This window comes from Vanessa cardui, chromosome 1, assembly GCF_905220365.1.
Source record: "Vanessa cardui chromosome 1, ilVanCard2.1, whole genome shotgun sequence".
Taxonomy (NCBI): domain Eukaryota; kingdom Metazoa; phylum Arthropoda; class Insecta; order Lepidoptera; family Nymphalidae; genus Vanessa; species Vanessa cardui.
This window is the reverse complement of record NC_061123.1, coordinates 2477902-2766259: the sequence shown is the minus strand read 5'-3', so window position 1 is coordinate 2766259 and position 288358 is coordinate 2477902. Positions and strand designations below refer to the sequence as shown.

The window sequence follows — 288358 nt, the reverse complement described above, 5'->3', positions numbered from 1 at the left end:
AACTACATGATATAATCGTTAATCGACTTTTAAGTAGTCTAATATTTTTCATTTCATTTAACTTAGGAAGACTCTAAAAAATATGTTGAATACGCAATTATTTTTATTACTTTTTCGTGCATATTCATTTGTTTTAAAATAGTGTTTTGTTTGAAGTCGGTTTTTCTTTTTGTTAAAATTTTATTTATTTTTTGATTTTAAGTGAAGCTGATGTTGACTAACTATTTTTTTTTAATATGGATAGATTAAACGTTCCTTTTATATGAGTCAGAAACTACTTCGAGGACAATTTCAAAGGAAACTTGCGAATAAAGCAAAAATAGACTTTCGAAAATGCGGATTTAATACGTCACGCGGCGTAAACTACAAGGATCCCTCGAAAGAGCTGTAATCGAACTCAGCAAAAAAACTTTGAAAAAGACCAACTATATTTCGTACATCATATGACATCACATCACATACACAAAATTTGATTAAAGATAGTAAGAAATTCTGCCCCATATCGCACCCTAACTGCGAGCCGTATAGGAGTTCCATCACTACATAGTATAAAACAAAGTCGCTTTCTCTGTCCCTATATCTTTAAATCTACGCAACGGATTTTGATGCGGTTTTTTTTAAAAGATAGTGTGATTCAAGGGGAAGGTTTGTGTATATAAAACATGAACAATATAGTAAAGAAACACTGATAATTTTAGAAGTTTGCGATGTGATGTCGTATATAAACAAATTCTGTAGTATATTTAGTATCAGTATTGCACCCGTGCGAAGCCGGGGTGGGTAGCTAGTTGATTATAATATTCGACTATGATAATTACATAAACATAACCACATTACGGAAGGTGACTCAAATATCCAAATAACCTATAAATAAAAGATTCGACCGAGTATCGCTAACGTGCTCCTCAGAATTGTTCCGTTCCCTTCCGTTCCGTTACTTTGTCATGGATCCTGTGCTCAGAACCTTACCAAACTTTCACCAAATTACCCTTGAAGTATATATTTTATAATAAAAAAAGAATTATCAAAATTGGTTAACGTGATTTTCAGTTATTCACCTATTTGTCGCGCATATACATAATGCAAATTTAAGACTTATGTCGTTTTCACATGGATACCATCATCGGAAAAAAAAATAAAAAAAATGGGACCCCACGGGAAGCACTAACTTTCAAACAAAAAAAAAATTATCAAAATCGGTCCACCCAGTGAAAAGTTATGAGGTAACAAACATAAAAAAAAAAAAAAAAAAAAAAAAAAAAAATACAGACGAATTGATAACCTCCTCCTTTTGGAAGTCGGTTGAAAACTGTAAATGTATCACTGCTTAGCTAAGGACGAATAAACTTCGGAAAGCTGATAACCGAATTCCTACGCGACACTTCGAGCTTCAGAACTTTGTTTTTGTTGTCACAAGACAGTATCTTTCGCGTATTCAAATACTTTTGGAGATAACATTTTTTGTAAATCATATTCTCGCACGACCGAAGTGTCTCCCTAAGGTCTGCTGTATCCACAACGCTACTCCATTGCGAATTGGTCACAAGTGTGATAGGAGTTTTTGATCTTGTTGATACTATTTATAAGCCCAAATTAAGCACATGAACGCTTCAAGCATCGCTGATGCTTGCCCGGAATTGACTACGTGTTCCTTTAAAATCTTCGGTTTCGAATTTGTTATTTATATAAAAATTATAAATGTGAAAGTAACTCTGTCTGTCTGTCTGTCGATCTTTCGACTAAACCGCTGAAACGAATTACATGAAATTTGTTATGAAGCAAACTTGAGTTCCAAGAAAGGGCATAGCGTAGGCTACTTTTTTTGCTCATACATATCAACCAACTAACACCCTAAAAAGCGAGTGAAGCCGCAGGAGAATACTAGTGATAAATAATTTAAAAATATTAAGCGTTTAACACAAAGCTGTTCTTTCTCTTTTGTTGTAGGTACTATCGTTAACTTGAAAAGTGTTGGATGTTGGAAGGTAAGTGTGAACTGTGGCATGACAAAGGAAGCTGTTAATTATTCCGTCTGTGCCTTCACAGCAGTTGAATGTTTATCTGGAAGTCCAGAGTGCTCATTAGCGAGTGAACGCGAAAATTTAATCATACAAAACAATGAAAGAACAATAAACACATAGCAAAAGAAAATACATACACGTATTTACTCGTTTGTTTAAAAGCCGATTAGGGATTCCAGGGATTCGGTCTAAGAGCATATATTGGATATCAGGGATTTGATTATGTAGCCGGTGTGGGATAGAACACGTCATTTGATCACGATCCAATTTTTTTAGTTGCGTAGTCTAGTATTGTGTACATCGGTTTTCATGGGTACGCCACTGAGGTCCTGGGTTCGATTACCGTCCTAGTCGTTGTAGAAAAACTTAAAAACATTAGTTTTCTTTGTTGTCTTGGGTCTGGATGTTTGGGGGATGCGGTCGTTACTTTTCATTTTCCATAACACAAGTGCTTTAGCTACTTACATTGGGATTAGACTGATGTATCTAATGTTGTCTAATATTTATTTACTTATTTTAATGTGTTAGTTAATGAAGGGAATTAGCATGTGATGAACATGTGTCGTATATGTCTGTGTGTCAGACCTTTATTGGAGCAGCGAGATGGAATAAATTTCAAACTGTCTCTGAAGCCTTTGGGTATTCTGTCCTTTTAACATAACTTCGAGAAACCCAGCCCAATATATGTTGAATACTAAAACTTTTAATGGGCACTTCCCTATCAGTGGTTAAGCTCGTTATTTACTATTAACTGTATTAGATCTCTCTGTGAATCGCGATATAAACAATCTCGGCTCAACGGACAGTTCTGATTACTTATCATTCAATATAAAACAATTAAATATAATAGAGGAAATCTCACAATTAACCTAAGTAAATCTTTTAAAAAAGTAAAACGTACTTCGCATTTAAAAATGTTTTCATATATATTCTAAATATGTTATATGTACTTCTATTGCATTATATAATATCAAAACTATCCCATTACGTTACAACAAATAATAAAAACACAATGAACACTAGTTTATCATATCTAGCAACAACTACTTGGTGGTAGGGCTTTGTGTAAGCCCGCCTGGGTAGGTACCACCCACTCATCAGAAATTCTACCGCTAAATCAACAGTACGCAGTATTGTTCTGTTCCGATTTGAAGGCTGAGTGAGCCAGTGTACAGCTATAGGCACAAGGGACATAGCATCTTGGTTCCTAAGGTTGGTGGCGCATTGACGAAGTAAGGAATAGTAAATATTTCTTACAGCGTCATTGTCTATGGGTGGTGGTGATCACTTACCATCAGGTGGCCCATATGCTCGTCCGCCAAGCTATTCCATAAAAAATTAGTCTATAAACATTCAACATAAATCAATCCGTGCAACTTTGGGGCATTTACTTTGTACTATGCATTTAATTAAATACCTACTCATATATTAAACAAGCATATTTAATGCGGGTAAAACCGCGGACCGCATCTAGTCTACAAGAAACCACAGCAAAGATAAACTTGCAACACCAAGTTTCCGACTTCACAAAGTCAATAAATTCGTTTCTATATTCAAATTCCACAGATAATTTAACAATTAGTTAATTAAAAAAAAAAAAAAACAATTATATTTAATCATCGAAATATTTTTTTATTAAATATCATCTTCGAATTACGCACTTGAATCGATGATTCATCCCACATACATTTTTTAATTAAAATCCTCATGTTCTGCCGTAATAATCATCGAACAATAACATCGAAACTTTAATACACGTAAATTTATTATATACAGTTAAAAATACGTAAAATATTGTAAAAAATTTCTAAAAATAGAACATAAATGACTTATACAAAAACGAACACTACAATATGTTTTCGTTTGTATTTTATGTTTTGACATAAAAATATTTTATATTTCCGCACGAATTCATTCGATCCAATCAGGATTTAAATAAAAACAAAATGGATTTAATTCGGATTTTGAATCCCACGTACATGACATCGTTATGATTTTGCATGTTAAATGAAAACCGACTAAATTTAAAATACATTATTTATTGGAAAGTTGACACGCATCTCAAACCCACGTGTACAATATTTTTTAATTAAAAAAACGAACTGCACGTTACCCAAGGAGGTTTATATTATTTAATTTAAAAAACTAATCACACTTTATCCAAGGAGGTTTATATATAAAAGTTAATAATAGAACGTAAGTATTCGCTAAGAAAGCACGTGGGAAATTCCAATTCAAATGGGTGGAATTGGGGTGGGGGATTTTTGTATAAATTAAAAGTATAAGTTTAACGTAAAACTACAACAGAAATAAGGTATATCCGGGAGAACTGACGAGTTATGATGAGCGGTAGAGCAATTTAGCGAGAACATACAAAATACTCTTCTTGAAAAAGGTCTCACACCGTGTTCAGGTTGCGAAAGGTACCCTTATCACAAGATTATTCTATTGTCGGTCATTCTATCTGTCTGTCAAAATCCTTTTTCTCAGGAACACGTAAAGTAAAAAAGTAAAGTAACAGCCTGTAAATTTCCCACTGCTGGGCTAATGGCCTCCTATCCCATTAAGGAGAGGGCTTGGAACATATTCCACCACGCTGTTCCAATGCGGGTTGGTGGAATACACATGTGGCAGAATTTCTATGAAATTTGTCACATGCAGGTTTCCTCACGATGTTTTCCTTCACCGCTGAGCACGAGATGAATTATAATAACCAATTAAGCACATAAATCAGCGGTGCTTGCCTGGGTTTGAACCCGCAATCATCGGTTAAGATGCACGCGTTCTAACCACTGGGCCATCTCGACTCTCTAACAGGAACACGTATAAAGTTCAAATTGATATCCAATACTGAGTTCAGAGGTTCTTTAAGCTGTCCAAATATCAAACCTCTAAGTGTACGCAATCTAAAGATATGGTCTTACGTCGTTTTTTCCATGCATTCACAAAGAGTATCAAATCCTATAGGGTACTTCGCGTTGACCTAGAATCATGATATTTGGGTAGAAGCAATGATCTTGTACGATTATAAGAACAACTCCGACAACCGATTTTTTTTCAGGTAAGTGATTGTTTGTGCATGTTTTATCGAATCCTACTCGCAATTGCCCTATTTTATAAAGTCCACCAAAATAATGTAGATAATCATAACATTTTTTTTTTAATTTAATACCAAATACAAGGCATTAATTATTCATACTGTTGTTTCAAATTGTTTCATTATCTGTACCTGAGGAGGGCACGAGTACGTATATAAAAGCCATTGTCATGACTTCTGCGCTCATGTTCTATAGGAAGCATTCTAGTTTCATCCCAGTCAAAAGAGTGTTGATACGTCGTATTGGATTTATTTAAACTTCAAAAAGCTTCAAAATTTAAATTTAGAAAGAAAAAATATTTTTTAGCGAAACGTTTGAAACAGACTGGCCAGTCGTTAATGTATGAATAATAATATATTGATTAAATAAGCGATACCGTAATTAATAATGGTATGAATATGAAAATTCGAGAGTAATTTTATTTTATGCTTTAGCGACTGTAGTTGTGAAATAATGTCATAAGAAATTATAAAATTTATATTTACGGTTTCGCGTTAACACAGATTAACAGATAATATATTAAGTATAGATTTTATGTAATGGTTTCAGTCTTTATAAGTAATATTTGATTACCATTATTTTATTACGTAATATATTTATGGATTATATATGCCTCACAGCTTAAATACTCTGGCTAAACGACGATTTATTTCTTCACATAACCGTAATTAGCGATAATTCTCAAATAAACAAGATACAAACTAGAGCAATCTTGTAGCTAAACTATGATAATGATAGTTTTACGTTGATTGGATTAGTAGTTTCGGTGTAATATGGAACATACGAAACAACCAAAACTTTCATCCAATCACGCACGTGACTCAAGTAAAGTATTTTTAGACGAAAGTACGTGATATTCGATTGTAATTCAAAAAATGTATTTATAGTATAGCGTCGATTCGTCAAATAAAACGTTAGCGTGTTCAAGTCCCATAAATAACAATAAAAGAAATTGAAATTGATATTTCATCTGCAGACATCGTGAAAATCGTATGAGGTGAAGAATATACAGATAGCATATAAAATTTACAAGTAACTTGCTTACTGTTTTGCGCATAAAATTACAAGAACATTAAGACACTGCTAATTTTCAAGAATTCGAAGCTGGAAAAGTTATATACCGCAAAAAAAAAAACAACGCTGTCAAGCCGCCATGTTTTTTTCCAGAGTTAGAGTTAGCTCTATGAAAAGTTTAATTTTAATTAATCTAGATTTACGTTTCTACTTAAGAAAAGTTACGTTCAGAAATCTAATTTGTACAGAACATCTTAAAATACGACGACACTGTAAACGTGTAAATTGTTGAAAAGTTATACGTGTCTTAGTCGGCATGCGAGTGAGTATTCTAATGTATTTGTTGTTAATTTGGCGCGACCTTCCCTCGGTAATTAAGGTAGATACGACTCGAATTCGACGGAAAATTCCTCGCAACATACATTAAAGCCGACGTCTGAACGCCTAAAGACGTTCAACGGCCATTTACCAGCGCTAGTCGCTCGTGAATTCGAGCTTCGCTGGCGTTCATTTCGGGATAAAATGTGGAAAATTTTAGTAATAACGGAAATACAGCTTGTATACCGTGATTACTAAAAAATATAGGTATAAAAGTAAATTTTTCATATTGAGCGGAGATTTTGAAATAATTGCAGACACGGTTTCACTGATGTTGATAAACAAAACGAACGATTTGTAGAACTCAAACAGATATAAAACAATTTAAACATTAATATAATAATCTGTTTAGTATTATAAAATTCATTAAAAATACTATGGACGTTGATAGTGTAGAATTCATTTATATTATAAATATAGTAATTATATTCGTTCGACAATAAAATTTACTAGTTACTAGTTAATACTTACCTATATCAAATTGTATAACACAAACGCTTTCATACGCTCACTCAAATAGTATCCTTTTTGGGTTATCACCAGAGTTTTACACAAGTGTGTTAAGGTTCCATACTGATAACTGCAGTGAAAAGTGAGTTGTCTTGTGTTTAGTCAGTAATAACTCACAGAGAGCTTATATCAATTCGTTACAAAACTGTCACAGATTAATTAATTCCAGTTGTTGATGTTAATTTTAGATTTTTTGCATATCAAATTTAAGACGCAATCTGTAAAATGACATAAAATTTATAACTAAAAATATATGATGCTGTAACGTGTTACATAATCGTAGATCCGTTTTTAATCTACGATTATGACAACTTATCATTTGAACTGATTGCATATAATTGTCCTTTTAACCTACTCTTAAATAATCACAACAAGCAAACGAATTACTTTCTTCGTATGTAAAATTTTAAATAATGCAATATTTTTAAACAACATGCAATATAGAACCTTATTTCCATGATTTAAGTTGCACAATAGCGTACACTGATCCGTGACGCCATTAATTTTTTTGGGTGCGCGTGATTCGCTCCGATCCACATGAGGTGGAGCATTAACATATCCATAGGGCTGTCACCGGGATGGGTGTGTCCTGAGCATCGAGCCCATAAAACCCAATTGTATTTTCATACTGAAAATTAGATTACAGTATAATCTACACAGTATAATCTACGAGTATAATGTTATTAAGGCTAATGGAAGTATTTTTTATCTATGATAAATTTAGACGACGAAGAACAGATATAGAGTCAACAAATATTTTTTTGAAACTATGTTACTAATTCAAAATTATGGAAGTGAAATTTTCAGGATACTTGATTTTTGGCAACCCTGTGTTTCACGTGGAACCGTTCCGTATCGTTTGTACTTAACTTAAACCTTACTGTTTTCTAAAATGTATCGTTAAGAGGGAAAGCGTGTTTTTGTATCGTTTTTATTCCATATCACTTTCACTGATCGATACTTTTATTTAACATTCATAAAAAAAATATATATTTCTTACTCATATGAAAAAAGATTTCAAATAATATTCAATACTTGACTAACTTTGTTGCAAGACGTTATATTGTCATCGTCAGTCAAAAAGTGAACGAATGTAGGTTAAATACGGATTCAGTATAATGGTCTCTATTCTCAACGGAGTCAATTGCGCAATAGATATAAAAGTTTAGAAATATACGCGCACATTGATGCACTCTTTTGTATCTCACTGATCATAATCCGATAGAAAGGAATTCCAACACGATAGTGGATAGGCGAAAGAGCAAGGTCTTTCCATCATGCTTGGAATCCAGATGCGCTGAACAGAAGTGGAGATTCTGAGAATACGTTATGTTCCAGAAGAAGGCATCTAAGCATTATGAGCGTGGGAGGTGCGGTGAGCCTGCACCTTATGAAGTGAATCACAACTAGAATTACAAGAAATAATTCTTGAGTACTATGAGTGATAGCGAACTAAAAATAAGACGTCAGTAATAAGTCTGCATTCTCGTATATGGACCAGTTAAGTTCTTCAATTCAATTGTGATACATTCAAGTGTCTAATCGTCCTATTCTTTCAGACCACTCCACAGTTTCAAGGTATCAATGACAAAAGTATAACGACGGTTTCAGAAAATAGACGTACATATTTCGTCTTCGTAAAGGGCATTCAGACAATAGGCCATTGTTCCTGAAGTCTATCCTTGACAAGCTATCAACGAAGCGTATGTATCGTGACTATGCAAATATTCGTAGGAAAATGCTTATAATATAATGCTTATAATACATCTAAAGGTGATTTTTTTTTTGTAAATATTTCACTAATTATAATTAAGAGGAATGAGTGTTATTCTAAGCATAGATGGTGTACCAAATTTGACAAATTCGTACACATTCTTTTGTTTACGTCTAAATATTGTCATCTAATATTTCGGTGACTTTATTTCCGAACAGTAGCGAAGATTTGCCGCTGACAGCTTACGTCATTGGTGATTAAAATCTCGTAATAGCGAGTGAGTTGAGACCATTAGTAGACTTGCTATTCTTAATTCAAAAATCTACCAACGATTTGGAAACAAACACCTCAGCCTTAAGAAGATTCGACAAAAGAAACTCAGTGTGTTTATTTTTTCTCATCGATCATTTAATTTACCTTAGCAAAATATTACTCGAAAAGGCCTAAAGGCGACCATTTACACCCCAAGGTGTGTTATTATGTAAAAAATTGATAGTGAAGTTTCGCAGATAAGATCGAATTTAGATAAGACTAAATAATTTGGTAATTATGTTATCATGGAAATTGACAAATTGCTTATTATTTTAAATAAATTGAAATAAACATTTAATTGACTATATTTATAGTTATATCAGCAAACGGTTACAGCTGTAGACATATGGCGTTTTGTTTAATATTAATCACCTATACTAATATTATAAATGTGAAAGTAATTATAAGTATAATAAAAGTTTGTCCGTCTGTTACTCTTTAACTTTAACTTAACCGAATTCAATGAAAATTAGTACGAATCAGGCTTGAACTCAAAGGGGGTACTTTTAGGGCGTAGGCTACTTTTTATTTTTTTTTATGCCCAAATTATGAATATAAATTAATCCCAAAACCTGGCGAGAGCAAAATCGGTGTATTTTCAAATTATATGTCACTAGAAAATGAGAGGACCGAGAGTTAATACTAAATTAAACGAGACTGCGAACGCCGAATACCACGGATCAATTTTAGTTAAATTATAAACCTACCAACATACTCTAATCTAAATGGTTATAAATTATCTAAATTGTATGCGGTTTGTTGAACATTTTATGCAACGGCCATTTTTCGTGAATTAACGATTTCAATAGATTTATTTTAAGCTAACACTAAAATCAAATTTTCCTCGTAATTTTCCAGTATAACATTTAAGCCATGAATAGAATACGAGGAATTCTTCATATATCAATTTCCATCTGACTACAGGCATAAATTACACCAACTTTTTTTATATTCAGTTTTCGAAAAACTAATCAATATTAAATGAACTTATTTGGGCCTACTCAATGTTCATTGGTCAGTTGCAGCCGATGACGTAATTAACTACCAATGAGCGAACAGTGAGCCGAGGTAGCTCAGTGGTTAGAACGCGTGCACCTTAACCGATGATTGCGGGTTCAAACCCAGGCACTGAATATTCACACACTTAAGCGTTTATAAATCATATCGTGCTCGGCGGTGAAGGAAAACATCGTGAGAATACCTGCATGTGTCTAATTTCAGAAATTCTGCCACATGTGTATTCCACCAACCCGCATTGGAACAGCGTAGTGAAATATGTTCTAAACCTTCTCCTCAAAGGAAGAGGAAGCCTTAGCCCAGCAGTGGGAAATTGACAGGCCGTTGTTGTTGTTGTTGTGGAGCGAGTAGACTAAAGCCAAATAAATACTCCGAGATTAATCAGCGCTACATTTTTCATGTGTCTATTTTTGCTCTTAAAGTTACTAAAATAACATTTTAAAATTTATAAAAGCAAAGATCACGATTTATTTTTGAAATGACAGTACTTATGTTACAACGACCACTTCCAAGAGGGCTTTATCAATCGAGGAGACCGATTAGAAACCTCAAAGGCCCTTAAGGCTTTCAAAGGACGGATATATCTGTATATTCTTGCACATTTATGTCTGTGGACAGTCGGCTTTCAAGATTTACAATGAATGGCTGAGCGAGCGTCTAATGGTATTTTTAAAGACTGTAACTCAGTTATTTATTTTATCAGATTTTTCAGAATACATTATTTAAAAATCAAAATCAAAATCAAAGTATACTTTATTCAAGTGGGCTTTTACAAGCACTTTTGAATCGTCATTTAACAATTAAGTGAAGCTACCACCGGTTCGGAAAGGAGATTCTACCGAGAAGAACCGGCAAGAAAATCAGTAGTTACTCTTTTTAAACATTTAAAAAAATACAGTCATGTTAGTTAATTTTTAAGTTAATACAATTATTAAATTAATATATCCTGCCTGGAAGTCAACAGGTATTAATTCCACGCTTTTTTATCATCTACAAAATCTTGTATCGAATAATACGCTTTTTTCACCAATGTATTTTTTATAAACGATTTGAATTTACGAGACGGCAAAGTTAAAAATTTATGTATCATTACATAGTACAAAACAAAGCCCCTTACTGTCGTAACGTTGGCACACAAATCATCGTCCCGTATGTAACCCTTTCGAGAGTTGAATGAAGAAAAGTAACATGACATAACTGTTTCAAACTACCTCCGTAATAAATTTTATCTAAATCGGTTCTGCAATTTAGACTTGCAGTGTAGACTTGCAGTTTATATAAGTATAGATTTCTATATTATTGGTGGTAAGGCTTTATGCAAATCTGTCTCTGAATTTAATTTGGCAACGTCGCTTCAAATTGCAGCGTTAAAACAGGCGCATTAAGAACATGGAAAGCCATTAACCCTTAAATTGAATTAACTGAAACAAAAGGCATCTTTTCTTTATAAATAAATAAAAAATAATAACAGCTCTCAATGACCAAATATGACCACACCGCTTGTATTTTAAGCTCAGGTTTAAAAGGATATCGAAACTCTAGAGGGCGGCAATTAATATATTAAATTGTAATTAATGGGGGCAACACAATCTCTCAAATTGTAAACGTCCCTGTTTGTCCTTGTGCTACTTAAAAGAGTTTTCGTAATTCAAATAAAATGCTGACTTAAAAAAAAAACGACTTTAGTCGATTCCAATGACAGGGGGAGTAAAATAATAAATAACTTTGACCTTCAATCGTTGATCAATATCTAAAATAAAATTAATATATCGTTCAATTCATTAACACATTTATAAAGTAAAAGTTTTTTTGAAATACGTACCGATTACGACGGCCGGTGATTCACCTTCGAATCATAAGTCAATCGGATGTTGCCACACCTGTAACAAAATATAAAAAATAAATATAAATGAAATTTATAATTAATGAATCATTTGTATTGAACATTTAATGATTCAAATAAAAAATTCAGAATACTAAGTACTATCGGATTAATTAATTACAATTAATTATATCTTATTAAATTCGTTTCATTTAAATATAAATCGTTGCATAATATATTAATGGTTTCGAAATTTTACCTGACTTACGATGGTGGAGTGGTGGTGAAGGGAAATATTTTAATTTATCTTAAGGTAATGAAAGTTAAACCTTAGGTAAAAAAAGAACTATGTAAGAGGTTCCACTGGAGCTAGGCAAAGAGATTTAAAAAACCTTAGATTTACATATTTCATGCGTTTTGTTATTAATTCAGCTATATTGTGCTCTACTATGCTTTTTTTTGATAATATATATTTATGTATAATATTATAAGGAGAATTAGTGTGACTTTCCGAACGCCACGCGTCAAGCTGACAGATGTCTTTTAAAATTCGTGACGCGAAATACGGTCAGGCGTATCATTGTTTTACTGTTTTGTAATATTATTAGAAAACCAGAAATTGAATGAAGTATTTTGTTGTTAATGATTATTATTTTATGTCCTTCCAATAAATTTGTTATAAAAGTAATTTTGTTTTGTTAATAATATAATATTGTTGCACTTAATCACTTATTTCAACTTTAATTTTACTTCTGTAATTCCAATAACAGTTTCGTCAACGTTCAAAACGCCATCTTTTCGCAAATATCATAGATTAATTAAACCACCAATTGAAAGAAGGAAATAAATCCAAAAAATAGGAACGAAGGTAATAAAACAAAACTTATAAACTTATAGGACATCAATGATTATTAATAAAATATCAATCCTGATTTATTAACCGACAGACCTGCCTTAAATATATAATATTTAGCCCTACGTCAAAAGAATGTAAGAGTGTATAAAAGTGAATATCTCGAAAAGTGGCGTTTATTCCCTTCTTCAAATTGGTGGTTCAATTAAGCTCAACCAATGATATCGCATAAATTTGCTGAAAATGTTGTTTATTTGGCTTTGTCCTGTTATGTTTGGGAATAGAGTATAGATAATATAAATGTTGTTTAGGGTAGGTAGAAGAAGTGAGTCGATATGGCCTAGTGGTTAGAACGCGTGCATTTTAACCGATGATTGCGGGTTCAAACCCAGGCAAGCACCGCTGATTCATGTGCTTAATTTCTCTTTATAATTCATCTCGTGCTCAGCGTTGAATGAAAACACCGTGAGGAAACCTGCATGTGACAAATTTCATAGAAATTCTGCCACATGTGTATTCCACCAACCCGCATTGGAACAGCGTGGTGGGATATGTTCCAAACCTTCTCCTCAAAAGGAGAGGAGGCCTTTAGCCCAGCAGTGGGAATTTACAGGCTGTTGCTGTTGTTGCTGTTGCAGGGTAGGATCAATGTTGTGTTCTATACAGAACGATTTCTTCTGTTGTCTGCTTTTAAATCATACGCTAAACTACCTATTAAATACGGATAAATTCCGGATTACAAAAACTTAAACTATTTTTTTCTTTTATAAATCATATACGCGTTTTTAATATAACTTTTAATTTGTAGTTGTGACATTGAATACAAACGATTTCCTCGTCGGTGAGTTAAAGATCCTGTTTGAATTTACACTTGAGAATGGTTATTGGTCAGTGATAATGAACGTTTACAAACATACATTTGTTTGGTAATGTGCATGTTTACAAGTTTAGAAATACAGATCACATCTATTATTTTCATATTACATTATCATTTAAGCATTGTACACATCGATTATGAGAAATAAATAACGATACAATAACGATTGCGTAGAGTATTAAGACGGCGAAATGTTTATTATGGGTATGTGAGGTTCAGTCATGAAAGAGGGAGAATTACAAAAAACATTATTACTTGACTTAGATCTTTGTTTTAAGACGCGGACCGAAGTCAATGACCCCAAACAACGTCCAGAGTCTGATCTCTAAGCTTACGTTTTGTAAGCCACAAAAGGAATTTATACAACTATCTTCTTATAGGTTTAACAGGGCTTCGGACGCCTGTGATTGGCTAATAAATCTAATATACCGCTACGCGTATTAAATTTGCGATCAGGAGATTAGACGTTACGAGTGCTTATCACATCGTGTGAACAATGTTAACTTGAGAGCTAAAGTGAAAACGTAAGTGAATACCTAAAATACATTTATATTCGTTCAAGCGTTTTTTTTTTATATGGTATAGGTTGGTGGACGAGCAGATGGGCAATCTGATGGTAAGTGGTCACCATCACCCATAGACAATGACGCTGTAAGAAATATTAACTATTCCTTACATCGTCAATGTGCCACCAACCTTGGGAACTAAGTTGTTATGTCCCTTGTGCCTGTAGTTACACTGACTCACTCACCCTTCAAACCGGAACACAACAATACTGAGTAGTGTTATTTGGCGGTAGAATAACTGATGAGTTGGTGGTACCTACCCAGACGGGCTTGCATAGAGCAATAGATTAGACGTTACGAGTGCTTATCGCACATCGTGTGAATAATGTTTATTTGAGAGCTAAAGTGAAAATGTAGGTATATATCTACATCATACCTAAAATACATTTATATTCGTTCAAGCGTTATTGAATATATACTTATATATTTATTGTAGCTGGCGAAAAATGGCAGAAGTCAACGTGATCGATTGAACGGTATAGTTAGAGAAGTGCTGCACGATATTTTATTACAACAAAATTAACTGTATTCTTATCCAATAAAAAAAAAAGAAATATAATTGTGTCAGTGATTGCAATATTTACCGGTTTAAGTATTACACTATATAAATCGATAATCCTCATGTAAAATAATACAAAAATAAATATGGCGTATTATTATACTACTAGATGTAAAAGTAAAGTAAAGTAACAGCCTGTACATTTCCCACTGCTGAGATACGGCCTCCTCTTCCATTAAGGAGAGGGTTTGGAACGTATTCCACCACGCTGTTCCAATGCGGGTTGGTGGAATACACATGTGGCAGAATTTCGATGAAATTAGACACATGCAGGTTTTCCGATGTTTTCCTTCACCGCCAGAACGAGATGAATTATAAACACAAATTAAGCACATATATATAGTGGTACTTGCCTGGCTTTGAACTCGCAGTCATTGGTTATGATGCACGCATTTTAACCACTGGGCCATCTCAGCTCTACTACTACGAGATGTACAAATGAGAAATTAGTATTTCTTACTTTTTTTATGAAGAGTACTAAGCTAGCGATGCACCAAATTAATTAAGAAATTACTAATATTCCTATTCAGCCCTGCTTTTGAGCTTATCACTTGTTTTAGGAGTGGGTACGACAAAAGCCCAAGGAGTCAGGATCGATCCTGCGATTTTTACATCGCTAGGCGACCCTTAAACCGTTGCGCTATTTATGCGTCAAAAGGGCGAGTATAACTACAGGTTTAAGAGATATAACATCTCAGTTCCCAAGGTCGGTGGCGCATTGGCGTTGTATGTATGTGACCAGTAAACAATAAGGGCCCCACATTCCCTAAAAAAGCCATTTACGTATTAAATGAGCAAATCTATTCTATTTATAATAATCATAACTAATTCAATTAAAAATATATATATCATTGTTCCATCAGTGTGTTGTCATCCATAGTAATATTATAAATGTGACACTGACGACGACCTCCGTGGTCGAGTAGTGTGTACACTGGTTTTCATGGGTACGCCACTCCGAGGTCCCGGGTTCGATTCCGGTCGAGTCGATGGAGAAAAACTTTATAAGTTTTTATGTTGCCTTGGGTCTGGGTGTTTGTGGTACCGTCGTTACTTCTGATTACTTACCCATAACACAAGTGCTTCAGCTACTTACATTGGGATCAGAGTAATGTATGTGATGTTGTCTCATGTTGTCTCATATTGTCTCAACTGATGCCTATAAATTTTTCAGATATAATAATTTGCGTAGCGTTTCCGTATAATCGGGGTCTTATTTCCACTAATGAAGATCACTCAACTTTATTTATTAATTATTATTCACTTACTTTATCTGTTACGCGTTCATCGTTACACAAGTAAACAGAGCCGAATTATTAGATAAGAATAACATCTGACGATCAATCCTTAAATCACGAGCAAATCACAGTCGACAGCTAGTATATCATATTCTTAATACATATTTAAATCCTATGGCTTAAAACTACAAATGTTTCGTCACGAATAATGAAATCGATTTCTTATGACTTATAGTTTTTGTCATTATGCCCTTCATTAGCTGTCCAGCACGACCTTGGGTTTAGAAAGGCTTTGGACGCAAGAGCTAGTAATCTAAGCCTGTCCAATTTTTATAGACATTGAGACAAGTCGAACGCTATTATTAACGATAATTTTGTAGAATACGACTCGTTACATTCGCAAAGTAATTGCAGATTTAAATAACGAACGAGATCAACGCGAATGGTCTGCGATCATTTACTCGTCAGTTGTATTATTTAAATGTTAAACGTTTTGTTATACTGCAACATTTGCTATCCCATTCTAACCACATCGATAAAAAAGAGACAACAACACTGTAACGCTTGTAAAAATATTTTTTCAAATTTAATTTACTAATAAAACAAAAAGCATATTATAAATAAGCGTCGTATACCATCGATAGCGATTAATGTTAAATATTAATATCTAAAAAGGCTTAATGTGTACAGAAGTGTTACTAATGTTACAAGAAGCCTTTTAGCTGGCGACGGCTTACCGTATTTTCCCTCTAAAGTATTAATTGATACAGATGGGTAACGAAAGCTACGTAAACAAGCGCCATAATCTCGCGACTTTGCATGTGTATCGATGCAACAAAAATAACAACAACAGCCTGTAAATTTCCCACAGCTGGGCTAAAGGCCTCCTCTCCCTTGAGGAGAAGATTTTTGGAACATATTCCACCACGCTGTTCCAATGCGGGTCGGTTGGTAGTTGGTACACATGTGGCAGAATTTCTATGAAATTTGACACATGCAGGTTTCCTCACGATGTTTTCCTTCACCGCCGAGAACGAGATGAATTATAAACACAAATTAAGAATTCAGTGGTCCTTGCCTGGGTTTGAACCCGTAGTCATCGGTTAAGATGCATGCGTTCTAACCACTGGGCAATCTCGTATCTTTATCGATGCAAATATAAGGTACATTAATTGTTCAATTAACTTGTTTTTACTTGGTGATAGAACTCTGTGCAATTAACTCGTTTAAAACATTCGGCAAACATAAAAGTGCCGGAGTTTAATTTCGAGATTATGGAAATCCGACCGGTGGTGTTAATGGCTTTCAATTCGTGGAAATTTTGATAATCACTTTTGCGTAGTCTTGTGTGGAAATAACTTTGCTTTGCTTTGTTCCGAGATTTTGGGTAGATGCCATCCACTCATCGGATATTTTAACGCTAAACAGTAGATTCAGTAGTGTTGTGATTTGTTTTGTAGGGTAAACGAGCCAGTGTAAGTACAGGCAGAAAGAACATAACATCTTAGATCCTAAGATTAGTGTCGCATTGGTCTATGAGCGGTGGTAACCGGCTTACCATCAGATGATTGGCTCGTCCACCTATCCAAATCATTAAAAAAATATACACCAAGTATATATCACAGTAAGCAATAAAAATCTTGATACAAAACAAATGAAGATGTAACTAGCATGCTAATAACAAGCACGTAGCTAGCATCTGTTTTACGAATTTTCACGTCATATTATATTAATGTATGACGACGAATAAACATAGTGGGACCCATAGGATTTTGATTTAATATAACCACTAGATGATATACTATCGAAAGGAGTCTTGTGTGAAGGTGAAAGTATTCACACACTTCAATACGTCAAAGTTAGTGCATTATTTTATGTATTATCTGTTTAAGTTAATTTAAAAAAAGAACCTCGCCCTTGATTAAATTTTGTTCGCCTATCAAAAAAATATGACATATTTGTCTAACATTTAAGATTACATAGATTATAATATTAAAGCCTATATATACTTTCACCTGAAATAGGTAAACCATTTATTCGTGTATACAACATGTGTACGAATACAAATGTACACGTATTCGTTTTGATAACGATGCGGAAGGCGAGATGTTGAACAAACAAGCTCGCTGTAAGACCGGAGCATTTGCATTGAAACTGTTATCGGGTAGTTGCTCATAAATCACAAAAACCTTTTTCTATTTATTCCCTTCATAATTTTCCTCGCGCTCGCTTAATATCCGGTACTACAGATTAAAAGCCTGTCTTGCATCCGGCCGATAACAGATTTCCCATCAGCGACTAAAAGCGAAACTGTTACTTAAAATAATACTCGGTAAGACTTCATACGTATTACAACATTAATTTTGATACATTATAAAACCAGAAGCATGAGAACCGGTAAAACTCATAAAACCGTTCCAATTCAACTAACAATTTACGAACAAAATAAAACGAATCTCCATTTTTCGGCGAAAAATTATTCGGAGTTTGAATATTGGAGATTTATGCAGGCATTCTTGCGCTTGCAAATTTCACGAAATGGATCACAATCAAGGAGGTAACCTCGTTCAGTTCGAAGAGAGTAGATAAAATGATAAAAAAACGTATCGTAAACGTATCGAGCCGAGATGGTCCAGTGGTTAGAACACGTGCATCTTAATAGATAGTTGCGGGTCCAAACCCAGGCAAGCACCACTAAATATTCACGTGTTTAATTTGTATTTGCAATTCATGTTGTGCTCGGCGGTGAAGGAAAACATTGTGGGGAAACCTGTAGTGTCTAATTTCATAGAAATTCTGCTACATGTATATTCCACCAACCCGCATTGGAACGGCGAGGTGTAATATATTACAAACCTTTTCCCTTCTCAATGGAGAGGAGCCCTTAGCCCAGTTGTGGGAAATTTGCAGGCTGCTGCTGCTGTTGTTGTTGTTGCATCGTGTGCGATGGTAATTCGCCTAGTTTTTGGACAAATTCCTACTAATATTTTTTCGGTATCAATTTATGGTTCCTTATGTATTATTGCAGTTTCATATTGAATACAGAAAATAGGAGCCTTCGAACTTATTTACTTCTTCAATTATTCCCCACTAAAAATCATATAAGGTAAAGTTAAAGGCTACGTTTGCTGGACGGACGATCATTAATCTTTAAATAAGTTTGTGAAAACTACGCAGACGCACTGTTTCCGTATTTGTTGACTCATCAGATATGAGTATGTATGGAGGTCAAGCGTGTATAAGTTGAGGTAATACACGATCGTTTGTAATCGTAGAGCAATGATTCACAGGAATTTCCTTTTTGGAAATAATTACAATTCTGCAGTGTCATTTCTCTGAACATCGTGTGGTTTAACAGGACAAGTGTCATAAATAGAATACTTTTTGCGAATGATTAAAGAAATATATATTATTGCATTATTTATGTAGATGTTTCTTTTTAGGCTTTTCTTTTATTTTTATTTGTATATTATTCGAAAAAGGTTCATAGCAAACCACCGACCCGCATTGAAATAGCTCCAAATATTCGCCGAGAGAGCTCTTTTGCCCAAGAGCTACAATACAGCAGCAGCATTTACAGACCATTATTCTACATTTGTACATATTCCGAGTGTTCCATTTCGAGCTACGTATGATTAAATTGCATGAACTTCGTAGGCTAGGAGAATGTATTCATTTCACGATATAAAAAAGAACAATAAGTTTTTATCATGTTTCAGTGTTACCGTAATCTAATACACAGCCATTGAGGTCTTGTGAGGTCGTTTAATCGGAGTGTAACCGATATCCAGTACAATGTACACTGTTTGACTGACTATTGCAACACACTATCGCATGACGGCACAACAATACCAAACATACGCAACTTTAATTATACGCAAAGTTAAATCGGGTACATTCAAAAATGGACTGTATGCGCACAATTTAAGATCGGGTGACGAAAATTTAGGATGTACATTTTTTTTTTTGCAGAGGCCTCTGTCATTAGGGAGCGGTGTGCATGACAGATTAAGGCCGAGTATTGTGTGTCGTATACGGGCGAAGTTGGACGGTTTCAGTCCTTTTGTAATCAGTATCTGAGTTATCAAATGGCTGTTTTTACCATTTAAGTAACGTTTACGATTTAGGTAAAGATTTTAAGCTTAGTAGAAAGAATGTTAATGAAACATTAGGAGGAAATTGATATAATTCCGAAATTAATATATTAGCTGATTCCCATGACTTCAGCTGCGTGGCTATTTTTTTTAGACTTTTTATAGTTTAATATATCTTCGCTCATATCTCGGGTCTAAGCAACCAAGTCAAATTTCATAACAAGTGCTTTTGACGTTTTGTCTCAGATGAAGAAACTATAGATTACCTCACTAATTTTCGCATCTATAAGAACTATGGGTATAGTATTGGTTATCTTTTAATCTGCAGTGAAATAATGTATTAGTTTGTTTAAGAACTTTGAATCATCTCTAATAAGAAGGAACATCTTGTTTGGACATGATTAATTTTGTTAACAAATCACAGGACACATCATGGTACAAGACTGCCAAAAGGAAAAATTAAACCGATAATGATCAAAGATTAAACAAGAACAAAGGAAACAAACAATCTTATCCTCGTTGAATCATCGTCCTTGTGTCAGTTGAAAACATACACACAGAATTAATTCTGAGGTAGTTCATTATGTTATCTTATTATAATAGAAACATCAACAGATTCCACTTTCGATATGTGTTTTATGTTAGCCTTAGATTACTATGTACAGTCGGGGTAAGAAAAGGTTCGTCACCTTAAGATCTATTTTTGTGTGCTCAGTAACAGCGATAATCTGCTTTACCGACCGAAAATGACATATTGCGTCGCAATGATTTGATGTTCAAATTGAAAAGGTACTAAGAGTTTAAACCTCAATAAAGGAATATCTAAATTTGAAAATTGACGAGGGTTTTCTTACTCTGACTGTACATATAATTCCAGTTAGAACCACAGCATATTACGTTGAGCTGTCGATGTAAAAAACTCTAGAGCGATGACATTTACTTAAATATCCAACTAACGAGTGTCTAATGCGCTTCTTAACGAGTTCATCTGCATTGCAAATCCAAGGAGCCTCATTAGAATGAGTGCTGTCTGCTGAGACGTGAAGTGCACGATTACATCGTTACAATATCATGTTCGTAACTATTCACAATCAAGGACAGTGTTCAAAGCGGCTAAAGATTGTTTTTGAATGTTTGGGAATAAGTATATGAGCTGCATAGTACCTGGTCTGTTGTCATGCAGGATTAATAATACTGATGGTCTCGGCTCCTCCTCACAGCCAGATTTTTTTATCAAAAAATTAGTGTTCGATATTTGAAAGTCGGCTTAGTTAATAAAGGAACGGACATAATCTAAATTATCTATGACCTTAATTTATAAGGAGAAAAATGGTGCACAAAGCTGTTCTTAGAGCAATCAATTTAGTACACATACGTTGGTGAAAGATTTTTGTAATCAAACGCGTACATGTAATTGAAGTAAAACTAAACAAGAAAATATTACTTTAAAACTTATACATATCTGTACATTCCCACAATATACGCAAATCAATATATACATATATAACTTACTTCTCCTCTGTGAAGTATGTTTCGTAACTGAAACACAATTCACAGATAAAAACAAAGGACAGCTTTGGAATTTCCTATATTCCAAATTTATTGAACTTCAGTCGTGAATATATCTAATTCAACAATTTCAACCAAAAGATTTCAATCTGACGACTAACTTATAAAACGCGACCGAAACCGCGAGATAATATTTTTAAAATAATATTCAATACGAAGAGGTTTTATGTATTGTAAACATTAACTAAGTAAATAAAAAATGCTGGTTGGTTAGAATAATTTCCGAGGACTAAAAAGCGATTTGAGCGTAATGAACCCAATTCCATTACATCAAGGTTACTTCGACTTTTACGAGATCACAATAGTTGACATTGAGCTGAAGGAAATGACAGTCGTACGAAAATTAATCACCGTCTATCCTCGAACTTAGGTTTACCGAAAGAAGGTTTTATATTTTAATGCTATAAATCAACGTGGTCTTAGATTTCGTTTGTTTCGGCTAATTTATAATATCAGGTAAGAAATGTTTCATGAACGAGTTTAGCCTGCTCAAATTTTTTAAAGGATACATAAAATGTACACATAATTAAATGATGCAAACTCTAGGTTAGCACAGTAAAATAAATACATTTTTTTATAAACCTATATTATAGCTATATTAATTAATTATAGGTATATTTATAAATTAAATAATTTATAATTCACTATTTTGACAGTTAAACCTTTGTTTTTATATAGCCATTTATTATTAGAAATTTAATCTGTCTGTTGCTCATTCATGGCTAAATGATCGAAGCGAATTTGTTGAAATTTGTTATGAAGGCAGTTTGAACCAAAATAAGGCATGGACTACTTTTTTAAGCCTAACACATGACAATCGACCCCGAAGCGAAGCATTAAGTGACATCTAGTAGTTATTTGGATATAGTTCCATTTTGCGCGAATTACATAAAATGTAGAACTTCAAAACGGCCGCAACTAACAAGAGTCAACTGGTCTTGACGGGCGAATCTAAGCCGATATTATCCCTGACAGAAGAGGCTTGGCCCATTAACGTTACTGTATTGGTTTCGCTCACGAATGCTAATTACGACGCGTCATTCAAACGCGTCCGAATAACAGGAAAGACTTTAACGGCTCGTATATTGTAACGCAAAACAATCCGTCACAGGTGCACAATAACGCTTCGTTAACTATAGCAAACGGCTATAAGTCATTTGAATATTTGGTTCTCTAAAAATGTACATGTGAAAATTCACCGAACTGACTATTTACTGTTACAATAAGTCTTCAAAATAGGTCATTGAACTATAATACATATAAGCAGAACTTAAAATGTATATTTTTGAGAATTCTATATTCTTCGTGATTAATAATATTAAAAAATATATATTAATTGAAGTAAACATCCTCAATATCTTTTAAGAATCTTTTGTTATTTATTAATTGAAATTGACCAAGGTTATTAACATTCGTCCAAAAATCAAATATAGAACCTCTTTTGTTTTTAAAGCTGGTATAACACTGTCAATATAAAATAAAAAAATCTATGTCCAAGGTGTGCTATCCGCGCAACGGTACCGAGACCAGACCGGTATAAATATTTGTTTTACCAATACAAATGTCGGCTGTGGCAAACGAACTCGTGACCTTATGTGAATACATTGTAGGAGATTGCATCCGTCCCTCTAAGGAAGGCAGAGTAATGCCTCAACAAAATACGAGTAAAGATAGTGTGCTTGAGAATATAGGGCACTTATCATTACATAGTATGAAACAAAGTCGCTTACTGCAGTCTGTGCCCTACGTATGGTTAGATCTTTTAAATTATGCAACGGATTTTGGTGCGGTTTTTTTTTTAATAGATATAGTGACTCCAGAGAAAGGTTTCTGTATAAAACTTGTGGATTATATTTCAATGAAACACTGACAATTGTCTGAGAGACTCTGATAATCTAATGCAATGTCGTAAATAGACAAACTTTGTAGTATATCTAGTATCAGTATTGCACATGTATGTATCTACTTACGAATATTGACAGTATACTGTTCATGTACGATATTGATTTGAAACACGTCAACTATAAAAAACAAAAAAAAGTTATCAGCATTTATATTTAGTTTTTTTCTTCTATTCATCTCAATCTGAAGTCACTTTTCAGTACACCTCCTTACACTTGTCATCTCATACATAATTCTTCATTTTTATTTTTATTTTGTATCTCCCGCATCATAAGGCTATCCCTAATCCCAAATAACACAAATACGCGCATACATATTTATTAATAATTTCGTGTTACATAATTGTAAGGTTAATTAGCCAATATATTATTTATTTAATACTATGTAATATATACACTAATAACTTTTTAAATTCATGAGTTATAACTGGCCATAGTCACATAATGACTTTAATTATGTAACTATGGCAACGGAAAAATAAAGAAGAGGAGACTGGACATTCTTTGGTGGAATATATTTTTTTAATGTTGAAATGTGAATAATAAAATTTTAATAACAAAAATAATCGAATTTACTTGGAGATAATCTTAGATCCTTTTATAATAGAATAGTCATACAGACTTTAGTACCTTTAACATTTTTGTATGTAAAAACTTACTGCATTCACATTAAATACGAACGCATAATCTAGCTAATACCTCACTTATCGGCGATCCCTATACCAAGCTTATTGATGTTTAATATATAACGCGTATTTTCAAAACAATAGAATCTAAACAATACAATATCAGCTCTCTTTATTTAGTCACTGTCTTAGCGCATCGGTTACTAATTCAGCAGTGAAGACGTAATAAAAATAAAACAAATAACCAGTGCATAAATAACTGGGCAATAAGCGTAACGCTTTTGTTTAAGTGCAATTAAATGAAAACGATCGAAATTTGAATTAAGAACCTATAAACTACAATAAAAAAAACATACACACTAACTAAATAAATTTCTCACGAATATGTACATGTATGTAATTTTTTACCTTGTAAAATACTTTCATAAATCTGCATTACATAATATACATATCGCTGTAATCTGTTTCCTACCAGATTTTCTGTCAAGGGAGATACTTTTAAACTTCCTCTTACGTACTTAGTTCGTAATCTATCCATTTACGTCACTCAGCTATCTATCACCATTCTCATCTCGGCGGAAAGCATTCGACTTTCATCCGTTAAAAAAATACCAATATATAAAAATATTGTACAAATTATTTCATATTTGCGACACTGCGACTCACGCTGATAAAAAAAAGAAACAATTTGTCATGCATAGTTGAAATAAAAAAAAAAACCTTAAATTAGCTTTGATAGTGATAAGGCTGTATGAGTGCGATATATGATTAATAAAATATAATATAAAAAAAAGAAAATTCATTCCAATTTTAAAATAATGACATTATGGCTATGAAATAAATTCGATCGATATTTCATACGCTGAATATATTTGGTGTTTTGTGTACATTTTTGCATAATCCAATGAAAGCGGACTATTTATGTAAATATATTAATTGACATGACAGTAATCGAATAAGCATAGCGGATATCAGCACTCATGCTGTCACTAAGCCTGTCTTATTTTTTATTGTTTTATAATCAGAACCGATGTTTGTCGTATATACTTTTTAAATCAAATTAATTAATAGGAAAGTTTGTGGGTGCGTTTCGTACACAATCACGATCATGCGCGTCGGCGAATTCAAATTAAATTTAGAAAACAATCAATTTTCGAATTTCATAAAAAAAACTCAGGCGTATATTTAGGTTAATTAATAACTTAGGACTTTCTTTTATGTATATCATAGATTAACTTAAGCCTAGCGGGTGAATAATGCACCATTAAATCTATATATTAATATTATAAATGTGAAAGTAACTGTCTGTTTGTCGCTCTTTCACGATCAAAGCGCTGGACCGAATTTGATGATATTTGGTATTGTTATAAATGTAGTAAGCGTTTACGTGTGTGCGTGAGGCTGCGTCCCCACCGATGCAACGGTTCTATTAAAGCAGTGTGTAACTAGCCTCGTCGTTTAATTGACGTATTCCTACTCCTTAACATGTATAACAGGTATGAAGGAAACATAAACTCTAAGAAAGGACATAGGCTCCTTTTTTGCCTGACACATGACAACAAACACCCTAAACTTAATTACTTTACTTGGTGTTAGGGCTTTGTGCTAGCCCGTCTGGATAGGTACCACCCACTCATCAGTTATTCTTCCGCCAAATAACAGTATTCAGTATTGTTGTGTTTCGAATTGAAGGGTGAGTGAGCCAGTGTAACTACAGGCACAAGGGACATACCATCTTAGTTCCCAAGGTTGGTGGCACATTGACGATGTAAGGAATAGTTAATATTTCTTACTGCGTCATTGTCTATGAGTGATGGTGACCACTTACCATCAGGTGGCCCATATGCTCGTCCGCCAATCTATAACATAAAAGAAAAACTACGAACGAAGCTACGGGCGACTAAAAATAACAATTAGGTACATTACGTAATCTTAAATTAATTATATCACGTGAAATCCGAGACATATCGTAATATGTGTCGTTTCACATAAAAACGTTCATAATTTATTCAAACTGATGAATGTTTAACGTCTTTTAAACATGTCTGGTGTTACGTGCGTGCCAAATCAAATAGGCATATTCGCGTTAAAATAAAACATTCTATCGCTCGGCCTATGTTTGGCTTCGGTTCAAAGCACGCATTCGCAATGTCAATGACACTCGAAGAACTCTTTGCAATTAAACCTAGAATACTCAATTCGGTTAAATTAAACGATTACGGTTAATTATACAATTGTCCGCACAACGTCTGGTGTTTTGTGCTAATGTACGAGTAAATACAATTTTGATAGTCCTTTTCCTTATCCCCATCGTTACATACCTAGTATAAAACAAAGTCGCTTACCACTGTCCGTCCATATGTATGCTTAGATCTTTAAAATTTTGATGCGTTTTTTAAGATACATTGATTCAGGAAGAAGATTTTTGTATATAATGCAAAGACAATATACTAAAGAAACACTGTTTATTTCAGAAGTTTCTAATGTGTTGTCGTAAATAAACAAATTCTAGTAAATTTAGTATCAGTATTGCATCCTTGTGAAGCCGAGGCGGGTGGCTATTAAAATGTAAATATAAACTTTTGCTGACTGTATGTGAAAGATGTATTGTTTATATGACCGATATACATGTAAAAATATTGGACGGATTTAGTCCAGTGGCCTAATTACTGACGTGTCGTTGTTGGAATGCAATATGTGGTTAGTCGACGTCGACTCATACAGGATACATAAATATTTTTCTTTAAAATAGTCCAGCTAACAAATAAAGAAAGAGGTCAGATGATTCTTCTCACAACTATGATTACGACCTCCGTGGTCGATAGTTGGCACCGGTTTTCATGGGTGGGTACGCCATGCCGAGGTCCCAGGTTCGATTCCCGGCCGAGTCGATGTAGATTATTATTAGTTTTCTATGTTGTCTCTGGTCTGGGTGTTCGTAGCGAAGGTACTACCTTCGTTACTTCTGATTTCCATAACACAGGTGCTTTAACTACTTACATTGGGATCAGAGTAATGTATGTGATGTTGTCTCATACTATAAATATTAACCATGCCTAATAAAGCCAATGTATTACCAACGTTGGACAATAAAAAAATGAACCCAGTGACGTGGTAAAGGAAGTGACGTCACTTTTTAGACATAGTAAAAGAAAAGGGGCATCCATCTTGGGTTGTGACGGTGGTACAAAAATCGAACTGTAGGTTGCGTTCTCGATCAATTTCATAGTATTTTTTGTATATTAAGAAAACCTAATGAATTAGGGTCCGACAGTATTTATTTTAAACGTTTTAGTAAATGGTCGTATATAATGTATTTTTGTTGTTCAATAGTTGTAGATGAGCTTAAGTGTTATAGTCAAACTCAAACTACTTTATTCAATATAGAAGCATTACACTTTCTTATTGATGGTCAATTGAAACACTACCACCGGTTCGGAATAGAAAATACCCTGACCTGAGAAAAACCAGCGAAAGAAACTCAGCGGGTTTTTTTTACTGTCTCATATATTATATAAACAATTTAATATGAAATAAAATAGCCAGGAGGCGATCGTTTCATTCCCAAGGTGTGGTATCGATCATAAACTCATTAATTGTATAATAAGCTTTTGCACACAAGCGTTTTTTAATATTTTTTTTTTATTTGACCATTTGTCCAATTGAGCCAACACTAGTTGATATTTATCGATACAAAATAATAAAAATCTTTTAATAGAACTATTGACGTATAAATTATCAATTTGATTGATTCCCAGATACCGTTTCGACTGTTGGTTGGAATGAACAAAGAAAATGTTCTAACCTGAATCGAAACAATGGCCGTCTCAGAGATTGTACCGGACAATAGAAAACCCTTTTCAATTAGACTACAACTTTATGCACTACATCTCCGACTTAATGTCGATTGATTTGAATAGATATCAATTTTGGAACTAGTAGCATAAGAAAGTATTAATATAATATAAAGTCATCATTACTACATAGTATAAAACAAAGTCGCTTTCTCTCTCCTTATATTCCTATATATGCTTAAATCTTTAAAACCACGCAACGAATTTTTTTTTTTAATACATAGTGTGATTCACGAGGAAGGTTTCTGTATATAATACATGCATATTATATTAAAGAAACACTGATAGTTTTAGAAGTTTCTAATGTTATGTAGATAAACATATTCTATAGTATATTTTGGTATGAGTTATCGTAAGTCGGGGTGGGTCGATAGTAATAAATAAATGCAAGTAACATACTGTATCATTCAGGAATAATATATCTTTCTACTGAGGTAAGTAAATAATTTAAAAACTAACTTAATAGTGCTTCATTAACACGGCCTATCACAATTATACATATGAGAATGACATTACCTTATTTTAATGAAATATTGCAGATACCTTAACTAGAGCGAAAATAATATAAAGTAAAACGTCGTTATTGCAAAAATTTAATTAATATATCAGTTTCTAGAGACTCGACCCAACTTTGTACAGTGTGATTTTATAATATAAAAGACATTCCTTTCTGTTTTGATCGTATTTTTGGTTGCACATAATTTGGAATCAGTTATCTTCAGATAGGTGTTTAGTTTTAAGAGATATTTCTTACAGACTTTGTAATCATCGTGACAGGTTGGCTTATAAGCGTGATGCAGATATAAGTCATACCTTATAGCATTCAGGAACAATGAAGCTTTTCTCTAGTGTTTTTTTTTTTAATTTGTACCTTTGTTCCTTCAATTACCTGCATCATAAAAACAAACATGCCGAGATGGCATAGTGGTTAGAATGAGTGCACAACAAAATTTTCATGTGCTTAATTTGTAACATATATTCACTAATCCGCATTGGAGCAGCTTGGTGGTAAGCTGCTAACCTTCTCCTCGAAGGGAGAAAAGACTTAAGCCCAGCAGTGGGACATTTACAGGATATTACTTTACTTTATTTTTCATTTGTCTCTTTCTAATATTATCAACTTTGTCACTTTCTAATATTACTTCATTACTTACCCATAAATAGAGTTGCCATGTTTAACTAAAATAAAGGCTTATAAGATTCCAAATAACAAATTACCGAATGCAAGATCTTAACAAAGAAAATGTCAGTTTATAATACATTTTCCAACTGTTGTTTAAGTTATTTAAGAAATAATTTATGTAAATATTGCAGCATAATTATTCGCCAGCTCACACCGTCTGGTTAGGTTCAAAATCCATTTTGAAGTATACTAGTTATGTTCTTCTGAGATCCAAAAAATAATTATTATATTTCTTATTGCCCCATCTACTGAGTGATATTTATGTATGCATATTACAATAGCATAAGATTGAAATCCATTACGACTTTTGTATAGATGGATTTATTAGTATATAACATACCACAATGTAAATGTTTTTCAAGAAACATTTAAATATCTTATCTGTGTATATTTAATAAACAAAAATAATGTTATGTATCCTTGTTCTCTATACGTTACTAAACCATTCTGAGGAAATTTTAGTAAGTTGTTTTGCATAAACCAGAGAAGGTGCCTGGTGAGAAAAACATCGCGATATTTTCGTGTCTATATTGAAGGAAATCAATACAATTGTTTTATGTAGACATACTGTACCCACGTTAAGCCGGGGCGGGTGGCTAGTTTATGCAATAAAAATTGACAAATAGAGGATGTGGATGCAAAACGGCGTATTCCTTCCGGAGGGATCGAGTCGTGGGGGGAAGCGTCAATAAAACGAACATTACGTGATTCTTAATATCGATTCACATTTTATAAACATGTACTCAGACGTCTCACTCGGCGAAAGCCTTAAGACTGGTTGGAAGATGATTCCATTCGGTACCATTTTTTCATTACCAGCATTGTTGATATATTTTTTTAATTTTTTTTTTAGGTTGGCGGACGAGCATGTGGACCACCTAATGGTAAGTGGTCACCATCACCCATAGACAATGACGCTGTAAGAAATATTAACTATTCCTTACATCATTACTAACCTTGGGAACTAAGATGTTATGTTTCTTGTGCCTGTAGTTATACTGGCTCACTCACCCTTTAAACCGAAACACAACAATACTGAGTACTGCTATTTGGCGGTAGAATAACTGGTGAGTGGGTGGTACCTACCCAGACGGGCTTGCACAAAGCCCTACCACCAAGTGTAAACATATTTTCCGTCACAATTGAACATTGGATAAGACATTTGATAGATTATTATTATTCATTTATCAAAAATTATTTTTGAGCCATTAAAACATATGGATCATGACTTTTATTTTCATCTGAGCCACTTCGACTTTACAATCAGTTCCGGACAATATCGACGACCAAACATACCTAACATTAACACAGTTTTGTATATATTATATATATATATATATATATATATATTGCTATCTAGACACGCGGTAGCGTGTCAGCCAAGAATTGGCGAGTAGCACCATGTGTAATTTAACACGAACCATTTTTAGCCACTTTTGACCCCTTCATAACTCAAAAACTGTTTGATTATATTGTATACATGAGATTACTGAATAGCGTTTGAAGTTTGTAACAAATGAGATTATTTATGAATGATAAACACGCACACTAAGAAACACATGTAACGCTACGCGAATATACACATATATAATTAAAAACTTCACTAGTATATGAATTATAAAAACAAGGATATTTTAAAACAATTGAAACGGTAAAGATGCTCAGATACCGACCGTGCACAACTTGGAATGTCAGCCGTAGAAAAACTAGACAGGTTTCGACTAAAATAAAACTTAACATTTAAAGTTTCCATATAACTTCGTTTTCTTTTTTTTTTAAACAGATAGACCCATTAAATTTGAGTACGATTATAATATACCTACCAAGTGCAAAAATATTTTTTATCTCCATCAAAAATTATCGTAATTAAAGATTTAATTTTAATTTATCTTATCTGTATAAAATGATTACCAATTAATATTATGTTGTTTTACATTTATTAGGTACTATTAAAACAATAATTTCAATAGAACTTTGGTCCGCATTTTTTTGTATCTTAGTGGTAAATCTGTGATCGGTTTTATATTAAATACGGATATAGGATTATAAACAAGGCGTTAAAATTGGGTAACTCTTATTTGAGATATAATTTTCCATTATTTATTATGACATTTATATTATATATCGCAACAATGCACATATTTATATCATATATATTGTAAACGGCGTGCATACGATGCAGATATTTCTGCACATTCAATATTGAACAAAATTGCTTAACTTCACAGCGACGCAACCCCATATAATATTACTACCAAAATCTTTAATAGCAGAAATACCTACTAATAATAATAATAATTGCATACAATACAAAGATACCTATTATCTTTTATGGATTACTTACATAACCTGTGTTAAGGATAATTAGCCCAAGTCCTAATGGAAAAGTAACATTAAATACATGCATAGCAGAGTCTTTTGAGTCTTCTTTTGTCTTGAAAGTAATCTCAAATACAAAATTTTGAACTTCGTATATTGATATTTCATTGAGATTATTTCTTCAGATTCGACTTCAGAGGGGCAGGAGGGAGAGTCGACAGTATTGGAGTATCGACAGTATTGAGAGTCTGAACTGTCTGTTGTAACAACGGTGTATCCGTTTGAACATTATTGTAGTACAATCGCGAGTTATTTATCGAGAAGGGATTAAATGCCAATACCTGCAAAGGGCAATAACAGACCAATGGCCTTCGGCTTCCGCAATCCTGACATTTATATATACCAACAACTACAGCAGACATGCTTTGCTTAATATAAATCTATCATCGTTACAGTTTTTTTACGTTCATGGATAATTATGCATAAAAGGTCCAAGGCTTTAAAAGTTTTTACTACAATTATTAAAAAATAATCAATTTTCGAAATGCTGGCATTTCTTTCGTTTTGCAAAGTCAAACTATCTATATCTATATCTAGAATCTAGATACAAACGACAAGGCTTGTTAGACAAACGTCATTCTGACTCAATCAGTGACGAATCATTTAAAGAATAGGTTAAAATATAGATCCGCATCTAGGAGTTATTATAATATTCACAACTAGTAATCGCCTGGGGCTTCGCTCGCGTTTTAGGGGTTTGTTTGCCACGTGTCCGGCAAAAAAAGTATACTACGTCCTTTCTTGGAATTCAAGTTTGTTTCATAATCAATTTCATCAAATTCGGTTTAGCGATTTGCTCGTGAAAGAGCGAGTTACATTTATAATTTTTATATATTTATTTTATTATTAATTTGTATAATCTATATTAATATATAGATTATACAATAATCACAGTTCACCATCTACCCCTTTACAACTTAATCTGATCGTCTAAAATATGACTGGTTCACTGCCCTAGACAAAATGGTTTTGGTAAGAGAAAAATATTTCGTCAATCCCTATTATATCTTTTTAGAATTTCCTCACACGAAGCCGCGACTCTATGTTACATATTAACATTAAATACAATGTACAATGTAATTCGTGATTATAATGATTCACTCTCATTAAAATCATATTAAATAATCACACACAATTCAAAGTTCCCAAACGTGGTTTATGTAAGATGTTATAATCTTGTTAAGAACAGTGTATACATTTTTATGAATCATGAAATATTAGATATTAAAAGACCATAAATTTACTCGATTTTTATTGCTTATCCTTTTTAAGAGCCTCTGGCACTTAATAAAACTGTGATTAAATGGTTCGTTAATATCTTAAGAATCATTAAAACACCAATTGAGACTGGTAATATATTCTTATTTTATTTTAATACCACGGGATTTCGTATTAGATTTAAGGTGCAATTTATTAGTGGTGACTTTGATCCAGTATGATAGCTTAGTCTTTTATGAGATGATTCATTTTACTTGAGATAATAATGATTTATTACGTTATTCCAATAAGCTTAATAGATGAGGATCCTGAAAATTGACAAGTTTGCAATTAAATTACTTTCGGAAAAAATCCGAATGTATATATTTCTCTCTCTTTCTCTCACCGATATATATTTGTCATATCACATGAGAAACTCAAAGCCGAACGTTTGCATCAACCTGTTGTAAGCATTGAAACAAAAATAAATAAAATCCGGACAGCAATTGCGATTAATAAAATTCAATTAACTCTTGAAAACATTTTATTTCACAATTCCAAGCAGTTATTCATTACAAACCTATATTGTGCATTCGTCAGTCATTTTAAGCTGGTAGCAAATTAGTAACATTGCAAAAAAAAACGAGTAATGAACGCGCTTATAAATAACTTTCAAGGTCAAATTATATTATTGAAGGTATAGAACTGTATTTTACATCTTATACAGCTCTTGTAATCGAAGGTTCGTGTATTCTATCCGTTAGTGGTTTCCGTAAACCTGATACGACTCGTCTGTCTATAAAAACCTATATTATACACCAGCCTCCGTACTTATGTTTTTACTCAGTCATATTATCGTATACATCCCTATCAGCAACTATAGTTTATTGGTGCAAGTTTAATAGTTCATTTATTTACCCACCATGATCATTGCTATCTCAATTAACAAGCATCTGATGCTATTCCAAGCTATCGTGCGATGAATCATATTAGATTCTAGCATGCTGGTAGCCATTTGCTACTTATCTACGATTTGACGTGTCACCGTTATTTATCACCGAACATTTCTATTAAAGATAAAACGCAAATATATTCCACTGATATCGAAAGGTTACTCAATGATTTATCCACGGAGAAAGATCAGTAATAATAAAAAAACATATTTAAAAAATATTGGTAATATTCAAATATGCCAATATACTTTGTATGTTGTGTGATCGACTGGCAGGTCTTTTGTATAAAACTGGGGGTTTCTTTTTATACAATCGTTTTGTGATCGCTGTCAAGGACCTTAAGGCCATTACATTTTTTTCTCGACGTAAGGGACCGTTGAATCACTACCTGGATGTGAAGGGTTAACTATTGTCTTTAGCACTATCGTAGAGATAAGACAGTAAGACGGATGCCGGCGCTCTGGTGCATACTTAATAATTTTGTAGTTTAAGTTGGTGATGTGAGAAATTTTAATGTGAAAAAGTTAGAAACTTATAAGAAGATCTAGTTCAACATTTTTCCAACAAGGTAATTTGGCATGATTGATGCCTCGAAATGTTTTACAAATTAAGATTATTTTTGTACAACAATATAGTAAGTGAAACTTATTCCCAAGCTCCGACTGTTACCTACGTTGTTTCGTAAAAAAAATATTATCCTTATATCATTCTATCAACATCAGAATATCCACCCACGTAATATATAAAAACGAGCACAGCCTAAAATTACTCGGTGTTTACGGAAAAAACTGATGGTTTCGTTCTAAATAAAGTTTTTAGACGTTGAAACATATATCTTAAGACTAAAAAGTAAGAGGAAATAGAATAACAATACAATTGCGATGCGTTTTAGTTTTCTGACCGAAAATAATGCCTAAAAGCATACCTTTATTGGAAAATAAACGGTATCCGAATTGCAGTTCCACAGGCCAAGTCACAATTAAGTTCAACAAGTAACAATCACTCACAAATACTGTTTATTCACGTAAATTGAACTCAAATCATAACAATCCAATCCAAGTATAAGAAATCACGATATGCAATAACGACACGTCCGTCCTGTTAGCGCGCCAAGTGGCGACTGGCCTGCCGCGTCAGGCACTCCGCAGGTTCGCTTTCATCAATGAACTATACCTGTGTTACATTGTCATACAATACGACCATTTTCATTGCTCTGTATCCACAGTGATGCTTCACGTTTTTCATTAAAAACCAGCATTGGAACGACGACATTCTGATAAATCGATTAAAAGGCATAAAACTATAAGAAATTTTCAATTAATATGAACTAATTTCAGAATCATTTGATCTGAGGTCTGGTGAAAAAAGAAAATAAACATGAGGTAGGTATTTTCATGGTTTAATTAAATTTATGACAACAAGCTAGACACTACGAAATATTTTACATACAACTGTATTTTTTAATTCCTTTTGTGTACTAATGTATTTGTAAGTAACAATTTTGTGAGCCTTCCAGTTTTGAGGCTTCCAGAGTTCAAATGTGAGTATTTTGTAAGGATGTTTAAGGGTGTGTAATTACATATTGTACATGTGTACATACGCTCTTGATCTTGAGAGCATGACGATATCGACGACAGCCCAATTCATACCTACAGCGTAATGAACACCTACGTGATAATTTTTTCGCGTTAAGCTAATACAAAAAAATATGAGGAAATTCTATTTTCGCGTTAGATCGGCATTTTCATTACGAGAAGATAATAATTCCTATTTAACTAGAACGAAAACAAATTCAAATAAGGATGTTCATAATTATGGAAGTACGTTCCGAGGAGGAAGTAGCCAAATTTGGATGAAGCCCTACAAACTGCTTAGGGCACACGGGTCATTGTACTGTGAACTCAGAAAAAGTAACATTCACTCCAATAGAAGATTTGTTTCTTTAAATTAAGTTACAAATATTTATTGACAACACCATTATTACAATTATGATCGGTCACATTGCACATTATATATTAATCTATATGTGTTACATCAGTTACTACAATATAATTGTAGGTGCAGTAGTAAATATATAATATAATAGCATGATACGGCACATCGTGCAGAAAATTATGATAAATGACATAATCAGTTCAATATATGTACAATAAATAAATAGTCGGTAAAAGAATTCTTACTTAATATTATAATTGCGAAAGTGTTCGTTGTTTTGTCTTTATTTCACGCAACACAGAGCAACAGATCGCTGTGATTTTTTTGCTTAGATATAATTTATGCACAGACTAGTGACATAGGTATAGGTTTTCTCGAAACAATTGCGGGTAAAAATAGTTATACTAGAAAATAATTTCATTTGTGTATCTATTTATACACAAATGAAATTATTTTCTAAGTAAGACTAGTGACAGGTACAGCTTTTCTCGAAACAGTTGCGGGTAAAAATAGTTATACTAGAAAATAAGTCTTTTGAGATTAAAAAAGGAAGTAACGGCTTGTAAATATTACTGAGTGTAGTATGTAATGTTTTAGGGAGTAAACTTGGTTAGGTTGTCTATTCCACTACGCTGCGCCCATATATGTAGTATTGGTCAATAATGGGTTGCTGATTATAAAGTCTTTAATATTTTAAGGAGTTTTGGTTAGGTTATTTATTCCACAACGATGCGCAAATACCTACTGTATTGGTCAATATAGGATATTGGCAGAATTGTATCCGTTTTACTCACAATATTCCTTCATCGATAAGAATGGATTTTAATTAAAATAATGATTCTTATAATCGTTTTGTCTTATTTCGTGGCACGTACGAATTTTACGACCGTCATATCCAAGTATCTTTTGTTAGCTTATAATTTATTTTGCGGATGTACCTACTGGTGTTGAATACTTTTGGCGTATTTCAGTGTCCCTGACCGCGTGACCTTGGGGGTCTGTTAACTAAGTAATGCGGTTTCACTATTTACAAACATTATCAGTGTGATTAACACTTCACAACTTGACGAAATCGTTTAAAATAATCGCTTCGTTTTACATCAGGTGCGACATTATTTCGGCCATTTTGGCTAGCGTTACTTTGTTGTCAAAGCGTGCTAGAAATAAATGAGTTATATATATTTTATAGATATACACATGTCTTAAAATTAAGAAATATAATATATTAAGGAAATAAAATCAACGACTTCAAATAATACATGTTTACATTAGGACATATTTTGTTGTAGATTTAAATACTTGGAAACAGATTAGAAGAACAATCCGAAAAAAAAACTTACTTCTATAAAATAATTGGCCAGTATAATTCACAAAAGTGTATGTACTTATTTTTATAAACTAAAGTAAAAACCTTAACTTCCATACAAATATGTAGTTCCTCCAATAGATAGGTGTTTTTGGTAGTCCTTAATAACTTTATAAACTTGTATAATTAGAATGCAACAATTTACAAATCACAATTTAAAAAAGTCTTATTTAGATTTTAATTAACAACAGTTATATAAAAAATAAAACATAACAATTAAAATCGATCTAATTTTTTTTGTATCTGCTACTGCAACAACAACCAAAGAGCTTACAATTAGCCCATAACGAATGACCAAAAAGCATTAAGAAAAAGAAGTAAAACAACTTGAATATAAAATAATACACAATTTAGATACAGATAAGCAATTTCCCTATATCGCAACAAGTAGCATGATAATTGTAACAGCAATGAATTTTGCAAATAGGAAATTACGAAACTGCTCCATATAGCGTAACATAAGCTGCACACACGACTACTGGTACAATCAATTAGCCAAACATATGAGTTATTGAACTGATTCTGTTGATAACTAGTCACGACTAGTTAAAAATTATTAAACCAGCTGTAACGATCCGTCTTGAATTAGTTTGAATTTAATTCTCCTCGAAAATTATATATAGCTTCAAACAGATCGCAGCGCCACCCGCCCGATCAAAATCATTCAGAGACCCAATCTAAAAGACTTTTTATTTGAATTAAAATTGGTTCCGCCGTCTAGGAGTTCATTGTAATACACACTTACCTAACTCAAAGAATGGTACAGTAGTAGATATCCATACATAAAAAAATGTGATAGCGAAAACATAAGAATTCAAAAATGTAATTGTGATAATTTCGAAACTTGAATTAATTAAAAATATTTATATCATTTATCATTTTGTTTTTGCGAAAACGTATTGTATTGTAATCTCTAAATTAATACAATACGAAGGTATTGAGGAAATGATAACGATATCTACACTACTATTATAAGATGAAAATTTAGTATTTTTTGTGTATTTGTATGTTTGTGCTGATTTCAAAATTTCTTTCACCATTGAGGATTTTAAGGTGTATAATGATGTAAAGGGGTAAAAAAGTGCCTTAAAAAGTTTTTAGTCGCATGCGATGCGAAAACTATTGACGATAGAAAAAAAATATTTTCTACAATATTAAAGAAAATATCAGTATCTACTATCTACAAAATACTTCGCGGTATGTTCAACTATTATCGTTATGTCACAACTACTTTTTAAATTTTAAAAGTTAATAAAAATGCCAAGCAAAATTAGACAATAGAATTCCGATTCATAGGTACTTGTCTTTAAATCCTTATCCAAATAAATAATATTGTTTTCAAGACTGTTTCATTTCATATAGATTAGACATTCGTTTTGAATTGTTTAAATCAGCTGTTCCATTAAATAAATAATACAAATTTAATAAGTCATAGAAATAGAAAAAAATTATCTCACTCCCTTAAGATTAAAAAATGAGAAGAGATTAAACGTATGTGCAATACTTAAATAACAAAAAACGATGATTAAGTTCGGATTGTATGTATAAAAAGATAATTTGGTACAGCGTTTAAATATAATAAAAACATAACAAGAAAGCATATAAAAAAATACTAATGTCCGGGCGAAGTCGGGACGCGCAGCTAGTATTAGAATATAATAAGTTTTCGTGTCCAACGTCTATAGTAGGTCAATTCTCTATAATGCATAGTATATTAAATAATACGGCAACTGTGTCACATACTACTTTAGCATATAAAGTCTGTAGTCTAAAATAAAGTGGTTTTTCCTGCTTGACAATAGTAAAACGATATGTCTGTCTGTGCTGCGCAACTAGAAGTTGCAAAGCAAAGCATTTCATTGAAAAGTGTTTTCAGTGGTTTGCCATCTAAAAGACCATCATCATATGGGACAAGCCAATTGACCTGATGGTATGTCACAACACCTCATACGCAAGAGCGTTGTAAAAAATTTTGAACAGTCCTTACATCGCCCATACGACACCAATCTTGGGAACTAAGATGTTATGTCCCTTGTGCCTGTAGTTACACTGGCACACTCATACTTAGAACTGGAACACAACAACACTGAGTAGTACTACTTGGTGGTAGATTATCTGATAGGTGGGTGGTACATATCCAGACACGCCTGCACAAAGCCCTACAAACAAGTAAAGTAAGATTGTGGGTTCATTCCCGACTTACATACTTTGTCAATTTTGCGTTTAAACGATAACTCATCTTGTGCTAAGCCTTGAATAAAAATATTGGGATGAACAGTACACATACAGTATAGGATGACAATCTGCCACATTATTGTTTGTTTATTTTGTTTATTCGGCAAATAGGAGCAGCGTGGTAAAATAAGCACTGTTTTTTTCTGCAAATAAATTTATGGACGGATAGGATGGATTTACGTACCATAAAGTGAAATACGACAGATAACAATAACATTGTTATCTGCGATTCCGATCGATATTGTCACATTTTCAGTGTTACCAGACGAAATTATCTTACGCCACAATATAGCACAATGACTTTATCGAGATTTAATTAGCAGCCTTTATATAAATTTAAATTATTAACTGTTGATAGCGACAATTTCAATCCATTTAAGCACAATACATTCATATATATAAATAAATGAATGTTGATTTATCTGCTGATTAATTGGTTTCAACACCGGTTGAACGATTCCTATGAAAACGGGTCCGGTGTGTATTTTTCTTGAAGAATATTTTAATAGTATCAGTTTTGTTGAAACAAATTAATATGTATCGCTAGACTTTACACAGCATTTAAGATATTTCCATGGCTATTTGATATGTATAGCCTAACCAAACGAAAAGAGATATTAATCGAGAAGAGTTAGTAGTGTACAATGTAGCCGGGCTAGATCTAAGATTTGATTATATTTATTCCTTCTCTGATTGGAATAGGCTACAGACAGGAAACTGTCTAATTGCTAATTGCATATGAAGCATCTTAATGTTTATTCTGTTACGTATGAACTGAATTATTAATCAATAATCCTATCCTAATTACTAATAAAAATCAATCTTATTTAATCCTTAAAACGAGAAGATTAATGTAAACATTGTGTATAATACGTATGATTTATGAAAATATTTTGACGTTTCTTTTTTTTTTCATTACAGCAATTTGCGTAAACAGTTCACTGATATACAGCCTAAAAATTCAATCGTATCGATTGACCGAACAATAAACTTTCTCTGTTGAATAGGAAATTAATTCACAAAAGTGAAAGACCTTGTGCGGTACATAAAACATCCAGAGCACATTCGAAGCAACAACTCAACTTCCTAAGCACATAACAATGTAATTTGCATAAATGAATAGTTATTTACCTAATTTACCTTATGTTAATCTAATTACACACATTTTTGCATGTGTTTTTTTAAGTATGTACATGAGTATGAGAATTATTTCCGAGTTAATAACGCTTTATTTTGTTTTACAATTAAATGATATGCAACCTTTTTTTATCTATTTTACAGTGGATAAACACAAAAAAAAAACATAAGAAATTACTATATTTACAGAAAACTATGTGATGAATAAATTTGTTTGTCAAACGAGGTTAAAGAAGACTTGTCAATTGTCACACTTATGCTTGTAGGCGTACATATGCACTAATGCGATAAAATGCTGCACGTTGAAAATGTTTATTTAATTTAGCTGTAAACTCCGTAGTTATGTAATCTAATAATAACACAAAAAATAATATTCTTCGTAGGTTTAAAAATAATATGATTCGACTTTTTTCGAATATCGAACGATTTTTGAAAAAAAATGTAATATCGATTCTCATTTCAACACCTCAAGATATTAGTTTAGAAATATCCTCGCTTACTACGTACTTACATTATATAAGGAATACAAGTGCAAAAATTAATCCTGTTAGGCCAACCAGTGGGTTACGGCTGTGTAGTATGCCAGTCATTCATTTTAAAATTCTATAAACTTCATTAGTGATTTCACGAATGAAAGCACACCAAGAATGAAACGATCGCCTACTGTCTATAACAAAGATTTTATTTTGAAAATTTTACAAAGAACACCTGCAGAGTTTCCTCCCGCGGACAAAAGGCTGACCTGAAAAGCCTTCGGTATTATCTTCTCTGAACTGGTGGTAGTTACTATTTAACAGACTTCAAAAAAAAGGAGGAGGTTTTCAATTCGACTGTATTTTTATTTCACGTTTGTTACCTAATAACTTTCAACTGGATGAAACGATTTGAATGATTTTTATTTGAAAGCTAGTGTTTTCGTGTAGGCCTATTTCAAGTTCGTCCAGTTCTGATAATGATATCTATAGGAAAACCATATAAGTCATGCAAGGGCGCAGATGTTGTCACAGTATATTGTCGTATAGAAGTTAATTTGTAAAAAAAAATCGTAAAGTATTCTCGATTTTTTTTTTTGCTACAAATGTACAAAGTAGTGTTTTTTTGGGTGACACCGTCTCTAATAATAACAATAATTGTAACTACCTTATATAATCGTATATCGACTTTTAAGCAGTCTAATATTTTTCATTGAAAATTTTACTTAAAAGATACTCTACAAAATATTTTGATCATTGTTATTCATCGTTATTTGTTGAGTTACATTTAAAGTGGGATGCCTATTAATATTCCTGCATGGTAAATGCATAAATCGAACCTACATATATGTACATATTAATGAGTAGAAAGAGAAAATCGATTATTAAGTTGTAGAAGAATACGCAACTATTGTTTTTTTTTACCAATTTGTTCTGAAATTATTTATTATTTAAAGTCCGACTTTTTGTGTAAAAATTTTTGTTTATTTAACCTTAAATTGTACATCGAATAAATGAACTGTAATTTAAGCATATATAAAATAAGCAGCCAGCTTAGGGATTTTTCGATAAGTCCGTATTGTTGACTGCTTAGTAACTTTTTAACGATCCCATCCGGGGTAACAGTCTGTGGTGGATTTATAAGTTAGCCACTAAACTAACGAGCATTTCAATCTACTTAGTGCTGCATGTGCGAAAGCGAGGCGAGCCACTGGTTCTGAATAATTTTGTTTATTTTCCTCTGTACTGAGGAAACTTTAACAACATATGTGTTGAAGGAAAATACAAGCGTAATTTCCTGTCACGACTTTTAAATGAATAACATAAATATTGAATTCAATTTACAGTTTCACGAACAAGGAGGTCACATGTACGATGTGTTTGTTTATTTTTAAAACCAATTACTCACATACGGCTTTATTGATTTATACATTTCAAACTGGACTCCATTAGGTTAGGTTACGAAAGATTTGGAATGGCGAGCAACTTTGGCGAATTCGAATGTAAAATTATTATTTATAATTATGTCCTTCAAGGGCTTGGCTCCGACAACGATTTTGTTCTATTAACATATATAAACCTTCAATACATATAAAACAATTATACTTTTAAGCGATACATAAAAAGCAAAAATCCTTTTTTTTTCTCGCTAGAAAATATGGAATTCAGCTTTACTCTACATGATAGATAAAAACTTCCTTTTGAATGATATAGTCTATTGAAGAAAACGGCTTTAAAATCCGTGTACGATATTAAGTGACTTTGTTTAGTTTAGTTGTGTATACTCTGTGGAGATGCGATGGTACGAATGAGTATGATCGATTGTATTATGGAAAGGTTTAAGTGATATCATACAATTATTACATCATAACAAAAGCTAGATACCTAATGGTAAGTATGAGGAACTATATATTTTTTAAAATGGACCCTATTACTTAGACTGTGTAGATTCTGTAGTACCTACTCTCTATCTTTCTGCCTTGTTCAGGTAACATCAGGTCATTGACCGTGATGGTTAAACTTAAGAAGATAATAGATTAGATGGAAAGAGTTATAGTTAGTTTTTGTAGATAATATACGGAACCGTTTATGCGCGAGTACGACTCACTCTTGTTTTTTTTAAATCTCTATAGACTTTGCAGTTTATTGGTTTTGTTACTAATCTGTGGACATAGATAATATAAAACGTAGATTGCAAATAAAAGATAATGCTTAATTACCGGCCTACTAATAACGGCTGTTTATTTTTATCTGTGTCAGTCGGCAACACACGGCTCCATTTCCGATTTGCATAATATTATCGTTTCGAAACTGTTTGATTACAATTATGCGTTAACCGTTTCAAATTAATATTTTACAAATGAAACGTGCACGATCGCAGATAACTTACGCTAAACGTGATAAGTTTAATATTAAGATACAATATATATATATTTTTAAACTACCCCCCGCCTTGCCCTTCTGTGCCCCCGACCTTGTACGCGTTTGAATTTAACAAAAAAAATATTTGTAGTCTAATATTAAGCGTACATATATTGTAGCCTAAGTTACCCCTTATTATATCAGTTATCTGCCAGTTAAAGTCCCGTCAAAATCGGTCCATCAGTTGCAGAGTTTAGTCGGAACAAACAGACAGACAGACAGACAAAAATTGCAAAAAAGAATTATTTTGGTATATGTACAAATATATGCGTTGAGTAAAATAGGGCTGTGTTTATAGTACAAACAGACACTCCAATTTTATTATATGTATAAATATAGGTACTCCATATTGACATTATCCATTCTTAGATTTTCTCTACATACCTTAGAAAAATTACATTACAAACTAGCGTTTGCCCACGGCTTTGCTCGCAGGGAAATTGATTTTATATTACAGAATTATTTAAATTAATTTAAGATGAAAGTCATTTTTTTTAATCTAACTTAAAATGTTACCGATTATTTCATCATACTCCCCTTACGAGTAGAATTTCTTAAATTATTTTGAAAAAAGCTAAAAAACATGATAACTCAAAAATGGGTCACTTTTGGATTATGCGTATGGGGGTTAAAATTATTGCAAATACTCCTATCACCTCCTAACGGATATACGTCGAGTTACCAATAACCCTGCATATACCTATAGTAAAAAAAAAGCAATGCATGCACGATTCCTCACAATTTTTTCTTCACCGCCGAGCACAACATGAATTATAAATACAAATTAAACACATGAATATATAGTGGTGCTTGCCTAGGTTTGAACCCGAAATCATCGGTTAAGATGCACGCGTTCTAACCACTGGGCCATCTCAGCTCTCAACAGCTATACCTATCCCTTGATAAATAATTACAAGAAATATTAACATTATACTAACATATTACTTAATTCACTTCATTATTTGTAATAAAGAATTGGTATTTTTTATTATCTTAACATATTTTCCAGTCATTTTATATTTGAAATTTATGACAATCATAATATGAAGATGATATACGGATATCACAAAAAAGGAAAATCATTTACATAATTTTTTTTTCTAAATAAAAATGATTAAATATGGCCGTTATCTGTAGACACATGACAGAATAATTTTTATTGAAATAAGGATTGTGTTTACCTCATGTTTGATTAACGTTATTTAATGTTGCCATTCTTAAATGTTTATTCCCCAATCTACTTCAAACTAGAAAGTGTGCTGTGGGAACTATTGTGTGTTGGTATTACGTTAAATTTAGTTAAGGTTTCGCCATATGAAACCCACAGTTTCAATGGACATTGCTGGCATAATTTGACCTAAATGTGGTAGGGCTTGTTACCCAAGAAAATGTAAATCATATTCAATTTTATTCATAACTTCAAGAAAACGGCATTTACTTAAATTATTATTTTAATGCGCACGTGCGTTTATGTTCGAAGCGTTTACATGATTGCGCTATTAGTATCTAAAAGTACGTAAAAAGCTGGGTAATATGACGACCTCTGTTGTCGAGTAGTGTGTACACCGGTTTTCATAGGTACGCCACTTCGAGGTCCCAGGTCCGATTCCTGGCCGTGTCAAAGTAGAGAGTTTATTAGTCTATGTTGTCCTGGGTATTTGTGTATGTGGGACCGTCGTTACCTCTGATTTTCCATAACACAAGTGCTTTAGCTACTAACAGTGTTGTTTTCAAATATATATTTAAAAATGACTACACGGTTATCAGTAATGGGGGACGGCGCGTACGCAGCCCCCACTATCAAAAATTACGCGTCCGAGTTATCCACATTAGGGATAATCGCAAAGGTCAACCCCACCGCAGTGCAATGGTCGAATCTAGCCTTGGGGGAACCGTCTTCGTGATCACGGTGTCCCCAGGTAAGTATGATGTAAACCTTATGGGACAGGAGTCATGTTTCGTGTAAAAATGTTGCCAGCACGATGTAGACTTTTTTAATAATCATACAACGCCATCTAGCGAGTGGCGTGACAATTAATTTTGATATATACTTGTGAAAGAGCGAGTATACGGAATTAATAAATAATATTACTCAAAACATTTCTGCTGTAAAATATCCTCTCATCTGTAATCGGAATACTGTCACGTTCTGTGTTAACCTCATTTTAATATTTGCATGGTTGAACTCCATATAAATTCGGTTGACAGAAACATACCCATAAAGTTATAATATTAAAAGTTTTTATTAAAATAACAGTCGAGAAATTGTGTTGAAAATGACGAATTAAAATATCTGAACGCACCGAAAGAATTCTTAACATAATTGAATGTGTCCAAGCTGTTGGAACATTTACGAATAGGAAAACTGAAAAAATACTCCCTTGTACGTGACGAATCCGATCTTTTTTCAGTGACTGTTCGGAATTTAAAACGGTAAAATTCTGTAAAGCGATTGCCAGCAACGAATGCTATTAAAATTAGAATGCAATTACTTTTCTATTCTGGAATAATGAAGTGAAAAATAAATTATAATATAAGATTATTAAAAAAATGATTGTGTTACGTAAGTTTATATTATAACACAAGAAATCAGAAAAATAATTAAAATCCTGTTTCCTTTTTACTTTTTTGGTGGTAATTGGTTTTTTTTCGAGAAGTATTATAACCCTTTAACAAATTACTAAATGAATGCTATATCAAAGATCAGAGATAAATTAATGCATTATCATTTTAAATATTTCATCACGATACTACTCTCTCAGCACTGATGATATAAAAGTAACAGCCTGTAAATTTGCCACTGCTGGGATAAGGCCTCCACTTCCATTAAGGAGAGGGCTTGGAACATATTCTACCACGCTGTTCCAATGCGGTTTGGTGGAATGCATATGTGGCAGAATTTGATGAAATTAGACAGATACAGGTTTCCTCACGATGTTTTCGTTCACCGCCGAGCACAAGATGAATTATAAACACAAATTGAGCACATATATATAGTGGTGCTTGCCTGGGTTTGAACCCGCAATCATCGGTTAAGATGCACGCGTTCTAACCACTGGGCCATCTCAGCACTGATGATATACCGATATTAAATATAAAGAAAATCATAAAATATTACGGGTATTATGTTTATTTAACAGCATTTTGTTGAATGCATGGTACTTATAAATGTGAGATAAGTTACAGCGTACTTATGTCCACGATCTAGACTAAGCCCTCTCTTATATAAATACATATATACTAGAATACTTTTGGAGATTCGTCAAACTCGTCCTTCTTAGCTTATCGACTATGCACGACTTCTTAAAATACTAAACTTTTGAACAATAAAATTGCACGTTTTTTATCATATACTATTATATATAAAATCACTTTAAAAACTGAATGTAATGGCGCTATTAAAAACGAATTTTAAATCACTGGAGCGTAAAAATGTACTAGGCAGGTTTTTCTACTTACTGAATGTTTTTTTTTTTAATGAATTCAAAATGGGTTCAAGCTAAGAGCATATTTCAATTTATTTTTTCATACATACATTTAAATAATGTCTTAGTCGAGTCGGCTAACTTATAAGGTTGGAGATTCCGAGGTTCTGAATTCAAACCGGTCGGGCCGAAGTGTTTCAATTAAGAAGTTCTCATTAGCAGTCAGAAGTTTGAAAGGTAAGTTTTGACACCCCCGTGCTTTGGGAATCACGTAAAGTCTTAGGATATGCCGTTTCACCGAATTATATGAGTCAGGGAATGATAAGTGCATCTGTTTATGTATATACCCGATACATACACTCATATATTTGTATACATACATATACTTAATATTACATCCTGCATCCTGCGTTTTAGATTGTAAGTTGTCACGTGTTAGGCAAAAAAATAGCCAAATTTCATCAAATTCAGTACAATGGTTTGGCCGTGAACGAGCGACAGAAAGACAGACGGACAGAGTTACTTTCACATTTATAATATTAATTTAGAAAAAATATAGATTACACCCAATACGAAACTATTTTCAACTTATAAAAAAATATTCAATTAAATAAGAATTCATAATTTGCGATTACAAGCTACAAACACCAAAATATTCACGGAACACGTGAGAAATTGATGACAGTTCTTACTTTAACTTTATTCTGATTAAAGGTTAAAATTACAGACTTGGTTCGAACACCTTGAAAACGTTAAATAATCGGACGTACGTAAAAAGGGACCAAAATTGTTCCAAACTTCAAGAAACATATTACACACTAAACATTAAATTCTAAGGACAATCGCATTCTCGTAGAAGTCGTTTAATAAATCTGTAATATGGTTTATACTAAGGTGCTTAAACACTAAGTCAGAAGTTCAGAACGGGGATTTCTAGTATAAATCACTTGAACTCAGTTCTCCCGAGCTCGTAACTGAGAAGAGCTCTCGGCGACTTGCAGTCTCCGGCCTTGATAGCTTGCATTGCATAAATCGTTTAAATGCAATTAAAATACTTCGACCAGAATAAAAAAATATATAACAATAAACATCTTCTATCTTTTTTAAGAAAGGTTTTTATTACATATTTGAAAATCGAAATTAGAAAAAAGTGATACCAAAAAAGAGAATTTTCATAGAAATATAGACCATACTCGTATAACAAATTGTTTAGTATGTGATTGTTTAATAAATGACCTAGTACATTATAGATATTAGTTTCAAAAAACAATAATTGTGGTAGTTTCTGTAACAGTTCTATTTTAATTAAGTTTTTTTGAAAATTGTTAAAGTTTGATAAAGTATTTTCATTCCAATTATGAAACAATATTTAAACCAATAGGAATTACTCGAGATTTTTTCGACTGAAGCTAAAAAAATTGAATTTTTAATTTAGAGTTAAATAAGCTACATTGAGCATGAGTAAGCTTATCTTAACATTTTGCTCGAGACAGCGTTATTTCCGAATCTAACAATAACAAGAAATAAATACCTAGTTATTCCACGATAAAAACCTTAAAAAAGGTATCTTTCATCGAAGTAGGTTTAAAAGATATGAATATTAATAAATAATATTATTTAATTTATAATAATAACAAACTTAGTTTACAGAGTTTGCCTTATTTTTTTATGTCATCTAAACGATAGAACGAAACCGTCAATAAAAGACGAAATACGATCTATAGGACCTATTTGTAGAACCTCTTTACAAATCATTACTTCATTAGTAAAATGTCTGAGATTTCAAATTGGCTGTTCGACAATATTTTCCAGTACATTATCAGTCAAGGCTATCTTTTTACTTGACGCAGTGTGGTAAGCCTTAGCAAATGGCACTTAATTACCTGCAATACAAGCCTTCCGTCACCTTCCGTCCACGGTTGATCTAGCAAGGGTCACGGGCGTGCGACTGGAGAATTACATTTATTTTTTCATATCCATTTATGTACCTATCGAGTATTACTTATTGTTGGATACATTTTGGATCATTTCGTTCAGATTTGGTAAATATTAGCAAATATTACTATTAGTGTATAGCTAACTAAAAAAAATCTCCTAAAACAATAAGTATAAAATTTATATCAGAAGAGTTAGACCTTTGGCGTGATTAGCATGAATTTTTTTATTTTTGAAAATAATAATAATTCTAGGGTTTTCGATTCAATTTTATGATATAATTTAAATTTGACGACCTCCGTGGTCGAGGTCCTGGGTTCGATTAACGGCCGAGTCGATGGAGAAAAGTTAGTTTTCTATGTTAGGTTTGGGTCTTTGTGGTACCGTCGTTACTTCTGATTTTCCTAACACAAGTGCTTTAGCTACTTACATTGGAATCAAAGTAATGTATGTAATGTTGTCCAATATTTATGTATATATAAATATTGGACAACATATTTTAGAAAAGACTTAAAATCCTAATAACTAAAAATGGCCACGCATCATATACACGTAGGCGGTGCCTTCACCACCCACGCAAATGATAAAAATAATAAAGATACCTATGAACCTACAATTTAGAGAAAATATGGGGGATTATTTTTACAACGAGATTCATTTCTCAGAACCTGTTATATTATTATTAATGAGGAGGGTTTTATTATTATTATATTACAGATTTATCGTACAGAAGCTTTTACTAACAGTCATCTTCATCATCACCTGATGTACAAAACACAAGATGTTTACATTTACGAAACATATTTACGTATCATTTGTATTTCGCCTCTGAGTGTGCACAGCAGCTACTGAATGCATTTTAATAAAATAATAATAATAATAATAATAATAATAACTTTATTAATCAACCAAAATTTACAAAAGAAACAATGTGGCTCTGGCTCCCGAACTAGTGAAACTGTGTTTCAGGAGTCAGTTCCTTCCCAAAATAATATACATTCAGTTGTCTACAATGGTAGGTGTTTTACAAATTGTATCTTACATGACAGCAGTATATATATATATATAATAATAAAATAAACAATACAGTATGAAAAAGAAGAAAAAGAAATTAAATTAAACACACTTTGCTGACAAAATTAAACTTACTTTACATCTTAATGTATATAAAGTAATGTAGCGTGTGTGTTGTGTTTGTTTGTGTGTGTGTGTGTGTGTGTGTGTGTGTGTGTGTGTGTGTGTGTTTTGTATTAATGTATAATTGCCCAATTTACAATCTATTTCTTTATATATAATAGATTTTCTGTATCTTCGTAGGATAAGTTACTAAGCCAATTGAATAATGTTTGTTTTAATTTAAAGTGTGATAGAATGCTCGCATTATGTAAAACATTAAATTTGTTGTATAATCTGGGTGCAATTGATTCGTATTGCCTTTGTGCAAAAACGCTTTTTGTTTTAGGGAGTGGTACATAGTTCAATCTTTTAACAACTTTAGGTATGGTTGCAATTGTTTTATGATATCTTTGGATACATTTTAATATAAATAATTGTCTAACTGATAAGACATTGGCTTTCTGCAGTACTTCACGAGTAGGGTGTCGATAAGGAAGTGACATGGAGACTTTTAGGAGTGCTCGTTGAGCACATTCTAGTTTATTTATATTACTTTGAACGGCACCACCCCACGCACTTATGCAATAAGTTAGAATAGACTCAGCAAGTGCCTTATATATTTGTATAATAAGTTTGGCATTTGATATCATTTTAAGATTTTTAAATATGTAGGTCATCTTTCTTATTCGTTTAGCCAATAGCAATATATGTTCTGCCCAATTAAGATTTTCATCGATAGTGACTCCCAAATATTTGATATTACTGACTCGTTCGAGTTCTTCGCAATAACAATGCCTGTATGGTAGATCTTGATGTCGGTTACATGGATAGGTATGGATACGGATTGGAAGAATATGGGGAATATTTACTTTCGTCTTACTAAAGCTTATAAATTTTGTTTTGGTTGTGTTAAGTGAAAGTAGACTGTCTTCTAACCATGCTGAAACGATACTCATAGCCTTCTCAGCTCGAAATCTAGCATCATCCCATGTTTTTCCGTGGACCAAAATAACGGTATCGTCAGCAAACATCTGTATATTAGCTCCTTGCAGCTCCACCCCACATAACTCGTTTATGTATATCAAAAACAATGTAGGACCAAGCGTGCTGCCCTGCGGTACACCATATAATGCCGAACTTTGGTTGCTGACATATTCTCCGACACGGACACACTGCTTTCTATTGATCAAATAATCCCGAAACCACGAAAGACAATTCCCTCTAATACCAATGTTTTCTAGTCTTGTGAGTAAAATAGGTACAGACACAGTATCGAACGCTTTTTGAAGGTCCAGGAATATACCAATACACTTATCACCTTTGTCAATATAACTTGTTATTGTGGTTGTTAACCGCAAAACAGCGTCTTCTGTTGATCTATTGGATCTAAAGCCGTATTGGTTTTCATGTACAATTTTATTTTTATTTAAATAATTCATAAGCCTTTTATTTGTAACTTTTTCTAGAACCTTTGAGAGGGTACTCAATAAAGAAATAGGCCTATAATTTGTAGCTAATTCTCTGTTTCCTCCTTTATAAATTGGGCAGATAACTGCTTGTTTAAATATGTTAGGAAAGACCCCATATTCGAAACTTAGGTTACAAACATAAGCCAGCGGTTGTGAGAGGATATCTTCAAAAGATTTTAGCACTGCAGTTGGAATCTTGTCGATACCAGAAGCGCTGTTGGAACGTAGGCTACGAATTATAGACCTGACTTCACTGGCATCTGTCAAGTATAATGACATAGATTTTGCCGGTGCATTACTACTTTTAGCTTTTATGGCTAAACCCGATTCAGTAGTATGTAGTTTTTCAAGTATATTTTTGGCCAAATTGTATCCAATCGATGTGAAAAATGAATTAACTTCATCAAGAGATTCTATCTTAGTATTTTTAAGACTCAGTAACTCAATTGGTGATACTATTTTCTTACTAATATTACACATTTCCTTAATTATATTCCACGTTTCTTTCATGTTTCCTTTATTGTCTTCTAGTCTAGTATTATAGTACTCTTTCTTTAATGATTTTATAATTTTATTACAAATATTCCTATAATTTAAGTATTCTAATTTTAATTGATCATTATTTTTATCTTTTTTTAGTTTCCTATGAATTTTATCCCTCTTTCTAATAGATTTAACAACGCCTACTGTTATCCATGGTTTTAATGGCAGTTTTCTTTTCGGTACAGTGGATATCACAGTATTCGTATTAATAATACTTTGTAATTTTGAGGTGAAGCATTCTGCTGCTTGGTTAACATCAGTAATGCAATATAAGTCATTCCAAGTCTCCTTTTTAAGCAATTCACTTATGCCGCGGAAATCAGTTTTAGTTTTTCTATACAATATTGGGTTAGATTTTATATTATTTTTTTCTAAATGTAGCAAAATAGGGGAATGGTCTGTCAATTTACTAAATACAATAGTTTGGAATTTATTTGTTGCCTTTACCATAAAATGATCAATGCATGTTGTATCTCTTGTAGGTAGATTAATCGCTTGTTTAAGTCCATGCATTGCCATAAAATTCAAGTAGTTTGTTGCAATGTTACTAACCCCAGTCAACAAATCAATATTCATATCGCCAGTGACAATTATATTTTTAGTTGTACAATTACTAAGTATTTTATCCATAGAATCAATGAAAAGGTTTGGATTTTTAAAGCTTGGCGGTCTGTATGTACATAAAATGGTAGTAGTGTTATGTATATTTAAAACTAAGCAGTTGCCTTCAATCATGTGTGGTTCATAGGACGTGGCACTAATTTCTTCCCTTACATAAGCCACTACACCATCATTTTGGTTAAGACTATTCTTCGTGTAATGCATAATATAGTTATTTATATTTGGTGGAATAAAACTTTCATTAGTCCAACATTCCGTTAGTACCAAGACATCAATCGAAATATTAATTTTAGAAATAAATACAAGAAACAAATCAAGATTGCAGTTAATACTACGTATGTTTACTGTTAATATTAAAAGGCCTTTGTCAAGTTCCGAATCCAGGCCTAGTGCATTTAAGCATTGACTGGGGTCATCTAATTCTTTACAAGTGATTTCATTGGATATATCTATGTCCTCTGTAATAATTACATGGTTAATCGTATTGAATTCTGAAATATATAGATTTTGGCAAATAACGATTGTCCTCATTTTTATGGGGTAAATACCATAAAAATGACATCATAGATAATTTCATACATATTTGCGGCCTGTACATATTAATAGTAAATGTAGATTTTTTAAAGATTTGAGTGCAAAAAGAGACAAGATTATTCCTTGTATTACTATTGTTTACTATAAATATTAGATATTGTAGTTGTAATGAAACTGAGCAATTTTCCATGTTTGTATATTCCATATGTGTAATGTTATTAATAATGTAATAGTGTATCTGTGTTGAGTATAATTTAGAGTATTTGTGTATTTTAATAATATAATACAAAATAAATATAATTAACAAAAAAATTAAGGTATCTATAGAAAACATATTATATAGTCATATTGAACAAGTTAACTTTTCTAAATCGGATTCACTATTTATCTTTATCTGTGGGCTATTTTCTGCTTTGCGTAGGTAGACATTGCCACGGGAGGTCCAACAATAAGTAAAATTGTTATTTTTTGCGTAAAGGCGACTGGCATAGAAAAGTTTATGCGTTTTTTTTGTTAGCATTTCCGAAACAAAAATAGGTTTTTTTCCTTCTTTAAATCCTAAGTGGGTCGTATTAAGTTTATCTTCGAATTTCTTTCCGTGGTTGAACTTTTTGATAGCAAGCATCACTTTATCTTTTGTTATCGCTGAAGTAAATTCAACAGATATCGTTTTAGACGAGTTTTTGGTAGATTTAAAACTCTGAACATCTTTTATATTCTCCTCTTGAACTTCTATGTTTACCGTCTTTCCTAGATTAACAATAACGTCGCACAGTTCTTCTTTTGTATCTTTCTTTTTGCTTTCTTGGAGAACAGGTATATTACGTATTTCAATACCCGATGATCTGGACTTTCGCTCGAGTGATTCAATTCTGTCTTCCAACAGAAGAATGCGATGTAAGTCCTCCTTTTTTTCTTTTTCTAAAAGCTGAATCTTCTTTAACGCTTCATCATATTTGGCTGACAAAAAATCCAGAGAATTAAAAATATCAGTATTCTGTTTTTCAATGTTCGACACGGCGGACTTGAGCTCATGAAAACGTTTCTCTTGATCTCGTGAAAAAGTTTCAAATAAGCGGTTCATCGCCTCCATAATGTTTTCCGTTCCAGTTACCTCATCTTCTGCGCGTCGTTTTTTATTCCTAGTGGTAATCTTTGTAATTTTTATGTCTCGTTGCGATTTCGATAAACAAAGATCCGGTTCTGAAGCATAGTGTTGTAAATTTGCAGGGGCCGAAGTTGTATCGTCTGTCATTTTTCATGCAGGATGCTCACTCTATTAATATGACAATACTAGGATCCCATAAGTGATGAGAGATCACGTAAATAAATATTAAAAATATAAAATATGCTTCAACTTGATAAGTAATTCGACGCTAAGTACCAGGATGCCATAAGCACTAAGCGTCCATCGGAGGTCTTGTAAAGTGGTCAGTGATCGAGCGCTTCATACAATATCGCTGTCCGTCCAATATACTTAGACCCCTCGCTTTGTGTTATTGATAAATTATTACACTGTTAAACTGAATAAACGTTATTACACTGAACACTCACTAGTATGATGACAGTCCGGCGCTGAAAGTGTTGCGCTCCTGATACTTCGCTTGTTTTATGTACTCCTATTATTTTAACAAAATTTAAATGTGAAATTACGGAATTTTAATTAGAAAAAAAAAAATTGTAAGAGGTAACTTAAACACGTCTGAACACCTCAGAGGTCCGGAGGGAACTGGTTGCACTTATCCTTGAGCAAAATGTACAAGTCATTAAACTTACCGCACATAGTGAAAGGTTTCCCAGAAGATAGCCCTACAACTATCCTCTAAGACAATAAAGGCTTAAGTTATATAATTTAGAAACGTTTTTATGTCATAATAATACCCTAAGGTTGAGGGTAATTGATACAGGATTACGTTGAACATAATCGCGTCAACGTAATTGGATCGTGTCTCAAGAATATACCGCCCATAACGGTGTCTTCTGGAGGCGAGCTTCTCGTTTTACAACGTGTTTATCTTTGCCCCGGCGCATAACTTAACACGAGTCTTTTGCTTCGTTAGTAACTTTTTAGATCTGATTGGTCACAAAAGCGCTAGACAATCTGCAAACATTCAACAACAACAGCCTGTAAATTCCCACTGCTGGGCTAAAGGCCTCCTCTCCCTTAGAGGAGAAGGTTTGGAACATATTCCACCACGCTGTTCCAATGCGGGTTGGTGGAATACACATGTGGCAGAATTTCTATGAAATTTGTCACATGCAGGTTTCCTCACGATGTTTTCCTTCACCGCCGAGTACAAGATGAATTTTAAAGATAAATTAAGCACATGAATCAGCGGTGCTTGCCTGGGTTTGAACCCGCAATCATCGGTTAAGATGCACGCGTTCTAACCACTGAGCCATCTCGACTCATTCGATAAATCAATTTTGTTTGAGTACCATTCTTGGAAGCCCTTTATCTGCATACGTAAATACAACCTTTGCAAATTCAAAACATTGATTGGTTTAGTTGTAACTGGATTATATTATAATGTTATTTAGAATTCAAGGATGTTTCCTTCTAGTCATGTTGTATTATCATACTATATTATATTTTATTTTTATAGAGAATCTAGTCATGATTATTGTCACAAATTTTGTAATAAAATAAAAATAATAAATTGTCAAATTTAAAGTGTGTATCACGTTAATCATAGATGATGGTTATCAGAGGCAGATTTAAGTTGGAACAAGTAAAGAATATTACTTTTTATTTGAATTCAGCGTACGAGAAAAAAGCAAGCGAAGACTATTACGCACCATACCATTTATACCATACCATACCACCATACCGGTATATGAATTGTTCAATTTTTATATAGATCGATACAAATCTATTTAGAAGTTTAAATTATCTTAGAAGATTGGGCAAAGTCGTTGAATTTTTTGCATTAAAAAGCTTCAAATTTGTAAAACCATCAACTATAGTAAATCTAAATCACGGATCTGATTTACCATTACTAGAATATATGCGAAAGGATCTCTGTCTAATTGTCTGTTGCTTTTTCCAACCACTAAACTGATTTTAATGGATTTAGTATGAAGCAACCTTGACCTCCAAAGGACATACTATTTTTTGTGCACTTGACAACCAACTCGAGCAAATTGTTATCTATAACGTACTCATTCCTTTATCCTTTATGTATTTTTCTATATTTCTTGTAAGGCCGATTTGACGATCTTTATTTAATAAAAATGGTACGAACTACGAAACATAGAAATCGTTTTATTATTGCTAGTGTAATTTTCAAACGGCTGCATTTTAATTCCACGGTATTACGGGCGTCCACGGTTTGAAAACGCGGATTCGTGTTATTAAAATTGTTACTCTTATTGTTGCTTCTATTACAATTTATTCTCATTTGTAATGAAACATAACAAGTATTTTTCGAGTTATGTAATTTCAATTCAGGAGTAACATGGGCAGAATTTAATTAACATTTTAGGCGTATTCAAGAACTTTTTGGTAACAGATGATGATGGAATAACAAAACAAAAAGAAATATCTCTTGGAAATCCTATTGGATTTCTATTGGAATTTTTCGGCAGTGGAATCTTGTTCTTGATACTTGAAGCTCCGGAACCATAAAATTATCATTTTTGGAGCGAAGTTATTTTAGGCGGGTTACAGTAAACTGGCAGAAATCCTTACATAAACGTTATGCCTCTTTCGGCGACCTTTCATTTTCTCTTTATATACATTTTTATATAGAATGATATAACCTTATGTTTAGATATTCTTATAGTCGTTTAATTATTCTCAAACATTCTTCTATTAGTGAAGTAGATTATTGAAGATTATACATCAGAATGACAGTTATTTATGAAGATATTGTGTAAATAAATTTTGACAATTCCTGATAAAAAATAGTATTATAATTAAACTAAAATCTCCGAATCTCCGCAGTCCTGCTATCAAGTATATGTTTATTGATTTAATAATGCTTTCAATCAGGCTTTACATAAAAAAAAATGTTCTCTCGATCTCCATTTATCTACATTGATATAGATAGATGGATATATCTTTTAATTCAGTCAATATTAACACTAGTCACATGATTGCGCAGCGGTCATTTGTGGGCGTTATTTTTTGCGACAGTTCTACAAATGTCGCAATAACTTCGAGGTTTTTGCAATAATCTAGACGCTAATGTAATTATTTGTTATTCTACTTACGTAACCAAGTTGCGGGTACAATCAATCTTGTATTATATATTACAAGGAGGTAATTAGCACGAGCTACTTTACATATAAGTGTGGGAAATGACATTAGTGATTGTTCAATGAATTGTGTTATATATTCTCTTGGCGGTAGGGCTTTGTGCAAGTCCGTCTGGGTAGGTACCACCCACTCACTAGTTATTCTACCGCCAAATAACACTACTCAGTATTGTTGTGTTCCGGTTTGAAGGGTGAGTGAGCCAGTGTTACTACAAGCACAAGGGACATAACATCTTTGTTACCAAGGTTGATAGCACATTGACGATGTACTGAGTAGTTAATATTTCTTAAAGCGTCATTGTCTATGGGTGATGGTGACCACTTACCATCAGGTGGCCCATATGCTCGTCCGCCAACATATACCATAAAATATATATATCTATGTACAGAAATGATTACTTAAGTTTTTATTTATATGACAAATCGTCGATATATTTGTTTTGTCCATTAGAGATTTCTCGTATCGATATCATTTTGTATGACTAAATATTTGGTGTAGCTGTGGATATTATTACACGTGAGTGAAACTGCATTTAAATCAACACGCTAAAGACAAACGCAAGATCGGAATTTCATTTCGTCATATTTATAATTTGTGGAGTTTGACTAACATAGAATGTCAAACACAAAATATTCAAAAATATGCGCTGGATGCAGAAATACTCTGCCTAAAAAAGAATTTGTTAGTTGCTCGATATGCAATTTGAAGTACGATTGCGATTGTGCACACATACCATTCAAGCAATTTGAACGAATGGACCAGCAAAAATTAAATAATTGGAAATGCCCCGAGTGTTGCAGCAAACTGCCGAAAGTTGGCAACACACAAACACCCGTAAGGTCAGTTGGTATTGTTCAAACTTGCAGCATAACTTCTGACGAAGAATCCTCTGTGGCCCACGTTACTATACGGAAAAAAAGTTCCAAGTCACCTACACATGCATCATCGACTAGCAATGATAGAATGAGCTTGTTTGGCGAGAGTAACTTGCGTGACATTATTAAACAAGAGCTTTCCTCAGCGATACAAAAGCATGTTACGGAACAACTGAATAAAATTAATGAACAAATGGCGGGATTTCTAGAGTCCATGACATTTATTAATTCGCAATTTGAAGAAATCAAAGCTGTAGTAGAAGAAAAGTCTGCTATTATCAACGACTTAAGAAAAGAAAACACTCATCTCCAAGAATCTGTTAAAGACCTTACAACTAGGCTTAATATAGTCGAATCGCACATGAGAGAATGTAATGTCGAAATTAGCGGTATTCCTGAACATAAAGCGGAAAACTTGGTCAAAACTATGGTAAAACTAGGTCAAGCAGTAAAAAGCCCACTGACAGAGGATGATGTTCATTATGTCACTCGAGTTGCTAAACTTAACAAGAACGCTGTAAAACCGCGGTCTGTCATTGTAAAGTTACGTACAATAAAGCATAGAGACACCCTTCTAGCAGCAGTAGCTCAATTTAACAAACAAAATCCTGAAGACAAATTGAGCTCTCAACATCTGGGAATTGGGGGATCTCGAGTACCAATATACGTTTCTGAGCATCTGACTCCTACCAACAAATCCCTACATGCAGCTACGCGAATCAAGGCTAAGGAAATGAAATACCGCTTCACATGGATCAGAAATGGCAAAATCTATGTTCGAAAAGACGAATTTAGTCAAGCCATAGTCATTAAAAACGAAGGTAGTCTTAAGCTGATAATTTAATTTTGTTACAACTTGATGGTAAATGTTGTAGTTCCTCAATCTTCACTGTGTTAGAAGTATATTACCAGAACGTACGTGGATTGAGAACTAAGACCAATGATGTGCTTAAGAATATCTTGACTTCGAACTACAAAGTTGTTGTATTCACTGAGACATGGCTTAATCCGAATATATTCGATAACGAGCTTTTTGATTCACGATATACAGTTTACAGGAAAGATCGAATGCACTCTCCATCCAAACAAGATGGTGGGGGTATTCTCATTGCCGTCTCAAGAGAGATTTCATCCTCTCGTATTGTGAATTGGGAAACTGATAAAGAAAATATGTGGGTAGTTTTGGAATGTATACATAATTGCACTAAAATCAGTATTGGACTATGTGCAGTCTATTTGCCTCCACCAGTCAAACCTGAATCTCTTAATAAGTTTCTGGAAAATGTAGACGATGTAATTAACAAAGTTAATGATGTGGTTGTGATTGGAGATTTCAATTTGGGTTTTATCGAATGGAGAGCCGGTGATCACAGTTCCTACATGACACCATCTAATTACAACAATACTCTCGGATATTCGTTGGTTGATTTTATGTCTATTAATAATTTATACCAATATAATAATATAAGTAACTGTGACGATAGACTTTTGGACTTGGTAATAAGTAATTTAAGTAGTGTAACAGTTACAAAGCCCCCCGATCTGCTGAGCAAACTTGACTCATACCATCCATGTTTGTTAATAAATATAGACTCTTCTAAAATTTTGTACCTTCACTCCAAAGGTCGTATTGACTACAATTACTTTAAAGCTGATTTTAATCTTATAAGTAAAAGAATAAAAAATGTAAATTGGTTAGATAAATTTTCAAATTGCGAAAATGTCAATGCTATAGTTAAGATATTTTACACCAGTCTATTCGATATTATCGAACAATCTGTGCCTAAACATAAGCCTACTTCTGTTAAATACCCAGCTTGGTTCAAACAAAACTTAATTAAAATACTTTCGGAAAAAGAAAAACTACGTAAGAAACTTGGCATATACAAAAATCCTAGGGATCAACTAGAGTTTCAAATTATTCACAGTCGCTGTCATAAACTTTTTGATTCGTGTCTAAACGAGTTTAAGCACAATACTGAATATATTTCCAAAAACCCGCAAGCTTTTTGGAAATATTTTAAACAGAAAAAGAAAAACGAATCTTCTCTACCAGCATCTATGAGACTGGGCAGTGACATAGCAAGCACTGGGACTGAAATTGCCAATCTTTTTGCTAATAATTTTTCATCCATCTATACTGTAACGAAAAACTTTACGCCTGTGAACCTGCAACAAAATTACAACATTTTACAGTTAAATAAATTTAAATTTCTCGAATCGGATATTATTAAGCAAATCAAAACATTGGATGCCCAAAAGGGAGCTGGACCAGATGGCCTTCCTCCCATTTTTGTTAAGCGCTGTGGCTTAGGATTGGCACTTCCATTGATGTTTATATTCAATCGTTCCATTGATGAAGGTGTTTTCCCGGAAGAATGGAAAAAAGCGCGTATCGTGCCAGTTTTCAAGAAAGGTGACCGCATGGATATTATAAATTACCGTCCTATATCCATTTTATCTTGCTTTTCCAAATTATTCGAAAGTCTTGTGTATCCCTTGTTAGCCAAACACCTTGATAATTTTCTTACTAGCTCTCAACATGGATTCAGAAATGGCTTTTCTGTACAAACGAATCTATGCAATTTCACATCTGATCTGCTATCGGAGGTTGACAAGGGACAACAAGTTGACACTATCTATACTGACTTTAGTAGTGCTTTCGACAAAGTTGATCATCGTCAACTTGTTAACAAACTCTCGCAGTATGGTATAGGATCCACTCTAACTAATTGGATTAAATCTTATCTTGAGCGGAGATCTCAGACGGTTGTTGTAAATGGCTTCGAATCTAGGTTGTATTTGGCCCAATCCGGCGTTCCCCAAGGATCCCATTTAGGACCACTGTTGTTTTTAGCTTTTATTAATGACATCACTAATGTTATAAAAAATTGTTCATGCTCGTTATATGCAGATGACTTAAAAATTTACAAAACAGTAAAATCAGTTGATGACATTCAGTTAATACAGGATGACCTTAATAATATTATGAACTGGTGTGAAGTCAATAGTATGGCTCTTAATACTAACAAGTGCTTTCATATAAAATACACGAGGAAGAAAAAACCGCTTGTCTCCAGTTATTTTATTAATAATGTAACCTTAAAAGAGTTATCTGAGATAAGAGACTTAGGAGTTACTATTGACAAAAAGTTAAATTTTAAATCACACATAAACAATACTGTTGACAAAGCTGCAAAGTTCTTGGGATTCATTAAACGCAATACTAAGGGATTTTCTTCCAGGACTAAAATTATTTTATATAACGCTTTCGTAAGAAGTCATCTTGAATTCGCCAGCGTCATTTGGAATCCTTTTTACAGCTCAAACTCTCAACGCGTTGAAGGAATACAACGTGCATTTACTCGACATTTGGCCTTCCAAGCCAGCGGTTTCTCACACAGGCAGCCATACAATCAGCGACTAGCTGAATATAAATTAATGTCTCTTCGAAATAGGCGGGATATTCTCGATCAATGTTTTTTGCATAAAATTATACACAACAAGGTTAAGTGCTGCGACCATTTACATCGAATATCTCTTACTGTTCCTCGCAAACATCCCCGAAGTTACATAACAAAAATATTCCATACTCCTATCACGAAAACTCGTCTTGGAAAACTGGCTCCGATAGTGCGCATATGTGCTCGACATAATGAATTGACAAAAGTTATACATGGCATTGACATCTTTCATGATAGCTTCATTGCTTTTAAAAAAAAGCTCATGGATTACTTTTTGTTAGCTAAATAGTGCGTTACATTCCTGTTTTTTTTTCTTTTTTTTTCTGTTATATTATTTAGTTATAGTTATTACGTTTATAAACGACGATAGCATAGGTCATTTTTTTTTTAATTGTATAATATGTTTTATTTTCAACTTTAAACAAATATGTTGACACGATACACTATGAATGTTATGTACACTTGTAATCGATGTACATATCAGAAGTTGTTTTTCTTTTTTTGGATGTTGTGTAAGCCATCAATTAATATGTATATTGTTAGTGTACTTATTAAATAAATAAATAAATCGGAACGCAAATTTATTTATTTTCAAGTCAATATTATGAAGGGCGCGTACTCAATAATATTGTATACTAAAACCTTCTTGGAATGTTTTATTTTTTTAGTATTTATTAGGTTATGTTTTACGAATAAACCTCTCTTTATTTTGATAGTATAGATTTATATAACATCGGGAAAACATTTTACATTAGGTACAAGTAAAAGATAATAATCTATCTGTACTGGTAGAAAAACATGATATAATAAAAAATAAACAATTATTCGCTGTGGCTTCATATGGGTAAAATAAATATATCCATAGATTATTCATAAAAAAATTAATAATCTTGTTTAAACAAATAAGTAAATTGTTTCGGACGTACGCTGATCAACTAAACCAAGTTTAATCACGATCGATTTGAATGGTTTGGTAGAACATGTTGTTATTATATCCAACATACAAACATCCATTTTTATTTAAGTATATAGAGAACTCAAATCACCTCTTATTCTAACAATAATTTGAAATACTTTGTGAGCTGTGAAAGACAGACTGCCACAGTCGCCTCGAAGCAAATTGTGCAAGCGCAGTGCATGAGTCAATGGCGTTTGCTCGGCAAGTTCAGTTTTGCATTAAAGTAGCGCTAAGTGCGAAACAAGCAGTGCAATTTAGAAATACAGATATATACCCTAGTTCAATAGTATTAGAGTTCACATTTGTAGTAAAATAAAGTGCTCTTCAATTTGAATCTTATATACCCAATCACGCCAAAAAAACCACCGTAGTTAAATTTACCTTTATAAAAACCAGCAAACGAACTTCATTGCATTTCGGTCACTCTTTACAGCCCTATTGTCGACGCAAATATTTACTCCATTGAAATGTAACTAAAAACCGATAATTGGACAAAACAGGTTATGCTATTAATATAATTTGTCATATTGCAAATATAATCAACCCTCTACACGTTGCTGTGTTTGGACTATTAACGCAAAAAACGCGAGCACGCTACGACAAGTGAAGTGCCGTCATTAGAGTTACAACGGAAAAAAAATGCTCTGTCCACGTAACAAATGAATTGGTCTATAATGTACAGTCAGAAAAAGAAACACTTCGTCAGTTTTCAAATTCATTCCTTTATCAAGCCTTAAACTCTTAGTACCTTTTGAATCTAAACATCAAATGATTGCGACCCAATATGTCATTATCAATCGGTGAAGCAGATTATTGCTCATGTTGGGCACACGATAATAGATCTTAGGGTGACGAACCTTTTCTTACCCCGACTGTACAAAGTACAGAGATTGTTCAGGTGTTAGAACACGTGAATCGTTAGCATTCAAGGGCAAGTACCACCAACTGATTCTTGGTACGTATACAGTTTATAGGATTACATATTCATACTAGTAGTCGCCCGCGCCTTCTCTCACGTTTAAGGGTATCATGTGTTAGGCAAAAAAAGTACTCTATGTCCTTTCTTGCAGTTCATGTTTGCTTTAACTAAATTTCATCAAATTCGTTTCAGTAGTTTGGTTGTAAAAGAGCGACAGCCATACAGACGGGCAGAGTTACTTTCACATTGATAATATTAATATAGATTTTAATCAGAATATTTGTGCGAGGTGAAATTCTGCACATATTTTTCAGTGAGAACAGGTAAATATAACCTAAACTTGCAAGTCCAAGGCCAGAAAAGCTGCCCGCTGAACGCATCTTGTACCGAACAGTAAAAGAAAACATCGTAAGGAAACCTGCACACTGACGGAATAAAAATCGGCCACACATGCACCTTCAGTTCGAATTTGAGAACTTATTATAGTGAAAAAGAGAGGTTGATTTAGCTCAGTCGTGGAATATTTAAAGACTATACATTTTTTTAACTTATATTCAGTTATTTGTACTGGAGCGGAGTAGTAGTCACTATGTTTTTGAGAGGACCGTTGTTTAATCTTCACTGAAATATATTTATTCTATTAGAAAAATTAAAATAAAACTTTAAGAGTTAAGCAAACCATACCTCTGATAACACGCTTAAAGTTGTCAAATAACATAAGTCATTTTTGCCAACCTTTACATTGTATCAAGCCGTTCTGATGCTTGATGTTTATTAACATACTTTATGTAACAGGAATAAAAATAGTATTCATCCTAGAGCCCTAATAATAACGACCCCATGAGTTAACAATACAACAAAGGATAAAAGATGCATCTCCGTAATGAAAAAAGCCGCTTTGTAATCGTAGTTTTCAATTTGAAAGCTGTTAGTTCTGATTGAGCCAGCACTCGCTTCAAAATGCTCCTGTATTTTTGCTCCTAATAATTTCAATCAAAACAAATTGAACTATCAAACAGTTGTAAAACTCTATCCTATATTAGATCCAGTTAGCTATCAGCAAAACTTAATCATTTTGTTCAGTCTTTTACAAGTGTGCTCCATTTTAAGTCTGACATTGTTTCTCTGCTCTTAGAATGTTTGTTTTTATGGTTTCTGTGTTTATATATATTATATTTCATCGGGCGATAAATTCATATTAAATTTTGAAGTTATTCTGTAGAACCAAATTGAAACAGAAATCAGATCACGATGGTGTAATGTCAAGTAAATATCGGCATTGACTATCATTATAGTGCGTCGTACCGCGTGGATGCACCAGCATAAATTATGCGCTTCCTTACGCAGACCAGACAGGTTCAAACATTTCGAAGATTTTATGTCACTCAGTACACACAGTTAAAGGATACGTAAATTAAAAAAAAAAGGTCGTATTCCACGATTGAGATATAAAGTCATTACGGAATAATAGCAGTGTACATGTGACATTAGAGCTATCCTGTATTAAGAAACTCGATACTCATTACTACTATTACGAATACTACGATACCACTCACGAAGAACAGAGTGTGAAGTGTCAGAATGTGACATGCAATTATGACTATAATAATTATATAATTTATAGATTTAAAATGGTCTATCACTGTAAGTCGGTGCTCATGAATGAGATACGAAGTGAATTTGTTTTCGAATAGAAAAAATACCCAAACGTTACATATTTATTGTACGCTCAAATATGACCTTGACTTTTAACTTTTATCGCACCTAAAAAAAGTTTTACTGCATAAAGGAATGTCAGAAGGGGCCTCATAACGATCTTGGCTGTCGTTATCCATGGTGGGCGTTGTAACGGTAGGTATTTTGAAAATAAGAAATAATGCACACTCGTATCGTCCAAAGTCTTATTATTTTATTGTTCTTTAATTCAACACACAAGATACACACAATTAACACTGGATTATAACTTTACGAGCCAATAGGTTAGCACGTGTACACCTCTTGCGGCAGCTGTCCACTGAATGACGGCCGCTATTCATCGAGGCGACACCCACTACTCTATTCGGAATTACCCGCTCATAAAAAAAAAAACAACAAACAATAACACAATCGACTAAAACTAAAACAATATTGAAAAATCTAATTTTGATTAACATTAAATCATAATATAATTTCGTAAAGTTTATCATTTAAACTAATCGAAAATCAGCGCGCCGTCACGGCCGTCCTGCATTATCACACGTCCTCGTGTGTATGAGTCTCACCTGTAAGCCAAAAACATAGTTTGTTTTTATAGCACACTTCGTTCGGTCACCCTGACTGAACTATTTGCATCCAGATACAACGAATGTTTCGTAAATTAAATAAGAACCACACATAGCGTAGGGTCCTACGACACATGTCTCATTCGTTATTTAATGCCACACAGGCTAGTCGTTGCCACACAGGCTAGTCGTTGCCACACAGGCTAGTCGTTGCCACACAGGCTAGTCGTTGCCACACAGGCTAGTCGTTGCCACACAGGCTAGTCGTTGCCACACAGGCCATTTGATGCCACACAGGCTAGTTGTTGCCACACAGGCCATTTGATGCCACACAGGCTAAATAGTAGATTAAAAATACAATTGAAAAAAAAAACTAATGTAATTACTTACTATGGCCGTCACCGGCACATTCTGTCTCAGTTTGGTTGGTTGGGATTTCTAGTCCGCCACTCAATTCTAATGGAACATAACATTCAGGCATTGCACGCACACGATCGTGCGCATACTTATAGGTCCTATTTGAGTTAAGGGCCCGCAGTAAATACCGGTCACCATCCAACAGCTCAACAACCTTATAGGGGCCTTTAAATTTTGGGTCAAGCTTGGTTTGGTTACGCTCGTGATTTTCAAGAAGAACATAATCACCTACTTGAAATTTTTTTAACATAGCTTTACTTTTATCAAACCTTACTTTCTCCGAGGAAGCGTTAATTTCTATTGCGTGTGTCGATTGCTCTCTAATATGATTTAAATCTATTTCTATGTCATCGGTTTCTAATGACATTAAGTTTAAGGGCCTAGCAACCTTTCCTATTAACAATTCCAAAGGACTTGCCTTTGTAACCCTACTCATAGTACAGTTAATGGCAAGCTGAATATCAGGCAGTGCATCTTGCCATGACTTATTATTGTCTACCTCAACAGCGGTTAACATATTCTTTAATGTGGACATGACTCGCTCTACCTGCCCGTTCGCGCGGCTTGTGCCGGTGGCTATAAGGTGTAGATTAATGTTGTGTGTATTGCAAAAGTCCCTTAACTCTTTTCCAGCAAAGCATCTACCCTGATCAGCTATGACGCGTGAAGGAGCACCAAACAAGGAGACATTGTATTTTAATGCCGAAATGGCACTATTTGCATCTATGTTGCGTGTATGATGTAATATCACGTACTTGGTAAAAGCGTCTACTGATACAAAAACATACTCTTTTGCGTCTTTCTTACCGCTTAATTTACCTGTTGCATCCATGTGAATGGTATGCCATGGGATTGGAGTTTTAGGAATTGGATGTAGTTCAGCTTGAATTTTTCTTTGAGTTAGACTTTGCAATTCTACAAGTTATACAGTTTTCTACAAATTTTCGTACATACTTATTCATGTTTGGGAACCAATAGTGGCAATAGGCTTTTTCCAATGTTTTCTCCCACCCTAGGTGCATGATATTTTCGTGTACATGATTAATTATAGCCCACTGAAATTCCCTAGGCACTATTGGCAACCAATAGCTCTTGTTATATCTGTCAATTTTACGATAAAGAAGACCGCGCCTAATTTCGTACGTTTTTGCGATATCACTACTAAGCTCATTTGCCTGAAGTTTTGTCATTATAGAATTAATTTCGTTATCTTTTTGTTGTTCAGCCTGTAACCAATGGTCAGAAATCGCAGTCAAATGGATACGTTTTTGTTCGGCTTTGATGGCAGAACGTACTGTATTTGGCAACGGGTTACGGGAAAAGAAATCTACGTGACTCATTTGTTTCCCTAGTCTATATTCGACATCAAAGTCAAACGCTTGCAGGAAACACCACCACCTATGAACACGAGGCGTAAGGTCAACCTTCGACTTAGAAGCCTTGACAGCATTGCAATCAGTAACGACTTTAAACTTTCTACCCTGCAAATAGTGACGGAAATGCTTGACAGCGTTCACCACTGCAAGCGTTTCCAGCTCGTATGAGTGGTATTTTGATTCAGCGCTGGAGGTTCGGCGACTGAAGTATTCGACTACATGCAACTTGCCATCAACTCGCTGCATGAGTATTGCGCCATAGCCTTCAGCGCTGGCATCTGTATGTAGCTCCGTTGGGAGATTAGGATCAAAGATCATCAACACGGGTTTATCAGTCAAAATGTCTATTATACCCTGACGAACCTTCTCTAGTTAGGGATTCCAATTGATTTTACCTTTTCCCGACGTAAGCCCATAAAGAGGAGCTGCTTTTTGAGAAAACCCAGGTACAAATTGCCTAAAGTAGGAAGCTAAACCAATGAATTGTCGAAGTTGAGAGACATTTTGAGGTGGTGGAAGCTCAGTAAGAGCTCGAATTTTGCGAGGATTTGGTCTTATTTCACCGGCCGACACTTCATAACCCAAAAATTCAACCCTGGTTTTGAGGAAACTACATTTTTTTATATTTAGCGAAAATCCTGAATCAGTTAACGCTTTAAGAACTAGCTGTAATCGCTCGATGCCCTCGCCTACTGTTCGTGATGGAATGATGACGTCATCAATGTATACTACTGCGAATGACTCGGTTAATGCCCCAAGGGCTTTATTAATGGCACGTTGATACACTGAAGGTGCATTGCGAAGCCCAAAAGGCATTGACAAATACTCATACTGGCCATCCGGAGTTACAAACGCGGTACATTCTATGGAATTTTCTTGGACAGGAATTTGATGGTAGCCGCTAGCCATATCTAAAGAAGTAAAATAGTTTGCACCCACTAAACGCTGTATTTGATCCAAAATAAGTGGTAGAGGATATCTATCGGGCACCGTATTACTGTTCAGTTCCCTATAATCTACGCAGAGCCTATCGCTTCCGTCCTTCTTCTTAACTAGAATAATTGGACTTGCAAAGGGGGAAGAACTCTCGCGTATGATGCCAGCTGATAAAAGTTCTTTAATTTGACGGCGTACTTCCTGTCTTTCGTCTGGACTCAACCTATAGGGTCTTCGTTGAACCGTGAGATTAGGGTCAATTAACTTAATGACCAGCTGCCCCGTACTAACCCTACCAGTGGGGGTACCCTCAACGAAATAACTAGAATGATTTTTCAGTAAGGCTATTAATTGCTCTTTCTCGCGATCAGATACGTCGCACTCTATACTCTCGAATTTGTCTACCTTTTTACCTATGTCACAAATAGAAACTACCCTGTTCTTTTTAAGAATGAGATTGTTTTCAGAAATCTCTATTGAGAACCCTAATGTAAGCAGATCCCTTCCAATCATTATATCGTTGGAAATACACGAATCGGGCACCACATGAAACAGTATCTGCACTGAATAACCCTGAATTGAAACTGTAGCTAGAATTTGGATATTGCATTTGAGGCAAGCGTTACCTATACCTAATAATGTTACTGCATTATATTGTCGTTTACCCGGAAACTTATTTGACAGAACTTGTTTTATTAAAAAGCATTCGGCACCCGAGTCAAAATAAAATGAAAACATCTCACCGGTCTCGTCTATGAGCTTATCCATAGCTGGTTGGATGGAACAGATATTCACTCGCCGTTCAGTCTGCGCATCGCTGCCCTTGACATCCGCACTGGGACAGCGCGGCGCGATGTGGCCTCGTTCGCCACATTTGAAGCAGGTCGGAGTGATGGTCTTCTTCTGCACGCCAGCTTCCTTCCTTCCTTCCTTCGACTGTTGAGAGGACGTTGTATCTGATATCTCAAATCGCGTATTAGTATTGCTGTCACGACTACGGTTGCCTCTACAATCACTGGATACATGACCCATCTTGCCACAGTTGTAGCATCGCCGCGTATTCTCCATACGTGGCTTCTTCGCTTCTACAGGCGTAGTAGTCTTCTCACTAGGCGGTGGCCCTCTTTTTCTAAAGCCAAAAGCCATGAGCTCTTGTTGTAGTTTATTACGAGTATCAATCTCACTAGTAAATGTTATTCTTTGCAATCGCGGCTCAATTTTTGAAGCATGTGCTAGAGTAAGCGCGATCGCAATCTGTTCTTTCGACAAAAACTTCCACTGCGCTAATAAAGTGCTCATAAATCGTCCAGCATATGCAGACAAACACTCGTCTTCCTTTGGATTACTATTCAGTAATCGCCATAAACTCGCAGCTGGAGTCTCAACAGTGTCAAATCTAGCCAAGAACAGTTTTTTTAATAGCTGGCATGTAATTCCCGAAAAACTAGATTGGGCTAGCCATGGTGACGCCGATCCCTTGAGTGCTTTGCTCATAGTGATGATCAAGTCACTGCCAGAAATAGGTTTTTCTTGTAAACATATGTCCACCGTCTCACACCAAGCGCGAGCATCGTGCTCTGGAGTATCTGGATTAAACTCAGGCAACGTAATCATGCTGGACACACGTGGTTCTCGTATAGCCCGAATTAACTCCATCATATTTTGTTGCTGCATTTCAAAAAGACTTTTCCAACGTTCACATTCATTTACTTGTGAAATATTATTGGACTGGCCTGTATTCTGTTCCTGATTCGTCACAGGTAATCCCACTTCTGATAAAGGAATGTCAGAAGGGGCCTCATAACGATCTTGGCTGTCGTTATCCATGGTGGGCGTTGTAACGGTAGGTATTTTGAAAATAAGAAATAATGCACACTCGTATCGTCCAAAGTCTTATTATTTTATTGTTCTTTAATTCAACACACAAGATACACACAATTAACACTGGATTATAACTTTACGAGCCAATAGGTTAGCACGTGTACACCTCTTGCGGCAGCTGTCCACTGAATGACGGCCGCTATTCATCGAGGCGACACCCACTACTCTATTCGGAATTACCCGCTCATAAAAAAAAAAACAACAAACAATAACACAATCGACTAAAACTAAAACAATATTGAAAAATCTAATTTTGATTAACATTAAATCATAATATAATTTCGTAAAGTTTATCATTTAAACTAATCGAAAATCAGCGCGCCGTCATGCATAATGACCCCTTAGCGAATCGATTACTCCAAATATGTGACTATTATCACAATATTTTTGTTAGATATATATTTTTATTTCATTGCATATCATATCCAGACCCTCTTAACGATTATATAAGAGATTAGAAGATAAATCTTGAGAATTGAACCCTTTGTCTTTTTACAATGGTTCTTATTAACAAAGAAAAAAAAACAATAGAACAGATAAAATTATATTCCTGACATCAGTGACATTGAGCACTTCTTAGATCGCAATTTAAAATTAAATTTTTTTTTTATTACAGGCAGCTTGAAAAGCATTTAAAAAATAATTCGAGTCAGAAATTACGGTAGTTTTTTTATGGTATAGGTTGGCACGAGCATATGGGCCACATGATGGTAAGTGGTCACCATCACCCATAGACAATGACGCTATAAGAAGTATTAACTATTCCTTACAACGTCAATGTGCCACCAACCTTGGGAACTACGATGTTCCAGATTTTCCACCAAGTAAAGTAAGTAGGTTGTAATGTAATAATAAAAATTGTTCCTTATTTATGGCTCAAGAGAGTGTAATAATACAAGCAACTTTTGGCTTCAAAAGATTACACGAGCTGAAACACTGAATGTGTTTAACGCTGATAAATTCACACTCGAAGGTTGAATCGAGGTCGAGCGCTCACAAAAAAAAACATTTTGATTAAATTCGTACATTATTATAATATAGTTTACGTTAAGTTAAAGAAAACAGCTTAGATGACGTTGAAATATAAAATTAAGCTGCCTTTCATGCCAAGGAATAAATTATGGCAGGTCGATGAACGCTGAAAACAGGTATTGAATTTTAAATTGAGATGAAAATCCTTCGTTCCGGTGCTCGTAGATCTTGCATTATGCGATAAGTAAGAATATTATTTTATCTGTATAAAATAGCTTAAGGATTTTTTTTTATTATAACACGAGTGAACGACGTATGGAACTTCTGATTTGAAGACTTTTACAATACATCACGTACTCCTTTTTAAGTATTGAGCAAGAAAGTGAGCTGTGCCGCAATTTAAGTTTATTTAGAGAAGATAAGTAGAAAGATTGTAACAGTATGTTTTTGGGTAAAATGTTTATTGACATTTATGTTTTTTGACATTATCGGAGTGTAGACTATCACATGTCCTATGGTACAAAGGTGAAGGACATATCAAGTCATGAACCTGAAAACTTACCCAAGAATAACCCGAAGACGATCAATAAGGAGCTACTTTGAGTCGATATGTTCAAGACGCTATTCTTTGTATTTTTATAACGAGAGTAGATGGAAAATGGGCTACTTGATAGTAAGTGGTCATTGCCCATAAATATTGCGCTAACAACCTTGAGAACTGAGATGTTATATCGCTTATGCCTGTACACTGGATCAATATCAAATACTAGTTGTCGCCCGTTCGTTGTTTGTTAATCGTTGTTTAGTAGTGAAAGAGCGACAGACAAACAGATACAGAGAGTTACTTCCACATTTATAATATTAGTATAGATATAGATTGCTGCTTGCCCCTGGAATATATGATGATCGATTCAGCATTCAGTGACCGGTAGCAGGTTTGTAACGATGTGTGCCAGGGTAAAACGTATGAGAGAGATGAGTACCAGAACTCAGAATACAAAAGGGGAACCAACGAGGGTGCTCCAAGAAGGTGATGAATGTTTAATATATCACCTGTGAGAACACAAATCGGTTTCGCAGCGGTTTCGAGTTAGTATAATAACGGGCGTCAGGGATTTAATAACATCTTACGTCTTAAATTATCAAATACCCGCTTCTTGACAGCGTAAGCGATGTTTTATATTTCTCACAGTGCATGTTTCTCACGTGAAGTGACCACGTACCATTAGAAGGCATAATTTCCTGCTCCAAATTCCTTGCACTTTTAAAACAATATTTTCGTATCAAAACTCCTAATTAATGCAAAAGCAAGTATTCAAAAACAGGTCACACACATACAATAACTCGAGGCTTTTCAAACTTAAATTCCTCAAACGTATTTCTTTAACCTAAATTTACTGCCTGGGGAGTATTTAACACCTTTGAAATTATGTGACCGCAGTTAATTCTACTGAAAGCCGTCTTTTAGATCTGAGTGCAAACTTTCCTGCTAAGAAATTTGAATTCATTTAATGGACAACATTTACGTTAATTATATTTTTATGAAGTTTCTTTTCAAAGGTATTTTTTGTTATTTGATGAGATTACACGCTGTATAGCTTTTGCTGTTACTTTTAACGGCCTGTTAGTTGACTAGTGCTAGTCAAATGTCTCTTCATCACTAAGGAAAAGCTTCGGAGCTTGCGGACTGACAAATGGATCACTTGATGGTAAACTGTCTTCACTTAAGGAGAAGCTTTGGAACTTGCGGACTGGCAGATGGAGCACCTGATGGCAAATGATCACCACTGGTAGACATTAGTAGTGAAAAAATATTAATTACTTTTCATCGCCAATGCGGTTCTTACCTTGGCAATTGTTATGCCCATAACGTCGGCTATTATATACATACTCCACATGACAACTAAATACCTGTTATTGTTTGGCGGTAGAATGTAATGTGTAGATCATACCTACTAAGACGGGCTTACACAAAGCCACAAAACCACTCGAACGTAGACAATGCTGATGTAATTTATTAAGAAAACTGGACTGTTGACATTATTGGCATTAGAAATTATACTTGGATTTGGTTGGTTTGTTTTGGAATCTGCTGTAGCTTTGCAGGTGATGTATCTTCTAAAATTACGATTCCAAAGTACCTATGTCAAATACTAAGATGTTCAATTGCATAAGGTATTGTATAATCCGGATATTTCGGGCATTCTACTCGCTTCTTTATTGTTTTATATTTGAATCCAAAACTTGAGTTGTCTGTGAGATATGGCTAATTAGCCATAAGTACAACATATCAGATATTATTATATATTTTTGTTTTCATTTTAAGCATTTTTTTTAGTCTTAATATTTCTGTATTTTATGTTTGTGGTGTACAATAAAGTATACTAAAATAACAAAGCTTCAATTAATTTTATAGCTCCAGCGATTTCAACTTAAGTTTAAAGGTCGTAATATGATTTTGCATATAATTAAAACATATTTAATCGTGGCTTAATATTGTGAGAAATCATAAAACTCTCATGATCATTAGTCAAACGATATTATTCATAAAAAAACCGTATCAAGAATATTAAGTTTCGGTTGCGATAATAGTTAAGAAATTTTACAAACTCCAGTTATTATGAAATTTCGTACATTTATGTCGCGGAGTATGCGATATGTTCAACGTTAATACGCAACAAAACATGATCAATTTTTAGACCGACAATACCATTTTATTTCATCAGGTTTTTTTATTTGATTCAATTACACATTAATCTATACAAATATAAAAGCGACATAGTATTCACTGATTAGTTACGAAATCTCAGAAACCATAACTCTAACAAACTTGAAATTCAGCAGTCAGGCTCCTAATAGGGTGTAGATATCCGCTAAAAACAGATTTACCGAAACTCTATCCCTAAGGGGGTAAAACGGCGGTTGAAAGTTTCGAGCGGGTAAATCCGCAGGTTTATTTAGATGATATAGATTTTTTTTTCGATTAAAATATTTTAGAACATCCCTTAAAAACATCCCGTTTTACTTGAACAGTTGATGTCAAATTGAATTTAAGTTATAGGCTGAAAATGCTAACCGAGCTGGTATAGCTATATACGCAGGTGCAATGGACTCCATTCGAGATAATTGCGTGACTATGAGATCTACTCGCCTGCTATCTCGTTACCTTATACAAAATGATAAGGATCATTGGACGATAGTGCAATAGTTAGGAAATAAATAGGCGCATTTAAGTAAAGACAGTGAGATAATCGGGTACATGGCGCAACGAATAAAACACTTTGCCGCATTAACAAAGATCGAACGTTTAAATGCCGATGATAAAATTTTACTTAAAAAAGAGATTTAAATAATTACCAAATTATTTATCGACGCTGATGCTTCTCTAATTACTAATTGAAACGCTGTTAATTTGATTGGTATTAATTTTCGCACAAAGCGAAGTTTAAAGGCATCATTCAATGCCATATTCCAATATTAAAACTTGTTAATATATTCATAATGACATTTCAAATTACATTTTGAATTGACTCGTGATTTCGATTTTAGTCCGTATTCTGTTTAAAATTATATTTATTTTTCCGTAATCGACATTTTACTAATGATCTTTAGTGTTCCGTTAGTACAATCGATAGATACTGATCGTTATTTTGTGTAAGTGATGACAGTAATGACAATCATAAGTTTTATGAATAATTTCGAACTTAATTTGGATTGAGATGTGATAATCCATAATTCATCTAAATTCAGCAAAATTCATCACGCTTTGGAGAAGAAAGCATTGATTATTAAAGCTTTAATTCTATTTACTCAGGAAGAGATGACGCCTATATCGTGTAATGAGACAGATAATATATAGCCTACATATAAAATAACAGTCCGAACATTTACATACAAAGTTTGACCATTTGACAGTTAACTCAGGCAGGTCAATCCAATTTCCCAAAGTGTTACTTAAAAGAACACTCTAAAAACAGTTACATTGTCTTCGTAAAAGGCATCACGCAATATCTCTCAACCGATTTCATTACGTCATTACCTACAACAGCCTTCGGATGAAAATTATTCAAATGAGCTGAAAGTTGAGACCAGTGGCCAATTTGTTGCAATCATTTTACAACTAGTAATGATTGTATCCTTTCTGTACTAGATATTAATGTTTGTTGTAAAAAGGAAATATCTATAGACTGCGTTTACAATCTAGCACAGACTCCGTCCCTGACCGATTTAACGTGAAACGTTAACTGGGCTGTGAGCGGCACCAAAGAACTATTTCTATTCACACTACAATTTAAAATGTATCATCCTTGCATATTTGAAACGTATATATAACGAAATAACACAAACGTACTTTATAAAGATAATACGCTAATTTAATTGCTGCTTCAACATTTTAAGAAACAAAATCCGACTTCCCAAACAAAAATATGTTTTTTCAAGTAGGTCCATAAATGACGGAGTTCTTTGAAAAAATATTAAATATATGAAAAAAAACAAGCGAATCGATCGGCTGCTTCTTATGAAAATGTTTCTTTGATAGTTTTCGGAGAATCAAACGTCGCTTAGTTTGTAATTCAATAGAGACTCTAACTGCTGATGGCACTACGGTTGTTTAACAAAGAACAGATGCACCATTTAATAATAATTCAACTTTGATTTCGTTGTAAATATTTCTTTTACTTATCTCATTAAGACGTTACTTGGATGTCTTCAGCAAAAAATAATGTTTAAATATTAATAAAAAAAAGAAATTATGGTTTTAGTTATGCAGTAAAAGGCATGTTGCTGTTTTCTTGAGACATCTTGTACAAAATTTTATGAAACTACATCTCAAACCGTCAATTATAATAATTACTTGAGACAAAAAAATACATAAGTATTATAGAAGTCTGCCAGCAAAGGTTGATAAAAAACAATGGGAGCGGAGGGGCTCATTAAGAATGACAGTAGCTGACACAGACTAACCCACTAAGAAAGAGCCTTGCAAGTCAATTTCTAAGCCTTCTTCATTTTAATAGGGGTCTTTGTATTTGAAGAAGAGATAAAATAATATTAAGTGGACGTGGGTGTTACAAAAATGGCAAAAGCATTGATATTTGTGTTTTCGATAGTAGTTGCTATATATAAGCATTTTTTAATAAATATCGTGCATAAAATAATGCCAAGAAATTATAAAGGCCAGGTGCACGTTAAAGCTTAGAGCACGTTTACACTTCGTAAATTTTCTCATTGATTAATAAAGAATCAACCAGGTTTTGTTTCCTTAAATTGTCTTCTTGGTGAAGCTTCAGGTTTCAAATTATAGCCTTATCCCATAGAATGCGTCGTATCTACATCAGAGCTAGAAGCGGCTATATGGTATACTGCGTTCAGAACGAGAATATGTTAAAGTAACCAATAAGATAAAATTGTGACGAGGTATCTTATATTTAATTAGTCGTTATGTTGTTGGAAAATTAACGTTTTCTAAGACGTAAACATTAGCTAAAGACTAGCTGAGTAATGTCAATATTGTATTTATTTTACAGTTAAGGATGATGGAGCTGTAATGAAAGTATTAAATAAATTGCTTTTTATAATAAATAGACGAGTTGGTCTGGCTAATTCTAATGACTGATTTGAAGTGGATTTCATAATAAATTTTGAGATATCTGAGACAAAATAATGTTTAAGTACACAAAGATATTACTCAAAAAAAACCTGATAATCTTTAGACGTAAAAATATATGAAAAATTGCTGTACAAATATTGAACCAAGAAGATGGAAGAAAAAGAAGAATCCATCACAATAGTCTGGCTTTGATATAAAACAGTGCTGATTACTATGTTTTAGTCAGTTCATGGTTCATATCAGAATCTATATTTTGTACAAGAGTGACAATATGCTTCTTTCTTGAAACTGTTAGGGGCAGTAGTTTCGTCTGTCCACGAAGTTGTCGTACCTCTTTTCGTTTGTTTAGTTGTCTTTTTATTATTTACTAAATCTCTAGCATTTCGACGATTTCGACTGACACTTTTTTACAGTGTTACCAGTTTATTGATTTAACAGCGTTACTATACTACGGCTAAGACGCATAAAAATATCGGAACCCTGTCGGGTGTTTCTTAATTTCATTTTGAGGGACGGGATCCTTCGAAATGCCGTATGTCTGAATTATCTCCAGTTGTGTTAAATTACCGTCCCATCGGATCAAGCGTAAGGAAATATAGAGTTTATTTGTTTGTTATTATATGGCCTACGCAGATGACTATTCTCCTGTTCATAAAAGAGTAAATTTAATTTTATAACATTAATGTTATTTGAAGTTGCAATAAGAAAACTTGAAGATATTAATCTAAAATCATAATTTATTTATGACTCAATAAATTAACATTTGTTTTACAAGTCAAAATTAAAATGACACTTTTACCCAGAACAAATATGGAAATACTTTTTTTTCTACAAATAATGGCATAAAATTCGTTTTTATTGCAAATATTCGTCCTTTTTAAATTTAAAACAAGAAAATAAAACAAATATAATTATTATTTTAAAATTATGTTTTTATAAGCATTCATAAATATTTTTTAAGGTTTATACATGATATATTTCGCAAAATATTTGTCGTGCTTTGTAGAGCACGAATTCCTAATAAGTCTACTAAAAGGCGGGGAATCTATCGTAATCTGTAGCGCGGTCCGGGATCAAGGACCGTCGGTGGCCCTTACCTGCTCAGCCGGTGCGGGATCCGAGCTTAGGGATTATTTGTGCCTATATCCAGTCACGACTTTGTAATCACGCTGAACTTGCACGTTATTTGTACTTTTGCTGAGTGGTCTTGTTGCCGTTCAATTCTCTTGTATTGGAATTTTTTGTTAAAAAATAAATCGATAAAATAAAAATAACTTCAGTCATGAATACTTTGTATGAATAAATAAATTATTTATATATTTCGGCATATTATGCATGATCATGTAATATGTAAACGAGGCATATGCAATATGTACCTATAATAAGATTTTTTTTTGTTACCTTAGTTACCCAAAAAAATTGTGAAATTTCAATTTATTTTTCATTATTTAAAAATATGTATAGGCATAATAATTATGCCTATACATATTTTTAAATATATATTTAAATATATATAAAATATTATATGTATAGGCTTAAAAATATGTAGGATATTTGTAGCATTATAAGTGTAATATTTGGTGCAACTACCATTGAGCATTGTATATTGTTTTATATAATTAATTATAATTCAGCATCACATTTCTTGGTGCTCATGCAAAGCATTGTGAGATGCAAGAATGATCTGCATGTAATGAGAGACATATCTGACTACTGTTTATTCACATAAGGACATATGTGACAAATGTAGGAGATTAGACAGATTCATATTTGTAACTGGTGCAATCTTGAATAAATTGTACAACTTTACTTTGCATATTTCAATTATTTATTACAAGCTTAATTTTTTTTTAAATAAAAGAGGATTTTCTTTTATTGTTAAGTACTGTTAGATATTAATGTAAATAATTGCCTGATCACAGAAGATCAAATGGAGTAGAAGGTAAAGTTAGTAGTACTTGATTGGTGTGTTTGCCTCGCTAATTATTTAAATCTATACTAAAAAATGATTAGCCCTGCAAAATGAAAATTTTTACTTTATTGATATAATGTAAGAACATATGAAATTAAATTATGTTATTTTAAGATACTATATAATTAAACTTGCTCATAGACATATCCTCGCTTCAATTCATCATTCAATTTTTACATATTCTAATAAGACTTTATTTAGTTTATTAATAGTTCTCCAGCTATAATAAATCTACTAAATAATTATTCATAATATTAATCAATGTAAGATTTACAAGGTCTATGTTACATTAATTATGGGGAACCATAATATGGACTACTGAACACAAAATATTTAAATACAGTTACAATAAAAAGTAAAAAATACAGTAAATAACAGTGAGAAGTCAAATATAAATTAGAAACATACAGAATACAAGTTTGAATTGTAGAAGTTAATCAAATTCTCTACTGCTATGTATTTTCTATTTTGTTAAAATAGTTGTGTACATTTAGTAATTAATTAATTAAGAGCATACCTATTTCTATTTTAGTGCAAAAACAATATTTATAAGGAATCTTCTAAAGCATAATAAAAGAAATGAGACAATTGTTTTTTTTTTTTAATAATCCGCTTATGTAAATAAATAAAGAAGCAATTAAAATATTATTTCCTGATCATAAAGAAAATAAATTGATAACTTTTATTTTATATAATGAACTTACATTAAAAAAAATCCATTTATTTTCTAACGTTACCAAAGTAAATACATATTTTTTAATTTTATTTTACATTCAACAGTTCTAACATTCAAAATCGTTTAAAAAAAAAAAAGAAAACACATACCAACCGACGATCTTCGACAAGTGTAACCGTCACCTTTATGGCACTACACTTACACTTAAATTTAAAAATACATCACACAATAGAATTACCGAATATTTTTTTAGACTCTTATTACATATGTATTTAATACTAACTTTTTAATACACTAGATACACAATTCCATTGTTTGTCTTTTTTGGACATTGACAGCTTTATCGTTTGGCGTTTGACATTTGACTTATCCGAATGTTGCATTCCTTTCATTCTTTGCTTTTTAAATTGTCTTATAAATAATCGTTTTAACATATACTTTTAAATTAAATCAGACCGGGGTTTCGTACATATTAAAATTTCTTAAAAACCTCTATTTGTATCATAAAAAAAAAAAATACAATTATTGAGGAGTAACTTACACGTTTATCAATAGATGGCAGGCGTGTGTACTACTAACTTCCATACTGTAACCGTGTAATAGAAAACAAGATGTCGCTGCTAAACACAAAAATATTAAATTTTGAAATTTTTCATCGATTATACCGCATTTCGACGGTTACTATAAATAGCGTTACTATACTTTTAATATAGAATTAAATTAGGAGTTAGGTATATAAGCTACAGTTATTTTATTTATAAATTGTTGAAAGATAACTCTTGATATTAATTAATAAGGTTCTTCTTTATTCAATATAAGCAAAGAATATATAAGAGATACAGTAATGAAAATTAAAGTTATCACAATGTTCCCGGTTCCAGCGTATTCTGCCGAGCGCCAGTTTTCAAATTCCCGCCAATGTTTTTTTTTTTATAATGTTGCCCACTTCAAAATCTGTAGCGACAACAGGTATTAAAAAATTGAATGTAGGTATTTGAAGTATAGAATTATAAATTAGTATTATAATTCAAGAGCATCCTGCCACATCGAAGGACTAATGGTCGGTTAGGGCAAGTTCAAGGCAGGGCTGATGACCTAAAATGATCACGGATCTCAATTGGATGAGGATGGTATAGACCCGGTTAGGTTTATGTCTACCATTAGACTTCGTTTTGCTGTGGAGTAGCATTTTATTAATGTAATTACTGTTAATATCGTAAGGCTGGGAAAGTGCATTTCTCTTCTTTTTTCATCATACTACTTCTATGGTGTATTTTGGATTAACGTATATAGCAGATTTTTTTAGAAGTATTCTGTAAGAAGAAACTCGAATTTCACCGCAGAACTAGAGCGTATAGTCCTATCGATAGCGCATATCACATGCGTGACTAATTATAAAATTTATAGGGTACATGTATCAAAATGGCGTAGATATACTTATTTTAAGGTGCTTTTTATCTTTTCACGACTGAGATACTAAAGTAAATTCTTATGGAATCGCACTAATCATCTGTTTTTTGACATAACACTTTTAAATTAAAATGTATATTAAATTAGATTTTTTTTGTACAGCGCATTGAACATCCTCTAACGAGACCTGAAATGTTTTCTAAGTTAAATTTCTTTATTATTTTATGCTATATGTTCAAGTACATAACGTACCTACAGGTTGTGTAATGTTAGTGTTAAAAAGAAAAACAGCAACATTTGTTAATTTATACTATATATAATAGTATAAATTTACAAATGTTGCTGTTTAATAGTTTATATAACTTCTGAGGGTCCCTTATCTACGGGTGGTGGTGACCACTTAACACCAGTTAGGCCACATGTAGAACCTTCTACTTATTACATTAAAAAGTTGATTTTTAATTACAATTTAATACTCGACATATATAATATACAATTATGTACCTAGTAAGCATATAGTTCATGTATTAAATTTACAATACTTAATTTTATTTGCTCGTAAAACCTACCGACCTTCTTCTTTGTAAAAGCTCTATAGTACATTTAACGGTACTTTTGGGAAAAAAAAGAAAATCAAAAATTAATTATAATTTACGATATTCTATAATCTATAATATTATCTTTTATATTATACTAATTATATATCTACAGCAATTTAGTAATTAGTACTTGTAACTAAATTCTAACGATATTTTTTACTTTAGCCCATATGCTGTTAAGGGTTACTCCAGACGAATACTTCGAAATATCAATACGCCCAAAATCCGTAACCAGGCAACAATCAACTTACATGTTCCCTGCTACTCGTTACGCGTTATATCGTTATCTTTAGTTGTATGTATATCGTGTGGTGTAAATGGGGCAGATATAACTATAATAACGTAAGTACCAGACTATATTATTCATAGAAAAACATAGCTGTAACGGAGGGTTACTTGAATCATTTCGTTTGTAAGCATAACTAGTCATATAGCTATGCATAGTACTTTATTTTAGAAGAAATTTGTCAAATGATTTGATGTTAAAAGGTCATTTATATTTTATTGATGTTTTTCGAGAAATATTTATTTTTCGTAGATTAGTAGATTTTGGATTATTGTAATGTAAGGCAGTAAAAGAGTCACCAAGTAAATTGAGAAATAGCGAACCTGTAGTATTTTGGTTCATAGTGTCTAAATGCTTGTGTAATGTAAAATTATGACCCACATTGAAATTGTCACGGAGAATGGTGAAGTAAAAGAAGTATATATAGCTTTTATAAAAATTACATAATTAATTTTATTTGTAGATACATAAAACACAGAATAAGAATTCTACTCCGTTTCTCTTTACGCAGTCTTATTTGGTGTAACTACAAGTCCTTGATATATGTATATGCGGAATAAATGAAAGCCGATGGTGCTAGCTCAGACTCGTTACCACCACCCACTACTCTTTGTCTCAACTAACAACATAGCATAGTGGCAGATTATGAAATATCTGGTAAGTGGGTGGTGCCTGAACAATTGTAAGGGGGGTGACCCCTGACTGGTTGCTTATTGAAGCCGTGCCCACCACAAATGCATAGATTTTATCGTCATGACATATTTTGGCGTATTTTATCAGTAATCTGATAATAATTTAAAGATATATTGGAAAAAAAATACTTATGTCATGTCATGCTTCGCGAACGTAAATGTGTTCCAAGCATGACATGTGAAACATTATTTCATTATAGATATGTATGTTTACTGATGAAAGCGTACCTCCCCCCAATGCCAATGTATATTTGAAGAAATTTATAAAATGTTGATTTGATTTAAGAACTGCTAATTTCATCATGGTAGCTTTAAAGAACTTGAAGAGATGAATTGTCCACATAGTGAGGAATGAAATGAATACAAGTATTTTGATCAATAATATTTGGATAGATGTAATGTGGAATGAGAGCTTAAGAAAAAACATTGAAAATCCGAATTAAAAGAGATTATTATAGGTAGGCTATGATATCCACTGATTAGAATTCAATGAAATTTTGGTACGAAACAAGTTTGTACTCCATATTGACATGTGCTATCTTTCTTACATCTAATACCCGACTACCAACCTATAAATCGTAATTACACATTTGATTACATTGCGGATACATTAGTATTACTAGAATAGTGTTCCATTAAATAAGATTCATGTAATAAGCATCCGTCGAATGATATTCTCAAGCATTCTTCTTAATAATTAGATAAAAATTTACATATTGTACTCATGTATGTATCATAATTTGTATCTACATATATTTAAAAAAGAAAGAATGATTTTTCACAGTAATTATGACAAATATGTTGTCATTAGATTCGCAGAAGAAAATCCAGTGTCATAATTACGTTTTACTGTGACTTCATCGGCTTGATATAAAATGTGATTAGTCACAAATTAATACAAAAATGCCCATTACAATTCAGTATTTTATAAATACAAGAATGCCCATTACAAGTAATTTTTTTTTATTCAAAAATACAATTAAATTAAACTGACTCAAACGCCGTGATGCCAAAAATAATTAATATACGCGATTCAAATCCGTTATAACTAGTTTTATTTCAATGTGTAATCGCGAAAATTTAAGACAACATTATGTAAACTGACTCAACTCATCTCGTAACATTTCTCTTAAGTTCAATAATAATTCAACTATTGATAACGTTTAATTATGTTGTAAAGGCTCTATTATATATACTAATATTATAAATGTCAAAGTAACTCTATTTGTGTGTCGCTCTTTCACTACCAAACCACTGAACCGAATTTGATGAAATTTGTATTAGAGTTGTCTAATATAAACAACGTCATAAGACATTGGGTCTTACAAAATGTCAATAAAATAATAATTAGGTCTTTAATAATGTTTACTGGCTATATAGATTTTTGTTATTTTTCGTTTGACACAGTGTACTTCTATTCTAGAATGGTCTCGAATAAGTAATAAAATCTTTTGACATCGATACATTTTGTTTGCTTTTCAATATTAACCTATCAACTTGGTATGAAGCAAATTTGAACTCCAACGGAGGACATAGGCTACTTTTCTTGCCTAACACGTGTCAATAAAACCCTATAAATTCGAGCGAGGTCGCGGGTTATAACGAGTAATATGTAATTTGGTGTACGGTTTTAATGGGAACAAATTTGTATTGCCCGAAGTATAATGCGTACTAGTTTTATGTAATCGAATTTACAATGGATGTCAATGAGGAAACTACTTAACGTATACCGTCGTCGAATCGCGTGGGTTCCTTTACATTTGGTACTCGTAAATTCAGAAATGTCACCAAGTAGATCGAGATAATAATCTGGGTTATATATCGTATCTTGTTATTTATTAAGACATTGTTTATCATACTTGAATTTATAAATTAAATGAGAACTGATTATATGTCAGAAAAGATTTGGTTAACTTTGATGAAATCACTATCATCATCCTGCCCTTATACCAATTTAATTTAGAGTCGGCGCAGCTTGTGTTCTTCTTCTATACTTCTCTGTCTAACATCTCAGAAGTAACATTTTTCCAGTCATATCGTCTTTCACACAATCCATCTATAATTTCTTTAACTTTGAAGAAAATGAATCCAATTTTTGACTTGGGTGAAGTGGGATAATTTCATTCTATTTTGTGTTCCGTTCGTATTCCAAGACGAAAGAACGCTCTCGTGACTCTTCGTGGATCTTCGTGGATGCTCACTCCGACTTCATTTATTTATTAAGTATATGTTGACCGCAATTCGAGATTAGATATATGGATTCATGTTAAGTACAACTGCACAATCGCAGGTCTGACGAACACGATAAAAGTCTTCTTGTTTAAAATTTTATAGTTCTTTCATACTTTTAGAAATAGAAAGCATCATCGAATAATTAGAATAGGTATATTATCTATGCATATAATAAAATTTACACTTCGAAATAAGGAGTAACTTAGGCTACAACAAAATGTTTAAGTTAAATTCAGACGAGCATAAAGTAACGGGCACAGCTAGTATTTAATAAAACTTAAACATTAGACATCTAAAAACGATAAGACATATAATTAAACTCGTACAAAAGAAAAAGAATTTAATCCTTTAGTCTAATGTTCTAAGAACTAAATATTATGTGGTAAATGCAACTATTAGAACAACGTTCTAGTTCGCTGTTCGTACCTCGCACTGGCTAACCCTGGTGATCAAGCCGCAGCTAATTGCCACTTTAACTTCAAACTGAGATTAGATTAGGTTTTGATGATTCCAGCGCTATGTAACATGACTGAATGCGGTCAGACGTAACTGAATACTACATTTACAAACATTTCTCGTTATTGGATTTCGCTATTTGGTCAAAATTTAACAGAATAAAAACTATGATTTTTAATATTTTGGAACATTAATTACACTAGGTACAGCTCGTTTATAACTACAAATCGGTTAACAGGATGAGGAAGCGGTACTTGGGTTTTGCCTATCAATATAGACTAGTAGCCCAGGGTTTTGCTGTCATTTTAGGGGTTGATCGTCAGTTATATAGATATGTCCTTCCTAAAAGTTCAATGTTTCTTCAAACCAAATGTTATCGAATGCTTGTCAGTGTCTTAAGTGCTTGATCGTGAAAGAGCAAATGACAGAAAGACAAACACTCAAAATTATTTATATCTCGAATTTATAATATTAGTATAGATTAATGAATAGAGATTCTTAATAAATACATTTAAATAAAGCACTTATGTATACTTTTCTTATTTAAGTTGATACATTTCAATTTCTAAATTTCTTTCAAGGTATACTTACTTGTTTTGTAGTAGCTTAATTATAATGTGTTTAAACAATTTTATATTATAAAGTATTAAAAAATGTAGAGAAACTGTAAAATGTGAAGGCATCCTGTTAAAAACGGTGAGAGATCAGTTACTACATCAATGGCATTTCGTCCTTGCAATTCCTTTTATTATGCCAACTTGAGGTTTAAATTCAGGACCTCATCATGTCAAGTCAGTTTGAATTGAAGTTGTACACATAATATGTATACCGATGATTGATAATTCGACGATCGACGACCTCCGTGGTCGAGTGGTGTGTACACCGGTTTTCGTGGGTACGCCACTCCGAGGTCCCGAGTTCGATTCCCGGCCGATTCAATGTAGATTATCATTTCTTTTCTATGTTGCCTTGGGTCTGGGTGTTTGTGGTACCGTAGTTTCTTCTGATTTTCCATAACACAAGTGCTTTAGCTGCTTACTTTGCGAACAGGGTAATTGAATGTGAATGTGATGTTGTCTCATGACTATAAAGTTATTTAATACAGTCAAATTCAATTCTCCCATAATTGTTTTTTTAGTGTTTATTAATTGCTTTAGATAATGGCCGACAACAAGAACCATCAGATCAGCATGGCCGCGAGTGCCATTGCTATGCGGGGCATCCGCATATTCTTAAGTGCGGGAAAGGCTGCTGCGGAGCGCCGTGCTTCTCCACCCCGAGCTCGTCGACCGAAGACCGTTGTACCTGGAAACAAACTTCAATTTAATGTAGCTGAGATGTTGCTCAAGGAAACTAAATTCGATAAGTAATTTGAACAACTTTTTTTAAACACTTGTTTTTTATTGTTGATTGTTTTTTTTTATTTGTGCAAATATAGCTTTATTGCTCATTTAAATCCTCAGTTTTTTATAGGTGTTTAATTTTTAAGTCTAACCGTTTTGTCTTTCAGCCTTATTGAATGATCTTAACCAATCTTTAAGATGCTTCATTATTTGCGGTATAAAATGAAAAAAAAATAAAAATAAGTCATACTTATTTGAAATAAAATGCCTTTAAAAAAATATTCATAAATAGTGATTTCCGGTTCTAGAATTTATTCATATCATCATTAACTGTAAGATCTACAGATAACGAATATTTGGGTTTGCAGGAGCTTTTAAGTTAAAAACGAAAATTCTTTGTAATTTTATAAATTTTGCTAGCTAATATTTATGTCCAGCGAAGTCTTATCTTATCCAATACCAATAACTGCTACGGAGTTCATGTTAATTTTGAACTTCTTAGAACTTACCATTTTGATACTTATAACCTCCTATAATTAATTTTACAAAGTAATAAAATTGGACTGTCTGTTTGTAATATTAAAATAACCGCATTTTATTCAATGCAAATGATTAGACAAAATGTACTTGTACAGAAATAACATTTTTTTTACATTTTTTGTCTGTCTGTCTGACTTTCTGTTTGTTTCGGCTAATCTCTGGAACGGAAACATCTATTGTAACGGTATTTTCATCGATCATTGATGATATAATGAGGAGTCATTCAGGTTACTTTACGTAATTATATATAAAATAAGAACAACGTCGCGCTGCAATGTAACCCTCGCACATGCTACCAAATAAAATACTAAAATCTGAAAGTTTTTTTTGGTAAGCGCGCACGAAGTCACGGGCTCAACTAGCTTTACAATAAAATGATTATATCAATGTCACTTATCACATTCGGACTTTTCACTCTTGAGTTCTGCGGTGAATTTCGATTCCTCACAGAATAACTCTGTTGCATGTTTAAATCTTACAATAAATAATTATTAAGTTAAATCTTAATTATAAGTCAAGTCAACCTAGTATCAATATAAACACGTTATTATATTATTATAGCACCCAACATCGCGAGTTAACACGCGATAAATTAATTATGATATTGCAGTTGTTTGAAAATTATAACATAATTTAGCTCCGTATTTTATTCAGCATACTAATACAAAAGGAGCAATTTATTGCATTCAGCGAAATTAATAAAAAAAATAATAAAATTTTAAGCCCTTTAAATTATTCAAGTTTGCTTTAGTGATTCGACTTTCTATTGTAAGTATATTAGCACAATTAAATTTTAAACAAACGTGAAAAAAGTAATATCGAGAAACAGATTTGAACTCCAAGACACTTATATAATCGAATACTTTTGTTAAAATTATATTATTTTATAACATTACCATAAAGAAAATGAGAAAACCATGTAAATTACACATAACGAATTCCACCGAAACGTTTACGGTAATTGTCTTCCAAATTTTGTTTATACCACCCTGTTTATGCCCTTGTCAGTTGGACTCGTGAGTTCCATGAAACCAGCCGTATTACACGCACGCACCCCTTATCATGCCGTATCGACAGCTCAAAGAAAAAACACTAGAAATGCTTTATAGAAATACGCATTTCAGCAAGTGAGTCGAACATAAAATAATATAAGAAACAAGAAACGTTTCGAACGTCGCGTGAGCAACACAAATATGATTTAAAGTGAATATTTTCCATAAAGCTATACATACGAGTATTTACGTTATTGTGTATTGAAAAACATGACTACACTATTCACCTACACACACATTGACATTGCCTCATGTGTGGATGTTTTATAATATTCAACGAATAATATTACGTCAAATTTGATTATATATATTTTTTATTTTAGAAATGAATTGGATGCTCTCTTCACGATGTATAGAAAATTGGTGACTTCAGCACAGAACGCGGCTCCCACTTCTGTTATTGGTCAGCCAGCTGCTAAAATTGACGTAAGTATTATAATCTATTTAATTATGTATGGTATATGCATTCAAAATTAAGTTAAGAGAAACAATATGTTTGATGTACTGTCTTATATGACTGATGTTTTCTGTAGAAGAGTTGCAAAAATTGCACATTAAATGCCAAATCTAATATAATACAAATTTGTTTATTAATTAACTAATTTGTGGGATCGGACAAAAGTGTCGCTCTGTAAGCACTAATATTTATATTCGTTAAAAATAAGGGTTTAAACGAAGTCGCGAATAAATAGTATTGTTATAATTTTATATAGATTCGTTTGATAAAACTACACCTATCTAAAATATTCTCAAAAAAATGTAAATAATTTATAAACTATAAATATTATAATTTTTTATCAGAATAATTCATTATACTTTATTATATAACTATCTACATACATACACCTACATCTAATAAAAAATATATATTTTACTTCTTTGTTTATGGTTTATATATATATATATATATATATATATATATATATTGTATTAATAATAAATAATACCGGTAAGGAATAGTAAGAATAGAAAACAAAGTTTGGAACATAAACATTCATATAATACCTATTCATTTTAAGATCCTAAACTGTCTGTAGGCGATAGTGACTACTTAACATCAGGAGTTTTTTTTTCTGCCACCTCTTTTGTAAAAAAAGCGACATATCACGTTTTACACTTCTATAGCTATGAGGATAATAAAAGCAACCACATGAAATATCTACGACATAAATAAAAGGAAAACCTGAACCGTAAACTAGGAAAGCATGTATCTAATATGATATGGACGCACGCAATTCGAAACATCTTTTGACAGACTGCTCTCTTTTATATTCGTGACCAATTATGACGTGATACAGCTAACGTTTATGGCAGTATCGAAATAAAAAAACACATTCGATGTTCGTATTTCGATATCTTTTATGACTGTGTTCGATGTGTTTCTAGCATGCTTAAGATCTGATATAGCAGCAATTCGCTTTATTATTTTGTGCTAAAACCAACGGATTTTACAGTTTAATGCTATACCGCCAACTTCTAGAATGACACAGGATTGTAGATTCAGCTACGAAAATAGACTTAAAAAAAAGCTGTGATTCCGATTGTTTTAAAAAATATTTTTATACAAAACACAGATAATTGTTAATTGTTTTCTTGATTCAATATTACTTGATTTTAAGTTATATTTTTCAACCGTGTCCGAAGAGAAGCTATGGAACTAGGGATACGTCATAAATTGTTGTTTTCCATATGTAGGTGGACTGGCAAATGGTAGCCTATTGTAAGTGGTTGCCACTTTCTATAGACATTGGCGATACACGAAACATTAACCATTGCTAACATCTTCAATGCATCACCAACACTTCCATAGTCACCTGTGTAACTATCACTCACCCTTTAAACTGGAACAGAATGATACGATGTATTGTTGTTTGACAGTAGAAGTTTTGATGAATGTATTATTAATCTATTTTGAATGAATGGATTATATTTAAGGGCCGATGTACGTTAAGGGGAAAATATTTATTTATTTAACACTTTTTTGTACACCACAATTACAATCACATACGATTACAAAATATACAAACTAATGAACTAATGGTGAAACAAAAGGCGGCCTTATGGCTTATTAGCCATTTCTTCCAGACTGCCTTGACAGAATTGAAGACAGTATAGTATAAATATTCACCACTAAGGGTAAATAAAGTTACATAAATTCTAGTTCGAATTGGTATGTCTATAATCGTCGATAAATTTTATAAAGGCCCGTTTTCCCTCTTTCCTAATTAAGTACTTCTCAATTTTGTATACCATATTATATTTTGTATACTTGTGTATTAGACTCGTTCATATGTAATTAAAATGCTGTAACTATCATTTAGATGATTTTATTTTGAACTATATTTTAGTTTTTGACATTCGCATGAGAAAAGCTTGAATGAAAAAGGAATGAGTTTTTTTACATTTACTTTTTACAGTAGGAGTTGTGTGTGTTTGGAAGTTAAACCCAAATTAGCTGACAAAATTTACAAATTTTATTTCTTAGGATGGTCACGAGTTTAAACAACGATATTCATCCAGATTAATTTATTAACACGATTTTCACATTTATATTACCCACTAATCTGTGTTTCACAAAACATGCCGTATTTATATCTAAATTTGGACTAAAATTCTAATTATTTTGAAATAATTAAAATAATTAGAATTATATCACAACACTGCCGTGCCGCTGCGTGCGATTTTTTGACATTATTTTTCTTACCGGCCAGTATCAGACATTCGGCCAGTATTAATCGTAAAAATATAAAATATTCTAAAAATAGTCAATCGACATATTATTAATTAAATTATTCTAATAAATTATAGATATACAATGTTTATAAAATAACTCTAACAATATATTTTATCAGGGTATCGACCAGAATACATTCCGTGATGTTATGCATAATACATTCGACTTGGTGACAGAAGACATAGTGCTGGACCGTGTATGGCTTACTTGGGAAAGGGGAATAAATGGCGGTGAAGGGGCTTTAAAGTTTGAAGCATGGGCTCGAGGGCTAAGCGTACTTTTGCGGGGCACCGACGAAGAGAAGAAGTCGCACTGCTTCGCTGTTTACGATTTGAATAACGACGGGTACATCACTAGAGATGAAATGTTTACGCTTCTCAAGTAAGTTAATGCGTTTGCTATAGTTCTAATTATATACCTGTTTTGAGCTGAGATGGCCCAGTGGTTAGAACGCGTGCATCTTAACCGATGATTTCGGGTTCAAACCAAGGCAAGCACCACTATATATATATATATATATATATGTGCTTAATTTGTGTTTATAATTAATCTCGTGCTCGGCGGTGAAGGAAAACATCGAGAGGAAACCTGCATGTGTATAATTTCATCGAAATTCTGCCAAATGTGCATTCTACCAACCCGCATTGGAACAGCGTGGTGGAATATGTTCCAAACCCTCTTCTCAATGGGAGAGGAGGCCTTACCCAGGAGACCCAGCAGTGGGAATTTTACAGGCTGTTACTTTACTTTTACTTTTTTCTACCTGTTTTGAATGTTGTAACTTTTCCAGATTATTTCTCCAAACAATTTCGATTTTTGAACGTCAAATTAAGATATACTTATATTTGATGTTTCGAAGCCCTCATTTTGTATTCAGGGTATTAGTATGTTTACTTTTATAGCTCCTGTTACTAGTACTATTACTACAATTATTGTAAAAAAATTAATAAATACTCTAAATACATAAATCCAACCGGTAAGTTAAACAAATGACCAGCCATTAAATAACACAACAAGGTACCTATTTCCTATGAAACTTTTTGAACACACGTACGCAACGGTTGTAAATCGGTTGTATCGCGTTATAAATTACTGACTACGGAGTTTTATTTATAAATCGCTCGTACACACGATACAAATATTCGGATTTTAAAAGAATAATTTGAACATTTGACAACAGCATATACATTACTCAGGTCCCAATGTAAGTAGCTAGTAGTGGAAAATCAGGAATAACTGCGGTACCACAAACACCCAGACCAAAGACAAATTAGAAAACTAATGAATTTTTTCTACATTGACTCGGCCGAAAATCGAACCTGGGTTCGGAGTAGCGTACCCATGAAAACCCGTGTACACACTACTCGACCAAAGAGGTCGTCTTCGGGTGTTAAGGGTATGGTTCAAAATCTTACGCTATATTATGCGTTTTGTGGACGACAAAACAAATGAGCATCACGTTGTATACTCACACACGTATACCTAGTTAGTATACCTACACAATAAAATACTTACATGCAAACATACAAACATATCAACTTGGTGTTATAGTAGACGGTGTATTCAAAAGGTTAAAACAACGCGGGTTGAAACATCGGTAAAGCGTTATTGTCCATTAAAACATAAATTCACAGTCATAATTTTATGAAATTAAAATTTAAACTTTTACAACTTAAATAAAATAAAAACAGATACTAAAAACTTTCGTCAAATGTTTCTTTAATGGTTGTACGCTGACATTTTAATTTCTACTGCATAAACCACAATGTCGCAAGAAAAGATAAGCAAGTTATTTTATAATTATTGATGTTTTAGTACGACATGCAACAACGATGCAATTTATTTTAAATTGCTTTTTGTCGACAACTGTCAAACCATCTCGGCGAAGTAAATTAAATGCTAATATTATTTTCCAAAAAAGTTAGTATTGCACGAATTAAAGCAAACCGATTTTTTAATAAATAGGGATGTTTTGTATTATATTACTTAAGTGGTAAGTAAATTATTGGTGGTAGGGCTTAGTGTAACTCCGTCTAGGTAGGTACCACCAATTCGTCAGTTAATCTGACAATACTAGGTATTGTTGAGCTCCGGCTTGAAGGGCGATTGAGCCAGTGTAAGAGGTGCTTAATATTTTTAAAAGAGTCATTGTCTATGGGGCGGATATCTTTGTAGAATTTCCTGACTGATTATGAAAATCAAATTGTGTAGTACTTGAAGTAACAATTAAAGACATTTACAGGAATTCGCTGCTGAAGCAGCCAGGAGATGAAGACCCGGATGAAGGAGTCAGGGATCTCGTAGAGCTAGTCCTAAGAAAAATGGACATTGACAAGGATGGGAAACTCTCCATAGATGATTACAAGTAAGTACTTTTTTAAAACGCCTTTTTTTGGTTCGCCTCTATTTATTTATATATCTATGTAAAGAATTAAAAAAAAGTACAAAAGATAAATAGGACCTTATTATGCATATATTAGGTACGCCAAATTAAATATTGGGTTTGCCAGTAATATTATTTCTTTATTTTTAAATCAGGCAGGCAGTGAAACAAGAACCATTATTGCTCGAAGCGTTTGGACAGTGTCTACCATCAAAACGACATGCAGCTGCCTTTATCAAAACTTTAGTTAATAAATAGGAAAATATTATTAAATTACTCCATTTAATATAAGTAATATTATTATATTAATGTAGTTATATTAAAACATAACAATGTATTAATGTATCGATAGAGATGGCCCATTGGTTAGAACGCGTGCAACTTAACCGATGATTGCGGGTTCAAACCCAGGCAAGCACCACTATTTATATGTGCTTTAATTGTGTTCATAATTCATCTCGTGCTCGGCGGTGAACAGCGTGGTGGAATATGTTCCAAACCCACACCTTAATGGGAGTGGAGGCCTTAGCCCAGCAGTGGGAAATTTACCAGACTGTTACTTTACTTTTTACTTTAATGTATTGATACAAGTAAATTGTTGTCACAACTATAAAAAAAAATACAGTGTGAATGCTGCCTCGCAATTAAAACTTGCCTATTATGAATGTTATGTACATACAATATATGTTAGTGTTATAATTTTTAGACGAATTAATTATTTTGGTAAATGTTATTTAATGATTTGGTAAGCTCAATTATTATGTTATAATTATATTGTATATGTTAAGTTGTATTTCATATGTTACTGTTATTACAATTAGGTATTAGTGCAAGATTTTTCGAAAGTATCGCATCGTCCCAGGTAACGCTACTATTGATAAACTTAATTACTAAAAAAAGTGTAGCGTCTCTTTAATATAACTTTTGATGCGCAGTGAAATTCAGAAGTCTGCGTATGTGACTTCAGAACTTTCTGATACAAAATTTTTACAAGTCTAATCTTTTTTTTCTAATTAATTTAAATGAATGAATGAATCTTGTATATTATTGGATTTTTAAGAAGAGTGTTGTGTACGTGTTTTAATTATATTATAATCTTTATTTAGTGATGCTTGGGTCACATTTTTATCAACGATTTGCATGAACACATGTGAGAAAAACGCCAGGACAGTGAAAAAAAGTCACAAAATAAAAAATACAAAAATAGAACAATTTATTTAAATTAATTATAATTAGTGATTTATTAAATATAAAAAATATGTTTAGTCGTGTGCGTCGACACCGGTGTTGAAGAACGCGTTCCAAGTGCGAGCGGCGGGGTAAGGCAGCAAGCGATAGATATACTGAAAAAATAATTAATCTATATATATAATAAAATTGGAGTGTCTGTTTGTAATATTAAAATAGACTTTTTTTACTCAATGCAATTGTTTGTATACACTTTAAGTCAACAATAATATATATATTTTTTGTTAAATTCAAACGCGTACAATTTTGCGGGCACAGCTAGTATGTATGTATGTATATATGTACTAGCTGTGTTTGTTATTAATTCTGTATTAGGCAGCTTTTGTGATATTAAGTCGTTGGTGGGTGGCACTCGACATGACTGCAGAGTGCCATGCGCGAGAGCTGCGCGCGGTACTGAAATATATATGGATAAGTGTATTTGCAATTTGCATACACACTTCTGCATATTAATAAAATGTCCTGCGTTGTTTTGATCTCCCTTAGAATTGACCGGCGTCGTCGCTTGATCTCTCTTTAAATAGATAAATAGATAAACTCTGAAAAGAGAAGTCTGTTAAAATTACCCGATTTAAATAGTGTAGTTCATGGGGAATAGAAATCTCCACGATCTCTCTGCGAACCGCATCGACGATCATATCGGCAGCTTCACCAGCGGTTACAACCTTCATTAGGTTTTGGAACCGGATGCGAGGCTTCTTGCAAAGACCAGTATCCACGATGTATGGGCAGATTGTCGTTAATTTGATCTGTGTGAAAGTTATACAATTATATATCTTATATAATTATAAAAGAGTCGAGATGGCCCAGTGGTTAGAACGCCTGCATCTTAACTGATGATTGCGGGTTCAAACCCAGGCAAGCACCGCTGTTTCATGTGCTTAATTTGTCTTTATAATTCATCTCAGAAACCTGCATGTGACAAATTTCATAGAAATTCTGCCACATGAGCATTCCACCAACCCGCATTGGAATAGCGTGGTGGAATATGTTCCAAACCTTCTCCTCAAAGGGAGAGGAGGCTTTTAGCCCAGCAGTGGGCATTTACAGGCTGTTTTTGTTGTTGTTTGTTGTTGAAAGTTATACTTTTAAAATTAGCTTTTACGAAACACCAATTCAATTACGTGCAATTTACCTTATATTTTTGTTCTAATTTCTTTTAAGGCATCGGCTGTTGTGACTATATACCATGCAACGCGGTCATGATTTATTAACTATTTTTAATATTTATCTAGATTAGTTAGTAAGCCTTAATATAAATAATTTCTTAGATATTAATTCACAGTAGTATATCAAGAGAATTAATTTTAATGTTATCTAAAGGTGTTCGTACATTGACCAAATTAAATAAATAATAAAGATTTCAAATATTTTAATACGCATATTCAATGATTTACAACTGAGTGAGGTTAATATCTGATAAGCCGTTCATTCTTTCAGCTGTTAATCTAACTTATGAAAATAAATAATACCCATATTTAAAAGCAATATTTATAATCTTAACGACTATTTTTATTCTTTAACATATAGAATATTTTTATTTTAGATTGTATTATAACGTTAGTAAGTTTGTATTTTTGGAGGTGTTCGTTATCTCAGAAACTATGATTTATTTTTCATTTAAGTTTGCTGTACATAAAATCGTGTTATAAAGATTCATAGTAGATATTAAAACGTTATTATTATATTTTAAAGGATGATTCAGTATCTTATCGAATAGGCATCATTAAATTAGTTTTATTTGTTTCAGATATCGATTCTACTATCGTATGCTTTAAATATCACATAACTATCTAAAATAATTGATAATTATGTAAATTGGACCTTTGTTGAACTTTTGGAACGTTGAATTTGGGGAAATTATTTTCTTACTAATAGTTCGGTGATGTGATACTTCGTATCTCACGCGAAAAATGTATTGGATTCCAAATTGCGGTGATAAATTATTTTGATGCGTGTGTCCTTTATAATGTTATTTTTAATAGATAAAGTCACCGTCGTATATCACGTTTTGTTATTAAACGACCGTATTCTGCGATGTGTTTTCATTTACATACAGTAGAAATATATTTTAGTATGCTAAACAAATCTGTCAGATATCATAGAATAAAATTACGATAAATTCCATAAATCACTCCTTCTTGTCCCCTCAATCAAAATTGATTAGCTGAGTAGACGGTTATTAAAAATTAGCCATTCGATTATTTTTTCCAGGGTGCCTTTTTGACGACATTGTTTTAATAAAGGTAAACATATGCTACACTATAGCAGCCCGGAGCAATAAGCGTATCATATTATACAACATTTTTATAACCTATTTTGAACCTTTAGGTTATTTAAGCCTATTTGTAAACAATATTAGGAGTGCTCTTTCTAAGGCATTGCATATTTCATTTCATTCATGAATATAGTTACTGTACAAATCATGACCTCGTGAGATGAATCCTAGTATTATTTTCTCATTGAATACTAAGTTATAAAAATAAGATATGTTTGTAAATAAGAAGGAAACTTACTCCAGTCAATTGTCTCGGATCATCTGAGAGTTCCACTGCGAGAGCCTCCATGATGCCCCTGACGGCGTACTTCGAGCCGCAGTACGGGACCAAATTGGTGAGCCCCATTAGACCTGCCATCGACGACATCGCCACAATGTGCCCGTGGTTACGGGCCATCATCGATGGGAGGAACGCTTGGATCGTCTGTTGGAATTACCAATTTAAAATATCATAAACCTCGATAATGGTCATAAATGAAATTATTATTATAATCGATGTTTGATTGATTGATTATTTAATATAAGTCTTATATTGGCATGTTGTTGCCGAGGTCAAAAGAACTTTTATATAGTAGACCTGAGCAAACTGAATGTGAAAGAAATAGAAAGGTACTTGAGATTATTATCAATTTCCTCTCTTATAACGACAGGAAAGAAATGAGGTGCAGGATTAACAAAAGCAAGTTAACAACTGAAAATATATCGACAACATAACTTAATAACTTTCATCGATCAAGCCTGGGGCTTGAACCCAGAACACCAAATTACCAGCCACAAATTTGACCGTCATAAATAAATAAAAATATCGAAATGTTTCTTCTACTCGTTAAGATAAAAAATTATAATTAAAAAATACTTAAAATTTTATTCGTATGTGTATTAGGTCATAGAAGAAATATTTAAAAAAAAGAATAACAACCACTTTAACATAGTATTAACAGCTAAGATAGCAACATTTAAATGTATCGGATTATTTTTATCTCTCATGTTTTATGACCTTTTGTCAACAAACAAGTATTAGTCATATCGAGTCAAACCTTGTATTTATGTATATTCTGTTAATGTGATATGCGTTGCCCATATGCTGGAGATAGCGCAGTTGTTGGGACACTTCAATTTTGACCAAAAAACCTGTTAGTCTTGGTACTTATTCGTGGTAAGCGGTGAAGAAAAATGTCGTAGGAAATTTTGCATGTGTCGGGTGAAGTACATACAAACCGAATGCTCCTAAACATAATTAAGTCAATCCCTTAGGGCGTATTCAAGCTTAGAAAAACTACGGCGCGTTATTACGCGTCAGTGCAAAAACGCATCACAATATATATATATATATAGTTATAACTTCATTTATTTTTAATGCATAGAAACAAGTCTTATTTTTTATGTATGTTGATGCGTTGCTCTTAGCCACACCGCATCTTACGGTGCACCGATTTGGCCTGTGATAGTTACGCCCATGAATACTGTGGATACTTAGCATAAGTACTCACTGTCATTAATATTGGACGATGATGATTTTTTAATGCATTTGCTTAACAAATATAAATGTATAATATATTTTGATAAAATATATTTTAATATTCTTTTACAATAAGGTCATCAACTTGAACAGTACAAGCTACAAACAACGTTATCTTTAATTGAAATGTTTTTTGTATTGAAATAATCACAGAAACTTTTTATTTGAAAAATAGTTTAATAGTGGAACTTGAAATTATCAAGATTGTAAGTAGTTGTCATGTTCACGTACGTTTGGTACTTTTTATCTCTCAAGAGTTTTGACCTCATGCGATAGAACTGAATATTTACGAAATCTCAACTTAAAAATAATTAAAATATATTAACGAAGTCACGAATACAGAAGCTGATTACGAGATAAAATATTTGATTACTATTATTATGTATATAAGACGAGGAAATTCTGAAAATGAGTTCGAAAATTTTATGTATACATATTAATAACTACTCTATTTATCACTATTTATATTATAAATGCTAAAGTAACTCTGTCTTTCACGGTCATAACAAATACTAAACAAAATATGATGATATTTGCTATAATGCTTGAAACCTAATATAGAGGTTTTCTAAACCTAACATCCAACGTAAAAGGAATGAAGCCGCGCGTTATAACTCGTGTTAAATACTGGAAAATACACATGTTTGTTTGTACCAGAACCCCTTTTGGGCTTACATGGAATCCTCCCCTTAGTTTCAACATAACATATGAATTGTTTAGGATCGCATAAGGGATAAAAATATAGCAAGTGTTAAGTGGACGGTTAACTCACCCATAGATTAGCGTTAATGTTGATATCGTTCATCAGCTTAATCTCTTGCTCGGTTTGTTTGAGGACAGGCTTGCAAGGCATGATGCCAGCATTGTTGATCAGAATAGACACGTCACCGACTTCACGACTGACTCTCTCTGCCAGCTGCATTACGGCTGCGCGATCAGTGACGTCACACCTTTAAAAATATTTACAGTAGTAAAATTTTAAAACTGAAGGCTCATAAGCTTGAAGCCCGTTGATGGCTACTAAAAAGTTGTTCCCCATTAGGTATACTTCATAGTAACTGGAAGTTGGGAAGCATACAAACATACTAGAATCCATTCCGTGTTAGAATACTATCCCATTGGAATATCAGATTAAGGCAACAGAGAACTTACGTGTTTTCGCACTTCTGTAATAAAATATGAACAAAAATTAAATGTACTTAATGATTTCTTTTTCTTTATTATAATTTTATTGTTTAGATTAAGTCATATAAGCTTTGTATATACTTATTTATTGAATTGTAAACGTTTACATAATAATAAACGTTTCCAAATCTTTTAATTTTGTTTTCGAATACTTCCAAATCTTTAGTTATTAAATATTACATTTTCCAATAAGTCCTATGACGTAACTTACTGATAGGAATGTGCCTTTCCTTTCTCCTGTTTGATGAGTTTGACAGTTTCTTCGTTACTACTCGCATTGATGTCAACACACACAATGGTTCCGCCGAGTTTTGCGAAGCGCAAAGCCACCTCGCGACCGATGCCATGGCCGGTACCAGTTATCTAATGTATTTCACAATCAAAATAGTTATTTAAGATCAAGTTCCCTCAATACTTCTGCATAATATCAATAAAGAGGTACTTTAAAAATAGGCTGTGTACAAATAAGATGAAAGTGATAATAATAAATTGAAGTAACAATATATATGTTCAGTTACCTATACTTTTGCTTTCAGTGTACTTACTCTTTCTAATATTGGAGTTATACAGTTTATATTATATTAACACTAGATTTTTTGTAGGCAGACGGTCAAATGGGCTGACAGATGATCAGTGGTCGACGCTGCCAAAAGACAAAGTGCCACCATGGGAACTGAGATGTTATGTCTTTTGTCCAAATAGGAACCCAATAATACGAAGAATTGCTGCTTGCTTATATATATAGTAGCCGAAACCTATCCAGATTGACATGCACAACTTCAAATTACATGAAATTAATTTTCACCAAGTGTAAAATAGTTAAAATATACTTACAAATATAATATCATTCTTAACGTCCTTTGGTTCGGGAGGAACGATCACCCTCCACATTCCTCGAATAGTTTCATAGTTCACCTTGATCAGGGTCCAAAGGAACTCAAACACAAGGCTTATTGCTCCCTGTATATCGATCCTGAGAACAGATACCATTATTGCTTAATTTTCAGATAATCCCGAGTATTCCCCGTGTTACGACCTCAAGGAGCGGACTTTCATCATAATTATTTAAAGTAACTTTATAAATGTGAGTTTATTTTTTGTACAGAAAAATTCGTAAGGTAAAGACACATAAACACGCCGACGAAGTTGTGACCGGAAGTCATAATAATATAAACAGGTATGTAACAAAGAGCTTAAGAGAAAAGAGCTGTGCCAGTCAAACTTAAGTTCAGTCAAGTTAAGTAAATAACTTTTTTTTATGGTATTGGTTGGCGGACGAGCATATGGGCCACCTGATGGTAAGTGGTCACCATCAGCCATATATAATGACGCTGTAAGAAATATTAACTATTCCTTACATCGTCAATGTGCCACCAACCTTGGGAACTAAGATGTTATGTATCTTATGCCTGTAGTAACATTGTAAGTTTGTAAACAAAGAGGCAACTATATAATACAGTGAAACCTGGTTAAGTGAAACTTCAAGGGACCTGCAATATTTCAGTTATAGAGGTATTCCACTAACCCAGTGTCGCAGATACCCAGGTATAAATAAACATCTATCATAAGATACAGAGGGGCGCTTTGACATTTTGCAAAAAAACACCTTTATAAGTTAAAGCTTGATATTGATGTAGAAAAAGAAAAAGTTAGTAAAAATACAAAACAATGATATCTCAGTAACAGAAGTTTAGGCATAAAATCACTTGCTGTCTCATTTTTAGAGGTTATTGTAATGACAAACAAAATAATAAATCCCAGTTATAGAGGTTTGCTTCGTCCCACTACAAAGGTAATTCAATGCCAAAGTGATGGAACGCAGCGTGAGTTCCAGTTATGGAGGTATTTCACTTATCCAGGTCCCACTTAACCAAGTTTCTTTGTATATATTATTAATAAAAATGTATTTACGTCAATGTATATACTAAAAACAAACGCATAAATAATGCATGTATTTTTTCAATGAACTCGATAGACAATGTTCTGAAATTTAATGAATTAATTTTATTGTCATTAAGATATGACGATTAAAATGGAAACAGGGCACGGAGATATGACGTTAATATTTAGACGAATAAAATAAAAATGCTTTCGTTAAATAATTGTTCATTGTTTTCCCTTTATCTAATAATACTTTAGGAAATCGATATACGATTGCAAAAGCTTATAAATATTGTCAGATTTTCAGACTTCCAGCACTTTCAAAGTTATTGTTAGTCCTTCAGAATAAGTCTATGCTTGGCTTCGTAGATTCCAAATATCGCTGCATTCCTTTTGTGGAAATGAGTCATTATGTGTTTAGAGAAAACAAAAAATAAATAAAAAACCGAATGATTACTCTTTCTAAATAGACGAAATAACTATAAGACAATTTTTAGGAAATGACATATCTCAACCTGGGTCTAGATATAGCATTTCCTAATAGTTTCCTATTAATAGAAATTTAACGAATTCAATATGTTACACTTCGCCATAATGAAAGGAGAGCTGGTTAATTCTTTTATAGTAACATTCTTGCCCCAAACGTGGTCATAATTTATACAATAACTATTTTTAATTCTTATTTGTAAATAGATAAGGCCTCAATGTTATAAATATATCTTAATCGTATATGTTTGTACTTTGAAAATCATTGACCGTTGAAAGTATTCCGTACAAAACAATCAGTATAATGAACTTTTGACTTTGACTTATTTCTGTAAGATTAAAATATTTATATAATCATCTTATCGTCACAAATTAATAACTGTTTATCAAAAATTAGTAATCACAATACAATTCCATCTGTGTGTTATCTTTGATATTATGAAATGACTTGTACTGTATCAAGGTAGCTGACCTTAAAAACATTCGAATTAATCTTGTCTCGTATCCATCACGCTTACTGATTGCAGTTTGAAGTACATTATGTCAAAAAATATGAGGAATCTTTATTATCTGTATTTTAATACTGCAACGACGAACTTTTGCCATAATATTTCCTTTAAAAAAAAAAAAGAAAACTGTGGCGGATTTAAAAATCTGTCGCTAGTAGGCTATTCAATTTTTGCCGCCCCTACTTTTTTTTTGCGACATTTATGATTTGTGTTCTAACGTCCTCAGTACATCGCTTTTTTCCCGTTATTAGTATGATTGTAAACTAGGTGATATTTCTGTCAGTTACTAGATTATTTTTCCAACCTGCTATATAGTAACGAGTATAAGTATTACGGACGTAATGTGTATACATATGATTATAAGTTTTTTTTTTAATTTTTGTAAGGCAAATTGGGCTAAATTAGCCACCCCTCTAAATTAGCCACCCCTCTAAATCTGCCACCCCAGGCCAACACTCTCTTTATTACGCTGTAGAGCAACTTAAATAATCATGAAGTAAAATTGCTCTCAGAGACATTTTCAGGAGAGTTTATTAACTCTTCGGGTATTAAACAGCTGCGGGAAATCTTACTTACTTACTTTCATACTTAAGTGAAAGAATCCAGCAAGTTTTCATTAATGGAATAAAGTCTACTGGATCTACGTTAAAAATGGGTGTTCCACAAGGTTCAGTTTTGGGTCCCTTTCTATTTCTAGTATATATAAATGACCTTCCTTTTTTTGTTAAAGGTATTTGTGATATAGTATTGTTTGCTGACGATACTTCACTGATTTTAAGGTTGACAGGAAAAAAACTGACTATGACGATGTGAACGGTGCATTATCACAGATACAAGATTGGTTTAAAGTAAATAATTTGGTTTTGAATACTCAAAAAACAAAATGTGTAGTTTTTACCCTACCCAATGTTAGAAACCAAAATTATAATATATCTTTAATAGGTGGCCCGCTTGATGTAACCGATACTACGGTGTTCTTAGGAATAGAATTGAATTCCAGACTTCCGTGGAGTCCCCATTTCTCGTCCCTAACAGGAAGACTCAGCACCGCAGCATACGCGGTTAGAAAAGTTAGACAACTAACTGATATTGCTACCACTCGTTTAGTTTATTTTGGTTATTTTCACAGTATTATGTCATATGGCATATTACTTTGGGGTAACGCTTCAGATATTTAATCTCTCTTTATTTTACAAAAGAGAGCAATCCGGTTTATTTATAATCTTGGAGCTAGAGACTCTCTTCGGGATGTTTTTAACAGAGTAGAAATACTCACTGTTGCGTCGCAATATATTTACAAGAATATCATGTATATTTACAGTAACATTGATGACTTTGATAAAATCAGTGATAATCGTTGTATATGCACTAGAAGTAAGGATAAGCTTATAACGCCAAGTTTCCGACTCGGCAAAGTCAATAAATCTTTCTTTGGGCAAGGTATCCATTTCTATAATAAAATTCCGCAGATCGTTTATAAAAAATACATTGGAAAAAAAAGCGTATTATCTGATACAAGATTTTGTAGATGATAAAAAAGCGTGGAATTAATACCTGTTGACTTCCAGGCAGGATATATTATTTTAAATAATTGTATTAACAAACATGACTGTATTTTTTTTAAATGTTGAAAAAGAGTAACTACTGAGTTTCTTGCCGGTTCTTCTCGGTAGAATCTACTTTCCTAAGCGGTGGTAGCTTCACTTAATTGTTAAATGACGATTCAAAAGTGCTTGTAGAAGCCCACTTAAATAAAGTATATTTTGATTTTGAAATCTTACAGTACCATCTTAACTGTAAAAAGCATGGAGTTCGACCCTTTTAACTATCAAGTATTAAAATTTTCATTCATATTCATGTAATAGGCAATTCACTTAAAATAAAGTTTAATTTTTAAATTATGCAGTTCAATTATCTGTGTTACTTGTTTTGTAAGTGTATAATATTATTAATAATTATTACTATTTTATTTGGGCGAAGATATTACATATTTACTTTATACACGGAATTTCTATTTGACGCTATTGATTATGGTTTTATAATTTAATCTTCTATCCAGAGATTTTTGGTGCAAAGACGGACCCAAATATTATAAAACAAATATGAGACAGAGACTCACAAATATCATTATGAACACACATTTTACAACGATTATATACGATTAATCTTATCAAGCATTTTTCATGAACTCTATTTTTATACAAAAATGTTGTGTGTATGTTATAATAAGATAACGGAATGTAATTGTAAAGAAACACCGCCGATTCTATTTTCAACTTCGCTCATAAAAACCGGCAAAGGTATAAATCATTTCTTATACTGTCAGTCCTATACGCTGCTGACTATGGTACGCGTATATAAAATGATATGATTTGTGTTTGTAATTACACTGGCTAACTCGCCCTTCAAACCATAGAGTCCATTGTCCAACCGTACAGCTAATTGGTAATTGGCGGTAAAGTATTTGATGACTTGATGTTATCAAGTGTGACAAAGTCCAAATATCGGATAATGTAATTCAGATTTGGACTTTGATTTTCATATTTATCAACCTTTCATATTATACCGCCAAGGAGTAATACTTTGTATTGTTGTGTTCTCGAATTAAAGAATTAGATGAAGGGCACGACATAAGCTTTTATAACATATTGGTTTCCAAAGATGGCTTTGCTGTGGAGTTGTTTTAATCGTTAATATTTCGTATAGCGTCAATGTCTCTGACCAGTGGTCAGCCTTGTTTTAAGTTCCACAAAAGCCTCAAAGTGGGCGAGCAGCGATCTGGTGATCTTGCTCTTACCAAAAAAGAGTTTTCTTGCTCTTACCAAAAAAGAGTTTCAGAAGGTACCTTACCTTCTGAGGAATTTAGTGATTATCTCAGACTTCTCAATTGTTTGTATGGCGCCATACAATGGGTGGTGACCGTGTCTACCAGTGTGACTTGAGAAATTAACGTTTATGGGGTTGGCAGTACGACCATCGATCCGTTGTAATGTAATTAAATGATGTTGATTCTTAATATATGATGTAAAATAAGTCACACTGAGAAATAATTTGTTTAAACGGTTAAGCTGGTGTTACTTGGAGTTGGCGATACACAATACAAGAACAGTTAGATAATAAACAAGCGTGAAATTGCATTCTTTAATATCCATTCATGACATGACATTAAATTCGAGTATAAATCTATAAAAGTCTAGAAGAATCTAATTTGGGTTGGTAGTATAAATAGACCTAGGGACGCCAATACGGCATGAAAACTCTAGGCAGACCCAATAGTGGAAATGGGACTTTCATTATTAATGAAAGTTTTTGAAGCCTAATATATATACTATTGTTTAAACAGACGAATGGTATATTAGTAAGCGTTATGGTAGAAAAAAAATAATTTGGTCATCTAGAGATAGAAAAGAGGTCTAAGAAAGGCGTTGCTTTTTATATTTTTAATCCGTCCCTATAATACCACAAACCCTACAAAAATGTTTATAAAAACTGTCTTGAATCAAAAATACTTTGATATAGGTATTCGATTTTAATTTTCAATCCCGCAAAATTCACATAGGTATAAAATTTTTGTATGTGATTTTTGTCGTTATTCATTTATGATATTTCAAGTAATAGGTATCTTTAGGCACATTAAAGTAATTTGTTGGACTTCTTTACTAAAACACCACACCAAGTTTTTTTACACAGCAGGTTTGCACAAATTTCTTGTAACTCAGTTATTACATACCGACTTTATGGACAATCTTTCAAAATTGGACTTTTCTTTTAAAAGTATTACACGCACAGAACACGTTCGCATTAGAACATCACGGGGGAATGAGTCAATACTTCCAAGCTCTCCTCCTCACGAGGAGAAGAAGTGGAGGGCTTTAACCAAAAGTGAAATATTTTCAACTTGTCACTTTACTTTAATGCATTATATTAATGTAATAACACACGAAACTTATAAATCAATGGTAGCTTCATCATATTGATAACTAATTGTTTGGATTATTTAACACTTTACTCTTCTTCATTTGTCAATTATGTTTACGATTTCATGATTCGGACAAATCGCATTGGCTTTTTAGGCCTTACCTTACTAGCAGAGTTGTATTGTGCTCCTTAAATGAGGTCTTTAAAGATAAGGTAGAGGAGTATTCTATTAAAAGATTCCATGTAGTTTACTTTTAGCACGTATTAATTTTTTTAAGCCCACTAATCTTCCACTGCCGGGTTAGTTCTTCTCTTTCGATTTAAGAAGAAGGTTCGTAGCTTATGGAATAGGTTTTTCAAAGAATTTCATCGGTGTTTACATGTGTAACAGATTTTCTTCCGACACATGGAGATTTCATTTAGCGAGGAGAATGAGATGCATTATAATACTCAAATAAACACATGAAAAATCAGCAAAGATACACGTGTACTAACCCATTGTGTACAATTAGTATCCCGGCTATCTCGGGTCACAATAAACATGAAAATATATATTACATAGTAAATGACAAATATTATAAATGTAATATAATTGTTTTAATTAATGAACCGATTTCAATGTTTACACTCTAAAAATATATGAAAATTTCATGAATTTTACTATTGTTAAGTGTACAGAATATAAAATATAATAAACCAAAATAACTTACATTTTTAAATACGTGCTTGCTTGCCGGCACTCTTAAGGAAATTCACATAATAATGAAGTTGATAACTGATAACTGAACGATGTTTGTAATACAAGCTATGAACTTTGGATTCGTTTTGATAATAATTTAACGTATAATACTTTTATTGATCTTAAAAGTTTAGAAACATTGTTCAATTCGTAACAAACTTCACGCCACGAACCAATGGTTTATTTATAGAAAGTTTAGTAATCGATAGCGTCTATTTTAAAAAAAACGCGGTGTATATAAAATATCTGTATGGAGGTTATATTGTTTTTTTTTTTTTTAATATTATTCTTATGATTGTGATGTTAATTATAATTTTATGCATGTATCGTAAATAGTGCAAATCTGACATTGAGGTGTGAGCCGTGCGTCACAAGTACGTTCATTTCCAAACATTCATAATTTAAAAAGAAGGTATTCTACAAAATATCTTAATATTGATAATATTGTAAAACAATTATAATGTTGTGTGTATATAAAAATGGTGTTATATGAGTGCGTTGTGCGTGTGTCTATTTATTTCTCGGTAAATAATGTATCGTTCCATTTATCATCATTGGTAAAAGATCGATTTTCTTATTAGCGTAATAAGAAACATTGGTTATTTTTATTTTAACTTCTGATATTGTGTTGTATCTTTTTTAGTATTGCAATTATTTTTATGCAGTAAGTATATTTTCATATTTTGTATTTCAGTAGTTTTTACCTCTTCTGAAAATATATTTAAGCAAACTTACTAAAACTAAAAGGTATTTATTATCTGTGATTGAAAAACAAATAATCTTAATTTAGACGACGTTTTAATTAATTTGTTTTGGATCAATTAGATTATATGTCAGTTTAAAATCGCTTTTGTTTCATAAGCTCGACTTGAATTGTGTGAACGTTACTTAATAATAAAATAAGGTCGCGGCGTATCATCATACATTTAGTTCATTTAATTTTCAAATTGTCAAACAAGTAAAGGTGCACTTAAATAGTACTTAAGTTTTAAATTAAACGTGCAAAAGATGGTTCGCGTTAAAATACACAGACATACTGTCCCTACCATCAAAATATTTATATAGCGGTTGATAACGTTGTCTGATAACGCATTATTCAAGATAATACAACGAAAGAGATACTTGCTCCGAGCGAATGTCTAATTTTAAAGCAATGCTTGTAAATGTATTAATAAAAATATTTTACGTGTCGCTTAAATAAACAAGAGATAAAAAAAACAAATTATGCAATGGGACGTCCAAGAAACAGTGTATATTCAAAGTAATGTTGCTTATTTTGACAGGATCAGTGATAATCACAGTGACTTGAGAACTAGAGGTAAGCGTAAACATAAGCGTTATAAACACCATATGTAGTTATAGGCAGATCCTGGTCCGGCAACTCTGACACCACTTCCTACTACCTGCGAGCATTCGTGTCGATGGTACTCCGTAGGGAATCGGCGTGCCACCTCCTTCTGTGACAGCGACATGGTCCACAACTGGAGTGGATGGCAATGAGTCGAGTTATTAAATATTGCGTAACAAATAAACTCACTTTAACATTATAATTAATTATTATAATAAATAATTAGGCATAACACGTTCGTGAGTTATTTAATAAAACCCTATCCTGTTGATTGTAATGAATATTTTGGAGGAAAAATGATGTGTATGTGTAAATATAGATACTAATGTTAATAATTATCAATAGTATACATTAACAGCCGGAGCACATGCCCAGGTCCTTCGGTCTCACGGGACCCTGATAATGCAAAAATGTTACATATTTGCTTATACGATACTTATTATTGGTTATGTTACTAGTGGTACGGTGCAATAGGTTCTCGTGAGACAAGGTGAGGGTAACCCGAAGGTACAGTGTATGGAAAGACAGTGTTGAGATTAATATTATAAAAATAGAGCATTTATTGAATGTTTGTTGACCGGAGATTTTATATCGACAGTACTCAGAAACTTATATTCACTTGCCAAGATTTGTCTTTATATGTTCGTACTACAAAAAACTCTTATCTTTCAAGCAGGAACGTGAAACCACAGTGCACGGTTAGTTTAAACTAAATTGCTAATTTCAAACACATCATTCTCTTGCCCTCATTCCAATTTTACTTGGAGTCGGCGCTGCATGTCTTCTTCTTCCATACTCTGTCTGACTTAATCTCACAAGTAACATATTTACCTGCTATATCGACACACAATCCATTCCAGAAAACCGATGTTTTGGTCGCGTCCTTCCTTTATGTCCATAGACGCCCATGCTTGCATTTTTTTTAATATTGAGTAAAAGTGCCTGTTATGAATTATTAGCAAAAATGTTTTTAAGCGTATATGGCTTATGTAGGCATTTATATTGATAAAAAACATTCACAGGGCTGTTGCCTCAAAATAAAAAAATGCATATTAACAACAGAAAAAAATATCATTATCATATAATTTTAAGCAAACTTTTAAAATAGAAGACTGTTCTCAGTTCTGATGTGTTTAATAATTCGATTATGAACTGATAAAAATGATTGTTTTTATAAACAGTGAAAAATTAGTTCTATATAATATGTGATGCAATGTATGAATTCTCCAATTGTGTGGCGAATTCAAAGAGATTTTTTATTAAACAATTCTTAATAATCCTGATGCATTGTTCATTACAAGGATACCCTGCGAGTGCCAGCGTTCGGAGTCAGTGGCGTAAATATGGCGGTGCCACCGGATCCCAGGCACAGGGCGTAGACTCTCGGGGGCGCAAGAATAGACAGACTGGGCAGGCCTATTGTTAATTCGTTTTGCTCTTGTTAAGATTCCGCTGAGCCCCTAGTACTCGATTCCAATACAATACTTACATGCTAGTATCATTAAAAACATATATTGCACTATTTGTATTTGTGTTTAGTGTTTATCGTTAATGGGCAACGCATTTGCAGTAGTGAACCTGCGTTTAAGTTTTAGTGAGTGAGACAGTAAAATAGGCAAAGGGTCTGCATAAATAGGGCGCCGTTATAGAAGGCACTGTTCGGAGTTGCAGCAGTCTGTAATGCCGAATGCATACCTAGTCCAAGACGCCTAGATGGTTAATTCCGGTTAAGTGACAAAACAAAACTACGAACTCAATAGATCACTACCTATTGAGTTATGTATACTTTTACTACATGTATAATTATCAAATTATACACGTAGTAAAAGTATCGTAGATTCACACAAATATGTGGAAATTCAGGATACTTTTAAATTAAGTATTTCAGATATAAATAATTCTGGAAATGGTATACTGTATACAACGTATTTTAAAATACTTTGTGAACATAAAATACGTAGAAGAAAACAACATTTATTAAATGAATGTTTATTTTTCGATAAATTATTTGATCGCACAAATGTGACAAGACAAAAAAAAATATTTTTAAGGATTTATTTGAAACTTCATTATCACATAGACAACTCTCCTAGACGCGTTGAGTACTGTGAAGGGCACAAATGTCGACTATCAAGGAGATCTGGATTTGAAAATGATAATTCATAGTAAAAATGGTGCGATAAACATATCGAACAGACTGGCCGAATATGACTCAGATGTGCGAAGAATTCCAAAATTGAAGAAAATGATAACATCACTTTAAAGACACATTCCGTTTTCACATTTCAGGATACATTATGTTTTCCAAAGTGTTGTCTGGAATCCAAATGAAATAAAAAATAAGGTTCAAACTTAAATTGTGATGCGGTGTTATAATAAAAATATGCAAGCACGCTAAAATAATTTCTATTTTGTCTGTGTCTGTGGAGATAAAAATTTAATAACTAAACAATAATATAGTTACAAGTTGAAAATACGTATTTTGTATCTTGTATCTAAATATAGACGGATAATTCACTTTATATATAATATATTATAATAATAAACTGAGTGATCTCCTTTAAATAAGACTTATACTATTACTGTGCTTCCGCCATAAGATTATATCGCCAAAGACACGTAAGTTAGAGTCAAATTTTTTTGGGTAATGTTTTTATAATTTCTTCTATTGCCGGCTAAATGTGGCAGCGGATTTAACGATTAAAATCAATGAAATGTTTTCGAAATCATTCGATTGCGATAATGTTCACGACATACTAATTGGTCATCGAAAATACAAATATAAATAGTCAAAGACACGTTTCAATTATGCTTAAAATACGTGTTAATACTGTGTGAACGAAGTCTTTCGTTTTATTTCTTTAGACCCCATTAGTAGGAAATAATGTCACAAGTTGGCGCGAAATCTGGCGAATGTTTAGACTGCGCGATTGCCATACCAAAAATATATTTTTATGACACATAAACACACATCAAATCGAATTAAATTTATCATTTCTTAATACAAAAAACATGCTATGCGATAAAACGTATTCACAGAAATAGATGCATAATTAAAATTGTAAAAACATATTCTTGTCGAAACTTTCAATCCTGTCCTCTAAATAAAGTGGTTTCCTTGCAAAATATTATTGAAGCAAACAAGAATATTTTCGTCCAATCTAGAGAAGTATTTCGACAGCGGCAAATATTCTTGTGCGTTGAAGAGTTTCATACATTACTGCAAAACAATGACGCAAACCATGGACAGTTGGGCAAGCTAGATGAACATTGAACCGTCTAAAACGGGTATAGCGAACTTGCTTTTCGAGTGGACCAATTTATAGGATTACATTTATTCCAATGATGTTCTAGTAAACAGATATGTCATTAACGCGCAAAAAGTGAAGACTAGAAAACGTCCTAATTGGGACGTTTGCCTTTAGTCGTTTTACGTAGTAATACGTTATAATACATCATAATTATGCAGTAATACGTTTTGCGTAATTAAAACATCTAGTTATCCCTTTCACTTATTGTTTTTATCAAGCTATCCTTTTTACTTGTAACGAAATGTTAAATAAACGGTCCCCGGCGCGGCACACTTTTTTCTGTTATTTAGTATGAATATAACATATTTGTTTATTAGAATATCATTGATTTATTCCATTCGATATATAGTATTGTGCAGAAGTTTATTTATTCTAGTGACGTAATTGGCTTTTACGGATCCTTGATGTAACATTTGCTCAGGTCAGTTATGCTTCCTTGGTATTCGTGACTAAGTCTACAATTATAAAATAATCGTTATTAATTATTATATACTAATTAAGATGTTTTATTGTTTACAATTATTTTAATTGTATTGTTTCATTTAAGAGTCGAGATGACCCAGAGGTTAGAACGCGTGCATCTTAACCGATGATTGCGGGTTCAAACCCAGGCAAGCACCGCTGATTCATGTGCTTTATTTGTCTTTATAAATCATCTCGTGCTCAGCGGTGAAGGAAAACATCGTGAGGAAACATGCATGTGACAAATTTCATAGAAATTAGAAATGGTGGAATATGTTCTAAACCTTCTCCTCAAAGGGAGAGGCGGCCTTTAGCCCAGCAGTGGGAACTTACAGGCTGTTGTTGTTGTTGTTTCATTTACAAAGATGGGCTGTATGTTTTACCCATCATAACCCAAGATATGCAGCTTGAACCAGGAAAAATACCACTAAATTTATATGAGCCTAATGTGTGTTAATCTTGAGCTCGGTGGTGAAGAAAAGCACTCTTATAATCATACGTACATGTGTTGCGTGAAAATCAGTCCCATAAATATTCGTCATCTCAGATTGGAGCAGTTTTGTGGAAAATCTTATTGACGGGCCGTTAATTGCTTTTCTTTTTTTTTATACGAAGAAATTTACCACCATGTTTAATATTAAAACAACTAAAAAATCGATACTGAGTTCGATTTCATCCAGTTTTTAATTTGCTGGAACGCTAAGTTAATGAAAAAAAAAACTATTAAAAAAATATACTTATAGGTACCAGAAAATGCAGCATGTTTATATAAAGTTCCATATATTATTATTATATAGCAGTTTATTCTGCTTGAAATACAGACTATACCTTTACGTGAAATGAGCGATTCGTGTTCTTGTTACTAATAATCCGCTTAACATAAAAAATAAATAGTTGAATGTGACACAATCTAGTCTTAAACAGAACTGATTATCACGATGATTCTTATTATAAACTCTAGCTTTTCTTAGGTCTTTAACCCCCGGTCGTCGCTGGTGTAATTAAGCGAATTATGCTAAATATATAAACATGTAGAAACATATATATACATGTCTAATTAACTTTGCGGAATGTATAAATTAATTTTCCAATAAATACAAGAAAATAAGTGTCATCGCAAAACATTACATACGAAATAATTATGTGCATAGATAATTAATTATTAACCCTGTAGAAGTGTAAGTATACTGTTGACAGCCAAGTATCCCCAGCGTATAATATATAGCGTCGTATGTACGTTATAATATAAGATTTTGTATGAAAATGTAGTTGTATGCTAGTTTAAATGAAATTAACATTTTAATATTTTTTTAAATTGGATAATTTATCAAGGTTGTTTAAAAGTAATTTACAAATATTTATGCTATTAAGTAAAATGTAAACTGACTCTTTATTTTAAATAACAATTAATTTATTTAATGTTGTCATTGTGTTTGTTTCGATTCGCGATTTATAAATTAAATTTTAAAGAAATAAGAAACATAAATGTATCCAAATTAGATTACGTCTGATAAAAAAAAAACAATGAAACGAGTACGTCTGTTTGATTAATTTTGTTTTTGAGTTTAAATAAGTAACGAAAATATACTTATATAAAAAATGAAACAAGAATGACTAAACTTGATTTTAATTAAAAGGTGTAATATTATAAAGCTATTCTTTGTCTACATATCTCCTTTGGTGAAAAGGAATGCCATGAGGGGGCTGCTTTGTGCGGACTATTCTCATATTCAGGGATCGGAGAAGCTGCCTGAGTTCAAGAGAGAGGATCGTCATAAACACGGTCTTCCAGATCTTACAACTGTATGTTTCAAAGTGGGCCTCTTATAACGCGTCGCTGGGATACTCGGTTTGACATATATGACGATAGACGCGTATGCATGTCATACGGGCAATTAAACCTATCCCATTTTTTTATACATAATATTTCCTAGAAATTCCGTTTGTTTAAAGGAAAAAACAATCAAGTTTATCGTATGATTATTGATTTATCACAATATCCATATGGCGCTCTAGATTCAAGCTCTTTTCTTTCAAGAGTGAAGTCAAGTCCTACTATTGAATAACACTTGAAATGGGAGACTGTATGGACGAGTATGTATGGATGAACTGTGGCCATGACTCATTGAAAGTTAGTACAATGTGGTAAATATTGCAGGATAACGTCTGCAGAGACATTATAAAATAAGTGGTATGGAACTAAAATAATTATAACAGTGATAGCCGAAGTACCGTCGGCAATATTATTTGGAAACTCAACGAGTTTTCGTAGACACTAGTGTTTTACCTAACATACATTGCAAATGGGTATATGCAATGCATGTCACCTCTTCTCAGGAACACTGTCAATGTATCCCCAGCTTCACCCTCTGAGATGATTTGTTGAAACGCTTTAAGAACAATATTTGCTAATTAACAGATACCGATATCTATGTTTTAAACGGTGAATTAAAGCTATGTTTTACAAACTTTCATCCTAAGTTTCACCCACCAAGGGGATGTTATTATCAAACCAGTTTTAAAAGATTCCTTTAACTAATGTAAATGCATTTACTCAGGCTAAATTCTTTAACTTATTAACTTAGGATAAATACTTTCTTCATTTCTAACAAATAAATTCCACAGAAACTTTCATCCTTCAATTTATAAATAACTAAATACTACTAATTTACTAATTCATAAATAAATAAAAACAAAAAAAATAAAACGCTTGGATTATATTTTTAGATATCATTCATAGCAGTGTTATCGTCACATTAATGAGCTCAAATTAAAACTTCGACCTAGAAAATGAACTCGTTGACTTGTGGTGCTGTACCACGCATTCTCTTTCAAGGCCGAATGGAATGTTTTGACGGATGAAATGCGACTGACCTTTACGCAACTAGGGCTAACGTGCGAAACTTTAAGCGAGTTGCTTAAAAAAATAACGAAATTCATATTATGTTATGCTTAGCCATTGCGGCGATATACTATGATTAATTTTAATTATGGAATTATACGAGATTTTCTTTTGTTTACTATTAGACTTGTGCAGATTGAATGTCTGACAACTTTGTTTAACAATTATATTTACCTAATTTAAATTTAGAACAGTTTTTTTTTAAATATCGGATGAAAATGGTATGGAAATAAACAGCCAATTTTATCTACTATTTTACAATAAATTTACCTATAGTTATGAGGCTTCTGTTATTGTTTTTATAAATTTTTTAAAGATGATAATTTTATATCAAATCAAAATAAAATAAACTTTATTCAAGTAGGTTTTCACAAACACTTATGAATCGCCATTTAAGTTATTTAAACGCTTTTTTTCGTATGTAGAATATAATCGAATATAGTGATAATTACTCATATAATATGGCGGTAATTATTATTTAATTAAAAAATTACAATTGCACAAGACACAAATATTCATTACAAATGTATAATATATTTAAAAGGTTTGTAATAAAACAATTAATGTCAGGTCACTGAACTTTTGATAGAACAATGGATATAACATGAGTATCCTAAACAATGATAGTTCTTGGAATCAGGGCAGACAACTATTTTTTTTTAATTTCGTGTATGCTTGTTCTTAAGTTAGATAAAAAACAAATAAAGTAAGTAGTATAATTAATACTACGTGAAGAATCCTATAAACTGTTTCAAATATTCAAATATTAGTAGTAGTAGTAATGGAAAATTGACTATTTTTATAATATTTATTTAAAAATGTGAAGGAAACTTATATTATTTTAATTAAATATTTTTTTTTTATTTTTTGTGAAAATTATAATTTCGAACATTAATAACTCGATAAGCGTGAAAATAAATCTTACACTTAGGCTGTATGAACTTACGCAGTTACATCAAAATAAAAAAAATAGAAAAAAAAAACAAAGGCGTTGTCCACATGCTGTAACAGCATACCATAGAGTAGTCGAGTTGTGCTTTAACGCAACTGTTGCGTTTAAATTAATTTAATGAAAACAACCAATTCAGATATTATTTTTTTCTCAAAAACAATTAACAAGGTTGGTAAGTATCAGTTGGAAAGGCAGGAAATTGTATTGAAATTTAACTGCGTTTTATTGAACTGAATTTCCGTATTTTATTTCTGTAAACCCGTCATCACATGTATTTTATTGCTCAAAAGTTTTGCTGAAGTTCTATTCAATACGATTAGTGGGAATGTTTGTTTTAGGTGGATTTACGTAAAATTATCATATATTGCACAAACACACACACGTACACACCATGTGTGCAAGAAAGTTGCACACTCAGAAACTTACTCTTATAATCCGATGCAACGATAGTCTGGTACGCTAAATAATAAATATACTCAAAGTGGTTTCAAAGCAACTTAGTTTTACACAAAAATGTATTTATCATTTAAACGTACATCGGACCTCAGGATCTTTTAGTCGTACAAGCTAGTGACTGGAACAATGAGACTCGATATAAGTCAACTAATTTCGAAGATATCAATTGGAATTTTATACCCATAAAAAAAAAAGTAAAGTAACAGCCTGTAAATTCCCACTGCTGGGCTAAAGGCCTCCTCTCCCTTTGAGGAGAAGGTTTGGAACATATTCCACCACGCTGTTCCAATGCGGGTTGGTGGAATACACATGTGGCAGAATTTCTATGAAATTTGTCACATGCAGGTTTCCTCACGATGTTTTCCTTCACCGCTGAGCACGAGATGAATTATAAAGACTCAGCTCGTTATACCCATATAATCTATATATAATAAAGTTATTTATTTTGTTATTTTTTCAAGTATAAAAAGTTTGAATATATCTATTTTAAGAGGAAATAAATGGAAAGTCATGAAATTATTCGAACTTGGTCTATATGAACAGATGTGATTAATATCTCAATGGCAGTATGTATAACTACGACCTAATTTCCGAACGCATCGCGAATCGCCACTTCGCCTGTTAGCCAGTCATTCGCGGCATCCGTCGCCAGTTGGACGCGTTTAAAATAGCGCAGATTATATTTACAAGTTCCCGCCATTTTGCGGTTGACAGTTCAGTGGTAAATTATTATCAATTAAAAAAACGTAAGTTGTTTTTTTTTTCTTGTTAACATAAGCGCAATCGTTTAGCATATTGTTATTTATTAATTATAATTAATATTCTTCTTAATGATATAATTGTTGACTTATCGTCTGACATCAAATTAAATTTCAAAACAATATAGATTAATATGTAACTAAAATGTTTTACCTAAACGTAACATTTTCATAGCATAATAAACAACATTTTAATGGTGATAACTTAAATATAGATCACGTGTTTTGTGATAAATTTTTAATTTAAAAAATTAAACCTTTTTAAAAAAATTAATACTAAATAGAAATACTAATAACTTTATAATGTCATTGTATGTAGGTAGGTAGTTCAATTACAAATTGTATTTAATAATAAGTCGGCTATAGTAAATCATGACATAAAGTTTCTATAATTGCAAACGGATACTTTGGGAATTTATTGAACGATGCTGTTTAATTTATTGAAAATTGAAATGAAAACACTGAAAACAAGGCTGTATAACATGATACCTTTTCCATTCCATACGTACATTTCTGGAACGAGTTTTAATCTGTATTATTATTACTTAATATTATAAATGTGAAAGTAACTCTGTTTGTCTGCTTGTCTGTCGCTCTTTCAAGAGCAAACCGCTGAACCGAATTTTATGAAAATTAGTATGAAACAAACTTCAACTCCAAGAAAGGACATAGTCTACTTTTTTGCCTGAAACGACAACTAACACCCTAAAACGCGAGCGAAGGCGCAGACGACTGCTAGTTAAACATAATTTTCATAAAATTTTACAGCGCCAAATAGATTTTTTTTTAACCAAGCATTTAACTTCAATTCATTTAAGTTTCAATGGTTTGGTCGTTAAAGATCGACAGACAAACAGACAGGCAGAGTTACTTTCACATTGATAATAGTAGTATAAATAGATAAGCGAAACCACACTCAGTATTTTTACATCAACGAAACTGTTATCGGAATTTTGAAGTAAAATAAAGTAGTTAAGTGTAATGTACTGTAATGTACTGTACTGCATTTAAAATAAATATGATCTCTATATAGGTACACATAATCTTTAAGTAGTGCACAATATATCTGAGTTATTAGCAAATCGTATGAACTACGTAAATCTACGTTTTGTTTATCTTTTTTCCTACTTCCATTGGAATAGCTTATAATACAACTTTCATATTACAGATTTTATTAAAGGAAAATACAGCCTTTTCCGTAAAGTTAATTTGAAAATCTCGGCTTTTCTGTATATGAACCTTGCTCTAGAATCACTCTATTGAAAAAAAAACGATGTAATTAAAAAGATCTTAGCGTACAGAAGGTGTGAATGAACCGTCTTTATGTTTGTTGGATGAGAGTTTAAAAAACACTTAAAGTTAAGACACAATGAGCATACACTGATACTTATTTAAATTGTATGTGCATTAATTGTTTTTAAACGACTATTTAATTAATATTTATTTGTTTGACCATTATGTTTTTATTACAATTGTTTTATTATTTATTATGATTAAATTCAGCAGTCTCTAATTAAACAGCACATAAAATTATTATGATATCTTATGATTATAGATTATGATAGCTTTTTATTAATTAATAAAATAATTGTTTCGAATGTTTTTAGTAAAAATCGACGTAATTTCTTCTCAGGGCTTAGATGTTTTATACAATATTAAATTTAAAGTAATATTATTATTAACTATACGACTAAGTCAATCAAAAGACAAAATTCTTTATTCGATATAGAAGCATTACGTACTTATTGATTGTCAATTCTACGTCCAATACTGGTTTAGTAAGAAACTCCGCAGACCTTAGAAAAAAGACTGAAATATACAAATTACCTTTTTTGTATATTTCCATATGTAATAGTCTGGAGGCATTCGTTTCAATACCAGAGTGTATTATCTTCTAAGGAGATCATCTATCCTTCGTATTATAATATTTTAGCACACAAAAGTTCCTTCACATTTTTTTGTGTGTGTAGTTTTCAATTTAATTATTTTGAACGATTTCTGGCAATAAACATTGCTAGCAAAATAATTGTTTATCCTGTGTATTCAAGTACCATTAATAAGTGGATCATGATTATTCCAAGTACTAATACTATTACACTAATAACCTGTAAATTTCCCACTTCTGGACTAAGGCCTCCTCTTCCTTTGAGAAGGTGAGGAGCATATTCCACCACATTGCTCCAATGCGGGTGTAGTAAGTTAGTAACTAATACGTCACAATTTACACAAAAGTCTTTATTTTTACAAAGATATCTCACCTTACATTATCAATAGAGTTGTTAACAATGATAGATTTTTTTATATTAATTAATTATTAATACTTTTCGTCTCTACACACTCATTCCTATTTTACATATGTTAACTGGCTTGACGCCAAGGAGCATTTGCGTATTTTTATATCTTACTTTGTACATAGTTAAAATGAAATAAAACAATTACAAACTACCTGTATAATATAATTATATGTAGTTGTATGAGTCATAGGGAGTATCTCCAATACATGCAATATTTTGGTTTTGTACTGATTCGAGTGTTTAAAAAAATGAATTTGTAAGTCGACATTTCTACAGTGTGAAAAAAATCACCTGCACTTATTTAATTGATTAAGGTTTAGCTCTTGATGTAGTTTTAAACTGGTCTTGGATAATTTTAAAAGCATTTCGATTACAAAAATAATAAGAGATAAATAAATAAATTGAAAGGGTTAAATTTGTTGATTGAGAGAATAAGAACTTTTGAGATCTGACGCCACACCTTCAAATTTAAATGAAGGTTTTATATGTAACCTTTAATTTTGTTAAAAAAAATTATGTCATTATACCAATAATTATTTTATACACTAATTTATTGTTTACTAGTCGCTCGCGGCTTCAGCGGCGTTTTATTTTATGTGTTGGCTGTCAGGCAATAGGCATAAAGCCTATATCCTTTGTAGGAATTCAAGCTTGTTTTGTATGAAATATATATTATTACAGTTATTAAAAACAGTCTCCCACTCAGTCTCGCGAACAAGACATTCGTAGATAATGTCGAAATATCGAGCTTCATCAAATAAAAATAAAAAACATAATAAATAACCCGTTTTTAAAATCTTTAACAGTAAAAATAACCATGTTAATTTAAAATCGAATGTATATATTGTTAACATTTATGATATTTGTATAGATTATAAAATGCTATTGTTTTCAGATCCAAATGGCTTCGGTTGAAACGCATAAAAATGGCACCGCGCAGAACCTGTTATCAAAGGCGCCATGGTAAGTTTTGTTTATTAACACGTGAAATATGAAATCAAGGTTTCATTTTAATTAACCTAACTACGTAATTATTTCAACAAAATAAGTGTATTAAAAGTTTTTATGAAGGATTTTTTGAAATAAGATTTAGGCATATCACACTCGTTTTTACTTACATTGCTTGATATTTGCCACTTTATTCCTTGAATTTTTTATACGATAATTTTAAGCAAAAAGTTCTCTGAAACACACTGAATATTTTGGTTCAAATTTTATGTAAAAATATCGTGCGGTGTTTTTGTTATTTGAGTTAAAAAACAGCGAACTTTCGTAGATTTGATAAAATCTTATGAATATAGTAACTCATGTATTATTTAACATTTATATTAATACAAAGACTTAGAATAACTGATTTGTTTGATAAAACACGGGAAAATTAGACGAATGATAAATATGTCAGAAATTGCGTTTCGTATTTATTTTTTCAAGTTTTATGTCTTGCATTGTCAGGTCCTAAAATACAAAAGGCCAATAATTGTATTAATAATCACACATACTGTTCATGGAAACAGAATGTTTGAGCCCCATAGCTGAGTATTGAATAAAAGACCGGCATTCTTTTTTTAAAATTAAAGTTAACGTTAAAAAAATAACGCATTATCTCACTCCACAGATTATTATTATAACTAGTGTCATAATTATTGAAAATTTGAGGAAAACATGCAAAACTATGCACGATTGTCAATTTTGTTGTGCGAATTAAGAGTTAATTGGACCGATGTGAATTTTATTTATTTTTCTATATCTGTCATACGAAGTTCCGGTTACGAACTACATCATTTAAGTCTAGGCTTCTGTTCGTGTAAGGAGTTTGTATAGGTTAGTAATTTTAATGCAAAAACAAAAATTAAGTTACAGGGAACATGAACAGTAAAAAGAAAAAAAAAAATGTAAATTCAGCCACAACACTTTTGTATAAAAAACAGTGTGAAATTGCATTATGATGATCACTTAGCTTATTTTGTTGTCAGGACATTATAAATTATGATTGGCAATGGTTTATTAAAGACAGCCATTGTATTTATAATATATTCATATTTTTTCACATATTAAAGTATTCAATAAGTATGTAAAAAATACAGTAATATATGACTTTTGACAAATTTACATTGTCATTTTAAATATCTGTCTACGTTCCAAGGACCCGGTATTCCATCTCCCTCAGCTTACTGATCGTTTGCCGCCTAAGAATAATATAATAGGTAGTGTTATTGTTCTTGTAAATTGTCTACGCTTGAAGAATCTTTTTTAAATTGTGTTCGATTTTCAAACGATTTCGTTTCTGGAAAAGTTTCATTTTTTTTAATGATTTTTTGAATGATGGCAAGAATGCTAGCAGCATTTCCCCGTTGAATCGCAATTCCGATCCTCTGGCCAAAAAATGAACCAGCCCTCCTGTCACCGGTGGAGGCAATGAGGCGAGATGATATACTTATATTAATTAATTTACTTTTTTATTTTATTGCTTTTCGTTGTTTTTCTTGTAAATTAAGAAATCAGTCGAAACAAATAAAAATTAATTGGAATTACAATTTTTTTATTTTCCGAGTTAGTCATGTATTATTAGGTTTTTACTAGTTTTATTATGCATTAATTTTAATTACACATACTTATACAGTAGTTACGAGTAATTAGAACTTATTAAGATTTTTTCTACGTTTTATGTTTCAACTACGTCATATGTGTTTTTAGTAGCAGAATGCTAAATTGGAGTTTTTTCAAAATAGTTAACAAGGCTTTATTATAAGATACTATAACCAGTAAGCGAGCACTTCATAATTATTTATTTAATATTTTACATAAAAATTAAATTAAATAAAATGTTATTAATATTTAATTTATTACTTTATACTTAAAATTATATTCATTGTTCTCATCCTATTTCTCACTTACTGAATTGTCTCTTCATTAATCTCAAATAGGAACGATCTCTTGAAATTTAAAAAGGCCGTCATTATTCTGAGCCTTCCTTTTCATGTTGGATAGGAAATTCTCTACAAGCCATTTAAGTTTCAGCGTGAATCTGGTACTACGACTCGAGACTTCGACGAATATATTTAATTTGTTAAAATTTTCAATATTGTTATTATAAATTATTTTTAGTCACCAGCCTTTTTGTTTATCAGTATCCAATTAGTCGAATGGCAACGCGACTGGGCAAATTTAATCGTAAATTTTTTCTCTCTTGAGTTGAACCAAAATTAAGTACGTAAGAATTCTATGGTGAAAACATATTTATTGAATAAATTTCTTAACGATATAAAACAAACGTCATCTGAAATTTAATATAACATCGTATTTTGCCCTTCTAATCACGAATATCATTACGAAAATAAAAAAAAATTACGATCGTTGTTCATAAACACGCATACATCGTCAATGTGCCACCAACATTGGGAACTAAGATGCTATGTCCCTTGTGCCTGTAATTACACTGGCTCACTCACCCTTCAAACCGGAACACAACAATATTGGGTACTGTTGTTTAGCGGTAGAATATCTGATGATTTACCGATTTAGACTAATTTATCTTACCCCAGAAAAGATAAGTGTATGAATTAGCGTAAGTTAGGAACTGTGGGTGTCACTCCCACATTTAAATAACTAGAAACCCAAGTGTGGATGTTCACTTGAAGATAATTATATGTATTTAATACCAATGTTTATAAGATAAGGTAAAACCAATTATCAACAGATCCAATTGCCCGCCGCCCCGCATAATAAGAACAAAGTAAAAAGTACTATGTTCAATGAATTTGTACATATGACAGATGCAGTGCCGTGAACAATATATGGTTTACATAAAATTTAAAGGACGGCAACCGTAGCGATTAAGCTATAAGCTCGATACGGCTATTTACGTGTAGACTCACGCGCAGTTACACAAGCGAAACGCATCGGGCTCACGCGCAAGCGATTAACCTTATATGTTTTTACGTGTCGTGCACAATGTGACATTGACTCCTGTCTTTATTATAGCGTTCAAGGTTACAGGGGTCCAAAACACTATACCCCATAAGATACACCTATACGGCTGTGGTAGCTTTCTTTTTACAAATGAAAAAGGTTTCATTCCTTTCGCTTAAAACGCTTGTTTTCACTTCGAAAGTCATCATAAATCTCATATACATACGAGAGCATCACACAATTAGCGCACATGGTACAATTATATCATTTCATTTGTGATGATACGTTTACAAATATCTCATTACATGCAATCTACGATGATTTTTAATAAAAATTACATAAGATAATTTGAATTACATGTTTATAATATTTTGCATTCAAAGTATGTAACACGCACTTGTAATTATTAAAATTGAAATTACGTATAATGCACATACATGTATTGGATCGCCTGGTTTTGCTTTCGCCACATTAATAAATAAATTAATTTTCAGCACTCCCGACTTTTTTGTACGCTACGGATGTTACAAGAAGTACATAAGAAAAAGAAACAGTGTGATATCATGTTATTTATTCAAATATATATTATTTCAATATAATATTTTATTTAAAGAATCTATACCTACTACAAGCAGACTACTAAGAATTTGTGCTTTTCATAACATCCATCTACTTGTTTTTTTTGTCAGTACAAGGTTCATTCGTTTGTGGAACTTAAAACTAACTTAAGATTTGACTCCTACAGTTAGAGGTGAACTATGCAAAAGAAATATGCAAATTGTACAAATAATAAATAAGGAAATAAAAACAGAACAAAACTTTGTATAATTATGTAGTGCATTTTAAATCCAGCATATTTTTTTTATATTTATGTACAATTCTTTGCGTTCGTTTAAAGAAGTCTAATTTCAGAAATAATGATACCTATTAAAAATATAGAGTATATATCTATATTTGCATTTAAATTATAGATGTAACTAATAAAAAATAAAAATAAATACATTTGATGATAATATGTAGTCATAAATATTTTTAACGATGTATGAAAATTTTAAAATCGACATCATTCAATACTTAATCGATCAGCAATATCAACATATCAACAAGAATAATTGACTTCGAAACTCACTGATTACCATGAAAATTGCCACATACATATATTTATGTACATAGAAGGACTTTACACATTCAAATTTGTTGCAACTTGTGTTTAAATAGCGCTAGAAACCATAATCAAGCAGCAATATAATAAAAGCCATATAATTACGGAGAAATGTGTTTAATTTAGCCTTCAGCGGATGATCTCAGTTGAACCAAAACATAACACTCATTAAGATACTTCACTATTATAATAGTCAAGTATCTTGACACCGATTTAAAGAATTGACACCAACATACTTCAACTCCTTTGAGATTTCATTAAGATTTCCTATTTCACGTTCAGGGACATGACATACAGGTTTAGATTAGGTTAATTTGAAATAACGGTTGATAGATTCAACGAAGACACACACTTTATTTATATACTGCTAAGTATTCTTGCTGTGTTTGCAGTCGATTACACTGTTACGTGGTGTTTTTGTCCGTAATGACTTTAATTAAATTATCTTTTCAATACAGGAAAGCGTCTGTTTGACGGTAGTGTTATATAAACATCTGTTATAGAAATTAACTGACAATATCTAGAAGTTCTTATTAGTTAGAAACGTTGTAAGTAAGGGTAGCCGCAGACTGATAATGTTCAATAGAAAGCCAAAATTCGCTTCCGTCTTAAAGAAAATTTCATCTGTCAGATGTGTCAGAATTTCATATAAATTTTCTTTTAACTTTTGAGTCGAGATGGCCCAGTGGTTAGAACGCGGGCATCTTAACCGATGGTTGCGGATTCAAACCCAGGCAAGCACCGCTGATTCATGTGCTAATTTGTCTTTATAATTCATCTCGTGCTCAGCGGTGAAGGAAAACATCGTGAGGAAACCTACATGTGACAAATTTCATAGAAATTCTGCCACATGTGTATTCCACCAACCTGCATTGGAACAGCTTGGTGGAATATGTTCCAAACCTTCTCCTCAAAGGGAGAGGAGGGAGTTGTTGTTTTGTTGTTTCTTTTAACGCCGAGCACAAGATGCAAATTAAGCATATGAAAAATTCAGCGTGCTTGGATCTCATATCTATTATATCACCCACGATCTCTGGTTAAAATTGTCATTTTCTTTGAACTAGGCAATCAGGGCTCGGTAAAGTAATGTATTGTAATTGTAAACTATGTGTATTTAACGTAACACATGTTTTACTCATTCAAGTCTCTAATGATCTGTTACGCTGCAGTTACGTCACGAGTAAGTACATCGATAAACTTAATATTGCTATTACAACGATGATGTATTGTGAAATATAACACATTATGATAGTCATTATATATCACTAGAATCATTGCTTAAAAGTTAATTTACCAAGTGATATGTATCTTGTACTTCAATAAGATATTAAAGAACTCTAAATACTTAAATATATTCCATTTTTAAATTTACCGGGCGCGATTCTTTTTATAATAGTCCAAGAAATCAAGATTCTGCCAGTTTTGTCTAACTAAGCAGTTCATATATCGTCATTTCTGTTATCACATCACACATTCAAGTATCGAATTGTTGCAACTTATTATAAAATAAATAATCAATCGATCGACGGACTGACGAACGCATGAATATAACTATGATTGTTAATCGTATCGATGCTAACAAGCGGAATTAGGGAAGGATACACAAGCAGGACGTCTGCGAAGATTTTCGTAACGTTTCCTCCAATTATGCAATTGAACCTGCAACATTCTGCATTAGTGAAAGTCTGGCTCGGCTGCCGCACGCCTCTTTGACTCTACAACGTAATAGTTGTATATTTCAAATAGTGTTCGGTTAATCAGCGGTAAACGTTTGCGTTGGAAACCACCGAAAATTCGTGTTTAAGGTTAGTGGATATGTGGTTCAACGTGTCTATGGTACAGTCCGGCAAGAAGAAGGTTTTGTGCTTCGAGTGAGTAGATACGTTAACGGGCCGATAATCTTGTTATTATTAAAAAATATATATGCGCTTTCTAATTTACTTTAGAAATTTTCTAAACGAATACAGTTAATTAAAATTGTACAAAAAGGTATTTGTCGTGATAATATTTTTATTGATTCTTTCTTGGAAATCGTATGAGTTGTGGATTATTACAGCGTTATTATTGCTCGTTCGATTTTTGATCGCATTTCAATATATTTCTTTAAATGTAATAACAGAATAAAAAAACATAGATAATAAATATATAATATAAGGCTTGTTAAACAGGGTGTTTTAAATGTATGTATATAGTTGTATAAATGCACAAATAATTCCTTCTATTACTTCTTCACGCTTAAACCGATTTTTAATTTAAAGTTGGTATTGTGGTGCGAATCCCGGAGAAGAATTAAGGCTACTTTCATAAACCCTTGAAGGGGTATTTTTGAGGTGATGGAATGTTCTGTAAAGATGTATAAAGTTCGCGGAGCTAAAGCCTTAGGTCAGCTGGTGTTTATACTCGTATATAACATAAGGTACAATATATTTTTGCGGACGGATGGACAATCGTTCATGCTTAGATATTTCAAACAACTATTACATAATTGAATTTATCGAAGGTCACTACAACGATACAAATAATTACAATAATTTTCCATTCCCCAAGATGGGATGTTGCGTCGGATCCATTATTTATCGATTATTAATTGATTTTATTTATCGACTTTTAAATTATTATTTATCGATTATCGATTATTCGTGGCATCGTTCTGATGGAATAGAAACCAATTAGATGAAAACTAAACATTTAACCATCGCATATATAATATTAGTAGGGGTTCATTTACAGAAAAAAAGTCTGTCGGCAAGGATTCGTATGTGTGAGTGACGCTGGTGTTTAGAATATGTATTAGTGTGAGTGAGATAAATAGGAGTAAGGACAGCAAAAAAAACAATTCAAATTTGACTTTATTTATTAAGTTTGTTTTATTAACAAAAAGTGAAAGGGAGCGACATCGCAAATGAATACACCTAAAAAATGAAAAGAAAGAGAACAAGTGGCCAATACCAGTGTCATATTGTCACTTTATCGGAAATGAGTCGAAACGTAATAGTTAGCGTTTAGTCGTTTAACAATTCAACGTTTTTTTTATGGTATAGGTTGGCGGCCGAGCATATGGGCCACCTGATGGTAAGTGGTCACCATCACCAATAGACAATGACGCTGTAAGAAATATTAACTATTCCTTACATAGTCAATGTGCCACCAACCTTGGGAACTAAGATGTTTTGTCCCTTGTGCCTGTAGTTACACTGGCTCACTCACCTTTCAAACCGGAACACAACAATACTGAGTACTGTTATTTGGCGGTAGAATAACTGATGAGTGGGTGGTACCTACCCAGACGGGCTTGCACATAGCCCTACCGCCATATATAGCAGCATTCAAGCTGCAGTTCTATTTAAGTTGAATCAGAATAGAATCGAGAACATGTAACCGGTATAAATTATAAGAGTTGTCCTCTGTTTACAAGAAAAATGTTTGTACATCAGACATTTATCAACAATACTGGTACGCCGTAATTGTTATGAACCGGTCGGTATTTGCATTCGTTACGTATGAAGGTAGTATAGGTAGGCAGGCTGGCTAGATAAGAAAGGGTGAAACATACAATACAATGTTTTACAGTATACTATAATATCAGTACGTATACATACGTACGTGTACGTATATATTATACATGCATATAACATAACATGATTTTTCCGTAATAACACTTTGACGCGATTTTGGTTATTTATGGTTGTGCATTAAATAGTTATACTATTACCAAAAAGGGCTGACGTTGATCAAAAATATGGAATAATAAAAAATAAACTTTTAACACAAAATGTCCTAAATATTTTACATTTTGTTTCGTGTATTTCTTGTGTGTACAAGAAGTGGGCAATTATATCAAAACAAAATCGTTTGTTTAAAGATATAATATTCCAAAAAAAAACAATTATGGCGCTTACTGCGTTTTCTTAATGCGAGAGATTATAATATCTACTGTTGGTTCGGGTACTTTCTATGAATAATTATTAACGCTAATTGTTGTCAGAATTATTTCTGTTTGACGGAAAAACTACTGAACGGATTTGGATGAAATTTAGAATAGGCTATATAGGCTACCTAACACCTATCTTTTTCCTTAAACATCATCTTAGCTAGGGACGAAAGCTAGTCAAATATAGTGATCGAAAGGCGAAAGGTTAAATTTTGGTTGACTTAAGTAGAATTATTCACTGCCTATGACTGACCTTCTATTGTGTGTTAATTTCATATATATACAAAGCATAATATGAACTATAATAATATATATTTTTCAATTTCAATAGAAACAGCCAGTGGTAAAAATAATATATAGTATAAAATATTCGACTGATTGGTCATAACAGAATATAATTTCTAAAAAACGTATAGACAAATTGCATAAATAACAAGCATTTCATTAGTGTATATCGTAACAAGTATGTCAATGTGAAGGTGAACGCAATACGTGGGGCAACCTGCGCGCGCGCAACGTGACTCGCTGAGAAATGTTTGATTTTGAACGATTCGTTTATTCGAACTAATATGGCGATCCGGTTCCGTTTTTGTCTTAGATTTTTATTCTTAAAAAATAATCCTGTTTTATATGTTTAAGATTTCGATTGGCGAATTATATCATCAAACGACTTAATTTCATTAAGGTATATATTTTATTTAAAGGGATCAATGTCAATTACATTACGTTTAATGTAATGTGACAAATAAATACATACTGTTTTTGAGATTACTGCAACGGGTCGTGCTAAAAATATATTTACTACATCTGCTTATATATACTTTTTAATGTTTTGCACTTGATAGTTCTAGTATAAATATTTGGAAATATAGTCTACTAGTTCGCCCGCGGCGTTGCTCACGTTTTAGGGCATGGTCGTCTGGTGGAAGGTATTGAAAAAGCCTATGGTACGATTTAATAAATAAGTAAATTCATCAAATTATATTTAGTAATGCGGGCTCATATGAACCTCAGGCAGACAGAGTCATCTATACATGTATTTAAATTAGAGTGTCTATTCGTAATATTAAAATACCCTCTTTCTACTCAATGCACATGTATGCACCTATACTTATTTTTTAATGTGTGTAATCTGTTTGTTCCGACTAACTTCTGGAACGGCCTCTTTTAGACGGGACTTCCACTGTCAGATAGCTTATGTGATAAGGTGTAACTTAGGCTACAACAATATTTTTTTGTTAAATTCCAAAACGCACGAAGTCACAGCTAGTAATTCATAATATTCATATAAAAAAAAAAAAGAGTAACTACTGAGTTTCTTGCCGGTTCTTCTCGGTAGAATCTACTTTCCGAACCGGTGGTAGCTTCACTTAATTGTAAAATGACGATTCAAAAGTGCTTATAAAAGCCTACTTGAATAAAGTTTATTTTGATTTTGATTTTGATTTTGATTAGTATAGATAGTACAGGATGGATGGACATGGATCATCCTCTAGTTTTCACGTACACGATTCTTTTATTATTACGTGTAGGAAAAATGCGTGTGTCGAATGAATTTCTGCCCCGTGTATCTATTTAGTCAACTGACCCACAGTGAACCAAGATATTATGATATGCTCCAAACCGCATGAGAATAGGACGTATTCCCACTGTCGTGGTATAAACTCATTTGTACCGTCGTTTAATGTTGTGTATAAAATATAATTATTGAGTTATATTATAAGTTATAATAACTTCCAGCTTTACGTAGATATTAACGACTTCATTTGTGGGTGATTTTTAAAACTTATAATAATATTACATTCCATTTATTCGGTTCTCTCACATAATATTTCTTACGCATACTCACATACTATTAATATGCAAAACACATTTCATTGAGACCTGTACGGAATCATGAAGTATGTAATAAATTAACCAGCGACTTAGCTTCGGATATATCTAAATATTCGTTTTTGTTTTCACTATCCACTCTGAATATATTTTTAACGAATTATAGCAATTTATAGTTTTAAGACACGCGCTCTTATATATAGTAAAGTAAAAAGGTAACAGCCCGTAAATTTCCCAGTTCTAACCACTGGGCCATCTCAGCTCTTATCTCATTTTAATTCTTATGTATAGTCTGACTGTTAACTGTAAATGGTTCACTTTGCGTTAGGACATTTCACTTGGTGCCAGCCCATTTGGGTAGGTACCACCAAGTATCATATATTCTGGCGCCAACCGGCAATATTTAGTATTATTGTGTTTCGGTTTGGACGGTTTAGTAAGCCAATACAACTAGGCACAAGAGATATAACATCTTAGCTCCCAGAGTTGGTGGCGTAATGGTGTAAGGTATGTTTAATATTCTACATATCAATGGGTAGTATTGACTTAACGTCAGCTCATTTGACCGTCAACCAACCTATATCATAAAAAAACAGTGGACTACGACTATAATTGTTATTTTCATAAGGTAGCATTTTGTATGTATATTTGGCCTATGTGTGGATAACGATCTTATAACATTATCCTTATTACAATTACGACGTAGTACGTGTTATCAATAAGAAAAGCTAATGTTGTCTTAAATTTTCACGATTATTACACATTGAAATAAAACTATTTATAACGGATTTGAATCGCGTATATTAATTATTTTTGACATCCCTAATTAATAATTAATATACGCAATTCAAATCCGTTATAAATAGTTTTATTTCAATAAGAAAAGCTAATCGTAAAAAAATACTATTTTATCGATAAAATGTGAAAAAAAAAATTATAGAAACGGTTTTATTGAATATGTTAAATCATTTTTATATTGTTTTATATAAATATAGATTCGTTTGAGATAAGAGACGTATACAACGATTCACAAATTAAATTGAGCACGCGATAACAAAATTGAAAGCGAAAAAATGCAATTATGTAATTAACTGATATTAACTTAACCGGAAGCCTTAAGTGTTAGAGCGGTTTCACATTTTCCGATACGATATCAAGTTACAATTCAACGTCAAATTTGAATAACACTTGAAAACACACTAGTCAACGATGATGCATTACAATTGCTTATATAAATAAATCTATAAAACGCTAACAATCTGTAAACATATGTTTTAGTTTTATTTTTACATTGCAAGAAAATTAATGTTCTTTAATTCCGCCTCTCTGTATCTTAATTTTTTCCTCCGGGCCTCCTCTTCCTTTCAGGAGAAGGTTTTGAACATATTCCGCCACGCTGTTCCAATGCGGATTGGTGGAATACACATGTGGCAAAAATTCTATGAAATTTGTCACATGCAGGTTTCCTCACGATGTTTTCCTTCACCGCTGAGCACGAGATGAAATACAAAGACAAATTAAGCACAAGAATCAGCGGTGCTTGCCTGGGTTTGAACCCGCAATCATCGGTTAAAATGCACGCCTTTAATCACTGGGCCATGGCTCTTCATATTATAAAACAAATATAACATCTACAAAATTAAATCTTTGGTAGGTAGGTTCCGCTAAGAACGGTTTGGAAGGTTGGAAGTTCGTGTTTTATGAATTTCGCACGGGTAAAGCCGTAGGTTCAGCTAGTATTCTATATAAATCTGTAATATTATAACGGTATATGACACTTAACACTGAACCCTGTTGTATCTTCATTAATATTTCTACCTTAATAGGTATCATATCGGAATGTGAGAACGATATCGTATCGCGTTATATAAGTATCAGTGTCCAATAACGACAGCAACAAAGTCAGGGGCACTTTTATAGGTTACTGACATTACATATGCGCTGTTTAACGTAAAACTATTTTTATTTACATTTCTCCGTATAATCCCTGTCATTTAAGTATTGTATATTTATTGATAAGAATGTAATACGTAAGCAGATAGCCCTGTGTTTTAATGCCATTCATATTTATAATTACAACTCGTTATCAATTATAGATTAATTAAATACAGACTGGCCGCAGCGATCTCTTACGTGGAATATACTATACTGCCCTTTAATAATCTTGGTATTTGAAAGTACATGTTTTATAATGTTTTCCTTAATTCACGGCTAAATATTATGTTGGTAAATTTGACCCTTCGATCTCCTATAAAATATTGAGATTCTGTACCTACGAAATATGTGTCTCTTAATAATGTTGAACTTAATATATGTACATAATTAACACTAAACATAGACTTCGTAAATATACTGATATTTATATTAATTGTACGTGTACAGCATTCATTAATTTTACCATACAAACTTATTTTAAAATATTTAAGTTTTAATTACCTAATATATAATATAAAACAAAACAAAAGAAAAAACTACTAACATCAAACATAAACAGGAAGACAAGATAGGAAAATTTTTAGTATACTGTACTGTAATGTTTTGATGCAAAAATGATATGATATTTTATGAATTAAATATATGTATATTCGTCGAGTCGTAAACCGTGTTTTAGGCCTGATTGAGAGGCCGTAATGTACTCAAAACTTGAAAGCTTTGTATTTACAATTTTTTCTAAAGTAGGCATTTGTATATTTAATAATAACACATAAAAAACGCTATAAAGAACTATGACTCATATTTTTATTGAAATATAAAAATGAATACGACGTATTTTTATTTATAAAGGCCGTTCGTAGAAAAACAACCTGCTGTTTTTTAAATATTTTTATGACTTTTTATGTAAGGAAACACAAACAATATTTCTAGTTGAATTATCGAATCGAATTCTTTAATAATTATATGGTAGTCATTACTAGTTCGAAGAAAAATTACGTTAAAAAAAATCGACGAAGTTGCTATCAGAACTTTGGAAGGATAATTAAATGCATGTATTCAAGTCGTTGCGTATATAATAATAATGTATTAATTATTAAGAGAATTTTGTAGTGCATAATAAATCAATTAGCATATAGCATAACCAGGTATAAAAATTCAATGGGCTAGATTTACATCGCATAATTATATACAATTAATGTTAAATGCATTATATATTAAGCTTAAATTACCTATTCATAAACGAAAAAATATATATTAAAAATTATGATCATCTTGAAATAAAATATTCGTGTGAATCGAATACGTAAGTGTTACTAATTTTTGCTTATTTATTTAACATGTGTATGAAGCCAAAGAGTTATATTAGGTTGGGGAAAAAGTCTTTTCACATATAGTATGTATGAACTTGTAATAAAATCTCTTTGGCTATACCATTTGTATTTGGCTGGTTTTGGTATCATTAAAAAGTTTTAATTTTAAAGAAGGCACTTCCAAATTCAAATTAGGAATTTGTGTGATTTTCATTTGTTTTTGTTGTTGTTAAAATGAGTGAATCTAAAGAAGGAATTCGATACATTTTAAAATTTTACTATAAAAAAGGTAAAAATGCAACTCAATACGCGAAAAAAATTTGTGATGTTTATGGACCTAATGCAGTATCTGTGAGAGTAGCGCAAGTTTGGATTAAGCGTTTTCAAGTCGGAAATTTTGATATCAAAGATGCATCTCGCTCTGGTCGCCCTGTTACGGACAAAATTGATGCAATTTTTGAAAAAGTGGAGCAAGTTCGGCATATTAGTAGTTACGATGTAGCTGAAGAACTGGCAATTGACCACAAAACGGTTTTGACTCATTTGAATAAAGCTGGGTACACAAAAAAGCTTGATATATGGGTGCCTCATGAACTCACTAAAAGAAACCTAATGAACTCATTTGTGATTCTTTATTACGACGTAATGAAACCGAACCATTTTTGAAGAAGCTGATAACTGGTGATGAAAAGTGGATCACATACGATAAGAACGTGCGAAAAAGGCCGGTCAAGCTTCACAGACTGTGGCAAAACCCGGATTAACTCGCAACAAGGTAATGCTGTGTGTATGGTGGGATTGGAAGGGCATCATTCATTATGAGCTGTTACCGCCCGGCAGGACCATCGATTCAGAACTGCATTGCGAACAATTGATGAGATTGAAGAATTTGAATTGAAATTGAGAGAAAGCGGCCAGAATTGATCAACAGAAGGGGTGTGGTTTTTCACCATGACAACGCTAGACCTCACACATCTTTAGCCACTCAACAAAAATTACGAGAGTTTGGCTGGGAGGTATTAATGCATCCGCCGTATAGTCCTGACCTTGCACCTTCAGATTTTCATCTGTTTCGGTCTCTGCAGAATTCCTTAGGCAGTGTCAGGTTAACATCACGAGAGGACTGCCAAAACCACTTGTCGCAGTTTTTCGATCAGAAGCCCCAAAATTTTTACAGCAATGGGATCATGTTACTACCAACAAGATGGCAAAAAGTTATGGAACAAAATGGCACCTACATACTTTAGTCAAATGTAAATAAACTATAAAAAAAACTTTTTGAATTTTCATATAAAATACGAAGAAACTTTTTCCCCAACCTATTATGACAGTCTGTAAATGTCTAAGTGCTGGGCAATCTTTAAAGGTTTTTCTTTTTTTTGAAGAAATGACTTTTAGCTTATTTCGAACTCAAACTCAAATTGCTTTATTAAATATATAAGTTACACTTTCTTATTGATGGGCAATTGAAACACTACCACCGGTTCGGAAAAGAAAATACCATGACCTGAGAAGAACCGGCGAAAGAAACTCAGGATTTCACCAATCTGTTTCAATTCGGGTTGATAAAAATTTGGTAGACTTCCATTGGAAACACGAAGATTTTTTCACGATGTTTGTTTTTATTTGTGAATGTTTCACTGCCTTACCAAGAGTTCAATTTCTTTTAAATATATTAAGACCTTATTCTTCTACGCTGTCCCAATACCGATTGGTAGGTAGGCTTCCTTCTGATATTATCCTTCACATCTGCAATGTTTGTTTGAGATTCAAATGTTCTAACTATTCTGTTTATTAATAAGATTCATTTTCAAATATTAATTCGTCTAGACGTAAAAAAGTTCCGGCACGTTCGTATTATTTGGTATAATTCCAAAGGCCGGTCTTTGAATTTAAAACAGGTTTTTAATAGCATCAATTAATCTCACGCCTTGTGATACAATATGTAAATCTTGTATAACAATAATAATATATTTTTTAATTCGTTTTTTGTTGTGTCGCTACGTTAACTGAGAAATGTATAATAATAATACCTATGTACGTCTACTATAAAATTTCGACTAAATCTTATTCTTAAATAATATTATTAGCGGTCGAGTAGTATAGTAGTATCTATCGTTGCATTTCAGCTTATTAAAACTGTTTTGTTCCTTAGCCATTGTTTCCATGTTGATGTTAAGATCTCTTATTACATGAAGCTGGCTCGGCCTTCCAGATGTCAAAGATAAAGTCTTTGTTGGCTAACTCCCACTCTCTTTCTCTTCCTCTCTCTCTCAATCTCTAGTATAGATAATACAAATGTTCTCATCATATCGTTTTAGGATAAAGCGTTTAAATTTGAATGCAATGAACTTGGACATTCGACTGTACTGGAAACCAATCCGAGTTGAGTGAGCTGGTATTTGCTTAGACTATCTTAAATAATAAAGAAGATTCTGGACGCTAGCTCGGCTATCACAATAATTGAGGAACAAATTGCTATAAATCAACAACTGGCATTTGTACTCTGTACAACGTTGAACCAATTTAGTCTTCAATTCATTGAAATGCAGAAATGTCCATTGCGCTAATATATTTTCAATTCTCAAATGTATATATTGTAGGTATTATTGTAATATGAAGACGGACGCGCAAATTATCAAACCGCATCACAGGCCCTTGGTCGCCAGCGACCATAGTCATTTGCACTGTAAGAAATGTTAAAAATTACTTGCATCGCCAATACGCTACCAACCTTGGGAACTAAGCGGTGTCTGTGTGTGTTCGATTGCTCACTCATCCTTTAAACCGGGACAATCATACTACATATTGCTATGTGTCGGTATAATGGGTGGGTGTGTAGTAGCTACCCACATGGGTGTGCACAAATATACACCACTAAAAGAAATGTATTAATACTTTTTTCAATATTGTTTAGCATGTTGATTGGACTGGATGACCTAATAATTGTAATAAATAAATGTGCTTGCTGTCATTTGCATTAATGCATATAACTTAAACGGTTTCAATTAAATCGGTTTTTATGGTTTTTGTACACAATAGTTTTGTAAATCGTGTACATGAATGACAAGTGCAGAAATGAAAAATTTATTTAAATATTCAATATGTGTGTATTTAAGAATTCGTACAAGGATATTATTTGTTTATGGTCATTCTGCAAAAAGTAAACTAATCGAATCGTTGAAACAGACAAAGTATAATTTCCGATTTGAGATCTGCAACTTACATAGACTATTTATATTTAATCAAGTAGAACGTGTTTTATTTTTGTCTATTTTAATTCAATTTGTATTTGTTTAATATCGTAAATTTTAAAAATGTCGGATGAATAAATTTTTACCATGTGAACGTACTGTTAAAAACTATTTCTAATTTTGCTTGTCAAATTGATCGATTTATCATGAACAATTATCTACTTCATTGTAAGGTCAATTATTGACCAAGTGATATTTCCATACATTTTGGTAATGTCTGCAAACAAATTCGCACTTGTTCATAGCAGTTTCTGGGTCATAGAATCATTCTCGCCAAACATCAGATTCTAAAGTCCGTTCCAAGAGCTCCTAGAAGAAATTGTGCGCTCATTGGATAAAGGTTTTGACCTTGAATGACCTTAATTGGCCAAATCTTTTCTTTGGCTGGTTTAACATGCCGTAATCATTTCACCTATTTCTATTGTATTGAGCAAATTGTGTATAGGAGACCGAGTGAGTGACTGAAGAACCTGTTGAATGGTTTATGAAATTCTGTCTAAATATTCCTTCACCTAATTATAGGTGATTAACACTTAAAATGCCCGTGTTTTTGAATTTTTTTGTGACCAATGTACACAATAGTATGAAGCATTTCGTAATTAAACGTTTGTTTACGACCATTCTCATCAACTGTTTGAGTCTTAACTTAATCTATAATATGTTACAGTCGATATATATTTAAATTCATTTATTAAGTTTGCTATAAAACCGCGGTCTATACAGAATCCAAAAATTGTCAAATTAACTGTTGTAAATGCATCGAGCTAATAAACAATATAAATTTATTTATGTACATACATATTCTCGTTGATTTAAAAAAAAAACTAGCTATTTCTATAAAAACCATAATACAAGACTTTGATCGAGACTTTGTAGAGAAAATCAAACGACATTCAATGCGTATCAGGAAATGACGACCGATTCAACGAGGCTTAACCTAACAGGTTAGCCGAGCGTTATATAACATTACACTAATCCATACTTATACTCAAATAACATTGTCTGTTGGGCTTTTTACCAAACCGAATGAAAATGTCGTGGTACCAAAAATAATTATGGAGAAGTATTTGTGAATAGGATTTTTAGACGATATTGTACAAATTATTTGGTCATTAGGCTTTGTACAAGCTCGTCCGGATAGGTACAACCCCAGCTAGCCAGTATAAATATAGACACAATAGAAGTGTCATCGGTGGTGTATGGGAGATTTAATGTTTTTTATAGTGCCAATGTCTACGTTTGATGCCAACCACTTACCATCAATTGGCACCAATAATAGTTAAATTTCTTATGTCGACTTAATAAAAATAGGTATCTTTAAACGATCTATTATTGCCATGATCGTGATTAACATTTTCAAAATTTCAAAATTATAATCGTATTATATATCATAGGTTATTGGAACCTGGTTGGAATATTAACCCTATAATGATAACATCGAAGATAATACAATTCACGTTATAACGATAAATTGCCTGAAAAATGAATAGTGATTTTCATTATTTTTAACAGTAATCGCTTAATATTTTTTTAACTTGAAGGATGTTAAGACATATTGATTCCTACGCAAATAAACAAGCAGACACTGTTTGAATTATGATAATATGTATCTATCCTGTACTGCCTAATTTATTTTATATTTCACGTCACGTAAACGTTACTTATGAAACCAAGACCAGGTCTAAATTCAGATATCTAATATTCCGACACGATCCCATTGCCGTCAGATACATTGTACGATTTTAGTATGAATAAAATAACGAGGAAGTTCTCAATTCGTCTGCATATATATGTTATATGCTTTTATGCATGTGCGAGTATAGCTTTTTTATTTAAGTGATTTACTAGCTGTACTGTACTTGTTATTAATTTATTTTTGTTTTAGCCTAAGTTACTCTTTGTAACATTAGCTATCTGAAAGTGAAAGTCCCGTCAAAATCGGTCCAGCTATTCCAGTTTTCACTTTCGGGAATCAGAATTCACTGATTTCAGTCTATCTTGTAAATACTAAGAAGATTCATTATTTTAGAATTTCCGCCTTTGCCGAAGTCGGCGTAAAATCACCATCAATCAATCACATTAGAAATCAGACTAGATAATAGTTCATATTTTTGAGAGTACCTACATGTTGATAATGTATCTTAACAAGAAAATGGAATTAACCCTTTTAAAACAAAGAAATATGGAAAAAAACCGTTTCTCTTTTTTTAACGTTAAACTGCATATTTTAATATTTAAGAGTAATAATTCATAGATTCAATGCCATATTTTTTGTAATGTCTTTTTATATACCAAATTTATAATTAGTTTTTTTCTAAAGTCAGGCGATGATATCAAGCTTTACAAGTAAGGATCTTATAAGATAAGTACTATAGATCACAAATTTAGAAGTACCTGTAGTCTATGTATGAGTTCTACAATAGATCATTATTATATAACAATTGAATATGTATGATATCCATAACAAGACTTGTTTACAAATGTTGTACATAGGTGTCTGTGTATTGGTGTAAGTCAGCTGAAAGTCAAGTGTAAGTCAGTCATGACTTACACTTGACACACACACATTTAAATTAAATTATCAAACAACAAATTGTTTTAGGATTGTAAAAAAAAAAAACAAAAACAAACAAAAAACAAGACACCTATGTACAATATTTGTAAACAATATTAATGCAGTATCTGGTATAGTGAGAATAATGTTAGAAATCAATCAAATATTAAATAAATCAAGCATTCTTACCACCATTCCACGCGGTCAAGATTTATACAGTAACTAGTTTTAGTTAATATTTATATATATATTTAGGCATTTAATGTTGTTAATTCTTATGTTAATAAATCAATTATATATCAAATAAACAATTATTAAATTGCGGAAAATATCAATACTAGATTACAATATCTGCGATCTAAGTTTGCTGGTAAGAAATTATTCAGCTATGCCGATATATTTCTGGGACATGTGAACACAATACGCGTATACAATTATGTATAATGGTTAATACTCGTACACGAGAGATATAATTTCAATCTAAATGTTTAAGAATTGCACATATTTGAAAAAATATATACGAAATTTACTATCTGTTTAAATAAATATTAAGAAATATTTTTAGTAACTGTATAATCCATAATTGTAATGGATTGTTTGTTTAAATTGATTTTCCCTTATTGTTTAATTGATGCTTTTTTGTTTCAAGAACAATCATTATTAATTAACGATACAATATAAGTATATATTTTTATACGTTTTTCTATTGCGATTTTATATCACGATACGATTAAGCAATATTAAATAAATCCTTAAGAAAATTATAAGGTCGCTAAGAAATTAGTATATATTTTTTATTATTTCTCTAAATAATATTATCAAGACAAATGATTAAGTTTTTTATCAGGTTTAGCCAGGTATAAAAACAATGATAATAATATTGCGCAAAAATCATAACGCTAATAAATTACATATAATAATATTTGCTATGGTTGAATCTTATTCTTAAATTGAAAATTGTTTTGTTTCAAATTAATTAATCTACCTAAAGAAAACTTGAGTTATCTTTTGTAGAAAAGTGGTTTAATTTTGAAATAAATCATTGTTTTTTTTATATGAACCCAAGTAACAAATATACATACCAAGAATGTGTATTTTTACACGTGTATAGTATCGCAAGCGAGACCAGTACACGATAGCACTTTGAATGAGCTAGCCACTTAAAACCAGTGACTGTTCTAAATGTATCAAGCCTGCGTGATGAAAACATTGTATGTGTACAAGTTATACGTTAAAAAATCGTTTGTATCATAATAGTGTAATTATGTACTTTATTTCCTGCTGACTGCAACGCGCCAGCGATTCATGCGCATGGCAAGGACGTATAGAGTTTCGATAGATTTATTTATAAGTAATTTCATATTTAGAAGCTTCTAGAATAAGAATTAATTATTAACGTCAATGGTAACTTCCAGCATGTCGATAGAGCACCTTTGATAATCGACTCTGAGTTATGACTGACACTAGTTTGGCTAATATGAAGATAGGGAAGTGTGATGAAAACTTTTTATATGGCCGTTTGGACTTGTCAACTACTAACATTATTTTTTTGATTGAGATTTTAATCATAGTCCCATAACCATTGGCGCTATAAGAAATAATAACCAATACTAACATCGACAATGCGCCATCAATTTTGAAAACTATGATACAACATCTCTTGTGTCTGTTACATTAGCACACTCATTCTTCGAACTGAAACACAACAATACAGTATTGCTGTTTGGCAATAGAATATATGATGAATGAGTGGTAGTGTATGAGCCCTTATGGGTAGGTACCCATAAGGGCTCATACAAAACCCTACCACTTAGCTAATATTAACAATTATTAATGTTTTTCTACTTTCGAATAGATATTGAATTAATAATGCATACGCAGAACGCATAACGAGACAAGGCTAAGAGAGATAAGCCTGTATTTCTTTTAAATACAAATGGTGCTGATAAATTGGTCGTAGTTTATGATCGTAAATGTAAATAGATATAATTTGAGTAGGTATTCGATCGGCATCACCAATCACACGTGCGAATGAAACCGCAAGTCGTTGCGATCTGTTTTATTGACGGTTAAGTACTGTAATTAGCTCGTAATAAGTCACTTTTATGGATGAAATAAATTAACATTGTAGTAAATATGTATTGTAATACATCTGGCTGAAGACTCAATAAATAAACATTTTAACAAAAATAAAAACCGACTTCAAACAAAACAATATTTTAAAACAAATTATTAAGCACTAAAAAGTAACAAAAATAATTGCATATTCAAAATATTTTTTAGAGTACTAAGTAAAATGAAATGAAAAACATTAGACTATTTAAAAGTCGATTTACGATTATATATCGTAGTTACAATTATTTTTATATTAAGAGCCGGTGTCAGCCATGGGCACGCGTCTCAACACTCAAAGGAAAGAGATACGAGTCCCTTGATTGACCCAGTATATTAGCGTATAAAACCAAGCTAGCCAAGAGCTGCAAAGCAAAAAAATATCAACATTGGTTCACCCAGTGAAAATTTATGAGGTAAAAAACATAAAAGAATACAGACGAATTGATTACCTCCTCCTTTTTGAAGTCGGTTGAAAACAGATATCTGGATACCGAATTCCATATTTCAAATATTGGAAAATTCGAACTTCTTACCAAATATATGTCTCCAAAGTAAACCACTTGGGTAATGGAAAGGATAATATCTAATATTCCGACACGATCCCATTGCCGTCAGATACATTGTACGATTTTAGTATGAATAAAATAACGAGGAAGTTCTCAATTCGTCTGCATATATATGTTATATGCTTTTATGCATGTGCGAGTATAGCTTTTTTATTTAAGTGATTTACTAGCTGTACTGTACTTGTTATTAATTTATTTTTGTTTTAGCCTAAGTTACTCTTTGTAACATTAGCTATCTGAAAGTGAAAGTCCCGTCAAAATCGGTCCAGCTATTCCAGTTTTCACTTTCGGGAATCAGAATTCACTGATTTCAGTCTATCTTGTAAATACTAAGAAGATTCATTATTTTAGAATTTCCGCCTTTGCCGAAGTCGGCGTAAAATCACCATCAATCAATCACATTAGAAATCAGACTAGATAATAGTTCATATTTTTGAGAGTACCTACATGTTGATAATGTATCTTAACAAGAAAATGGAATTAACCCTTTTAAAACAAAGAAATATGGAAAAAAACCGTTTCTCTTTTTTTAACGTTAAACTGCATATTTTAATATTTAAGAGTAATAATTCATAGATTCAATGCCATATTTTTTGTAATGTCTTTTTATATACCAAATTTATAATTAGTTTTTTTCTAAAGTCAGGCGATGATATCAAGCTTTACAAGTAAGGATCTTATAAGATACTATAGATCACAAATTTAGAAGTACCTGTAGTCTATGTATGAGTTCTACAATAGATCATTATTATATAACAATTGAATATGTATGATATCCATAACAAGACTTGTTTACAAATGTTGTACATAGGTGTCTGTGTATTGGTGTAAGTCAGCTGAAAGTCAAGTGTAAGTCAGTCATGACTTACACTTGACACACACACATTTAAATTAAATTATCAAACAACAAATTGTTTTAGGATTGTAAAAAAAAAAAACAAAAACAAACAAAAAACAAGACACCTATGTACAATATTTGTAAACAATATTAATGCAGTATCTGGTATAGTGAGAATAATGTTAGAAATCAATCAAATATTAAATAAATCAAGCATTCTTACCACCATTCCACGCGGTCAAGATTTATACAGTAACTAGTTTTAGTTAATATTTATATATATATTTAGGCATTTAATGTTGTTAATTCTTATGTTAATAAATCAATTATATATCAAATAAACAATTATTAAATTGCGGAAAATATCAATACTAGATTACAATATCTGCGATCTAAGTTTGCTGGTAAGAAATTATTCAGCTATGCCGATATATTTCTGGGACATGTGAACACAATACGCGTATACAATTATGTATAATGGTTAATACTCGTACACGAGAGATATAATTTCAATCTAAATGTTTAAGAATTGCACATATTTGAAAAAATATATACGAAATTTACTATCTGTTTAAATAAATATTAAGAAATATTTTTAGTAACTGTATAATCCATAATTGTAATGGATTGTTTGTTTAAATTGATTTTCCCTTATTGTTTAATTGATGCTTTTTTGTTTCAAGAACAATCATTATTAATTAACGATACAATATATATATTTTTATACGTTTTTCTATTGCGATTTTATATCACGATACGATTAAGCAATATTAAATAAATCCTTAAGAAAATTATAAGGTCGCTAAGAAATTAGTATATATTTTTTATTATTTCTCTAAATAATATTATCAAGACAAATGATTAAGTTTTTTATCAGGTTTAGCCAGGTATAAAAACAATGATAATAATATTGCGCAAAAATCATAACGCTAATAAATTACATATAATAATATTTGCTATGGTTGAATCTTATTCTTAAATTGAAAATTGTTTTGTTTCAAATTAATTAATCTACCTAAAGAAAACTTGAGTTATCTTTTGTAGAAAAGTGGTTTAATTTTGAAATAAATCATTGTTTTTTTTATATGAACCCAAGTAACAAATATACATACCAAGAATGTGTATTTTTACACGTGTATAGTATCGCAAGCGAGACCAGTACACGATAGCACTTTGAATGAGCTAGCCACTTAAAACCAGTGACTGTTCTAAATGTATCAAGCCTGCGTGATGAAAACATTGTATGTGTACAAGTTATACGTTAAAAAATCGTTTGTATCATAATAGTGTAATTATGTACTTTATTTCCTGCTGACTGCAACGCGCCAGCGATTCATGCGCATGGCAAGGACGTATAGAGTTTCGATAGATTTATTTATAAGTAATTTCATATTTAGAAGCTTCTAGAATAAGAATTAATTATTAACGTCAATGGTAACTTCCAGCATGTCGATAGAGCACCTTTGATAATCGACTCTGAGTTATGACTGACACTAGTTTGGCTAATATGAAGATAGGGAAGTGTGATGAAAACTTTTTATATGGCCGTTTGGACTTGTCAACTACTAACATTATTTTTTTGATTGAGATTTTAATCATAGTCCCATAACCATTGGCGCTATAAGAAATAATAACCAATACTAACATCGACAATGCGCCATCAATTTTGAAAACTATGATACAACATCTCTTGTGTCTGTTACATTAGCACACTCATTCTTCGAACTGAAACACAACAATACAGTATTGCTGTTTGGCAATAGAATATATGATGAATGAGTGGTAGTGTATGAGCCCTTATGGGTAGGTACCCATAAGGGCTCATACAAAACCCTACCACTTAGCTAATATTAACAATTATTAATGTTTTTCTACTTTCGAATAGATATTGAATTAATAATGCATACGCAGAACGCATAACGAGACAAGGCTAAGAGAGATAAGCCTGTATTTCTTTTAAATACAAATGGTGCTGATAAATTGGTCGTAGTTTATGATCGTAAATGTAAATAGATATAATTTGAGTAGGTATTCGATCGGCATCACCAATCACACGTGCGAATGAAACCGCAAGTCGTTGCGATCTGTTTTATTGACGGTTAAGTACTGTAATTAGCTCGTAATAAGTCACTTTTATGGATGAAATAAATTAACATTGTAGTAAATATGTATTGTAATACATCTGGCTGAAGACTCAATAAATAAACATTTTAACAAAAATAAAAACCGACTTCAAACAAAACAATATTTTAAAACAAATTATTAAGCACTAAAAAGTAACAAAAATAATTGCATATTCAAAATATTTTTTAGAGTACTAAGTAAAATGAAATGAAAAACATTAGACTATTTAAAAGTCGATTTACGATTATATATCGTAGTTACAATTATTTTTATATTAAGAGCCGGTGTCAGCCATGGGCACGCGTCTCAACACTCAAAGGAAAGAGATACGAGTCCCTTGATTGACCCAGTATATTAGCGTATAAAACCAAGCTAGCCAAGAGCTGCAAAGCAAAAAAATATCAACATTGGTTCACCCAGTGAAAATTTATGAGGTAAAAAACATAAAAGAATACAGACGAATTGATTACCTCCTCCTTTTTGAAGTCGGTTGAAAACAGATATCTGGATACCGAATTCCATATTTCAAATATTGGAAAATTCGAACTTCTTACCAAATATATGTCTCCAAAGTAAACCACTTGGGTAATGGAAAGGATAATATTTATAAATGCATGTAATATTTTTATATTAAATTCATAAATCATAAGTCTAAGTGTAACAGTTTATTTTTCAATATAAATTTCTGATAAAATCTTCATCGTGTTTGACATACCGCTTTAGGCTTTGCGTTTTATAAATCATAATCGAAATGTACTTCATTTGGGTAGGCTTTTACGAGTACTCTTGAATCATTAATTTACGATTAAAACTACCACGAATAATAATATTACACATACATCAACACACGAAGTTCTTGTTCCTTTTCTCCTCAATGAACCTGATATTCTCGCATGTAACAACATATTTTCATTTACATGACCTGATCATGACCCTAACAAGGCTGCTATTTGTTTATATTCATTATTCTACACATCACTTGAAAAATTATCAAATACAGGCAGAGACCTCATAGAAACGGAGTTACATCAAAATTGATCACAACCAGTCGACCTTAGACTGGTATGACGTCAGTTTTTTTATTATAGTTAGTTGAAATTCTATATCAACTATTAAAACTTGCCAAGGTCACGATGTTTTTAATATGATACATACCAACATTGCAATATAAACATAATTCCGTGCTTTCTTATCTTTCAGTTCATGCATAAACATTTTTATAAAGAAGTTTCTATACTATGATTTTCTTTTTGACGTGTTTTTCACACCAGCACACCCCTAATTTCACACAAAATGCGAGTCTAAGACGATAAAAATATTGATAAAAATCTATTGACATATTTAAGAGCTGGTAATCTTTCATGATGTTTGGTTCGATTAGTAGTCTTATGTTTTAATTATGTATGAACATTAACCGTTGTCTGCAGGATTAAAATGATGCCTTTTTAAGATTATAGTATAAATACAATTACGAATTAGAGAAGGCATTTAGTAATTAGCTTGTAGGTCTACAAGGCTTAGTATGGTCATCGCAACCCAATTCTACAGCATTTACAAGATTTTTGTGCCCCCTCGCAGGGTAAATTGTGCTTGAATTTTTTTATAGCTAAATAAGTTTACAGCCGACAATGACACAATAAGGTCAAAACTCGCTCCAGAATTGGACGGTACAATGCCATCAACAATCGAAAAGGAAGGTGTAAAAACATTGTTATTTTTAACATTGAAAGTATTTTGCAGTGATATTTGCTTTATTTAAATTATATTTCTGTATTTTGTTAAAATTTTGCTGAGGAACAACTTTATTACATTTACAATCTATGTACCTAAAATATTTAGCAAATTTACAAAAAAAAACTTACAAAAATCTAAACAAAAAACAAACAAAAGATATTTAATAAAAATAAATTATGTTTATTATGATTTCATCTTTATTTTCATGAGAATTATAAGCCTTTTAAGGGCACATAAATACAATATAAATTAAAATTATTTATTGTAAAAATTATGGTAGCGTGGAATTTTGGTAAGAAAGCTAGCAGCATTTTCCCGTTGAATCGAACCGATCCTCTGGTTAAAATATGAACTAGCCCTCATATTTTGTCAATATTGTTTATTTAAAAAGGCGGAAAACCTAAAAGTAACATAACGTGTGAAGTAACTATAGGTTTATAAAGAGTAATGATTTAAAAACAAAATGGTTTAAATAACATTAATATACATACGTACCTACCGAATATAATTAAAAAGATATTGACTTCAATTTACGTTTAACTTAAAAGCATAATATGCAGTTTCATTTCAAGTTAAAAATATTTAATATTAAAATTGTTGAGGTAGGTAAATGTAAACAGGAAGAGAGATCCAGAAGCAAGCGGCAAGGACGGTAAAAGTATTGGCCAAAATATTGCTCTTGTAAGAAGGAACCTTGAGCGATTTAAATATTATATAAAAATGTACTGGTAGGGCTTTGTACAAGCCTGGGTAGGTTAGCTACTCATCAGGTAGTCTACTATTGTTGTGTTCCAGTGTAAAATATAAGTGAGCTAGTGTAAATATCGGTATAACCTTAAACTCCCAAAATATCATCAAATCTTGTTGGCGTATTGGAGTATTAGCATATTGGCGATGAAAGTTTATATTTCTTACAGCACCAAAGTCTCTGGATTGGTGTCCATCAGAGGCGCAATTATTTGGTCCAAATTACATAAAAAAAGAAAAGGATAAACTAATTTGAGGACATTTAATTAAAGTGTTAACACAAAATTTCAGCGAAGGCGAGAGGCCTTGCTTTAATTGTCGAATTTCTGAGACATGGTCAAATTTGTGTAATTGAAATAAGCGGATGCATTCACTTTTAAGTAAAACTATTTCATGAAATAGCTACTTTATCTTGAGGAGCTCCTCATTCGTATATAAATAACAACATAATAGGTAGGAAAATAGTAGCAACATGGTAAAAAAATATTTGGAAAAAGAAAATTTGCTATTACGTATAATTTATGATAAACTAAGGCTGATAAAAATGAAGAATTATCCCGTCAGTTAATAAATAAATCAAATATGTCATCATCCGTCACAAGTCACCTTATGTGGTCTGCGGTATCGATGTATCGATTTGATCTTGCAATCCGTTCCCTGCAAATCAAATTACCATCTATATACAGTTGCGAAATTTGTTCATAAATTAGGACATTCTTGGTATTTGTTTTTTAAGACAAAGATTTACAAATATTGTATGGATTGAGGAGTATCATTAAAATGAACCAATGAGGAGATCCACGTCATCAAAAGACAATAATTAGTAAAACTGTTCAGTAAACAGTGAATGAGCAAATGTAACTACATGTATAAAGGACATAAAATTGTTGTTGTATATTTATATTGCATATTTATGGTTGGACATAATATGTGTTTGGTATTGTTTATTATGTCAATTGGTGATATAGGGAATAAATTTCATTAGACGGTCGGTAGTCCTAAATAAAATTATAACAAATAAAAAAATCTTATTTTATAGATTTTGTTTCATAAGACTCACTTCATCCTTATCCCAATTTACTTGGGGTCGGCGCGACATGTCTCCTTCTTTCATAATTTCATATCTGACGTCATCTCACAAGTAACATTCTTTCCAGCCATATATTCTTTCACACAATCCATCCATCGATTCATTGATCGTCCCCTTCCTCTATATCCATCCACATTTATGCCCATACCTTCCTCACAATATGTCCCTCATTCCTCCGTTAATTAATTATAAAAAAAATATATATTTTCTACAACTCACAGTTCAACTATCATTGATAAAACTAGATCGGAAACATTCATGCAAACGACGACTACGACTGTACAAAGTTTAAACTATATCTGATAAACGTTGCGTGAACATACATCGTACAGGACAAACAGCAGACGTTCATTTACTGACGATCGATTATTATTCATATTTTAGGCCTCAAATTATATAACATAAGCAAATACTTAAATTAGTGATAATACAAACATTTAATTGATTATTTATATATAAAAGTCGGTTTAAGAATTATGCAAGGAGTACTGTGAATTATAACTACTCCCAATAAATGCGTATTTGCTTCAAAATATTTTTAAGCATATTATTTAAAGCGTTTTTTTTTCAGGACGGATGAGCAAGGCATCAGCATGAAGATCTACCAAGGCGTAGTGCTCACCCTGGAGGTGATCGTGCTCATCGTCAAGATGTACGCGACCTGGTTCTACAGCATTTATAAGTTTTTCGTGCCCCCAGAACCTAAGAGCGTTAAGGGCGAAATTATACTTGTAAGTTATTATTCATTTATATTTACATAATTGTGTTTTCATGTTATTTAAAAATATCAACAACAACAATAACAACAGCCTGTAAATTCCATATTCCACCACGCTGTTCGAATGCGGGTTGGTAAAATACACATGTGACAGAATTTCTATGAAATTTGTCACATGCAGGTTTCCTCACGATGTTTTCCTTCACCGCTGAGCACGAGATGAATTATAACGACAAATTAAGCACATGAATCAGCGGTGCTTGCCTAGGTTTGAACCCGCAATCATCAATCAATCGGTTAAGATGCACGCGTTCTAACCACTGGGCCATCTCGACTCAAAAATATCATTACATAGTATAACATATATCAATACAAAGCCGCTTACCGCTGTCTGTTCGTATGTTCGCTTTGATCTTTAAAATTACGCAACGGATTTTGATGGATGAGGTAAGTTTTTCCATATTATACATGGGCTATATAGTCCATTTTATTATATAATAAAGAACACTGATAATTTAAGATGTACTTAATGCGATGTCGTAAATAAACAAATTCTGTAGAATATATAGTATCAGTATTGCACCCGTGCGAAGCCGTTAGTATAAGTATAAATCTCTAGATAAATCTTGAGTAATTCCTAGCGCTTTCTGGATACCACTGAATGGATGGATCAGATACCCTTTTGCCAATGAGCAAATTGCAATTCTTTTTACAGTTTGTACACTAGATTGCAATAAATTTCGACATTAATATATCGTAATCAAACATTCAACATCATTTATAGTTACCTAATTGATTGATTATTTTTACAAACATTTATGACTGAGTTATGATATATCAACACATATGTACGTATATTTAATACGTACTGAACACTTCAAGTTGGAATAAATGAATGTGAAGCAACATTACAAAATGTCTCAGAGTTTATTTTGATTAGGCATATAAAGTAATTAATCATTGTTTATATGTATATAATTGTTTGTAAATGAAAGTCAAGTATACATGCATACAGAAGAGGTTATTTATTTTTAAGTGAAACTTCTTGGAACGCGATTAAAGTTAAATTTCAAGGTCGAATTTTAATGGTAATCTGACAATTTGCACGCATTTAAATTATTTTGTTAGTGTTTATTTTATATTGATATGTAAAAGCGATTGTTATTGCTCAACATAATTATGCGCCTCGCAGCGCCGAGGTCATTAACATTAAAATGACAGAGGTCATTATATGATACATTATTAATATACATAACGTAAATTACATACATACATACATGCATTATTAATGATAACAATTTATATTATTATACGAATCTATATAAAAATTACGAATACAATTTATATAATTTAGTACAATACATATGAGTACATTAAGAGAAAATGATATGAATACATCATCGAATAAATATAATCTATGAATTACTGCTGGATACAAAATGCTTATGGTGAAAAACAATCGGTACTGCGAATCCTAAAACCCTTTTGGTTATATTATTATCTTTAAGTAATTTTCATACACTGAGACTAATATTTTTAGGTATTAACGAACCCCAAAAATATTCCAAAAACCTTATTATACCTAAAAATTTAAAGAGACACTAGGTCACTTAAAGTGAAGTCAAAACAAAGTCTCTTATGAAATATGAAAGCCTACATTTTGTCTATAAGGCACTCTGTCTGTTTCTACAACGTAATAATAGTTTTCAAATCGCAAGTAATTAGAGAACTCTAAATTTGGTCAGTTTTCTTTAAAACAACTCATCTCTCCAAATGACTTATATTGGGTAAATCTATCACGTGAACGTGCGAATGAAAATTTAGGACACATTGATGCTTTAACATAGTAAAAAAACCCGAGAAAAGCAGAGCGTCCATTTACAAAATCGAAAAGTTTACGCAAATAAGAACAAAAAATTGCAACAAATTACGAGAAAGCAACTAAAGCTGTTTTCATGTATAAATTGTACAAATAGCCTTATTAATGACATCACATACATAAATGGCATTACAGCTTTAGTGACATCTTTGCATTTTAGCCTCAATGCAATTGGTTATAAGCCTATACTAGTAACGTGAATACGTTACTATAAAATAATGTATGTTGAGAAACGTTCGGTTTTCAAATAGCTAAACGCCGATCATTAGCAATCAATAATACTTATTTTGTTGCACACAATCTTTAAACTATTTCGAAACCAATAAACGTGTGTTGACATCTAATCTCAATATGACGATGAGGTTGACATAATTGTAATCAGCTAGTTTCAGTTAAGAACATCATTGGATCTCCCAATCAAATTGTTTTGTTTCGAAATCCGAACTACATGACATACCGCATACTTCCTTGATCCTTTAGCATAGACATAGTTGTCTATGCTAAAGGATCGAGACTGTGTTCTTGCAGATATAGCGAATATGCTTGTCGACTGTGTTCATTGAACGTATGTCTCGGTACAAAAGAGTGCCGCCAACAGGATCAGATCAGCCCTATCACATCAGAGAGTGATAATATTATTTTAAATTCAATCAGATCGAGTTACAAATTGTAGATAAAATTCTAACACAATCATTAATACAGTTCTCACTTTGTTTTGAAAAATTAAAATAGTAAATGCCTTTTTAATTTAAAAAATAATATTTTAGGAAGCAATATAACAATTAACCTCGTTTGCATTTAAATAAAATATTTTACAAAAACAAGCTATTTTTGGTAACCTTCAAAGCAATCACTTGTCATTGGGGTTTATTTTGGATACAAAGGTTAAATAATTATCGCCTGAATTCATATTCATAGTAAAATTTTATTAATTTTTTTATAACGTTATGAATAAATAGATGTTCAACTATGAATCACTGAAGGATCCCCAAGGCACTATAGTATTCACTGACTCTCTACTTAGTTATTTTTTAAACTGAAAAATATTGACGCAAATTTACGTCCTGTATGGATAAAAAAATACAGACGAATTGATAACCTCCTCCTTTTGGAAGTCGGTTGAAAATATGGACGTGTGGTATAAATAAAGTTACTTAACGTATTACTTTTGATTTTGTTGCATTATAAAATTGCATTTAGATTAAAGAGAACTTCCGTCTAAATTAAGGTTTTATATGTATTACTTTACAATTGGCAGATCACAGGCGCCGGCCACGGTATGGGCCGAGAGATGGCGCTGAGCTTCGCTAAACTCGGAGGCACCATCGTATGCGTGGACATCAACCCCACAGGCAACCAGGAGACCGTCGAAATGATTAAGGATAGCAAGGGAAAAGCGCATAGTTATCTGTAAGTTGATATTTTTATTTAGTTAGCAATTGGATTTAGAACGAATTAGATAGATAGAAAGAGGGAGAGAGAGAGGAAGCTAATTTTATTCTATGCTATTATAGGTATAGGATAAATGAATAAAATAGTTAATGTCGATATGAATGATATTATCTAATGTTTACAGAAATGTTATATACGCTAACGTTAATATTTATTATCAAATCGTAATACCTACAGACATACATAATTGTTAAACCTTCGATTTTGTTCAGACATCCGACATCTTCGGATGTGGAAATCCGTAACTACTGTTAACTGCAGATTGACCTGAATACTATATTCGAGTATGTTTCATAAAACGAAAGTAGCTTAAATTAATGTTCACGCACATTATTAAACATCTTGATTTATGTTTCTTGGAACAACCATTTCCTAATCCTTACGTATGCAAAAATAATTACACCCAATGTTTCTGCTGCTTGTTAAATGCTTGTCTTATTGCAGAGAGAGGAAATTAATTGATAATTATACTTAAGATCCCATCTATACGTTTTTCCCTAGCCTTATAGCTTAAGGTGATTTGTGAACCCAAATTTCGAAAAACTTGGAAAATAAATGGGTATATACCTACACATACATTTATTGACATTATTCATTTCAATGTATTTAAACTATCTCGTCCGTAGCTGTGACGTAACAAGCCGCACATCGATCAACGAAATGGCAGAGAAGATCCGCAAGGAGGTGGGTGATGTGACGATCCTCATCAACAACGCGGGCATAATGCCCTGCAAGCCACTGCTGCAGACTGGCGAGAAGGAGATCCGAACTGCCTTCGAAGTCAACTGCCTGGCACATCTTTGGGTAAGTACTTTGGAAAAGAAGTTTCCTGGAATTAACTATGAATTTTATCCACAGCATTATATTTTAAAGTAGCCAACTGTATACTTAAATTTAAATTGTAATTCAAAATCAAATCAATCAATCAATGTTCAAGTAGGCTTTTACAAGAACATTTAAATAGTCATTTAAAAAACTACATTATGTGTTGTTAGCGCTGGTTAGGAATGCAGATTCTTCTGAGAAGAAACGGCAAGAAATTCTGTAGATACTATTTTCAACATTTGAAAATTACATTTAATCATATAGGCATGTAGTATATCGTGACTGTAAGTCAACAAGTATTTGTAATTGTCATTTTCATATATTTCTAAGCTGAAACAAAAAGTGGTGATTCACTTTATTTAAAATACTAAACTTAATTTAGCTTAAGTTATAGCTTTGATCTTCTTTTGTATTCAGACTCTCCAAGCTTTCCTCCCCGCGATGATGGAACGTAACCACGGGCACATAGTAGCTATGTCGTCCATGGCTGGAGTTATTGGTCTCCGTAACTTGGTGCCCTACTGCGGTACTAAGTTCGCCGTGCGGGGCATGATGGAAGCTGTGCATGAAGAATTGAGAGAGGACCCGAGAGATTTTAGTGGAGTGAGTTATTCTTATAGATGTGGGATGTGTTGTCTAGGGGTATAATTCTCGCTTTGTGTGCAAGAGGTCCCGGGTTCAAATCCCGAACGAGCCCCTAATTTGTGGGATGTGGGGTTGGAAGAAACCACGAAATATCAACAACTTTTATTATTAGTTTCCAATTTACAAATTTTTACGTTACACTTTTATACGTCGTGCCGCCATCGTGTCTCTTTCCCCTTCCTCTCGCTTACACCTTCATAGATCTCTCTCATGTTGTCGTTGTCATCACACACTGTTATACCCTCACTCTTACATTCTCGGTCGCTTACTCCCTCGCAATCACACGCCATTCCCACATACATATGGTGTGCTTATAAATAAATTTAATCATACCAAGGAAAGGCATAGGAATTTTGTAGTCATGTATCGCCTATTCTTCCAGATCAAACTGACCTGCATCTGTCCGTACATTGTGGACACTGGTCTCTGCAAGAACCCGAAGATTAAGTTCCCCTCTCTGATGAAGATCCTTTCACCTCAAGAGGCCGTTGAACACATCGTAGATGCCGTTCGAAGAGAATACCACGAGATTACCATACCTAGCTCTCTTTATTATATTAATCAGGTAAGCGGACCTTCCTGCGATTCTTCCTTTATATCCTTAAATATTTTATTTGGAATGTAGCCATAAATGCGGGTTGGTGGAATGCACATGTGGCAGAATTTCGCTGAAATTAGACACATGCAGGTTTCCTCACGATGTTTTCCTTCATCGCCGCGCACGAGATGAATTATAAACACAAATTAAGCACACATATATATAGGTGCTTGCCTGGGTTTGAACCCGCAATCATCGGTTAAGATGGGCGCGTTCTAACCACTGGGCCATCTCTGCTCTCATTGGAACAGCGTGGTGGAATATGTTCCAAACCCTCTCCTTAATGGAAGAGGAGGCCTTATTCCAGCAGTGGGAAATTTACAGGCTGTTACTTTACGTTACTATAGCCGTAAAATGATAGATTTTAAATATTATACCAGTTCAAGTAACGTTTTGATAATTTAACAGACTCTAAAAATGACTTAGACCGTTAATTAACGTATTTCTGTAGTTGTTAAACAAAGGGTTATTTTAAGAATTTAAGTTCAAAATGTTGTTATAAGAAGTATATCTCAAGAATAACGTTATATATAAATCGGTTACGGTTCCGTCTTTAAAATTGTCTGGAAAATCCAAAGTAAATCATGCAATTATTGATGTTAAGCATTCACAGTCCGGAAATCGTACACTTGCCAATTAACGATTTTATTGCCTTTAAAAAAGATGGCTTTGAAAGTATTCTACCACCTTGTTCCACTGCGAAAAGGTCTTCTTTCGATTTTTTCGTGATATTATTTCGTGATTTAGCGTGATATTCATTACAACTCTTTCTATTTTTTTAAATGAATGACCCACCTGTTAGTACGGCCACGGCCTGCACACAACCAAGTTTCCAAGATCTTGGAAACTAAGATATCATTTCACTTCACACCAGAATAACAAAAGTATTACTATTTAGCGCTAGAATAAATACTGAGTGGAAAAGATGATGGTACCTTTAGACGCTTACACAAAGCCTCAACACCAAGTAACTTGGTAGATATTCAGTTATATCTGCATAAAAACTTATGATATTCTATTCGAAATGTCATATGGTTGCTTGGACTATCTTGGCGTCTTTTATTGTATGTATTTTTTTATCCAGATGTTCCGAGTTTTCCCCCGGTCAGTACCTCTACATATCAAGGACTTCCTGGACTCCGGTCTGGAGGCGCAGTAACAACGTATCGACTCGGTATGTTTTAGCAATTCGAATTTGATAAGACCAAGTAAGGTCTTGAAAGACAACTTTGGATTAAAATTTTTGGTCACATCCTGTCAGTCAAAATGATTAATTTTGGCTACAAAAATCACATTTCATATCAAAATTAGACAGGTTGTTTAAATATATTTAAAATGATTACTTCCAAATAATTTTATGATCTAATCTGAAGTGTCAAATTTTGTCTAAAGTTGTTAAATTTCACTTGCTAAAATATCTTGCCAAAACAGTCTGCATCAATAACTTATTTTTCCAGATCTGTTTTGGAATTCGCGAACATTCTGCCTTAAATGATTTAATCAAATAAAAAAATATATTTACATATCCTTATTCTTAAATATTCAATAGACTTGGAAGTCATCAAGAATTTACCAAGAAATATTGAGGCGATTATTTTCTTCAAAAAAGTTTGTATTATAATGAATCTCACTTAATTTTTCTAAACTGATTTTTGTAATCAGGGTAAGTTAAGTTCATTATAAATAATATATTTTTTTAAATAAATATTGAACGTTTGAATAAGGTTAATATTAATGTAAATTAATAGTAATTAATATTTTTAAACGATTGAATGTTGTACATAAGACTGGTGTATGATAAAGTTTTTTTTTATTATTTTTTTATTTTTAAGCTTAAATAGGATAAAAAATGGTGATAGTCGAGAAATCGTTGATAATAATATTAAGGTACAACTTCAATATAAAAAAGGGACCAGTAATATAAATAGGTCCGAAAAATTACTCGAAGCTCACACCCCAAACGTCTCTGGTCCATAGTTATTCAAATTGTACAAAAAGTATCAAGATGTTCGCATCGTGGTATTTCCCCTTAGTAATATTATCAACGGTTATATATTCATACGTATATACTTGTATACATTTGTCTTGTGCCCGTATTCGTTATACTGATATTATAGATATTGTATACTTCCTACCAGCCAGTGATAAATTTGGAACTCAAAGTGCCATTTGTCATTTTCATTGTATAGTCGATATTATATGCATTTCTATATTTTTACTAAACTCAGAATGCCTTTTAAGGAAATTATACAAAATTTACTTAATGAAAAATAGTTTGGTTTTATTGAATGTGTGTTTGATTTCCGTATAAGTGAGACTTCTTTGGGTAACTTTTGTTACCTGTACTTAGTTGATTATTTATATGTCTAGATAAACTATCAAAGCTGACAAAGTGTCGAAAAAAGTAGTGGCCAACTATTGGCTACTAAGGTTACGCACACTAGTAAAGTAATATGACGTTTTAGTGTCAAGAGTAGCTGTCACGCATACCTATGTATGCGTGACAGCTACTCTTATCTATATAATAAAGGCTCGTTGGTTTTGTGTATTGTATAGCGCGACTGTTTATCTAGATATTTGAATAATCTAAGACTGCGCTCTTTTTGATGTATTATTAAAATAACTTTCGACTCAAATAAGGCATATACCTAAATTTTAAAGCTATCGACACGGTATATTCGTACATGCCTTAAAAATATCATCGTCTAAAAAAACTATGTCCCTTTTTACCAACATTTTTTATATATACATACATACATAAAACTATCAAATTTATATTTATTTTAATTATAAAAAAAAATCTGGACCGTCATACACGTCCGCTCTTGGTGCTCTGAATATATATTTAAAAAGAAAAAAAAAATGTACTTCCTTGCATTCTGTCATACAAAATATAGTGATATTATTTATATAAGTGTTGTGAATGAATTTTACATTTGTAATTTAGCGAGTGGAATAAACGATTGAAATGAATGATATTTTAATTGAAACTCCAATTATAATTGGCATCCTATTTATTTTCGAGTATACATTTCATGATATAATTAGGATATTCACAAGCCTAGAACGAAGACCTATGTACACATATAAGTTTCATATCGACCTAAACACGAATATTCATTTTATAATGCAGTTGTTTCAGCAACATTATTTCAGAATAAAATCTAAAATATTTAATAGTACTATACTAACAATTGTGTTATTTTAATAACATATTTGTTTTATACTACATGAGAGAAACGATCCTATTCATATCACAATATTTGTTATGATATCAATTATCGATTACAGAAAACGATTTAACCGATTGTCAAATTATCGATAACTAATTAAATTTTCATAATTTTAGGAATTTCGGATTAATACCTTTGCCCAATTCTTGGACAAGGAATTATAAAAAAATGAATTAAAACACAGGATTTGACATTGAGCTGATAATGTAAGTCAAGGTAAGTGAAAACATATAATTTTTATATTATACGACAATATTTAGTTGATATAAATTATATACAAATTGAAATGTGTACATAGTCCTTATTATAAACCACAGAAACATTATATCTAATTACAAATCACAATCTATTTTCTAATTTCTATTTGAACTTCGAATGAATTTTTATTCATGGTGATAAAATTTATTAATGCAAAAATATTTACGTACATCCTTACGCTTTCATGATAAATAGAATGACTAAAATTTGGCTACAAAGTTTTAAAATAGAATATTTGATACTCTTCCACTATAATTTGGACATAAGAAACTATTATTTTATTTTCTGTGAGCAAGCGACACTAAAATTCATGCCAGTAAAACCCTGGTTTTCGTTTTCTTATGGATAGTTCGAATCAAATTCAAATCGATAAAGGTATTTGGCAAATAAAACATGTAACAATGTATCCTTCACGCCTGACGTCATTAAATAATGACAATGACAAACAAATATAAAATTGAATTAAAATTACATTATGCTGTTTGATTGAGCAATCACATGTAATGTAAAAATAGAACTCAAATATTACATTACGTTGCCGAAGAAGCTCATATATCTATGCGAGAAGCATTTCTGCTTTTAGGATTACATTTCATGCGTATGTTGTTGTATGAATCATATATATATGACCTTATTTTCCTTACAGTATTTGTGTTCAGTGGTGGCGCAAGATTGAATCTCAATGTGGGCAAAATACAGTTTGCGAGGCCCTTGTTTTTTTTACGGTACTCTGATCCCAATGTAAAAAATTAAAGTAAAATACTTTTTCAAATTTCGGGCGCGATGCCCTTTGCACCGCGAAGGCGTGGCGCCTTACGCCGCCACTGATTGTGTTGTTATTTCAGGCAAATGTTATTTGCGACTAGCAACCCCCTTTTAGACAGGTTATGTAATGAAACCTATTTAATTGTTTAGAGGAAATAATCTTATCTATATTTAGATGTTTAATATACTTTATGTCTGATATCGATAAAAATATATTAATTTTGTTTATTGTGCTTTGTAATACGTATTTTGTTTAATTGAAAAAGTAAGTTTTTATTACGTGATAATGCTTTATACTAAGTCTTGCTATTACTCTGTTTCGTAATATTCTCGCTACGGAATCTCTTGTGCAATATTTGAGACAAATATATATGAAATACGCGAAATAAATCATTTATTATAAGTACAAGATATTGTATTAATAGTGAGGTACATTTATTGTTAAAACTCATTTTGTGCATAAAGAAGGGTTTTCGTTTGAATTGTTTGAAAATATACATTAATTTACATTTGTACCAAAATGTTACGATCGATTTATTCGCTACTCGCAGTATCATTTTAATATAAACGCGTGCCTTTAACGTAAAAGAAAACTATATATCACAGAAAAAAATACCTCTCTAATACATATGTTCACTTCTATTAAAAAAATATTATTGAATCCTTTAAATAGTGATAATGAAACATTAGCAAAAATATACATAGTAAAAATAATTAACTCTTTCGATCCCAATCTATGATTCTACCGATACGATAAAACTACATAAGTAAATGATATTATTCTCAATATATCTCTTTAAATTTTGCCCTGATTCTATAAATTCCATGAATAGAAATATAAAAAACGATCTATCATTAAGTTCGTGATTTTTTTTAAGTTAATATCGAGTTTCAGTGGAAGCTAAACGACAATATTACCAGAGTTTTTAATTAATTAGCCATAAAATACTACAAAGACCGTATGTATAAGGTCAAATATAATAATGCGAATTAATAACTTAAATGGAAGAAAAAGGAAGGTGGAAAGTCAGAGAATGTTCTGGAAGAAGCCAAAGGATGCAATTAGCTTATTCATAATTACTGTATAGTACAACACAACTTAGATGTAGCATCGGCCAATTTAAACCAATAGAAATAGCTTCTTATCGCGCCATTTGACGCAATTCGTCGCTATAGATTCTCGTGTCAGTTCCACCCGAGAAAGCAAGTACATGTAAATCGTAGTGTCAAATTGACGAATATATTAGGTTATACGTTATTACAAGTTATAACGTTTGTGTAAAAATCATTTTCGCATAAGAAATAAATACTGATAATTCGGATGTGATCGGTTTTACGAATATAGCCGATGCTACATCTAAGTTGTGTCGTACTATACTTTCTCCTCGCCCGCTTTATATTTATAAAACTTCAAAATATGTAACCACTACATTTTTGTCAAGCTACGTAGCTAGCTGTGCTTACTTTTGAATTATCTAAGATGACGATTCCCTTCGTAACGTTCCTCACTGTTCGTTTAATTCCGCGATTAACATCAATGACTATGACAACATTTATTTAACACATCGGTATTGAAGGTTACACGGCTAAGATAGACAAGAATTTAAAATATATCGACGTCTTTAAGATGCTGGTAGTTGCGATCCCAGTAGCCTCCGTTGTAGAGCCAGTCCTCTTGCTTCGTATACGGGTTCGTGCCTTGACTGAACCACCTGGAAATACGTTATTAAATTATAAATAGATATTATTACTATTAATGTAATATATTATTTTAATAAAAAAAAAAAACTTTTTGAATTTTGTTGACGAATCTGAAACTGTTAAAATTATTCGACAGTGTTTGTTAATACCAGATTTTTATTACCTAATGCCAATGCAAATGCAAAACAACTATGACTCAAAATCTTACAGTATTTAAATATAGTTAATTTTATTGGAATTTTTATTAGAGGTATCTAAAAAAACAAAGTGTTTGAGATTTTAAATTAACATGGTTATTTTTATTATTAAAGTTATTAATTTCGGGATAGAGATCGAGACTTCAGACACGAGTCTCGTGAACAAGACATTCGTAGACAATGTCGAAATATCGAGCTCCACCGAACAAAAATAAAAAACATGGTAAATATCCCGAAATTAATAAGTGTTTGAGAGATACGAATTTAAATCAATTTTAATAAATACGTGCAAATAAAATTAAAAATATTTTTCTATTTCAATATTCTTGATTAGAAATATAACCTTGATAATTTCAATACCTTGGTTGCCAAGCATCGACGTTCTTTTTGAGAACCTTCCTCGCCGCTCGTTGCTTCTCTTCGAGTCTGGTCTTCTCAGTAGCAGCCGCGTCTATATCTCCTTGCTCCAGCAACCGAATGTCTGGTCTCAGCCGGCTGTCCGTGGGACATAGCTGGCCCTTCATATCTCGTTCCAACTCGTTTAGGGACATCGCGAATTCGGTGAATTGGTAATACTGGAAGATTATTTTTCATATAGGAATTATACCACTTTGAAATGTGTAGTCTTTTGTAACTTTTGTGATATTTCTTAGTATAATTATATCTTTAAAATGATCTGTTTCTCATTTCCTTAATAACTTGGTAAAACATATAATGCGAGTCACCTGTGCACTGCTGCTGGGTCTGGGTCGCGCTTCCCAAAGCGTAACGGATCCTGGAATGTCGATGTTAAAGGAATCGTCTGGCTTTGGCACCTCTTCTGAGTTCTCTGCATCGTCAGTCTATAAATTATCAGGAAAATATGATATAAATACACTTGAATATAATCAGCTACATTAACTATACCGATACTTGACTTACATCCTGTATAGACATAGATCTCAACGCCCCAACTTTGAAACTATTGAGCTTGGCGAGGACTTTCTTGGGTGTGTGCGAAGGGGTTTGCGCGTCGTCGCCGCGCTCGCGCGCCCACTGCTCGTGTGCGGCCGCGCTGCAGCACTTTATGTATTCAGTCCATTTACCATACAGGAAACGGAGACGCTTTTTGCTGAAAAGTATATTAATGACAAAATTAGCTAGATTCAAATAAATAAGTCACTGACTTGTTTTTCTTTTATTATCTTACCTTTGATCGATTATAAAGCCATCTACTCTGTGCAAGTCCCTGTTATTGAATCCAGCGGGCTTGAACGCGAGGTTGGCTTTGAGGCCAGCACCGCCGTGACAGGTCACCTCCATAGCTCCGTACTGTTCGATCCAAAGTTTGCCAACGATCACATTGTGAACGCAGCAGTTCACGTTGCTCCAAGTGTATGCCTCGCCCCATCTGCGTCCATATTTTAGAGGTGATAAAACAGAGAATTTGTTTCAGATACTTGGTAAGTTGCCATGTTAGTTACATAATAACAATGAAAAAACCCTAGAAGCTATGAGTTAACGTCTTTATCACAATAATAAGAAAAAACTAAAGTTCTATCAAATATATCTATCAAATAGCTACCTGGATGATAAGTGATCACATTCGTGAAAGGATACTTGTATTATAATAAAAAATAAAAATTTGAATATGACCTGGGCAGTTCGACGGTAACATGTCCTTTGGGCTGAATCTCGACACTTTTGCCGCAGAACTTGAGTTTCGGATGCACCGAGCCGTGGAAGACGAAGTGAGGACTGTCAGCGTGGAAGGCTGATACTGGAGGATGGTGCGATACCTGTAAAATAAATAAATCATTCACAACTGAACCTTAATAACATGAGAAGTTATGTGGAAGGCGGCTATCATGGTATGGGCATGTAATGCGGAGGAATGAGGGACATATTGTGAGGAAGGCCTTGAGCATGAATGTGGATGGATATAGAGGTAGAGGACGACCAAGAAAACGATGGAGGGACTGTGTGAAAGACGATATGGATAGAAATAATGTTACTTGTGAGATGACGTCTGACAGAGAAGTATGGAAGGAGAAGACATGCTGCGCCGACCTCAAATAAAATTGGGAAAAAGGCAGGAGGATGATGAACTGAACCTTAATAACACAGTCAACATTGATGCGTGTTTGTTTATTCTTCTACTTTCATGAACAAACAGGTTGTCGGCTTGATTATTTTGGACAAGTGTTATCTTAACTTGGTGGTAGGGCTTTGTACTTGGTGGTAGAGCTTTGTGCAAGCCCGTCTGGGTAGGTAACACCCACCCACCAGTTATTCTACCGCCAAACAACAGTACTCAGTATTGTTGTGTTCCGGTTGAAGGGTGAGTGAGCCAGTGTAACTACAGGCACAAGGGACATAACATCTTAGTTCCCAAGGTTGGTGGCACTTTGACGATGTTAGGAATAGTTAATATAATTAATACAGCGTCATTGTCTATAGGTGATGGTGCCCACTTACCGTCAGGTGGCCCCTATGCTCGTCCGCCAACCCATACCATAAAAAAATAACCATAGCTGTTGCATATACCGAAAATCATTCTTAAGCGAAACCACAGTTATATACTAATTTTATAATTTACATAGACAATTAAATAAGGTATTATAATGTGTTAAAATATATTTTATATAATCCCTTTCGTAATTGAGTAATTGTCTTGGAAGATCAAAACCATTTTCATAATTAAACTGTCTAAGCACATAATTATCTTGTGTAGTTAGAGTGTATTAATTTAAAGGAGCACTCAACGCAATTACATACAAGCCTTGTGTACAACTTCTGCTTTAAGTGAAGTCGCTCTCATGTTACTTGAACTGTGATTAAGTTTATAACGAAGGAACTTGAGACTGCACGGGGAAGAAGCGCAAAACTGATTAAAATATATGTGAGCAAAGTTTTCTTGTTATGAAAGTGAATTATTGAAGATTTTATTGATCCACTCACTACACATATCTATATTGTTGTTTTAAAATTATATAAGAAATCTTTTATATTTTTAAAATGACCATACAATATTTTATCGTTTATGGATTTGTTTGCTCATTTCTTCTATCGACCCAATGGGTATATTGTTAATCATAATATTATATGGATATTACCTATAATTTTTTATTTCTATTGTTTTGTTTCGCATTTTTTTTCATGGAAATTTAATCATAATATGGATCCAGTAAATCATTAATTTTATGTGTGAATAACTAATTACTATTTTTACTTTTTACAAACTCAAATATATTTGCGTCTCGATAATTTACTTTAAGAACTTCTATGGGTACATTTATGGTCAAACTATTTTCGTTTTACCTGTTCGCAAACGGCCCTGAACTCGGGACGTTCTAGTTCGTAAGTTTCACCGAGGAGAGGGTTGAATGGCTTGCCCAGGCGTTCCCAGTTTGATGCCAAAGCGCTCACTGCAAATGCTGTGAAGGAAAAATTATAGTGTTTTCAACAAGAAACAAATCATCGTAATCATTGTGCTTTTTAAAATACCAAAAGTAGAATATGCCCTTAATTAAAGTTCAATCTTTCTTTTTACTAAATTAATCAAATTTGATTCTATTGTTTCGCCGTGAAAGTGTAAAATGAAAACGGATATATTATATTTCTAATATTAACATGTATAAATAAGGTGTCTGTATAAGTTATAAAGACACAAAAAAATGTAAAAAAAAATGAAAACCTTTCCTGTTCTTACTTAAGTAACTTGAGATGAATAACTAATTCGAGAAAAAGCAAAATAGCCGAAGGCAAAAAAAAAGACGTAGATTTTATTGTTCCAGAGAAATAAAATTCATAACAACTGGAGCTCGCAACTTGTTGAAACCGCGCCCAGCTTCAATAGGCCTTTGTGTTGTATTCTCGACTATTTAGCCTGGAAAGCGTAATTAGGGAAGTAATATGCCTAAGTAGCTCGGGCAGTGGTCTATAACTGCAATCCATTTATACTTTAGATTCGTACCATTCACATTAACGACATGATTTTAGATTATTAAGTAATTTGACTTGATTTTTCTGTTATAAATTTATTTACGTTCACGCATCGATATTATGTAGGTTTCATAAAAGCCATTAATTAAGAGAAATGTCTATTTTTATATTTTGTGACAGTACAATTATATAATGATAACTAGCTGTACCCGCAACTTCCAGTGCGTTTGAATTTAACAAAATAGTTATTTCTGTAGCCTAATTTATCATTATTACGTCAATCTGCTAGTGTAAGTACCGTCAAAATCGGTCCAGCCGTTCCATAGATCAGCCGGATCAAACAGACAAAAATTTTAAAAAAGTATTTTGGTATACTTATATACCATATATAAATTCATAATTCATATACATTGAGTAAAAATCGGTTACATTAATATTACAAACATATTCTCCAATTTGTGTCTAGGTTATAGTCAACGTTTTATTCAGCTGGTATTACAAAGTCTCCCTAATTGATTCGTAATCAATTTAGATGGCTGTAATACTACCTAATACATTGATAATAGAATATAGAAGAATTATTTTCAATGACATGAAAATGTGCGAGTGGGTAATTTACGAACAAAAACCATTCAATTTCACGAACAAAGGCCCCGTTCGACGTGCGAACTTTATGTCGAGTTAAGTGACTCGTAGATATTCTAAAGGCGCGATTAAGCGTGCTAACGAATAAGACTTGTGGCTCATTATGACACAGTAATGTTCCTTCAAAACGCTTCAAACAACGGCTTTGACACGCGGGCGCAGGGAACAACTCGCTGCGACTTAAAGCGCTGTTTCTGCTGCGAGCTTATGTCTCGTTGAGTCGAGATAGCCCAGTGGTTAGAAGGCGGTCATTTTAGCCGACGATTGCGGGTTCAAACCCAATTATGTACGTAATATGTGTTAATAATTCATCTCGTGCTCGGCGAAATCTGCATGTGCCTAATTTCATAGAAATTATGGGACATGTGTATTCTACCAACCCGCATTGGAACAGCGTGGTTGAATATGTTCAAAAGGGAGAGGAGACTTTAGCCCAGTAGTGGGAAATTTACAGGCTTTTGTTGTTATATGTCTCATTTGTCAATCGGGGTCTTTAAAAGGAGATCCACATTCATAATAATGTCAGTTTTACTAGAGCTGCATACCGGCAATATATTCCATCCTGGCTACTGGATCCGTCTGCTCTGATGCCATTCTGAGGAGGTGCGCATATTCGAGGTACTCCAGCATGCGCTGCAGGAACGATAAAGGTTCGTTGAATACGACCGGCATCGTGATCTTGGACAACTCCTTTCCCACGCAATTCTTCAGGACCGACCAGAGGTTGAAGTCGCCTCGGCTGAATTGGGCCACAGGTAGTGACGTCCTGGGAACAACATTGAACAAAAATTATATATATTTTTATTATTGTGCTTCTGTACCTACATACTACGTGTACCAATTTGGTGGTTTGGATCCGGTGACGAATATTGGTCATTGGTATCAATTGGTATCTAACTAGTTTGTCTATGAAAGGTTGCAGAGTTATTCTATATAAGTGATGTACCTATAAAATTATAAATAACATTTATATAAAATATAGAGTGTTGTCTGAGTAAAGACAGGTTATAACTATTTTTAACAGTTAAGTGTATATATTATAACTTATGTGATCTAATCCCATACTCTTCTAGTATTATAAATGACTTAAGTATTGTCAATCACTAGACACTAATCACTCAAAAACTACTAACTCGAATAACACTACACTAAACTTAATATAATAAATTTCCACATTATGTAAAATCATAGTTTCTGAACCAACGTATTCTATGCAGTATGTTATTTATATCACAAAATACAAACAAAAGATCGTCGTCGGTATTTTTGAAATGCTTAATTATAAAACATAGATAAAAAAACTTTATATTATATATTAACAGTTGTCTCCCGCGGTTTAACTGGCGTTTTAAGTATTAGTAGGAGTATAAGCTTGCTTCATACCAAATATACATATATATAAGTTCAGTTTGGTAGTTTGATCGTGAAAGAGCAACTGGCAAACAGACAGGCAGATAGAAAGAGTTACTTTCGCATTTATAATATTAGTATAGATTCAAAAATAAACAAAATATATAAAAGAAAAAATCAGAACAGTCTTAATACAAACAATTGTTTCATTGGTTTTTCGAAATAAATTACATAGTCATTTTAAACGTTTTATGTACTTTGCAAATTAGAATGTTAAAAAATATTCGAAATGAATATATACATATTTTAATGACCTCATGAAAGAGGTATGAGCGGTGTGGGTGTATTAGCCCACTACCTACTGAAGTGTGGATCGATCGCTTGACTCGATACAAATCGTAGCACTTTATCTAAGGGTATAAAAAGTTTGAACGTCTAAAAAATGTGTTAGCGCTAACACATAAAAATAAATACATATATGCTCAGGAAAATATTAGCAATACATTATTTACGATTTATAATTTTCCAATTAAACGCAATCACAGTAATTGCGAAACTAATCAACAGTATACAAATGGAGAGACGGAACTAAATAAGAAAGATAAGTGTTGCAATTTAAAAAAAATACACAAGGAAATACACAGAAGAATGTTTGTTATCGGAAAATGTCTTAATTATGGCAAAACGTAGACGTTCGACTTTTAAATTGGATTTAGTCAAATTGTTCTTTATTCGAATTAGAAATTACGACCGCTTCTGTATTGCCGTTTTACATCGTTACTGCAAGTTACTGCTTTTTAAAATAGATTTTACTGTCAGTAGTTACTCTTATTTAGAGACATTACTTTAACATTTTTTACATACTTTTTATCATAAATTTTATTCAATGAAATGTTTTTTGTTTTTTTAATAAAAGGCTAAAGTAAATTAATTCGTCGATAAATCAAGTATTTTCATCATTTGTTTCCAATCAAAAGATTAATTATCTATAATGTAGGAATTTAGAGGGAAAATATCCTTAAGAGATTTATATATTTTCAAATGATAATATAATAGAATATTAAGAAAGTGTGAAACTTCGGGTTGGTCTTCGGGAATGAGCCTCAAGGTCGCGCATCGGATCAATACGATCCCGACGCTGAGACGAGACTAAATGGGAATGGAAAAATGGAATTTAAAAATTACCTTTTATATGTAATGCTTTCAGACGGCCATGAACTGTTTCTGCGTGGGAGTCTTTTTATATTTACAAACGATTGTTATGTTGGGTTTTATTATAAGAATAAAAAATGTTATATGGTTATACATACTTTTAAGAAAAATACCTAAGTACAATTCTTTGATATTCAACACAAATAAATATTTCAATAAAAAATCGGAGAAATTTTTTTTTTCCTTGTTATTATTTAATTACGTCGAAGTCTATTGCAAGTCCTTTTAAATTATAAAATAATCGTCTCAGCAACATAGGTAAGCAAATGGAATAGCTGAACGAAAATGATCATCTTCGCTACTAGTACTTCGAGAATAAATAATAAGAGGACACTCATAGGCCTTGCTTAGAATTTCACACGAATCCGATGGAAGGAGAAACGCAAATACACAATGCCTTATAATAAACCATATAAGAAAAGTCTTATGCTCTTTTTCTTCTAACTATATATGAAAAAGCTGAGTAAATAGTATATATTATTAAATCATGGTCTTCACTTATATTTACATCCACGGAAACGTCATGTCGCAGTACGTTGGACTAAAAATACATATTTATATAATTCAACGAAGAAATGTTGCTAGCATTCAGAATTTTAAAGTATATTGCACACAAGGAACGCTATACGGTTGACGCTGAACAAATTAGTAAAGTAAAGTAACAGCCTGTACATTTCCCACTGCTGAGATAAGGCCTCCTCTTCCATTAAGAAGAGGGTTTGGAACATATTCCACCACGCTGTTCAAATGCGGGTTGGTGAAATGCACATGTGACAGAATTTCGATGAAATTAGACACATGCAGGTTTCCTCACGATGTTTTCCTTCACCGCCGAGCAAGAGATGAATTATAAACACAAATTAAGCACATACATATAGTGGTGCTTGCCTGGGTTTGAACCCGCAATCATCGGTTAAGACGCACGCGTTCTAACCACTGGGCCATCTCAGCTCGAACAAATTAGACTATTCTTAATCTAGATTATAATACGTTTAAATACTTTAGTTTTAGTACTTAGTAAAAGAGACTGTGTAAAATTATGGTAAGCGTTTTCTTGGTATTAAAGGGTAGCTCTAATTGGATCATTCGATACGCCAAGAACATTCCGCTTTATTATATACTTGATTAAATATTTAACTCGCTAAATAAAAGATTTAACTCGAATCAAGCCAGATTACAAAGAGAGGAATAAAACTGTACAATCTAAGCTGAATTTGAAATGTAGTGTTACAGCTATGTTACTCTTTAATCAAAGTTAAAAATCTTTGTCCAATATAGAAGCGTTACCCTTGCTTATTAATTGTTAAATATCTACCAATGGTTTGGAAATCACCTTCGAATCGAGAAGAACAGGGGAGAAAAATTGAGGGGGAAATTTTTATGCCATATAATGTTTTACCACAAGTATATTAAACCGGTTATTTTTCCATTCCTGTGGTACTGGGCGTTTAAGACATCGTATTTAAACTATTATAATACCGGGTTTATTAGACCCGTAACGTTTAAGAAACTAAAACGATGTGATGTAATGCTGTGATGTGATCGAATTTTATTTCTTCAGTGCGGTACGTGGTCGAGAAGGCCCCGTATTACGTAGGTACACCATAGCTTTCTGTTTTCAATAGGTATCAATTAATATATTTATCAATTGGAGTAGTGGTGCAAGAAGCTTCATCAAAAGTATAACACTTCGCCTCATTGCCTCCACCGGTAACGGGAGGGCTGGTTCGTTTTTTGCCCAGAGGATCGGAATTGCGATTCAACGGGGAAATGCTGCTAGCATTCTTGCCACCATTCCACGAGGTCAAGATTTATACAGTAACTAGTTTTACTTCATATTTGTATACATATATTTAAGCATTTAATCTTGTTAATTCTTAAGTTAATAAATTATTATGCTCAGTTATCTGTACTATTTATCAATTTCCTACGATATATTAAATAGAGGTTAAGGCCTGCGCACATCAGGGAAGTCTATGTTTTACTTAGCTGCGCCGCAAGGGAGACGCATACGAGGCGTAAGAGACCTCGCTCCGTTTTTAACGTGTTAATACTATTTTCTTTTAGATAGTTGAAATAATCTGAAGGGGATCATCTCGTTCCCAAACACTCAATCAATTAGAAAGTTATAAGTTTTGTAATATAATACAGCACACAAACGGTAGCTACCTAGTAGGTATTAAATAATAAATACTATTTAATACCTAGTATTAAATAGTTTTTTTTTTTTTAAATTGACATATTACTTCTAGCTTAAATTAATGAAATAGTCGTTTGATTGCTATGCACATATTTTCAACAAGTTAAAAAAGTAGGTAATATTCAAAATACACACACAACTACAAATAAAAATAAAATAGAATAGTTCGTTTTTTATAATATAAAATAAAATAATAACAAACAGCTTCGAAGTCTACAATAATCGAAGAAGAAATCTTTACAAATCTAAAAGTAATACATTTGTTTAAATCTAACGCAAACGCAGAAACAAATTTAATAATAATAAGTAAACCAGAAGTTTTAGATATGTATGACTTTTCATCTCGATAAGTGAGCAAAAAAAATGAGCGAAACGTGCTTTGTTTCGCTCGCTATTTATAAATATAAAGATCCCCGACAACAAATAGTTGTGTAAGGCAGGTTCTACACAAGTATAAATCAGAGCGCGGAAGCTTACACGTTATCGATCCAATGTGATGACCTTGTAACGTGTGTCCACAGAGTAATAGCATATCTGGAAATGTAGATGTGGCTAATGGCTATCACTTCACTGTAACTTGCATAAACTATACTTCATACAACGTTCTTACAAGTTTAAATTGTAAATCTAAGCTTGTTTACTTGTAAGAAGAATCGGAAACAAATTCAGTCAGGACATATTTATTGTATTGATACATTTGAAATGTTTAGTTCTGTATTTTATTCCTTTTCATAACCAATAATATATGGTTTTTATTTCAATAACTTTGTAACATTACTAGTATGAATACAATATGGTTGAATCTACTTGAAAGTAAGCATTGATAGCTTGAATTTGAATGAGAACAAAATTGTAATAAAACAGTCAAAGGTTCAATTAATTTAATTAACAATTAATCATTCGTTCATCGTTGAATTGCATGTCAATATTCCATAATAATTATAAAAAAAATCGTCAATAAAATTAATAATTGACCGTAATAAGGTCTAAATACGGAAATGAACTCTATGAACAAACAAACGCTACTCAAATAAATTCAAAACAAAACATATTGGAGTCAAAAAAATAATGATTATCTGAACGAGGTCGATCAAGTTAAAGGCCGAACAAAATGAAACCTTACATTTCTGGGCAAAATTGTTCGCGAAATGATACCTCAATCATTGTTAAGACATTAAAATTATTTCATTATTATGTAGATAGTGTATATTTATTATATGTATATATCGCTTGATCGGTTAATGTTGGTTCCAAAGCACAACTACGTCGACTCCTATACAGATCGCGATACGACCACGTTTGTGGATCTTTCCATTAGATTTGTTGTACACAATAAATAATATTCGTATCGCATTAAATCATACGTACATATGTCTAAAGTGCAGACAAATGTATTTGCGTCGTCGAGCGTAATCCATTGTTATACAACAAAGGAGATGAAATAGGTTAGAAGAATCTTTATTTCACGAATGTAGTATATTAATGATCATGAAACTAGTTCGCTAAATGTAAACCCATTTTTGTGAAATTGTGTAATACGGCTAGTATAATACGGCTTTTACGAGCACTTATGACTCTTGATTTCGTGGATTATATTCAATGTAAATCGTGCGCCGGTTCTAAATGTAGATTCTACCAAGAAGACCACCGAAACTGAATTCTAAAATTTTGGATACAAAGTTATGTCAATAAAATATAGCTATAATCGTTCGAATTCAAAAAAAATTCTAAGCTGTTTTATCGTCGATATAATCGTGTGTTATCGAACAACACACGAATTAAAATATCTCTTCCGATCTCCTGTGATCAATGTATCAAGAAGATAATATTTCACTCATAATATAAGCCGTGTAAGGCAGTGCAAGCTTTGCGTAGTCGTCGGTTGTGTTTTACGGTGTGATAACAGGCATGAGGGATTTAGTCCGCATGATTGACGATACATGCAAGAACAACGGGCTTAGACAAATAGGTACATTTGAGCTGAAGCGATTACTATTGGCTTTCCCGTCATCCTTTGATCACGTTATCTTCAAATACATACATTTCGAAGCGTCTTTGTGTTTTGTATTATTAACTAGCAACCCGCCACGGTAATATATCAGGTTCAATGTTTGCAATGTAAATTATGTGTTTAATTTCGACATCAAATTAGAAACTTCTAAAATTACCAGTGAATGTTTACTATATTGTCCGTGTATTACATACAAAAACCTTCCTCTCGAATCACTCTATCTATTAAATAAATCCGCATCAAAATCCGTTGCGTAATTTGGAAAATCTAAGCATTCATTTGGTGTATACTATGTAATGATATAATTTCTTTGGGGTAATTGCTTATTTGTCCTAATTTATCTGTGCTGCCCCAGTCCACATGTATGCTTAAGATGATCGCCAGCTTATATCCGGGCATACAACACTTGGAAAGAGAAATCGATTCAGAACTCAGCTCGCCCAGGGGTGAATTGACGAATGATTTTCTTGTTTGAAGATTCTATTGTTTAACCAAACGTTAAAAATGGTTAGTTGAGACTTTATTATCCTTGCAAATATAGGTTCAGTCGGGTTAAATTGAATCATACAAACTGTATACATAATACAGACTTCGGAGATCGTTATTCGGGTCGGGATCGATACCAGGCCCGGCCGGAGCTTTCATTATTATCGCCATCCTTCGAAAACACTGCGGTTTCAAGGACCTTTAGGAACAAATATTTTTTCCGATATTTCGAGAAAAAATTTATGAAGGATATTTTAGTGAGAATTTTATAATTTTTCATGGCATTTAAACAAAGAAGAAAGCTCTTTTTCTTAAAAAAATATAGTATTATGTAAATAAATATTTCTGCAAATATTTCAATGCAAAAACTAAAATACACGCAAACCTATAAAAAGGTCTTACTTTGCATTTAACTTTGCATATCACAAACAAATTATTTTTATTATTATCCTGCTGTTTTTATAAATGTGAGCGATATACAAAATGTTACCTTAATCACGAAAATCAAACAACGGTTTTTGTTTTTGGATGCAATTTGGAATAGAGATAACTTATCCTGACTTAACACATTGGCTAACCGGCAGAGGTCATATGTCTTCACCCCGTCATTGCGACCGAAGACTAGGGCCGAAGCTGGTAAATTTATAATAATTAACACAGAATTAATTGAATATAGAACTTAATCAATATGATTTATATATGAACGACTATAGTCGTAAATCATGTATATACGTATCGTTTGAATGTCTGTGTGCTACATAATTCTAAATAAAACATTCGAAATCGATTTGAAGAACGTAAAGATAGAAAGAGCAAGAATGCATTCGTAAATCGTGCAAAGGAAAAGTTCAAATTGATCAATTTTACAAAAGCGATGTTTATCTAGGCCAAATATTTTATTAAAATACCAGCTCAGATAACATGATAACTTATTCATACGATTTATGAACAGGCACTAAGCGAAGCGATACAGGGAATCTATCAATGTTTGCCATTCAAACTCGTATATCGCAACAAGATACAATACGGTTTAGTTGAGCCAATGATATCGACGATGCCGATATTGATTACTTCACTTAGTTGGAACAAAATATACGCCTACGAGAGGAAACATTACGCCGCAGCCCGCAAGCTTCTGTTTTTACCTACGACTAATGGCAACAAAAGCTAATGAATCCGTTTTAATGTCATGTACAGCCGTGTAAAACATTTTTTTTTCTTTTTTAGTATTCGGTCATTTTGAGGTTAATACTAAGTGGGTACCATCGTTAATAGACGCTATTCGTCATAATATTTTAAAACACTTCTTACACAACCAATGTGGTTCCAACTAAAAACTATTAAAAGCTAACTTCCTCGAATTACTCTGGATTGGAACATAGCGATTTAAAGTATTATTATTTACTGGTAAAATAATCAATAGCACTCATACCAGAGAAAACATAAAGCATAACCTCCGATTACTTAAGTAATCTAAAAATATATAAATAAGCTGTCATTTCACAAAACAATGTCACTTGATTTATTTGCTTTCATTATTAAGTAAGCAAATAAAGTAACGAGACATTGGAACAAACAACACAATTTTACATGTAATGCGTCATTTAGCATCGATCACAGCAAAATAGCATTTTAAGTTATTACTTAACAGAAGAGAAAAGAGGTAAGGTGTTTATTTCATTTCTTTCACGAGAAACAAGAAACAAGAAGTGAAATGAAAAAACATAATTATTAATTCTTTTGAATGTTGCCATCGTCGAATGTTTCTAAGATTAACAATTATTGCCTGTAATAACATTGACTTTATCGTCCTTGGATAGTTCGACCTTCATTCGAATTTATTCGACACGGATTTGGAGTTCTACATTATAGCGAACATTATTTACACGCAGTTCCAGCGCGTAATAAAAATTTTATTACTACACTGAAACATTATACCCGGTATAGATACATGTTTTAATCTGTTTCTTATGTTTATGTGTGCTGCTATATTAATAAAATATGAATCTTATCTTACTTATACTATAAATGCGAAAGTATGACTGGATGAAACTGGATCTGAATAAAATATAGTCCAGAATAGTAGATTAGTTACTTTTTTACTAGATATTAATGTACATGTGAATGTCTCACGATTGGACGAATGCGATCCCACGCATTTCCCTGTGTAACCATCACCCACACAGGTTGATGGTAACATGTCATAGGCTTTCTACCTCCAAATGTAGGTTTCGTTCCTTTTCTCAGGTTCAGGTCCTTTCCATCACCACAGAGATCGATATAGAAACCAAAAATAAAATAAATTGAAAACTGCACGATACCCGGACTGGTACCCAATCTTTTTGAATTTGTAATAATAATAACTCTCTCGAACTTCAAACTGGAACGTAGAAATGTAAGGTATTGATGGTTGGCGAATGGGTAATGACTATTCCCCACAAACTTCTTTGCGTTACACACTGAAGTGATTTATATAAAAACAAATATTCAGCTACTTGTATAAGATTAAAAATTGGTGAGTAGTATAACGTAGTATCGTACATTTCCAAGTGATGTAATCGTTATTATTTTCACGATTATACCCAATAAGAGAACTATTAAGTTATGTGTATCCCCCTACAACGGGGAGGCCGTAAGTTAGTGGCGGCAATCTGTAGGTAATTGATTATTAGCGCGTCGAGAGTTGATTTTACAAGCTGTTGCTATTTTCAAGCTACTTCCATGTTTCTCTGTTGAGACGTATATGCTGGAATTGGGAAATTTTTGAAGATGTTTATGAATATTTTGGAAAATGAAACTGTCATAATTTAAGCTTAAGTTTTTAGAGTCGAATTTTGTTTATGGATATTACATACCCGAAATCAACAGAAAATCATAAGATATGATCGCAATATAATGAGTTCGGTCAAATTATTTTATAGAATAATATAAGCAATGAAATTGTTAATACTGTTAGATTATAATCTTGTAACTGTCGCAAGATTGGGAACCACAACATACGGCTTACAATTTATGGCATTATTTTTCGGTAGATTATAATAGATTATAATCTATCCATCTATATAAGTTAATTTCGGTTTAATTATACAAACTCTAACCTTAATTAACCGAAATATGAACTATCGAAATTGGATATATTTTATTGTGAGTTGAATAAACGTTCACAATCTTTCGACAGCTTACAATTGCGCAATTTAGATTATAATCTAACGGAATTTAAAATTTTAAGGTGACATATATATTCCTAATTCAAACTAGAAATGCATGACGGGGTCACATGATGATTAGCGGTAAACACAGTCCATAGACAATGAGAGAGGAGGATTAATCATTACAGTCACCCTAATCCGCAGTTAACCATATACATGATACATCCGTTGTGGGTATAATTACACAGATTCATTTACCGATCAAAAACAGCAATACAAATCATGACTTTTGTTGCAGTAGACCGATGTTAATGAAACTTAATGATGTAAATTTATATCCTGAGATAAAATATAAAAAGACAAGATTGAGAGAAAAGGTTTCAGAATGTGGTGTATCTCCAGCGTCCACACGAACGAGTGGGCTCAGCGTCGTTTTAAGCTAAACTTTCAACTGTAAAGTGAGGTTCACACAAGCGACTTACCTATATTTGTACAGCCGGCGATCATGTTCCATCTTACACCTGAAGCTCCCCCGTCGCGACTGCCGCCAGCGACGCTCCGCAACTCGCACAATATAATATCTGACTAGTTTTCCTGTAGCTGGTCTTTAATCCTCAGTTCCCATTATCTTTACACCGCTATAATGTACCTTGTGGTTGGAATTTGTGTATTGAATAAAAATTAAGCAGGCATACCTACTTTGGAACTTGTGACAACTGGAATCTGGCAATTCTTATGCAGTGGCAACACAATTGTTTATACACAAGGTTACGGTTACAATTGAAACAGAAGCGATTAAAATATAAATTGCTGTGGAATTAATTTAAGAAGCATAATTTTGCATTACGTGTGTAAAGAGAAATGACTGAATCAGAATACACCCAAATATCAAGTTTTATCTATAGTATGCGTCTTATGAAATTGGTTTTGGTGCAATCTAGGTATGTGATTTTTAAAAACATGGAACTCCAGTTTTTTCTTTGAAAAATATTATGTGATTTTATATCAGTAACAAGTAAGTTCTAGTACTTTATATGTCTTTTTTTCTTATTTACATTCTGCTTTCTTTCTTAATTCTTTACTAAATTTGAGTTTGATAAAAAGTTAACTGTACGTCGTATATTAATTATTTATTTACATTTTCTTTTTTTGGGAATTGGGAAATGGTCTTTGGTTGTATGAACATTTGTTTAATGGAAAAAAATTTTTGATTGTCTTTCACACCTCAATCCGTGAAGACTATTTTATGGTGACCGGTTAAATAATGACATTACTACCATTTATAAAATTAGTAAGAACTTTTGTGTTAAATTAACTCACTTTTATGATTATGATGTTGACTAATTAATTCAGCCTCGTGTCACGGGATTCGACGCGAAGTGGAACGTGCTTACAGTTAAATGCAAACCGAAAAGAGCTGTACAAAATTTTAGATATGTACATAAAGATAAAATATAAAGGGAGTGTCTCAATATTCGCCGGTCACAGTTTCGATCACGATAGCTTGGATATATATAATGGATTAATCCATTCACAGATCAAGGTTGATCGTTTGTAAGGGGCTTGGTTTCAGCAAAAACTCTATCACTAGAAAATATTTTATTTTGCTTTCGTTAGAGTAATTATTATATTTGGCTACTATTTATGTATGATTTAGGAGGTCGGGTGAAGGGGTTATCTGATTAAAAATGATCACCATTGCATGAAGAAAATGGGGCTCTATGAATTGCGCTTCCTTCGTGGGAATTTAGACATTATGTCTCTTGTGACTGAAGTAACACACAACATTACTAAGTATTAATTGCTGTTTGATGTTATAATATTTCGTGTATGAGTGGGAGACTTGCGAAAAATTCCTAATCAAATACCCTTTATGTTTTGTATCGGAAGAACTCAGCTTTTGAAGTTTCGGGAGCTTAAGCCTCTTTAGAAACCCACACGTCTTAAATCCGGACGAAAAGAACCAAATACTTTCCAAACAATTCGAATTTCGAATTAGCAATACCTAATAAACAGACGCAGCTTGATTTCTATTCAAAACCGATTAAAATATGTCACGTGACGCTTTATTATTAAAATATTTGAATTATAAAATAAAGAAAGCAAATCGAATATTAATAAACGAACAATACACGATATTTGTACATGTCGATTTACAATGGATATAATTGAAATGTTCGTTAGTTAAAATGTAATCGAGTACTCGGAATCATTCAATTTATTAACCAATTAAATCGATACCTAGATAGAAAATGTAAATTTTTAACGCAACTATCAAACCACAATTTATTACAGCTAACACCCATACTGTAAAGTTTCTTCCAATTTTTTTAATTTAGAATATTTAATTGTCGTGTGCCATTAGAGTAAATTAACAGCCTGTAAATTTCCCACTGCTGGGATAAGGCCTCCTCTTCCATTAAGGAGAGGGTGTCGTGTGCCAGTATTAAGGTTTGAAAGTTAAAAAACCACTAAAAATTTTAAATATATAATTTAAAATAACAAGTAGTGCTGTATGGAGTTAGATAGTAGAGAGGTATTGATTTATTATGTCTGCAGTTTTATTTCAGACAACGCAATGCACCCTTTGAAAACCCCCACTGAATGAGTCACCTTTAGTGCCTTATCAGAGCGGTATCAAATATCTATTCCTTAGGAATATGTAGATTAAAAGGCTAGCGAACTAGACTTGTTCACTATTTTACTGATTTTTATGTTCTTAAGGAATATAACTTAGTATTTAAGATAAGTTTCAATGCATTTGAGTACGCAATTTTTTCTTTAGTTTCAATGAATTGGTCTTATATAATATACGTCGTAATTCTACAAACAAATCGAAAGTTTATTTTATTCGGATCGAAATGAAATGGTTGTCATTTTATTTAGCCGTGTTCCTATTCTACAAACGCGATGACTAAATCTCGGGTCAGTCAAAGTTAGATCCCAATTATATAGCAACTAATATAATAAGAAAGAATTACCCCTAGTACCGATTAATCTTAGTTTAATTTTGGAAAGGAATAGTCGTAAAGGTATCCATTACCATTATAAGTTAGTAGTAATTAGCCAAACAGCTACAATATACAAAATACTCTTTTAAGTATGTCTGAAATGTTGTCAATTGTTTATCCACACAGGCTTATATCGTAAGGTTTCACTACTACAGTTTAAAAATAAACCTATTGATGCCTAATTAGCGTTTGAAGATCTCTTATCGGTGTAATGTAATATAATAATTTGAATACTTGCGTATATTATTATATTATAGTTTCCGACGAACCGACAGCAAAATAAAAAAATGAGAAGAATTTATGACACAATACTTCAATTTTAATGATTGATCTTTGAGTTAAAATTTCTATTTATTTTAATACCTTGTGGGCTCATGGAACAGTTCCTCTAATAACCTACGAAAGTCGTCATCAATATTCAATTCATATTCAAAATAAGATATTAAAAAAATAAAATGACATTTAATCACGACTCAAAGTGACAAGCAAAGTAAAAGAGTTCCTAATGTTATATGTTACAAACTACATTTTGATTTCAAATTTAGAACGCAGTTTCTGGCAAATAATAAGAAAATTATAATCGTGAAAAACAGCTTTAATTACAGTCAACGCCGCGGAAATTAATCGACATTCATTTAATTAAAATCGTCAGTGCGTCCCGAAAGTCTATTTAGTCACGATAAATTATGAAGCGTTTAATATTATACGATCGTTATTTGCATTCAACAATAACGCACGAATGAACTGTAGTTGTTAGTGACTGTTCATTTGCGGTTACACGAGTTCATTTCGAAGTAAATTGGTATGATGTTTGATACGAACGCTGTATAATACTGATTTATACATTAAGGGAGTAATTTGAAAAGCTACGCTGTAAAAAATAATTTGAAATTCACCGCAGTACCGTATTCACACGATCTTGTAAGATCTTGTATTTTCAGAAAAGTATATGTCAAATTAACTGTGTCAATTATAACATATCCGTACATGTATATGTATTCCGTAATAAAAGAGTAAAATTTTTACCTCTTATACATATAAATATAAATATTTCTAACGCGGATTTTGCAGATGCAATTTAAAATGCAAAACTTTGATAATACAACTCCATTCAATTCGATCTTTAGTCACCTTATCGTGTCTTGATCATCTTATTCAGCTCAGCTGTGGCTGCATGGTGTGAAAAATGGCTTACTTGTTGTATTAACCTAATCTATATTTAAGGCACTAAATCTAAAAGATGGCGCAACAAGATGTAAGTTCTAAGCTGAGACGAAGCGCGAACAACTTGTTTAAACTGGCTGTAAGCCAGGATATAGACGAGTGTAAAAGGTCACAGATGCGGTTCCAATAATTCCGAAATCTTATTTAGATCGACTGCTAGTGTCCGAATGAGAATTTTATTATAATTTATATTCGGTATCTTCTCAAAATATAGATTGAAATAGTAAATTATCTCTAAGCCTTATCTATTCTTCCTTTCCTTATAGATTATCGTATTGCTTTAACATATTAAAATATTATAATTGGAATACAATCTAATAGAGAACATGATATATGTTCATTGTTTATCTAAATGTTATAGTACGATTTTAATATTTATATGGAAACTCCTTAGTGTTTCAAAGACTACGTTATAGAATCTATAACTTTACCAGCAAACTGAAACCTCGCTGTAGGTGTTTAACAAACAATATTACTACGTATAAGCTCAGTTTATCTATTCACCCGTGTGCGACATACGATAACTTCAGTAACTACGCTCAACGTAAATTAATATTGGGCAGACTTATATTAACTGCAAAACGCTAGTAGGAATAACAAAATACTTAGAAAAAATAGTAATTTCATTTATATATTAATTATTAAAGGTCTGGTATAAAACGACTATTCACAAGTCTGAAAAGGAATAAAAATCTTTTGTTTATTTTTAAACGATGACTGTATAAATGACATATAATTAAAAATCGATATTTGAAAATATACTATTAATAGATGGCAACACTAAAACTGTTCGTTGTCATAATAATTTCACGTTTATATTATCAATATAACAAAATATTGATTATATAGTAAATATTTCTTCTATTGATATGAATGTCAGTCTTGCTATAATAATCTGAGAAAACAAATTTGATTGCTCTTACATAATATTAGTTCGATCATTAAAAAATACGGCAAACTTTCAACTAAACCCCTAAAGTTATTCATGTAAATTTCTAGACGTACTTTTGACGTAACACACGTTTCTAGTAGAATTAACATTCTAGGTTAAGTAAATGTCGTCTACGTATTAAAAGACTTATGGAGCAAATGTGTCCCTCGACGTGAGAATCTACAGTACCTACAACTGGAGGCGTTAGAATGAGGTCAATTTTAATACTGCCTTTTATTTTCATTTTTACTAACAATCGATTTACTTTAAATATAAACCATCTAAAATAGTTAATTTAAAGAAAGACAAGGGATTTCTGTGAGAAAATAAAATCTACAAGCGGACGAAAAAAAATAATACAATTACGATTATTAAATACAAACCAACATCAAAACTATAGCATTTTAGGTGTAAGCGTCACATTGACACATCAATCAAACAAGCCAGCAGTCCAATTACGTAACCAGATGGACACTCACGATCCGACTGGCATGTGTGGAATGTGTGATATTCGCAGACACTGAGAGACGTGTGCACGCGGCGAGCGCTGCAGCGCAACTGGCAGCGGTCGGGCGAGACAAGTGGGCACCATCCCCTCCCCACACCACAGAAATTATTGTGGCGCCCATCGTGGGGCGTAATACCTCTCACCGACTGACAGTACGACGTACAACTATAATGGCACGGAAAATCTCTTGAAATACTGCAGGTATATAGTTACTATTTATGTTGTCGTTTATGAATCACCTTTTTCTGTTTCGTTATTAGGTCGGTGAATTTTTTTTCACAATGCGGACTTTTTAAATATTCTAAGCATAAGTATTTTATTTAAAGTTTCTTCGCAAATCGTAGGGGTTAATTTAAAAATACATATGACATTTAAATGTATATGGATTTACTACTGGAAAATTGGAATAAAAAAATAAATAAAACAAAAGGGTAAAAATATATAATAATTTTAATATCCAATCATTTCAATAAAAGCTACAAACAATAATAATAACGAATAAAAAACTTATGACATAAGATATTTATCACATTATTCCCAACTCAGGTACGTAACAACACAAGCCAATCAAGATATAAAAGAATTCAAACGCTAATCCAATCTAAAACATTTAAAAATATATTCAATAAAAATGGCACCTAATCATCACATTTATATGGTACTGCAGTTATTGTGCGTATTGTTTTTTAAAACGAGAAGATTCTGAGTCACAGATTTTCCTTTGCTTATTTAAATTAAACTTCATAGTATATAATATATATTAGTATTCAACATAATATTATGCGTTAGTTATATTCTCAGTATTATATATTTATTAATTAGATGAAGTTACAGCATCACCTAAACTATTTTACTTTATTGACAGTTCTTTTTATTTATGTACTTGCCATTTATTATTAATTTCAATCATGCTGTCAAATTAAATAATTAGCAGATATATAAGTCGTATTGATGTTTTGGAATGTTTTCTTAAGAATATTTTATATACAGAGACAAATACGACTTTTTTTTTATTATATTATATAAAATTGCCGAACTATTAATCACTTATTGTCAAAACATAATTTAAAATATTACAACCAATAGACCTGTCATTTGATTTTGGTCCTAAAATGTTTTAGAATTCTTTGTAATAAATTTTCAAAGTAACAGACTTGGCGAATACCCTCCTAATATTGATAGACACAGTTAAAAGCCTGGTCTTATTAAAAATTTGAGCAAGAAATTGACATTTATTCTACCAAACAGATTATCTCATTGGAAACGTTAAGTATATATTCGACATATGTGCGTGCGTCCGTCCGTATAGATTAAATTATCGAATTATCAAAATAAGTTCAAACGAGAATCAATGTTTATAACAATGACATTTTATCTCTAGACATGTCATCTCTTAGCAACATTAGTATGAATGTCAAAACTGTAATTACAGCGACGGGGAGGCTGGTCAGTTTTTGCCCAGAGTATAGGAATAATTCAACGTCGAGATTTATACAATAACTATTTTTAATTCATATTTGTATATAATAAAGGACTTAATGTTAATAATTATTATTTCAATAAATTTATAGATATATAAATAAAATAAATAAAAACTAATTGTAGTATAAAAGAAAAAGCGTTGGTGTCTTGTAACTAATAACTGAAAAAAAAACCGATTATATATAAAACTTATACCAGAAGATGTAGCGTGTTTTTGAGGTTTTAGTATACCTGTGCTTCGCAGTTCTACTCGCTTTCATATTCTTGTTTTTATATATAATGTATTAAATTTTTTCAATGTTTAAATTCATCATAAGACAACAAAAGCTTATCTATTCACCAGCAACGTGCCTTTCCACGCTCTATAATTTAATTGTTATAAAATGAATTTAACAAATATCATCAATTTTTTTGCCATCTTTAAAAAAGACTAAAGTTAGCAAAAAAATACATATTGAATTACATTTCACGCACACTAAGAATCTTGTGAGCACAATTCAGTTTTGTGTGGAGGGGCACGTGATCGCGAACGAATAGATATATAGTCTAATCCATTGAAAATTTCCATTGACAATTTTATGGACATGAGAAAAAAAAAAATCGTTTTGAACGTCGACAAAACTATTACTAACGCATTGAAGATAAAATGAAAGTGGATATAAGTAGTTAAGTACAGTGTTGCATTATAAATATATTCATCATAAACCTGTAATAGTGCACAGTATAGATGAATTAATAGCTCAGCAATATTGTGTGTGCAAGTCGCATAAAATATGTAAATCTAAGCTTTTTTTATCTTTTTCTTCTTAAACTGGAATAGGCTATATAAGTCTGTCACTTTTGTTGACTTACAACCTAATGACAGACAGGTATTCGATAATCGATAATGTATCGATGCTAGATACAAAATGTCATTGGTGTTCAGAATGTAATTTAAAGGAGATTTGACTTTCGAAATTTAAAATATACGAACATTAAAATGAGATTCCATTCTGCAATATGTATAAATAATACTGTTATAATCTTTAAATGCACATCGAAATTAGTATTCAATTACAAATAATAAAAAAATCTAATAAATTAATGTGTACTGATAGTTTTGGTCGGCATTGAAGTTGCTTTTTTTATGTTCACTTTTAAATTTAGAACTCTATACGAACCGTTCCTGAGACAAATATTTTTAATGTTGCCTTCAAAAATTCGCCTTTCGTTACATATACTATAAACATTTTTTTTGCACTAACATCCTTATTCTATATATTTTTTTAAGTAATACGACATTTGAGTGATCTATTATAACCTGTTAAGTTATGACCATCAGCACAAAATATCACATAGTCATTTTTATAATAGTTAATTAAGTAATAATATTGTTTTTTTACACAAATATCGCTCGCTATAATAGTTTTATTGCTGGCAGTCGCCATTGTCACAGATTAAAAATTGATTTAGTATAAAATATGAAAATATATATTTGCGCTTTTGTTGATTAAATGCAAAAAACTTAAGTAAAATTTGTACTTCGACAGAGTTTATAACGACCACTCCGAACTGGAACAAAACAAAATAAAATTAAAGTAAACAATAAAAATAAATGAAACACATTTCACACAAACTTATACTAGCGGCAAGATACGATGGCCGTTTTGACACATTAAAAAAGTGATGTGAAATGTAAATTTATTATCGATATAATAATTGAAATCTTTGTTTTTTTGCAAGTAATTTAATTTAAGTTTTTGTTGCAAGTAGTATCTGATTAAAAAGGTTTAATAAAAAAAATATTAAATTAGTTTAAGTAATATATTCGAACGAAATCAATTTAAATCAAAAATTGGAATTAGAATAAATAACTTTATAAACACATTACATACAAGAAATAAATTGATACAAAAAAAAAACCAAAAACACTAGTGGCTATATTTAATCGAAGTCGTCCATACTGCTACTTTCACTCTCACTGCTATCGTCACTCACATTAATTATAAGTTCATTTTCTAAAATATTATCTATTTTCACATTTATTTCAGAATCGTCCTTTATTAACATTTGTAGTTTAGAAATCACATTCGATAAATTTTATGACTAACTGCACGTCACTATTGACAATAAAGAACAACAATTTGCTCCTTTGATGTAACTATTTATTAAATACGAAACTTCATGAGCGGGCATGAAACGTCAAAACGGCCATCATAGCGTGCCGCTACTATAATGACACAAAGGCTAGTAGTTAAACACAGACGATTAAAAAAATAGTACACAACATAATTTAAAAAAATAAATAAAAAATAATTGGATTTTTAATTTAAAAAGCAATACAAAACTTAACTAAATTAGAAATGCTAAATATAAAGTAACAGAATTGCATATCCGTCTTTATTGAAGTACTAAGAAAGTATGTATAAGAGAATGTCTTGAATCTAAATGAGAAATAATAAGTGTTGTGATTAATATTCCCTCTGAACAACTACAATGCCACAGGAGCGATCCTTCTATGGGCTTTGAGAGAAGAATGAGGAACGAATGTTGCCCGTCAGGACCAATCAGACGCTTTGTAGTGGTCATCGATTTAAGAGCTCGAACTGCTCCTCTGAGGCTCCTGCGACCAAATCTAAGTCCATCTTAGACCAAAACTATTTCACGTACCTGGAAATTCGAGTCTTAACGTCGACATGCCACTGCAAGCTCGGTAAACTCTTCTGTTTCCAGATACCAGCTCTAACGTGTCATCGGAGTGAAACAACGACAGCTTTAAAACTTACATATGCAGCATAACTCACCAGATTCTCGTCCCATATCGCTCACTATACGAAACGATAGCACCTAACCTTACCACTGTCATTAGGTGGTAGAGGATATGAGTGTGCAGAGTGCACTACACACACACACACACACGTACACTCGTGCGTGTGTGTGTGGGGGGGGGGGTACCTGGGCTTCCCGTGTCGCGCGTAGGGGCGCGCGTTGCGGTACACGTGTCCGCCCTGCGACACCAGCGTGCCCAGCGACTGCAGCGAGCCCGACGACGCCGACAGCCGCCCGCTGAGTTCCAGACGAGAGTCGTTCGTGGGCGTCCTCTCACCGCCTGCGAAGTGTCTCCCGCTATACTTGCAGATCAACAACAACAAACAACAACAGCCTGTAAATTCCCACTGCTGGGCTAAAGGCCTCCTCTCCCTTGAGGAGAAGGTTTGGAACATATTCCACCACGCTGTTCCAATGCGGGTTGGTGGAATACACATGTGGCAGAACTTCTATGAAATTTGTCACATGCAGGTTTCCTCGCGATGTTTTCCTTCAGCGCCGAGTACGAGATGAATTTTAAAGACAAATTAAGCACATAAATCAGCGGTGCTTGCCTGGGTTTGAACCCGCAATCATCGGTTAAGATGCACGCATTCTAACCACTGGGCCATCTCGACTCTCACTTGCAGATCATTTTTTTTTTATTACGCTGGAAAAACGCTTTACGCGCTTCCCCTACTTGATGGAAAGTGGGGGGGTGTGTGGGACTCCCCGGAGCCCTGGACGCCGAGTGCGCCCAAGCACACCGGGTTTACCCACTAAAATACCAGCGGTACCCTCTCCGTCTTTCGGCGGACGCCACGGGATCGCTTACGCATGCTACCGTGACGTATACTTGCAGATTAAAACGACAACGACGACAACTGCAATATCTTACCATCCCCGTCGACGCTGCCGATTGGAGTCCTCCTCGTGAGGTCGGGACTGCTCCCCCAGGGACTCAGTGCGCCGAGGGGACTGGACAGACCCGCCGTCACCAGGGTGTCGTCATCGGAATCTAAATAATGTCTTCTCGATACACAAGATTGTAGAATATTTATAAACATTATACATTATACATTATATTTGTAAAATCTTTAAGGGAGACTGAGCTAATATAATAACCATTGAAGAAAATAACATTTCAAAGCATTGCTTGAGTTGCACAGTCATCGTTAATGGAGTTACCATCCCCTACCATAGTTTAAGTTTAAATTTGTTTCATTTTGTGTTATTATTATAAACATGTGCATATAAATCGTTCAGGGAGAATAATACTGTAATATATGTAAATTAACACGCAATTAACATTTAAACATTAAATATACCAGATCAGCTTAAAAAGGTAACAGCATGTTAAAATTAAAATGTTATTAAATTAAACAGCCTGTATACAACTGCTGAGCTAAGGTCTCCTATTACTTGAGAAGGTTTTTTAAGCTATATCCACAACGAGGTTGGTGAGTATACATGTGGCAGAGTTCCATTGAAATTAGACACATACTAATTTCCTCAGAATGTTTCTATTCATCGCGATAAATTATAAACACAATTTAAGCACTTGAAAATTCAGTGGTGCTTACCTGGGTTGAACCTGGAATCATCTGTTAAGACGCTCGCGTTCTAGCCACTGAGCCATGTCGACTCGAAAAGTTTTATTAACATGTATATTTACCATCGTATACGTCGTAGAAATTTTCTTTTGAGTCATTCGTCGACTGGGAGACCTTTTTCTTTCGTTTACTCTGTAAATAAAGAAACTATTTTAATAATTTGTATATACATCCATCTATAGCCTGTTTCATTGGAAATAGATAAAGATATACGTATTTAAACTATTTATTTTGCATTTTATTTTACTTTAAAAATTCCGATAATTTCATAGTGAATCAACAATTAATCAAGTCCTCGCCCAATAATATGGCGTCAATTTACTATCAAATTTTTATTTATTTATCTGTTATGATTGAAATAGAGTAAATATAACGATGAAAGTTATTTTTGAACAGTAAACACATTTATGGCAACACTACACAAATATAATTAGTCGAATTTTGTGTTAAAATATTCATTCGAATAATAACGTGCTTCGTTGTGGCAGCGCTGACCTTGGTCCCCAAGGTCAGCGCTGCCAGCTGCACTGCAGAGGCACATCCTTGCGGCGACTATGGGTGGAGACCTCTCGCTACCGAGCGTTATCAACGCCATGCTCAGTAGCGAGATGTGCTGGTCAGAGATGCGCTCCTTCTGCGAAAGTGTTATGTCGCAGAAGGAAGCCGCGGAGCGGGAGCGGGAAAATAATGCCGCCGCCGACTCGCTCCGCAGAAGACGACCGGGGAGGAGGAAAAGGCGCTACGCGCACCTTCTCCCCCCGCCTCAATAGGCGCCGTAGGGACCAGGGTTGGTCCCAGTACCCCGGGAATTCCCCGTAGGAGTTGGAGGCCCGCATAGGCGGGCCGACCGTCAGGGCGTCACGGTAGCATGCGTAAGCGATCCCGTGGCGCCCGCCGAAAGACGGAGAGGGTACCGCTGGTTTTTTAGTGGGTAAACCCGGCGTACTTGGGCGCACTCGGCGTCCAGGGCTCCGGGGTGACACCCCCCCCCCCACTTTCCATCACGTGGGGGAAGCGCGTAAAGCGTTTTTCCAGCGAGAAAAAAAAAAGCGCTGACCTTGGTGAGCTCCTCGGCGACGGACATCTCGAGCGCGTGGTGCGTGCGCGCCAGCGCCGCCAGCGCCTCCTCCAGCACGCGGTTGCGCTCGATCTGCGAGACGAACGTATTGCTATATACATACATTGTTTTTATTTTTTATTAAGTAATTTGGACCGGTAAACTGTTTATCGGCACGACAGACCTGACATTATTGTTCCCTGTGTACGTTTATGTTACGTTTTGTACTAGTTAATCTTTGCTTACGATTCATAAATATCTTCATGTTGAATTTAAAGCTACAAAGAGAAACAATAATGCTACCTCATGGGGATAAACAATCTTTTGCACTAATTATTCTCCTTATCTGTGACGATGGTGAAAACGATTATTCCTCGGAAACAAGTCTGGTAAATAAATTTGAACTGATCCCCCATTTAAGAGAAACATGCCAATTTAATGCTCCTTAAAGTCCTTAGAACAACATGAGGACTGGAGGCTCCTAGGAATTATTTAACAAATGAATTCGATTAGCCGTTTTCATTGGCGTGATTTTTTTTTTTTATGTTATAGGTTGGCGGGCGAGCATATGGGCCACCTGATGGTAAGTGGTCACCATCACCCATAGACAATGACGCTGTAAGAAATATTAACTATTCCTTACATCGTCAATGTGCCACCAACCTTGGGAACTAAGATGTTATGTCCCTTGTGCCTGTAGTTACACTGGCTCACTCACCCTTCAGACCGGAACACAACAATACTGAGTACTGTTATTTGGCGGTAGAATAACTGATGAGTGGGTGGTACCTACCCAGACGGGCTTGCACAAAGCCCTACCACCAAGAATTTAGCGCGTACCTCCCGTGCGAGCGCGTGCGCGTCGCGGTCGCGCGCCTGCGCCACAAGCGCGGCGCAGTGACGCAGCGCCGCCAGTGCTGCCTGCCCCGACCCGCACGCGTGCTGGAAGCGCTGCCCAAACACACAAGGGCTATGGGAATCAATTACCTACTGAACTGCACTCTTTTACAATTGTTTCAAATACTTAGGTGCTGTAGAGGATGTATACCACATTTTATTGGAGTGTGTTCGTAGCGAACCCCTCCTAGCACAACTAACAGATAGATCGATGGGAATATGTAACATTTATCTTGCTAATCCTACTTCTGAAGACCTTACACAAGATGGGAGGACGACATAAAAAAAGATCGCAGGGACAAGCTGGTTAATAACAGCAAAGAATAGAGATGAATGGAACGCCTTGGAGGAGGCCTTCACCTGAGAGGGGTCCATGCAAAAACAAGTTTTTCAAGAAGAAACACTTTATCTATAAATTCAAAAATTAGATATTTAAAAAAAAAAACAAATTCGATATTGTTACTACTTAAATATTCAAAACCTTATTTTTATATAACTTTAAAAAAATAAATAAAACTGTATAACGTAATATCTAAATTTATGCATGGAATAAAAGGCTTTTTTATTTTTTATTTTTATTTTATTTTATTTATAATAAATGTTTTGTGAAATCTACCAGAGCAACATAGTCACCTAAGTGACTCAGCTCTTAAAATGAGAATAAAAAAAAAAAAAATACTTAGGTGGTGTCAATCAAATATATAAATAAATATAAATATGAGACATCACATACATTACTCTGATTCCAATGTAAGTAGCTAAAGCACTTGTGTTATGGAAAATCAGAAGTAACGACGTTACCACAAACACCCAGACCCAAGGCGACATAGAAAACAAATGATAACCTACATTGACTCGGCTGGGAATCGAACCCAGGACCTTAGAGTGGCGTACCCATGAAAACCGGTGTACGCACCACTCGACCACGAAGATATAAAATAAAAGATATAATATAACCTGCCGTCCCATCGGATTATGAGAGTGAGGTAGTAGAAATAGGGCTTGTGCTTGTTGCACACGCTTGTGCACTATCATATTTTAAGCATGGTCTGATATCCTTGAGATAGACGGAAGTGATTTGTATAACATTTGAAGTTGTCACCACAGTACAATTCTATAAGTATAGTACGACACAACTTAGATGTCGCATCGGCAAAATTCGTAAAACCGATCACATCCGAATTGAGTACGCTATCCCAAATTATCAATATTTATTTCTCATGCGAATATGATCTTTACACAAACGTAATAACTTGTAACATCATATGACCTAATATATTCGTCAATTTGACGCGTCGATTTACATGCACTTGTTTTCTCTGACGTGTGAATCTATAGCGACGAATAGCGTCGAATGGCGCGATAGGGAGCTATTTCTATTGGTTGTGTAAATCGGCAGTAATCGGTTTTATTTTCATTCCATTGCATTTTCCGATGCTACATCTAATTTGTGTCATACTATAAGTTCATGAAAAGCATATTTGGAGATGTCGTCGGTGCGAGGCGTTAGAGGTGTTGGAGGCGTTGGAGGCGTTGGAGGCGTTGGAGGCTTAGAGGCGTTGGAGGCGTTGGAGGCTTAGAGGCGTTGGAGGCGTTGGAGGCGTTGGAGGCGTTGGAGGCTTAGAGGCGCACGCACCATGCAGGCGGAGTGGTGCAGCGAGTTGCCGACGGTGACGCTGCGGTCGAGCGCGGCCACGATGGCGCCGCACTCGCGCAGCTGCGTGTCCAGCAGCGCCAGGCTGTTGGTGGCCGTCGTCAGCGCGTCCTGCATCGAGCCTGCGACACGGACCCTTCTTAGTAAAACATCGACAGAACTCCCAAGTTTGAAAAATAACGTATCTGTTCTAAGAGACTACTACTACTTCTACTTGGTGGTAGGGCTTTGTGCGAGCCCGTCTGGGTAGGTACCACCCACTCATCAGTTATTCTACCGCCAAATAACAGTAGTCAGTATTGTTGTGTTCCGGTTTGAAGGGTGAGTGAGCCAGTGTAACTACAGGCACAAGGGACATAACATCTTAGTTCCCAAGGTTAGTGGCGCAGTGACGATGTAAGGAATAGTTAATATTTCTCACAGCGTCATTGTCTATGGGTGATGGTGACCACTTACCATCAGGTGGCCCATATGCTCGTCCGCCATCCTATACCATAAAAAAGAGGTTCTATTAAAAACCATTTTTAAATTAATGAACGAAAATACCTTCAAAATTTTAACTATAACTAAGTTATATATTTAAGATGACACTTCTGGTTTTGATTTCGGTCAATGTTTGAGAAAGGGTGCACCCTGCATATTGCAATATCTTCTAGGCATATTTTTCACAATTACTTAGTATCGGAATACAGTAAGAGAAGAGTTTATGTCACAGCGGATTACTTACCCAGCGGCTTGCACTCGTCTTCCAAGTCCTCAGTGGCCTCTTTCGCGGTGTCGGGTCCGGCGCCGGCCCACAGGTAGTGACCGGAATACGCGATGTGTTCTTTTAGCGCTGTTATCCATGACTAGAAACAAATAATCATATTTAATTCATATTTTATAATGTGAAAATATACAGTCAATCAAACACAGGATTGAGGAAGGACCAATAAACAACTATGACCTTGAAATACTATAATAATTAATCTGTGGTATTAGTAATGGATGTATGAAATGAAAATGGCGCTTTTTATAGGAGCAGTTGTTAAACTATGGAATAACAATTAAAGTTGGACCTTATTTGTAATAGCGCTTCTTAATAAAGATGAATTAATCAAGGACTATTTCTAGTATATAGTTAATATAGCAGACCTATAAGCAAAATTTATGGTAATAGTAAATCTGAGGTTCGTTTGAGTGTAAGATTTCTATAGTTAAAATAGCGATAAATATGTCCAATAAGGGCTGCAGCACAAAAGTGGTCCAAGTTTGATTTTTATGTTTTTTCGTCGTATCATTAACGGATAGTGTCTCATGTAAATTTATGGTGGGGGACGCCATGGAACCCCGTAAGAACCCTATACTTTTTTTGGAAGTCGGTAAATATTTCGAATCAGGGCTGCAGCCCTGGTCCAAAATTTTATTTTATATTTATTATCAGGAGTTAGGCAAAAAAAGTAGCCTATGTATTTTCTTGGACTTCACCTTGCTTCACATCATATTTCATCAAAAATTCGGTTTCATCAAGTTTGGTTGCGAAAGAGCGACAGACAGAAAGACAGACAAAGTTACATTTATAATATTAGTACAGATAATAACAAGAAAGACAATACGTTACTCGTAGTGATCATTAACGTTATTTCAAGCAACTGTGTATAGTACGACACAAGTTAGATGTAGCATCTGAAAATACAATGGAATGAAAATAAAACCGATTACTGCCGATTTACACAACCAATAGAAATAGCTCCCTATCGCGCCATTCGACGCTATTGGTCGCTATAGATTCTCGCGTCAGAGAAAGCAAGTGCATGTAAATCGTTAATCGACGCGTCAAATTGACGAATATATTGGGTCATATGATATTGCAAGTTATTACGTTTGTGTAAAGATCATATTCGCATGAGAAATAAATATTGATAATTTGGGATAGCGTACTCAACTCGGATGTGATCGGTTTTACGAATTTTGCCGATGCGACATCTAAGTTGTGTCGTACTATACCTGTCTACAAGCGGAGATATTCCCTCCCTGCGGCACAGCGAGGCGATGGTTGTCTCCGTCGCTGAAGGCGATCACGATGAGTGCGGGTTCGGTGTCCGGCGCTGTGAACTTCGCGCCGTCCAAGTACTTGCGGTCCCGCCAGCGACCGCCCTCTCGAGCCGCTTCTGCTCTTGATCCGTAGTAGAGGAGAACTCCACGCTGGAGGACAGCCTGAGGGACAATTACTTTATATTTGATACTTGGACTTAGATTCGGTACTAAAGACCGGTTACTACTACACAGAAACTACATTAGAAAAGTAATAGTTTTGTTGGCATCAATTATGACGTTTACTTTTTTATTTTATTGAAACACTAGCAAATCCATACATTTACCCTACTTTCCGTGACAATATTTTACTTTTGCAAAGTCCCAAGCGTGATCTATCGGTATTTGTTTGTTTGCATAACCGCAAAGTGTAAGTACTCGTTCAGTGTATATTATAGCATAGCAAATGGAAAACATATAATCGACGTTTTTCAAATAAATAAATTAGCGATTAGTGATATGTGCTTTTTATTTTAGCAAAGGGACCATTGAAGTTTAATGAGCAAGTCAAATTACAGTGTCACTTCTTACGTTGCCAATATGAATGGGCAAAAACTTACTGTCAGGAGCATTTGATCGTCTGCTTTCCTAGAATAGGTTGAAAAATTAGCAAATTATTAGTCACACGGCACTTGCATATGGCCATGCGTCACCGAACTTAATCTGTACTCTGTAAATATTTAAACGTTTCATTCTATCAAAGAAAAAAGAAGGCGAAGCATGAAAATTATTTTGATAGTCTTAATAAGTCTCCAGGTTTGGGTCTATTTTATTTAATATTATTCATATATTTTTAGAACTATAAGTAGGAAGTAGGTTAACCTCTAAAACAATTATCTTTAATTTAAAATAACAATCAATCTACCACAATAGAAAAACATTTAACACAAATAACCATCAATAATCACATTACACCGTAATAATTACATTCGCCATCTCAATGTGTCAACCACGAAACTCCCGCCTTTTTTTTTTTTAAAGGAAAGTTGTTTGACTTGACTCAAATGTTGCTTGTTTATTCCAACAATATATATATATATATATATACATTGAACGACATTGAGAATGTCGTCTTACAATAATATACTAATTTCGCAATATTAACATTAAGTATTTTGCAACCGTTCAATCTCCATCGGGTCTTCTCCATCACACGTGACATTGGCGAAATAATCTGTGTCCTCTTTGCACATATAAAATCCATAATTAAAAAAAAAAAGTATTTTGCAGCAAATGAAGTTTGAAGGTCGGAAAGTTCATCGTACGAAGGCGAGTCCTGACAGATTTTTTTGTTTTTTTTGTTTTTTTGTTTTTATGGAATAGGTTGGCGGACGAGCATATGGGCCACCTGATGGTAAGTGGTCACCATCACCCATAGACCATGACGCTGTAAGAAATATTAACTATTCCTTACATCGTCAATGCGCCACCAACCTTGGGAACTAAGATGTTATGTCCCTTGTGCCTGTAGTTACACTGGCTCACCCACCCTTCAAACCGGAACACAACAATACTGAGTACTGTTATTTGGCGGTAGAATAACTGATGAGTGGGTGGTACCTACCCAGACGGGCTTGCACAAAGCCCTACCACCAAGTGAAAAGTATAAAGTGGAGAGCGAGTACTGACCCACACGGCGCGCCAGCCGAGGAAGCGCGAGCGCTTGAGCAGCGGGCCCTCGAAGCGCGCCGCCGTGCGCTGCAGGCGCTGCACGGGCCGCACGCTCAGCACCTCGCGCATGTCGCCGTCGCGCGCCAGCTCGATCGCCAGCTGACCTGCGCCCGCGCACACGTCAGTAGCCAAGTAACGACCACAACCAGTGGTACACAATTACACACTACATAACGCTACAGTTGTAGCTTTTTGATATAAATATGATAGACTTCCAAACGCGCAAATTTCCTCTCGATTTGAGATTATTACTTATGTACAGTCACAGTAAGAAAACCATCGTCAGTTTTCAAATTCATTCCTTTATCGAGTCTTAAACTCTTAGTACCTTTTGAAACTAAGCAGATCAGAATCACATATTGCATTGTATGATTTGATATACAATGCAATATGTGATTCTGAATCGGTAAAGCAGATTATCGCTAATGCTGAGTACTCGAAAATAGATTCGAGATCGAACCTTTTCTACCCCGACTGTGGTGTACTTTCCTTTATGTTTATGTATGAATTTAAACCGGTGATTTTTGATTACAACTCGAAATATATCGCCAAGCTTTCACTGTCCAAAGGTTTTGTTTCAATAGCGATATTCAAAACGCTTTCAAAAGTTTACTACATATCCATAATACCTTATTTATTCATATATTCAAGATCTCAAACAATAATATCTTTACTCATGTTGTTTCAATAGACTATGTATATTAAACGCCAGTTCTGTTACCTGAACTTGGCTGACACGCTACCGCGTGTCTAGATGATCTTTTTATCAATACAGATAAGTTATATATGAATGGATGTGGTCAGACCGTTGTTGTTCCGCAGCGTGGTGTCGACACCATTCTGCAGTAGCAGCACGGCGACGCGCGCGTGCCCGCGGTAGGCGGCGCAGTGCAGGCACGTGTTCCCTTGCGCGTCCACGCAGTTTATATTCGGGGGACTCGATCCACTTAACTATAAAAGCACAATACTTTTTTTTTCCAATCTTTTAATGATATATAAAGGCATTCACTCTAAAGCCAAGTAACTTTAACATTTTAAAAATTAATTCGATTAAAAACTTTTCTATTCATTCAAAATCAAAATAAACTTTATTCAAGTGAGCTTTTACAAGCACTTTTGAATCGTCATTTAACAATTAAATGAAGCTACCACTTAATTGGTAATCTTGAAAACATTTATTCATGTGTTAACTGTAAATAAACTTTATTATTAGGAATTAATTCAAGCTTTACTTGAATTTTTAAAATGCTTCTGTAAACCATACTATGTTTAGATATGCCCTTTTATACATATGTGAATATCTTCATCAATACTGACCAACTCTTGTACTTCTTCAATCCGTCCCTCCCTAGCAGCTGTCAATAGTTTCCTCTCCCTGTCTCTCCTCTCTGCGAGGCCAGCTGCCTCCAATAATCTCTGTACATCCTGGGTTTTGCACACATCTGCTGCTGTCCGACCTTCCCCATTCATTATATTTACATCTGCCTTGTAATTCAGGAGTAGAATCACTAACTCCTATAAATAAAATGAAATTTTTGTAAATTATAAAAATAGTCGAGGTAGCCTAGTTGCTAGAAAACTTTAATCTTAACTGAAGTACCACTGTTTGGCTGTAAAATATTTGTTGAGTGGGTGGTACCAGACCAAACAATCAAAGTCCTACAACCAAATTTTCTAAACATAATCCTCAAAAAAGACAGACAGACCATTACTTCCAGTTAAATTTGTTTTAATAAAATATTTTTATTGATTTATATATTTTTTTTTATTAATTTAAACAATACTCAATCACTTAGAAATTACATTGACAAAATATATACACCAAGGTTTGCTTATTTCGACCATTCCGAACAATTGATTTAACATACAATGGTAAATAGTTTACACTTGATTAAACCTAACCTCGTTCCCAATAAACGATGCCTTGTGCAAAGCAGTGTCACCAGTGTCGTTGACCTCATCTACATCCACTCCAGCATCCAGCAGTACTTCCACCACATCCGCATGGCCAAAATATGTAGCTAAGTGGAGAGGGGTCCAACCTAAATTGGTTTTGTTTTTACCTATAAATGAGTAAATGATTATAATTTTTAACTCAAATACTACACAAATGCTGTACATAGTCAATTTTAAAGAAGTAGAACATTATTACTATTATTAAAAAAAAACTTTCAGCCAGGACTTTTTTTTTTCTAAGGTTTCAAGTGTCTCATTGAAAAGAAAAATAACAAGGCCTTATTGTATATGAAACCCTACAAACAGGATATATAAATTAAATTTTATAACTATTTTTAAATATTTATTATTCAAAATTGATTGTATAAATCTAACTGATTTTAATTCCTAATATTATGGTAGCCTATAACTATTATTGAAGCTTAGTCATTCTAAAGAAAATATTATATTTATTTCTATAATATTGCAATGATAAATAATCGTAAACGAGTTAAATATTAACAATATTTTTTTGGGTGGCGTATTTAAGGTTTCAAAATTACCTTTGCAGTTTATATCCAATCTTAATTTTCCTTCCTTGTTAGCTTCTAAAAGAGCTTTTACTACAGATAACTCTCCGTGCCTAGCAGAATACAGGAGAGATTCTTCGGCCTCCAAACCAGGATTTTCTTCTTTCGTAGACATATCCAACAAACTTTGTAAACAAAACAGTATTTAATATCTCACTGCATTAAGCGAACTCTATTCGAGATATTTTATCCCTTCAGTCACATCAGATTAGTGGTTTTGTGCAATGACCTGGTATGTGTGTAACCAACTAACCGACTTAAATATTAAATCACGCGAAATATATAACTAGCTTTTGCGCAAAATATAAAATTGAAACTGTGAAATGTCAAATTTTGTTTCAAGCTCTGACAGTAAATTGTAGTGTCTGGAAATAACTGAAACGTTTTTGATTTTAATTTGAGAATCGATCCAGATATGCTTTATTATAGATATATATTACGACACACATCATTTTGGATAGTAGGTATATATTATTATTTATAAAATATTACTACATAATATCACTTTGATAATTATTGTTTTCAGTTGTTGTAATGGAAATTAACGGACGATAGGACGATCTTGAGATGTCAGACGTCAAATGTATTTCAAATTCAAATTGTAAACACTAGGCCATTTAAATAAGTTATATTTATTATTTTCTCGGACGTATAAGTAATAATATTTACTTTACTATGAATGATAACATAGAAAACTGTTGCCGTATTTGCTTAGATACGGAATCCAGGCATGTTTCAATAGTAGAAGACCAGACAATTTTTTTACACATCAAATCATGCCTACCAATCAACGTAGCTGTTAACGATCACTTGCCTAAGTTAATTTGCGAAACCTGCGTATCACAGTTGAACGAATTTTACAATTTTCAACTAAACGCCCGATGTTCACAAGATTGGTTGGAATCTTCTCTTCAAGAAAAAAGTAAAAAATCAACAGAGAACAAAATTCAAATTCAACCACTTCCAGACTCAGAATATAATTCCGATTCCCTCCTAGAATTCCTCAATAACACAGCAAACATTGAGGAATATCTCAATAACTTGGGTAAGGAGGACATACCATCTATAGTCAATATGTTGGATAGAACTGAGGGCTCCGAAACAGTGAAACCTGTAAATAATAAGTTAACTAAAATACCGAGTCCTAAGAAAAAAGAATCACTCAGTAAGCCCATTAATATGGACATTGATGTATTAGACTCTGACATAGAAATTGTTAAAGAATTATTATCAAAAGAAATAGAACCAAGCAAACAAATAAAAAATATAGACAAATCTTTCTCTTGTTTTGCATGTAAAGCTAAATTGGATAGCATACAAAAACTGTCCCATCATTTAAGCATCTGTGATAATGCTTTAAGAACTTGTGTCCACTGTAACGTTTTGTTCGACTCAAAACAGAAGATGCGACAGCATGCGCTCACACACAGTGTCGTCACACCTTTGACTTGTAATTGTGGGAAACAGTTTGAAACGAGAGAAAAACTTATAGCTCATTGTAAAAAGTGTGAAATTGATCACATCGCTTCAATGGGTTTTGTTTATTCTTGCAAGCAATGCGGGGAGACCTTCAGTGAAAGATTCCAACTGTACAAGCATGCCAAGGAACATGTATTGAAGTCAGAAGAGCGAGTCTGTGACATTTGTGGACATACATTCACTGGTGATGAAGCATTGTCTAATCATAGAAAAGAACAACATGATAATCCTGATAATATCTTATACAGGTGTCTTTTATCTATCTTTTTTTTCTATATAACAACAACTATCTGTGAAACTTTACTTTTATGATTATTAAACTAAAAAATCATCATAAAGATCAATGTAAGATTCGAGGAAATCTATTTACAAATAGTTACGTTTTACTTGAAAAATAATCTGTTAAACCATAAACAATTTTATCTATTTCTGATTACAAAAATTTCAATTTTGTTCTAGATGTAAAGTCTGCAGCTTCACATCACAAGACCGCAAAACTATATATAGTCATGTTCAAAAGCATACAGAAATCAAAGTCCCTCAGAGACACCTGTGCGAATCATGTGGAAGGAGCTTTGCGTCACATGCAACTCTTCAACGGCATTCATTACAACATGCTCCAAAATGTCACAAGTGCCATATATGTCACAGAGGATTTTCAGATATAAAGGCAAGAGATCAACATGCCATAGAGCACATCGAAATGGCAATGTGTGACAAATGTGGTCAGTCTGTTAACAATTATGAACTAAGCAAGCATAGGTGCACCTAGCATTAATTGCTGCTACTATTATGTTATTACTATTGTTCTGAAAAAAATCATATATATTTCACTAGCTTTTTTGTTTAATTAATTTATCTCTAAGTGTTGTCTACTATTTAATAATTCTTTACTATCAGATTATATAGATTGCTCAATTTATAAAAAGAGAGAGAGTGAGATATTAGAACGAATTGATTCCTAATCAAAGCACTAACTTTAATTAGTGTTTTTGTTTTTATTTTGTGTTGATAAAAATTTGTTAATAATCAAAAGTGTGGATCAGTGTGGAAGTTTAATAAAATTCTCCTCAAACAGAGAGGTTACCTTAGTTCAACAGCAGAACATTTAAAGATCATGTTAGATGTTATTTTGATTGTTTATTATAATTATTAATAGTTAGTCAATATATACATTGTCATATACAGATAAGTCTGATAAAAATTAAGGAATATCTATGCAAATGTCTTTAATTTTTTTCTTTTTTAAACTACTAATTTCAATATGTTTACTTCAGTAAAGTTAATAACTATTAATAATATATTTTATTATATGCAATTTATGCTAAACTTCTCAACGATTAGAAGAACAACAAAATCGCAAAATCAAAGAAATTAAGTACTTTCAGTAATTATTAATGACAACATATTATATAAGAAAAACACATATGAAATAAAACATTAAACTACTAACAGTATATAATATATAATTAATTGAGTTTTTCTTAGCAAAAACAGAACCAGCCTCTATGGCCAAAATTAAAGAAGTCCGTGAAAATGATTCTTATTCTGTACGGCATAAAGTTGAAGAGGTCAGTCAAAAACTTCATCAATGTAGGTACACAAATGCATTTTTTGTTTTTTCTTACTCCTGAAAAGAAACGATGCATTAAATAAAATCAACAACCAAATGCCAATAGCGATTTCACGCGAGAAAGACTCGTCCCGTTAAGTACCCCATGTCCTTTTCTATTCAAAGTGTTTGACAAAAATCATAAATAAATAAATAAATATGAGACAACATCACATACATTACTCTGATCCCAATGTTAGCAGCTAAAGCACTTGTGTTATGGAAAATCAGAAATAATGACGGTACCACAAGCACCCAGACTCAAGAAAACATAGAAAACTAATGATAATCTACATTGACTAGAAAACCGGTGTACACACCACCCGACCACGGAGGTCGTCGTTTTTTTTATGATAATCAGATGAGCAATAGAAATCATACCAAAAGAAATCTTAAACTCATGTTTACAATATTAATTAGGATGCTTATTTCTGATCATTTAAAAACGAATTCGTTATTTCAATCAATAAAAATTATATCGGACACAATATTTCTCCAAAATTCTTGTAACTCATACTCATAACAGACCCACTCAGATGTCACTCTGTGGTTTGTAGTTCCAAAATGGATGTACTAATTTTGATTTTTTTTTTTGCTTTGAGTAATTAATCGATCTTGTCCTTGGCTTTGACGGAGAGATGTCGCTATTCGCTATCGTTGTCATTAGCGTCACTAAAAAAATCCTGATTGGTGGTAGAATATAAAATGAGCGGATGCTTGCCCAGACTGACTTGCAAAAAGGCCAACCCTTTTGTTTGACACTAAACATTACATAGGTACCTGCTATTATAATCCTCGCCGCTTCTTTAGCTGATGTTTCTGAGTACCACGACACAAAGCGATGGGACGGTGTCGGATAAAGACCAGTGGAAACAGTTCCTAAGTAAACTGAAGTGGTATAGACGTCCTTTGTCCATGTGTCTAGGCGGAGTTCCTCACTTAAGGAATCCATGAAACCTTTTTTGTATTAAAATATTAAAAGAAAGATAAAAATAGGAAAAGTATGATTATAACTCTTGGATTTTATAATGGTGGTAGAAGTAAGATTATAAAATTGTTTTCTTATTATAATATATATATATACTTTCTTTTAATGAAACTCAAATGACCATGCTACCTCTTAATCCGGATTTGGCAGCACAATAAGGCACCATGTCAACAAAGGGCATAAGACCTGCACTAGAGTTGATAGCAACAATGTGCCCATGCCGTCGATCCAACATGCTTGGTAAAAACGCCTGAATTACCTACAAGATATTTTGGAAAACGACAAAACTTTAGACTTATCAGAGACATGTCTAAACCCTTCATGGGTTACTGTAATAGAAAATGGGTTACCCAAATATGCCCCAGCAAATTAACTTCGATTAGCTTTGCAACATATTCTGGACTAAGACGCACTAGTGGGGCAAACGTCAGCTCCCCAGCGTTGCTGACAACCATAGTTACATCTACAAGTCGTCGAATGCTATATGCCGTTGACGTCACTTGCTCACGTACTGTGACATCTACTGTGTAGCCAAAGCACTAGAACCACAAAAATAAATATTTCGGCATAATTATCTAATATGAAAATGTGGACATTGCTTAATCATAAACATCTGCAAACATTAAATTTGATATAGAGTATGCTAGAGGCAGAGTTACATTCGGGTCCTACGGTTTTTTTAAAATAGAAATGGTGAATATATTTAGCACGAGTAATGTCAATGACCTGCAGCCTATACTTGTTTCATCTTTACATATTTGGTGCCAGGCTCGTATTTTGAGAATAAGGTGCCGATGCTTATTCCACAACCTTGTGTAGTGAATTTTCGTTCTACACATTTCCTTATGTGTTCAATGTTTTCCTCCACTGTCGATCACGAGATGAATTAACGCAAATTAAACAATTTGTTATGAAGTTAAATTAATATTGATGAAAAAAGTGAATTTTGCAATCTTCGGTCAACATTCACGTGTTCTAACCATATGAGCAACACATTCGAATGTAAACATAATATAAAAATCATAAGCCCAACAGTTGTCTTCAATATAATGATAATTAAACTAACATCTCCATCTTTTTTTCTAATCTCGTCGACGACAGCATTATTTCTTCGGGCGTCTTTGTCCCAACACACGACTGTTGCCCCGAGCTCAGCGAACTGAATCGCAAGCTCCCTGCCTATACCGGAACCTGCACCTGTTACCTAGAAGTGTATTCAATATCACGATATAATATTCTTGTCTTACCTTACCATAAAAATGACAGAAAATAAGAACTTAGCTCTAATTCTTCAATCATGATGGTTATCACAATTTTTCAATATCAGTTACCTACCAATATAGTTTCTCCATGCAAAGTTTTCATACTTTCAGGAATAAGGGTTCGTGCAACAGCCATAATACAAGTGCAAAATAACTTCAGAACCAGGACGAAGATATCAAGGGCCCAACGTGGCACTGCTGCTAACTTTCCACTTCCAAACCAAGGCAGTATCCATATTTCTTGCAACTTCCTAAACTTCCTAGCTAACGAACCAATGATACGTAAAAATATATTCCGCCTATGCATTAAGTTAACATAAATCTATACTAAAAGTCTCAAAACGAACGTTTGTATTAATTGTAAAACATTGATCAAATATTATGGAATCGCTGGATCTGACATTGATTACAAGTAAGACATTGTCTAATTTAAAAAAAGAATTTAACTCAAACAAACTTAACAGTTAATACATTTAACGTTGTATGAATTTGGAATGTCTATTAAAGTATAAAATAAGTACATATCTCTAAAATATCTAAAATTATTACAAAATATCCTGAAAATAATAGGACTAATTTGAGAAAAAATGAGAATATGACAATTGGCTTGATCAAAAAAAAATAAATAATGACAGTTCAAATATGTGTGATGTTTGTATAACGTCATACACGTCTATTATACTCGTAACCGTTAATTAGAGGAACGTTTGCGTAATATATATATTATAGAATTTATCTTATAGCTTCATCTCGATAATGGCTAAACCTTTGCAAAAAGAAAGAGAAAATAGATCAGCAGAGAAAAAGGATTATAGCTTCCACCCATATAACTTAACACCAGAAAGCGCTCATACTGCAATATTGCTTTTAGAATCAACTGAGTCTGAAATACTCTGCCAGGTAATACAATATTAAATTTGTCGCAACGCTCTCAGCAAAACGACAACACGGTTCTACGGTAAAAACATAATATACAAACAATTAATAAAGAATAATAATTTAATGCGTAATTTTCCTAAATAACTAATGATGGTAATACAAGTATGTAAAAAGAATTTTCGAAAACTATATAAAACCTTTTTGCTTTTAGCAAGCAAAAAGGTTTTATATTAATTTCTTAAGATTCGCCGTTCGATTTATTTTATTTTAGATTAAAATATTTACAACTAACTTGGTATCATTTTATGTTCGCGTATCAATATTTTTATGTGTAATATAAATTTCAGACACTTCGAGCAATAACGAAGTTCGCTGCTCAAGAGATTCAAAATCGCTACGTATTGTACAACTTGAACGCTATAAAATTCATTTTACCTCATATCGAACATCCCGAATTGAATATAAAACGGTTTGCTCTCAAAGCACTGGCGCAGCTATGCCAGTTACCCCAGGGACCCGAGCAAGTGCTCTTCAATCCGCAGAATCTAAGGAAAATAGCTTTCATGCTAGCGAAGGTAAACAAATATGCTATACTATTACATAAAGCTGAAGAGATTTTTTTTGCAAGCCCTAATAATCCCATATGGTATATCCCCATATCACATTCAAAAAAATAATGTAGCGTACATCGATTATTTGTTTAGAAAGGTACACAACGCAACGCTACAGTCATAGGGGCGAACCAATAAAACCAGGCCTCTCTTAACCCAGGGTGCAAGGAGTCCAAAAAAATCGGTTGACTTATATGAACGTTGCATACGTAATTTGATTTTTATTACCAAACTTTTATTTGGTGATAAAATCGGATATTTAATATTATCTAAATATTAATGTTCACATCGAAATATATTTTACTAGCGACACGCCCCGTCTTTATGTATCGACATATCAAGTATCCGTGCGAATATTACGATTTATATTAGGAGCTAATTGCACAAAATTGTTATAAATTGCCTATGTGTTATTCTGGTGTATATATGTATTACTGTAAAATTTCATCCAAATCCGTTCAGTAGCTTTTTTCATCCTCAAAAACTTTCGCGTTTATAATATAAGTAGAGTTTCCATAACCATTTTTCATTACAAGATTACCAATTATTGCTGTTATTATTCATCAGATGGAAGACATATTTGTGCTCGAGTTTGCGTCTCTCGTGCTGTCAGAATTGACCAGAGAACCCCTTGGCTGTGAGCAACTAGTTTCGGCAAATATTCTCAACAGTTTGTGTTCGCGTATGAAAAACAGTCTCGATCCCGACGTCCAGAAAAACTGTCTTCAGGTTAAAAATATACACGTGTATTGGAAACTTAACATTCACTTTTATTTGATAGCACCATAGTGATTACCATCAATTACAAATGAGTGCTGTAAGAAATTTTAAACATCACTTTCAACGCAATCAACCTTAAGATGTTATGTCCCTTGTGCCAATGGTACGTACCTAGACAGACTTGCAAAAAGGCCTACCACTGAGGACGATCAATAATCTTGTTATAGTAGAAAAGCTTCAAGACACACGATAACTATATAGTTATCGTGTGTCTTGAAGCTTTTCTAAGACAGAAAATAATCCTAATAATATTATTAGGATTATTTTCTGTTACATGTACGTAGTTTGGCAGTATTCATGTAAATAACATCTATATCTAAAAAAAATGGCGTGAAGAGCTACAGTAGAACAATTCAAGTCAGTATAATGTAACCATGAGCTATAAAGCCTTTGTAAATACTAATTACACTTAAAACGGTCACTTTTTAGATGTTAATTTTCCGAATATGTTGATTTGCATAGTCAAAAGTGAATGATGTATTTTTAGACATTAAGCAATCTCCTTGAAGACCCGATGTGTGCTTCAGAAGTGACGAAGAATCAGCAATTCAGTTGGCCGTCTTTGCTAGCGCTTATGCAGAGCAAGTACCTGGCCATACAGCACGCGGCTTTGAAAACTGTAGACCAGCTGATATGTAGATACAAGGACCAAGTAGTCCAAAAAACTTTTCGGGCGTCAACGGGAGTGTTGGATCTTTGTGATATTTTGGAAGTATGTGAAAGTAAATTTTATTTTTAATATAATTGTTCATATATTAGAACAGCCTGGAAGGTTTGTGCACATTATTTTCCCAGTTAATGTTATTATACAATTCTACTTAAGTAAAGAAATTATGCTTAACACAGATAATGGAATGAATTGCCGAACTAATCTTACATATTCATTAATCATTAAGTTTATGAAGCTAAACATCAATAGCCAAATACCTTACATTTAAAACTAAGGCTTTCAAGCCGAACGTATAGCTGGAAAATCATCTAGAATCTATAATATAATAAATATTCCTAATTCTGTCCATAAATGTTGTTTATGGACATTTGACATGGACGCTACTGTATTGCAATAATTATTATAACCCAAAAAAAAATATTTTATAGATCTTATTTAAGCACTCATACAGACGGTATTTAAAATGTATATTTCCTAATTAATCAGTCATATGAATTCCGTGACGTCCACACTCAAGTTCTTGGAGTTTTGCGGAACTACGCCGAGACCGAAGAAAATGCAACTCATCTTTACCAGTCGGGCTGTATGCTGCGCCTGCTTGCATATCTCGAAATGGCTTTACCAGCTATGAAACCACATTGTCTCGCAGTTCTTGCTAAGATGTCCTTCACATCCAATGGAAGAGATGTTAGTTTAATGATTTCTAAATCAATACTTCATTTAACAGCTAATACTCGTATCATGTGTGATGAATTAAGTATAAAATACATAAATTATACGTACGCTAAAAACCAAGACGCCTATTTGAAAATACATTTCAGCAGAGTGATTAATTAGCTTTGTACTGATTTCTTGCGAATGAATAAACATATTTAATAATAAATATAAAATTAAAGGGCATTAAAAGCTTCCAAAGGCATTTAATAGAGAGTTTTATAGATTTAAGTGTACCTCCATTGTAGACATATGAAAGTAAATATTTCCATCCATTACAAGTCTCGAGAGTCTAGACACAAAATAACTCGATCTTATAAAATGCCCGTATGACTCATAAATATGTCGTTAAAATTGTGTTTAATATGGATAATATTGTTTTCTCGTAGGTAAACAATATATGGATTACGTCAGTTATTTGTAATCCAATTGAAAATAAGTCCCAATTATTCGATTATTTTTCTTTGTTGTTCCCAGGCTCTTTATCAAACGGGTACAGACCTGGTGTTCTGCCATCAACTGCTCAGTTCGAATGTGGAGCTCCTATCTGACGCAGCTATGGGCGTGGCGAATATGACAAAGCTGCTGCCGGCCGCTGTTCGCATGTCCGATACAAACATAATTGAAGCGCTATGTGGTAGCGTGTGCATATTATATCAAACAAATAATATGAATTCGTTTATTTAACTTTTATGTAAAACGTTTCATGTTTCAGCAATTTTGAGTGATGATGCAGCCGTTTGGTTTTACATACGAATGAACGCTCTTCGGGCTTTGGGGGAATTATGCCGGATTATTCCAAAAGCGGCGTTTAGTGTCATCGAACCAAAAACTTTTTCATCTTTACGGAATATAAATAAAAAATGTAATTCCGTTAATTTATTTATTACATTTTTGGGTTCAAACTAAATTGATAGATATATTATCGATTTTCCTTGTTATCGTTTATTATGTATGATGCTATCTATCACATATGTACGCTAAGATCAGAGAAGATATCAGTTTTAAAATCATTTTAATTATTGAAGATATATAAACTCTTCATTGAATATTAAGTAGTTTGTATGAGGCATTTTATATTAGAAGCATGCATAGCCAATATACTTCTTTGAAATAAAAAAAAAATATACAAACCGTAACAATATTTGCGCAAACATTTATTTTGTGAGCGCGTTTCGTGTGCACAGTTAGTTAATCCTAAAGGTAATACTTACAGCCAGAGGTTAAATAATTATCGTGAAATAAGTCCATATTAATTGTTGCGTTATTTTATATTGAAGTCATTATTTTATTTATTATGCTAATAGACAAAGATACTCCCATTGAAGCCCAACGGTTAGCCGTGCAATGTTACATAAACCTCCAGAACTACCACGTAAGCACAGCCGCTATGCTGAATGGGGAATTCATGCAAGAATTGGTTAATATTTTGCAGGTATGAACATCACTTATTAGAATAGAAAATTCAAAACGCATGTGCACTTAATTGTGATGGCTAACCGTTGTGTATTTAAACATGAAACATTAAAATATTTGTAAAGAGTTGACTCATTCACTTACGAAGGCGAGTTCCACGTAATAATTTTATCGGTGTTATTTAGTATTGATCGACGTTCATGGTTTATAAGCTGTCTTAGTTTGCATGTACGAGTAACACATGAGAAAAGATAACTACTTAACTTTTTATAAGTTTTCTGTGGAGACGTAATGTGACACGAATGATCGCCTTCGGGAGGACTAGATATATCGGATTATTTTGTCAGTTGAGTTTGTTTGGGCATGGATTTCCATATCCGAAACATGGAAAGAAGTATCTGCGTCGTTGTCAGAAAAAAAAATATGTTCCTAATCAGGAATCAAAATGTTTAGCTCTGAGCTGAATAAAGCAACTTATAATTAATATGAATCAATTTAAGTCATACATTACCCATATATCTTTCGCAATTTTGCTGAGTTCAGATATCCTGTACGAAAATTGACAAATATTAAATTCAAGATTTTTATTTTTGTACGCATATAAACTTATCTCGTTTTCCTTTAGCGTATCGACATTAGGCTAAAAATAATGACTTGCGCCGTATTAAGTGGACTCATGAAAGATGAAATTGCAAAGGATTTGTTTACGTCGAAGGAAGGTGAAGAGGTAACACAATTATTAAATATTTACATATTTTGAAAATCACTAGATTAACGCCATCTTTATCCGGCTACCGTAGTTCCGTAAGAAATATTACAAGTCCTTTTCTGCATTAATTTTAATAATCTTATCATTTAAAATAGAAGTCTAAGCACTGGTTTCCGTTTTTCTTACCTTTAAAAATGAATCACTGGCATACAAACTTTGACCCTTTTTACCTCGCCTTAGAGAGAGAGGGTATAGGTATATTCCAAAAATCCGTCTTTTTGGTTGTCTTATATAAGAATCATAATATATATAATAAGTAAATGTTATTTATAGGTTGTGTCGAATAACCTACGAATAGAACACATAGGTCTTCGCACAGCTCTGTGCACGCTTATCTGTGCGAGTATTACCGATGACGGTGCTGACGTTTATCTCGAATTGGGCACTATACATTAGTAAGATCACTTTTCTTATAAAATATTAATTATACTTACTACGTTAATGGGTGAATTTCCCAGGCACAAAAATTACGTGGCATCAATGAAATCGGTACTATAAAACATGGTTATAATGTTCTAACATTTTTTTCTGGTTAGGTGAAATAGTAACCTATGTGTAGCACTAAATATGAAGTTAATAGGATTAATAGAAGCTCCAAAAAAAAAAGTTACACCTCAAAATCTTTCATTGCCGTGTTTGTCCACACATTACCTCGATGTGTATTATACGTCATTGATAAAAATCTATTGGTTATTTATATTAAAACCAAGTTTTAATTGATACGTGAACAGTTTAACTATTGTTACGGAATACATTTATTCATATATTTAAACAATACAAAGAATGGTTAATAAAAATACATTTGTCCTAGAACTACCTTTCATCACCGTGTCCTAAATATATTTAAGAATATTGTTTTATCTAAGGACTTGCGTCCACCACCCCTGTGCGCTAAACGTTGCATGATAGTTTCGCTCGGTGCTCCACGTGGAAGCAAGTGCATACGTGCCTACGTTTTCGCGCCATAAAGGTAAGTATTCGATTTTTATGTTACTGGACATTTTTTCTATCATCGCCGTGGATAGACCTAACTTCTATTTGAATAAGTTTGTCCTCTTGATTAGGCATTCGATAGAATACCATTTGTCTTATGTTTATTTGTGACGTGTTAATTACTCTGAGTAATTAATAGTTTTTTGGCTACTTGATGTTTTTGCCTTGATTTTCATCGCCGTGCTCTCATTGCCATGGTTTCCGTGGCCAAAATTTGCTATGGCAATGAAAAAAAGACATGGTGATGAAACGAAATTTCATTGCCATGCCTTTTAAAACAATTTAGTTTCATTGCCATGAGCAGTTGTTTCATTTCCGTGACTTATGTTTTCATCGCCACGGTATGGTTAAGGAAAGAAACAATCTGTAGTGTACATTCAACTACAAAAATATATCTCCACGTTAACCTTACGAAATTATATACATTTGGACACAATAGACACTCAAACATACGCACACACAATCGCGCACACACTCACTCACACACACACGCACAAACTTACAGTCATACACACATATATTAGAGTCTCATTATAAACATAATAATGGGTTGCTTATTTTTAGAAAACCAAGATGCCTAAACCGAAACTATCGGAAGAGAAGAGAAAGGAAAGAAGAAGATTGGCCGAACAAAAGCGACGTGAAAAATTAAGAAGCGACCCTGTTTTACGAGAGGAGTATTTAAAAAAAGAAGATGAATAGGCTATTTTGATTTGTGATGTGCAAAAATATATCTTTGTGATCTAAGTTAATATTGAAGTATAGATAATAATAATGAGACGAGTGAATTTGAAAGGCTGATATTCCTGTTAACAGTGCTATACTGTTAGTGTTAATTACATGTAAGTGTTAATTAGAAAGGCTGATTGTATTCTATAATAAGATTTCTTTATTGGAAAACGATGAACATACCAAGTTCACACCCTTTTGTATGGTTTATCTTTCTTGCTACACTACACATATCTATCATATCTGAAAACGAACCGTAGACAAATGTGTAATCTTGTTGAATCCAATACTGTAAGTCTGTAATATAATATTTAATAGAGAAAAGGTAAAAAATATTATGTTGATAATAAGGCTGTGATTAGGTAGGCCCTACGATTTGTCCAGACTTGATTAAATCATAATAAATAATTGTTTATTCGCGAATTGTAAAATTATGTTGTGTTAAGTATATATTGTTAGCAATACCTATTGCATACTTTAGAAAAGTTTATTTTTATTTGTTAATTTCTGTTCTGTTAATTTTTGTGTGAAAGAACTTAAAATAAATGATTGTGTTGCTTTGATTCTATAAAAATTTTCTTTAATTTTACTCCTATGCAAGAAGATTATTGAGAAGAGGGTAAAAAGAGTGCATGTGTATGTGTATGCCTTTCCCTCTCAGAGACATGGATGTGTCCATCCCAGGTAAGTATTAAATACATATAAAAATGTCATGTGTTATTGGATTTTTTCATTACCGTGGATTTATTCGATCATTCCCGTGGCACAGTTCTTTCATTGCCGTGGACACATGTTTCATTGCCATGCAGCCATGTTTCATCGCCGTGGCACGAGATTTTTCATCTTGTATATCTAGTTAGTTTTTTAAGCTATCTGCTAGATATTAAGCAAGAATACATATATTATCAAAAACTTGAATAAACACTATTTTTTCTTGTTCTAAAGTTGCAGAATAAAAAATCCACGGAAATGAAGATTTTATTGGACCTGTTGAAATTCACCCTAATGTTTAGAATTACTTTCATTTCATGATTGTTTTGTTCCAAATATTTGTAGTATGGTAGAAAACAAGAAAGCGAGATACGTTGTCAGCGCATGGGAACCGGCATTGGAATCAATTTTCCGACATCACCCATCCGCCAAGTTGGCGTACACGGGTCGTCTTGATATCAATGACTTTACTAAGGTATTTTGCATACTGAGAATATTTAATATTTAATTGATATACTCAACATTTGCATATTGTTCTACGCAGTTATATAAATAATAATAAGGAATACGTATTCCAGGATGGATTCTACGTACAGAAACATTTGGGCAATATGTTCCCGACCATACAGTCGCTTTCAAACCTTCATCCTCCTCATCGCGATCCCGTTTTCTTCTGCATGTTTCAGCAGCCTTACGAAACATCTGCCATGGATATGAGATCGCAGCGTGAGTAACACTTTGCTCCACAGCTTCATATTAAGCTCAACAAGAACCGCGTCCAAGTAATGTTCTGGCAATATCTCCTCAACTCCAAAAAATATGTTTATGAGATCTTCTGGCGCACCTGACCTCTCTAGATCACTATCAGTGAGGGCCACAAACTCGCGGCTCTTAGGTATTTTGCTCCCTCTGGGCCTGTCGACTCATTCTAGGATTGACTATTATAAATATTAATTGTACTATTAACCCAAAAGGCTAAGTTGTGGGCTTAATATTTATTTATTTAAGAAAGTTGGAGAGTTTGTACACATAGAAAATTTTTTGATATCTTCAATTAGACATACATGTCAAACTGTATGGTATGCATATTCAAAATTTAATTCAGGGATGCTTTCCCTGAATTAAATTTTGATTATGCATTTTAAGAAATAACGTAATTATTATGAAATCATTCAGAAAAATCAATGCTGTCCTGTGTCATCAAGTTTGATTTTTCGTATAATTATTTATTTTACTATTTGAATAACACCTATACCCTCTTTCTACCTAAAATTATTGTAAACTTTATCAGAATCAAAGCTGACGGTTTCACCATCGAGTCGTATGCACTTTCCTGTAATGCCCGATGATCCGAATCTTCGGAATTATTTGTTGCGTTTGCGAATTTGGTTCGGCGATCCGTAAGTCCTGTTATTTATTTAATTTAATTGGTTGTTGTATTTTAATGTAATAAAGTATTTTATATACTTCATTATATAATACTAAGTGTTATGATATTTACCTTTTAGTGCAAAATCACTGCATTACTTCGAAATCGAAGATGCACATTATGAAGTGAGGTAAGATCTTGAAATAATCTTGATACAGGACAATACATCTATAACATTATATGACGTCATATTTAACAGATATCGAGATAAATGTGATGAAGTTTCATCTTCCCTAAAACAAAGAGCCCAATTGCTGGGCGAGTTTGTGGCGCAGCAAATGAGTGGGTTGACTCAGGAACGTGACTGTTCTATGCCCAGTGTCAACTTGCATTTAGTGGACTTAATGGTAATAATATAAGAAGGATTTTATCGTATCTAGCAAATAAACACTAATCTGTTCGCGTATAAAATATCGCATTGCTAAGAATTCTAGATTTAAACCAAATTTAATGAAAATTATGCTAGTAGTTTTTGTTTATCTATGTGACGTTATTGAGCAAAACTTTATTTTTTTTTTTCTTATTAATACAAGTTGGTTAGGGTACAAACTACGCTGCTAATATATACACAAATATAGAAGTGCTTGGTGTTGAAGAAGAAGAAGTTGGTGGAAATCTTGTAAAAGGATTTACATTGTTTTATAGTTATTCTATCGTGAATGTAGTTTTATAAGACTTGTGGTTTAGGTATTTCTCTTAACTAACAATTCGGTATGTGGTCTGTTATGGTTTTGTAATTTACCAATATTATGACTACTATGACTATGAAAGTAACACTGACTGTAGCTACTACTACTACTAACCGCGACAAATCTGGTATGAAGCAAGCTTGTACCCTAACGAGCTTGTGCTACCTTATTATGCCTATCACCTGACGATAAATCCTTACAATGCGAGTGAAGCCGAACGCTACAACTAGCTTAGGATCATTTATAATGTTCCAATAAGTACTAATCATTAATTTGTTTCTAGCAAGCGTTAAAGTCATGTGTGATCGGTATCGGGTTCGTCCGATGCGGAGGTCAGCTGGAGCGAGCGCTGTTGTACAAAGTGTTGGCGGACCGCGCGGGTCTCCCGTGCGCTTTGTACCGTGCGTGCAGCGCACATGCGTGGTGCGAAGTGGCGGTGCCAGAGTTGGATTCAGTATGTATACCTCTTATAACAAATTGTCCGCTTCTGTTATTCATTCGTTCATTATATCTAAAGGTTCTTCTCAACTAAATAATTGAACATTAACGCAATTATCTTAGAATATGAAAAATTGTCGAAAAATTGACGTTCCTACTTCTTACGATATGAAATGAGTAACTGTTGCCATTAATATTTGTAGTTGCTTAATAATTGCTTCTTTAATTATTTATGTTACATTTCTAATGGTCAGATCAACTATTTCCTGGTGTCCAAATAGTATATTTATCCTAAAAAAATTTACTTACCCACCTATACTAGGCTATTCAAGTTAAAGAAATGTAATACCTACCTTATATTAACTAAAATGAAACTTAATGCTAACTCTATATTATTCCAGAAGGAAGAATACAAGGACAATGAGAACTATCCCGCTGGACTTCTCAGAGCGAACTACGTGGTCGATCTAATGGAACATCCGGGGAAGCTTTTACCTCGCCAGTCGCCCGAGGCCAGACGCGTGTGCGGAGCCGAATGTTCGCCGTACACTACGCGTGAAAAACACCCGGAATGTGATTGTGCCCTTAGAAAACGAGAAATGAAATGTAATTAATTCTAGTGCTGCTGTTATAGTACGATCAGGAAACTGTATTCTACTATGCAGACGGTTTATTAATTATTATATACTTAATAAACCGGTTATTATAATGTAGTATTAAACGTGTATGAGTAAAGATCAGGCACTGACATTGTTATTTTAATAAAAACTCCTTAAAATTGATATTTTCTTCAATTCCTTCAAGTCAGCGTCATGCTGCTTACAACCATTCATGCAGATGCCGTATGAGACTATTCCTAATTTTCTTCTTCTGGATCTTAATGGGATGAGTGTGTTACTTCTTATGACGCTCGCACAAAAAGGCAAGAATACAATAAGCTGCCATTTTGTATTTTCTAAGAACAGTTGAGCGCATATGTCAGTACGGCATAAATTAGATATAGCATCAGTAAATTCAATAAAACCGATTACTGCCGATATATATAATATAAATAGCTCCCTATCGCGCCATTCGAGGCTATTCGTCGCTATAGATTCTTGCGTCAATGACGTGTCAAATTGACGAATATATTGGGTCATATGATATACAAGTTATTACGTTTGTGTAGAGATCATGTTCACCCAAGAAATAAATATTGCTAATTTGTGATAGCGATACTTAATTCGGATGTGATCGGTTTTACGAATTTTGCCGATGCTAAATCTAAGTTATGTCGTACTGTACGCGTTTTAAGATGTTCATTCTATATGGAGACAAGTGTGATATTTGTTTGTGTGTTCTTGGAATGCGTGTTTGATCAAAGATGATCAATGGAGGAGTATGTAAAAGATTTTTCTTCACATTGGAATGTAGGTAATTTCAAGGGAAAGGAATAAAAGACAATTTTCATTAAAACATTTTATTTCTTATTGATATAAACACTGGCAGTAATTTACGTTTTAAAATAAAAAAAATGTACATTCAACGAGGTATAATAAATACTTTCATTTGTTAAGTAATTTAGGCACCAAAAGGCACTTATTTCATCATGGACGGACGGACGATCACAAACATTTACACTTAAAACTATAATTGCCTCGACAATTTACAATTACTAAAATTTCACTTGATTGATTAAATCATACGTCGACTGTACTGAAAATATTACATATTATGTACCGTTAAAATAGTTTATAAAGAAAACATATCAAAAATAATTATAAAAATAAAATAGTCGGTAACTTAATAAAATACGTTTAAAACTTTCTAGTACGATTCTAAATTTGTTTCTTTCGTTCGTAATAAGCTTAGAACTTAAAGTATGTCAGTCTAAAGCACTTCAGCGATGGCAACATTATAAACAACCTTACGTGGTAATATTAACTAGCGGTGGTCATATCATTGTTAAGAAAAAGTGAAGAAATGAACGTTATCTACGCACACACACGTAATGCAGTTACATACGTGTGCGTACACGTATGTAACTGCATTCTAACTTAAGTGTGACTTCACACACACATGCGTGCATATACTAATACTATTAGTTTCCGCGGCTTCGCGTTCGAAGGTGTTGATTTTCATGTGTTAGGGAAAAAAGTGGTCTATGCCCTTTCTTGGAGTTCAAGTTTGCTTCATAACAAATTTTATCGAATTCGGTTCAGCGGTTTGGTCATGAAAGAGCCACAGACAGACATACTTACTTTTACATTCATAAAATTAATATAGATTATAAATGCGTTAGTAACTCTGCTTATCTGTTACGCTTTGGTGGTAGGGCTTAGTGCAGGCCCGTCTGGGTAGGTACCACCCACTCATCAGTTATTCTATCGCCAAACAACATTACTCAGTATTGTTGTGTTCCGGTTTGAAGGGTGAGTGAGCCAGTGTAACTACAGGCACAAGGGACATAATGTTCCCAAGGTTAGTGGCGCATTGACGATTTAAAGAATAGTTAATATTTCTTACAGCATCATTGTTTATGGGTAATGGTGACCACTTACCATCAAGTGGCCCATATGCTCGTCCGCCAACCTATACCATAAAAAAGCCCCTAACAGAATTTGATATAATCCAATATGAAGCAAACTCATCAAGGGGGAGATAGGGTACTTTTTGTATTAACACGCGTGCGAAAATATGTTACAAATATTAATTGTTGTGCGTGTACGTGCGTGTGATGTGGAGTGATGACGCATCGTTATAGCTGCCAACAAGTATATCTATTTACCAGTTATTTTAAAATCCCATTTCTGTTTAAGAGAAAAAAAGGGTCTAATAGAGATATATCAAATATTATATATTATCTATGCGTGGCTTAAACGGTTACTTCCATTAATAATATGATTGTAAACATTGATGTATTCTTAAAATTGATAATAATACACGTTTTAGTGGTAAAAGTCACGCTTTACCTTTATAGTATAATTAAAATATTAAGGAAGTATCATTTCTTATGGATTGCCGTTTTATATTACTAATCTTGTGAGCTACTTTTTCTTTATAAATAAGTGCACTTCTCTAAACTTATACGAAATCACGCTACAAATAGTACTGCTACTTAACTCTTTAACTGTCTTTTAATTTTTTACTCTATATAACTGACTGTTGATTTCGACGGTAGAAGTATAAATACACAACTTAGAACATAAAGTTGACAAATCAAGGTCACTTTACACTTACCTCTCCTGCCATTGGAATGTACAACATTAATTTAATCATTGTGGTTTATTTCACTTGAAAATTAGTTCATTACAAAATACGTAACAGAGATCGACAACAAACATTTAAAATACTTCTAATACGCTTATACAATTAATGTACAAATATGAAAATATTTAATTTAAATATTCCATGTATACAAATAAACAGTATCGTATAAATGATATATAAATTTGTCTTTAGAATTCATCTCGTGCTCAGCGGTGAAGGAAAACATCGTGAGGAAACCTGCATGTGTCTAATTTCATCGAAATTCTGCCACATGTGCATTCCACCAACCCGCATTGGAACAGCGTGGTGGAATATGTTCCAAACCCTCTCCTTAACGGAAGAGGAGGCCTTTCTCAGCAGTGGGAAATTAACGGGCTGTTACTTACATTTTACTTTTACGTATACAAATATACAGCGTCGTACATGATATTGTAGTTTAATGAATAGTGTAGCAAATGGTATGCGCGTCACACGGTGGTCTGCGGCACGCCGCGCACGAGCTGCGTGGTGGAGCGCGCGCGCGGCGCGGGCGACGGGCGGCGCGCGCTCTCGCGCAGCGACAGCGCCGACTCCGTGGACGCCTCCGACGGCGCGTGCGACGACTGCAGCGTCTGCGGCTGGCTTATCTGCGGGCGGACGTTACGTCATCACTTGAGAAATGGCCCATAGTGTTCAAAATGGTTATCAGTGGTTATCAGTAAAAGGTCGCTGTTTGCGCCGCGTCGTTTATTTCAAATTGAACAATTGCAAATTAGAATACTTTTTTTATTTGAAATAGTATGGACTTGTCTAAAACTGTATTAGTTTCGTATTTTTAGCACATACAACGTGTATGAATATTTTAAATTTTATAATTGCTTTGTTTTGCACTATATCTCAACTATAGATGACGAAAGGGCAGGAGGCTCATCTGATGAAAAGTGACCCCCCCGCCTATGGACATCTGCCACATCTGCCACATCTGCCACACCAGAGACTAGCAGGTGCGTTGCTGGCTTTTAATGTAATATAGAGTTAGGAAACATTAATTGGCGCTGAAGGAAACCATCGTGAGGAAACCTTGCATGTGTCTAATTTCATTGAAACTCTACCACATATACGTAGTAAGGTCCAAAAGTTTCCGGCCTACCCGCTTTAGATTCATCAATGATATTAAACTAGCTTGACATTGAAAAATTACACTTTTGTGTTCTACCCACAATTTAAAATATTCTTCTATTTCATTTATTGTCAAAGTTATAACCTTTTGAAATCAGAAAGTCAGCAAAAAATTCGAAATGGATAAGATTGAGTATCGAGCCGTGATCAAATTTTTGACAAAAGAGGGGAGGACGCCGTCTGAAATCAAACAACGTTTGGATGCTGTATATGGACAATCCTCTCCTTCATATTCTACCGTAAAAGAATGGGCGAAACAATTTCGTTTAGGAAGGCAATCAATTGAAGATGAACCCCGCCCAGGACGTCCGTCTGAGGCCATTACGGACGAAAACATTCAGTTTGTCGAAGAGAAAGTACTGGAGGACAGGCGGCTAAAGACAAAAGAATTAGCAGCTATGACGGGTCTTTCGAAAACAACTGTGCTTAGAATCCTCCATGAGCATTTGGGCATGAATAAGGTCAGTGCAAGATGGGTCCCAAAACTTCTTTCTGCTATTCAGAAGCAAGAACGTGTGAAGTGCTGTACTCAATTTTTATCTCTTTGTGAAGGCCGACAAAAAGAAGTTTTGGATTCAATTGTAACAGGAGACGAAACTATGGTTCTTTACTATGATCCTTTGTCTAAAAGAGAATCGATGGAGTGGCGTCGTCCAAGCTCACCACGGCCCAAGAAAGCCAAGGTGTCTCAGTCACAAAAAAATATCATGGCCACAATATTTTGGGATTCCCAGGGAATATTACTAGCGGATTTTAAAGAGCGTTACAACTATAACAGGCGAGTACTACGCTTCCTTACTACATCAATTGCGAGATGCTATTAAAGAAAAGCGTCGAGGAAAATTGTCTCGAGGAGTGATGCTGCTTCATGACAATGCGCCGGTCCACACAGCGGGTGTTTCCAAGACTGCCATCAAAGAATGCGGGTTCACTGAGCTCGACCATCCACCATATAGCCCTGACTTGGCCCCAAGCGATTATTATTTATTTTCAAAACTGAAATCTGACTTGCGTGGAAAAAGGTTTAACACGGATGAAGAGGTGAAGTCCGCGGTTTTGGCACATTTTGAAGATAAAACTGCAGACTTTTTTTTTAAAGGAATTGAAATGTTAGTAAAGCGATGCGAAAAGTGTATTCAAATAAAAGGGGACTATATTGAAAAATGATAAACGTTGTTTGAGATTTATCCTTCATTTTATAGTTCAGGCCGGAAACTTTTGGACCTTACTACGTATATTCCACCAACTCGCATTGGAGCAGCGTGGTGAAATATGTTTCAAACTATCTCCTCAAGGGAAAGGAGGACTTAGCCCAGCAGTGGGAAATTTACAGGTTGTTGTCGTATCTAACGAGACAGTTTGTAATCTAACGAATTTTGTAATCTAACGGTAACCTATATATATGTATGTATGCTCACCGTTCTCGTGAGTGTGTGCGGCGTCCGCTTGACGGGCACGTCGCGGTACTCGTATATGTTGTCCCGGGAGCGCGACGCGTTCTCGATGCCGCTCTCCTCCAGTTCGGGCACCATGAATATGTCGCCGTTGTAGTATCTGTCCGTTTCTCTGTTTAACATTAACATATTATTAAATTTTATAAATATCTTAAATATCAATTGTGGGAATTGATCAAGCATAAATATTTATTTACTAAATGAACTCAACGCTCATAATTGTAAACCAAATCCATAACATAAAAACCATAAAAAGTTGATGGTCTTTACATGACTGAACATATCGTAGTTAAGATAAGTATGTGTTTCGGGGGTTCAAAATACTTTATTCAAGGATGCTACAAAAAGTTTTTGTGTGTTTTTTTTGAGACATTCTTCCTTGAAATTGGGTGCCTTGAATTTTGCTTATACTTGTACACCAAGCCGCTGTATAGTTATTTTCAAGCTGTATGTAATTCTAAAATAAAAAAATTGCACTAACATGGTATATGAAAGTATTGGTACGAAATTAGTTTCATGAGCCTTCCTTCTTAAAACAAAGACTTGGTGTTTTAGTAGCTCTTCCTTATTATTAACTGGGCTCGGGATCTAACACAGGATGGCTTAATCAGTTCAGCAGCGAGTTATAGAAAAGAACAAGTCCTTTCATGCATTCAACGACTTACTAAACCTTTATATAATAGGTAAAACACTACAACAAAAAGCAAATATAAAGCGACAAGCGGTTTAAAATAAATAGTGCAGAATATAGAGAATTGACTAAAATAAATACACATTCAAAAAATCCAATTATGTATCACTTTCAATTAATGATTGCAAATCTTAAAAGTTTACATACATATTGAGTATACATGTTAGTTGTATTTCTTTAATTAGAATTAGAGCAATTTAGGACAATCCTGAGGTAAATGAATGTTTATTTTCTCACAAATGGTTACTAAACCTATTCTAAAAAGGTTTATTTAAAATAATTTTAGAAAATTTTAAAATTTTAAGCTTTCAATTTCCTAGTTATTTCGAGAAAACTAATAATAAAATTGTGTATTGATTTTAGTCCAATTCTGTTGAAAGCATTAATATCTGTGTACGTGAAACATCTATAATCGTAGCAAACTTCACCTACATCGTCGGTATTAGTTTCCACTTTGGTGGTATAGCCCTGTTGTGAAAAATTGTATCGTTAGTATAAAGCATTGTAATGGAAAATGTTGGGTTAGTAATATTTACATGGTGAATATTAATTTGTAAGGTTAATAATAATTTTATTACCTTATAAAAAAATGGTGTTAACTTTTATCAAACGAAATGTTATATGATATAGAATCTGTTCAAATAATACGTAAGTACCATGGATTAATAACCTTATCTACTAAAAATATACGCATTAAAGCTCGGTTATTTGTTAATATGAAACTCACAATTAAATAAATTAATCCACACGTAATACTTAACAAAATATACAAATGGAAGTTATTCTCTCACAAAGATCGTTACCACCTCACAGTACCTGTATTATTACACAATGAATAGTTACCTCTTAGCGTTCCTCCACAGCATGCAGCAGACCACCAGTAGTACGATGAGGACGAGGCAGGCGCTGGAAACCGACCAGAACGCTATCTGGAGCGGCTGCTTCGGCTCCCACCAGTACTGGAACGCAATAACATCAATGATCTAATTGACCGTTTGGATGCCTATTGGGACCCTTCTTTCTGCGATATTAGTAATATTTAGCATTTTAACCGTCTTCAAAAGTAAGGTCAGCAGAATATAAATCGTCGTTTTAATAAAAAAACAGACGTTTGATTTATATGTATATGTATATGATAATATGACAAAAAAGGCCCGCTGAGTTTTTTCCGATTTTTTTCATATCAGGGTATTTTCTTTACCGAACGAGTGGTAGTGTTTAATTTGACTATCAATAAATATGTGTTTTGCTACCATGTTGAATAAAAGAGTTTCTAGTTTAATATTTCTTACAAATTTGGGCCATTTTACCATTTTGGGCCAACTTTAGGCCAAAGGCGATTGTTTTACAGCTGTTATGAAGACTTAAATTATAAATTTCCATTAAGTAAATCAAGTAACCTCTGTGATTGGCGGATATGTGGGTACAAGTCGTCCGATAACCGTGGGGAGGTACACGGTCCAGAAGGCGAGTTCGGTCTGCCTGTAGTTGAGTTGGATGCTCGAGTTGTACGTCGTGTTCAGATTTAAGTAGCGCAGTTGTCCAGCCGTCGCCATCTCGAAGTGCAAGCCCAGGATGCGAGAGCGGGTTGGGTTACTGGAATACCAAAATAAATATGTATATGTAAATGTTTTGTTTTGATCTGTGCAAATTTAGATCATCTGCGTACTGCAGAATATTAATAACCTTAGCCGATAGGTCTCCCTAAGGTTTTTTTTTACGATATGTTATAAAAAGCAAGAGGAAAACCTAACAAAAAAATAATGGACCTTAACGACTTATGACAACGATGATGTGGTGCTAATTTGTAGGTTAATTTTGACGTAAAATTATAAAACAGTCATGACTATTTAATGTATTCGCTCATCGGCTTCAAGAGATGCTAAAAATAGCAAACTATCTAGGTTAGTACTATATTTGTATAATATTCCGTGTCGCAAACACAAATACTATAAATTCCCTCTCTCTTACAGATCCACAGAACAATTCAACTAGAACCCACTCAGCTAGGGCTTTGTTTGACTGTCGAGGCACAGAAACAGTTTTTACAGTATTTTCAACCTGAATAGGAAAAAGCCACTTTAGTAGGCAGTTTATTACTATAAATGAAACTTACCCAAATCTAGCAAAATCAGAGTACGCCTTCATAAAGAAGTGGCTCATGTTCCTATCGTTCGGGGTCCACGCCTGGCGGTCGATGCGGTGCCTCCGCGGGAAGAACTCCTGGTCCATGAAGGGAGCGCCGGCGAGGAACGAGTGCTCCGTGTCGTGCGCGTAGCGCCGCCACTCGGGCCAGCCGAACGCCTCCACCGTCGTGTTGAGAACGTACATGTACACGGGCACGCTCTGTTCCAGTAGCAGCTTCACCATCTTGTCTGTCGGCGCGCGGTACAGGAAGTCCGAGAGGAACTGTCAACGTGACGTTCAAATATTAAGCGCTGTGACCTTGAATAAATTAAAATACTTATTCATTTTTTATTAAAATACTATTCTTGGTGGTAGGGCTCTATGCGTCTGGGTAGGTAACACGCACTTAGCAGATATTCTTCCTTCAAATAATAATCAGTATTGTTCCTGTTGACTTCCAAGCAGGATACATTAATTTAAGTCCGAGAGGAACTGTCAACGTGACGTTCAAATATTAAGCGCTGTGACCTTGAATAAATTAAAATACTTATTCATTTTTTATTAAAATACTATTCTTGGTGGTAGGGCTCTATGCGTCTGGGTAGGTAACACGCACTTAGCAGATATTCTTCCTTCAAATAATAATCAGTATTGTTCCTGTTGACTTCCAAGCAGGATACATTAATTTAAATAAGTATATAATTAACATGACATGATAAAAAAGAGTAACTACTTTCCGAAACGGTGGTAGCTTCACTTAATTTTAAAATGACGATTCAAAAGTGCTTATAAAAGCCTACTTGAATAAAGTTTATTTTGATTGATTGATTGTTGTTTTCCTCTTTAAACAGGGTGACATGTCAAATTTAAATTAATTTTAAATATTTTAAATTATTTAGTTTTAAGTGTTTTAATATATATTTACGGTAGTAAATCTGGATTACAATTCTTAAAAACAGTGTCAATAGTGTTTGTGACGCATATACTCAACTAAATCTGAACAAAAGAAGAATCGAATCGACTGTCATACTCTAACGGCCGCTTAACTTGAAATCTTCTGCATAAACCCGGGGAGTATTTTGTTTTAAAGATATTTTACACGTTATAACCTAATTCGAACAAGGCTTGCATGTTGTGGATAGCATCTGTCTGCTCCTTTGGCGTGATTACTGTCTCACTTTGCTTGACAAATAGTTGGAAGCAAAGTTGAAGATTTTAACATAGTCCTCAGATAGTTCTTCACAATATATGTACTGTGCATAGGCCTCAGCTTATTTTGTAAGCTGTAATCCTTGTGTTCAGTGTACATTAAGCTTATAATATTGTTTGAATTAATTAAAAACTAAATAACTGTATACCTACATATTTACAAAAGAAAATAAAAAATAATTAAAAACATTATATTATATGTGATTCACATAGTACTATTGTAATATTATACCAAATATCACATATAATATAAGTTTGCCTTAATTAATTGCTAGTACCTTAACTGACAAAAAAATAAGAAATAATATCTTGATATACCTACCTATAATAATCTTTTTTACACATAGATCTGAACAACCCTTATTATATAAAATAACTTCTTTAAGAGTATTTAAATACATCTTATTATAATTTTACAGTTTAACATCATGGAGTATACTATCATGACCCGCAAAACTTCAATGAAAGATATGGAGGCCAAATTCCAATTGACCCTTAAAGAATTACAATCTTCCAAGGAGTTAAACAGACAACTTCTTCAAGAGCGTGAGGACAGTGAAGAAGAGATTCAAAAAATTGTTAATAAAAACACTGAACTCAAAAGCGAGTTAGCTAAATTAAACGAACATTGTTTAGATGTTGTTAGCCAGCGGGACAACCTTCTTGAGATTGTGACCTCATTTAAAGAGTGTAGCGAGGAACATGAAAGAGCTTTGAGTCGCATTACAGAACTGGAAGTGAGTCTTTATAATGCTCAAAAGGCAGAATTAGAATTGGAAAAAATTCAAACAAGCCAGAAATGTGATGCGACTGAAAGTTTGTATAATGAGTTAGTTATACCTGCCCCTGACTCCAATACCACCTTACAGGAGTCTAAAATTAAACATACACCCATGAGTTCACATAATAAGATAAAAAAATATATAAAATTAAATAAATTCATCCGTAAAACAAAAAAAAACATTAATAACTATCAATACATATGCAAAATGAGAAAAGACCGGTCACATTTAATTAATAAAGTAAAATCATCAAATAATAAATTGCAGAATAATAAAATAATATATGAAAATGACATTGAACAACTGCAATTAGAAATTTCTAGCCTACAAAGATCTTTAGATTTTGTTAATAAAAAATATGAATTGGCTCAAAAACAGATAGAGGAACACATACACACAGCCAACAATCTTCTTGAGCTATGCACCTCTAACTTAGAAAAATTTGAATCCTTATCGAATAAATGTAACTGTATGCATACTCAGGAAAATGAGTTGGTTCCTCCTAATAGTAATAATACCAAAGTATCACCTATCAAATTGAGTCAATGTGCACCAGGGATCCATAACCATAATAAACTGGGGTTAGAATTAAATAAAGATGTTATTGTAGTATCGGATAAGTTAGGACAGGGCTTTGGCTCAATAATTAAAAGTGAAATAAAAAATGTATTTAACACATGCTCACCCGGGGCAACCTATCAATACCAAATAAATAAAATAAATTCTATGCATCTGGGTTCTAATAATGTAGTAGTATTAATGCATGGTGACAGTTTGTCTCTAAACAAAAAGAGTTTAATTAAGGATATTAAATTATTAATTGAAATCCAAAATCAAAAGAAATGCAAATTTATAATTAGTTTATTTCCATATTCACATACCTTGACAGATGCACAGAATTTACATATTTATGACTTAAACCTATGTCTATATAATTTGACTCGACATTGCAGTAATGATTTTATGTTATTTGACATTAATAAATTTATTCATAGATTTAAGTGGACAGAGGATACTATGTACCTACCAATGAAATCGAAAAGACAAATTGGTAACCTAATTGCCTACAATATCAAAAATTATTTTACAAGTAATGTTACCAAGGATCATATGTATAATAAAAATAATAATTTAATTTATATTAACACCGACAAAATTAAAAATACTCAAATTAATAGTTTAAACTAAATAAAACGACAACATCTGCGCCCTCTTACTTAAATATTATACATCAAAATATACAGGGCATAGGTGGCAAAGATCATGAAATAGAATTATTTTCGGAGTATTATAAAATACATGTATTTTGTTTCACAGAACATTGGGTTAAAAAATTTGACATATTTAATATTTCAAACTTTAAACTGTCAAGTTCGTTCGTAAGAGGGAGTGCTATTCGTGGTGGCTCATTAATATTAGTACGGAATGATATCGTTTGTAAATCTCGAAAAGATATTGTGGCCCTCTCTATCGAACGTACTATCGAACTATCCTGCGTGGAATTTCCACAGTACATTATAGTCTGCGTGTACCGGCCCCCATCGGGAGATTATTATTTGTTTGAAACCACTATGGAGGACATTCTTAAAAAGCTATGTAAAACTAATAAATATATAATTGTATGTGGGGACTTTAACGTCGACTTACTTAAAGAAACTACGTTAAGTGTTCGGTTGGTTGCCTTGTTTATGTCATTTAATTTAACTCATAGAGTTAATGAACCGACGCGAATAACCGACGGCACTTCTACGTGTATTGATAATGTGTTCTGTGACTGTGAAATATATGAAGTATCAATTATAAATAATTTAACTTCTGACCATTGTGGTCAGAAGTTTTCATTAAAACACAAAGAAATAAATCATTTAAAAAAAATAACATACAGGCCAATAACGGCTAACAAATTACATTGTTTTAAAGATATTGTGGCGTATAAATTGTCTAATCTAGATCTTACGACACAGGATCCAAATGAGCTTTATAATTCATTTTTTGAAGTAATACTAAAAGAATTTAACAATATATTTAAAATGAAATCATGTTATAGTAACACAAAATTAAAGTTTAGTGACTGGGCTACTGTTGGTATTTATAAAAGTAGAAATAAATTATACGACTTATATGATATGAGGCGGTGGAATCGAAGCGTAGCCTTTTTAGAATACGTCATTAAATATTCAAAAATTTTTAAAACAGTATGCATTTCTGCTAAGTCCTTATATTTAAAGAAAAAAATCCTGAATTCTGATAATAGAATTAAAGCCACATGGGATGTTATTAGTAGTGTTAGTGGAAAACACAAAAAGGAAATGATACCAATAGAATTGAACACAGGTAGTAGATACACGAGTTCTGAATTAGAGGTTGCTAATTTATTTGAATCATTTTTTGATAAAGTACCCCATAAAATAACATTTCATTTAAAATCATCTACATCAAATGCAGCTAGGTTATTAAATAATAGTGTTTCTAAATGCGTTATTGATTTTTCATTTGAAACGGTTTCTGCAATAGATGTCATAAAAGTATTTAAAACTATAAATATTAAAAAAACTAACGACATATGGGGCATTTCGGTAAAATTTTTTAATAACATCATATACGATATTGCTCCGTATATAGCAGTAATTTTTAACAAGAGTTTGGACACGGGTTCATTTCCTAACTTGTTAAAATGTAGTAAAGTTTTACCACTTTTTAAAACTGGAAACAGAAGCGATCCCGGTAATTACAGGCCTATTTCAATACTCCCATCTTTAAGTAAAATTTTCGAAAAAATTATTTTAAATCAACTTCTCGTCCATTTCGGTACAAATGCTATTTTTCATGGTGAGCAATTCGGTTTTAGAAGAGGTCGCTCGACAACTGATGCGGGAATTGCGCTTCTCAAACATATTTACGATGCTTGGGAGAAATCACAGAACGCTATTGGAGTATTCTGTGATTTATCTAAAGCATTCGATTGTGTAGAACACGAAACGCTTCTTTATAAGCTCAAATATTACGGTGTTAAAGGTAAAGCTCTTGATCTCATCGCTTCATATTTAAGTCAAAGAATCCAGCAAGTTTTCATTAATGGAATAAAGTCTTCTGGATCTACGTTAAAAATGGGAGTTCCACAAGGTTCAATTTTGGGTCCCTTTCTATTCCTAGTATATATAAATGATCTTCCTTTCTATGTTAAGGGTATTTGTGATATAGTGTTGTTTGCTGACGATACTTCGCTGATTTTTAAGGTTGACAGGAAAAAAAATGACTATGACGATGTGAACGGTGCATTATCACAGATACACAATTGGTTTACAGTAAATAATTTAGTTTTGAATGCTCAAAAAACAAAATGTGTAGTTTTTACCCTACCTAATGTTAGCAAGCAAAATTATAATATATCTTTAAATGGTGACCGTCTTGAAGTAGCTGATACTACGGTGTTTTTAGGAATAGAATTAGATTCCAGACTTCAGTGGACCTCTCATTTATCATCCCTAACAGGAAGACTCAGCTCCGCAACATACGCGGTTAGAAAAGTTAGACAACTAACTGATATTGATACCGCTCGTTTAGTTTATTTTGGTTATTTTCACAGTATTATGTCATATGGCATATTACTTTGGGGTAACGCTGCAGATATTGAATCTGTCTTTATTTTACAAAAGAGAGCAATTCGGTTTATTTATAATCTTGGAGCTAGAGACTCTCTTCGGGATGTTTTTAACAGAATAGGAATACTTACTGTTGCGTCGCAATATATTTACAACAATATCATGTATATTCACAGTAACATTGATCACTTTGATAAAATCAGTGATAATCATTGTATATGCACTAGAAGTAAGGATAAACTTATAACGCCAAGTTTCCGACTCCGCAAAGTCAATGGATCCTTCTTGGGGCAAGGTATCCGTTTCTATAATAAAATTCCGCAGAAATTTTTAACTTTGCCGTTTAGTAAATTCAAATCGTTTGTTAAAAATACATTGGTAGAAAAAGCATACTATTCGATACAAGATTTTGTAGATGATAAAAAAGCGTGGAGTTAATACCTGTTGACTTCCAAGCAGGATACATTAATTGAAATAATGGTATTTAATTAACATGACGTTGTATTTTTTAAATGTTAAAAAAGAGTAACTACTGAGTTTCTTGCCGGTTCTTCTCGGTAGAATCTACTTTCCGAACCGGTGGTAGCTTCACTCAATTGTAAAATGACGATTCAAAAGTGCTTATAAAAGCCTACTTGAATAAAGTTTATTTTGATTTTGATTTTGATTTTTTGAAAGAGTGAGCCAGTGTAACTACACATACAAAACATATTATCTTAATTCCCAAGGTAAGTGGCGCATTTCTTACAGCACCATTGTTTATGAGCGGTGGTGATCACTTACCATCAGGTGAGTTATTTGCTTGTCCATTTTACAAAAATACACCTACAGTGAAAATGTTAGATTAATGAATATGAGGAATTGCCTGTGGTCGATGACCAAGGGCTAGTGTCAGCAGGTGGTCACTCACGTGCACGTACTGGTCGCGCAGGGCGCTGGCGTTGCGCGGCGCGGGGTGGTACGTGTACATGTAGCGCACGGCCTCGTACACGCCGCGCGGGTTCAGCGTGTAGTTGTAGCGCTGCACGAACTCCCGCACCTTCTGGTCGAACCAGCGCGTGTCTATCTCGTAGCCGGGCGCCAGGGACTCGTTTGCATCTGAACGGAATATTGAAATAAAGTTCATTGATTTGGGCCATTTTGACGGTAGGCCAAAGTTTTTCTGCGAAGGACAAACATTTAAACCTTGTATAGATCACTCACAAAAGTAGTGTGTGTAATATGACTAATGGAAAAGACAGCATTATGCTAAAAAAAAGAATCTTAAAAATAACTTTTTATTTGATTAATAAGTCTAAAAAAAACTTTCACTGTTGAATTAAAACTTCATTTCAAATGTGACACAATTGATATGACATAAAAGCTTTTGTATAGAAAACATGTAAATTAAATTATTTTAACTTTTCAAATTTTCAAACCAAGTAAATACGAAAAATTTTGAAACACATACAGATTTCAACCAAAACGTGTAAAACCGAAGGTTACCAGTGATACCATTTCCCTCTAGTTTAATGTATGATCAAATCAAAATCGTTATACAAAATATACTTACACAAAACATAAGCCGCTTCCTGCGTGGTCACGCCGGTCATGTACCTAAGGGCAGGATTGAACTGCCGCCTGACAATCAATTCCTCGGGAGTGGTCGCCAGGAAATGCCAGTCGCGCTCCCGCCAGCCGTCGTACCACTCGTCCCCGGGGAACGTGAAGTTATTCTCGAGCACGGGACCCCAGGGGATAAAACCAACGTTCGGCTATAAACAATCAATTCGTATAGTTGAAAAAGAACAACATAAAACAATTTACGTAAAAGTATTACGTAAAAGTGATGTAACAGCCTGTAAATTACCCAATGCTGGGATAAGGCCTCCTCTTCCATAAGGAGAGGGTTTGGAACATATTCCATCACGCTGTTCCAATGCGGGTTGGTGGAATGCACATGTGGAAGAATTGCGATGAAATTAGACACATGCAGGTTTCCTTACGATGTTTTCCTTCACCGGCGAGCACGAGATGAATTATAAAAAGATGAATTATATATATATAGTGGTGCTTGCCTGGGTTTGAACCCGCAATCATCGGATGAATTCACTTAAAAGACCTTCTTATTAAGATGCATGAAATCTTACACAAGCAATAGTAGTGAAGCGTTAAACACGCATCTCTATGTATTTCATAACATTTATTTCACCGCGAAAAGGCAATAGAATGAGTGAGACAGAAACATATCAAACAAGTTTGACCTCGAATTCAACATACTGGTCAAAAATTAAATTATCTGTATTAAATACTTGGTGGTAGGGCTTTGTGCAAGCCTGTGTAGGTAGGTACCACCCACTCATCAGTTATTCTACCGCCAAATAACAGTACTCAGTATTGTTGTGTTCCGGTTTGAAGGGTGAGTGAGCCAGTGTAACTACAGGCGCAAGGGACATAACATCTTAGTTCCCAAGGTTGGTGACACGTTGACGATGTAAAGAATAGTTAATATTTCTTACAGCGTCATTTTCTATGGGTGATGGTGACCACTTACCATCAGGTGGCTCATATGCTCGTCCGCCAACCTATACCAATAAAAAAAAGTATAGATTTAAAAAAAAAAAATCGATTTTAATTCCTGTGCAAGGCAAGGGGAACTTTTGAAGTCAAATTATAGTACTATAATATTAATTAAATGTATCAATATAAATGTATTCTAAAAAATATATTATAAACAAGATAAATATATTAGCAAATTGCATATAGTATACATATTAAGGGTACTTTAACTTTGCTTTTGCTGTACTCCAATACATGTAAAAAAAAAAAATTGGACAACATCACATACATTACTCTGATCCCAATATAACTAGCTAAAGCACGTGCGTTATGAAAAATCAGAAGTTACGACGGCACCACAAACACCCACACCCAAGACAACCTAGAAAACTAATAAACATTTTCTACATTAACTCGGCAAGGAATCGAACCTCGGAGTGTCGTATCCATGAAAACTGGTGTACACACTACTCGACCATGGAGGTCGTAAAAAAATGACGATTAATCAAATACAAAATGAATGCTATACAAACAGATAATAAAACAAATTGTACCTCGAACTCAGCGTTTCCCAGTTCATAGAAGCTTCTCCCTTGACGGAGGCAGTTGACGAGCTTCCACGAGGAGTCGATGGGGCAGCCGAGTAGCCGCCCGAAGACCAACGACGTGTTCTGCACGCGGAACTTATCCTCGATGAGCGCCCAGTCAGCTAGCGCAGAACCACTCTGGAAAAATATTAAAAAAGTTTAAATAAACTTATCGTTTAAAATATTAAAAACAATATAATATAAATATTTAAAAATCGAATACTGACAAATTGCGACGTTCGATTGTTTTTTTTTTTTAAATATTTATATTATAACATTTGATTTAATACGTCAAATGAATAATGATGGTATTTTTTTTATTACTTTAACTGGCAACTCAGAGTAAAAAGTATTAAAAATTTGTAAATTAAAAAAAAAACTTTTACTAGATTTTTTTATTAGGCACTAGCGATAATATGACATCACAGTAGAAACTTCTAAAATTATCAGTGTTTCTTTACTAAATCGCCCACCTATAAATAAAACCTTCTTCTCGAATCACTCAATCTATTAAAAAAAAAACCGCATCAAAATCCGTTGCGTAGTTTTAAATATTTAAGCATACTACGATATAGGACAGAAAAACCGACTTTGTTTTATACTATGTAGTGATAAGCAAATAATTAAAATTAGTTATATTATACACAATCAAAAATAATTGAATATCCTATGATATAGTCGCCAAAAAAAAATATATTTGTTTTTTTTTTTTTACCTGTGCTATAACTCTTGAAACGATATCTCTGGTCGGTGGATAAACAGCTAGCAGACCAGCTGATGCTGCACCGGCGCCGGGCCCGAACAAGGTAATGGAACCGGTGTCACCATTGAACGGCCCTATGTTATCTCTCACCCATTGAAGTGCCATCGCTTGGTCGAGTATGCCGTAGTTACCAGGAGAATTTTCATCAGCGGTTGACAGGAAACCTTTGAAACGGAAACGTGATAATAGGCTATTTGAAAATGCGAAAAATAAATTGTGAATTATTGTAATCAGTGTATATTATGAGTTTAAAAATGGTTATTTACTAACGAAACTTGAAAATAATACTTAATTTATTCAAAAATCAATAAATAAAAATACATATTTTCAAACGTTTTTCACGTGACACAAAACGCTCCTGATTGACCGGGCTTATGATTAAGTCACTTTCTTGTAAACCTTGCTTTTTTACTATATGTACCACAGATTATAATACAGCAGTGACGTCACCGAACCCATTGCAGCGTCATATTGTCCAAGTAGCGTTTTCGCGCGTTATTTAAATATGGAATTTTTAATATGATATTTTTCGGCAAATATGTACTAGAAATAAAGAAATCAACTTTTACTGGGTTCCTTAACCTCTACTAAATAATAAAAAAAGGATTTTAAAAACCAGTCAAATAGCCTATTGATCAATTTTAAAAAATGTTTTTCAATATTTAGTAACTAGCGATACGCCCCGGCTTCGCACGCTTTCAATATTGATATGTTGATATTTTCTTTTATAGTTTATAAATTATATCTTAACTCTATTATAGTTGAGATTTCAATATTGATATGATATGTATACTAAAAATACTACTGATTGTTTTTATTTACATCACATTAGAAACTTTTAAAATCATCAAGATTTCTTTACTATATTGTCCATATATTATGTACCAAAACCTTTCTCACGAAACACTTTATCTATTAGAAAAAACCGCATGTAATTTTATTGACCTGTGGTACCGTCGTTGCTTCTGATTTTCCATAACACAAGTGCTTTAGCTGCTTACGTTGGGATCAGAGCAATGTATGTGATGTTTTCTCATATTTATTTATTTATGACCTAAGTATACATAGGGACAGACAGCGGTAAGCGACTTTGTTTTATGGTACATGCTATGATAATGCTAATGATAAAAATAAAGAAACACTAAGAGTTTTTGGCGTCATCTTTTTCAAATAACTTTCGTTAATCAATTTAAAAATCAATGACTCACCGAGCGCTCCCAATCTGTAATTAAATGAGACAACGACGACATCGTAGAAAGCGGCCAGCATGTGCGCGGGAAACAAGTTGGATGCACCGGAAGAGAACTGACCCCCGTGTATGTATACCATCACGGGGTATTTCTGCGCCGTTGACCCAGCTTCAGTCTGTTCGAATAAAGGAAAAGATTGTAACAACAACAGCCTGTAAATTCCCACTGCAGGGCTAAAGGCCTCCTTTCCCTTTGAGGAGAAGGTTTGGAACGTATTCCACAACGCTGTTCCAATGCGGGTTGGTGGAATACACATGTGGCAGAATTTTTATGAAATTTGTCACATGCAGGTTTCCTCGCGATGTTTTTCTTCACCGCTGAGCACGAGATGAATTATAAAGACAAATTAAGCACATGAATCAGCGGTGCTTGCCTGGGTTTGAACCCATAATCATCGGTTAAGATGCACGTGTTCTAACCACTGGGCCATCTGGACTCAAAGATTGTAAATATTCTTTGAATTGTAATATCAGTACTAGTATAGAAATCACCACCTCCTAAAAAGCGAGGGCGCGACCGAATACTAATAATTAATAAATCGCTCATCCAGAACGTCAATATTGTCAGAAATATTGTTTCAATAGTTTTTGATTGACATCTATATAACAATAATTCTGACAAAATTACACTAGAAAGTATGTACGAAATGAGATCGTTTGGTATGAAAAAGTCATTTTAGAGATTTTTGCAATTGTGACGATGTCGTTCTGGATGAGTGAATAATTATTTGTTTATTTCAGATTTTCCAAACCGTAGGATGTAGGATTTAGGAATAACAACATTTATTCAATATTCTACAGCCAAACAATAGTACTCAGTCTTGTCGTGTTCCGGTTTGAAGGATGAGTGAGCCAGTGTACAGACAGGTACAAGGGACATAGCTAAGAACTTAGTTTCCAAAGACGGTGGCGCATTGCCGATATATGAGGAAATGTCAATAGTTCTTACAGCGTCATTGTCTATGACAGTGGTGACCACTTAACATCAGGTATCTATGTTGTAAGCTCGTTCAAAAAAAAATGTATAAATTTAAATATATTATCTACGGGGCCACAGATAAACTACCCTTTATAACGTATTATTAATTAAGGATATACCAATATCTTTAATTATTTTTATATTAAACATTCGCAATGAAGAGAATAAATAATAATTAGCATACAGAAATAAATAAACGAGAACAATGATCTATTGTTGCTATGTGGTCATTGTGTTCTATACCAATGGGAATATTTATTCCAATTCATTATAATACGAAGACGTATTTCAATACCATGGGATGGTTACAAAAAAGGTGTAATAAATTATATCTATCTTCGCGATAGAATCATGAGTAAAAAGATTTTTTTTAAAGGCAATTTCATTAAAACCATGTATGTATGTATATATAAGAGTATTTAATTACTTTTAAACATCTTGCGGATCAATTCTACTACAAAATTGTAAATTTATCGCGTTCGAAATAAAACGTTATCGTTGCCGTTTTCCTACTCTACACACACGATACAATCAATCGTATAATATATCTATATAACACGCAAATTAATCACGAATCTCACATGGTATAACACTTACAAACTTGTAAATTGTACTTTGGTTATAATAATTAACTTTTTAATAACGGATTTTACAAAACTCTACCCCTAAGTTACCTCCTTAGGGGTTGGAAGTTTGTGTTTTATAAATTTCGCGCGGGTAACTGCGCAGATTCAGCTAGTAATTAATATGTTTTACAGCGTTATTGTCTTTGGGCGATGGTCACAACTTACTCATTCATCGCCCATTTGCTCGTCCATTTACTTGTTAAAAATAAAATAATAATAGAAGTAGATTCGATACAAGTTACAAACTGAGTTTTTATTTTTGTGTACATTACTCCAAATTATATCGGAATAGAATCGTGAACGATCATAACAGTTATGATCGTTAGTAGAATTAGCCCCCGAAAATAGCGAGACCATAATTTCTTTAAATTCCCTGAGAAAAACGGCATTGAAATGATTTAAACTGTACTCGAATAAGTTATCAAAAACGTCAATTGAAAATAAATCATAATCCTAATTACACAAAGAGCATTTCACTTTGACACAAAATAAATATCTTGCATGAAATTCGCCGAGTACTACAATAACGCAAATTAGCTAATTAAACTTAATTTCAATTTGTAACGTTACCGAGTCACTTGGGGTGATTGAAGCGACGTGTCACGTCCGCCGTGTCACAAATGAATCATTAGTCAGGCTTTGCTAAGCTTTAATTGGTCTAATTTAGACTACACCGCCTCGGTCGCTTTTGATGAACGCGATCGTTTCGAACGTATTCGTAATATGTTTCGTGATGAGCTTCGGTGCTAATTTAATTCATTAACTTATTTAAAATTATATATAAGTCGAAATATATTCGTCATAGACTTGATACATTGTATGTTGGAATTGGAAAGTAATAAAATATTCAATATAATATGCAGAGTCAGATTGAAAGGTCTGGAGGCCCCCGGGCCACAAAGAAGTGGGGGCCCTAGACAAACAGAAGCGTGAACAACTTAATAATTATATTATCATGAATTAATTACTTTTTTTTATTTCAATCAGTAAGCTATGATTTAATTACTTTGTATCGGTAACTGTTAAAATATTAAGTAGTAACATTATTATAATTTGACTATATCTCGGTATTTGTTAACTCGTTGTAAACTGATGTGGCCCCCACTCATGTGGAGGCCCCAGGGCCGTTGCCCCAGTTGCCCTCCCCTAAATACGGCCCTGATAATATGTATATCATACTAAAAAAATATATTAAAAAATCCACATAATATACTCATATATCTTAAAAATTGTAATTATTTTAACACAATTCGTTTTGGAAAATTTAAAAGTAAACATACCTAATTTAACTTAACGTTTAACTCGTAACTCAAAGTTTCCAAAGGACGTAAGTGTAAGCATTGACAACGAACTTCAGCAATTCTTATATATAGAAATAGTACAGTTCTGTAAGTAACAAGGCAAATAACGAATTTTATTATCAAGACATTGCTGTTGTTGCTACTTACATTAGGCGAGAATATGTTCAGATATAAGCAGTCCTCGTCCATGTCTCGTATGCCCTTCGTAGCGCCCGTGAACCTGACTGGCTGCGGGCAGGCGGGCCCCCAGTCTACCGCCTGCATGAGTTGCCAGCCTGGATGCCTACGAGGTGGCTAGAATAATAAAAACAACATTACATTCGTTATGTACAGTCAGGGTAAGAAAACCTTTGTCAGTTTTCAAATTCATTCCTTTATCAAGTCTTAAACTTTTAGTACATTTTGAAACTAAAGCACTAAACACACTAACACTAACTGCAAAAAAAATGAAACTTACATAGTATGATAACTTGGTTCAAAATAGTTTAACATCTTTAGACACATAGTCTAAACTTTTATATCAAAATGAAATCTCTTTAATGGCGTTATTAGTCATTCCACATTTAAATTAGATATGATATCTTCTACTGATACATATGACACTGATGTCAGTGTCATATGTCCTCTATCGGTAAAGCAGATTATCGTTCATACTGAGCACATGAAAATAGATCTTAAGGTGACGAACATTTTCTTACCCCGACTGTACAAATAAAATAAAACAATTCGATATCAAGAAAGGGTTTTAAATTCTTGGAATGTTTGTTGTCTTCAAGCCAATAATTGTATATGTAACTTTGTTTTACCCAAGTAAAGCGGGGACAAACAGCTAGTATATAATAAAACAAAAAAACAGAAAAACTACTAATAAGTATATATTACCTTAAATCTTCCTTCTAAGACAGGAGGTCGAGCATATGGTATACCAAGGAACACCGATACTTCACCCTGTATCCTTTCCACCGGTGTTAACCAAGGTCGGTATCCTGAATTAGGATCTGGATTGTCGTATAAATATACCTGATGAAACAAATCACAAATATATAAAAACAATTGCTAAGCATATATTATGTATTAGGAAAATGTTTAAAAATAATAACTAACTAACTAAGTGCAATTTATAATTGGTTTTTGATATATTTCACATTAGTAATCTACTGATTTTTTTTTTCAAATAAAATACAGGCATGACTTGGTTAACATTAACACATAATAGGATGGTTTTAAAATACCCTTTTATGTTATTTATTAGAGGTTAAGGAATTCAGTAAAAGTTGTTTTTTTTTATTTCTAGTACACATTTGCTGAAAAATATGAAGTTAAAAATTCCATATATAAATAGCGCACGAAAACGCTACTTTCACATTCACATCATCCTAACATGCTCATGCAAAAAATTTTTGGGAAAGGCCATATATAGCAGTTTATAACATTTGACTTGTATCAATCATACAATTGATAATAACACAGTTTACATAAAGGTTAAATCACATAGCGTAGCACTATACAGTAATACTGGGCTTTCCCTGTTTAAATATATAGTAAGCAAGAGTTAAAGTACTTTTGATAATTAAATTATATTGAAATAAGTTTTTATATGTTGAATGCACACAACTTATTTCATAGAAAACATCAACAAAACAAAAGGCAATCATGTTTAATAAAGTAATTAATAAATTTATTTATTTTTTAACTCAATTACAACCAAACTTAAAACTAAAAATGACAATTTTGGTACACAAAGTTGTAACAGGCGGCCTTATAACTAAGAAGCAATCTCTTCCAGGCTACCTTTGGGCAGAGTCATATTCCATTTATTTAATGATCTTTTCAAATCTGACAATGACTATTAAATTAATAATACTGACTTATTAGAAATAATAACTCTATTTCCGTTTGTATTTGGAAGAATATTTTGTTTGAGTAGGGCTATTGACCTCTGTTTTATGCTTCCATTGTTTTGTTGTTCAAGTAGGTAAGTTAATTATGGTTGATAGAAATGGTTACAAAAACTTTTTAGAATATCTAAATTTAAGTGTTTATCTTTAGCATTGGGAAATTTACAACATATGGAATTAAGTGGTTTATTATTACACCATATTATTTCAATCATTTATGTTACTTGGTAAAATCTTTGTTCTTGTTAACTGTAAACTTTTTCATGCTTGCTTTGAGAGATAGCTTTTTGAGTTTCCTACATTTTTAAGAGTTTTTAAAGACAGCTGAGATAGATATAGAATATAAAAAAGCACAAAAACCTTTCTTTTATACAGTATACTAGTGATACATATAAAAAAACTGTAATTAATTTTAATTTTATTTATATGTGAAAAGGAATAAAGAAAGTGTGAACTATAAATCATTATATTTGAAACCACTTTACTTTATTCCATATACCAAAGATTAAAATCTATTGATGTGAATTTCAATGGAATTGTAAAACCTCTAATGTAACATAACCAAATATCTATAATCTACAGAAATTTTATGATTTATTGTAAGTTGAATAACTGTCTGCAACTTTTTGATAACTTACAATCTCATGAGACAGATTATTAACAATATTTAGAATAAGTATTTCTTATATTTGCTCAGTAGCTGTTCAGATGGTTATTATAAATAAAAACACCATCACTTATAGGTATAGCTTAAAACATATCTTACCTTAAATCCTTGAACTTGTCCATAGTTAGTATTAACAAATATATCTCGCTTCAACTGACGGGAGTCTCTTCTCTCTCGTCCTTGTAAGTCCTCCCTCCATCCCCCAAGAACACCAGGAAACAGAGCATCTGGATTGTTTGGGTCGATATTCTGTTAAAATGAAAAGATACAATTTTTATTATTATCAACACATATCTTTGCAGAGAGTTCGGTAGAGTATTTTATTTAGTGTTTTCAAGCTAAAAATTAATATGTTAGTAATTAACTCAAAATAAAACAAGAAAAGCTATATAACCTATTGAGCTATATCATATGAACTTACTGTATTATATTTGAACTGATCATCCAATGGGTTACTTTCAATTGGATTATATGGAAAGCCACCCGGTTGGTTTATGTTCGGATTGTATGGGTTGTATCTAGAGGGATCTGTTCCATATCTTCGGTTATTATACAAATAAGTTCTGTAATTACTGTCTCCGGGATTAGGAAGTTTTGATTCACGAGAACTATCTTGCTGCCTTGTGTTATAGTACTCGTTTTTATACTGTCCATTATACAGATCTTTATTTGATTGAGATTTCACATTCACGCACATACAAACACACACTAAAAACGTTAACAAAAAATTTCCCAACATTTTTCATAAGCACTATGGTCTTATTCTTATAAGATGTTAGGAATGAATCACATATTAAACACTAAGTTTTTAATCTTGTTTCTAAAATTATCAATGAAACTCTCTGTATACAATCAGTACCATCCCGTTTATGCTATTATTTACAAATAAATAAATTCAGTAAGCATAAATTTATCAAAAGAATGTTGTTTCAAAGTTTGTTATAATAACTTTAACAAATGACGTATGACACAAATCTTTAATATCATAAATACTAAAAATCTAGTACACGGTCACAAAACACGCGAAAGTCTTATCAAGTTATCACAGTATTAATCAATGAATTATCTGGGAAACAAAATGTGGCAACGCCCACGACTATCATACTTTTGTTTATCATTTCAAGTTGTTTCGACATCAGTCATTGCAAATTAACGAACACAAAGTAGCCTGAAGTTTGTCACATAACAAGGTACGTTTAGAAACAGTAAAACATGTTGTAAAACAATAAAATATGTTGCTATTGTAAAAATAAATAGATTTGTTACAACTAATTATTTTGTAATATAAATTTACTTCATATAAAATACTAATTTATTTTATTTTTTAATTATAAATTTCATACCGCAATAACACATGCGTGCTCCCTTTTCGCTTCTCTATTCGGCAACGTTCGACGAACTCACGTTCGGGTAGACACTACTATGAATGTCCATACATTCGCGTTACAGTATTTTCTGCTCCACTTTTTAATATAAAAGTCACTATATTTCGGCAGCATCGGCATAATATACTGATTGTAACATATTTCCAAATGTATTTAGTTAATATCTCTTATCTTAACATACTTGTGAAGTTCAAACTGGCAAAATTATATTTATATTAACCCTCAATTAGATCGACTCTTTTAATTACTTGAAATGAGACCTCTGACGATTTTAGAGCCAGAAATGACGAGTTAGATGGCGAAGTTTATAATGAAATTACCGTTTATATATTCGTACCTAGATTCGCCTCGGTCCAAGTACCTACCTATATTATTTCATCTGTATACAAAAATTCACATAAATTTTCTATGTATAAATGTTTTATTGATCCTGACATTGACCCGATAAATTATATAGTCTTTATTAGGTGATTGTGGATTTAAAGTTAAGTGAATATAAAAATAGTAATTTTGTAGAATTACTTCATTAAGCCGTTAGCAATAACAAGCGCATTCCATAATTCAACTGGCTACCAAGAAAAAATTTAGCCATATTGCCACTATCCTTGTAAAGTGACCTCTCCTCCTAAAGTTTGGTTAGATACTAATATTATATATTCTACTTATATACGTATGTGCAGTATATATTTTTCCTTAAAAGAGGTTTTATGTTTTTTAATTAATATTATAAATAAAAAATATATATATAAAATAGATTACTCTTCATTTTAATATAAGTATTAAGTATACATAATAATTAATTAATACGAGCTGATGACCTGATCGTTGCCGCTGTAAAATAGAATACAAAATTCACGATTCAACCATAACCCAATTTGCATGTTCAAAAGGGTTATTACGAATATTAATAAGTATCCTAAAATTTAGGCAAAGAAGAAATGCTACTACTGAAATTATTCAGAATTAATAGCCTTGTTATTTAGTTAGAAAACCTTTTTTATAAAAATAATCATAACATTTTTTAATTTTTTTTTTTGAATATTATGGCGACCGGAAACCACCATGCGAGAATTCTCGAAACAAAAAGTCCAGCAAATTTATTGCGGGAAGAAATAGTATAACCTAATGTCATATCAAATGACGCATTTAAATACGTATTAAGAAAAAAATATGTCTGTTCTCAATTCGATTGCATTTAAATTATATGAGGTATATCGCATATAACAGCTAAAAACTATTTAATTTCCCTATATATTAATATAGGTATAAGTCAACTTGAAACTGTGCTTTTATACTGAATTTTTAAATAGTAGGTACCTACTCTATAATAGCTTTTATATAATATAGCTATTATGTAACAAACGGCCCTGGGGGATAAAAAATAAATGTAAAAAATGCGTTACAAAATTACAATAAAATATAAAAAAAATCCTTTCTGGTATGAGAAAATAAAGAAGGGGTACAAATTATTTTAAATAATACATCATTTTATATTATTTTTTATTATATAACTTTAGTAAAATTACAGACACAATTATGTAGCTTCACGAAAAGCCTTCGTGAATGACATGGTACCTACTTCCAATTAAAATAAATTCGAAGCTTAACATTCCAACTCATGACTGTGTGTAGTCATAAATTTGTTAGAAATTGTTTGAAGCCGCTTTAAGGGAAGGAATGGGTTATCTGTTCTGTATTGCAATAAATGTCGGCTTGTTTTAGCAACGTTGGAATGTCTGTTCTTACCAAAGCGACACGTTATGTAAAGGTATTTTTTGATTTAGTTCCTTCGAAAATCCAAATGTTATTTTTGCGGGATTACAGTCGTGCCCGGGAATGTTGGGCATGTCGGTTGGACTGAATTGTTTGTTTTCGGAATGCTTGACAGATTGGGTTCGAACGTCTAGCTGGATCTAGTATTCAACGTGAATTAGAAAAAAAATACACTGGACAAGGCTTTTTTTTCGAACAATATTTTGAAAGATCGATAGCACACCTTGGGAATGAAACGATCGCCTCCTGGCTATTTCATCTCATATTAAATTGTTGTATATAATATATGAGACAAACAAAAAAAAAAACCCGCTGTGTTTCTTTCGCCTTTACTTTACTTTCTTTCTTAAGAAAGTGTAATAATAAGTGTAATATTGAATAAAGTTATTTGAGTTTGAGTTTGAAATAATAAATCTGATATTTTTATTTATATATTATTAGTTGCAATAAAAAACTTAAAACGCATCGCAGAACACGACCGAGTAATATAAGAAAATGATATTTAGTGACTTTAATGATTATAAAATGATGGGATACGCATATGAAAATGACATATTCCTGTAAGTGGTCAACATTTCACAATTAGGAAGTAAGTAAATTCTTAAAGAATCTGCTGTGCACTAGAATTTGCCAGGATTATCTTAAAATTATTATTATTCGATGACCAACCGGGAAATCGTCACAATAGATTTGTTTAAATAAATGATAATTTAAATTTAAAATATAATAGTTACTGACTGAAATGTTTATTCTTAGTCTAACGGATAAGATTCAGCAATTAGTTTAGTGTCGTGTTGTTTGAATAACATGTTCTTATTGTGATTTGTAAACGAAATACCGCTGCGTTTTTTTACGAATGCCGTTTGACTTATATTGACAGTGTGTTTCGACACCTCCCACGCATTAGGTCATAACATGATTTTATATATTTATGCACATATTTTCATATTTTCTTTAAATAACGAGATCTTAACTCGCTAATAGTTTTATCACATTTAAACTACATATAGTCGTGTCCCTTCGGTTGCAACGATTTGCGATGATCCATTAGAGCGCGCACAAGGGAATCATAGCTCAGTTCCGACGTCGTATACTATAAAATTAATAAAAATTACTACATATGTCCGACGCAAAACGTTGCAACACAGAAGTTGCGACTATATGCGTTGTCGACGTTTATGGATTACACGTCTTAACTATAACTTACGATTATATGTATAGTTTCGTATTAAAGTAAAGACTTTGTGACAACACGAAGAAAGTCGTAAGGTTTTATTTTTTACCGATTTTCAATAAAATATGAATTTTTAAATCAATGGAAAAGCCTTATTATACTCTCTAGCGTACAACCTGTGCTGTGTACCAAAATTAATCACAAACTGTAATTGGTGTCTGAGCAATGTAAAGATGAAATTTAAAAATAGCTCTCCTGAAAAATCATAAATTTTGTCATACGACTTAATGCGTTGGAGGTATCGGTTTGTATATATTTCTTGCTTTCCAAGGCATAGAGTCTCCTAACTCGGTCTACCTACTGTAAATGACTTGAGATGAAACCCAATAACTTTGATAGACCCGTCCCTGGATTTGAATTCTCGGTTTACATCCTTATAAGCGGTATTTAGTAACAGATACAACAACTAGAACGACTATACTAGTATAGTATGTTTATTTTTAAATATATTTTTGTTGATAAAATATTTATACAATATATAATAAAGAAGTAGCTAGTTTTTGCATTCCGCATGCTTAACTATTTCAGCAAATGTTTACATGAAGTATAGACGAAAAGGACTATAATTTATGTTTATGCATTAGCCTTTAAGCATTGAATTTGATTCTTAGATAAAATCTTTGTAAACAATATGTAAATAGTTTTGATCAAGTCAAAACTACAGTCATTAAATTTATTGATAACATATAATTTTAAATACTTTCTCTTTCTGTGCTATTATTATTGTGATAAATTATAGGTAAAGGAATATCTTTGGTGTCATAAATTATTTAGCCCGCTCCATTTTTCGTAGCTCGTTCTTAGTATAATATTCTCGGAGGTTCCATCGACATAACATAAGCACGCTCGTGTTCATAGCAACGATCGATGTTCGGATATAAACTTTGTTTGACAGTTTCGACGTCGCTTTATTTGCTCAGCAATCTTTAAATATATATTTAAAACATATTTTTCAATTCACCAGACAGGTCAGATCTTTTTAAACGACTTCTAAGAAAAGGAGGCTATCAGTTCGAGATATAAGTATGTATGTACTATTGTTACAATTTAATTATATTTGAGTATGATGGTTCATTTGGGCTGACTGTGTGCTAAATTTCGTAAATGTATTATCGTCCATGAGTTTCTCAAAACCTCAATATCTCAATAATGAAAAGTAAATTGAACATTTTTGTCTTAAAAAAATGGATGTTAAGGAGTATAGACCAAAAAATGTATAAAAATATACCTACTTTATTCAAGTAGTCTCTTTACAAGTACTTTGAATTGTCATTTTATTTTTGTTTTTATCGTAAACTTTCATCAGTTTGGAAAGTAGATTACAGGAAGAAACTACAACAAACTCATTCGTTCTTGTACAGTCAGAGTCAGGAAACCTTTGTCAGTTCTCAAATTCATTCCTGTATCAAGTCTTAAAGTCTTATTACCTTTGAAAATAATCATCAAATCATTGCGACGCAATATGTCATTGTCTATCGGTAAAGCAGATTATCGCTCATACTGAGCACACGAAAATAGGTCTTAAGGTGACGAACCTTTTCTTAACCCAACTGTACAATAAACGTTTGGTACCAATGTTTCGTCATAATGTTCATTCCTTTCCAAGTTGCTATCACCATTTCCACGCTACTGGAGCGGCAGGCAAAAGCCAGTGCAAAATAAATGTCAGTTTAAAAAGCTAGTTTGAAGTGAGCGCAGTGTTGGAAGCACTCTCTTTTCATTTTATACCAAATTAAAGCAAACAAAGTGCGAGAAAACTATTTAACTTCACCTGAAAGTTCAGAGGCTCCATTTTAGAAGACAACGTTGTTTCTGTGTGGTTAATGTAATTTTTATTAGTTGGTGTTTCGCGGGACTTAGTGCTTGTAACTATATTTATCCAATCTTAATTTGCGTCCAACTTTAGACCACGTTTTTGTAAGGAAGATAAATTGTACATAAATTTAAGCACTGGTTGTTCATTAGCTATTTGTAAAGTACTTAATACAATTATATACATAAATAAATGTATATGACTTTTGCGCAATATGTATATTACTTTTAAATCGTACTAACGTGTCATGATATCAAATTTGATTATTCTTTATATTATCTATTTGATAATCAAATAGATAATATCAATGATGTTGTAGTAAACAGATATTATGTTATTAACGCGCAAAAAGTGAAGACTAGAAAACGTCCTAATTGGGACGTTTGCCTTTAGTCGTTTTACGTGGTAATACGTTATAATACATCATAATTACGTAGTAATACGTTTTGCGTTATTAAAACATCTAGTTAGCCCTTTTACTTATTGTTTTTATCAAGTTATCTTTTTTACTTTTAACGAAATGTAAAAATAAACTAAAATAAACGGTCCCTGGCGCGGGAAACTTTTTTCTGTTGTTTAGTATGGGTATAACATATCTGTTTATTAGAATATCATTGGATAATATAAAGAATAATTTAATAACACTATTATACTGTCTGCTATTAATACCTGATACATGCAAAGCCGTTCAAGGTATGATGGGGCCTTTGGGTACAAATAGGTAAATTTGGGGATTTCTTGCTAGATATACAGTGTCGTTCATTAACTGTTACATTTTTTATTATTATTAAAAGGAAGAGACAAGATATCATCATTGCTAATTGTATTATCCGGTTTATAGTTTAAATAAAACTCTTTATATATGAAAGATTTACTAGGTCTATTTCCGCTTCTTATACAATAAAACACAACTGGTACATTATTGCTACATAACAGATATACGTTTATAAATAATGCACGTTTAAATTAAAAGAACGAGCGACCCTCCTCGGCTTCGCACGGGTGCAACACTGATACTAAATGTGCTACAGATTTTGACCATTTACCCCAATTTATTAGAAACATCTAAAATTATCAGTGTTTCTTTAGCAAATTGTCCATGTAAACATTGTAAAGAATTATATATATATTTAACTCAAAAACTAGCGAATTTAAATTTAGTTTACGTTATATCATTAAACTATAGCTGTTTCACTTACGTTTTGTGCTTTCTGTTTTATTTTTTATTTTTAATGTGATATGTCATTTGTTTGTATTAATTTTAAGTGAAAACTTGATTGACTTATATTTTTCTTATATTTGTTTTTTACTATTAGGTGTAATTATAATTGTTTGTTTCCCAAATAAATATATAAATCAAAAAATAAATAAATATACAAATACCTTCCTCTCAAATCACTCTATCTATTAAAAACTGCAATAATATCCCGCTATGTAATTTTAAAGATTTAAGCATACAAAGGGATAGACGTGAAGACTATAAAGGTATACGGTATAGGTACGAATTTTAAAGTTAATATTAACTTATCTCAAAGGAGGCTCCGAGAACTAATACTTTAAGCAACGAGGTACATCTCGAGTCATATGATACAGATCTCTTAGTTTTACCGGCGAGATTTTCATGTATATGCAAAATGTAGAATGAGTTAAACCTCTTTACTGGTGCGCACAATAAGAGGACGGCAACGGCCACATCTAAGAGGCGTGGAAAGATTAAGTGCAGCGGTGGCGTGTTAGAAATATGCATGAAATGTTTTATAGAGATCTTCTATATATTTATATATTCTTATAAGGTAAAATGTAAGCACAACATGTCCAATAATAATTACCTAAGGTGATTTATAAAATATTAGAATACGATTAAAATTAAAAATTGAATAACCTACAAAATTTCTCTTCAATGAGAAAGGAGGTTTTAGCCTTAGGTCAGTCATTGGCTATAACTTATAAAACGTATTAAATGATCAATCACTATGTACATGTTCTTCCTAACGTTTTTTTTTTTTAATTTGAAACCACCGACCTATAAACACAGAACTGAAGTGGCCCAGTGGTTAGAACGCGTACATCTTAACCGATGATTTCGGGTTCAAACCGAGGCAAGCACCACTATATATATGTATTTCATTTGTATTTATAATAATTCATCTCGTGCTCGGCGGTGAAGGAAAACATCGTGATGAAACCTGCATGTGTCTAATTTCATCGATATTCTGCCACATGTGTATTCCACCAACCCGCATTGGAACAGCGTGGTGGAATATGTTCCAAACCCTCTCCCTAATGGAGGAGGAGGCTTTACCCCAGCAGTGGGAAATTTACAGGATGTTACTTTACTTTACTTTACCTATAAACAATAATTATGCATATAATAGGATTAGTACATAATACTGAACAATAAAAATACTAGTCCAAACTCCAAACTATAAATTGTAAACGGTAATACTTCACTTTCTAGATAAAATGTCATTAATCCACGCGACCCAAATCATTCCATAGAAATACACGGCAGGCTTGAAAGATCCTAATAAAATAAAATCATATACGCTCACGAGTTTCGACAAGGGTCAAATTCACCGGGAAGGTAGACTTCGCAAGCTAAAAGAATATAAGCGTGAAATCGTTGAAATTGGCATATTTGTTTTATGTAGGTCCTCATAACACCGGAATTCGACAATATTTTGCCGGGAAAATATAGGATTCTCTGTATAAATTGTGACTTCGATGCGATATATAGCTTTGAAGACCTGGAACGTATATTTTTTTATTTATCAAGTACTTCTCTTTATTGCAAATTGTGTACGTACCTTTATCTCTTTTACTATTTTTCAATTAAAGATGGTAAACCCATGTAACGCTAGTGCGAGTTTTAAATGTAAACTATAATTTACATCGAAAACAAATTCTAAGAAAATTTAAAATGCCTTCTCCTACAATTAATTACATTTAAAAAACGCAACGTATAGAGAACCTCCTTTTCTTGTATTTCGAAATTAAAACATATTTTTCGAAATTCGAATTTTCGATTGTTTGCGAATAAATGCATGAGATTTTTTTGAATTAATATACAATTGGATACAATTTGATATACCTATTTGTAAAACCTGCTTTTAGAAAACAATAACTCATCTCATACTGCGTGGTAGAAATAGTTCTGAGTTTTCTGATGAAACATTGCCACAATTGTACTAATGACTTGCTAAAAATCGTTTTCTTAATATATGTACCACTGCTGGTCAAAGGCTCGTCTGCCTTTGCACTGCAGTACATTTACGGGCTGTAGGCATTGTTAGGGAAAAGCACCAATCGATTTTTTTTTTGTGAGTGATAAGATATAATACCTCCTCCGAGAATGATAAATTAACACAAAAAAAAAAAACATTAAAAATACCTATGTTAATGATTCTTAATTTAGATTAAGTACATGTAAATATCGACCGGGTTATTATATGTAAATGAAATCATTCTTCGTTTATTATAATTTTGGTTTTTTAACCTAGTTCATTCAATTTATAAGTCAGTTTCGAAATGCGTATATTTGCTTAAAAGTATATTTTAAAGGAGTCAATTATAATACCTTTATTACGAGATTTGCTCCGTAATATCATGGAGTGGTTTAATATTACAGAATCCAATTAGGAAGAGACGCGCGAGTTACTAAGAAAATTTTACAATTAGACACAGTATATCTGTTGGGTAAAACCTTATTTGAGGCTGTGGCTTATCGCTGGCATTGTAGCTAGTATCTTGTACTGATAGAAAAAAAAAACTTAACATGTTTTTTTTATTACAATTATGTTTCTAACCAGATTTTTTTGCGCGAAATACAATATCGAATACTTTCTTTTTGTGTAAGCTAGGATAGGGGTCGTTTGAAATGTCGTCGTTTTGGTCGTAATCTGTGTTGAAATATTGCATACTTTTATGCAATATTTGAACAGGATTTTATAGTGCTAATGAAAGGATTTAGTCATTATTTATATGAAAAATGTTACAAATTAAATAACAAAGCAAAGTTTATTATTTAAATTACAATTTCTATTAAACGCGTGGGTTTTTGTAAACATATACATTGATTAAATTGTACCATGAAAACAACTTATGTGTGGTACTTATTTAACTCTATCTCTAACCCCAATACAGTTGAAGATTTAAAAATAATCTTTACTGATATTATAACATACCTACTTATTTTATAAATGTAAAAGTAACTCTGTCTGTCTGTCGCTCTTTCACGACCAAACCCATGAACCGAATGTGATGAAATTTGGTGTGCAGCAAATTCCAAGGAAGGATGTTTGCTACTTTTTTTGCCTGACACATAACAATCAATCTCCCTAAAACCGAGCAAAGCCGTATGGGACAACTAGTATTTTTTATATTTATCTTATTAGTATATCATACTAATATAACAATTGCGATTGTTGTGTAAATAAAACACCTAATATAATAATATCACAGCGCCATCATAAAATATAAGCGCGTGCAATTTAGTATACGTGAAACGCTTACAGTCAAATTCAACCTTAAAAAAATCTCTTACCGAAAACAAGAAATGTCACTTAACACTTGCGGTATTTTTCTCTTGATTGAATGCCAAAAAGAATATTTCGTAGTATTGTCGCTGCTGACCTTACTCCGTTAATTTGACAAGTTACTGTCAAGCGTTTCGAGCTTGTCAGATCTCGAAGACTAAACTTTTGGGAAGATGATTAGACTGAGACAATTGTACAACTTCTGTGTTTGATGTAGCATCCTAAACTTGGACTACAAGTGACACACACGACAAAGGCGATTGTTTTATTTTAAATGACATCCTTTTTGGAAAACCGAACTCATAATATTTTTTTATATTTCTACTAGATATGTCAAAGGTACTTTTTTACATGACCATCAACAGCCTGTTAATTTCCCACTGCTGGGCTAGGGTATTGTCTCCTTTTGAGGATAAGGTTTGGAACATATTTCACCAAGCTGTTGAACTGCGGGTTGGTGGAATACACAAGTGGTAGAATTTCTACGTACGTGACCGTACGCATAAAATTAATATTTAAGGCTTGATAAAATTATAACGATAAAACTATTTAGTGGATCCAGGCTGTTATATTAGTCTAGCTAGGATAAGCAGCACCTAATACCTATGTAATTGTTCATAAATATTTTTTATGGAATAAATATATAACGAAAACCCTCGTACGCCTCTCTCTGATCGAGTCGGTAACTTTGCAATTTCAATGGATAATAGGATGTTTGAATAACCGCATGATAAGAGACGTGAAGCATGAGTAAAGATGAATTTAGTTATACAGTAAGACCGTAGCCAGTCTAGGCAAGTTGTAAACCTATGATCGCTAACGATTTAGAAAATTAAGATAATGTGGAACCCCATTCTTATAACAAAAAAGTCACATTGTCCTCTATACATATACATGTAATAAATATTGTCTGTGTGTAATATTAGAATAACCGCTTGTTATTCATATATTACTTGTAAAAAACATTTTTTTTTTGAATATATAAATTTTTAATTAAGCATAATTTTTAGTTCTCGAAAGGATTTACATTCCGAACGGTTGTAACTTTACATTGAATGGATGAATTATTTAATCATTCCAAACTGTGACATGACGACTGCTTTAATAGTGAATCGCGCGCGAAACTTTTCACGCGTTTATTTAACAGTTTTTACAAATTTCGAATCCTATGACAGACATACTCTCTATCTGACCAGTTACTTTTTTCTGCTGTTTAAAATTAATCTTTAAATCGTAACAATTTAGTAAATTACACACAAATCCCACTCTTATCAATCGCTTTTTACTTGCAGCTATCGTCCCATAATTACTGGGGCAAAACCTACTAAAAATCGCTATAAATATGTAAGACATTTATTTTGTCTTGAATAACCAAAAATATATTAAGATTACTCTATATTTTAAGTTATATAACAAAGTATTTTTCGGAAAGGACTTATTAGAATTGAAGGATGTGCTATCCTCTTAACACTAACCCCGTGACCCTCAGAGGGATTACAGAGGGTTCAAAGGTACCGACGGTATCGTGTGCTGAGATTGGAAAGAAATGTTGACTATTCTTAAAGTCTTAATTATTTTTTTTATAAAGATCTCTTTTTTTACCTACTGCATATTTTAAAAATCTGTTACTAACAGAAATAAATTGGATATATATGTAATTCTGACACACTATTGAACCTTATCAAAATAAATAACACATTATATTTCAAGCACAAAATAAAAATTGCCCTCAAATAACTATTACGACCAACAGTTACATATAAAATTTTTAATATGATTACGTACGAGTATGTAATAAAGTAAGTCACTGTTTTCAAGGAATCTCTAATATTCCTAGCTTACCATCCAATTAAGCGTAAAGCTTGTTAGGCTAGTCTGTGACAATAGTCTGTAAGACTAAGTGTGGGGAATGGGGATATCGAACTTGTAATGTACGAACTACTAAGGATCCACTCAATTGGATAAGCGGAACTTGTAGAATACGGAAATAAAATAAAATAAATTTAACGCGTAAGATGCATCTAAAAAGACAGACACTAAAACAAAAGCAAGTAAGCAGTAAACTTTAATCTATGCGTATAATATAATTGGAGCGTCTGTTTGTAATATGAATATAAACGCTTTTCAATGCATATGACTTCATAGACGTATTATTAGAATAATAATATTTTTTACAATTTTTGTCTCTGTCTATTTATTCCGGTTATTCTCTGAAACGGCCGGACTGATTTTGATGGGACTTTCACTGACAGAAAGCTGATGTAATAAGGAGTAACATAGGCTACAATAATAACTATTTTAATTCAAAGTCACGGGCCCAGCGACTTATTTATATTTTTGGATCGATTGTCAATGCTAAGGACGCATCGGCAAGGCGACAAACATATCAATATACAACATATATATCTTTCATTCATATACAACAACCAATACATGGTACAACTTTAAAGAATTTACGTAACAAAAGTAAGAATATAACGTGATTTCCAAGTGAGATTAATCCGGATAGATCGACTAATACAAATTGAATGCCCGCACAGAAAATGGCAGCCATCTTGTCAAACCATAAATACAGAGACGTTTTACGTTTAAGCCTCGGATTAGGTCATGAATTTTCCGGTTCCGTTTAGATAAATCGATCGTCATCTCAAATTCCGTTCAGATGACGATCTGAACCAAGCCCACTCTGACAATGTGAGATTCCGAATCCCTTGCAGTCTGAATAAGGCTTTAGTGACAGGGCTGTGTGAACTATAAACTTGGGTAGCAAATTTCAGAGATTCAATAAAGCATTTAGATAGTTTTAATTAACAAGCTGAGATCTCCCAGTGGTTAGACCGCGTACATCTTAACCGATGATTGCGGGTTCAAACCCAGGCAAGCACCACTATATATATGTGCTTAATTTGTGTTTATAATTCATCTCATGCTCGGCGGTGAAGGAAAACATCGTGAGGAAACATGCATGTGTCTAATTTCATCGAAATTCTGCCACATGTGATGATGAAAAATATTAGACTACTTAAAAGTCGATTTACGATTATATAATGTAGTTATAATTATTGCTATATTTGGAGTCGGTGTCAGCCAACCCTATACTATATCTATCAAAAAACAATACTAGAATACTCTAAGAAATATGTTTCTTACAAATTACCTTTTATACGATATTATACTGAGTCAATCAAGAGGCTCGTATCGCTTCTTTCTTTTGATTGTTGAGGCGGTGAGCCGGCTCCAAATATAACAATAACTATAACTACGTTATATAATCCTAAATCGACTTTTAAGTAGTCGAATATTTTTCATTTCATTTTACCAAGGAGGACTCTCAAAAATATTTCTAATATGTAATTATTTTTATTACTTTTTAGTGCATTTTTATTTGTTTTAAAATAGTGTTTTGTTTGAAGTCGGTTTTTCTTTTTGTTAAAATTTTATTTATTTTCCAGTATGAAGAGTTAATGAGCCAGTAAACCAGCCATTACAGGCACAAGGAGCATAACTTATTAATTCCCAAGGTTGCACACGTCTATGTTGAGCTAATGGTTAATATTTTTTACTTCCCCAATGTGTATGGGTAACGTGAACCATTTGCCTTTTAAGTTGTCTGATTAAACGTCCGCCTAATATATTTAATTTGTTTTATTATTTAAGTTGAATAGAAGAGAGAGAGAGAGAGAGAAGATATTTCTCGTTTTAAATATTTCCAGTAATATTAAGTTAAAGTAATATATTAAAGTTGGAGAGGAAATATTTTTCCATTCGATACCCTAATGTCACGGTATCGTACATGGGTGCGAAGCAGGAATGATTAACGCGTGTAAAACTTTTTGACTTTAATGCAATAGCGAAGGAGACCCTAGCAAAAGGACAGTAAATCGCGGGATTTTAAGAGCTTGATTTGTTCTAACAGTGCTAGTCGGCACAAAAACATCCTGAGCTCCTGAGTGCTGGATATAAATGATGCAATGAAGAACTATTATGATAAATGTATTTTTTCTATTTTCACCAGTATTTATAACATATACTCACTGATTTAAGCATTTAAAATTGAAATTTGTAATACAAACATTAATGAAATAAGCTGTGAAGTTGTGTGTTTGTTTAGCGAAAAATTAAAATATAACTTCAAGATTGAATTAATATAAACGAATCAGAATGGCAAAATCCACTGAGACATCGACGTCAAATGAAAACCCCTTCGACGTTACCACTCAACGAACCGTAAATATATAGAAGAATCATTGTTTGTTCTACTGAAATAAGAAAATCTTATAATAAGTGGCAGCCCTTATAAGAGATCAGTTTCACTTCGAAACTGACGGCACAGAGGATGCAGATCTATGCAATTCCGTGAATGATTTTAATGGAATTAGATATATTTCTTTAAAGGAAGCGAAGCAACTTTGCGGATCTAAGCGTTAAATCCAAGAAATCCGCGACACTTTGCCCGAGTGCACATTTTTATGATATTTAATTTTAAATATCAGGACTATAAATACTTTAGTTTCTGTAATATAATTTTGCAGTATACTTTCATCCATATTACATTACATTTCAGACTGCTGAAGAGTCATGGGATTATCGCTGTTGTGGTTTCGTTACGCTTAGAAATTAGTAGGCGTTCAATTTTTTTTAAAAATATATAATTGTTCGGTCTGCTGATTGACATAATGTAAATACGAGACACAAATGCATTTTTTTTTTCATTATTGAGCGATTAGAGTGTGTGTTACATCTCAAAACCCTTATAAAACGTTTAAAAATATATTTATATTGACACCATATTTGTCGCAAATTTAAAATACCTTCAGTGAGTCAAGAAAAATTTGAACCAGAAGAACGGCAACCTTTTTGCAATCAAAACGTCGTATAATTTCCAGTGCTTTGCTAAAGTCTGTTCCAAATTCGAAGTCTATATAATTCATAATTGCCTAAAGGATAATTATCTTTCCGAATATTTAAATTTATTAATGAAAATATAATGCCATTTTAATCTTAATATTGTACCGCCTAAACTACTCTGTCCTTGAAATATTTCAATAAACGTAACGTTTTTTATTGCAAAACTTTTTTAGTCGAATTTCTTATTAATTATTCTATTCATACTATTACGAAATGAGAATTTGATTAAAAGTATTTAAATTTCGTGTCGACTTAATTATCAAGGAGAGTGAAATGAAAGGCTGCAAATTTAAAAGTCTTTTCTGAATTTTAATAAATCAAAAGAGACATCTTTTCATTTATAAGGGAATCATGAGACTATTAATTTAACTCTTTTACTTACTTTCTCGGCTTATACATTTTGTTATCTGTTTTGAATTTGAAAGCGTATACCTTGAATGGCATTCGAAATGTTTTTGAATTAGGAATTGGTACAAGTAAGATAGTTTTACACAGTGTTTTTAATAGGTGTTTTATGTTTAGAAATATTTCAAATCAGTGTCCATTAATGGTTTGAAAGGCGATGATAATATTATTTTATATAAAAGTAACTCACGCAAATAAGTCTTGTTAATTATTTTAATTTAACTTACCCTAGCTCCACAGAGCCATCTAAAATTCATCTATTTAATAAATGGAATCAGTAGCTAAAAAAGCTATACATATTTAAAGAAGTCCAGTACACAACAATACGCTATTACGTACAGCCTCTACGTAATAGTGTTGCTGACCCGCTTCGCCGAAGAAGACCAGTAAAAGGTGTCTTCGCTATGGATGTCTTCTCCTCCCGCCATAAGTGTCCCGGGGTTAAGGATTTCTGTACCCTGAGAACTACCTAGGAAGTGGAACTCCGCAGAGGTGAGCCTACCGTTAGGACGTCACGGTAGTATGCACAAAAGATTTCGTAACATCCTCCAAAAAGACAGAGTGGATCGCTAACGTTAGTTTTTTAGCAGGTATACACCCCGTCCCCCACCTCATGTGGAGGAATAGTGGTATGCGTTTTTGCAGCGAAAAAAAGGGCGGCGTAATAGGTATTGCACGCGGGCGACAAAACAGCTAGCGGCGGGCCTGCGTAGAGGCAGTACTTGGTGGTAGGGCTTTGTGCGAGTCCGTCTGGGTAGGTACCACCCACTCATCAGTTATTCTACCGCCGAATAACGGTACTCAGTTTTTTTTGTTCTGGTTTGAAGGGTGAGTGAGCCAGTGTAACTACAGGCACAAGGGACGTAACATCTTAGTTTCCAAGGTTGGTGGCACATTGACGATGTAAGGAATGGTTAATATTTCTTAAAGCGTCATTGTGTATGGGTGATGGTGACCACTTACCATCAGGTGGCCTATATGCTCATCCACCAACCTATACCATAAAAAAAACGTAATACCACAATATTCATACTTTTTATTCTATAAAAAATCGCTTGGGACTGCTTAAGTTACACGCGTTTTATTTTTAAATATATACTTATAAAGTTATTATAACGATGTGAGATGTCAGACCGACATTACTAAGTATTTTCGGTAAATAATAAAAATTCGAACTTGTTTTTTGTTTCAGTAAAAAGACAGGATAACATAGTAGAGCAATACTAATAACAGCGTAGACATTGTTGGACACTAAAAGTAGGCTCACGAAGGCATTTCCAGTTTCGTGTCCCAGATAAAATCTGAAGCGCCGAATAATTGAAGCGGAAGCTGTCAACGGCTATCGCAGCTCCATTAGTGCATGCCAAGGATGCTACGTAGGCTGGAAGGGCATTGTCTAAACCAGCTACTGATACGCCGACGTCGTATAATAGTCTCGCGAATTATGACGGACATATTTAATAGGTACCCAATATTCTGTGGTGAGTTTTATTTTCCATTTCGAGACAAGTTTATTCCATCTTAATATTGGACTGGGGATTATTTATAATAAAAATATAATGTTTTTTGGCGGGAGGAGGAATTGCGCATTTTTCCTATGTGACACTAGCCGGTGCCCAGAACTAGTACATCGGAATACACACTAATCAGCGATAACCTTTTCGTCTCTTTGGCGGGAAAATACATAGACAAAAATAGCTATTTTTACAATTTTTGTCTTTCTGACTGTCTGTTTGTTCTGGCTAATCTTTGGAATTGCTTCACTGATTTTGACGGGACTTTCACTGACTGAGAGCTGATATAGTAAGTTAACTTAGGCTACTTTTATAAATCATACGCGCACGAAGTCGGGGGCATAGTTATAGATATAGGGGGCGTTAGCACTTCATCTTTAGTACCATATCCATAAACGTCAACCAATACTAAATCTGTAAGAATCACGTATATGTTGTTTAAATGTAACGCTGGTGGAACTGTGAGGAATCGTTAGCATTTGAATAATTCATAAATATTGTACAAAACAGTTATTCAGAAGAAGTATGAAGTCGACTGATCTGGATTATACATTTATCACATTTTTAAAAACTGTGTCACTACAGGAGACCGCCCAGTCCAGAGGGTTTTACGCGAGTGTGTTCGAAATCCAATATTGCTGTTTTTTAGAGGATAAAGGATGTTTCAGACTGAACTTCATGTATATCAGTTATAAAATAAGCAGACGCAATTTTAGTTTTGTTAATATATACGAAAAGACTGAAAAATATTTAAATTTAGAATGTTCGCTTGCGTTGAAAATGCTTAAATAAATAAATAATAACAAACCCATTCTTGCCTGGTTTGGTCCGAAGGGATCAATGGAGGTCATTATCATATACTATTTTATGGCCATAGTGATTTACTAGATAGTAGTAATAAGTTATCGACGAAGCGCATAAATCTACTAAAATGGTAGAAATGATGGACGGGCGTCATATATTACAGGAGGCTCGCCTTCAAACCAGATACAATAGATGCCGCTTCTAATAAATCTTAGCCCATGACGTCACTTCCGCTTCCCGTCCATGTCAATTAGCCCGTGCAGTGAATCGATATAGTAACCAAATTATATCGAAACGAACGCGACAAAATAATTTTTGCCTAAAGTCCTAGAGTTTTGGTGCAATTTTTACCGTACCCTAATATTTCACGTTTATTTTAAAGTTACAGCCAATTATAATTATTAGTATTATAATTAATCATTTTGCAGACGATATAGGAGCGTGGAATTAATACTTATAGACTTTCAGGCAGGATAAATTACAGAGATAGTTGTAACTTACTAACATCCAGTGAGACGTCGATCGATCATCGATCATCCAATGAAAACCCTAAATTACAGAGATAGTTGTAAGTTACTAAAAATTAACATGACTATTTTTAAATGTTGAAAAAAAGTTACTACTGAATTTCTTGTCGGTTCTTCTCGGTAGAATCTACTTTCTGAACCGGTGGTAGCTTCACTTAAAATAATTGTTAAATGATGATTCAAAAGTCCTTGTAAAAGCCCAGTTGATTAAAGTATGTATATTTTGATTTTTATTTATTAGTTCTATTAGTAATAACTATACAATTAGCTGTTTATAGGTAATATTTTTTTAAAACATGAAATATTTTATTTAATCCATGTTCTAAAACGAATTCAATTCCGACCAACTAGATTCAATTGTGACCAGTATCAAACGTGTCTGCAAAATTTCAACTCGGTTGGAACTGGCTCAAAATTCAGTTATAGAGAGAAAGAGAGAGCTATAATACACGAAGACTATTTGTAGATGTTTGCCTCGACCATAACTATTGTTGATAACTTGAATAAAACATATTACACGAGTTTGAATGATTCGAATTTTTATTTTGTTATAGCACTTAAAATTGTCTAAGGCTCCAAAAAAAAAAGCGTTTGAAAATCGAATGAAAAACTTACTAAACTCTTTTTTATTGTTTATTTGAATACATATCCTAATAGGCAAAGGCAAACAGAAGTTTGTTATAATTACTATTGTAAGCCTATAAATTATTTTAAATAAAATCATTAAAATTTTTATAACTTCTAGCTATTGAGTAATATTCAATCACAGAATTATGTAAATGTAATAGATACTTTTTGGTTTGTCATTTTTATAAATCGAAGTAGAAAAAAATATTATTAAATTTGACATGGGAATTGTTACTCTGGGTTTTAAAACGGAAGATGATTGTAACAAATACTGTTAAAATAACTCTTGTTAACTATGTAAATGTTGTTAATTATTTTATGTTTCTGATTACTTGAAGCTGGGTCTTCATTATATCAAAGTCAATTGTTTGTCATTGGCGAATAATGCCGTAGTAACATCTGTACATAAGCTAGCGTTGGTCACCACTCATGACAAGTGCTGGTATGAGACGTACAGACAGTTTTAATGATCTAGGCCTTTGTGGTTGTGTTTCTAGACCCTCGACGCAAGTTATCCCAGTACGGGTCGTTGACTTCATATTGTAGTTAATAATATATTTACATGCCGCGACTTCGTTCCCGCAGACATTGTTCGCGATTTTCATTTTGAAGTATATGAATACCCTCATATACTTTTAATAATTTATTTACCCTCAGGAGAGCAGCGTTGGAACGAGTAAAGTTACTTAAGAGAGAATGATTTTGATTGGCAGTGAGATATTTAGAGGATGTGGCTTCCGTTTTACATTTAATTTTTCACACAATTCTTAGATCACTTAACTGAAAATTAGAAACATTGATGACCGTATACAAAAAGTATATCATCACTACATAGTATAAAACAAAATTGCTTTCTGTGCCCTTATATCCCTTTGTATGGTTAAATCTTTAAAGCGCAACAGATTTTGATACGGTTTTTTTAATAGATAGAGTGATTCGAGAAGGTTTTAATATCTAATAAAGGTACAATTTTGTAAAGAAACACTGATCATTTTAGAAGTTTCCACTGTGATGTCGCGTGCGAAGCCGTGACGGGTCGCTAGTTGCAAAATAAAACGATTCGAAAAAATACGTCTTATAATTCTGGGTAGCTAATAGAAAGTCGCTATAACTCTTGTTGTTAAGCTCAATAGCTTACCTTCCAGCTGATAACATCGTTTTAAGAATTCGAGTAGTATTTACGATAGCATTTAATGCATTTTCCCCAGATTTATTTTACAAGATACGTTGATACACGTGTGTAACAATAGCCGTATTTCTTTTATACAACAATGCAAGTTTCCTTGTTGCGTTATTGAAATAAAATATGGAGTTAAGGCGAAAGGTTAGTCGCTCGCAAGAAATGGAGATCCTTTTTCGATAGACTTGAATATTTATTGCGGTTCGGGAGTTCTGGTGTCGATAGATTTTTATTACTTAAATAAAAATTTATGATACATAAAGAAAGTGACTTTGGTTTTTGTTTTTTTTTTTTTTCAAATATTGATTCACTTTCTTACAACAATAACAGCCTTTTAAAATTTCCACTGCTAGGCTAAGGCCTCCTCTCCCCTTGAGGAGAGGGTTTGGAACATATTCCACCAATAATAATGTGGAATACACATGTGGCAGAATTTCTATAAAATTTGACACATGCAGGTTTCCTCACGATGTTTTCCTTCACCGCCGAGCACGAGATGAATTGTAAACACAAATTAAGCACATGAATATTCAACGATGCTTGCCTGGGCTTGAACCCGCAATCATCGGTTAATATGCACGCGTTCTAGACACTGGGTCATCTCGGCTCCTATGAAGGTAATTATTAAAGCAGAAATTATATTTAATAAACACATTGAATAGATATATCAACAGAGGCAATCAGTAGATAAAATACAAAATTGAAAGGCACATTTGCCGAGATAATACTTTTTTGTTAAACTTAATTTAAGTCTTCAGATTGTTCTAAAGTCGAACTATGTTCAATTAAGATTGAGCATCGGCTTCATTTAAAAGAAAGCGTTAACGTCAATGCGTCCAATGGTTACAAAGTTACTTTGTCTCGTGCCTGGAGGTACACTGGCTCACTCATTCTTCAAACCGGAACACAACAATACTAAATACTTCTGTTTACTTGCTGAGAATTATATAATTTATAATTGTAGTGTAATACAATTACAACTTTCGTAAATACAAAATTTTGATCGTGAATATTTACTTAATATACAAGTTTCTTTTGTAAGCAAATGCTTGTAATCAATAAAGTTGAAACAAATAAAAACAAAGATGTTTTTGTTGATTTGAAACTACAAAAAGCACTAGCTTACATTCGATTACTCTACAGCTTTTTCAATTCGAGTGAATCTATTACGGAGAACAGCGATTGAAACTTTAGGTAGAATTTACGATAAAGAGCTCACAGTCTCTCGTATTTCTCTCTTAATGTTACAAAAGCAAGTAACCTTCGGCTGGACACTCGATCTCGGCAGATTCAATTGGTCTCAGGAATTAATGTCGCTCGCTTACTCCGCCAACGAACGTACAAATTACGTTTTTATTTTAATTAAAGACTACAACTGCTGCAACTTCTAACTTTTATTTTCGGTCTTATCATTGTTTTGTTTTTAAATAACATACCATTAAGATCAAGCTCCGATGCAGCGGTTTATAGATACAAATTAAAGTTTTTGTTTTTGTATTGGGCAAAAGTGTTTATATTGCTCATTTTAGAGATTACATTTCCTTTACATTATATAAAAAATGTCAAGTAATTATATAGGTGGCTTAAGGGGTCATAAAAATGAAAAAAAAGTTAAATAAAAAATAAGATGTAATCCAGCTGTAAGACCGACATTAGTCAAAGGCTGACAGCGGCTTAAAGCGCTATCTATCACGATTAATACGCTTTAATAAACCCACCTGTTTTGTAACTAGCCTCTTTTTATACTGTTATGCATTTTTTTGACAAAAGCACTAAGTAAATCATGAAATATGTCGATGTTATCGGAATAACCGAGTAAAATGAAACATCGTTCTTATTTATTATTCGGCATATGTACGTTATAGAAGATAGGATTTCACTTCCGTGAAAAGGATCGAAATGTTTTCGAAGTTCAACAGCGGGAATATTTAAGTGGAATTAGTAACGATATCCGATTAACAAACTATTAAAGAAATCTTTGATAGCCAGTAACTAATGAGATACTTAACCCTTTTTTCGAAATAATTTGCCGGTGGTTGTTTTATTTAGTATAGTAGTTAGTAGTGTTTGAGTCGAGATGGCCCAGTGGTTAGAACGCGTGCATCTTAACCGATGATTGCGGGTTCAAACCCAGGCAAGCACTGCTGTTTCATGTGCTTAATTTGTCTTTATAATTCATCTCGTGCTCAGCGGTGAAGGAAAACATCGTGAGGAAACCTGCATGTGACAAATTTCATAGAAATTCTGCCACATGTGCATTCCACCAACCCGCATTGGAACAGCGTGGTGGAATATGTTCCAAGCCTTCTCCTCAAAGGGAGAGGAGGCCTTTAGCCCAGCAGTGGGAATTTACAGGCTGTTGTTGTTTTATTTAATAATATGACGTGACGATAAAGAGTTTTTTTAAATTGGAAAAAAGTTGTGCTATATTACTGTTTTCTTTTTATGATTTGATGCAACCTGATGGTAATTAGACACTACCGTAAACATTTATAGCGCTATAAGAAATATTAAACATTGCTAACATTGGATTTACGCCATCAGTTTTGGGATGAGAAATTAACATGTTATGTGTCTTGTGCCTGTTTTATACTGGTTGGCTCAGTTTTCAAAATGGAACACAACGGTACTGGGTACTGTTGTTTCGAATTAGTATATATAATTACTGAGTGGTGATCTTGAGCCTGCAGTTCTTCCTTAAAGGCCGGCAACGTCCTGCAAGCCCCCTGGTGTTGCAGATGTCCATGGGCGGTGGTAGTCACTTTCCATCAGGTGAGCCTCCTGCTCGTTTGTCGCCTATGTCATAAAATAAATCACTCATTCCACCAATAAACCAGACTACAACAATACTTAATATTCCTGTTTGGCGGTAGAATATCTGTTGAGTGTTAAATACCCAGACGTTTTAATTTTTGAATCAAATGAAATATTACATTATTTCTCGTTTTCACTTAAACGATTTTTTATCTCTTTATCCATTTGGAAAAGTAAATCGAACGAACAACCTGACATGATTTTCGTGAGGGAAATAATGAAATCGAATTTTCCTTATAATGAACAAAATAAAAACTTCATCTAGATGTTATGAATTCATAAAACGTTCCTCGCAAGGCCGTTTCATTTGCTCGGAGCTTATTTTCTTTGGAATGATCACACGGTTGCTTGTTTCTTCCAGGAACGTAACATAAAAAATATATCTTTTTATTTATTGAAGTCAAACTTCTTTGAGTGTGCTAGCAGCGATTTTTCAACAAATTTCAATTAAGCCAATACTTTAAATTTCCGAATAGATTTGTTCAGCTGTGTTAGCTATTTTATTTTATATTATTTTAACGTAATCAGCAATTTTGTATTTCATTTAATAGTAATTGTTGTGTGTCAGCGTTCTCTATTATTATAATGGTCAGATTATGAAATGAAATCAAAGTTAAATCGTAGATACAACTTATGTCTTAATCGATAAAAGCATGGTATCTTACTGTAATGTTATAATACTCTTATACTTATGAGAGTATGAATATTATAATATGTGTAATGTATTCATCGTATTGATGGAAATACACACGAAAGCTCCTTTTGGAAGATCAAATGTATAGTACTTATAGTCTTATTTAGATTTATCTTTCATTTGCAGCTATTTAAGAACCGAATATACATACATTGCGAGAAAGCGGTTCTTATGCAAGGATATGCTGTTTTTAGAATGTTTTTTTTTACTCGACTTACATTACAGTAATCATTGTAATGTAAGTCGAGTAAAAAATCATGTGAGGAAAACAGGGTTAAACCCTTTCTAGATGACTTCTTCCTCTCTTGAAATAAAACTAGTTATAACGGATTTGAATCGCGTTTATTAATTATTTTTGGCATCCCGACGTTTCGAGCACTTTACGAGTCTACTACTACACACTCGAGTAGTACACTCGAGTCGACCCGTGACCACGAACGCTGTAATATACGCGATTCAAATCCGTTATAACTAGTTTTATTTCAATGTGTAATCGCGAAAATTTAAGACAACATTATTCTTCCTCTCTTTCTATATCTCTCTGTCTCTTTCTATTATATATTGTTGTATAATGTAATGTAATAATAAATATACGTTAAAGTAATATTATTACTTTAACCACTTTGATATTCATTTGTTTCGTTGTTAATTCATTTAATTGTATTTGTTATTTAATACACAATATAGTATAGCGAATATGACTTAATACTAAGCGGATATTCCACAACACAAAACATATATTTTTGCTTTACAGTTGCTCCGAGTTATATGATACAAAATATTTAGTAAATAGAAAACATTAATTACTAAAAATTCATTACAAAAACGTGCGAGCATGCCTCACTTTTCGTCCCGTGTTTTTCCATTCTACTTTATATTACTTGGCTCATTGCTTTGCATCTGTCAAATCTTAAGAGGTATTTACCGCCTGCTTATAGCTTTAGTAAGCCAGCCCTTGTTTATAGGGATTAAATATGATTGTAAAGAGGATAGTTATATCCAGACCTCCATTCTTAGCATAATCCCGAGGAAATTGGAGAAATTTTCGTGTTCTATATTTAATTAAAATGTATTCTTATTTTTAAGAATATTTATGAAGTTTTAACTTGTTAGGGTTTTGTACCGTTGTAATGTATAGAAGGATATTGTTTACTTGTTTTTTCAGCGAAACCAACAATTCGAACTACCCGGTCCTTTTACGTGTTTGAGAATATCACTGCATACACATGTACGGTTGGAGTAAGAAAACCTTCGTCAATTTTCAAACCCATTCTTTTATTAAATCTTAAGCTCTTTGTATCTTTTGAATCTAAACATCAAATCATTGCGACGCTATATGTCATTCTCAATCGGCAAAGCAGATTATCGCTCATACTGAGCACACAAAAATAGATCTTGAGGTGACGAAACTTTTCTTACCGACTCTACAGTTTCAGACTAGAATGTATGTTTGTGAGAAATTTCATTCAGATCCATTCAGCCATTTTGACATGATTGAGTATCAAACATTCATCTATCAAAACTTTCGCATTTATCATTACATAGTATAAAACAAAGTCGCTTAAAGCTGTCTGTCCCTATGTGTGCTTAGATCTTTAAAACTGCGTACCGGATTTTGAACCGCGTTTATTATTATATTTAGATTGATTCGAGAGGAAGGTTTTCATATACATAGACAATATAGTAAAGAAACATTGATCATTTTAAAGTTTCTAACGTGATTCGAACCAAATTCTGTCGTATTAAATATACTACAGAATTTGGTTCATCAGCATTGCACACATGCGATAACGGAGCTTCGCTAGTACATTATATTATTATCAAGATGTGATTTGAAATATCATTAATATTTGTGTCACGTAATCCCTTCAGCATTTTCCCGGCAAATATTGTTAGTTTCCATTTCATGCGAGCATAACGCACGATATGCATGTGGCCTGTTACGAAAGCACCCGCACCTGTTTCCGGGGAATTAGCGTTAGTCCTATTAGATCTTTTGTCATCATCACGACAAAAGCAGGGGTCGTGATAACGGTGCTGTTGATGGCTTAAATCCCTTTTGATTGCGTTGGGAAATACCAACAAATTATGAGTAAAAAGTATTGAAATACTTTTATATGTTTCAATTAGTTAAAAACAATTTGTGATTTATATGTACTCTCATGTGTATCTTTTATGCTATGTGATGACATACGATTGGGTCACCTCATAGTAAGTGGTCACCACCGTCCATATACAATGGCGCATTAGAATTAGAATCATTAACCATTCCTTTATCGCCAAAGCACCACCAACCTTGTGAACTAAGATGTTATCTCCCTTGTGTCTGTAGTTACACTGGCTCAATCACTCTTCAAACCGAGAAATACAACCAAGTATTGTTGTTTGACGCTAAAATATCTGATGAGTGTGTGCTACCTACCCTGGTGGTCTTGCACAAGGCCCTACCAGGTAGGTAGGTAGTATGGAACGTAGGCGCTATAAAATCTTGTACAAATTGATAAATCCGAACCCATTCTACCTTTTTATTATTTTCATAGCCTGGAACTGGGTCATAACATCGAATATAATAAACAGAATAGTTTTATGTCAGATTTTATTGTTAGTTTCAAGAACATTCCGTGCGGAATATTGTTGGATATAAATCGTTGGAAAAATTCACCGATCGCCATTTAGGTGTTCTCGTTCAATGCTTAAAATATTGCGTGAATTCTTTAGTTTGAACATTTTTGTTGTTTTAACGGATCGCCGGCTATGTCGAACTTTTGGAAATATTTTGTTTGGTCAGGAAACATATTTTTTTGGTATGTTTTATCATTTAGCTTGAAATGTAAAATTTTTAAAGGTAAATGTAAAGTTGATAAACTAATAAATCGACAATGATTTTTACGAACAACGAAATTTGTATAATTTTGATTACAATATTTAGTATAATAAATAAAAATAATGATGTATGAACTTATTTTGAAATAAAAAAAAAACTACTAGAATAGTTTTACTTTCTCTGAGAGTTGATTTCAAATTTTATGCCAAATCAATTTAGTACATTTCTTAGACACGGAAGAATCTGCATTTGAAACCGGTGGTAGCTTGACTTAATATAGTTTATAAAATGACGATCTTAAAGTGCTTATTCCCTACTTACAACAACAACAACAGTAGCCTGTAAATTCCCACTGCTGGGCTAAAGGCCTCCTCTCCCTTTGAGAAGGTTTGGAACATATTCCACCACGCTGTTCCAATGCGGGTTGGTGGAATACACACGTGGCAGAATTTCTATGAAGTTTGTCACATGCAGGTTTCCTCACGATGTTTTCCTTCGCCGCCGAGCACGAAATGAATTATAAACACAAATTAAGCACACACATATTTATAGTGATGCCTGGGTTTGAACCCGAAATCATCGATTAAGATGCACGCGTTCTAACCACTGGGCCATCTCGGCTCGCATTATGAAAGTGGTATAAAAAAAAGGTTTCCTTAACAGTTGAATATCGTCAAATGAATCATCGAGTTACCACATTTCATGTATATGAGTATGGGGGTCAATCATTGTTCAAAGGCAATAATTACTATTTTGAGTGAACAGTGTGAACGAATTGAATCTGTCGGTGTGTTCAACACAGTTGTTATTTTCACGAAAACAATCACAAACGAATCGTCAGTCGTGCGTGGGACGGAAATGAAAGGTACGTTTAAATGGCTCTCCTTTTGTATGGATATATCAGAGTTTGTTTTTGGTCAATCTCACTTAATGAATATATCGGAGATCAGATTAAGATATCAAAAAGGTAATACGTAATCGTAACCTTTTTACATTTTAATACATAAGAGATGATTAATCTGTTGTACATCTACATCGACAAAGCTCCTACACTTTTCTTCAAATGGTTACGTCGCATTGCATAACAGTGCGTTATTGGTTATTATACTTGGTGGCAGGGCCTTGTGCAAGCCCGTCTGGTAGGTACCACCCACTCATCAGTTATTTCAGAGTACTGTTATATAAATAACAGTACTCAGTATTGTTGTGTTCCGGTTTGAAGGGTGAGTAAGCCAGTGTAACTACAGGCACAAGGGACATAACATCTTAGTTCCCAAGGTTTGTGGCACGTTGACGAAGTAAAGAATAGTTTATATTTCTTACAGCGTCATTGTCTATGGGTGATGGTGACGTCTTATCATCAGGTGGCCCATAAGCTCGTCCGCCAACCTATACCATAAAAAAATATAATACAATTTTATAATTACCATAACATAAATAACATTTTTAATTACCTCTGAAGCAAATGACATACGCAAAAGAATGATTTTCAATTTCAAATAATGTTACGCTAACTGTTATCTTTTTGCAGTACTTGTCTATTACAGAGAACTTTGTCGTAGACAAACAATAGGCTGTTTGAATGGTTTTTAAAATCCATTTTATATCATGTAGTGGAGGTTAAGGAACCCAGTTAAAGTAATTTTTTTATTTCTAGTTTTGAAAAATATCACATTAAAAATTCCATATTTAAAAAGCGCGCGAAAACGCTACAATATGGACAAATCGCTTGGGCAATGTGGCGCTGCAATGGTGTTGGTGACGTCACTTGCCTCTATTTTAATCTGTGCTACATATAGTAGGTAAGCAAGGTTAACAAACAAGTGACTTCATCATAAGCCCGGCCAGTTAGGAGCGTTCTGTATCACGTGACAAACGTTTAAAAAAATATTTTTTTATTTTTGAATTAATTAACCATTTTTTGTAACTTTCGTTAATAACTAACCATTTTTAAACTAATGCTTTGTGCAAGCACGCTTGGGTAGATACCACCCACTCATCAGATATTCTACCGCAAAACAACAGTACGCGGTATTGTTGTGTTCCGGTTTGAAGTGTGATTGAGCAAGTGTAACTACAGGCACAAGGGACATAGCATCTTAGTTCCCAAGGTTGGTGACGTATTGACGATGTAAACAAAAGTTAATATTTTTTACAACGTCATTATCTATGGGTGATGTTGACCATTTACCATCAGGTGGCTCATATGCTCGTCCGTCAACCTATTCCATAAAAAAAGCTTTGTCAAATAGCCTATTATGTCATTATAATATTTTAAAAAAAGTGAATGTTTTAAATGAATATAGCATGTTATATTAAAGTAACAAAGTTTATTTCAAGAATATCGTAAAAATAATAAAGTGATATATTAATATCAATAGTGATTACACTATAAACATAAGATCCATTTCACTTCAGATTTATTAATCAGTCTATTAATTCACCTTAACAATTATCTGAACAATGGGTTCAGAGTTTACAATGGAGTCAACTATAGCAGGACCAACCGAAATCTGTTCGGGGCTCACGATGGCAGGACCAACTGAGATCGGTTCGTAGGAGTCGATGATAGCTGGGCCGACAGAAATCTGGTCTGGGCTAACGATGGCAGGTCCGACGGAGATTGGTTCGTAGGAATCTACGATAGCAGGGCCGACAGAAATCTGGTCTGGGCTAACAATGGCAGGTCCAACGGAGATCGGTTCGTAGGAGTCGACGATAGCAGGACCAACCGAAATCTGTTCGGGGCTCACGATGGCAGGTCCAACTGAGATCGGTTCGTAGGAGTCGACGATAGCTGGGTCGACAGAAATCTGGTCTGGGCTAACGATGGCAGGTCCAACGGAGATCGGTTCGTAGGAGTCGACGATAGCAGGACCAACCGAAATCTGCTCGGGGCTCACGATGGCAGGTCCAACTGAGATTGGTTCGTAGGAGTCGACGATAGCAGGGCCAACAGAAATCTGCTCGGGGCTCACGATGGCAGGTCCAACTGAGATTGGTTCGTAGGAGTCGACGATAGCAGGGCCAACAGAAATCTGGTCGGGGCTAACGATGGCAGGTCCAACGGAGATTGGTTCGTAGGAGTCGACGATAGCAGGGCCAACAGAAATCTGGTCGGGGCTAATGATGGCAGGTCCAACGGAGATTGGCTCGTAAGAGTCGACGATAGCAGGGCCGACAGAAATCTGGTCGGGGCTAACGATGGCAGGTCCAACGGATATCGGCTCGTAAGAGTCGACGATAGCAGGACCAACTGAAATCTGTTCGGGGCTCACGATGGCAGGTCCAACGGAGATCGGTTCGTAGGAGTCGACGATAGCAGGGCCGACAGAAATAAATGTTGGTTTTGTAGCATCCTGCAGTTCTCGGCGGTATGTAGGACCAGCAAAAGCTACGCCGAGGAACGCAGCGATGAACAATACCTTCATTTTGATCTATAAAGAAACAATGTCACATTGAAATTTATTAATTTATATTTGTCATTGAAAATTTAAGATATATTATAGAAACAGGTTTAAAATGTATAGAAGTTTGTCATTTTGGGCATATACAGGAATTGGCCATTACAAGATGTAATCATTTTAACTAATGGCAACAATAGATGACGGTAATAAAGTAATTGTTAACCATTTTTAACATACCTTTGTCTGTTGAATTGTCTAATAAACACTAATTCTTCAGAACAAAAATTTACTTTTTATAAGAGGTTTATCTCTTATTTATCTCAGAGGACTTTAAATTTGACTCGTTATATTTATTGCACATAATCGTTTAAATGATGATATGCTAAAATTAAATTAAAGGACTGTTGTCATAATAAAATGATTATACTTTTTTTTTTAAAGTTACATATCAAATGTAGAGAGAACATTTTTGTTTAATCACGTAAATATTATTCTAATAACATAAGAATTAACAACATTAAATGCTTAAATATATATATATATATACAAATATGAACTAAAACTAGTTACTGTATAAATCTTGACCGCGTGGAATGGTGGCAAGAATGCTAGCAGCATTTCCCCGTTGAATCGCAATTCCGATCCTCTGGGCAAAAAACGAACCAGCCCTCCTGTCACCAGTGGAGGCAATGAGGCGAGGTGTTATACTTTTGATGAAGCTTTTTGAACCACTACTCCAAGGGCCAAGCGTTTCGACAGCAAATGGAACAAAAAAGTAATTAGACATAATACACGAATATTTAGTTATTTTTTTGGCTTCAGCTTTTTCCGCAGCGGCACCGGCTCTTAACATTGTTTCTCGGATATGAGATGGGGCCAACGTGTCAACACATGTAGCGTCCCACACAAGGGCCCGACCTCGTTCCCAGGGAACCAATGTTAATCCATCAGGTCTCTTACCATCATCACGACTAATTCCACGAGGCTCAGTAAGAGCAGGAACGTCGATGGTGGCAAGAGCCCTTTTTATTATGTCATTAAGAGAACCGTGGCGGAAAAGCCTACCTGAACTCCTTGGGCAAGAGAGACCATGTAAACCGAAAGAGTCTACCTCCTTTCCACACGGGCATCTGTGTTCAGAACACAGAGGTGTTCCCAGTCGGAGACCAATCGATATGCGAAAACATTCATTATCTAAAAGTGTCCCAAGATTTTTAGAGGGTAATTAATTCAACCAGTGACTAGACTCTTTAGATGATAACGCTAGAAGCCTGGCACGGTCTTGAGCACTTGTTAAATTTTGTGTCAAACTGTGTAGTGTAGCGTGAAACAATGAAGAATCCCAAAGTTTTTGTTTTGTAACTTCCTTAGGGATATCATCATTAGGGCACTTTACCTTCCAGGTCTCTATCGCCTCAGTAACATTCATGATTTTTACAGATTTTGATTTTAAAATTTCTGAACAAAGGTCTGAAATGCTATGTACAGAAGAGAGAAAGGCCGGGAGGGCAACACTTGATATTTTTCTCACGCCGATGCCACCAAAAGGAATGGGAAGTGTAGCTTGAGTCCAAGAATATTCATCAAGAGATACATTTAGAATTTTTTCTAAAGCTTTTTTAAGGGTGGCATCGATTTGATTGGTAAGACTAGGATATTTCCAGATTGGGCTCGCACGTAGAATGTACATTAATTTTGGAACGAAAAGGCAATGTTTTAAGATTGCATAAGCTATATGAGAATTTAAAATGCCCAGTCTGTCAAAATTGTCCGAAAATATTTTAATTTTTTCGTTAAGAGAAGGCTCTATGCCCTCATCAAATAGTGATGCACCAAGGAGGCAAAGTGTATCTTTATGAAGAATTTTTATGTTAGGTGCAATTTTATTAAATTTATCTATTGCCAAACTAATATTTTTGTGAGTTAAATTGTCCGTAAAAAAAATTTCACATTTTGAAAAATTCAATTTAAGACCAATTTTATCAAATTGTTCTTTAATTTTAATTAAATCTTCAATAACGTCATCTACTTTACCTCCTATAGTTCCATCATCTAGGTACCAAACGTTTAATTTAGATTTTAAATTCGAAATGCAGCTATGAATACCTAAGCTAAAAAGAGCAGGACCCAATGGATCTCCTTGCTGAACGCCTACATTAGAATGAATTGTATCTTCACCAAAAAATAATTTGGAAGGTGAACTATAACATTGCCAAACGTATGGGTAAATTTCAGGCAGATTAGAGAAGACTTCGTTAAGCAAGGTTCCTCTATCTAAGGAGTTAAAAGCATTCTTTACATCAACTTTCAGAAGTACCTCGGCCTCGTTTCCTTTTAGAAAGGTACGAGTAGAGTGTATTGCTGCTTCACAACCACCTCTGCTTCCAAAACCGAGTTGAATTGGTTGAAATTTGGTTTTTAGGGTGGAGACTATGTGCCTACATGCTAATTTAGATGCCAAACGGCGAAAAGTGGTCCCGATTGCTATTGGACGGATACTTCCGTCTTTTTTATTAAAGGCACAAAGTCTTGCACCATAAAGATGTGGTAAAAAGGATGAAATCACCTTACCAGATAGCATAAAATTGCAAAGATTAGTTATGTCACTTAATAGGGCCCTGCCAGCGTCACCGGCCGAGGCACTCACAAGATCTTTAAGATGTTGTGGAGTGATACCATCAATGCCACTAGCAGACCCGCTAGAAAATGACATAATGGCGGCATAGGTATCTTCATCCTTAACCTGTAAAAAATTGTTCTGTGTAGGCGGGGGCGGAAGCACAGTTGTTGGGTATGGCAAAGGATGCTTTTCTTGCAAGGATTCTAACGTTATATCATTAAAAGGTGCGATGGTATCGCTAGAAAAAAGAATGCGAGCTGCATTCTTAAAATCTCCATCCATTGCTTTATTCTCAACATTTTTCTTTAAATCAAATTTTTGAGGTCGTGATGAGTTTTTTGGAATTGAAATTTGTTTATCAAATAAACTATTTTGTTTTAATTTGGTCGATAAGGAACCATTTTGGGTTTTATCGACATGAAAAAATTTAAAAGAAAACGTAAAAAGATTTTGCCATGCCGAATTACTATTAGAAAGACAATTTTGAAGTACGATGGATAAAGATCTAGCTAGAGATATTCTCGCTCCCCTAGGGATTCTTTTTACTAAAGGTATATTTTTGTGACATTTTGTTAATAGATTTTCAAAATTAATTGAATCTGTATCACTGTTCGAATTAGTAGGTAAAATAGAAAAAGTATCATTTGATATTTCTAATGGAAGGCTATGACAGCGGGTTGTATGAATTTTTAAGCCTTTTTGGCTTCTGAATAGCCTCCCATTAGTACATTGGGGACATGTTAAGAGGTCCGGCTGGGAATTAATGATTGTCCTATCATTATTAGAATATAACATTTAACTGTATAAACTTATAAACACTATAAACATATAAAGTCACTATTATGCCGCTAGAGTGTCACCAGCACAGCATTACAGCAAGCGGCTCATCGTAGGGACGCTTGACTTGCTCGGCATCGCCTCACTCGTCACGACCCCTGAGAACAAAAAGCGAAATCAGTAAATCATGAAATTCCAAATATCTATTTCGAATAATTTGATGTTAAGAATAAACTTGATGTCAATTTAATAAGAAATGGATCGATAAATAATTTTATTATAATAAAATTAAAACCGAAATTTATTTTGACATTGACATCAAATTTCTTCTTTTCAATTATAATTAATATTCTATTAGAATGAATAAAAATAAAAAGTTAACACTAATGATAATTTTTGGGCAAACCTTGACCCAACTTTGAGCCAACATTGTAGAGAATACTATATTACAAGTATATTGAAAGTTCGGATGTAAACATAGATTCAGTCTCTATTCCCAAGGTCATAATCCTATGTCAGGCTAATTTAAATACAATTGGAGAGAGAGGTGCAGCATCGATGACTTTATGTGCTTTCCTAGGTTGAAAATATAGCCAATTTTTCACATCAGATATGTCAATACAGGTTCTAAGATTGCTTTAAAATATCTAGCTACTAGATGGCACTAGCCACTTAACGAATGTAAGAAACTATAAGCCGTTAACAATTTATAGTTGTAATGTTAAATTTTTATCTTGTCTGCTATTAGCTTTACGTGTACAGATATATCGCTGAAAGTAGTAACTAAGTGAGTGGTCGTAAAATTTTTGATTAAATTCTAGTGTAAGATGTATACTTTTGATTGCTAAAGGGATTATATATTGAGTTACTACACTTCCTCTTATAAGGAGTTAAGAGTTAAGTCAGTTCAATTCTGATAACAATGCTTTACTAATTACTACCCGTATTAAATGATTATATTCATATTTAATATATGTGATAACAGAACTGCCAAAAATATAAAAAATGCCCGCTGAGTTTCTTTTGCTGGTTCGTCTCAGGTCAGGGTATTTTCTTTTCCGAACCAGTGGTAGCGTTTCATTTGGCTATCACTAAGTACGTGTAATGCTTTCATGTTGAATAAAGTAATTTGAGTTTCCACTCCATGGATACGAAGATTTGAATATATAAAAAATTATTTTTCTTTTATTAATTTTTATTTACTATATGCTAGAAGCACTAAATAGTTAGCGGTCTTTTACACTGACGGTCCGCGGGAAAATCAATTAATTTCGTAGTTTAATAGTTTATAGTTGTGCTAAAAGATAATCCCATTAAAAACCAATATGAACTAGAATGAAGAAAACACAAGAGAGTTTGATCACTGCGGTCGAGATTACAAAATTGACTAAGTTTTGAAGAAAAACTTAAATGGTTATGTAATATAATATAATAGTTTTCTAGCATATTCCGTGGCAATACTTCACATAAAAGATTAAACTGTAAAGTCTTATCTTATTGTGCTTAATTAGATTATGATATGCAGATCAATCAAAATTGACTTTTTTATTTTTATTCGCTTTAGTGATTAAATTTAATTTTCTTTGTTTGTGTAATAGTCATTGAAGTAACACGTAATCATCAATATGTATTGACCTTTATTATAATATTTTTACATTAATTATAGTCCATGTACAGATGGGGGCTCTCGTTAAATTGCAATTGTTTTGACCATTTGAAAAAGCCTGAAAATTAGTGGTATTGTGTTATGATTTATAGGAAACATCCATATAATATCATCATACTGTTATGACAGAGCAGAGATGGTCCAGTGGTTAGAACGCGTGCATCTAACCGATGATTGCGGGTTCAAACCCAGGCACCGCTGATTCATGTGCTTATTTTGTCTTTATAATTTATCTCGTGCTCAGCGGTGAAGGAAAACATCGTGAGGAAACCTGCATATGACAAATTTCATAGAAATTCTGCCACATGTGTATTCCACCAATCCGCATTGGAACAGCGTGGTGGAATATGTTCCAAACTTTCTCCTCAAAGGGAGAGGAGGCCATTAGCCCAGCAGTGGGAATTTACAGGCTGTTGTTGGTTGTTGTATAGTGTTATGTCCAATAGCTATAAGTAATATATTTAGATTACGTATTGGTAAACTTTACGTAAAAGTTTTAGTATCAATGACTAGCTTCCGATGTAAAAATTTGTAGGTTCGATCCCGAACCCTTCGGCTATTGTCGTCTCTAATTCTAACACTAAAAGCTCTAAGCTTAGTTGTAGGGGTAAATATTAGTAATTCCTTATAATGGAGCATTATTTTTATTCATTTATTTTAAACTGTTTAACCATAACTTTATCATCATAATTCATCATCATCATCAAACAATATGTTTATACTTGACCATGCACCAGCTGAGGTATACATTTAGGATGTATGCTACCAAGCTGTTATGCGCCAGCTCCATTATATGTACATAGCATATCAATAACAGCATAGCATCGATATCTGGTTACACCGTCAAGCGTTATTTCTATTGCGTCGTAGTAAATGACGTCGCGATAGGACGTTTCTCTTAGCCAACGATGTGTTGACCATCTTCGATCACAATTACTGATATTTCATTGAAAGCCGTTGGGTACCTTATCAGGGACGTCTTTCTACAGCACACTATAGCTGATTGAGTGAAAACGGATACGAGTTTCAATAATATTATTGTTCTTTTCCTTTTCAATATTCCGCGAAACAGTATGATTAAGTTATTACTAAACATATACGAATTTAAGAAAGTGATTTCAGAGGTAAGCAGTATTTCAATGAGCAATGACTGACGGATAATGATAATGACTTCGAATCAATGTTTTTATACTTTTGATAATTTTGTATGATTAATGTGTCTGTTGATTATTTGATAAACATAGTGTGAGTCTCGCCGAATTTCGAGCGTAAATACGTTTGGTTTGAAAATTTGTTTTTTTATATTGTATACTAGCGGTCGCCCGCGGCTTCGCCCGCATAGATAACGGTTCATAATCAGTCTTCTAATATCCCTACTGCTGAGGCACGGTCACATTTGAAGAATTACTGCAACCGGCGCTTGGATCTATTGTGATAAACCTCAAATTCGTGATCACAACACCTCAGCCAGACCAACAACAGCCACGAATCTGATCTATACGAGACGAATATGAATCTGATTCTATATTTTATAGTTTAGGCATCATAAGCAAAAAATCAACTTTTTTGGTAGATTTTTTCCTTTTTTGTCCGAAAACCCCAAAATATCTTACGGAACCCTATTTTTTTCAAAATAAAATTTAGCCTATGTTATGCGGGATTAATTTAGCTTTCGAATGGTGAAAGAATTTTTAAAATCGGTCCAGTAGTTTTTGAGTCTATTCATTACAACCAAACAAACAAAGTTTTCCTCTTTATAATATTAGTGTAGACAATAGGTATTTATTTCGAGTACCTATGTACCAGTGAAACATTAAACGTTATTGCAGACGTATATGACGATGGATGTTAAAATAACCCAAGAGAATGTCTTTCTTGAATACTTGGTACAAAACTCTGAGCCCGTATTTTTACCACAACAGTCGTCCTTGTCTGTTGCAAAACGTTCTGACTTTTTTCCAACAACACATGAATGTTTTTCTGCACGTTTTTTGTCCACCGATGAACACGAGATAAATCGTAAAGACAAATTAAGTGGTGTTGTCCCAGTTTTATTCTCCAACCTTCGGTTACAAATCACGTGTTTCAGCCATTGGGACATCCGTTTCTACAAATTTTATTGATTACACCAGCCGCCTAAACTCGGTAAAATTCCGAATCGGAAACCAGACCTGAGGATTTTGATGCATTGATTTTAAATCTGATTAGTCCATCACTCTGGGCTATTTAACATATTCGAATCGAAGATAGTCAAAAATGCGTATACAAAATAAGGAGTAAACAAAATCTGCATGTTATATGAAGGCCAGTATTTTAAGTGTTCTTACAATATTTTAATAAGGTTTTAGTAGCATGCCTTAGCATCGTAAGTAAGGATAGATGATTATGATTAACTTCTAAGAGATTCATCTTAATTATGAATTAAATTAATACATTTATATGTCATAACTCTAATAAGAGCAGAAGTTACTTGTCATTGTCAGTTTAGTAGTAAAGTTAAGCCATAAAATAGGACGAGGAACTAATACAATTGATTCTTTTATTCAACGGAAAACTATTTGAAGTTGTTGCCAGCATATTTTTGTACTATTAATTATTGCCTATTTAATTAAATAAATTCACATTATATTTGTACCTATTATTGATAGGAATGACTTGTAATTAAGTGAAACATAATAGCACATTTTAGGCTTAGCACATATTCAGTCAATTTATAGAATTAGACAAAGACCTTTAATCAGACATCCAATGGCGTGTGTCTGAGTGGTTTTCAGCGAATTTGTGTCTACTCTGTTGCTATTGACTTTTGTTTATTTTTTTCCAATCACACAAAATTTGAATTGATTGTTTTTTTTAAGGCAATGTTGTAATACGTAGAACCATGTACAAATAATGACTAAAATAGCTAGTATAAGTGTATTATTATCTATGGACTAAATGAGATAGGCGTATCTCTTAATCCCATGTTAATCGAAATCTATGTAACACAAATTCCTCTTATCAAACCTATCAGTATTTATGATAAGAAAGTTACTAATTATTTTATAATAAAAATAGGATTAAAAAAAAGAGATTATATTTTTTTATAAAATAATTATAATAAGTACAGAATTACAAAACGGATTTGACATTTATTTACAGCACAATCCACAAACAACTGAATCTTAATTTAAAAATTTAGTTGAGTTGGTCGGGCATGATGACGACGGGCTCGGGCACAACTGGGAGTTGGGGGTTTCCGATTTGCACGGGGGCGGGGACGACGGGGAGTTGAGGGTTGCCGATGAGGACGGGCTCGGGAGCAACGTCGGATTCTTCAGCTTCCTCGGCGACGATCACTGGGGTGGGGGCAACGACATCCTCCACTGGGTTCACGGGGATGTCGATAACGTGAGTTTGGGAGTTGATGTTCAGGATGATTTGAACAACGGGGGAGACAGGGACGTTCACTGCGTCGTCGACGAATTCAGGGCCAACAGCGACGCCTTCTTCTCCTTCAACGATAGCGGGTCCAACGCTGATTGATTCCTGGTCGATGATAGCAGGGTCGACGAAGATGCCTTCGTCTTTGACGATGGGGGATGGGCCAGTGACGTCTGGCGTGATGAAGAGTGGGCTGGCGTAGGCCACAGCCACGAGAGCAGCAGAGATGAGTAAGAATTTCATATTTAGCTGGAAAATAAAAATAATTTAATACACATTAACAATTATTAAAATACAAAACAATAACAAACTTGTTGAATTTTTACTAAAAAAATTAATAACACTATATTTTAGTAGATTTAGTACCTTTTGGTTTAGTTTTCCAACAACTGTAGCGTCGAAACAAAATATTGTTGTTTTTATACATCACGTTATCAGGGGTGAGTTATAATCGTTGTTATGCCTAGATAACATTGATTGCTGTTAATTCCTATTTAAGATAATATTCTTAGGATTACCGTATGATCGATTTGCTAAGCAATTAGTAATAAGGTTTATAATTATTTCACTAATTATGTGGTGAGCTCTCATTGGTGCGAATAATGTTTGTAAATAAATTATTACATATTTATCTGTCATGTTATTTTGAACGGAAGTATTTCTTTGTTTGTGGATAAATTATTTATACAAAATCGTGAGTTAATAGTATATTGTACATAGTATTTTAATAATATGCGATATAAGACTCTAATAAAATATACAGCATACATTTGTTGATCCAAATTGTGTTTATTTAAAAAAAAAATCCTTAAAAAATGTCGGTATACAAATTTCGAATAAATACCAAAAAATATAACATTAAACTAAGTTGAAAGGAATTTTATTAATATGAGTCACTTTTTTTACTATAATATTACATATTTATTTATGTACTTAGGTAGAATTTGTGAATGTTATGGATTTAATATATACACGTGTATCAGTGAATGTTAGAAAGTGTATGTTTTTCCTGTTTAGTGCAAAATGTATATATTGTTAATGTACCTTTTTAAATAAATAAATAAAGATATTTTCAAAAACCGAACTAAGTCTTTTGGATTTTAGACAATACAACTATATTTATATTTTAAATATACATATTTTATTTCAACGCGGAAATGCTGCTCGCATTCTTGCTGCCATTCAACGCGGTTAAAATTTATACAGTAACTAATTTTAATTCATATTTGTATATATGTATTTAAGCATTTAATGTTATTAATTCTTATACATACTGTAGTATAAGTTATATAGACCTCGATTACTGAAAAATAATTAAACATACATCCACAAGTATCGACACACACACACACAACAAAGTATATTATTTAATGAATTTACTGTTATTGATATAGTATTACCATAATATTAAAGTCAAAATATTAAGGGGAAGAGCTGAGATGGCCCAGTGGTTAGAACCCTTGCATCTTAACCGATGATTTCGGGTTCAAGTCCAGGCTATGTATATGTGCTTAATTTGTGTTTATAATTCATGTCGTGCTCGGCGGTGAAGGAAAACATCGTGAGGAAACCTGCATGTGTCTAATTTCATCTGCCACATGTCCATTCCACCAAACCGCATGCAACAGCGTGGTGGAATATGTTCCAAACCCTTTCCTTAATGGAAGAGGAGGCCTTAGCCCAGCAGTGGGTAATTTACAGGCTGTTACTTTACTACTTAAAGGGGATGTTTATTAAAATATGTTGATCGGTTATAACGATGAAGGTCACTCTTTAGCATTGATACCTTATATGAAGAATAAGTACATTAAATTAAACCTTAACTAGGGCTGAGTTCCTGACTGTCAACATAACGAAAGCTTCACTAATTAATTTAACTTCTTTTTATAAACTTGGTATAAGGCCTTTGTGCAAGTTCGTGTAGTAAGAACTTGGCTGGTAGTGTTGTGTTCCGGTTTGAAGAGTGGACGAGTGCAACTGCAGGCAGAAAGTGTTCCTATAAGGAATGGTTATTATTATTATATGTCTTACAGTATACGTTTATGATGGGGTGATGATCACTTACCATTAGATTACTATCTATCTACATATTTTAAGCTAATACAAAAAATACTTTTCTTTGCTCAATGTACTTTGTATAATTGTGTTCGTGCTAGTCCGTGTTTGCCATATCCAATAACATATACTCGTTATAATACATATTTGCCTCAGAATTTAATTTGATTCAGGAACAATAATTTTACGTCATTTGAATTGTATTGAAATAATAATCCCACAAAAAACATTAAATGTAAAAAAGTGCCAAGTCTCTTGATGCAGTCTTTCTATCGTAAAAAGTTTTGTGATCTCATAGAAGCCAAGTCCTGTTAAAATTATTATGTAGTTATAAATCAACATTTAGTAATTGTATCAATAGTTTTATTTATATTATAATTATAGTGACTTGGGAATGAGAAAAAATTAGTTACATTAAAACCCAAACTCCTAGCTTTGGCCACGTCGAAGATATAGGGGGTGCGAAACAGCCGCGCATCGCTTCGAGAAAAGACGGTACGACCGTGTCCGTTTTGCTCGAGACTTGGCTGGGGCACTGCCGTGCCCCCAGATTACGTCTAATTACCAAATGTTTTCATTATTTAGCCAGATATTGAAAGATATTTCCTTAGTGTTACCCTATGCGAATTTGTAATAAACAATTAATATTTTTGCTTCCGTTGATATTATTAGTACTTTTAAAATTTTAATCAAGCAGCGTTTCAGAAACAAGATGTTTTGATAGATTTGATTTGCCTTTAATAATAATAATCATCATCATCGTATCAGCCGGAAGACACTCGCGTCTTAACGAAGGATTCTCTTAAGGATTTCCAAACGGCGGCCTTTCTACCCGCTTACAGCTTATAAATAATATTTAATGTTAATTAGGTCTTTGTTTCAAGCAGTCCGCATCATAATTACAGAAATAAATAATCTACAATACCTCTAAGGATTAAGAGTTTTAACCAAATCCTCATAATTTTTTATCACGATATATTTCATTATAATTTATTATTTTTATTTGATAAGATTTATTTTACTGAGAATTTGTTAATAGTTGTTATTAATTATCAATTTTTGAGTTTCGTATATATTAAATTCGTTTTAATAAATTTATTTTAAAAATGAAACAGTAACGCTATCGAGATATTACCTTTCTTTTTTTTTCTTATTTGCTAAGGATATGACAATTTCAAGATGCATTGTTTTAATCGTTGTTATTATAAATGCTTGTGTTAATATTTTTAAAGGTTTCACCGTGTTCATTATATAATTCAATCGAAGTAGGAATAAAAATAAACTAACCTTAGAAATAACGTGTTTTATGCGATTTGCTAATGACTCAGATAATTGTGCATTACTAAGAGTTGATGATTAATATATTTTTCATTGGAAAAACGCGTTCTAGAGTGGAGACCGCGTCTCAGCAAACGTACTCGTAGTGTAGGACGTCCTCAGGCACGGTGGAGTGACGATTTACGCAAGGCAGCAGGCAGGAGTTGGATGCGAGTAGCCGGAGAAAGACCACAGTGGCGTGCACTTGGAGAGGCCTATGTCCAGCAGTGGGAACGGGCTGATGATGATGATGATATTTTTCATTATAAAACAATACTTTTACACTTAAATATTACTTCCAAATAACTGATAACTGCTTCAAGGATATTCAAAGGCTTTTTCGCAAATCTATGGTGCATATCATAAATTAAACAAGCGCTCTATCAAATATGTATATCGGGTCAATTTACTGTCAAATGACGTTGATTTGGACTTTCTTCTCTTATGGATAGAAGAGATAAGTCTTTGTAGCATTATACTTCCATTTCCAAATTAACTTTCGAATTAATAACGAATATTCTACTAATCGGGGAGAAACACTTCACACTTAAAAATGATTCGTGAAAGAAACTCAGTGGGACTCTTTATCAACAATTGTATTGACAATGCAATCTGTTCTAATAAGATAAATGATAAAATAGCTCCGTCTGTAATTATGTCTGTGGTGCTTCCATATACAAATTTCTGAACCGAATTTAACTTAATTTGGAGCGAAATAAGCTTGAACCCATAAGGAAGTTTACTTTATAAGCCTAACAGCTGACAAAAAATGCCTAAAATGCGACCTAAGCCGTTAGTGATAAATATTTATTTATATTTTTATTCGAAACTATCTGCTGGCGATTGTTTTATAGTTAAGATTAATTATCACTTAAGAAGCTTTTAGTTGAAGCCATATTGAATACAGTTCATTGAAATAATTATTGAACCAGTTGGGTAACATTCATAGCTAACGTATGCTTTTTCCTCTTATCAATTTTCCCGGTACGGGTTAATTATTAAGATCATATTTCGAAGAAACGGTTCGGAAATATTTTAATTTCTTCTAATTTGCTTATTTTAGAAACTTTGGTGCCTAGATACTCCTGTGCAACACAGTTTAGGAAAAATATCCATAATTTAGTGATGTCAGGTAGTTCGTGCAATGCATTTAATGTTAATATAATTTGCTGTCGTTTTGGCATTAATATAGAGACATGCCGCGGTCGCGTGCTGGTAACCGCGGTATGCGCCGTGGCTGTGGGTGGCTGGGAATCTGCCGCATTGACCATTATGGAGGGATGTATTATTAACTATCGACCGTACCTCATTATACTTTATAAACGTATATGTGTTACAACTGTACAACTTGTGAAATATGGAGTTATAATAAATATGAGACAACATCACATACATTGTGTTGTCTTAAATTTTCGCGATTATTACACATTTAAATAAAACTAGTTATACCGGATTTGAATCGCGTATATTAATTATTTTTGGCATCCCGACGTTTCGAGCACTTTACAGCGTTCGTGGTCACGGGTAGACTGCGTCTACCCGTGACCACGAATCCGGTATAACTGGTTTTATTTAAATCACATACATTACTCTGATCCCAATGTAAGTAGCTGAAGCACTTGTGTTATGGAAATCAGAAGTAACGACGGTACCACAACCACCCAGACCCAAGACAACATAAAAAACTAATAGTAATCTACATCGACTCGGCCGGGAATCGAACCTGGGACCTCAGAGTGGCGTACCCATGAAAACCGGTGCACACACCACTCGACCGTGGAGGTCGTCAAAAATAATTTTTATATGAGCAAGGTACCATTTGCATAAGCTGCCTGTTAGATTATGTTAGTGTTGCTCTCTTGCCTATTAAATAAAAATAAAAAAAAACATATAAGGCAATAATCTTATTTGCCTCATTTTTTTTTTAAATTGTTCCTTACATTGACAATCAATAATAAGCTCGGATCATTATATCTTTATGTCAGAATAGATCAACACTTGTGCCAAACTTTGTCATCATAAAAAATGTAAAACATTAATTATGAAAGCATTTGATGGAGCCCGATGACGCGACTTCGAACAGAGGAGCTCACCAAGTAACGGCGAGGTATTCATATTGGAAATCGTTAGATCGATTGGGGGCGAATAATTTAAATTCAGAAGACGGTAGTGCAATATAAATTACTGTGAGTTTATACTCGGTACCTAAGATACGGGGCCTCCTAGTTTAGGGATACAGGACTTCTTTGATGTATTAACAAGAAATATATTTGATTTGATTTATATTTTAAAGGAAAATTGTAGGTAATCAATTTCACGATATTGTAAGTTAATTTTAGAGTAGAAATATAAAGTAAATTTGTAAATTTCCCATTGCTGTGTTAAGGCCTCCTCTCGATATTGAGGAGACGGTTAGGAGCTTCTTCCACTATGCTCTTATAATGTGGGTTGGTGGATACACATATGCCAGAATTTCGGAAAGAGAAAGGAGAAAATTCGAATTAGACGCCATGTGCGCTCCCTCATGGTTTTCTTTTGTTTTAAAATTCTTATGATCGATTTTGTAATTGTACAAGTTATATTTTTTTACTTTTACTTTATAGTAATATTGTAATAAAACTACTCACATAGCATTAATTTATGTCACTATAGTAATTTACCAATCGATGCATATATTATTTATCCGCTTATTGTATACAATTATGTCCTTTTACCGCCCATCCACGAATGTAGCTTTCTTCTGCCCTGCCCGTTCAAAATCCATCGTCTTTTGTTTTTCTCGTGCCAGGCAGTACCAGTCGCCGCACCACGCCACGAGAGGAAGTGACGGGAGTCCCACTATACGGTGTCGATAACCGAATCAATAATCATACTAATAAATGTTATTTCAATCAAGAAAACGTATTTAAAAATCAAAACCGTACTAAATATTATTATAAAAATTAAAATGATATAAGTATATTAAAAAATCATGACAGTATTATATATTAAATAGAGTTCAGCTTTTCATAGAAATAAGTATCTTTCAAACAACTAGTCGCGATAGAATTGTTTTATTTCGTTTTTCGATACATCGTTTTTCGAAAGGAAAATATACACGGTTCATTTTTAATCACAAAATGTTTAACAAACGAATAAATCTGTTCCGCGTTTTATGTATACATAGGTGCATAGAAAGTTCGACCACACATACATTCAAAAAGCTATATGTTGTATTAGTACAGGTCAATACAAAAGTGTTTTAATTTATTAAAAACTTCATACACTTTTCGATGAATATTTTTCCATTCAATTAATATATTATCAGTTAAATAAAATAAATATTATAAACATAGATTTAATATTTCACAAAATCACTAAACCTGCAATTAACAAAAAAATCGTTACATATAGAACGTTTCATAATTATATAATATCAATAAATATAAATGTAACATTATGTAAATGTCGGTTTAAAATAAATAACGCATGACGTCAAAAGAACACAGTAAAAATACGAAATATGACAGTGACATTTGTGTACGTTTTTCTTTCGTTTTAACGCCTGGTATATACAAAACGTAAGAAATTGACGTATGTAGAAAAAGGCTTTGATTGTATATTTAATATTATATAACAGTAAATATTTATGTTGGTGACTGTAGTTAGTATTAAACGCTCGCACTCGTTTGCAGGTACGGGTCAATATTCTGGATGTAGGATAGCTCTCGACCGGAGCCTATCTACTGAATTTCCCCACATTATAGTGTAAGAGCGTCAAAGTTAATAATTTTCATACTCAGTCATACTAATAGTTTTACATACCTACACATGTGACCTTTATGAGTAAACTGGTTTATACCAATTAAAACCTACAAATGTGTGTGTATTTTATATATTGTATACAACACACATATTTAAAAAATTGTTTTTTTTTTAAGTGATTTAAGTCAGTATCTTCACTTCGGATGAAGTCTATAAAGCATGTCAATCTCTCATCATTAATATTATTTATATATTTAAAACAAATATATTCAGAAATACTATCTCTCTGTTTTTTATTTTCATTTTAATTGAACTCGCAACTAGCAGCTTGGTAGATTAATATATATGACGGCGCATGGTGCGCCATCTTGTTTTTCGTACTGGCTGGAAAAGAGTGTCAATGGAAGTCGAACGGCGCTCTAGTGAAGCGTCGCGGCGCTGGTAGCGAGGCAGCCATCTTGAATGCAGTTACATTTAAGATTTCCCGCGCACCACGTATGCGACGAATCGCTAATTTCCAAAAGTCTGTATTTTAAATAGATTTAGTGTTTATATGTGTTTGTGATATTTTAACATAAAGATATTTATAACTACTGTGAAATTATCTGTGATTGATTTGCTTAATTAAAACTTTACTGAATTTATGAACAATACTTTGAATATACGCCCACTTATAATTAATTATTCTGATATTGGCAGTAAAATGTCTAATATATTATAATTGAACATTATTGTACAATCCATACTTCATACTAATATTTCAAATGCGAAAGTACCTCTGTCTGTCTGTATATATCATTTACCCTCACATTCACGCCCAAACTCCTGAACCGATTTAGATGAAAATTAGTACTCAAATAGTCTAGAGTCTGAGAAATGACATAGGTTACTTTTTAATTGGAAAAAGTAATGTAAACTAATGAAAATGGGGGTGAAAAGTTGTATGAGAGTATTGTCATTTTTAAAACTTATATTTTAGGCTATTGATAATTATATAATATCATATCATGACACCAACTAAGGAGTCTTTTCATATTCTAAGCAAGCAAACCGTGGGTCACAGCTAGTATCCTTATTAAATAGTGATATATATCTATGATAAAGATTGTATGTTGTAGATGTTTATGATGATATATGTATGATATATATGTATGATTATAATAAAAAAGTGCATATAAATTATTCGATTAAACATAGATATAAATCAAATCAAAATTAACTTTACTCAAGGAGGCTTTTACAAGCACTTTTGAATCATCATTTAACAATTAAATGAAGCTACCACCGGTTCGGAAAGTAGATTCTACCGAGAAGAACCGGCAAGAAACTCAGTAGTTACTCTTTATCAACATTTAAATAATACAGTTATGTTAGTACATATAATAGACATTATGAGGCTCTTCGTCTAGAATCGGAGTAAAATAACTCAACAGGCTCCCGGGTTCTCCATTATTCTCCGCACAGAATGAGGTTTGCTGTTCGATTCCCATCTCTAAATCCAATTCCGTTCACCCTTTAACAGCTGCATTTACACGGCAGGTGTTTCAAACGTTTCCGTAGCGATTTTTGAAGAAATTAAATTTAGACATTCGAACGAGATCACACGATCCACTGTGAGATTGTTTCGAAGATTGAATTTTTTCGTTTGAATATCGGCTATTGTAATCGTACGTCTCGTTTCTTGTTATTTGTGTACGTTAATTGAGTTGATATTTGTCAACCAGATTGATCTATTTATTTATTCCCGTTATATTTGTTCGTCGATTAAGCCTTTGCGCTGCCTTCTTGTGTAGTGTTTGCAGGAGCTGGAAGCATTTTGAAGTCATTTGTATTTATTTTTATATGTCATTTTTTCCAGTATGAAATAGTTTAAGTATTCATTTTGAAAAAGATAGATACCACCGAGGCTTTGTTGGTACTATCCACTCATCAGAAAAATTAACGTTGATATGCTTCATTTATACTATTTATCTATTGTTTACATATCCGCGAAATATGGACATATTATGCTTTTAATCGACAAAAATTAGAAGCTTGCACTGATCTCATATAATTAATGACATCTGGTATCTCATTTTGATAACAAGTAACATTATCAGTAAGTATATCCTCTCTGAAAATGCGCCTCGAAGCGATCCATTTCACAATCTGTCTAGACTTACAAATAATCAAAGATTCAACAGAGTATAATTATGAAATAGTTTAAAATTCCAAAAATTGTCACGGCTCAGGGCCCTGATTCTGTATGCCACAATTCGTAACGAGTCAAAATGTGTGACGTAATAACAAACTAAGAAACGCAAACGTGTTTTCTTAACACGCCGAGTTATGTTTTCTTAAAATGGTATTCTGTATGCCATAAGAGAATTTGTCTATGCTTTTTCGAGAGATTTCACAAAGTACATTCCAATTCATTTCCGTTATCTTAATAAAATTTTACCGGTTTTTTTCTACGTAAATTTATTGATTTTTATTTATCTAAAGATATATATTTTAGCAAAAAATACTACCAAAACTTTTATATTTATAAATGCTATCGACAAAAACGTAATTTACTCAAATTAATACAAATATTTAAAAAATTAAAGCAATAACATTTTTTAAGTAAGTTGTTCGGAACGTATTGAAAAGAAGACAGACGTCATTGTTAACAATAATTGACAAATTAAACGTAAACATGTCATAATAATTATATTTATTTACTAAAAGAAATGTTTTCTTAAATCTTCATTAAATTCGTCATAGCAAACGATCGAATTGATCGGAGCGATAAGATATTGACATGAAATGGATGGACAGTCGATTCGAGGCACATCTTTAACTTTTCAGCTTTACGTTAACGTATTGAATATTATTAATTCGTTTTCCATATTATACTGAAATACGAACTTAAAATATTTCAGTATATTGTTTAAAGGCAGCACTATAGCAGCAGAAACATAGTTATCTATAAAGGTAAGAGATATTTTACCTAGAATTCAATTTATTGAAGTGCCTATCTTAAACCTTAATATAAAGCACATTTCTTTAAGATACTAAACACTATTTTTTCTGAATAAGGACTGTAATCAAAGGATTTGGCAGTGCCTGCTAAGCTTTCCTTGGACACACTAACATTAGATGATGAGTTGAAGAAGGGAAGAACAACTACAGAATACTTAAGTGTCCAAAGCCAACCTTACACATGCCTTGGTATGAAATCAACTGAGAATGTGAATAAAATGGAAGCAATATTAAATTAAGCATTTTTTAAATAATTATGTAACTTCTAAAGAACTGAAAGATTACTTTGTAATGTAATAATATCACAAGTATTGTTTATGATATATTAAGTACCAAATCATTTCAAAAAAGGATATTAGATGCTTATATCAGATTGTAAATCAATTAGTTTTATGAATGTTATTTTTATGCAAAATTGCTTTAGCAAATAAATATATTTAAAGTCGAATATATTTTTTCTTATTGTTTCATTAATATGTTTTAAATATTTATCTTATACATAAGTAAAATAAAAGTAATAGCTTAGTAGAATTATTTTATTACTTCTCAATATGTTAATAATTAGATAAATAGGTAATGTGAAATTGGAATTAATCAATACAGTAACAAATTTTAAAACAGAAACTAATTAGTATTTTATTAAGCAAAGAAAATCATAAAATATGTACAACACAAATATATTGAAATTTATAAAATGACATAGTGTAACATATTGGAATGCTTTATTTTCAAATTTAGCATAATGTTTCTATCAAAATATTATTTATCTGATAATAGACCATAAAAAATAAATAATCTTATTAGAAATGCAGAATTATAAAATATATTATTAAAAATCATATTTATCTAGCACAGTGAGCTAGCAAATTATTAGTTTAAAACTAAAGGAAAAGACTATATAACACAATCCTTATTATTTAATAATATTTGCTGCGGGCTGATTTTACATAAATTTAAATTTATGGATTATTTAAAATATT

The 288358-nt window shown here is 33.1% G+C and overlaps 11 protein-coding genes and 1 non-coding gene across 25 annotated transcripts in view; 4 read left to right on the top strand and 8 right to left on the bottom strand.

Moving 5' to 3' along the window:
• LOC124533684 overlaps positions 1 to 79865 on the bottom strand; it is a 100801-nt gene extending 20936 nt beyond the window's left edge. Inside the window, exons 1-2 of one of the 2 annotated variants that reach the window (XM_047109129.1) lie at positions 79674 to 79865; positions 11887 to 11944 (exon numbers count right to left, since the gene is read on the bottom strand). The gene's annotated coding sequence lies outside the window, so the exon portion shown is untranslated. Of the gene's footprint in view, positions 1 to 11886; positions 11945 to 34660; positions 34870 to 79673 lie in introns of those variants that run through there. The other variant, XM_047109119.1, reaches the window with a different exon arrangement.
• Positions 45073 to 45229, bottom strand: LOC124534773. The gene has a single exon (XR_006966760.1). It is a non-coding gene; the product is annotated as a U1 spliceosomal RNA (small nuclear RNA).
• Positions 79866 to 86359: 6494 nt separating the features above from the next.
• LOC124532687 (EF-hand calcium-binding domain-containing protein 1) lies at positions 86360 to 93509 on the top strand. The gene is made up of 5 exons (XM_047107715.1): positions 86360 to 86565; positions 88458 to 88560; positions 90987 to 91249; positions 93111 to 93233; positions 93407 to 93509. Exons 1-5 carry the CDS (start codon positions 86360 to 86362, stop codon positions 93507 to 93509), a joined length of 798 nt encoding a protein of 265 aa, XP_046963671.1.
• Positions 93510 to 94467: 958 nt separating this feature from the next.
• On the bottom strand, positions 94468 to 107092 carry LOC124530039 (epidermal retinol dehydrogenase 2-like). The gene is made up of 7 exons (XM_047104018.1): positions 106986 to 107092; positions 100316 to 100454; positions 99693 to 99844; positions 99069 to 99246; positions 97016 to 97201; positions 95066 to 95248; positions 94468 to 94594 (listed from the first exon to the last, which is right to left on the bottom strand). Coding segments are annotated over exons 1-7 (921 nt in total). The 5' UTR covers positions 106988 to 107092; the 3' UTR covers positions 94468 to 94513.
• A 9969-nt stretch (positions 107093 to 117061) lies between these two features.
• On the top strand, positions 117062 to 157213 carry LOC124532269 (estradiol 17-beta-dehydrogenase 11-like). Of its 4 annotated transcripts, XM_047107080.1 has the most exons (9): positions 117062 to 117191; positions 120393 to 120460; positions 149171 to 149330; positions 152455 to 152606; positions 153275 to 153452; positions 153891 to 154076; positions 154501 to 154683; positions 155801 to 155890; positions 156174 to 157213. In XM_047107080.1, the coding sequence occupies exons 2-8, from the start codon at positions 120399 to 120401 to the stop codon at positions 155873 to 155875; spliced, it is 996 nt and encodes a 331-aa protein (XP_046963036.1). In that variant the 5' UTR covers positions 117062 to 117191; positions 120393 to 120398; the 3' UTR covers positions 155876 to 155890; positions 156174 to 157213. The 4 variants fall into 4 exon arrangements, with proteins under 4 accessions (XP_046963036.1, XP_046963025.1, XP_046963054.1 ...); XM_047107069.1 differs by having other exon boundaries at positions 155801 to 157213; XM_047107098.1 differs by lacking the exons at positions 117062 to 117191; positions 120393 to 120460 and adding an exon at positions 126222 to 126373 and having other exon boundaries at positions 155801 to 157213.
• Positions 157214 to 160263: 3050 nt separating this feature from the next.
• Positions 160264 to 197585, bottom strand: LOC124529936 (oxysterol-binding protein-related protein 1). 9 transcript variants are annotated; one of them, XM_047103952.1, is made up of 21 exons: positions 197254 to 197585; positions 196658 to 196818; positions 196073 to 196270; positions 195562 to 195706; positions 194714 to 194859; positions 192998 to 193207; positions 191739 to 191859; positions 190994 to 191133; positions 189301 to 189411; positions 188461 to 188553; positions 187466 to 187535; positions 186689 to 186808; positions 185938 to 186091; positions 165985 to 166205; positions 164171 to 164286; positions 162506 to 162648; positions 162060 to 162260; positions 161792 to 161981; positions 161596 to 161712; positions 161231 to 161445; positions 160264 to 160684 (listed from the first exon to the last, which is right to left on the bottom strand). In XM_047103952.1, exons 1-21 carry the CDS (start codon positions 197393 to 197395, stop codon positions 160576 to 160578), a joined length of 3123 nt encoding a protein of 1040 aa, XP_046959908.1. In that variant the 5' UTR covers positions 197396 to 197585; the 3' UTR covers positions 160264 to 160575. The 9 variants fall into 9 exon arrangements, with proteins under 9 accessions (XP_046959908.1, XP_046959876.1, XP_046959846.1 ...); XM_047103920.1 differs by lacking the exons at positions 185938 to 186091; positions 186689 to 186808; positions 187466 to 187535; ... (8 more) ...; positions 196658 to 196818; positions 197254 to 197585 and adding exons at positions 176330 to 176496; positions 181493 to 181565; XM_047103890.1 differs by lacking the exons at positions 185938 to 186091; positions 186689 to 186808; positions 187466 to 187535; ... (8 more) ...; positions 196658 to 196818; positions 197254 to 197585 and adding exons at positions 176330 to 176496; positions 181397 to 181560.
• A 158-nt stretch (positions 197586 to 197743) lies between these two features.
• LOC124529930 (zinc finger protein 2-like) lies at positions 197744 to 199575 on the top strand. Its single transcript, XM_047103876.1, has 2 exons — positions 197744 to 199007; positions 199219 to 199575. The coding sequence occupies exons 1-2, from the start codon at positions 197956 to 197958 to the stop codon at positions 199529 to 199531; spliced, it is 1365 nt and encodes a 454-aa protein (XP_046959832.1). The 5' UTR covers positions 197744 to 197955; the 3' UTR covers positions 199532 to 199575.
• Positions 199576 to 200205: 630 nt separating this feature from the next.
• Positions 200206 to 202943, bottom strand: LOC124530599 (17-beta-hydroxysteroid dehydrogenase 13-like). Its single transcript, XM_047104832.1, has 6 exons — positions 202695 to 202943; positions 202426 to 202563; positions 201710 to 201898; positions 201489 to 201618; positions 201152 to 201328; positions 200206 to 200389 (listed from the first exon to the last, which is right to left on the bottom strand). The coding sequence occupies exons 1-6, from the start codon at positions 202926 to 202928 to the stop codon at positions 200244 to 200246; spliced, it is 1014 nt and encodes a 337-aa protein (XP_046960788.1). The 5' UTR covers positions 202929 to 202943; the 3' UTR covers positions 200206 to 200243.
• A 434-nt stretch (positions 202944 to 203377) lies between these two features.
• On the top strand, positions 203378 to 214231 carry LOC124530786. The gene is made up of 17 exons (XM_047105072.1): positions 203378 to 203521; positions 203848 to 204075; positions 204679 to 204840; positions 205379 to 205603; positions 206048 to 206248; positions 206753 to 206912; positions 206991 to 207140; positions 207583 to 207710; positions 208317 to 208418; positions 208734 to 208855; positions 211239 to 211368; positions 211472 to 211619; positions 212185 to 212293; positions 212402 to 212452; positions 212522 to 212669; positions 213295 to 213465; positions 213866 to 214231. The coding sequence occupies exons 1-17, from the start codon at positions 203378 to 203380 to the stop codon at positions 214061 to 214063; spliced, it is 2577 nt and encodes an 858-aa protein (XP_046961028.1). The 3' UTR covers positions 214064 to 214231.
• A 2774-nt stretch (positions 214232 to 217005) lies between these two features.
• Positions 217006 to 239493, bottom strand: LOC124530238 (cholinesterase). 2 transcript variants are annotated; one of them, XM_047104295.1, is made up of 15 exons: positions 238751 to 239493; positions 238429 to 238578; positions 236647 to 236784; positions 235912 to 236058; positions 232818 to 232974; positions 231562 to 231773; positions 230814 to 230984; positions 229274 to 229475; positions 228632 to 228819; positions 222118 to 222410; positions 221402 to 221597; positions 220845 to 220960; positions 220434 to 220469; positions 219275 to 219422; positions 217006 to 217324 (listed from the first exon to the last, which is right to left on the bottom strand). In XM_047104295.1, the coding sequence occupies exons 1-15, from the start codon at positions 239066 to 239068 to the stop codon at positions 217166 to 217168; spliced, it is 2631 nt and encodes an 876-aa protein (XP_046960251.1). In that variant the 5' UTR covers positions 239069 to 239493; the 3' UTR covers positions 217006 to 217165. The 2 variants fall into 2 exon arrangements, with proteins under 2 accessions (XP_046960251.1, XP_046960259.1); XM_047104303.1 differs by lacking the exon at positions 220434 to 220469 and having other exon boundaries at positions 217007 to 217324.
• A 28308-nt stretch (positions 239494 to 267801) lies between these two features.
• Positions 267802 to 269049, bottom strand: LOC124539464 (immunoglobulin A1 protease-like). The gene is made up of 2 exons (XM_047116877.1): positions 269011 to 269049; positions 267802 to 268803 (listed from the first exon to the last, which is right to left on the bottom strand). Exon 2 carries the CDS (start codon positions 268795 to 268797, stop codon positions 267802 to 267804), a length of 996 nt encoding a protein of 331 aa, XP_046972833.1. The 5' UTR covers positions 268798 to 268803; positions 269011 to 269049.
• Positions 269050 to 276947: 7898 nt separating this feature from the next.
• LOC124530352 (translation initiation factor IF-2-like) lies at positions 276948 to 277728 on the bottom strand. The gene is made up of 2 exons (XM_047104502.1): positions 277626 to 277728; positions 276948 to 277508 (listed from the first exon to the last, which is right to left on the bottom strand). Exon 2 carries the CDS (start codon positions 277500 to 277502, stop codon positions 277014 to 277016), a length of 489 nt encoding a protein of 162 aa, XP_046960458.1. The 5' UTR covers positions 277503 to 277508; positions 277626 to 277728; the 3' UTR covers positions 276948 to 277013.
• Positions 277729 to 288358: the final 10630 nt, after the last annotated feature.

Bases quoted from the DNA above. Each gene is read 5' to 3' on its own strand.
- LOC124532687 (XM_047107715.1), top strand. From the start codon at position 86,360: ATGGCCGACAACAAGAACCATCAGATCAGCATGGCCGCGAGTGCCATT. The intron at 88,561-90,986 runs GTAAGTATTATA...ATATTTTATCAG, and splicing joins AGCCAGCTGCTAAAATTGAC to GGTATCGACCAGAATACATT. The intron at 91,250-93,110 runs GTAAGTTAATGC...AGACATTTACAG, and splicing joins GAAATGTTTACGCTTCTCAA to GAATTCGCTGCTGAAGCAGC.
- LOC124530238 (XM_047104295.1), bottom strand. From the start codon at position 239,068: ATGTTGGGAAATTTTTTGTTAACGTTTTTAGTGTGTGTTTGTATGTGC. The intron at 236,059-236,646 runs GTAATATATACT...TTATTATTCTAG, and splicing joins TCTTAGAAGGAAGATTTAAG to CCACCTCGTAGGCATCCAGG. The intron at 229,476-230,813 runs GTACAATTTGTT...GATTGTTTATAG, and splicing joins TGGGAAACGCTGAGTTCGAG to CCGAACGTTGGTTTTATCCC.
- LOC124532269 (XM_047107080.1), top strand. From the start codon at position 120,399: ATGGCTTCGGTTGAAACGCATAAAAATGGCACCGCGCAGAACCTGTTA. The intron at 120,461-149,170 runs GTAAGTTTTGTT...TTTTTTTTTCAG, and splicing joins CTGTTATCAAAGGCGCCATG to GACGGATGAGCAAGGCATCA. The intron at 149,331-152,454 runs GTAAGTTATTAT...TACAATTGGCAG, and splicing joins TTAAGGGCGAAATTATACTT to ATCACAGGCGCCGGCCACGG.
- LOC124530039 (XM_047104018.1), bottom strand. The intron at 99,845-100,315 runs GTAAGTATATTT...GAAATACATTAG, and splicing joins TTAAGAATGATATTATATTT to ATAACTGGTACCGGCCATGG. The intron at 95,249-97,015 runs GTAAGTTTCCTT...ACTTTCACACAG, and splicing joins ATCCGAGACAATTGACTGGA to ATCAAATTAACGACAATCTG.
- LOC124530599 (XM_047104832.1), bottom strand. From the start codon at position 202,928: ATGCATAGGCGGAATATATTTTTACGTATCATTGGTTCGTTAGCTAGG. The intron at 201,329-201,488 runs GTAGCATGGTCA...AATACAAAAAAG, and splicing joins TGCCAAATCCGGATTAAGAG to GTTTCATGGATTCCTTAAGT. The intron at 200,390-201,151 runs GTACCTATGTAA...GTTTCTTTTCAG, and splicing joins GGCGAGGATTATAATAGCAG to GAGTAAGAAAAAACAAAAAA.
- LOC124530352 (XM_047104502.1), bottom strand. From the start codon at position 277,502: ATGAAATTCTTACTCATCTCTGCTGCTCTCGTGGCTGTGGCCTACGCC.
- LOC124530786 (XM_047105072.1), top strand. From the start codon at position 203,378: ATGGCTAAACCTTTGCAAAAAGAAAGAGAAAATAGATCAGCAGAGAAA. The intron at 205,604-206,047 runs GTATGTGAAAGT...CTAATTAATCAG, and splicing joins ATCTTTGTGATATTTTGGAA to TCATATGAATTCCGTGACGT. The intron at 207,141-207,582 runs GTAATTCCGTTA...TTATGCTAATAG, and splicing joins ACGGAATATAAATAAAAAAT to ACAAAGATACTCCCATTGAA.
- LOC124529936 (XM_047103952.1), bottom strand. From the start codon at position 197,395: ATGTCTACGAAAGAAGAAAATCCTGGTTTGGAGGCCGAAGAATCTCTC. The intron at 162,261-162,505 runs GTCATATTCAAA...ATATGGACGCAG, and splicing joins GTTACCGTCGAACTGCCCAG to ATGGGGCGAGGCATACACTT. The intron at 160,685-161,230 runs GTATTGAAATTA...ACGTATTTCCAG, and splicing joins GTCGATGCTTGGCAACCAAG to GTGGTTCAGTCAAGGCACGA.
- LOC124529930 (XM_047103876.1), top strand. From the start codon at position 197,956: ATGAATGATAACATAGAAAACTGTTGCCGTATTTGCTTAGATACGGAA. The intron at 199,008-199,218 runs GTGTCTTTTATC...ATTTTGTTCTAG, and splicing joins CCTGATAATATCTTATACAG to ATGTAAAGTCTGCAGCTTCA.
- LOC124539464 (XM_047116877.1), bottom strand. From the start codon at position 268,797: ATGAAGGTATTGTTCATCGCTGCGTTCCTCGGCGTAGCTTTTGCTGGT.